General features: G+C 41.8%; 1 protein-coding gene and 1 long non-coding RNA gene across 13 annotated transcripts; both read right to left on the bottom strand.

The window, feature by feature from the left end:
- Positions 1-47,486: 47,486 nt before the first annotated feature.
- TOX2 (TOX high mobility group box family member 2) lies at positions 47,487-271,260 on the bottom strand. 12 transcript variants are annotated; one of them, XM_077929200.1, is made up of 11 exons: positions 271,021-271,259; positions 200,874-200,939; positions 178,772-178,829; positions 148,152-148,397; positions 143,213-143,275; positions 97,583-97,822; positions 83,484-83,711; positions 62,157-62,237; positions 57,086-57,493; positions 54,809-54,939; positions 47,487-48,675 (listed from the first exon to the last, which is right to left on the bottom strand). In XM_077929200.1, exons 3-11 carry the CDS (start codon positions 178,772-178,774, stop codon positions 48,639-48,641), a joined length of 1,437 nt encoding a protein of 478 aa, XP_077785326.1. In that variant the 5' UTR covers positions 178,775-178,829; positions 200,874-200,939; positions 271,021-271,259; the 3' UTR covers positions 47,487-48,638. The 12 variants fall into 12 exon arrangements, with proteins under 12 accessions (XP_077785326.1, XP_077785327.1, XP_028590699.2 ...); XM_077929201.1 differs by lacking the exon at positions 271,021-271,259 and adding an exon at positions 269,969-270,118; XM_028734866.2 differs by lacking the exon at positions 178,772-178,829 and having other exon boundaries at positions 271,021-271,258.
- On the bottom strand, positions 253,100-269,962 carry LOC144327831 (uncharacterized). The gene is made up of 2 exons (XR_013392989.1): positions 266,823-269,962; positions 253,100-266,446 (listed from the first exon to the last, which is right to left on the bottom strand). It is a non-coding gene; the product is annotated as an uncharacterized LOC144327831 (long non-coding RNA).
- Positions 271,261-287,708: the final 16,448 nt, after the last annotated feature.

Below are 287,708 nucleotides of genomic sequence, written 5' to 3'. Positions count from 1 at the left end.
ATATCGCATCTCCGCTGCTGAGGACATGGAGATTGCATTTGATTAGTGTAAAGTGCGGCTGATATTACAGGGGCAATGGCATTATAGCACTAGGCAGAGCATTTCCTTCTTTAAATTTACGGGAGCCAGAGAAGCCAAGGTATCATTCTCTGTGTTTCTGTAAAACAAGGTTTCACATTAGATCTGAAAAACAGCTCTCTCCCTGAAAACGAACAGTTCTCTCCTTCCTTTTGAAATGTTTTATTGTGAAAGGAAGAAGAGCTGTGCTGGATCAGGCCAATGACCCATCAAGGCCGGCATCCTCTTCAGAGAGTGGCTGCTCAGTTGCCTACGGGGAAACCCACAAACAGGAGCCAACCACAAGAGGTTTCTGAGGTTTCTGGCAACTGGAATTCAGAAGCCTATTGCCTCAGAGCATAGCCACAATGGCTAGTAGCCACCGATAGCCTTTACCCTCCACGATTTTGCATTATGTTTTTAATCGCTGATGTTCTGTAATGTGTTTTTAATGTTGTACACCACTGGTCCTTCTGATAAAGGGTAGTAATATAAATTGAATAAGTAAATAATAATAATAATGAATTTATTCCCGGTCCTTTTTCAAAGTTTGTGGCCATCACTGCCCCCCTGCAGGAGCAAGTTCACTGTTTAGCTATGTAAGGAAATGAAGAAGTACTTTCTTTTATCTGTCCTTCCAACTTTCAGCTTCAGTGAATGTCCACAGGTTTTAGTGTTGTGAGGGAGAATTCCCCCCCCACACACACACTTTCTCCATGCCATTAGTTAGCTACAATTCGTCTCCAAAAAGGTTATCGTTTTGCAGCCCGATTTTGCAGGTTATTGGGGTGGGACTTGGATGCATAGATTAAGCCCTAGATCCCAGTCTGGACTCAGTGACACAGAGGAAACTGCTTTGAGACAGATTCTGGCCATTAATTCATGTAGCTCGGTATCAGTAACATAGCAAGGGTGTTGCAGCAAATGTAGAAACACCAGGTGCAAGATGAAGTGGGGTGAGGGACAAGACTGGTTGCTGATGCTATTATGTATCTTAAAACCATTATAATAGCATGAATTTCATAGATTTAAAGGTGACTTACATATTTATTTCATTATCAACAAGGCAGCATTACCCACATGTAATTAATAAAACCATTATAAACAGTCAATAATAGCCTTAGTAATCCTATGTGGGTAATTTTGATTTTTTGATAATGGAACAAATATGAAAATAATATTTAAATGTATGAAATTAGTTCAATTTAGATCTGGTTTACCATTAATTAGTAAACTGCATTAATGTGATTTTGCAAAATGCTGGGGAGTTTTTCGGAGCTTCAATTTAATTAGAATTAACTACCTTGCTTTCACAAAACATTAGCTGGATGTTGTAACCAGTGGGGGCTCGTCCACTTGAGCTACTGGGGCACAGCCCTCCCAATGAGAATGTCAAGCAATCTGAAAGTCACACACACTTTCCTGTCCCCTACTCCACATTTTATACTTGCATGAATTTACAGAGGCTTGTGGAGGCGTTTCTTCAATCTCCTGTCCTCTCTATTGGGAAGGTTATCCTGTAGGCACCATCCCATATTAGGGAGGATTGCTGGAAAAACAGCCTTGCACCAAGTGGCAGCCTATTGGAATCGCACATCAGTTCTGAGCATGCTCAGAACTGTTTCCTTGAAGGCTAGATTTCCTCATGGTTTGTAGCATGTCCTGGTAACCAGAGAAGCAACTGGGAATGTCTCCTACTTTGAGGAGCATTTTTTGTTGCTGTTCAGTATGTGTTTTGTGACCTTGCTAGAGAGTGAGAACAAGTGACAGTGGACACAGTGTGAGTCTCTTTCTGTAATAAAGATCTACTTTTTTTAACCCATTAATAAACCGGCTTGTGAGTGGGTGCACTTGAAACTAGAAGGTGGGGCCACGAGAGGATCTTTTCATGGATAAGTACCCCAGCCTGGCACTTTTAAGCAGCAAGCTGGCACTCATACCTGCTAGCAGAATTGCCTTTCTGGGACAATTCATTTCATTTGCGGCCTGCAAATATACACATATCAGCACATCCCAGAACTCTGAAGTGCAAGTTATAAAATGATATCAGGCAGTGCTTCAAGGCGGATTACCTAAAAGTGAATTTCAGTTATGTACGTTGAATATCGGGTTGCCAACTTCTCGGTCAGCCTCTGTAGCTGTGGCAGCTGCTTTTTTCTACAGCATTCAGCGCATAATGTATTTCTCTCCAGGTATCCAAAAGCTTCAGCTTCTAGTTCCTGCATGCCAAATTGCTGTTAAAGGCATAATTGCAAGAGTCAGTGGAAAATATTGGCAACCACTGCTGAATATTAGCCAGCTCACTGGTGGAGTGAGATTGGGAGCAAAGGATGGGATTGCTGCCCTAATTCAGCATAGGAAATATCACACCTGCTGTGGTATATTTGTCAACTCCCCAGTAATAGTTCCAGTTTTTAAAAAACGCAGCATCTGCTTGGCTGTCACTTGCCTCCGTTTCCATTTTCTTCCTTTGTTTACGAAAAATATTTGTTTTCTCTTTCTCCTCCTTCTCATTGCACCTATCTGCTGTTGTATTAGACTTCCAGCTCCCATCTTACGTGTGTGACATTTCCATGGCAACAGCCTGTGATGTGAAATTGAATGGATAGACCAAGAAATGAGTCATGAATAAGCTTTTTGTCCTCTCCCTCTCCCCCCTCTCTCTCCCACCCACCCCCACCCAGCCTGATATTAAAGCTAAATCACATTTTGATGAAATGTGCTTTAACTGGGAGACAATGTTAAAAAAGAGATTCTAAAAAAGGTGTCACGTGTGGGGTGAGACCGTTGCATCGCCAGTAGCCCCCAAAATTGCTGGGAGCATCAAATGTCAGGGCAAAGGGTGTCCTTTGGAACAGAAATCAAATGAACTTCAGATTGATGGAAGTGTTGTCTACTGGTAGGAAACCAAGACTAGTCACTCCTCCAGTCGCTTTTCTTGGGGACTGCTAACACCCCATATCGCTGTCACTTAATTTGCCTTTTCCTATCAGTTACCTTTGTCTAGTTTCTCCACAGCTATGAATTCACATTTGTTAACCAATTACAGTGACAAGAGGAAGCAGCTTCAGCAGCCTTCTACAACCTGGAACTGTCCAGATGTTTTGGTCTACTATTTCCTGGTTCTGGGGATGTTGAGAGTAGCAGCAGAGGCTGGTCAATCAGGGAAAATGGGACACTGCCCTGCCAAGCTCAGTCTCTCCTCAGCCAGCCCACACCTGCCTGCCTTCTTACTTCCTGCTGGTTCATGTTAAGTATAATTGCTTAATCGTACATTGGAAAATAACTCTGTATATGCCTTTATGTGTATTGCTAACTGGACAAATTCCATAAAGCAGCTGGATAGCTCAGCTGGTTAGAGCATGGTGCTTGACAACGCAAAGGTTGCAGGTTTGATTCCCCATATGGGACAGCTGCATATTCCTGCATTGCAGGGGGTTCGGCTAGATGATCCTCAGGGTCCCTTCCAACAATACAATTCTATGAGCACCTCAATGGGTTGGTAATTAGCATAGGATGTTCTCTGCTAACTCTCATGTGGTGTAATTTGAGATCAGGCATCCCCAATCTGCGACCCTCCAGATATTTTGGCCTACAACTCCCATGATCCCTAGCTAACAGGACCAGTGGTGAGGGATGATGGGAACTGTAGTCCAAAACATCTGGAGGGCCGAAGGTTGGGGATGCCTGCTTTAGATCATGTGAGAGGTATTCAGTTGCACATGATGCTATGCAACCATTTTGATGTATCATTATCTGTTTTTGTATCTGTTTGGAACAAGCTCAGTTAGTAAAGCTTTGAAACCATATTATGGGTCTGAACAAATTTTGTCAGTTTTTATTTATCCTAATGCTTCAAGCTGCTCAATATTAATATCTGCAGTAGTTTAGGGCAGGCAAAGGCAAACTTGGCCCTCCAGATGTTTTGGAACTACAATTCCCATCATCCCTGACCACTGGTCCTATTAGCTAGGGATGATGGGGTTTGTAGTCCCAAAGCATCTGGAGGGCCGAGTTTGCCTATGCCTGGTTTAGGGGGTGGCACTGGCACTGCAGGGAGGAGGATGGGAATAAAACCAGGATTAGTTGGCTCTGCCAATCATTGGCTCTAGTGCAAGCATCACAACCTGCGGCCCTCCAGATGTTCTGGCCTACAACTCCCATGATCCCTAGCTAACAGAACCAGTGGTCAGGGATGATGGGAACTGTAGTCCAAAACATCCGGAGGGCCAAAGGTTGGGGATGCCTGTTCTAGTGCCACCAGCCATTGGGCTCAGGCTCCACCTACTATTAGCCACCCTGCCTTAAACCCTACCAGCCTCAATGGGTACCAGCTGCCATTAGAGAGTTGTGGTCTAAAATATTTGGAGGGCACCAGGTTTTGAAAGATATACCATATAATGTTCCATGCAATTTTATGCACTACCAGCAGAAGGAGCTTTGCATAAGGGCTAACCCACACCTCCTCTTGTCTGTATTTATTATCTTTCAACATTATATAATATGCTAATTCCTATGTAGGTCCTAATTTTATCATGCCATTCTTTGTGATCGATGCCCGTCTCCATTTACTAGCATAAAACATTCCAGCAGCTTCTAAAATGTAAGAAATCATTTCCTCACATTCTCACTTTATTGAGCCTTCCAAATAACTCAATAAACATATGACTGGATGCAGAGAAACTTCGTAACCTCATATTCTTACTAATTGGACATTAATTCCCCCCAGCCCCCAGAATTTTTCTGCACCATTTGCCACCCACATCACATGCAAAAGAAACCACCTTTATCCTTCTGGCATTTCCAACATATGGGGGAATATTTTTTGTTTATTTCCTTTCTCTTCTCAGGGGTGCTGTGCCACCTACTCACTATTCTGTAGCAGATTTCTCTTATCCCTGCATGTGATAATTTAAACATATAGATATAAATTAAGTCACAACTGCCATAATTTAAATAGAAAAACAGTAATTCAGACCTTAGTGGAAAGATTGATCCGGGGATTTGTGTGTCTGCTCGCTCTGCTGTCCAGGCACTAATGGCTGATGAGTAACCTCAAGGCCTCTAATGGATCTTTATCTTTGATGGGGCAACCTGTCAAATTACAGGACCGCCATCTTAAAAATAGGATGCATGGTCTCTCTACACCAGCTGTCTGAAGCATGATTTTGCTGGGCATGCACAGAAACTGATCGATAGGTAGTTCTCTTGATAGTAATATTTTCTTGTTGTTGTTTAGTCATTTAGTCATGTCCGACTCTTCGTAACCCCATGGACCATAGCATGCCAGGCACTTCTGTCTTCCACTGCCTCCCGCAGTTTGGTCAAACTCATGCTGGTAGCTTCGCGAACACTATCCAACCATCTCGTCCTCTGTCGTCCCCTTCTCCTTGTGCCCTCCATCTTTCCCAACATCAGGGTCTTTTCCAGGGAGTCTTCTCTTCTCATGAGGTGGCCAAAGTATTGGAGCCTCAGCTTCACGATCTGTCCTTCCAGTGAGCACTCAGGGCTGATTTCCTTAAGAATGGATAGGTTTGATCTTCTTGCAGTCCATGGGACTCTCAAGAGTCTCCTCCAGCACCATAATTCAAAAGCATCAATTCTTCGGTGATCAGCCTTCTTTATGGTCCAGCTCTCACTATTTTCTTATTATATTATTTTCTTATTATATTTTAATTTGAGCTGTTGCTACCTGCCCTGAAATCATTTATGACGAAGGGCAGGGAAACAAACAAACAAGATATATTCCTTTTCATACTCTCTTTTTCTGGTCAAATGGCAAGTCGTTAGATTTAGTGATGAAACAAGAAAGCTGCTTTTGGGGAAGAGAAAACAGGTGGGCTGAACATGGATGGGAAGATTCCTTACATGAAGTGAGACCACTGGTCCAACGTGCTCAATATCGCCATCTTTGACTAACGGTTGACAGAGTTCTCAGGCACAGGCCTACTGCACAGCATTCCTCCTTGAAATTCATTTAGCCTTGAGGTGTCAGATTGAAGCTGAGGCCTTGAGTCCCAGTCTAGGAATGAGGTGGGATAGGTTGTTGTTGGCACCACCTGTCTGTCTCAGGAGAAAATGGAAGAGTGTGCCTTTGGGAGTGAGGTCAAATTGCTGGAAGATTGCAGCACCTGCTGTTGCAGTAAAGACCAAAGCGGGAGAGACATGTTTTGCTGCAGCTGGGGCAGATGAAGGTATCTGGTTGTGTTGATGCAGATGCACCATGGCATTTCTTCTGTCTACTCTCCCTCCCAGCGGTCATTCCCCCTCTGGTCCCTGCTGTAGATACACAACTTAACTGATTGTCTCCAGGTGCTGCCATCATCTGCAAGGGTTAATGCTGCAAACTTTCTTGTCTCATTTGCAGACATCTTTGTAAGGCAGGGTTAGTCTGCCAATGGGTCTGGGAAGCCAGCTCCCCATAGAGCACATCCTTGGGGTGGGATATTAATTAATTGATTAATAATAACAATAAATGGAGCCTCCCTACTTAGCAGAATTAGGATTAGGACTGCAATCTAAATTTTAAAGGATCTAGGATTGCCAACATTTTTTCCTGACAAACCTCTTTTGTCTTTAACAACGCACAATAAGAAATTCATAAGACTGAATCTGAGACAGGAGGTAAGCATCAAATGCTGATTTTCTGCTCAGCACACTAGGCAAAAAGGTGACAACCCAATATGAAACTGAATCAGCCACTCATGCAATAAACAAACTGGCGCAATAAATAAATCCCATTGCACCAGTGGCAATCCTTGCTCTCGCACAACCATTCCGTTGACTGCCCCAAATGTGTGCAATTTCTTCAAATGCTCCCCCTCCCCCAATTTTCAAAGGTTTTGAGAAGACTCGGCTCTACTTTAGAAAAATGCCAAATACTGTTGATTTCTTTCTTTTAAAAAAGCATTTGCTTTCCTCTTTAATGCACATAATAAATAAGTAAATTGCAAATAAGCACCTAGCTGCCTGTTGCGATGGCACAGTCTGGAAATTATAAAGTAAATAAATAAAGAGCAAATATATCCACCTCACTTTCTCTGCACTTCTAGATAGATTAAGGTTTAAAAAGGCTATGGAACTGAAAGCAGACGGGCTGACAAGTGGAAGATAGAGGCTGGAAACCACAGAAATTGGAATTCATTTTATAACACCCATTCAAAAGTCTTGAAGTCTGGGGATAGGATTTAATGTATAATATATAGAGAGAAGAGAGACAGATGAGGCCCAGCTGGAGTTTCCCATTTATTACTATTTTTATGTTGTTGCTGTTTTTTGTGTGCCTTCTCTCCTTCTCTCTCTCTCACCCTCCCCTCCATCCTTCTCTCTTGGTATTTTTGGGTATGTGTGTCTTATGTGTAAAATGAAAGGGGAGGGGTGTGTGGAAATAGCAGAATTTAAAACATCCAAAAACCTCCTATTCCAGCAGTGATGTAACTATGGCAACCAAGAGCCTCACTGTCATGATTATATATATATATATATATATATATATATATATATATATATATATATAATTTTCAAGAGCTCTCAAAGGAGAAATATACATTTTGTTGAGGTGTATGATGAAATATTGGGCAGCAGAATGATGCTGAGAAGTCAGGAATGTAATCCGGGCAATTCTTCGGCTGGAGTAGGTGCTGAAGAGGAGCTTGTTGGTTCAAAGGCTACTGGGCAGATATAAAATTCATTCAAGTCTCTACACTTTTAGCTGCAATCAGAGTAAGCTGGCACCTGACAGCTGGGACATGGGTGCCAATCTCAGAAGGGTACTTTTCAATGAAATGAAGTGAAAATCTCGATTTGTTTGGACCATATTGTGTACAACGCTAAAGGGAGAGTGTTGCCAACTGATCAGAAAAGAATACCATAGCTTAGGCTTACTTCTATGTTTTTAACAGCAACTCAATTTACAGAACTCTAGTAGTTTTGGGGTTTTTTTCCATGCTGTGAAGATAATTATCACCTGCTCATGTAATGTCTGCACATCAAACTGATGTTAAAGACAAAGAAGCAGGCTGGTTTATAAGTTGGCAAACATTTCCTTCCTGGAGAGTCACTGATTCCCTGAGACAAAAGTGAGAACATGCATGAACCTCCCCACCCTCCACCAGACAGATTTAGCTAATACAACTCAAAGAGAGAAGCCTCATTTTAACCATAGAGAAGCTAAGTGTTAAAAGATCCAGGGACACTTAAAAAATAATATCCAAACACCAGTGGGGATTTTCGGTTAGGAAATTGACAGGGAAATGTCATGTAAAGTGTGGGATGGCTGACTGAATAATGGGAAGATGTATAAAGACAGTACAAGCAAATCATGCTGAGGTCAGGATGACGCTCATTGTTGTACAACCTCCCAGCAAACAAATAAGAATGAATGTTCAATATATGCCACATATAGTCTAACCCAATTTTAACCCAAGCATGCATTTGGAGACCCACTTCTTGACCTTTTACCAAATATTTGCATGGTGGTAGTGCTCCTGCTGTGACTCACCTTGGATCAGGTCATGACCCACTAGTGGTCCCAATCCACCAGTTGTAGACCAGAGATCTAACTTCATTGTAAGCCTTGCGCAAGCAAATCAGGATGAATGTGCAACAAACATTCATCTGGAAGAGCCATAAGACACCCCATCATACGGTTAAAATACTGTAAGACTCTTGGCTGGTCTTGCAACAACACAACTCCCCTTCAATGTATTCATTTCCACTGCTAAGTGTAAAAGCCCTATGGGGTGTGAAGTGTAGGTGGGTTCCCACAAGTCAAGACATAGTGATAAGAGCAAGAACCTTTATTGAACTACAGAACTGGATAAGAGGGGCAAAGCAACTGCTTATGTACATTTCTGGAGACCTGGGCCACTCCCAACATGACTGGCTGTCTAAACTTCCAAGCTGCGAATCACAAATCAGAGTTTAAGGGCCAATGGCTGAGGCCCAAATCCTGAAATGTTCTGTGATTGGATATCATGTATCGAATCAGAACACAGAATCCTTAGTTCAGACTCAAGCTCAGGCAACACAGACCACTGAATACATAACGGGGGTGGGGGGGGGTGGGGGCAGGAAATGTCAAAGCTCTGAAGTCCTTGCTCGAGTTATGCAAATGCATTTCCCTCAGCAACCAAATATTGCTGTTTTGAGTCCTTGGATGATATGACATCCCAGAAACAGAAGTACTTTTACATCACATCTTTGCACACACACAAAGACACGGTTTCTGGCAAGGTACTTAAAGTACTTGGCCTGCTTTTGCCTAGAGGCACCTGCTGCAGTGAAAGATTTGCCAGCCTTCTGACGTCTCATGGGCCCAGAGGAGGATTCCCTTGCTTGCAAAGATTGCGTGAATAATAAACACAAGGAGATCATGCAGTTAAACATGCGGTGTCCTGCTGCTCATTCTCATTCACAGCCAGATTAGAACTGCGGGAAGTTAATGACTTTCACCACTTCACACCACTTGGAACAAATCCAGCACTCTGAAACTCTGGCAAGTGGGGGGAAAGCAATTTTAACAGGAGATCTCCTCTCCCTTCCCCATCAAGATCCAGCAGATGCATTAATTCTAGAGTGAACCGATACACACAATGATGGCCCAGGATGTTACCAAGCAACGGACAATTCACATGATATCATGTAATATGGCACAATATTTAACTCCACAGTAAAGCGCATGCATTTTGATATGATAATCACAGTGCGGTCTGCTTGAAACATGCATTATATGTCAGCCGGGGGGAAAGAAAAAGACTTTCATTGTATTAGTCCAAGCAGAGGATATTTTGAGAAACATAAGAACATACAAATTAAAATGAACATGCTGGTCCCTGGCCAATAATCAATCTTGCTTAGATGTCTATCAACAGGTTAAAAAGGTAAAGGTACCCCTGCCCGTACGGGCCAGTCTTGACAGACTCTAGGGTTGTGCGCTCATCTCACTCTAGAGGCCGGGAGCCGGCGCCATCCGCAGACACTTCCGGGTCACGTGGCCAGCGTGACATAGCTGATCTGGCGAGCCAGCACCAGCGCAGCACACGGAAACGCCGTTTACCTTCCTGCTATAAAGCGGTACCTATTTATCTAATTGCACTTAAGGGTGCTTTCGAACTGCTAGGTGGGCAGGAGCTGGGACCGAAAGACGGGAGCTCACCCCGCCGTGGGGATTCGAACCGCCGACCATACGATCAGCAAGTCCTAGGCACTGAGGTTTTACCCACAGCGCCACCTGCGTCCCCTATCAACAGGTTATAGCCACCCAAAGCTTTTTCTTTTCTTTTTTACTGAAGGAACAGCACCAGGAAAATGTGCAGTCAATTCAGCCTTCAGCCAATGTAACTTCTTCTGATGTACAAAAAGGAGCTTGCAGTGGATCCATCTCCATCTGCGTCTGACACATTTCTCCCATGCAAGTTCTCCTCTGAATAGCAAGAAGATGTATCTCAAGCCAGACAAGAAAGTTACTTTTGAATTTGGCTAGTGATGTATACGATAACATCCACAGCTGCTGTAAGGGAGGTTTACAACCACAACAAAATGACAATATACATTTCCTTTAATCCCAGCATCTAGTAGGACTGCCAGCTGTTTCTTTTTTTTGCCAGGACTCATGTGTCTTTAACAACTATATAGCAACAGAAGGATTTATTTTGGATTCTGACTTTGGCCTGGGGGTAATCGTGACTCTTCTTATTAAGATATGAAAGCAGCGTTTGCCTTATCAAATATTCTTATCCATAAATATAGAAAGGGTAAGTCTAGATTTTCTCTTTAAATTCTTCTAAGTATAAACCCTTTCTGTAGTGATTAGATTTCTGGGCGTCTTTGCAATAACTGCACTTCCAACAATTGCTTTTAAAAGTCCAGATGCAATTGCTGGAGATAACACATTGTAACTCCTTATGGAAGGACTCCCTAATAATACGTTGTAACTCCTTATGGAAGGACTCCCTAATAATTTTAAACTTATTTGAATAAGAGAAGAATTGTAGTGGACTTTACTTCCTTGGTGAAGCTACAGTGGACATGAATTGGCCTATGTGTTTCCAATCCTACAGTACTTCTTAGGGGCAGGTAACTGCTGTTTTCATCTTCATGTGCTTGCCATCTCCAAACTACCATATGGCATAGCTTGACCACAGTTGGCCATGCATTGATAGCCTTGTCACTGGATTACTGCAATGTGACCTATGTGGGGCTATCCTTGAAGTTAGTCTGGAGGCTCCAGATGGTGCAGAACATTGCATCTAGGTTGCTTATGGGAGCACCTAACACTAGCATAAAACATTTTGAATGTGGGGCTTGCACATGCAAACATGATGCCTGGATTTTCTTGTCTTCCTTCTTTTGGTCCATTTTCATGCTTGGATTCCACCTATTGAGTTATAAGCCATTGTTTTAAAATGTGAACTATTGGCAGAAAAGCGGTGAAAGAACAAAAACAAAATAATTCCTGGAAATATTCTGCATCCATTACAGATCTCCCTCCCTGCCCCCCCCCCCACTTTCCCTGCCTTGGCAGAGATTCTCTCCCTGTAACCATTTCCTGGCAAACATAAATTCAACAGGGGCACCACTGTGTCACTGCATCTTCATGCTGGGAAATGGATCTGCAGCCGTCAATGTACACCTATCGTGTATGCAACAACTGTTTTATGCTACTTAAAATATTTGTTAACCTCCCTTCATCAGAAAATTCTAGGTCAGGGTACAACAGTGGGTATAAATCTAATACACCCACAGGATAAAAACACAATTTAAATTAAATCATAAACATTGTCCATGGGGGGTATTGCTGTCAATGGAGAGAGACAGACAAAAAAAAACCTTTTACTTCAGCAGTTTTTGAATTCACCATCTACTCTGTTTTCCGATGATAAAAAGGTTATTCCGTTCCAGGTGAAAATGAGAGCTGGGCTGCTATTGCACCTTCAATAGTCAGTGTTTTTTCCCCCTGGGGGGACACAGGGGGACACATACCCCTAGACATTTTGTGAATCTAATGAGAGAAGAAACTTTTCTTCTCTAGCCCTTTGAATCGTCAGTTCCATTGCTACCCCCAATGGGGGCCTCATTTCCTGTCATGGTGTTTCCTGGGTCTCAGTACCCCTAAACATTTTTAAAGAAAAAAAGCACTGTCAATAGTTATGTAGAAGAGGGAATTTCAGCAGGTGTGGTTTACATCTCACCCTACACCCAGAGCAGGGCTGGTACTAGGGGCAGACTTTGGGCTCTCAAATTTCAGCAGGGCCCAGTTTGACGCTAAAATTTGGCACCCTCAGCTCTCACACTCCACTCTGCAGCATTATTGTGGCGCCCCGGCAGCATGCTGCCCAATGGAGCTGAACCAGTCGCGCTACCCCAAAATCACCCTTGCTGGCACAAAGTACTTTGGAAGTGGGGGGTACACAGGACCTCTCCGCTTTTCTGTTTCTCCAATCTCAACCAACCTGTTCTGAAGCAGAGTTCATCTCTTCTGCCACAAATAAAGATAGTCATGCTACCATTACAAGTGTAGTTTGGCCTTAAGACGTTCTTATTAAAGTAATCAGTGGGCCATGGGTGTTTAATTTATTTAGTGTTAGATGTGACCTATTGATTTCTGTGTTGCTCCATGAATGTTAGGCTGCTTTGATTAACTTGCACCCTTGAGTTTGAGAAGAATTGGTGGGGATCAAATGAAATGGAACAGACAGCTCTGTTTTCTCTCACCACTACAGTTCTCCAGAAAAGAAGCCCAAAGCTACCACAAAGCACAATTGCTGTGAAGTGCACTCTATTTCAAAAAGAAAGAGGAAAAAAGTACTAGTCTGCAATGAAATAGAAACTCCTGGAGCTATGAAGTTGCATGAAATAGACACTTGGACACAGGCACTTAATATTCCCCCATTCTTCCAAAGACCGCTTTGTTGCACAAAAACACAGCACACACTCATCAGTACAGTCTTGCTAAACTCTTAAGTGGCTAGCTTACAACCCTCCAAAAGTTTCTGGATTTCAGTTCCCATCATGCCTGATCATTGGCCATGCTGCATGGGGCTGATGGGAGTTGGAGTCTAAGAACATCTGGAGAGCCACGGGTTCCTCATCCCTACTTTATGGAAATACAGTGGTACCTCAGGTTACAGACGCTTCAGGTTACAGACTCCACTAACCCAGAAATAGTACCTCAGGTTAAGAACTTTGCTTCAGGATGAGAACAGGAATCGTGCGGTGGCAGCGGGAGGCCCCATTAGCTAAAGTGGTACCTCAGGTTAAGAACAGTTTCAGGTTAAGAATGGATCTCCAGAACAAATTAAGTTCTTAATCCGAGGTACCATTGTATATTCTTCCTTGTTGTTTCTAATCTAATTGATGTTTCTAATCTAATTGAACTGCAGGAGGAAAGCGGTTCTCCCAAATGCGTCACTCACTCCTTAATGTTGAGCAACAGCTTCATTATCCCCTATGCTGACAAGTCAAAATATTATTCAGTGATATTTGAAATACCATCCAAGAATCAAACCCCAACAGCAAACCTCTTTCTGGCCTTTCTATCTAGGTGACTTTTCCTCAGCTTTGTTTTAATTGCAGTCACCACATTTCAATTTTGTTTCCTCTGTTAAAAGCGACCCCAGCTTTGTATTTTCCTTTTAAGCTGATTGAAATAAAGTATTTGAACAAATGTCACCTGCACTTAGAAATCTCTGTTTACTCTGCCTCCTGCTTTTATCCTGTCTCGGTACTGCCGTGCCAGCTCTTAAGGCCCTGAGTGCTGTCAATCTAAATTAATGTACCTCGTAGCCAGGATACCATACAAAATCATTAATTGTTGTCTTTTCAAAATATGCCTTTATTAATTTTCTAAGCTTGTTCTTCTGGTTGTTGAACAGCAGAACCTTTTGTAAATCAGCTGCTGAGAGTTCAGAGCTCCTTGAGATCCATTAGGTACATACCTCTGGGATTGTATTATTCATCTGACAAGTATTTACATTCATTAAAGGGAAAACAGGACTCAGTAACTCCTGGAAAATGGCTTGTTTTTCTTCCAAACTTCTTGGCATCTTTTTATATGATGATTGTGATCATTATGAAAGATGGAAGACGATGTTAGCCGAGACTGATGATTTCTACCAGGGTTGGTCGAATCCAAAGCTAAGGACTTACAAGACAGTAAGTGTTAAGGAAGTGTGGTGAATTTGTGCATAATGCCAAGCCATAGTTAAAGCCCGCCAAGATTTGTAGGCAAACAACAGACCATTGCTTCAGATCATGCTTTGCCTCTTCTTGCAGGAAGGAGGCGGCATTCATCCTCTGCAAAGAGCTTCGGTTGCACATGCCTGTTCTCAGCAGGGAAACACACGAGTAGTCAAACAGAACAGGGTTGCTCACCAGCTAGTGAGTGAAGGGTTTGAGCCTGCTGGCTGCAAGGATCTGCTGCGCAAGCATGTTCCCTTCAGGGAACACACTGGTGAAGCAGCACCCAGCAGAATTAAAACCTCCTGATCTCTCCAGGGTGGCTGGGATAGTTGGAAGGAAGAGTTGTAGTGGCTCCTCCTTCCCCTTCTCCTCCAGTGGTGCCAACTTGAATAATATATTTGAGGGACCAGATAACCCCCCCCCCAATTGATCACATGATGCGGTGCACGCACACCATTTGAATGGCAATGCCCATCAACTATGGGAGGGCCCAACCCCCTCAAATATTTTATGGGGAGGCTGAGGACCCCTCATCCCCTAGGTGTTGGCTCCTATGTTCCCCTCTCAAACATATGTTTGATTTGGATTTTTAAAACTCTAATTAAACATCAGCTCCACCCCCCAATTGATTCCAGATCCACAGCAGGGATTTCCTGGGCTGTCCAAGGTTGGGTTTGGGGATGGGGCAGAGGGTGTACACAGTCCTAATAGTGGTTTACTAATTATGTGGATAAATATCCAGGGCTGTTGAACTGGCATATTGCATTACAATGCAGTCAGCTTGCAGGTTCTTCCATGACTGCCTGTTCACAGAGACATCGGATATTAGCAAAGAACATCAATAGTACAAACTGGTCTTGAAAGGGCGGTGGATTGGCGCAGGAGGGGGGTTACCTTGTACGTCTGTGATGTATTCATTTTATAATGTGCTTTTGTTTATTGAGTTTACACTTGCTCTTTCCGGAGGCGAGCTAATTTATTTCTGTCCTTTCATAAAAGTCATTGTATGACAGATGAAATGTCAGCTGTAATTAAACAGAATCGCTGGGGTATCCCCTGAAAGAAGCAGCGCAGAGAGGAGACTGAACTGGAGGGGGGGGATGTGCACATGCTCAAAGGCTTCATGGCTGGCACTGCTTTCTCTTGCTTTGTTTCTCACTGTGCTTTAGTCACAGTGAGTGGACCCACTGCCACCCAACACCGCAGCCATCCATCCAGCATCTCTGCCTGCACCAGGTTAGAATCAGAACCACCTTTGGAACTGCAGCCCAACCATAAGCGCTTGGCTGGGATGTAAGACTGGGTGTATTAATGCAGGAAAGAACTGATGATGAGGCACAGGGGAGAGGGATAGTGATAGCTTCCATTTAATGGGCCATGCTACATGGTCACCTAAGCCTGGTATGGGAGACTTGAGGTTGGGAGCTGAATGCAGCCATCTAGGCCTCTCTACCTCAGACGTCTTCCCAGGCCACCCCCCTCACTTGCCCTCGTTCACACCCTGAGGGTTTGTACCTGGCTGGAATGCACCCTTGAATTGTGATATAATGCCTCATGTCGGCTGGATGGAGGATACAGAAGGATGTGCATAGAAACCAAGTACCAACTACCTACAGTACAGTGGTACCTCGGGTTAAGAACTTAATTCGTTCTGGAGGTTTGTTCTTAACCTGAAACTGTTCTTAACCTGAGGTACCACTTTAGCTAATGGAGCCTCCTGCCGCCACTGCTGCACGATTTCTGTTCTCATCTGAAGCAAAGTTCTTACCCTGAGGTACTATTTCTGGGTTAGTGGAGTCTGTCACCTGAAGCGTATGTAACCTGAGGTACCACTATTCCACTTTTGTCTCTGGCCCTGTCTGCCACTGGCATGTTGCGCAGAAGGGAACAGAGCCCTGCCTCAGGTCTACTCTCTCAGTCACTGTCTTGGGCCTCAATGACAGAGGTCTCTTTCACATCAACTGCTTCTACGTCATCCTTTTAAGTGGAGATGCTGGATTGAACCTGGGACCTACGGCATGCAAAGCTTGCGCTCTACCCATGAGCCATTGCAACAAGATATTGGGGCAAAGACGAAGGATATTGGGGCAGCCATAAACACCTTTAGAAAGAATTCCACCTCAACTCATATCTTCCATTGTGGATTCCCTGACCACTTAAGTGGCTGTAATAAATTAATTGAAAACAGAAAGCCACATTGCACATGCTCCTGGGTGCTCTTATCTTCGTTATTATGTCATAGGCTCTGTGGATAACCTTAGTACTGAGAATAGTTCTTTCATGGAGCAGGGGTTGGTCCAGTGAAAGGAAAGCATTTTTGAAAACTCATTGATGTCAATGGGCTATCTTAAAACACTTGCTTAATTCATCCTTGAAATCAGTGAGGCTTCTAAGTATATAGCTTTTGCCTGGGCCATGTCCTAAATGTGCATCTGCAAAAAGCAGTATTTTTATTATTATTCTGTCAAACGTTTCTTATAGCCAAATCAGCCTTTATGCTTAATACATTGCATTTGTATTGTTAGCATCTGATACACGTGTGATCATTACAGTCTTGATCCCCCAACCCCTATGGAAATCATATTGCCATTTATTGCAACGTAATGAAGACCTATTCATTTCTACCTTTTATTCCAGAAAGTGCTCCATAAATTCTTATTGTGTTTTAGTGGATTTTTCACAACAGCCGTTTTAGAATTTCTTATGTGCAAAGTCAACTTAATCTTAAATCTCTCATCTCCAATCGGTTGTAAATAGATAGAAAATGTGATCTTTTTAAAGGCATGTGTAAGCTGGCAGCATGGACTTGGTGCATCTACTGTTGAACAGTAAAACCTGCTTATGATTTGAGGAAAAAGAAGACTTCTCAAAAGAACATTGAAACTGTAATAGAAGAAAAAGCAATTATTTCCAAATGGAGTTGGAGAGTCTATGAGCTGTATTCATGCTCATTGGAAACTCTGCAGCCTGCTTCTTTTATGAACGTGCAAATCAAAGCACTGAAATTGCTGGTAATATGTAGTCAAAACTTGCCTTGAATCTGCCTTAGTTTGCAGATTTCAATCACATTTATATTTCCAAAATAGAGGAGATAACACAGCTCAAGAGAACAGTTCTTCCTGTCAGAAAAATAGCAATATGCCTTTCAAATCATAGCAGTGGAGAGATGCCAGCTCCCTTCACATCCATAGCAGCTGATTTGCAGCTATCAGCAGGGTTAAGGCTTGCCAAGCCAGCTAGCAGAGAAGACAGACACATTTTGTACAGAACTGGAGTTGTTCTGGAAGTGCCATCATGACATTCAACACAAATGTACTTTTTTCTCTAGTATCAAGTGGTGGGAAAATATTCTTCTGCAAATGGGCAGCACCCATGATCAGGGAAGGCTGGTCATTAGAGGAAGGTGGGCCAGAATCCTAATGCACCCTAAAATCTAACACTGTAGCCCAGCAGCCCTGAGTTCCTCCACAGCCACATTCAGAAATATCCTCTCCTTCAGGGACTCCTAGGAGTCTTTTCCATCCCTCTTCTTTGATGGCCAGTCACAGCTATGGCCAGTGCAGTCAGTCACAAACTTCACAATGGCCAGCAGGTCCCACTCTCCACCCTTTTCTCCACGGAGATTTAAACTCCTGGAACAGGAGTCTTCTCAGCCTCAGGATGGATGCTAATGGGGGGGGCACCTGCCCTCCCCAAATAAATAAAGATACATAGCTAACTGAGGTTCTGCTCCTCCTAACAAAAGGCCTGCCTCTCTCTAACAAAAATCCTGGCTACACCCTCACATTTTATTGTATTTTTAAAATAAGGCTGGCTGGCTGGTTGTTGTTTTTTGAGGAGCACCTTGCTTTCACCCTGTGTTTATTTGTTGGGGTACTATTTTTCGGGATGTGGGTGGCACTGTGGTCTAAACCACTGAGCCTCTTGGGCTTGCCGATCAGAAGGTTGGAGGTTTGAATCCCCGCGATGGGGTGAGCTCCCATTGCTCGGTCCCAGCTCCTTCCAACCTAGCAGTTCGAAAGCACGCCCCAAAAAGTGCAAGTAGATATTTAAATAGGTACTGCTCCAGTGGGAAGGTAAACAGTGTTTCCATGCACTACTCTGGTTTCAGTGGCCACATGACCCGGAAAAACTGTCTGCGGACAAATGCTGGCTCCCTTGGCCTGTAAAGCGAGATGAGCACCGCAACCCCAGAGTCATCTGTGACTGGACTTAACTGTCAGGGGTCCTTTACCTTTTAAAATATTTTTCATGGGCAGGGTTCTGAGCACCAGCATATTTTCTTCCATGAAACGGGTACGATAATTTCCTAGAACTCCAGAGACCCATCACCAAACTATTGTCCCGAACCCCTGGCTTACCTGGCAACCAGTCAGCAGGCCATGTTCAAAGTCCACACAGGCAAAGTCCAAAAGCCAGGAAGCGAGGTTCAGGGTCAATCCAAGTAACCAAAGTCCAAAGTCTGCAAGACACAGTCCAGAGTCAAACTGGAAGCACAGTCCTATGGAGGTCCAGGAGCATCGAAGTCAAGGTCCATCAACATGGACAGTTGGGCAGAGAGAGCACCTCAGCTCTGCTGCCCTGTTATTCTTTGCATGCTGATTGCAGCATCTGGGCTTGACGAGGCATGTGACCCTCACCTGTTCCAATCCTACTTCAGCTGAGGAATCACACTTCTTCTCCCAGAGTTAGCGAGCTCCACCTGGCCAGTGAGGGAGCTGTGCTGTGGGCCCTTGCCTGTTTCAGTCTCCTGGAGCAGCCTGCCTGGTGCTCCCTATGCCTCAGAGCACACCATGTTCATGGAGAAAGGGGCTCCTCCGGCTCTGGTGATGAGTCCTGCTGCTCTGGTTCCTGTGCGTCACCCCGTGAGTACTTCCTACACCAACCTCTCCTTCCCCATCCCCAGCTTGCCCCCGTGTGTTCCAGTCCTGGCTGCACCCCTCACTGGGATCCTCCTCCCCGTTGCTCTGCCAGTTCATTACAAATATATAGAAACTGAATATATACAAAACTGAAACTACTAGTAAGATCATCTTCGCTTCCTTTCTCTGCTGGTGTCACCCATAACTGATCCTCCCCAATACAACTATTTCTAAATCATGTTAGTTCCTGCTCACATTACAACCCCTATAAAAGGATAAACCTGTGCATATGACAAAATGGGCAGCCCATCTGAAGTGAAAACAGAGCGGAGGGGTAAGTCTGAGGGCTGTACATCTGTCATGCAAAATGTGAATCCTAGCAGGAAGCAGAGCTCACACTACAAGTAAAGAACTTGCTGGGGCTTCTCTTTCAAAATTGCATTTGTTGTGGTCCTATGGTAACGAAGCCTCCAATCCTAAACACAATGGGGAGTAAGCCCATCAAATACAGAGGGACTTACTCCTAGGTAACCATGCACAAGAAGGAAATGGGCATATGAATTTAGCTGAGCATCCTGCAGTAGATACTTGCTCATTTTGTTAACACCATTTTCTAGCATCCCTTAGACTGTTGCTGATGTCTGCAGCCAATTCCTTGCAGATCAAAGGATATTCATTATTAAGTGAGGTCTGTGAGGGGTGGAACTACCATTAGACCCCAAATTATGGGCAGGGTTCACCTAGCAAACCCTGTCAGCCCTGCACAAGGACTTTTGCTTGCACAGTGCAGCTTCCCCCCTTTTCCACCCCCCCTAATTGGCTCAGTGTGAGGCTAGGAGAACCCCTAAACAGCACACAGGGTAGAGGGGATTGTTTTGTTTGCCAAGCTGATATGTTTGCACAGACAAGAACAATGATGAATTCCATGCTAAGTATTCAGAGCTATGATTCAGTGAATGCATCGACTGTAATCTTACACAGAGTAAGGTACATTGCAGAGTACTGAAATCAATAGGTTCAAGCATGCTTGTGCTGGATTATGATCATTGCATTATCATTGGCTATTTTACTGCATTTGGTGTATATTCCATCTTGTGTTTTACATGAATTGTGTATTATATGTATTGTGCTTTGCATCTTTTTTTAAAAAAATAATGCCAAGGGTTTTGACTTGTGCATTAATAAATTTGACTGACTTGCATCATAAACAAATGCTTTGGGTGAACCACAAGAGGGAGACAAACACCTGTGATCTTGGAATGTGAGAGACATACATAGCAACATTGCTACATTTTTCATGCACATATGCTTTGTGCCGTAGAGAGCGAGATGTGTCAGTAAGATGAGTGATGAGAATTAATCACAACGAACAACAGGAAATGGTAAATGGGTATTTTCTAGAAAGCTGTATCTAGACTAACTGCAGCTCTGCACTGTACTGCGGTTAAGCAAAAATTCAAAAATAACAGAACTCACCTAACCCTCATCATACAGGCATTAATTCAAAGTTCTAGCTCTGAAGTTGAAATAGAAGTTTGTTTTTCACTTACATCCCTACCTCTCAAGCTGTACACATGCGATTTGTAATTCATTATTGTGCACCTGCAAAATCCAGTGATCTAGTATATTCTTTGAGTGTTTACAGTTTACTGTACAAAATGCTGGTGTGTGGGAAACCCTGTGAAATAAGCAAGTTTAGGCTGAAAACTAGACACTAGGGTACACAATTATTATTTGCTTCCCAACTAAGCACTAGATTTTGTAGTCTCTAAGCTGTGTAGATCAAGGGCATCTTATTAAAAAATTACTTGAAGGAATCCATGAAATGACCACTTGTCAAGTGAATAGTCATCGTTGGATCCCTTCTGAGAATATGCTTTGGGATTACAAAACCCAATGCACATTGAAGAGAAATAAAACTAGTTGTCTAAATCAGTACACATTCCACACTGGCTTGAGTGGAATGCATGATTTACCAGAGATCCATAGAGCATTTCACAGATCAAATAGATAAGCTAGCAATTGTTCCAATAGCTGAGCCAAATCCATTTAAGATCATGGGGTTTTTGCATTAACTGATGGTGTATTGAGAAGGTAGCCACAAGACGCTTCCTGTCACAATGTATAGATGGCCCCTCAAGCTGCACCATATGCTGGGGACCTCAGCCAACATACATTTGGCAAGCAGCTTGCCAAACATGTTGGGTACCTCCCACAGCCCAGCTCCATGGTGATCTCTACCGTGAGAGGACAGCAATTAATCATATGGCATATGGGTTGTGGGGAGAGGGAATTGTTGCGAGAGCTGAACCTGTATTTCCTCTGAAGCCTTGTGTCAAAGGTGCTAAACAAGCAGTCAAAAATCACTCTCAGGTTTTTCCACCGCTATTGATCTTCTGATAGCCTTTTGCTACGTTGACATCTTTTATGTGGTTCCTCAAGTATAGGTATTGACCAGGGGGGGAAGGAAGGTAGAAACAGAACACCCAAGAACATAAGAGGTTGTTGGGTCAGGTCAGTGATCCACCTTGCTCAGCATCCTCATTGTGGCCAACCAGGAAACATGCAAGCGGGGCCTGGGTTTCGCTCCAGAGGTTTCCAGCAGAAACATATCGCTTCTGGCAGAGGCCTCATAAAAAGCCAATGGCTGTTTTTGCACAAGACATTAAACTATAGTTAAGTTTAATTGTGGGTTGACATGAAGAAGCAGGGTGCTGGTACGCTCTGCTCCGAAGTCCCCATTTTGTTCCTCCCCCATGCCTGGCTGTGTTGCAAGCCACAAAGCACATGCCTTAGTGTGCTGTGTTGTCAGAAATCAGTCATGTGCTTTAAAATGTGAACTGACTCAAATTTCTTCCCCATTCGAACTCCCGGTTCCCAACTCCTGACTCCTTTTAGACAGCTGCATACAGGCCAGGCCTAACAGACAAGTGGGGAGACAAGGAGTTTCAGTACATTTTTAGGTTCATGCCAATGTGAAAGAGAAATCTGGATGGAAATCATGGAACGTGCTTCCTGATCACCCTTTTAAGACTTTGCAGGCTCTTTATCTTTGCAAACACCTACACTCTTCCTGTTTCCTTCAAAACCCCAACTGAATAAGTTACGTGAGTAAGTTATGTGAACGGCAAACCTCTGCAGACCTTTTTCAAGTGCAAATGATTCTGCAGCAATGGTTAAGGTGGTCTTTTACACCACCTCCAGGCCAACCCCCTTCCTTGAGAATGTCTTGCCGGAAGCTTGTGGCCTTCCTGTAAGGCAACCACAGTCCCTCCCAACACCTAAGAAATGTGTATTACACAAGCAGAAGTTTCTTAAAGCTCTTGCCATTCATGGTCATTTTCTCCACCTAAGCTTCTGCAATCTCACTCAAGCATGTTTGGAGGCCCCAGCTGCTCAGCACTCTTGGGTTGGCCTGGAGTTCCTTACAATTGTCTCACGATGGCCTATTCTGAGAAAGAGAGAAACACCCCCTTTCAACTCTTCACTCCTACTACATCTGCATAATGTACTTGCACATGATCAGCTGAAATCAAGGCCGTTGAAGAGCAGCTGAACTCCACCATCTATGCCAGTCTCTTTCAGACTTTGTCACATTCATAGCAACTAACCTTTTCAAGGCCTCCTGGACATCTTGCTCAGCCCCTCTCCATGTTGCAAGGGGTCCATGGGTAGCCACCTCCCATCAGTTCCAACCAACTTGGCCAGTGGCCAGTACAACAAAATCTGGAGGGCGCCATAGTCTACAATAATATAATACTAAACTATTATAATATAAGAACATGCTGTTGCCCCATACTGTGGAATGCCCTCTTCTCTGCAATATAGGAAACAGCAACCATCACTTGCTTCAGTGCCAGTGTCTTTTATGGGTGGCATTTATCTGTTCTGATTGACTGATGAAGCAATCTCCCGTCCTCCTCCTCCTGCGCACTGTTCTTGGGGTTCTCCGGACACCTTCCCCCACCAAGTGGATTTGGGGGAGACACGGGGTACTCAGAGAAAATAGAGGGGAGCAGCCCCATTGCACTATTTGCAGTCTTTGTGTTGGCTTCTGCTAGCAGCACGGGGTAGCTGAATCCGGCCCTAAATGTTTCTATACTGCTGTTTTATTAGTTTCAGGTTGTACTTCTGTTTTAATAGATGTTAAAAACATTAAGTGGTTTAGAAATGTTTTTAAATAAATGCAGGCCTATCACCACTGACCTATGATGCCTCCTGTCAATGGTCATTGTTACTGTTTGTTTTATTAGTATTTATCTCCTCCTTTTCTACAATAGGTACCTAGAACAGTTTTCAAAAATTAAATTTTAAAAAACTATATGTAAATTCATGAGCTGGACCTAGAGTTTGTTTGTTTGTTTGTTTAACTGAGCATAACACTAAAGCAGTCTTGTAATAAGGACATCCTATCCAAATCTCAATTTTAAAGTGAAAAGTGCCTGTTATGGAGTCTGAATATCATTCCCAAATGCTCCACTATGATTGCCTGACTCCTTCGCCAAGTGTTCATCAGCAGATGCGTCATAGTGGACTACAGAAAGCTGATTCTCCATACTACATGACTGCAACATCAGCTCACAGCCATCTCTTCTAACAAAAGTCACCTCTCATTTGCAGCCTATGTTGGATGCCTCTGATGATCACCCCAAAACAGGATGTTAAGTTCATTTCCTGCTTAGCTAATAAATCCTCACAGGGCTACATCATCCCCCCATGGGAGGCATGAAGTGCCAGCTCATTGACCCACCCTCCTCTCCACAGAGGGTGGAGGAGGAGGAGGAGGAAGAGAAGGAGGAAGGGGCACTCACAATCTCTCCACCTCTCTGTGTTGTTCCGGCTGTAGGAGGCGCCTTAGAATTCAGCTGTACATCACAGGGGGAGGCCGGGGGAGGCTATATCAGCCTTTTACAACACACCTGGTAGTCACAGGCAGCCAGGCATTCCATACAGGCAAGTGAGAAGGTTGGCAGAGAATGGAGGATATTCCTTCTTGACCAGCCTGCTTGGCTTCCATGCTGACTGCAAAAGAAGGAATATCTCTTCCTCCACAGTCAACGTGGAAATGCAGTAGGTTGGCAGAGGAGACACAGAGTGATCCACCCCTTCTTCCCCCTGACTGCTTTAGAATAAGTCGTTTTATCAAAAGAATTTCCATGCTGGCCATGCAACTTGCATAGAAATGCAGGCTTCTAGTCTCTGAGCAGGCTACTGAGATTTTTGCAGGCTCGTAACTTCTGCAGACTGGATTATGATGCTGAATATCTGCTGATATATCTGTATCTATCTATATCTAGATACCTATATCTATATCTAGGCCTATGCTGATAATGTACTATAATATACTCTATGGCTGTTTGCTAACGGTCCCCATCAAAACATAGAAGCAGAGAATTATGCACCTGAAAGCATCAGAATTAAATTCAGCCACCAAGTTCCTGGGCATTGGGAGAAATTGGTCCTTTCTTTTTCTCACCTGCTGAAGTTGTCATAAATATCAGATGCAAAAGTAGCCAAGTTTCAAGCAAATATTTTTCTTTTCTTTTAAAAAGCAAAACATTACTTCCACCTGTTTTAGGGAGATGTGAAAGGATCACGTGAGTGGGCAATAGGGGGCAAATCCAATTGGGAACAGGAAATTGGGGAAGTGAGATTAACCCTTTTGCAAATGTCATTTTCCTGAACAAAATTACTCGCCAAACTGCTCTTGGGATTGCCAAGAGAAAATGACAGGTGGTTACATAGCTTCCAGCAAACTTTCACCAATGGGGCAAACACCAAGTTTCAGGAGGGAATTTCAGTCAGAAAAAAATGGGAGGTTCTACAGACCCACTCTGCCTCATCTCCAACTCTCATTGGTGCTGTATATTTTAAAATAAGCACAATTCTATTCACAGACTTCACAAATCCTGCTTAGTTGCAGCCTAACCATTGTGTATTTCTCATATGCTTTTTCTATAAACTGTGTACTTTATTAGCATTTAAATATGTAAATTTATTCTGTTTAAGGGGTGGGGAAACTCCAGAGTTGATTGTGATCAGGATTTGTTATAATGAGTAGGATATTTTCCTAGGATAAAATGTCAAATGGTTTTGGATGATGATATATAGTAAGCCTCAACTTAATTGTTTTTGGTCTGCATGCCATATTATGGAATGGAAAGTAGGTGCTTCTGTTTCTGCTTTATCACAGCTTAGTGTATCATGTAAACCCTTAACTGTGGTTAATCTAAACTATGATTAGTTGGAACAACACAGGTTCATATTCTATGGTTGTTTCTACTAATCATAGTTGAAATTAATCATAGTTTGTCTATGTTTGGGCACCATGGCAAGCTATGGCTAATCTAAAACACTTCCTTGAAGCCAACACATCATGTCGGCCACACAAAAGTCGCTGTGATCCAGCAGTTCTGTAGGCTAGCACAATAAGCTTGACAATCTGGAGGTTCTATGTTTTAGTGCAAAGTATGGTTTAGGGTTACAAATCAGCTAACTGTGTCAGATGTGCTTGTCCATATAGATTTTGCAGAAAATAAAAGATCCACGAGAGAGAAAAGAACACACTGCCTATGTTCAGAAGCAGCCAGTGGGGCAGTGCAAGCGGAGCTCTGATGCCCTCACAGCTTCCTAACACCACAGGTCCCTGGCGCTTACTGAGAGGGAAAGGGTTGAGGTGCCAGGGATCTGGGTGCATTAAGACACATGGTGGCAGGAATGTTGAATTGGCTCCACCACTACACACCAAGCTGCCTGTATTTTGTCCCTCCCCCTTTCAGGAAGCAGCAGTGACCTGCAGTGTTGGGAAACTGGGAGAGCAATGGAGCCACACCAGCCACTCCTGCTTATGGATCTTTCCTGACAAATAATATGTAGCGTTTATATGCATCTACAGGATCATGAGAAAGGTGTTTGTGAATAGTTACCACAGTTCTGCGCAGCAATTTATACCAAGGGATCAAGGGGAAGATCACAGACTCTAGCCAGTTGCTGCTGTAGGCAGAAGAATCCAGTGTTTATTGCTCCTCAGCACTGTGTGAGTTCCTTAGCCTCGTGTCTGTAGATTATAAGGCACTTCAGCTTCAAAGCCCAGAACATATTTCATGACTAAAACATCATAATTAGGCAGAAGAGGGAGAAGCAGCCTGCACAAAAGGCTCCCATGAATCTCCAGTAATTCTGCCAGCTGAACACAGGGAGTTCAGAGAGACAATATATTACTGCCGCTCTGAGGAGGCTCTTAACTTGGGTTTCTTCACACTGCAGGCCTGCTTAGCATCTGCATGGCCAAAATGAAGGGGATACAGAACATGGATGTGTTACAAACATCCAAATTTATTTAGTTGTATTAAGTCAGGGGTAGCTGGCATCGTGCCCTCCAGACATTGTTAGACTCCAACCCCCATCAACGCCAGCAAGCATGGCAATGGCCAGGGTTGCTAGGAGTTGCAATCCAATAAGATTGGGCTGTACAAACCAGCCTGACTTCAGTGTTCCATTTTTATGTCCTGTTTTCCTTTTTATCTCTCCTAGAATTAGTTCCCTGCCCCCCCATCTTCTCCTTCCCTTCCTCTGTTCACCTCTCTGTTATCATCTGTCTCTCCTTACCATCTCCTCCATAAAGGCCCTGGGTCTCTCCATCTCTCTCTTTATGGAAACTCAAACACTCCTCCCTTGAGATCCATGCCTCCAGTCAAAGCATTTATTTCCTCTTGCATTATGGCCTCTGGCATGAATCATTTAAATATTTGCCTTTCATTATGACATGGCTGTAACTCGTTGCAGTTGTGAGACTCTTCTTACTCACCTACAACATGCAAGAGAGGAGGATAGAGAGAGAGAGAGAGAGAGAGAGAGAGAGAGAAGTAAATAGAAGAGACTACCAGCAACAGCATCCAACTGCAGTTCTTGCTTTCTGACTGCTTTTAGCAGTGTGGGGTGTGCGACTCTTAATTTTTGTTCTGTGCTGCTGACTCCATCTTGAAATAGTCATCCCATGAATTTTGATGATTATTTGCTACAGAATTGACAGGAACAGAGAAGCAGACTTTCTCAAATCTTATTATCCTGAAGCCATTAAGTAAAATTGCTTAGAGAGGGATGACATTTTAGGAAAATGTGCCAACAAGAGGCACTCCCCCCCCCCCAGCTCCTGCGTATTCAATAGGAATGTGGTTATACAAGTCTCTCTCCACCCCACCCCCCGCTTCTTTTCGCAGAACGGTTGCCGTACGTAATGGTGCTAAGTGTTTTGGAGGGGGAAGGGATCCCTCATGGCAGATGTTTATGATTCATTCTGCCATTTTGCTCTTGCTATTTTAAACCATTAATTTGAAAATAATGTACTTTAACTCAAAATAAAGCCATTCAGTTTTCCCTGAATGCAATTACGTTTGTCACGAGGAAGTGAAATCCTGATACAGTGATAAATAGATATAGTGATTCATATCCACTTCCACCCCCACAGCACACACTTTCCTATATTATCTCTGAATAGATCTCCACGCTTTCGGCATTGCTGCAGGCAGGCCCACTGATTTCAGTGAGAGAGCTCCTAGCCTGAGTCCAGGCTATTCTGCAATGCACCTGCTACCTTACCAGTGGCACATAGATCTAAACAGCGTAGGCTGGTGGGTGTGTTCAGGAAAGGCTGTCAGGAACATCGATGGATGGCCAATCCTGCCTCAACAGGGGACAGGGCTCAATGGCTGTTTGGTCCCTTCCAGTTCTGAGTCAAAAAGCCCAATTTTTATTTATTTTAAATGTTTTTAGTCCACACTTACATGAGAAGTATCACAAGGCAGTATACAACATACAAAATTATAGTAGAAGCATCAGGAGAAACATCAATAAAACATCAGTGAATATTGGTTGGTTAAAAAGGAGAGAGAGAGAGAGAGAGGGAGAGAGAGAGAGAGAGAGAGAGTGCAAAGGCCTGTCTGAACAATATAGTTCTCAGAAGATTTCTAAAAGCATGCAGGGATCATTCCTGTCGAACCTCTATTTCGTAAGGAGTTCTGCAGGGCAGGCCCCCATCAGAGAATCTCAGTGATCAAGGTGGAATATAAGGAATCAAACATTTCTTTGTTTATAAAGAACCAGGGCTGTCTTTAGCATATGTGCCCCCAGGGTGCAAAGATCCGCCCAGCGCCCCCAAATTTAGTTTAGCAGCTCCCAAATTAACTTTTATTGAGCTTTTTTGGGGAGGGGGGTGAACTCAAAGTAGTTGAACAACGATGCAGTGGAAAGAACTGCTTTTCTTTCCTGACTTGTTGGGAATATATGACGCTACGGAGTAACAGAGCGATGGAGGAGGGGGGTAGGGACTTTCGCTCCATTGCTTATCACTACCACCGATTGAGAGGGACTGATATACAGTAGGTATACATTTGCCGACCCCCAGAATTCGGCGCCCGGGTGCCCCACACCCCTAGCACCCCCAAGTAAAGACGGCCCTGTAAAGAACTACTGGTAAATCCAAGTGATTTCAATGTCAAGAATGAGATGCAATACTAAGCATATTTACCGGAAGGTAAGTCTCACTGAAATTGGTGGGACTAACTTCTGGGTAAGCATTTATTCTGCTGAGCACACTTAGAAGCCTTCCCACATTCAAGAATCCTGATAATGCAAGGTTTCTGATTGCAGGAAGGCTTCTAAGTGGGTTCAACTCAACACACTTAGCACCTCCCTTCGGACCTTTGCATTAAATGTGTGAAGGTCGGAAGTGGTGCTAGCATAGAGTTGCCATATTTCAAAAACGCCCCAAAACTGTGATTTTCTGATTGACTTGCCTAAGACCCAGGAGGTCAATTCCACCTTTGAAATCCCAGTAATGCCTGGACATATGACAGCCCTACGCCTGCATGCACAGGGATGATGGGGATGTTGGGGCTGGGTGTTCTTGCATACGCTCTCCCCACTTTAAGCCCACATGTTTTCATCAGAGCAAAGGAACAGGGCCAGAATGATAAATTTGGAAGGGACCATAAAAAATCATCTAGTCCAGCTTTCTTCTCAATTTAGGATCTGCAAGGAAGGACACAGATATGGCATCCCTGTTATATGATGGTTCAGCCACTGCCACTCCAAGCAAGGATGAGGGTTCAGTTGTTCCCCATACCTCTGCTCCAACCAAGATGAGCCCACCATCTCCCCACTCCGTTGTCGAACAGGTCTTATTGTGAGGTCGTTTCTTGTTTGTGCCTCAGTGTGAGGAGGTGAAAGATGCTTAAAGGAGGGGGAACAAAGTCTCACAGTAGTCTGTGTTGCAGGACAAGGAGGACAAAATGGGATTAACACTCTTGAGCTGATCAAATATTCGCAAAACTGTAAAAATACATCATTTGCTCCAAAAGTGCAGAGTAACAAAAACCTTCCCTCTAATGTGCTTGAAGCATAATAAATGAGCCACAGTAGTAATCCAAGCAATTACTGTGCAAGGCAATATGCTGATTTATCAAATTGTGGTAGGAAGTCACAAAGAGCTGAGGATACAGCAATAAAACGTCTCATCTGAAAGCTGATACTAAATGACCCTCCGTGGCCCGTGCAGTTTTTCTTCCAGAACAACTTATATGGCTCTGATCTCTTCTTTGCTGCAATTATCGCTAAACAGACAATTTTGCACTTCTCATAGATTTGAATGAGTATTTTATGTGCACTCACTGCTCTATAATTAGGTATTAAAGGGGAAACCCTGGGCATTTTGGAGAACTGCGCCTGCAGGACAAGCAGCTGCCGAGACAGAAAGTGAAAGCAAAACCAGCACATTTTGGATGTATGACTCTTGTTGGAAATGTCCTTGAACTTACACATAAGGGGGAAAGGATTGGAAGAAGCAAAAAAAGATTGAAGCCGCCTTCTGCCTTATCAAACCACTGATCCATCTAGTTCAGTACTGTCAATAATGAATGCCACAGCCTTGCCAGGAAACACCAGGGACTGAACCTGGGACCTTTTGTGGGCAAGTATCTGCTCTACTACTGAGTTATAGCCCTTTCTCCCAAATGATGTGATACTGATCAACAGCTCCATCAGCAGTTCAAAGGATGAATCAACAGGATCTCAGTTCTCATTGCATGACCAGGCCGCGACAGCCCCAGCCCCCAGGGATCGTAAGGAAGGAATAAAGACTTTGACAATGTTATATGGAATTAAAATTAGGCCACAACTTTATTAAACTTCCGAATGTAGGAAGACCTTGGCTTAGGCCTTGGGCGTGTATCCCTCAGCTGGGGGGAACTGGGGCTCATCAGGGTAAAGGGGATATGGGGGTGCTCTGCGAGATGTAAGTGTAGCAGGGAGCCAAGCCCATATCGCCGCACGCAGGGTAGTTCACTGACGACCTTTCAGTGTATGGCCAGTGACAGCCATATATAACCCCTTTAAGAGGGGGACCCTGGAATTGCCGCCACAGGGGGGTGAGTCACTACTTCATGCCCCCCCATATAGGGAAGAAAAGGCTAAAGGATTCTACCCAAGGCCATAACCCCCAAAGTTGTGATGAATTGCTACGGGGAAGACAAAACCTGCCAATGCAGGGAAATTTCTTCCTGGTCCTTCAACAGCAACCAGTCAAAGACCATAGCAGTGCCCACTAAACAGGAAGAAAAAGTTAACCTGCAAACAAGAAACATTAAACAAAGGGAGGGTAGGGAGGGTGAATCTCCAGAGCTGACTGCCTGGCTGTTGTCGGCTCCACCCCCTATTTATAAATGGGGCTGGCCCCACCTCCCAGCAAGAAACTTGATTACTGAGGCTGGGCATGAACCTCCAAAAATTAACACTGAGAGGCAAGCCAGCCCCTGTTTGCCAGTAAGCTCCTTGGGAACTGTAGCACCACGCATGATCCCACAAAGGGCACCCACAATGTAAAGTGTGAGTGCTCACTGTGCTAAAAAACTGTCCAGCATGTTATCACCACGGATGTCATTTGGAGGAGTAATATGACTGAATGCTCTTTTGGGCAAAACAGTTCTCCTACATACAAAGCTAAAGGTCAAGGATAAGGTTTTTCGTGCAGCCTTCTCCTTAATATGTTAGCTTTTAACTTTTTTTTTATGTGCCGGGGGCAAGTATTTGTGAGGAGGAACATTCCATTTTGCGAATCCCCAACTGGAATCTGGAATGGGGCAGCCCAAACACATGTTTATCACCTCCATCATGAAAACTACACCATAGTGTCAGAGCCAGCTCCCGACAGTGGCAAGGTTGAGCATTTGTCAGTTCTCATTTACCGGTAAATCTGTTCAATTTGCAGTTTCCAAAATAATGAGAGTTGAAATTCAGCCATCCTCCGAAGTTCACCCTTATATGAATTTAGCGGTGTAGTTTCCCAAGCACCCAATATTTACAAAAATGCATATATTAGGGAAATGTGTGCATAAAAATGCATATATTAGGGAAAATAACCTACAAAATAATAATAATAATAATAATAATAATAATAATAATAATAATTAATAATAATAATAATAAATGTTATTTATATCCCGCCCTCCCCAGCCGAAGCCAGGCTCAGGGCGGCTAACAATAAAACAGTACAACAACACAACACAACACTGTAAAATCATTCATTATAAAATTAATTCAAATCAAACCAAAATGCATTATGTTAGGGGAAATAGCTTGCAAAATTGTCTGTGTATTCAAAACTGCATGCAAAAATGTATTTATTAGGAGAAATGTGGATGGATTTTCATGAAAGATCTTGCTGCAGAAATGTGGACAACTGAGGACTGGAAAAATGAGAAACAGAGAGAATCAAAATGGACAGATTCTTCCATCCCAAGCACTGATCAAGAAACCATATCCCACCTAATCATAGGTCATATTGATAGATTATGAATTGACTAATCTGGGTTATAAACTGGCAACTTGCCTCTCAAATAAATGGTTAATCAACAGCCACAACACACTATTGTATGTGTTAATGATGATGATGATGATGTTATGCACCCATAACATCCTAGCTTTGAGATTTTTTTAAAAAACCAATTAAAATCTCAGAAATGTTTGCCGGTCAGCAGTCCAATCATATAATTCTTGAAATCAGAAAGTCACCCTATGTTGATTTTTCAGGGTATGAGGGTTTTCTTACCTCATGGAAGTACTTTCACAAGACCACTTCCCTCTGTGATATTCAAGGGCAACCTGTGGTGACTCCCCACCACCACACAAAAACGTTGTACGAATCAAACTTTACTTTGCCCTCAATCCCCTTCTTTGAGCCCTGTGTAATGTCCAGCTTCCAGGTGTTTAGAATTTATCAAATGAAGCTTCTTGTTTTTGGCCCTTTCTGCATAATATTTTCAATATGGCTTGTCAAGACAGTTTTCGCTTCCGTTCCATCACTGTCAAAATAATAGCAGAAGCATAACAAAGACAAAACACTCCTCTATCAGGCAGAGATTACCCAGCTGCAAGTTCCCAGAGAAAGCTCTGTGGTAAATGCAAGACACAACATGGAAGAGAGCTCCCCAGTAGTAGGGCAAGAGCCAGAGAGAAAATCTTTTGGGGGTGATGTTTCTGGAAACTGGTGCCAGAAAGTGAAATATACTTGGAGTCCTGTAGTATTTTCATGCTCTTTATTGCAACTTGTAAAACAGTGATTTAATTCCCCCCCCCCAAAAAAAACCTCAGGCTTTTATATACATTATTTACACAATGAGTCCCATCTGATTGGTTGATTCTGCTTCCCTCCTGGAGCCTGATTGGTCTTTTCCTGCAGACCAATCAGTTGTTGCATTCTACGATCCTACCAGCCTAATAGGTTGATTAAATTCCTCCTGGAGCCTGATAGGTCTCCTGCAAGCCAATCAGTTGTTGCATTCTAGGATCCTAATTGCCTATTGTTCTGGGATCCAAGCTTAGTACATAACAGAAAGAAAGGGAGAAAATATGGAAGGACGGATGAGATAGACCAGCCTTCCCCAAGCAGAGGCTTCCCAGGTATTTTGGCCTGTAATACCCTTCAGCCCCAGTTTGCTTCTTCACATCTGGTAGCTATGTGTTACAGGAAAATGGCTCCCATGCCATGTGTAGATATTGTTGTTGTTAGTTTTATATGTTCATATATACGCTGCCTCTGACAGGAGCTTGAGGCAACTTACAGATATGTGAACTGCAGGAGGTGCCATTTCATATTTTGAAATAGAAGGTGGGGAGATTCTCAGAAACTTTGGAAGGCCCACTTCTGTATATATTTAAAATCCAGTGGCGTAGCGTGGGTTGTCAGCACCCGGGGCAAGGCAAGTAATTTGCGCCCCCTAACCCGTGGATTTGCACCCCGTAACCCGTGGATTTGCGCCCCCTAACCCTAACCCCCAGATGTTGCGCCCGGTGCGGCCGGCCCCCCCTGCACCCCCCACGCTACGCCACTGTTAAAATCAAACAGCATTACCAAAACTGTGTTTTGAGAATGCTTCTTTTTCACACCTCATATTCCGTGCTATTTTATAGAAGAAGGGGTACTCACCATGAACACCCCCCTTGTTCTATTGTAATGGCAATAGTGCCCACCTGAGAGGTGCCGAAACTGAGTTCCGGCTGAAAAAAGCCCTACTCATATAATACATGGGAAATGTTTGCCGTGTTTGTTAAAGCAAACCTACCTAGCATATTTTGGCCCACGCCATGGTGTATTATGATATTAATTCAGCATGCAGAACCCAAAAACCTGGATCAGAAACATGGGTGCTCTCGAAATTATACCTTCCAGCAGCCATTCCATCTGGCTGCATCAGAGACAGACTTTCCCCCTTCACTGGTCTAGCTGGGACTATCTGCTATTTGTTTCCTTCCCTCTCCAATCTGTGACCATGGTTGCTAAATTTGTATATTTTCTTTTCTTTCCTGTCCCTTTTTCTATCACATCTCTTATTTTGTAAGACATTATTTTGAAATGTAAATTACCTTGAGTGCATTGGCAGAGTGGCAATACAGTATATAAATGCAGTTAGTGTGAAAGCAAACAAATACAGTGCCGGCCCTACCATTAGGTGACTTGGGGAGTCATGAAATTATTTAATGTCATTATTTAATGTATTATTGTTGTATTGTTATTTCAAGGAGAGGCACTTGAGGAATATTTATTCCTAAAGCAAGGCACTTTTCTCAGGTGCCAAAGTAATGTGGCTAGCTGTGGGCAATCTATGCACCTCCCTGACAGGAACAGTAGGGAAGTGCTATTTGCTGCTCTGCCTCGGGCAGCAAAATGTATTGGACGTGTCATTCATGCATGCATACATAAAGGTGGGTACATTAGGGGTAGTCAGTGTGGTGCCTTCCAGATGTTCTGGATTACAACTCCCATCTTCTGGATTACAACCCCCATCATCCTTGTCCATTGGCCATGCTGGCTCAGGCTGCTGGGAGCTGTATTCCAAAACACCTGGTGGGCACCATGTTGGCTACCACTGTCATGCATGGTTTGAAGCAGGGAGGTGGGGTGAGTTTAAATGGGGCACCTGATCAATGAACTGCTGTCAGTGTAACGTTGCACACAATACGCCTCTAAGATCTGTGTAGTAGCATAATCAGGGCTGGAAGAACTCAGACACCCGGCAGCCAAAGCTGAATTCCACCCTGCCCTGGTGATCCTCACCTGTGCCCCCTGCGATCCCTGCTCAACAGGTGTGGTGTTCCCCCTTCTTTCTGTACCTGGCAATTAAGAACAGCTTGGAACAGGACAGCGCCACATCCTAATAAGGATGTTTCTGTCTGTTCAGGAGCAGCAGCTTGGTGAATAATGAGGAACCCAGCAATTCAGTGCACCGTGACTTAAACAGTTTACTTATTGCAGCAGAGCCAGCAATGAGAGTTGTTAAATCCTGCATGACATTTACCTTAATTCCACAATATAATTAATTAACTCTCCATAATCCAAATGCAATTAGCAAGATCTCCGACTGCGCCTCTTAATTGTTCTGTGTGCTATTAGCCAAGTGACTGCAAGTGACACTTTTCTTGCGCAGTGTCGTGCCCTGGTGTCCTCTGTGCTGCCGCCTTGCCTGGCTCTAGACTTTGCGCATGGACCTTTCTCCTAAGCCTACCATGTTGAAGGAAGCTTTATTGATTGCAGTGGGATTTATTTTCATGTAATGGTCTTAGGCAGGAGGCATAACAAAGTGGTGGTCTGAAGCTAAGATGGGAGATGCTCTGCATCCCATTGCCTAATTCTATACTTTCCTAACTGCATTGCTAACATCGCTAACTGCAATTTTATAAATTAAGCAAGCCAGGCTTTGGGAAGTGAGGTGGTGTGATTTGTTTGAGGTCAGTTTTGTATACGGTACCCATTGCTATTTTAGAGTTTTGTTGTTTTTATTTTAGTTTGTGCTGGGTTTGCTTTCTGCTGGTGCTCTAATTGGTTGTAGAAATATGTCTTGGTAGGTTTTAATATATTCTGCACTCCCCCTGTCATGACTATATGGTGAAGGAGAGCACAGAAATATCTAGCTAGATAAATAATTTTTAAAATGCAGAATTTCTATTGGTGTGTTTATACTGAGGCTGGGCCAAAATGCTCCCCCGCCCCTTTGCAATTCTACCATTCCATTCCATATGGTAAAAATGCAGAGGAAAATGCTATATGTAGCAACATTTAAGGGGGGTTCTATGGGGAGGGATGACCCAGAGGAATGCCACAGCAGCAAAAGTCAAGAAGGAGACAGTTTTGGCTCTCCTTTGTTGCTGTCTCAGCTCCTTACCTTTTGAGCCCTAGTAGATGCCATGACCGCTCTCTGTTTTAAAATTCAGTTCAACAAGCAAACAAAGGCAAAATGTGCCATCATCATAGACAAACACAATGAAGGGAGAATACTGTATATTAATTCCAGCTGATAAATCCCTGGAGGTCAATATGACAAAACTAGTTTAAATCTATATACTCCAGCTTTAGTGAAGCACACACAGCAAGGAGGGTGCACCACTAAGTTAAGCTGAACTTAGTTCCCATTGAAATCAATGGAGCAAGTGATTTATGGCCTTAGTCCATTTGATTTCAGTGGGAACTAAGTACAATAAACTTAATCTGGAGCTATGCCATTCGGATTTTCCAGTTACTTAATCCACCTTGAGCATCATTTTAAAAAGGTAAAGGTACCCCTGACCGTTAGGTCCAGTTGTGACCGACTCTGGGGTTGCGGCACTCATCTCTCATCTCGCTTTATTGGCCGAGGGAGCCAGCGTTTGTCCGCAGACAGCTTCCGGGACATGTGGCCAGCATGACTAAGCCGCTTCTGGCGAACCAGAGCAGCGTACAGAAACGCCGTTTACCTTCCCGCCAGAGCGGTACCTATTTATCTACTTGCACTTTGACATGCTTTTGAACTGCTAGGTGGGCAGGAGCTGGGACTGAGCAACAGGAGCTCACCCCATTGCGGGGATTCGAACCACCAACCTTCCGATCGGCAAGCCCTAGGCTCTGTGGTTTAGACCAGAGCACCACCCGCATCCCTTGAGCACCATTTACTTTAATTTGTTTTTAAAATCCCGGTTTTTTAGACATCCATTTGGTACCTGCTGGTTACCAGGAGTTTCTTGCAAAGATTGCTCTGCTAGGTGGACCTTGACAAGACTGCCTATATTTTTAAGCAGGAACTCATACAAACCACAGATGGTGGGCTACATAATTATTTTTTAATTGAGAATATTTAAATGCCTTTCAACAGAAAAGCAGCTTGCATAATAAAATTAATTGGGTAACCATTGACTCATCTTAAGTTTTTGCTAGTGCTTATCTACCATTATTTTCCTTGAGCAGGATGCTTCTTGAATCCATAGACCTTACTGGGCAAATAGTTTCAACAGTTCTCAGCTCTGCAGCCCTCATCACAGAGCTTCAACTAAACTAATTCAGATTAACCAATTCACTGAATTAATTAAAAAAGCAACCCTCTGAATTACACATAAAAATAATTCCTGTAATTTCCAGGTAAACTGAAAGTGGAGAAAGTCTCTTCCATGATGAAACTCTGGGCAATTTTTAATTCAATTTCAATTCAATAATCTTTATATGTAGGAATTTCATTGCACTGCACTCTGCTTGGTTGTGGCCACTGCATTTACTATTTGTACCTATCAGAAAAGGGATGCTGTCGCTTAAGTTAAAAATATCATAACAATAAATATAAAACAATTGCTTTATTTGGCATCACCCTGTGTAGGAGCTTTGATGTTTTCTTTTTCTTCTCACGTATATTTCATACTTTTAAAGTATAGTTTAAAATCCTGAAAGCTGGGGGGAAATGCCACAGGCGACATGAATTAATTGTGAATTGAACTGTGGATGGAATTAGTTCCTTTTTGAAGGAGGTGAACTGGAACTGATTCATTTTTAAAATGAACTTTCCACATGCTGCTTATACTTGGGACTTGCTGTGGTGTACTTCCCAAAGAAGTTGGCCACCATTGCAAGGTTGTCTATTTCACAAGAACCATGTGCCTTCTAAGTCCTCTTTCCAGTACACATCCAAAGGTCTGGACATCATCCGTGGCTGTCAGCAAAAGTCAAAGCCATTTTATGGAATTTCCCTACTCAGTGCCTGCCTCTGTGGCCTGCCTGCTTTTCCATTCCCAAACAGCTAAGGATTGTTCTGTGCTATCCAATCTATAGCAGACTGATGAGTCAATCTATTGATGCATCCTACGCCTGAATTCCTCCAAACTTGCTTGATTTGGCTTGGGCCTTGGCCAAATCCAGTACACAGCTGCTGGGTATTGGAAAAGGGGAAAGTGTTGTTACACTTAGGTCTGACTTGCATCTGGTTGGCCACTGTTAGTGCAGAATATTGAGCTAGATGGGCCTTTGGCCTGATCCTGCAGGGCATTTCTTATGTGATTACCTTAAACGCCTTAAATGGATTAGGACCTGGGTACCTTCTCTCTTATGTAACCCCATGTGTTGTGGTCAACATCTAAGGCCCTTCTCCATATTCCCTTGATGACTGAAGTATGGTAGGTGTCCATGAGGACTAAGAACTTCTCGGTCGTAGCATCAGTGCTCTCCAATGAAGCCTGAGCCTGAAAACTGAACTCTTCTAGATGCTTGGTGAACATCTGCTGATTTTTGTTTGTTTTGAAAGAAAGTAGGTATGGTATCATAGAATTACAGAATTGCAGAGTTGGAAGGGACCATGAGGAATATTTTGCCCAACATGGGCCTTGAACCCACAACCCTGAGATTAAGAGTTTCATGCTCTACCAACTGAGGATCTATCAATCTCAGTTCTTTCAATTTCTCATTTTTCCAGGCTTAAATTCAGTTCTCAGTATTTCTTCAGCAACATCCTTGTTTTTAAATCCTTGGGATAATCTTCAGCATTTTAGTGCAATCTTCTCCTAATAAACACATTTTTGTATGCAGTTTTGACCAACGTACACATTTTTACAAGCATTTTACCTTAATATAATGCATTTTAGTATGTTATTTTAACCAATGTTTTCATTTTCAATTCCACTTTCCCCTAATATATACCTTTCCATGAAGAGATGCATGACAAAGTTCAGGTAAGTGTGAACTTCAAAGGGTAGTTGTAGTTTGGTTCTCAAATCATTTGGGAAAGTGAATTTGATAAATTCAGCTTCAAATGCAAACTGAATTTCTCTCCCATCCCTAAAGGAAAGGCCTTTATCAGTGACTGCTTTATGTTTGGTTTAGCTTTTCCTACTTCTCTATTATTCCCATTTTCTACTGATCTGTTGCTGCTGCTTTCCTTTTTATTTGACTGATTGTCTAAACAGTTGCAGCCTGCTTTTGTTCGCTACTTGATAGATGCTTACTGTTTTTAATGGATTTTGTCATTAGCTGCTTTGAGTTCTTACAAAAGAGAAGGTGAGGGACATGCATTTTTACAATAATAAAATAAAATCCATCTCCATCAGATCATTTGGGTCACACTTTTTTTTTTAAAGGAAGTAACAACCACTTGAATTACAAACTAGTGGTGCCACTTTAGCCTAATTAATTGTATGTTCACAAGTTATTTTAAGTGCTTGAAACAAGCAAGCAAACAAATTACAATTCCTGTGAAAACAGCTAAAGAAGGAATCCACAACCCACTTCTCCTTTTTGGTTTAATTTTTTTAAAATACCACTTTCTATGCTGCCCCATAACATCAAGTTCTCTGGGGGGCTTATAATAAACATTAAAACACAAAGCCCTAAAATCAAAAGCAACATAAAGACCTGGGTCTCATGCCATGAAAAACCCAAACTATGGGCTTCCAGGAAGGAGCTTTTGTAGGTTGTTTTGAATGCTGCATCAAGCTGAGCTAAGCAGTGGTTTGGCTTAGTGCATCATCTGAACTGGAACTCATGGCTGCAGCCTATGGTTTATGAGGAGGGAGTTAAATCCCGAGTCTCCTTTTGGTTGGTGTGCTAAGCCAAATTTTGCTTTAGCTCAGTGCAGTGTGGCAGTAAAAAGGAGCAGCGAGGAGCAAAGCTTGTATGAGCGTCTCTCCAGAAGTGTGCATATTTGCATTGTTTGACTCGCTGCACTGTGCAAAACAGGACAATAAAACAAAGCTAACTGGAGCCCCAAAGTTATAGCACAAATTTACATGTTACATGGGATGTGCATTGAAGCCTAGGATCACAGAAATGGCACAGAATACTGTAGATGTGTGTGCCAAGCACTCAAAGCTACTCTTCAATAACATGGACACACTCATGGAAATAAAACAGTTTTAATAGGTGATCCAACATGCAGCCCAAGAGCCTCATGTGGCCCTCAGTGCCTTTTTGGTAGCCCTCAGCAACATTTGACATCCCCCTCCCCACCAGCCCTCGCTCTGCCTTCCCAAAACTGAATAAGCAAGGTGCTGGGCTTTGGGAAGGCAGCATGATGGCTCTGACAGGGTCCTAGAGTCCTCCAGCCTCATTCCCAAAGCCTAGTTAGCACTTTCTCAGCTTTGGGAAGAAGATGGGAGGGCTCTGGGACCCTGCCAGAGCCTTGCACCTCCTTAGGAAGGCAGTGCGAGGGCATAAGAGTTTGGCCTCCCTCCCTCAACAAGGTAGCGTGTGGCCCACAGGCTCTGTGCTGAAGTACTCTTGTAACCCACTTGGTATGAAAAGTTGGGCTGCCCTGAAACAGAAGATTTCACACATCTCTAAGGTGAATTGACTTCCTTCCATCTTTTTCTGAATCTTGCTTTTTCAGGGAGAAACACATCCTTGGTTAAGATTCATGTAGAAAATATACAAAAGAAGTTTCCTTTCTTCTTTCAAAACTTTACCATCCATTTGAGACATTCTAAGATGGTTCTGCGACAAAGAACATGACCACTTGACTTTCTACTTGTAGTTCAATATTCAGCAATCCTCACTTTGCAAATGGTATAGCAGAGTTTGTACCGACTTATTCTTGAAAAGAAATTTAGATTGCAATAACACATTTATCAATGCATATGGAATGCTGCTGCAGTAACAATAGGGATGCGCCCTACTGAATGTAACCATTGACCTTTATTGATGTTAATAATACAAGATATCCCATGTTATATAAAGGAAATCTTACGGGGTTAAAAACAACAACTAGGAAGCAAGAGCAGACAATGATAATAGATCACAGCTCAGCCTTGCTCTACTATGAAAAATAGCTGGACTCTTTAGATATGTAATGATTTCTCCAAACCCTCTGTATAATCTGGATCTGCTTTTCTGGTGCTGAGCTCCATAGCAACAGAGCAGCCTAGGGACACAGACCAAAGCAGCCCATGTTGACAAGCTCCGTGTCAACTTTGTCCGCTGCTTTTTCTAATCCTTTGTTTGCAGCCTTTCTGTCAACTGGGACAAGGAAGCCAGGGGCCATCCAAACAAACCATCTTCACTTGAAGGTTTGCAGAAGCAAGGGCTTTTCTTCTTCTTTTGGAAATTGCATTGCTATAGAAATAATGCAGACTAGCATAAGAACGATGCGGGTGGCGCTGTGGGTTAAACCACAGAACCTAGGGCTTGCCGATTAAAAGGTCGGTGGTTCGAATCCTCATGACGGGGTGAGCTCCCGTTGCTCGGTCCCTGCTCCTGCCAACCTAGCAGTTCAAAAGCACGTTGAAGTGCAAGTAGATAAATAGGTACCACTCCGGCGGGAAGGTAAACTGAGTTTCCCTGCGCTGCTCTGGTTCGCCAGAAGCAGCTTAGTCATGCTGGCCACATGACCCAGAAGCTGTACGCTGGCTCCCTTGGCCAATAAAGCGAGATGAGTGCCGCAACCCCAGAGTCGTCTGCGACTGGAGCTAATGGTCAAGGGTACCTTTTAAGAACACAAGAAAGGTCCTATTGGAGATGGTCAAAGGCCCACCTAGTCCAGCATATGGTTATCAGAGTGGCCAGTTGACTCTAGGAAGCCCACAGGCAAGACCTGTCACCTGAATGATTCCCCGCAACTAGTATACAGTATAGACAGTATGCAACAATGGAGGCAGAACATTGCCTTTGTGGCTACTAGCCATTGATAGGCTTATCCTCCACAAATTGATCAAATATTCTGTTAAAGCCATCCAAGTTGGTGACCCTCTTGTTTGAGCAAATTCCACACTCTAACTCTGAATTGTTTGGAAAAGTGCTTTTCACTGTGTAAATAAGGAGCTAATGATGTCTGCTTAAAATATATGTACCGGTATATACTCAAGGATTTCAGTTTTTTTGCCCTGGCTGCAATTCCATCCATCCTTGATGTTTAAGTTCATGGATTGCTTTGGCTTAATGACAAGTTCATTACCAGACCACGCATCTCTATGTAGATTTTAACTTCATATCCATGTTTTACTTCAGTAAATAGACTCTGCAGTTAACACATTTAATTGCTGGATGCATGAAATTCTACTGCGTCTGAATGTAACTGCTCACAGTTTTGCGGTAGCATTTATTACCTTTCCAAGTTCCTGGGGTTTTTTTTAATTTAAAAAATGGGATTCGGATCAATAGCGGTAAAGGGAGGGGAGGTGTGATGCACGACTGCAAGCTTCACTGGCTATCATTTAGCATCCAAAGGGATTTATGCCTTTTTTCCTTAACAGCTTTGTCTTCTGCTTGCTAAGAATGGGGCTCCACTACACAGAGAAGGATGCCCTTAAAAAAAGAGGCTCTGCTATGATGGTTCTGCTTGCCTGCTCTCCTGGGGCGTGCAAGTGGATTTCAGCAACACAACACTGGCCAGTCTTCTAGGAAACTTGCTTTCTGGGGAAGCTTTGCTAATCTGAGATCTCTGCAGCATTTGAGTGCATGTGTGTGCTGTTGACTGCTAGCTATACCATTGGCCCCACTTATTTATTATGGAATTTGTATTGCCAGCTCTTAACCTATATATATGCTCTTTGAGTGGCTCACAGAGGCAGGCATTGTTTACCAGGTACTGATTCAATTTCTGTGGTGAATGAGTCATACGCCCCTCTTTTTATGATGGAGGAAGTAATACCAGTTGCTAGGAATCACTGCTGTTCTCATGTTCGGCTGGCAGGATTCCCATAAGCATCTGATTGACCCTTGTGAGATCAAGATGCTAGATTAGATAAGTCTTTGGGCTGATACAACAGGGCTCTACCTAATGTTGTTTGTAATGGGGACACTCGAGCCTGAGTTACTTATGAATCTCCTCTCTGGACTTTAAAAAAGAATTCTTAAAAACATTGAAATAGATTTTTATATTGTTTTAATTCTAATATAGTTGATTATCTGTTAATGATTATACTTTGCATATGTTTGGCTTCCTGTGTTTTATCCATATTGTTTTAATTTTTGTCTCAGTTTTTTTTTTGGGGGGGGGAGTGGGATATAAATAAATATAATAGTACAGTGGTACCTCAGGTTACATACACTTCAGGTTACATACGCTTAGGTTACAGACTCCGCTAACCCAGAAATAGTACCTAGGGTTAAGAACTTTGCTTCAGGATGAGAACAGAAATCGTGCTCTGGCGGCGCGGCTGCAGCGGGAGGCCCCGTTAGCTAAAGTGGTGCTTCAGGTTAAGAACAGTTTCAGGTTAAGAATGGACCTCCAGAACGAATTAAGTACTTAACCCGAGGTACCACTGTAGTAGTAAATAAATAAATAAAATTTTGAGTGAATGAGCTCCTGCATATTCAGATATTCATAGGTCATGGCTGTGTCACACATTGCATTAGCAATGTGGTTAGGTGAGATGGTGACAGGTGCCTGGAACTGGATTACTCCTATGGAGGTATAACAAGTCATTCAAAACAGTGTTGATCTTAACAGTCAGGTGGATTTACTTGGATTAGCCTGTCGTGCATCATGCTTTATTGACAGGCCTCTAATGAGCAAAATGTTTGTTTGCTAATAATTATTTGAAATTAGGCTCAGAGCCTGGGAGCATATATTTTTGTGCTGTATAGCTACATCAAAAGAAATGAAAAACGGAAATAAACGTTTCGGACAATTGTGAAAATGATACTTACTCGGGTATGACCTCAGTGCTGTTTTTCTTTTTCCTTAGAAAGCCCAACTACAAAGGTTTCCAACACTGGCAAGCAAAAGAGAGAAAAAACGGCTTGCAAGAAATTGATGTCAAAAAATCAGGATAACATTGATTTTATGTCAAAGTGACAGCATGAACAGAGCTACTTAAAAAAGGGGGACTCAGTTTAATTACATGTCTAAGACTGAAACCCTGTACAGACTAACCTTTGATTTAAGCCCCTTTGAACTCAATGGACTTACTTCTGAGTAAACATGTATAGAATTGTGCTGTAAACCCTTAGTTATACTGAAATGACTAATGAAGTGATTTTGATAGCTCTTGCTTTTGGAGAATGAGACACAACTTAGGCATGCTAAATTAACTGTAGTCAAGTGACTCTTATTCTGACTCCTAGAAGACTCTCATACATAAATTCATCTGCATCTCCAAAGTGCTGGAGGAAGTTCAGAAATTGGATCGTACCTCCACCCATAGTGAGGTTGTACTAGATTGCAAGAACTTTGGGCAATGGTATTCCGAGAAAGAAGTGCCACATTATACCAACTTCTCAATTACGTAGCACTTAATATGTATCAAGCATAACAAAAAATTGTATAATAAAGACTTGATAGTGCACCTGCTTATAGCAGCTAGAATTACCACCAGCTTTGGAAAAATGTAGACAGGGCCAGACTTACTACTCGGTACACTAAAGTGTGGGATAATGCCCTACCAGAAAAAAAAACTAACCAATAAGCTGAGAGTCCTTAGGGGCTAAAGGAAAAAGGATGCTTTCATACCTGTTTGGTCACTTGACTTTATTTTGTTTGCAAGCAGGGAGAAACATGGCCAAGGAGCATCCCGTCCCTCCCCCCCGGCCATCAACCTATGACTGAATATGGCTCATAAAGTGACTCAGGACATTTGAATACTTTAATTACTTTCCCTCACTATAATAGGGTTCATGTTTTGTAAGCGTGTCTTGTTTTACCATTATGTCCGTTATGAATAGTTCTAGTCACTACCTTTCTTGCACTCACATATCTGTTTATTTATTTTGGTTTTATTTTACGTCTGTATTTGTTCAACAGTGATCTATAATTGTATGTGGTATAGTTTTTGAGGTACACCTCTTGTTCTGTTGAAATCAACAGGGCAGAACTGGCTTATATCCAATTACTTGACTCTAAAACATTACTGGTAAACTGAGAAAAGTGGGTTGTGTGGTAGCCGAAAAAAGACCAGGTACAGTGGTACCTCGGGTTACAAACACCTCAGGTTACAGACTCAGCTAGCCCAGAAATAGTACCTCAGGTTAAGAACTTTGCCCCAGGATGAGAACAGAAATCGCGTGGCGGCAGCGGGAAGCCCCATTAGCTAAAGTGGTACCTCAGGTGAAGAACGGTTTCAGGTTAAGAATGGACCTCCGGAACCAATTAAGTTCGTAACCAGAGGTACCACAGTATAGGCATTATACTTTCTCCCTGATTTTGGCAGATAAGAACAGTGCATTATTCAGCAGATGACCATATCTATCAGTTCATGCTATGTAGAACACAAGTAAACAAGGCAGATACATTGAATTCTCCAACTTGTGAATAGTGCTTAATTTAGAGGCTTATCAAGTTGATAGTTAGATTGCAACACGAATGCCCTTTTGTTTGAAGTGGGAGAAGTATGCTTTGCCACCACAAAATATCAGATAAAAGACTGGTTCTTTGCCAAAAGCATAGTGCCCCTGGATCTTTTTGTGTTTTGGATTCACTTGCATAGGATTCAGATCCTAACCAGACCCAACCATATGCAGAAATCTTGTCTTCTCTCAATCCACCCTTTTCAGAAAATCCAAGGATGGCAGGTGTCAACAAAGGATTAATTCACTGAATTACGGGAGGAGGAACACCATAGCTCCAAGATTTTACAATTATCAGGACATTGAAACTGCAATTAGAAAATGACCTCAAGTAAAAAAGGTAAAGATAAAGGACCCCTGGACAGTTAAGTCCAGTCAGAGGTGACTATGGGGTTGTGGTGCTCATCTCACTTTCAGGCTGAGGGAGCCAGCATTTGTCCACAGACAGCTTTCCAGGTCATGTGGCCAGCATGACTAAACTGCTACTGGCACACGGAGGACCGTGATGAGTGCCAGAGCGCACAGAAATGCCATTTACCTTCCCGCCGCAGTGGTACTAGAAAACTGTCTGTGGACAAGCGCCGGCTTCCTTGGCCTGAAAGTGAGATGAGTGGCGCAACCCCATAGTCACCTTTGACTGGACTTAACCATCCAGGGGTCCTTTACCTTTTTTACCTCAAGTACACTTTCCACACAATGGTTCCAACCAATAAATATTTGAGTGGACTCAAGGTTGCTTTGCCAATAGACAATAGTTGTAGTCCAGAATACATGAACTCCTGACTGAGCAAATGCATCATGCACCTAATGAAGTGGACTCTAGTCCATGAAAGCTTACAGCATAATACAGTGGACGCTTGGGTTGTGAACGCGATCCGTGCGGGAGGCACGTTTGCAACCTGCAGCGCCACATCTGTGCACGTGCGGGTTGCGATTCGGCATTTCTGCGCACATGCAAGTGCCAAAAAATGGAAGTAACCCGTTCCGGTACTTCCGGGTTTGGCGCAATGCGCAACCCGAAAATGTGCAACCTGAAGCACCTGTAACCCGAGGTATGACTGTAAATGTGTTATTTTCAAAAGTCTAACAGTCTGTTGGTTTCCCTGTTCACTTTCAGTCTGAAGGGCACTAGCTCCTTGCATGCATTTCCTTGTTTGGCATAGGGCTGCTCCTTCCACTGAGGTGAAAAAGAAAATTTTCATTGGTAGAGGAACTCCACACATGCTTGGTCATCCATAAGCCATAAGCCCACAAAATTGGGGCAAGTAACTGCAGTAAGATCTCTTAAGGCAGAAAGCAAGTGTCTGTGACCTAAAGGAGGGGGTGGGAAACCATCCAAGTAAATGTGTGGAAGGGCACTCATGCGCATCTCCATAATTTCCCAAGTTTTCTCTTTTACTACTTCCGTCCATCTGGGAACAAAACTCCATAGTTTTCTCCCTAGTTTGCATGTGTGTCTGTTTGTGACCTTTGGACCATGCCTTCGGCAGTCCATCCCTGGGACACCCCCCCTTCCAGTCCTACTACTGTTGGAGTAAGGGCAGATGGAGCACGTCAGCTTGGGAAGGTAGCCCCTCTAGGATAAGGCAATGTTGATCCTGAACCTATCTTGCCTTGTGGGATATCTTCAGGAGAAGAAAAGGCTAAGGAGTAAACCCTACACAAATCCAGTGGAGTCCCCAGGACGGTTGGATGGTGTCTTGTATGCCTCCTCCTGGCAACTCCTACTGCCCAGCTGGTGCCAAACATATTGCTCTACTTTCATTTGGACCACATCAGTGAAGTTGGGGTGGGGTGGTGGTCTGGTCGTCTGGGACAGCCCAGGACCTCCATACACACTGCCCAGGCTTGTGTCCCAGAGAGATCATTTTGGTGCTGCCAATTGGTTTGATTTGACTGGAGTGTCCCAGAGATGCGCTCCATTGTCTCGTGAGACAGACAGATGCCAACAAAACAACAATATTGAAATTCCAACATCAATAGGACAAGGGTTGCAGAACCTTCCAGCAGGGAGGGGATATCTGACATAGGATTTCCTTTCCAGTGTTTGACCACTCACTCCACCCACTGCACCATGCTTCCTATTTCCTCCTGGGATCACAGGATTGCAGGACCGCAGGATTGTAGGGCCCCAGCTAATGTAGCAAAGCACACTGGCCGTTCTTAAGCCTATGATCTTGCATTTCATTGTGCAGGTACATCATTAGCCACTCGGGACTTGGCAGCACATGAAATGTAACAGTATTTTGTGTCTCCGAACAGTTGGCACTTCCATCACGGAACTGACACAGAACAGCACCTGTGTGTGTTCCACAAAAGAATGAGGCTGCTTTGTTTCTACTTTTCGTATGTTTTATTATAAAGAAAGGTAAGATAAGCATTGTGAGCCAAAATGTGCAGGTACTGCATAAACAGCACCACAAAGAAAATAAAAAATAATAATTAAAAAAAGAAAAACCATGGAAAACGCACTTTTCATAAACTGTAATCTGCTTTCTAATTTTTTCATAAATAGACAAAAATCCTTGTCAGCAATTTTAAATAGATGGACATATGGCTGAAAAAAAATATAATAATGCCATATAACATGGATATAAACTGTCCATTTCTTGCTGTACAAATAATAGAAACGAGTTTGGCAGGGTTTTTTTTTCGTTTGTTTCTTTTTATACACATCTCCATTCTATGTATAACTAAAAAAATGTGCTACAATTAATATAAAATGCTTTTACTATAAAGTAAACTACTAATTTCTTCCACAAAAAAATCTTAAAGATGTCTTTAGCACAGTTCTAAAACATTTATTAAGCTACTTACAACTATCCAACAAATTATATTTTTCATGGTCTTTTCACATTGTTTCCCTCTCATATTTGCACTTCTGCTTCCCATCTGCTCTGTCCACCTAACCTCCAAACAACAGGTTCTAATTTTTAATTTTTAAATTTAATTTTTTTTTTGCCAGACATCTGAGGCCTTTCGCATGTACAATATTCACAACAGACTTCACATTTGTCTTGCACAAAGGTTAGTGCCATTTAGCAAGTCATCGAAAGAGTGTCTCCTCCTGCTGAGCCAAGCCTAATGCCTCTGAGCGAGCGCGGCGCCCGGGTCTGTGCTGAATCTAAAAAGCAGTTCGCTAGGAAAATGGTCCATAGCTAAGCTGGTGGCAAGCAGAGAAAGGCGCGCGGGGCAGGCAGGTGGAGTTGGGGGGGTGGTCCTTTGTAAATTTTGTTCTTTGTGATTTATGCAAGGTTGGCTTCCATGTACAATAGGACTTCGGAGAAGAAGGAGAAAGGGAGGGAGGAGGAAGAGGAGAAGAGAAGGAAAGGAATAAGCTGCTCTCAGAGCCAGGATATGAAGCCAAAGGCGAGGTGCTCTCTTGCCCTTGTGACTTGCTTGATGCCCATCTGGGTAGCCTGTATCACAGACCCTCTTAAATGTCCTTCCTTTTCACCTTTGCAGAATGGAGATGTCAGGGTTTAAGTGAGGTAGAGTGACTTGTCCCTTGGCAGCATGCTGTAAGAGAAACAGGAGGAAGAGGATGGGTGAGATTGTGAAAAATAATATTAATCATAATCATAATACAACCACCAGGCTAGCAGGCACATCTAGAATATATTCCATACTGGTATATAGGTTTATATATTCCCTACTTGCCATATACTGTAATTGCCACAAACTGGATTTTTAAAATGTGGGATACAACTCTCCAAGCTTTTGATAGCAGCATTAGGATCGTCCGTGCTTGTAAGTTACAAATAGATGGGAAGGCAGATTAAAGGGCAATCCTTCTTTCCTTGGCTTGAAATTCATAATGATTACAGAGATCTTAGCTGCAAAACACAATAATCAAAACCAATGGTATGTATGCTGTTGAATCTAATGCAAATTGAAGCGGCACACTATGACTTCGAAAAAGGATGTTTAAAAAAGTTGCCCTCTCAAAGAACAGAAACAATTTCTTTTTGCCAGATTATGAATAGCTAACTCAATCAAGGTGAGGGACAAACACAAATGTCAAAGTAATGAAAACCTGTTACGTTAATTTAATGATATCTATCTATCTATCTATCTATCTATCTATCTATCTATCTATCTATCTAATCATCTAATCTTTTTGCCAAACCATGAGAATGAGTTCAGCTGAGACAAAAGTGGGGGTAGGAGAAGAAGAGGCTACAAGGAAGTAAAAGACTGGAGATTTCAGGGCAATTTAAGCACCCCTCACTTGCATGGCTTCTTAGCTCTTTTGTTTTTAAACTGGACCCCTGCTCTCCATTACACAGCTTTAAATAGATTGGCCCATAACTGTCACCCCAGATTTGGCTCTCTGTGGTAGCAAATCTTTGCTGGTTTGTGCCCTGGAGATTAACCCTCCCCTCAAAAACACTGGAGTAGGAATAATGAGAACAGAGTGAAGCACTTCACTGATATATCCGTTTGCAAAAGAAGTCAGCATCCTATCATGTCCATCACATTCTCTCTTATAATTCACTTATCTGTACTTTTTTATAAGCAGCGTTTAAAATGTTCTGTCTTCCTATCCTCAGCAAAGATTTAATACGTAGACAAGTAGTGAGGTCTTCTAGTACCAAAACTTCATTAATTTTACAAACTACTCTCCCAAACACATTACGGGCATTGCTATAAATAATTGAATCCAAACTAAGTGCGCTTACTATGTTTTATCTCTCCTTTCTTACAGTGTTTGTTCACTTACTCAAGTGATTTGGAAGACTGAATAATTTGGAATGAATCTTCCAGTCTCCATCATGAATTAGCGTAGTCTGTTTTTGTTTGGACAAACTGACTGTATGCAAGTCAGCAGGTCTGTGCGATTTGCTTCACAGACTAATGCTCTGTTCAAGCTGCTTATCCCAGAGTGCTCCCATGACCACTCTGGACTAAAAGGTTTAAAGAACACAGCCTAAATTACAAAGTTTGATTAAGATGCCCAGAGAGCAGATCATACATGGTGGCATGGAAGGGTAAACAATAATTAACTGTGAGAGATGAGAGTGGCTGACAATTATTCAGTGGTCTAATGTCTGATAAACAGAGAAGAAAAATAAACACAGCAGTAGCCTTTAATGAGAAAAACCCAGCGGTCATGACCATTATTAGGATGGAACAAGCCTGAGTAAAGTAACAGAGCAAATATTGATGGCAAGGTTCTAAGATCTGCTGCTCAGATGCTGCTGCACTTCAGATTTGGCACACAGTCCTGATAGTGCTGAAGCATTTTCACAAGAAGCTCTGAGGATGCAAAAGAGGAAACTGCATCGTATTGCAGGGGATGGAACTCTCCATGTTCCTGTGACAAGCAACAATCTCAAGTAACAATGCATTCAAACAATGCCCTTCCAAAGCCAATATCTGTGCCTCATCAGCTAGAGATGAGGTGCTACTGTTTAAGCCTTCAAAATGTCTGAAGCTTTATGGGTCTGGTTTGTTCCACTAGATAATCAAAATCTACAATAAGTAGTCAAAGCAACTATTGTGCTATTTGTGCCCACTAATTATATGATAAACATGCTTCAAATCAAGGTTGCAAAAATTGCAAGGTGTGTGTGGATGGCTCAAAATTTCTGCAGACCATCTATACCACCTCTCTTTATACAAGTCTGCACTATGCTGGAGGTATATTGCAAAAAACAAAAAAACCCAAACACCTCATCTTTCATCAATGTGATTTCCGTTTGTGAAGTTTACAACACGTTTTCCTGAAACTTTTTTTTGATGTGTCTAGATCCAACCTAAGTCCCAGCCCCTACAGAATCTGAACAAACATATACTGGTCTGAAAACACACACAAAAAGAACACTAATTAGGAAGGAGGCTGGGTTTGCTAACTTTAGCAAGGTAGTATGGTCTAGGGCTATAGCATCCAAGAGCATATGAGAGGCGTGTTGCCATTATAATATTTATTGAATAGCCAAGTGCATTTCCTACAATTATGCAATTAAACAATTGTACTATAGTGCCATTCATTTCCCCCTGAATCCCATGATCAAAGGATTACACTCTGCCTATCATCAGAATGACCCAAGCCCACTGATTCTGTCCAAGGTGCGCTGCCTGTGTTAGACCTTCATAACAGACGTTTGAATTATGCTGACTTTAAAAGAACAACGGTGTGTTCATTGCAAGCATCAAATATTACGAGAAGACTGTGAGCACGATTCGTCCAGGGATGACATTTGATGCAGACTCTCATACATTGTGAGGGAGGCCAGAATCATCAGCAACCCCCACCCACCCCCTGCCAAAAAATATATGCCCCACACTGGAATTTTGCTGCAGAAGTTAGTTCACCTCATAATCTGCTATAATGATTTTCTGTCATCCTTAGCCTAATCTGCATGGTTTAAATATGATTTTCCAGGAATATGAGATAAAACCATGAAATCTGACATTTTCACTGTGACAAAGGCATGAAATGTGAGCGCTTTGATCATGAATGGTACGGGGCACTGTGCACACACAATACTGCATCTTGCCAGAATGCCAAGAGCTTGTTTTCCTTCCTTAGAGCGGCTACCTGCCTGCTGCATTCATGTTTCATTAAGGTACTCTAGCATTCTTCAGCATGCCAATACGCCTAAATAATGCAATTTTTATATTGGGTGATATATTATTTTGATATTAAGCTAAATAATGAAGCTGCACTTAAGAGAGGCTTCTAACTTACATCAGCCCCAAAACAGGTGTCTCATTACATAACCTGCCTTCTGAAGTGCGTATGTGTGTGAGAGAGAGACAGAGAAAGAAACACACACACACACACACACACACACACACAGAGAGAGAGAGAGAGAGAGAGAGAGAGACTTACATTCAATGTTTAAAAATTAGCCCCTTTTTGTTGCAAACAGCATCACATAGAACCAATAGAAACAGCAACATTTCGGAAAGTCCTGAATGCCAGATATGCTTGAAATTGCTTATTTGCCTCCCACATTATTATAAAAATAACATACCACACCGGTTCTTCCTACTGCAAAGTACTATTTATTCCACAGCAAGTTCTGTGTGGATATGTGTAGTAGGAAGGACCCAAACAAGCATTTCCTCTACACAAGTTCAAAAAGCATTAAGCACTGGCATTCCAAAACATTTATGCCTTCTCTTGAACTTTCCAGATTATTTAAGGAAAAGCACTTCCCCGCTCTCTCTCTCTAGGAAGGGGCCTTGAAGTCTGGCCTTGAATTTCCCAAATTCCATTTCCCACCTAATGGAGGCGAAGGTGAGGCAGCCTTGTTGCAGAAAGGCAGCCTTGTCTCAGAAAAGCATCTTTTGCCACTTTACCTCTTTGTCTGGTCCTTTAATAATACAATAGATAAATGTGCACTCTGGTGCTGGGGGTGGGATGGCATACAAATGGAACTTAAGAAAAGGAAAAGAAAGAAAAAAATTCCAGAGTCTTCTCACCCACCCCCTTATTCTTTTCGGGAGGAAGCAGTTTGGAAAAGAGAGAGGGGACGGGGGTTAGCTTTCTCACTTGTTTCTAGTCAATCAGAGTTGTGCTCAGCAGCTTTTGCTACAAACAGGAGAAATGCGATTTTGGAAGAAGAATGTACGTCTGACCCAAACAGAGTTGGTATGGTTCCATAGCGGGCTTGTGGATGAAATGATGGACACCTGGATGGATGGAAGGCATTTTCTGACTAGCGGGGACAAGGTCACACCCACATCATGCATTTAAAGCCATGGTTTCTCCCTCAAAGAGTCCTAGGAACTACAATTTTAAATGTGCATTAAATGTGCATTAAATGTACATAGTGTGGCGTGTCTTCAGCCAGAGTCTTTCTCAGAAATGCAAAATGAGACCTTTTAACTTGGGATCTTACATATGCAAAAAACAAAAACAAACAAAAAAACAAAAAACAAAATAAAAATAGTTTGCCACTGGGAAAAGGCCATAGCTGTTTGCCTCTAGCTAAGCACCTGAAATCCCTGGCTATAATTTAAAATGTTGGCCAATTTTTTTTTAAGATCAGTATTTACCTAAACATTTCCTTTAAACAGTTAACATTTGAACACAGGGTGCTCAGTTCCTCCTCTAAATGCCAACATTTAAGCACTATCAAAATTTACAGAGCTAAGTTGTAACACTTTAGGCCTTATGTGTACAGAACTGTTTTGCCAAGGACAGCAAGAAAAACTTTTCAGGCTTCCCCTGGTGTCAGGGTGGGGAGGTGGGGTTTACATTCACAAAGAGGACACTGGGGGGGAAATCCCTGCAGCAAAGTAGCTTCAAAACAGACAGAAGTAATCCTAAGTGACCAGTACAATATTCACTTGTGCTACAGAAAGGATGGGAGATGCTCTCTATGCAGAAACTCCACTGGATGACCACAGAGAGTAGAGATGAATGCTGTATTTCTGGATGGAGTGATGCCATAGATAAAGCTTGAAGTTTCAATAACATATTCCTGTCTTCTTAAACAAAACAAAGCCCAGTGCTTAATCCACATTGCAACTGAACTATCATGGCACCTCCCAGGGAACCCTGGGAATTGTGGGGCTTCCCCCCACAAAGGTACTGAAAGATTGTAAGACCAAACCGTTGAACTGCCACAGAGAACTGTGGTTCTCAGGATCCTTTATGAGATTCTTTATTGGAAGCAGATGACATGTGCCAGTCAAACTGGTTTATGTTTGCAATGGATACATGGCTGAAGGGGGGAGGGGGGAGGCTAAGCTTCCCCTTCTGTGCATTTCTACCCACAAAGCAATATATGAAAATCAGTGATAAGATCCTTATTCTTACAAATCAAAGATGAGATGATAAACGTGAATTTTAGCTACACCACTTTAGTGGACAGAACTGAATTATTCTTCACGCACCAAAAAATGCTCTGTACACAGGAAGCAGGTATCAAGAAGAATGGTTCCTAATTGGCTTTCTGCATGCCATGCTAGTATTCATTATGCAAGGAACTTTTTTTTATGTAGAGGAGTTATTCACATGATATCATGCTGTAAGCAATGCTTCATATTCTGACTCAAGTGTCTTGTGGGTAGGAAGCGATGGACTCAACATTCAACTCAGCCCTACATTTTTTGCAAATCATAAAGAAAATTCACACTGCATATGCTCAGAACTAGATGAGCACCAGCAGGATGGTGACACTTTGTATGGGGATTCTTGCTTGTATACTGAATGCATTGTTGACGCAATCATGTGCAATTGATTGCTTTTAAAAAAAGCCCAGGGTTGCAATGCATTTGTTCATGTGCATTACTTAAAGCAGGGATGCCAAGCCTCTGGACCCCCCCTCCTGATATTGTAGGACTACAACTCCCATAATCCATTGTCACTGACCCAGCATGCTAGGGCTGATGGGAGTTGGAGTAGAACAACTTATAGAGGGCCACAGCTTCCTCACCTGATTTAGATGGAGGAGAAAAAAATGGGAAAGAATGGAAGGTTGCAGCTAGAGCAAACGACCAATTCTGATATTAATTCTAGAAACTATGAACATTTGGAAGGGTTAGGGTCTCTGGACCATAATAAAGGTTGATGATGATAAAAACACTCATGCTCAAAACAAGTATGAATGTTTTTGAAACATGGTGCTTTGATTACTTCCATCATTTAGACAGCCCTCTAAACATGCTGAAATTTCTTATTTTGTCTACTGGCCTGCAGTGGTTAATTCCGCACTCTCTGCTGGGGTATTCATTGTCCCACTCGGTATTTCCTGGGGGGTTTGATGCAGCAGGTGATCGCGGCCCAACACTGTTCTGAAACTCAGATGACATATGAGAGAAGTCCTAAACGTGGAAGAACAGAGGAAAAGAAAATGTTATAAAGCAGGATATGGGCAAAACAGTCTGGCTTTACCTATAACTTCCAAACAGAGTCCCAGCTGAGCAAAGTGCTTAAATGTATGGATAGCAAAATATTCAAGAACTTCATTTAAATCAAGACCAAAGTGAAAATATACAACAGGATGTTTATTCTCTAAAGGTATCAGCTGCTTTCCTTGTTTTACAAGGTCATGTTTTGAGAAAAATTCGTTCCATATTTATTGCCCATATTATGCACAATGACACATAGATGCTTTTGCCTGCATCTATGTTTTTGTTTTGTTTCTTTGCAATCATAAACACTTTCCCCAAAAGAAATGTGTCTCTCACAGGCATTAAAGTAGTTGAAGTTAAAGTAACGTGGTGAGGAGAATCTTTACAAGCACTGTTGCTTTATCTGATGACACCTTTTTGACTCCAAAACAGCTTGAGAGACAGTCTAATGAGAGATGCTGTTGCAGATGCTGGTGTATGGTTTAATCATAATCAAATGAACAGCATCTATTAACTAGGAAAAGAGGAGATCTGAACAAGGAATTCAAGCAACAAGTTTTATAAAAATTAAGCTTTATTTGGACCAGTGATGCAAAATACTCCATTTCCAAGTTCACCTACTTTAGAGCTCTTCAACTGACTTTAATTAGTTAGTTCTACTTCACTATAATTATTTTGAAGCTGGTTTGAAGATTTTGATCTAAATTACTACGTTGCAAACTACCACAGTGATAAACCATGACAAAAATGTTCATATTTGCAGATCACTTCTCATTCTCAATCCCCAAAAGAAAGCTATGACCATTATGCTATTATAATATTCAAAATATGGATAACCATGATGTGACATTTCAGAAGGAAGACTTTCAATAAAGCTATTTCTCTCCACCCCCAATTGACATCAACCAGGTGCAAATACAAGGCAGCTCAGAATCCAAGGAAAATACCAACTCTGAGAGTTCAGGAACATGGAAGGTTCTGCGCATATAAGTCCATGTATCCAATTACCTATATGACAGACGTCCTGAACACATAAACTGTGGGGAAACTGCACTGCAGATTCACCTCCAAACTCTAAATGATAAATTCACTGGATCCGTCTTGATGAACAATCCCACACACTTGAAAATGAGGGGCATAACTTTGAAATGCTTTTCAATATAAGAACTCCTGACTGCCAAAATCTCCATTAGTTAGCACAGCAGCAGCAATGTTGAGCTTTTGCCACCGGTGCTTTGGGGTGCCTGGCTAATATAGTGCTCTATTTTGGGGCAGTATATAGAAACCTCCCACAACAAGGTGGTGCATTTTATTAAAGAATTCAAATTATTGCAACCCAGAAAGTAATGACAGTTAATGGCCTTTACGTGCCATTTGAAAAAGTAGTCTTGGGTGTGCCAATGTGATGTGATTCAGGAGGTTCATGATGGGTAGCCCCTTTGAAGATCAGGGAAATTATGCTCTGGGAGGTGTTTAAGCCTTTCCTCCCATGCCTTTCCCCCACTGTAAATCAGCCCACACTCACCAAAAATTGCTACTAGCTAAACAAGCAGAAAAGACAGCAAAAGATTCTATTCCTGTCTGCCATAGGAGGAAGGAAAGGCTGAAACAGTAGTCTTGTTCACACATTATGGTAAATCATAGTTAATGGTTCATCATGAATGTGTGTTATCTCACTATCTTTGCTCCTCCCATGGGAAAAACAAACCATGACCTTTGGCTTAGCGCCACGTCCAAATCAGGGATCATGCAACCAAGGTTTATTCTAGGGCTTGCTGACCATAGTTTGCTTGAGCAAAACAAAACCACAATTCTTGCCAGGGATCGTGGTTTGCTTTTCCAGAGTGTTAACAAGGACAAACAAAGAAAGTAAGACCAGGAGATTTGTGATAAATCATTAACTGTAAGGGTGAAGTAGGCCACTCTCTTCCAAAGCACCATTTCCCCAGTCTTCAAAGCAGCCCAGTGGGAGCTGCTGATTAGCAAAACAAGTAACCAAGGGACACTTCAATCATGGATCTTTTGAGCATCGTGTGTAGTTCAGCCACTAGTTTGCAAAACCCAGATGTGCAGAATTCATGGTTAGGAAATGGAATTTAGGGCTCAAGCCACTCACCTGCTGGCCTGGTGGTGAAGAGTTCATTGGGGGCTGTACCTGTAGTGCCATGGAAGGAGACAAGATGGGTTGCTGTTGGACCTGCTGCATGCTGAGGGACTGGTTGAGGATGGAGCTCTGTGGGTGGTGCAAAGACAGCTGCTGATGGAGAGGGGGGCTGATCTGGAAAGAAGGGGGTGGCGAGGCACTGATGCTGGGCAATATGGGTTTGGAATTGAGGGTCCTGGAGAGGCCGGGGTGAGGGTGTCCACGGTAGCTCTGCAGGTCTGCTGGGGACAAGAAGGAGCCCAAGCCAGGATAGGGTGATGAGGCCTGTGGTGGCATCGTATACAAGGGCTGTTTCGGTGGGATCATTTTTGAAGGTTGGTTGGTTTGGGCACTTTTTGTCTCCCCTTGGTCAGCTGAGCTCTGCAAAACGGTGGGAGGAGGAACCACACAAACGCACAGAACAGATTGCAAATGAAGGACAAGTCACTGAAATTAAGTACATGCAACTTCGACATCTGAATAACCGAAAGGCACAGTTCTCCTCCCCTTTTAAACTTTGCCCCTTCTATCAGATGATGCTAAGAAAGGAAACCTAAGAACAAGTTGTAAAATGCATGATTTAACACGTGTTTCCAGTGCTTGAAGTTCAATAACAGTTGGCCAAAATAAATAAATATCACAATGGAAATCAATATGGCATGGAGCAGTGGAGGAGGCAACATAGCTCAGTGGTAGAGCACATGTTATGCATGCAGAAGATCCCAGGACCAATCCTTAGCCACTCTACTTAAAGGATTCCCAAGACCCCCTAAAGCAACTGCCAATCAGAGTAGCCAATAGTGCCCAGGATGGACAAATCTAAGGCTGCTTATTAAATTATGCTGCACTTGTCAGTTGTTTTGCAATTATTGCCTTTCTCAAATTCACAACAATCACCATGGTGCTACTGACTGATTAGTTGCAAAATGGGCAGCAGCATCTCAATGGCTACCCAGTAAGTTCATGATGCAGTGGAGAGATGAAATGAGGTCAAAACTTTAAAAAAACCAAAAAACCCCAAAAAAACTTTCTACTGAACTACAGCAGCTTCAGAGTTGAAAAATACAGGGCAGGGGGGAGGTATCTGGGCAGTGATGGAGATGGAATAAAATAGAGGGGAATATAGCAATTTCTAATTCTGGTAGCCTCAGCATCTAAGTAACTAATGAAGGTGCCCCAGTCCCAAACTGAAGGATTGTTGGTGTCTGCTATCTTCTATGCCACCTGCTCCACTCTGTACAGGGATTTTCTAACATTAAAAAATTACTTATTTATCTATCTAAAGCAATAGACAAGATTTTAAGGCATTTGCCAGCAAAGATAATTGGGTGATGGTGGGGTTTTTTTTGCTCTCTCTCTCAAAGTCCTCATTCCAGTTTTATTTAAATATGAAAGTCACCTTTTAAAACTCTTTTTTAAAAAAGCCCACAACAGTTATTATTGCTGCTTTGCTAAATGCGGCGAGATACTGCACCAATGAATTATATGCAGCATGAGCAGAATACCAATATCAAAATATCCAACCTTAAATACATTCAGCGCAGTTATGAATCTTTTTAAACACTTAAACCAATGAAAGGGACTCGGATTATTTCCTTTTTGACCTTTTTGCCACAGCTCTTAACCTTCAAGCATGGCTCTGTTAACTCCCCAGGCAACGTTCCTCAGTGCTCACTCCACAGCATGAAGTACATGTTTACCCCTATTTTAATTATACTGAAATTAAAATTATTTAAATTTTTTTTTGAAGGGAAAAAGTAAATGTAATTCCGCACAATTTTAACACTTTAAAATGGCAGCCTTGGCTTGGCCGCTTGTATACTACTGATGCTGGGAGCTCTCCGTGGTTCTGAAGCACTGTGCCTACCGCATAGGGGAAAAGGGGCAGCTTAGCGGTAGGACACATGCTTTGCAGGCAGAAGGTCTCAGGTTCAATACTTGGTTGAAAGAGACTCCTGTCTGAAACCCTAGAGAGCTGCTGCCAGTCAGTGCAGACAGTTCTGAGCTAGATGGGCCAATGGCCTGACTCAGTGCAAGGTGGCTTCCTGTGAAGTAGGTTGGCTACCCATCCAGTTCTCTCCCTCACAGCTTCAGTCAGGAGTGCCAAGAGGGTTTCCTGGGTCCAGCGGACTTTCTGACCCACATGCAAAATTGTACAAGGGTTTGCTCTGTGTCATAGGCAAACTTGTGTCCTCTTCTGCAGGTGGAGTGGAGGGTATGGAAGTAAATCAGTGGCCACACATAGAAATCACCTCTGTTTTAAAGCAGAGATTGGATGACCATTTGTCATGGATGCTTTAGTTGAGATTCCTGCATTGCAAGACCAGATGACCCTCAGGATTCTATGAGATGTGTGTAGTGCATGAGTGAGGGGGTGGAATGAAAAGTTCTGGCTCTGCTCACTTTTGCTGACACCCACTTTCATTCTGGACCCTTCCATTGCTGACATGCAGCTCCTGGAGGCTTGGCCATGAGGCTGAAAAAAGTCCTTTGTCCCAGTATATCTGTTATTCATAGAACACGGTGACAGTGGCCACTGAAGGAATATCTATGGATTGCCAGCACAGATTTTTTTTAAAAAAAATATCATTATTATATCTCAGTGTCTCCTTTGTTCTAGCAGATAATAATTCTTATTTTCCTATTCCCATTGCCACCTAATCAGCCACACCATTACGAGTTATTGCTCCATCAGATGCTCTTTCTCATCTTGCTATAATGCATCTATGTGACATCAGGTAGCGATAGTTGTTGGCTCTGGTGCAGAATACTACTTCAGCACAGAAATGTAATGTTCCATTACTATGGACAAGAAAAACAATACCTCAAAGCAAATGAGCCACACTGTATATACGGCAACAGCCACCTACTGGATATATTCAAAAACACAAAACTATTTACAGAGTACAGCTGCCAATCTTAACCCTTTAAGGCCCACTCCCCAATTTCATTCAACTCTTTCCTTTGACACTCCATTTAATAGTGTCTTCTTCTTCTAAATAAATTCATATAAAATTCCAGCTACTTTTCCTTTGCTATGTCATTCATCAAAAGCTAGTGCCTAGTTTCCTTGCCTCTCTACAGTAGCAGACCTAGCCCCACACTTTTCTTCCTCACATCCTATTCCTTTGATGTTCCATGGGCTCTTCAGAGGCAGCGTCTTGTTCTCTCTGCCAAGCCCATGTTTTGGGATAGAAGGCATTCCTAACCTCTAATCCTATGAAATTTGAAAAATGAAGTCCTCCCCTCAGTATATCAGATACTGAGAATTCACAATCTGCAGGTAGTACAAAATAATATGAAGCATATGTTGGGAAGGAGGGGCCAGTATCGCTTGCAAATTCTTTCTGGGTTTGAGGCAACAACAGAGGTCCATGCCTGCCAGCTTTAAACGACCTTAATGATCACATGAACAATTTTACTATCATGCTTGTAAGTGCAAAAATGAACTGACAACCATGTACAAATATGTTTGATCAAAGATGTCAATCACAGCTGTACATTGATTGATCCCTTCCCCATCTTTGTTTCCTTAGATGTAGGATCCTGCCCAAGCTATTTTAACAAAACAACTATTCAACATATATTTCCCAATGCTATACCCTGGATCTAATGGAAGTCAACCTAGTGCACCATCCTCTTTTTAACAGTAGGCAAGTAGATGCATTTGGGTGTCATGTTTTGTAAAGACTAAGCCAGAGCTTTTTGAACTGTGTGTTGTGACACGTTAAGTGTGTCGGCTGCAGTGTGTCGCGCAAATGCTCCCCACACTCCTCCCGGGGCTGGAAAGGGGCTAGTTTATGCTCTGGTTTGCTAGTAAAATTGAATTACTGTGCTGTTCGAAAAGATTCATGTCTAAAAGTTGTGTCACCAACATGAAGAGTTTGGAAAGCTCTGGACTAAGCTATAAAAAGATCTGTAGTGAGCATTGGACTCACACACTCCCTCCATCACCCTAGCATGGCCACAAGGAGGAGATAGGACACTTTTGATTGCAATTAACCACAGTTTAGCATGCCGTCCAAATAATAAACTGTAACTAAATATAACTAGTTGAAAAACCAGCTTCATAAACTTGGTTGGTTGAAGTTTAGGATTAACCACAGTTTGTTGGGTTTGGAAGACATAGCAAGCTGCAGTTAATGTACCTAAAAATCTTCTAAACTCTTCCTTGTGGAACAGAGAGCAAGTGGGCTGTAGTCTCTTCTTCTACAACCTATTGGTTTCTTTTGTTTACCTTCTGGTACACCCCAACTGAAGCTGTCTCTCCCTTTGCATCACCTGCTACTACCACTCCTGAATCTAACAAAAACACCAACATTCTACAAGGTAATGCAATATATAAAACGACGGTGATGGGATTTTATTATTTTTATTATTATTGATTTATTTAATGCAGAATTCTCTGGGCCCTAATCACCAGGCCAGATCCTCTGCTGCTGCAAATCAGTCTTGAAGGGGTAAACATGTATATCCAGCACATATCAGCTGCATGCAAAGTTCACGAAACCTGGCCTTGGCTCCTCTATGCCATAATGGTGCTTACAAAGAGCTGACAGCTTTGCGAAGAACACGAAGCATCCAGTATGGTTTGACTGTGGACAAAACCATCTAATGAAAGTTATGTTTTGTCTTGCTTTAAGGGGTTTGGGATCGCTCTGCAGATGATCCAATCTGTCTTTGATTATGTGGGTAAACAAGTATTAACCCAGACCTTCAAATCAAAGTTATGACTCTGGTGACAGCAGGGAGCAATCCCAGAAGTCCTGCCTCTAAACATTGCAATATACTACAGTAAACCAGGTGGGGCTTTTTTGTTTTGTAAGAGGGGGAGACTGGCATCCCTACAATGTATCCTTGAGCCATGCCACAAAGTATTTCGCTTTGCTCTTGCAGAAGGTAGTTAACACTGAAATCAGTTTTGATAGCACGGTTACAGTGCATTTCTTATAAACTTGCTCCTCCCCAGAGACTTCCACGAGTTGCAACTAATTTATCATTGCCACATCCATAGCGATTCACGTATGAAACATAGTCTGGTTACCTTGGAAACCAAGCTGGCCCGGTAGGCTGCCAGAGCTTTTAGATACTCCTTCTTTGCTGCTTCAGTTTTTCTTTTATATGCCTGAAAAGCCCAAGAAAAGAATATTAATTAAACAAACAGAATAGGATGGTACTTTTCTGACTGTGCTGTGACTTACTCCTTGCATATTCCTGAAGGGGACTGTGATCTGCTTTGATTTGTTACAAAAGGAGACTTCATGTATGACTGATGGGAACCTGCAATTGGTCTGCAATTTCCAAAGACAGAACGCAGGCCTAAATCAAAACCACCATATCTAAACAATTAAAAAGAACCTGGAATCAATAAATGGTACCTGGTCTATTATAGATTGTGCTATCTTGTATTTCATCTGTACAGTGGTGCCTCGCAAGACGAAATTAATTCGTTCCGCAAGTCTCTTCGTCTTGCGGTTTTTTCGTCTTGCGATGCACGGTTTCCCATAGGAATGCATTGAAAATCAATTAATGCGTTCCTAGGGAAACCGCCTTCAGACCAGGTCCGGGGACAGACTGTCCCCGGACCTCTTCTGAAGGCTTGGGGGGGGACAAGGGCTTTTCTTCCCACCCCCAGCATTTTAAAAAACCCTGGGACAGCGGAGGACTTCTCCGCTGTCCGGGCGATCTTAAAATGCTGGCGGGCGGCATTTTAAAATCGCCCCGGGACAGCGGAGGACTTCTCCGCTGTCCGGGGCGATTTAAAAGCCCCTGGGAAGGCAGGCAGGGGGGACAAAGACTTTCGCCCCCCGCCCGCCTTCAGAAGGTGTTCCCGCCCCCCGCCCCCGCCCGGCTTCGCAGCAGCGCTACGAAGCCCGGCGGCTGGGGCAGGTGTTCCCGCCCCCCGCCCGGCTTCGCAGCAGCGCTACGAAGCCCGGTGGCTGGGGCAAGTGTTCCCGCCCCCCCACCCCGCTTCGGAGCAGCGTTCCGAAGCGGGGTGGCTGGGGCAGGTGTTCCCGCCCCCCCCCACCCCGCTTCGGAGCAGCGTTCCGAAGCGGGGTGGCTGGGGCAAGTGTTCCCGCCCCCCCCCCCGCTTCGCAGCAGCGCTAAAAAGCCCGGCGGCTGGGGCAGGTGTTCCCGCCCCCCCACCCCGCTTCGGAGCAGCATTCCGAAGCGGGGTGGCTGGGGCAGGTGTTCCCGCCCCCCGCCCGGCTTCGCAGCAGCGCTACGAAGCCCGGCGGCTGGAGCAGGTGTTCCCGCCCCCCCACCCCGCTTCGGAGCACCGGGAGAAGCGATCTCCCCGCAGCCCCTTGCTTCAAAAGAGGTCCGGGAGCAGACCTCTTTTGAAGCAAGGGGCGGTGGGGAGAAGCGATCTCCCCGCCGCCCCTTGCTTCAAAAGAGAAGACCCGCTGTCCCCGGGGCAAGCTTCGTTTTGCGAAGCAAGCCCATAGGGAAATTCGTCTTGCGAGGCAACTCGAAAACGAAAAAACCTTTCGTCTCGCGAGGCGTTCGTCTTGCGGGGTACCACTGTATGCCTCTGCAGTGCATGAGATAGCTTAACTAGTTGTGTGAAGTGGTCAAGATTCTGGGTCTTGTTCAAAGTGTAAAAAAAATTATGGTCTGAAATGGTTACTAACAGAACCATCTCCTATAAGTCTAACTGCATGCTGCAGTCATCAGGAGACGTCCTTCCCTGTATCCAATCCGCAACAGGTGGGTGGGTAAGTGGGGCAGGGCCTTCTTGAAGGTGGCACCTGGGTTCTGGAAGACCCTACCCAACAAAACTCCAGGAAATCCAGTTGACCTACAATCTCCCTGCCTTCTGTAGGAAGGTAAAAATGCTATTTGCTATAGCTTCTAGTTTACATTAGATGAGTTTATTGCTAGAATTTCTTTATTCCTTTCTGTATTGTTTTACTGCTTAGTTGGTTTTTACATTGTTTTTTAATTGTGATTTGCTTTATTATGTGAGTCATCCTGGGGCAGTATACAACATTTTAAGGGACAGGATTCTCTGTGTAGCAACCATGAAGTTCATAGTACTTGTCCTTCTGGTGTTTTCGAGGTAAGAAAATCTATGGTGATAAGATAGATTCCTTAAAATACACAGCCTTATGTTTCATATGTCATGATGGCACTCGATTGACAGATAGAACGCCCACCCCATCCAAGACTTGGATTTATAGGCTTGGAGGCTGACAAGCTAGAAATCTCTGAGTGTGAACTTTTTGAATGTTTCTTTTTTCAAATAGAGGAGTAAAGCCATCACAGAAATGAGCTATATTGCTTCATGTTGGCAATGATATGAACCCTCTTCATTTGCCCTGAAATCAACCAGGGGGCTTCTAGAGGAGTTCCTAGAGAAGTGAAGAAGTAAACTTAACTTTGTGAAGTATGACAAACCATAATGTTATGCATCATTACCATTTCTGTAACTAGAACTGGTATGAATTTCTGTTTAAGCTCATAACTAATAAAGACCAGGTGAGTTAAGAGCTTGCAATGTGAATGAAACATGAGCTCAACTTATACTGCCTACACTTAAGTCAGATCTGCTTAAATAAATAGGACTAAATTATGTCACATTTATTTCAATGGGTCTACTCTAAGTAAATCGCTTCGTTTTGGACAAATGTAGCTGCCTAATCCAAAGTCAGATACTTGTGATGTCAAATGCTGTACAGCATAACTACCAAGAGAGGTGTCCAACGAAAACTTGACTATTAACATTGGGCAGCAACCCAATGTTAATATTCATTCTGGGAAACCAGACTTAAAAAAAAAAAACCTCCTCCAGCTGTCCTCATCTTATTAGAACATCTCAGCAATTGGGATGTTTTCATTTGCATAAAAATTACATGAGATAAAAACTAGATTTAGGCCATTTATATGTAGCTGAAATGAAGGTTTCCAAACTTCTTAACAAGGAAAAAAAACTGCTTTGTGGTTAACAAGTGAAGCCAATTTGAGCTTCAAAAACCCACCCCAATTTCTTCAGAAGACTCCCAAGAGGATATCAGGTTTGTCAGTGAATAAATTTCCTACTTTTAAAAATTTACTTTAGTTACACTCAGACAAATTTAGCTCCAGGGAGAAGTTGCAGGTTTTTGTAGATAATGATCCTGTTTCTCAAGGTAAAATGTGAGAAGTAGCAGCTTAACAAACATTTGATCTTCATAATCTTAAATTGAATTGAAGTTCATATGCAGCAAACTCTTAAATCCAGGACAAACAGGTAAATGAAATGATAGTGAGGAATCTGTTAATCAGATTAATCATGCATTTCCTTGGGTTCCATGTGCAGTTGCCTCTGGAGAAGATTCTCTCTCCTAGTGTAGCTAATCTTATGACTGTTCAAACATAACAGGGAAAGACAATAAGAGCAGGGGATTGAATCCTGAACTCCACTGTCCTAAATTGAAACCTTTTGCTCATGTCCCAAATGTTGAAGGAGTAGTGAAACTGACAGGATCTGATCTCCCACAGCTTCTGGTTTGTTTATTTATTGAATTTATACACCGCTCTATACCCGGAGGTCTCAGGGCGGTTCAGTTTCATACAAAAGGGGATAGCCTTACTCTGGCACATGGGGAACCTAAGGAGACCATTAAAAAACAACAAAATAGTTTTGGTTTATAATGCTGAACAGGTATACTTAAGAAGCATAATGCACTGCCAAAAGATTTTTTTTTTAAAAAAAAAGTAAATTTAGAAAATATTATTGAACTGGTAAGGAACTGGTGTGGGGAACAGACAACTTCAACTTTTGTCTTTTCTTTTCAGAGGGCTACATGAGCCACTCATATGGATATGGATACCGTATTTTTCACTCTATTGGACGCAGTTTTTCCCCTCCAAAAATTGAGGGGAAATGTGTGTGTGTCCTATGGAGCAAATGCAGGCTTGTGCCATAGCCGCGCGCAACCCCTCCGGCAGGGAGAGGCTGCACGGGGCTATGGCTTCTTTAGCCCTGTGCAGCATCTCCCGGCAAGGAGAGGCTGCACGGGGCTAAAGGGGAAGCCAAAACAGCGAGCGGGATCCATATTTTTTTCCTTGATTTCCCCCCATAAAAACTGGGTGCGCCCTATGGTCCGGTGCGCCCTATGGTGTGAAAAATACGGTACTTATTTTCATGTACGAACCCTTCCTCCAAAGCCTTTTAAAGCTCTCAGGGCAAGGAAGGCAAGCATGTTATTAATCTTGATCAATATAAGTGCAGACACTAAACCATGCAAATATCTATATAAGAAGCATTGTTGCACATCTGCAAGTCAGATTTGGATTTTCAAGGGTACAGCTCAAACCACAAAGGGCTGGTTTAGTTTCTTGATATACTTCCAACCTGGAGCCGTCATGTAGATGCAGCTACATAGAGAAAGTAACACCTATATTTCTCGCACAAGGTATACTACCACCAGCAAATGCTATTTCTTCCACCCAGAAGTGTGTGTATGTCTGTTGAAGGTGACATACCTTCGGGTGGAGGCCGAAAGTATATCGAGAGCCGGGGATGAAAGAGACAATACAAAAATCTTCACTGTTAAAGAATGATCATTTTACTTATTGATTTTTGTAGCAGGTTGATAGCATATTACTGCCAAAAACACATTTTCAACTCATAATCATTCATGTTGGCCTTACAAGAATGTTATGCAATTAACTGTTCATTGCTGTAATGAGCTGCAGAATATCAACTGTTCAGAGACAAAAATTATGATATTCGGTTACTGAAGGATGAAATATTAACAGACAGCCAATTCAGCAGTTATCGACCTTCCCTTACCTAAGAGTAAGGTAAAGGTAAAGGGACCCCTGACATTTAAGTCCAGTTGCAAACAACTCTGGGGTTGCGGCGCTCATCTCGCTTTAAAGGCCGAGGAAGCTGGCATTTGTCCGCTTCCACAGACAGTTTTTCTGGGTCATGTGGCCAGCATGACTAAGCCGCTTCTGGCGAAGCCAGAACAGCGCGCGGAAATGCCATTTACCTTCCCGCTGGAGCGGTACCTATTTATCTACTTGCACTGCGTTCTTTCGAACTGCTAGGTTGGCAGGAGCTGGGACAGAGCAACGGGAGCTCACCCTGTTGCAGGGATTTGAACTGCCGACCTTCTGATTGGCAAGCCCAAGTGGCTCAGTGGTTTAACCCACAGCGCCACCCGCATCCCAAGTGGCTGTGCAAAGGCTTCCTGATTTGTGGCCCCAGGAACAGGCCACTGTGTCCTGTGACAACCTGGGGGCCAACCGCCCTGCCCCAGATCCACCCCCAAAGCAACTTAGGGATAGGGCTAAGATTTATTAAAACCTTATTCTCAACATATGATTGGGAGGCTGGGGTGGAGTGAGATGCTGCATCCTCGCCTCCCCTTTCCAGACGGAGGAGTGGGTTGGTAAGCAGAAAGATTCAGCCCTGCGGGATTCTACTCATTGCGAAGGGCTTCATTGCAGCTTGGCAAGGATCAGCAACTGGCAGATCAAATAGTTTTGCTAACCAGCTGGGGTGGAAAGACAGAGAGGTCTGGGAAGGAGAGGCTGCCTGAGAGAAGCATCCATTCCCCTCTCCCACGAAGATGCAGCTGCCCAGTAGACCCCTCCCTTTTGTGAGTTCTCCTCCCTGCCCCATGCCTGCTTTATCTTTCTCCATCAAGCCCCATCCCCTTCAAGCTTTGCATCAATCTCAGAAGCCTAATGAGCCATGTTGACCTAGGGGTCTCTCAACCTGACTCGACCAATGCCCTGATTTCCTGAATCAGCCTTATTTGATTTGGGCCTTGGATGAATCTCATGCACAGCCCTATCTGGGAGTCCTCTTTTGTTCTTCAAGCAAACAGGAAGTGGGAGGGCGACATTGGTGTTCCATACAGTCAAATAAATTGCAAGTGAGATGTTTATGTTGCACTTGCAAATGCCTCCTTTAAAACATATAGAGCAAAATCCCTAGTTCAGGCACAGAATATGGTGCTCAAGTCTATCCAAACAAATGAAGATCCAATGGAAGCTGTTTTTAAAGCATATCTTAGATTTCTCTAAAATTACTCATTTATCTGCTCCGTGCTGAGACCGAAATAATCAAGATTGGCAAAAGGAAAGTATAGAATTACTGGAATTTTCTGTCCCATAAAATTAATATGCCTTTTGCTCTAGTCATGCTTTTCTTGTGTGCAGGGGAACTGTGCAGTCACTGTAAAGTGAGGCCAACTGTTTAGCCTCATTCCCCAAGACACATCTCTGTCCTGAAATAAGCATGCCATGTGCATCGTTGTCAGCAAGGTGTCCCAATTGCATGTAATCCCTACCCATGAGCAGGAGCATGTCCATTTCACTTCCTTTACAGGAAATTGTGAGCCACTCTCCATTTCCCCAGGAAGTGGCTGCAAAGTCAGGGGCAGGCACTAAAGGAATGTGTGACTAGAACTTTTGTCAAAATAGTATCAGCAAAAATATATGCTTTAATACTCAATCAGTAGCACCAAACTGGGCTTGTAAAACTGAAGCCCTGATCTACAGATCTACTGAAAGATATGCATTTTGTTTCGGATATAAATAAAGTGTTTCTGTAATCTGTGTCCATCTGTAAAGTAAAAATAGAGCTATGAGTCATAAACCTGCCATGGAAGGTGATATGGTTTTAGCTACTAATTTTAGACCTTATAACTACATCCAGACTGCTCTTAGCAGCTGAATTATATTTGGGATTTTGACCACATTCTCCTTGAGCCAAGTCCATGGTGAGGCTGGCTCCTCTTGCAAATATGGAAGTTTACCGTTTGTGTGCACAAGTCAGTCATGAAAACTCTGCACACACTGATTTTTGGCATGCCACTGGGAGTCTTCCACAAGTCCCACTATCAGCAGCATCGTAAAAGAAAAGGTGTGCAGAGTCCTGCTCATGGCATCAACCTGCATGTGGTCACTGGCATGTGGTACCATTGGCTTCAAGCACCAGCTCCCATCCAAGAGGGATGCCCTTCCTGTCTCCATTTAAAATTTTCACTCAAGTAATATAAAACTCTTTTGTTTGACAAACGAGGCCTTTGGGCCTTAAGCTTCAATTGACAATTTTTTGATTAAAGTCCTGAACTATTGATCCTTGTACACAATTACTTACACACACACACACACACACACACACACACACACTGATCCCATTCTGGATTGCAAAAAGGGAGACAGGCAGGGCTAGATTCAGTCCCCACTCTGTCCCTTAAAAGGTGGGTGGCACTATTAGAATTAACCGCGCAGACCATCTGTTAAGGGATATTGGTGCGGCCCCAATATATCAAGGATCACTGCTCTGGGATTTCTATTACGGGCAGATTACCTGGACTGGACTGGAACTTAATGCTATAAATATAAGCTAATTGGTGGAGCTAGCAAGAAGCAAAAGCTCAGTTCTCTTGAAGGCCTTCATCTCACTCCAGGATACACAAGCACTCCTGTTCCCTCCTTCCTCCCACCAACAGGATGGAACTGAATGAATGTGTGTTGTTGTTGTTTTCTTTTAATTGGTATTGAAGGCTACAAGACGCTTTGCCTTCACATTTTACTCCTAACAACCATAATCATATGTTTGTGAGCAGGTGAATCTGACAATGCTAACCGTGAACAGCCCCTCAATATGAGTGTCAATATGAATGTCAATATATCTTTTAAACCTCACCCCACAATTCTGACAGGCCTTGCCTTTTCTTATAATACTGTTTTGACTCTTGCTTTGGCATGTAACTATAGTAGAGAATAAAAGGGGGAATGCACAATAACTCACAGTGGGCTGTGCATATATGTGCTCGGTAAAAGATTGCAACTGTACCAGGACACTCCACATATTGCAAAAAATAAAATAGAAATGTTTGTGTGTGTGTGTATGCACACACACGGTATGCTCTCAAATGCATACAAGTGTCATGCACAAAAAGAACACACAGTATGCATTACACACGAACACATGCGCAACTTGTGAAGGGGTGGGGAGGAGGGAGGACATTTACCCTCCCACCCCTTTTGTGCATGTGTGCACGTACCTCCCACTCTTTCCCTCCTACCATTCCTTCTTAATCTATCTGGCAACTAATGGCAAGAATTATAGGTAAGGAGGAGGTTGGCAGGCTTTCTATGACAAGCACAGCTTCCAGCAATCACCTCAAAGGTGGGGAAGGCATCCGCTGAGCATCTGCTCAGCCCAATCCAACCTCCCACTGCTAGTCTTTGGCAAGTGCTGCGTGGGCATCAACTACGAGGCTGGCTTGATCCCTCATTATTTTTCTGCAAGTTAAGGGGGGACTCAACTATAGATAGAAACCTTCTCCAGTTTCTCTTCTTTGTTGTCCAAATGGATACAGATTCTGCATTTCAAACCATTAAAAGATTGCCTTCTGTTCCAATAGAACATGCTTTTTGTTTATAACGCTGCAAAATATCCTCTTTCCAGGATCCTCAAAAGGGCACACTCATTGTGGTTTTGTGGTACACTGATTTAAATTTAATTGATTGGGAGCCAGATGGTTAGTTCAAACTGGAATACCACATGAGTCTCCGCAGTACGAAAATGATTCAACATGCAGCACATAGTTTAGATTTTACCATGCACTCAACTGAAGAAAATGTTGAATGTTGTCCAGAGGACCTATATTTAAGGCTTGGAATGAATCAGTTAAGAGCTAGAACACAAGATTCTGCAGGGGACCTTTTCCCCTTTCTGCTTTCCCCCTTCCTGCTCAACCTGCTGAGGACATAAAAAGAGGTGGAGGATGTAGATGCAGATCGAAAAGCCAGTTGGGTGGGATTTTTCCCACAACAGGCCCACCACCTTTCGCAGTTAAATAAAACAATAAAAACTTTGTTGACAATCTAGCAATGAATATTCCTGTTCTAAGAGTTAACATTCCACACTTCTTTTTTGATTACACAATGCATAAGACAGTTTTGCCACTTCAGATCATTTCATTTCTCCCCCACCCTGGTAGATAAAAGTGAAATTTCCTTTCAAAGTCAAACTAAACCCCAGTCAACTGCAAGCTCTATTGCCTTCCTCTCTGTTAATATTAGAATTGCAGACTCTAACAAATAACATTGTTATTGCTTATATTTTTATTTCTATCGTTTTAACCCTTTATGCTATTATATCTCGTCCTTGCCTTGAAGACATATCTGATAATTTGCTTATTTGACTTCTGTATATGAAAGCATAGTATCTACCTGTGTGCCCTTTTAAAACAACTGTCTGACTGACAAGCTTTTACTTGCAGAAAAACTTACTTGCTTTGTATGTGTTAACATGATTTACCCATGGCCCTGTTTAGAAACTGTACTTGCTGTGGCATCTTATTGACTCTAATAATGGGAAATGTGTGGCTAAAATCCCACTTGACACCCTGAAAATTCAGGGCAAAATGTGAACAGCACTTCCTACCAGGGCTGCTTAAAAACCATCCATGTTAAAAGAGCTTTGCAAGGAGATTCATTTAAATACTGACTGAACTAGCCTTCTTTCTAATTTAATCATCTATTCCCCTAGAGATATTAATTCCAGACATTTATCAGATTTAAAGATTTTTATTTTTTTTAAAAAATAAATATTCTGCATGTTTCCCCAGATAATCTGCCATGCCTGTGGGTTTATTTTTCTATTCGTCAGCTGGAGCATTCATTAGTCATTAAGGGACTGGGTGGGTGTTGGGAAGGAGCAGAGGGGAGCAAATATGTTACTGATTATTGGGAGGAGGGAGAAATCAGAGTTGATGGAAGCATATGTCAGAGTCGCAATCCTGACGCCTCTGTATCTTAGCAAAGCAACTAGTAATTGTGCCATAATGAAATGTTCCGTTTTGATAACCAGTTAATTAGACAAGACAATTATTCCAAACCCCGCTGACGCCCACAGAACCGCTCTATGTCAAGCGCACATGCTGAACGACAGGAGTAGCTGTTATTGGTAAACTTTGGATTCCAGCCTGCTTGTTTCAAATAGAGCAATGCTGTATAGTGTAACTAATGAATGCTAAAACTGGGCTTTTCACGTTAAAATTCTCCTCCTGTATCACAGGGATTAGGGCAGAACATAAGGTATGGCAGGACATAAATCCTGCCATCATCACCTACCAGCTACTGAAAACAAAAAGCTAATTATTGTCATTGAGTTTTTAAGAGAACTGAGGACCAAACTAGATGTGATTATTAAATCTTCGCATTTAACATGCAGGTGTTAAAAAGATGCAAAAGAAGCATCAGATGGATAGAGCTAATAGCTATCAGGGTTGCCACAAGTGCAGAGAGTTGGATTTAATCCTTTCCTCCTGGGTTGTGACCTGGAAGTGAGAACGCCCTCCTCTTAAAAGTTCCATCCATGCTTGCTGAAGCCGCAATAATTATAAGCAGCTCTTAGCTGATGCCACATGCATTTTTTAAAACCTGCACATTGAATGGAAAGATGCATTTAACGTCTTGATTAGTTTGGACACTGGTGGCACTGTGGTCTAACTACTGAGCCTAGGGCTTGCCGATCAGAAGGTTGGTGGTTCGAATCCCCGCGACGGGGTGAGCTCCCGTTGCTCAGTCCCAGCTCCTGCCAACCTAGCAGTTTGAAAGCACATCAAAGTGCAAGTAGATAAATAGGTACTGCTCCCACGAGAAGAGGAGGTTAAGGGGTGATATGATAGCCATGTTCAAATATATAAAAGGATGTCATATAGAGGAGGGAGAAAGGTTGTTTTCTGCTGCTCCAGAGAAGCGGACACGGAGCAATGGATCCAAACTACAAGAAAGAAGATTCCACCTAAACATTAGGAAGAACTTCCTGACAGTAAGAGCTGTTCGCAGTGGAATTTGGTGGTGGAGTCTCCTTCTTTGGAGGTCTTTAAGCAGAGGCTTGACAACTATATGTCAGGAGTGCTCTGATGGTGTTTCCTGCTTGGCAGGGGGTTGGACTCGATGGCCCTTGTGGTCTCTTCCAACTCTATGATTCTATGATTCAAAGTGCAAGTAGATAAATAGGTACTGCTCCCACGGGAAGGTAAACGGCATTTCCATGCACTGCTCTGGTTTCGCCAGAAGCGGCTCAGTCATGCTGGCCACATGACCCAGAAAAACTGCGGACAAACATAGGCTCCCTCGGCCAGTGAAGTGAGATGACCGCCGCAACCCCAGAATCGTTTGCGACTGGACTTAACTGTCAGGGGTCCTTTACCTTTACCTAGTTTGGACTGCAGGTGGGGCCAAAGGTGTTGCTCCAAGCTTCTCTATCTGGCCCTCAGGATTTTATCCACCCTCTTCCCCTCATCAGCCCTGCTTCACGCCCTCCTTCCATGCTTTCCCCTGGCTGTAGCACATCCTTGAACTCTGGTAGTGATTTCTGCTTGTCCGGATGGAGAACAGAGGAGGATGTGCAACTGTTTGCAGAAACAAGCCCACTGCACAAAGGTAAAATTTAATTTGTTGTTTCACCCACTTTTGCCTCTGGCCCCCCGCAACAGTGACATATGGCCCTCCAAAGGTTGTCCAGAAAAGACAGTGACCCTTAGGCTAAAGGAGGTGCTCCACCTCTATGATAAATGTAGTGGTAGCTTTTCTTGACCTCAGGCTTGGTTGTTCCTGCCCACAAACAGTTTCAGAAAGCAAGCTGCTCTCTCCCCAAATTACTTGTTATAAACACACACAATATATATATATATATCCCCAAATTACTTGTTATAAACACACGTAATATATATAAATTACTGCATATGGAATTGTTTTAACTGTGTTTACATATGTAACTGTTTTAGTGGTGCAGTAAAAAAACTGTTTGCACATTTGCAAAGCTAAACAGGCTCTGGTCCGGTTTCAAATTGGATAGGGTAAAGAGTTTCCTGCATTGCAGGGGGCTGGACTAGATGACCCTGGGGGTCCCTTCCAGCTCTATAATTTTATGATTCTAATATGCTATTCCTATATTTTAAATAGCTCTGGAATGCCTCATGCGAAGTGAGACATTCATGAAATAAATAAACATGACTCTCCTCCTTAACCTCATCGTGGCAGAGTACCACAGGCAGTGGTGGAGAGATACTGCCGGAACCAGAGATGCTGGATAAGGAAGTAAACTTTCAGACATTTCTCCTTCTAGCATTCTGCACACAAGGGACAATTCAGAACCTTGGTTTGTTCCAAGAGAGAAAGGAGGATCAAACTGAAGAGGAAGTAACAGCATTTAATTATCCTTAGAGATATTCAAAGAAGAGTGAACTCAAGAACAGTTCGTGCTAATGTTGAACAAAGCAGAAGCTCTTCCACCTCTAAGTAGAAGTCAAAAGAAGTGCGGTGGATCCTTAGAGACTAACCGCTCAATTGTGAATTTAGCTTTTACAGGCAATTGCTAATCATGATGAACATCTGTATCATCCCATGAATGCAAAGAGCGCACTTGGACAACAGGACTTCCCCCTATTCCTTCCCCCTGCCCCCATGTACTCCCTAAACTTGTTCTGGCTTTCCCCCCAAGTCTCAGGAGCAGATCTGGGGAGGGCTGCAGAACACGTGCAGGAAAAGCAGGGGGAGTCCAGTTGCACAAGTGAAAATCTTTGCATGGATGGGACAGTTACTTAGCCCTACACTGGATACAAGCCCCAGTCTCTTAGCCATGACGCTATAGCATGCATGATGTAGGATTCATAGAGGTATGCTCTTTCTGCTAACATGCATATTCCTCTGGAATTCATCTACACAGAAAACTGAGGCGCACTCTGGGTTCTCGCTGGTGGAAGTGTACATAAGGGAGTCACTCAAGTCCAAACAATACAGAAGCGAAGTGCTTATTTGGATGAACCCTGTTCAGTTTATATGAACACAGCAACAAACAATCAGACGGGGGCTCAACTAGCCCAAAATGAGAGATTGAATCTGGGGTCTTCAGCATGTAAAGCACACATTCGACCACTGAGCTGCAGGCCTTGCCCTAAAGAGAAATAGGAAATCACCTTAGACAGCGTCAGATTATTTGTCCCACTAGCTCAGTATTGGAATTTTTGATTGGCAGAAACTCTCTAGGCTCAGGCAGAAGTATTTTGTATCACTTGCTACCTGACCCTTTTATTAACTAGAGATACCAGGTGTTGAACCTTCTGGGTCCTGAGTTATGGTACCGTGAGTAATGGGCTCTTGTGTAAGTTTTAAGCAGTGGTTTCAGAGGGGACCATTTCCCAGCTCTACCTGCAGATGCCCAGGACTGAGACTGGGTTCTTCTACATGCACAGCATGCTGTCTACCATTGGGTTATGGATGTTTTCAGTAGCAATGGCCATATCTTTTGCAGCAATAGGGGAAAACCTATCAAGAAAAGCAGTATCAGCATAATTAAATGGCCTTGCATTGCTCCAGGCTACTTCGAGCTAGAAGTAATAAATTTGAGGCTTGCAAATGTAAAAATGAGTGGTATCTTGTAAATGGGAACCACTCTGAAGTTATCATTTAAATAAAACTAGCTGTCAGTAAGCATACCTAAAGGCACAACTGCAGAATGTGGTGATTGACAAGATACGCAGAATGGTTTAAGGATATTTCTGGGATAAGCCCAGTAGTACCAGAGCCTTGGGAGAAGTAGTCTGGAAATGAATGGAAGAGTACTGTCACAACTCGCAAACAATACTTTTCAATCGGCTATTATACAGTAATGGAAAAAACACTTTTTAAAAAGTAATAAATGTGCAAGCATTTCTCTTAGGTATCTTCCCCCAGTAATTTCCCATTTGAGGTGCAATGGGGAAAACACCTGCCCGTTTAGTTCCCATTTATAGAACTTCGCATTCTCCATGGCTGCATTTAACGGGACAAACTATAGGTCTTGAATAACAAGCAGTGAGCAGAGGGGCAGGGTGGAAATACAGTGCCTTTGAATGAAACCTTTGGGACAGAGAAGAGGAGCTTGTGGTTCTCCAGATGTTGTTGGATTGCAACTTACATCATCCCCAACCATTGTGCTGGCTGGGGCTGATGGCGGTTGAAGTCATCTGGAGAGCCACACTCCTCCACTTTGCATACTCCATTACTCCCTTGTGCATTCATCCATTGATGGTGTCATTTCAACCCTGTAGGACATATGCACAGACCCAAGTTCCCTCCATTCCTAGTTTAGTATTATAGCACACAGCTGGAAGAAACATTTCTGATGCTACCCTTGCTTGGTAGTGGTGGGGGCCATGTTGCTGGCAATCATATGCTGAAGTTTTGGATTTCTCCACTGTTTTGTATGGGCAGAAGTGAGAGCTGGTGGAGGGGGGGAATAAAGCTTTGAAAGGAAACAGGAAATTCAATTTCCAGACATTACAAGGGACAATTTGTAACTTAGTGTTCTTCTACTGAGTATGCCCAGGATCTCATTGTTCCCCTTTCATGTCAGTCACAGTAGTGACTTTCTTCATTAGCAAAGAACAATGGGGGGGCAAGAGAAGGCTGGTTTCTCACTACACAGTTGGGCAGAATATTGCCTGCGGACTATATTTGTATCTTCAGCTCTCTGAGGGTATACACTGGGCTAAAAAGAAAATCAAATCAAACTGGGAACCAGGTGGCACATCCAAAATCCTGGCAAAATCCATATGGCAATGCTAATTTCAATGCAAATAAGTGGCTCCGAACCCTCTGTTTGCCTTGTAACATTAATACAGGGACATAGTAACTCCCTGACTTCAAGCACAAAGTCTGGAAATAGGCCTGGCTAGGAGAGGGAAAAGGATAACTATCCCTCACATTTCCTGCCAATTTTCACCCAAAAACGACCCTCCTAATCTCCACATTTGTATTGCCTCAACAAACTTGGATCTAGGAACATGGGATGAGGTGACATCAAGTTGTAAACTAACTCTGATTTGTTAACAGAGGGGAATCTCAAACCACAGTTCAATCTTAGGTCGTTTCAGAATCATGATACTTGCAACAAATCACAGTTTACGTAGTTCAGATGTCACAGAGGACTGTGGTTAATTCTAAAGCTCCCCCTTGCATATGTGGGGAAGAGGAGAGAGCTTGCAAGCACAAGGCATGTGCAAGCTCATCTTTATAGTGCTAAAATATGGTTGAGCATTATGTCCAAACTGAGCCATGATGTGCTTGCTGCATGGCCAGAAGGGAGGCAGAAGCTGAACATTTCCCCTGCCCTCACCATTTACAGTAATGGTGGTTTTCTGTTTTTCACAGCAGTTAAAAGAGTTAACTAGATAGACAGATCATATATTGGAGGGGGGGAGCATAAAGTGTAAATGCCCTGGAGTTTTAATAATCTAATGTAAGTGATGCAGGGTGAGCAGTGATGAACAATTGGAAGTTCAGTGTCAGGGCACACAGTTGGAGTGAGTTGGTTCACATTAAAGGAGAAAAATGAAATAGTCAGAAATGGTCGACTCCATCAATACAGATAAATAGCTCGGAGCCTTTAGGGGAAAAGGTGTCAAAGCAAGATGTGCCTGTCACTTGGTGAAAAGCATTAAGGAGAATCAAATCATCACATCTAGGTGTTGCCAAATATAAGAAATAGGCAGGCAAAGACTTGGGGGACAGCTCCAGTTATTAGAGAAAGGGTGGGCTAACAGACATTTGTCCCTATTTTTTTGCATATATAGGAAGTAATATTAGGAGAGTGTGAGAACTGTAGGCAGAAACCTCAGAATTACCAGAGAATTAAAAAGTTGATAAGTAATTAAATGACCACCAGGAGATCTTAAGGCTTGGGTTAGCAGATATTGGCATCATCTATCCAATTTCAGTGAAATATACCCGTATATAATGGTGGACAGAGCTGTGGTCATTGCTATAAGCTGAAGCCAAGCTAGTCAAGACACCTTGGAACAGATTTGGACAGTCCCAGTTCCTCTAGACGGTGCTACTGTTAACCAGTTTTAAGCCTCTTGATTTCTGCTTACGACAGTTGGCACTAAAATAAATAAATAAAGTAAAATAAACCCCTATTTCTTGTCCAGAGCAGAGTCGTCTTTGTCTGATTAGATGACTTTATTTCAATCTAGAATTAAGATCTGCTACAGCTAATGTCAAATCAGTCTACTTGGTATCATTGCGGATTTAGGGAGAGATTTGTTTTAAGGCAGAGAAAATACACATTGTGGCAAGGCATTCTGTGAGTTCTTAAAGAGGAAGCAGGGAGCTGAAAGCAGATTACTTGGGGCAGGTACTTCGCTGGATGATAACAGCTGAATTAGCATTTTATTTTTTAGTCAAATACAAACTATCTCTACAGGAACAGCTGCTAAACTATCTGCAAGGTTCAAAGAGTAATATAATAATAATTATTATTTTTTTCTCTTCACTGGCACATCCTTTAGATTCCTGTGTAAGCCTCTTAGGAAAGGCTATGCCAGCTGGTAAAGAATGAAGATTATAATGTACTCAAAAGCACAGAGGCAGAGTAGTGAAGGCGTTCAAAGTTGGGAGCTCCCCCCTCCCCCTCCCCATTTGTGCAGAGTAAGACTAATGCTTGAAAGGGTTAAGGCGAGGGAGGAAATTGTGCAACTTGCAGAACAGGTGTCCTTGTTGAAAACCCAAGGACGGGGAGATTGCTAATCCTGTATTCCACAGCATGATCAAATCACCAAGCAACAGATATAAATAAAAAAAGGCAGGAAATGAGGAATTTAGATATAAGTGTGTCAGCGAGAAAATGAAGATTCATTGTGAAGAGGCTGGGGAGAGGAGAAGAAAAAGGAACGCTATGACAGAAGGCACAATTGACAAACAAAAATATTGGAGAGACAATTTTGGCAAAAAGGAAGACAAAAGGCGGCAGCATCTACACTGAACACAGCCCTGTGTTATTATTGTTATTTTACACACACTCTTTTGCATTAGAAAAAAAAAGATGAGGTTTTCCTCTCTAGGTTTGCTTTGTCATAAATGTGAGCAAGAACTAAACTAAAATAATAAAGCTGCCATGAAAATGAAGCCAGCTTCACTTTGTTTACTTCGTAACTGGGAGGAAAGTAAATTTGCTTTGTGGGAGCAGCAGCACCTGTTCCAAAGCACATAAACCTCTCTGGCTTTGATACTTCAAGTGTATGCAGCCATTTAGCAGCCCACAAAAAACTTAACCCTCTGTGTGCTGAACAGTTTGTAGCAGTGCCTGGTTTAGTGCACATCAAAATAATACGTATCTAACACCCAGCCAGCTGTAGGGAAATATTAGGCGCCCTGGCTTGCCAAGTTGTAGACTAATCATGGCTGCGAGAGGAGAGAACTCTATGGACTTTCCCTTTGTTAGCCTGTAGACAGTGAAGAGTGTGAATAGTGCACTGCAGAGTGAAATTTATAGGGGCCTGCTTAAGAGACTGCCATGCCAAATGAAACTGTGCTGATGAAAAATCAGCTGTCATCCAATATGCATGACTCGACAAGACACCAATTCTAGGCTTCTGCGTTCCAAGCCCTGGGTTCCTGACCACTTCTCTTTTTCTATCTTCATGACAATTAAGCAGAATTTCTACGACTGCTAATCCAGCAAACTAGGTACAATAAATTAGCAATCAATCTGCAAAGATTGCTCAGTTGATTAAACTACAAACAAATAAATTTATAAAAGCAGAAACCCAGCTGCTGAAATCAGCTGCTTCCAAAGGAAGTTCTTAAAACTGTTTTATATCAAGCCTTCCTAAACAAATGGATACTAGTTCAAGGTCTCTTCACTTATAAGGAAGCCAGTTTGCCTGATCAGCTGAGGTTGGGTTTACCCATGTGGCAAGTTCTCTGCTCACATGGCAAGAAACTGATTGACAGCTGCATGAAAAGCTACTTCATACTGAGCCAGACCACTGGCCCATGTATGGCACTATCATCTACTGGCAGTAGCTCTCAAAGGTCTCAGGTCTTCCATCTTTGTTACTGTTTTATCACATTTTATCCCACCCTTCCTCCACAGAGCTCAGGGTGACATAAATGTCCTGCTATTATCCTAATAACATTCCCGCAAGGTAGGTTTGGTTGAATAAAGGCCCCAGGTTACCCAATAAGCTTCAGGGCAAGAGCAGTTACAGGAACAGAGGTCTATGACCAATGCTCCAACTTCTACAACACACTGCCTCTGGCTCCTTTTAACTGGAGATGTGGGGACTGAACCTGGGATCTTCTGCATGCAAAGCACAACCTGTGCTGTGATCAGTTGAGCTGTGTGGTTATTGCATGTTACCATATGATGGACATGGTTGTGAGAATCAGGCCTTGGACAAGACAAAGCAAGCCAGTGACTGCTCTGCTTCCCAGCATGAGATGAAGAAGATCAAACAAACTCCCGGAAGAGTGATCTCAGGGAGACATCCCATGAAAATAAGGAGATTGCCCACCTCCCACTAGTCATCAGCATCACTTGCCACTCCAGCAAGGGCTGTGTGCATTTCCAGTGACTAAGGAATTGCAGGCAAACACTATGACTCCCAGCCCTACCAATAATCCCCTCTCCACAAAAATGCAATGGGGTTGGGAGGTGCCAGGCTGAAGCTCTGGTTAAGTACGTAACCAGAGGTACCACTGTACAAGAAAGGAGATTCTAACTAAACATTACTAAGAACGTTGTACAGTGGTACCTCGGGTTAAGTACTTAATTCGTTCCGGAGGCCCGTACTTAACCTGAAACTGTTCTTAACCTGAAGCACCACTTTAGCTAATGGGGCCTCCTGCTGCTGCCCCGCCGCCGGAGCCCAATTTCTGTTCTTATCCTGAAGCAAAGTTCTTAACCTGAAGCACTATTTCTGGGTTAGCGGAATGTGTAACCTGAAGCGTATGTAACCTGAAGCGTATGTAACCTGAAGCGTATGTAACCTGAAGCGTATGTAACCCGAGGTACCACTGTAACAGTAAGAGCTGTTGGGCGGTGGAATGGACTACTGCAGAAGATGGCAGACTCTTGTTCACTGGAGGTTTTAAAGCGTATGTCAGAGATTACATAGTTCTGATTCCTGCATTGCAGGGGGTTGGACTACATGACCCCTGGGGTCCCTTCCAACTCCATGTTCTAATTATTATTTTTGTATGCCACCTCTCATCCAAAGATCCCAGGGTGGGTCACAACAGAAAAACAATTCTATGGCTTTATGGAGAGAGCACACGCATGCTTAGAAGGGTTTCTTTTGCGGACAAGCACAGAATGCATGGACAGGGTGGTGGTGAGCTATACCTTGCCTGGGGACAGTGCGTACAGCACCACTCTTTCCATGTGAACTTAATTGTGTGGAGGGAATAATGTTGAATTAGGGATAGGATGAAGGGATCAAATATCAGATGCTAATCCCAGACAAATCAAAAGCAAAGCCATCCAGGAACTAATCTATTATTCCTTCAACACAATCCAGATCTCAGTGTGCCAAAAGCAGAGATCAACCGCACTGCAGAAATATGGCCACGGAGTATATACCTCTATATGACTTTAGCAAAAGAAGCAAGACAGACTAAAAGAGGGAATATATACAATACGTTCATAACTTTTACATGTGCTACTGTAAAACATGCACGTAAGATTGTTTTAGGGACTTAGACTGTGCCTTTGAAATGCTTAGTAACTACCATCTGCCATGTCTGAAGCAGCTTTTACAGCTTTTTAAAATTGTTTCGAAGCAGGTAAAAGGCATCTGCTTTCATGTAGCCTTTTATGCTTTCTTACTCTTCAAAAACCACTTTTCCTTGAACTATGCTCAATCTCTCCCGCCAGCAGATGGCATGGGAATCTGTGGTCCTCTATAAGTTGATGGACTACAACTCTGAAAATGGGGGGGGGGGGGTTGCTAATGGAAGTCACAGTCCAACAACCTTTGCTAGGTCACATTTTCCCCACCCCATTTCCTTCCAGCACATTCAAGAATGAAACATCCAATAATTATTTTAGAAATTCACCAGACCCGGTACAATCTGAGCTTTGCTTTAGTCTCTCTTCCTGTTTTGCTGACTTGCATTTCATATGACCATGGGAAGGGGTTGCAATTAGGAATCTGATAAAGGATTTATCCCCTGAAATGAGGTCCTCTCTGGTGTTTATAAGGTTATCAAGTTTCTGGTACTATATCAAAGGGTCTAGTGCCAAGGCATCAGTAAGCAGGGAGGCTAGCCCTACGCTGCTCTACATAAATAATTATCTGTACAGGCAAAGAGTAATGGAGTAATCATCAATGCTCCATTCAAGTGAGCTATAAAAGTGCAGAAAGTTAGAAAACTACATCAGAATTAAAAAAGAAAGACATTGGCCTCATTAAAGTTAAACATATTCATGGTACTTGTCACCTACACAAAACAATATAAAATGCAGAACCATTTTCAAACACATTTTAATTTAAATTGGTTTCTCCACCTGCTTCTCCTTTCGTAGATCTAACCACCTGGAACTCTTCCAGTGGGAGGATCTAAACTGTCAGGAAGTATTTGAGTCTCGTATGCCTGCTCTTTTTCTTTTGGCAGGATTAAGTTCAGTGCAACCACCAGAGAGCACAAAAGTTGCCATTAAGGACAGTTGGTCTCTGAAACTAAACGGATGAAATTACCAATTAGAGATTTTCAGCCCAGAAATGCTGCTACCCATATCCATCGGGTGAGTGGAAAATTTCTCGAATAATCTGACTTTCAGATATTAAGACTCTCTAGCCTTGTTCAAAGCCTAAGCACAACTGGTGCATAGAGACAGTAGCTTCAGGGATAGGCAATCTGGTGCCCTTTAGATGTTGTTGGACTACCACTTTCATCAGCCCCTGTTGGTATGGCTAATGGTCAGAGATGATGAGAGAAGCTGTAGTTCAGCTGGAAGGTACCATGCTGCTACTCCTGCCATAGCTTATGTCCTCTCAAAATTACGAATAAGCAAAACTAGGAAAAATACATTTAGATGATAATCACAACACAGTAATATGGAATAGATACGAAGTTATTCACTGCAAATCAGATGGATGGTGATGGGCCTGTTTCTCTGCACTAGTCATCCCTTCATCTTTGCACTTCCAGTAGCAGTTACTGGGGTGAGCATCGGAGGTCTTTGAAACTTGAAGGAGAAACACTCCCACAGATTGCTGTGATCTACTAGGTGCATAAGGGATATATACTATATTTACTGATGTTTGCAATACCCTGAGTTTTAGTTCTTTTTTAGGCAAGCTTTTGTTGAAGTCACAGGTTTGAAGAAGAAAAGGTAAATTGGTAATTTATTGTTAAAGAACACCTTGTATTTTTATGCATTGAACCGCCCTGAGATCTACGGATGAAGGGCGGTTATACCAATTTAATAAATAAAAAAATAAAATAGAACAAAGCAAAATTGAACGAAAAACAGTGCAGATATGTTTTCTTTCCAAAAAAAGAAAAAGAAAAGCATGACATCATCAAGAAAAACAAACATACTAACTTTCAGCGGTAAGGTGGACAAGGAATTTACCTGTTTTTGTTCTTCTCCTAAACTGTCCCACATCGATGCAACAATTTTTGATACATCCCCAAAGGTAGCATTGGGGTTTTGTCCTTTGATAGCGGCTTGTGTATCTCTGAAAAACAGGGCATAAGCTGACACTGGCTTCTGGGGTTCATTGGGATCCTTCTTTTTCTTCTTCTTTTGGTTTTTGGGCTTTTTGCCCAAATCTGTTAGTGGTCTCTTCTCTCCAGTTACCTGTCAAAAGTCAAGATGGAATTGTTAATTATCACCATTCAGTTCACTCCTGGTTCAGATTAAAAATTCAAGACAACTTGGAATGATAGGGAAGGTAGCCAACGACTCAAGAAAACTAAGAACCCTTATAAGTAGCCTTCCGTATAGTTGCTTGTGATCTTCCGTTCTTAAGGAAGTACAATGCCACTAAGTCAAGAAAGGCCTATGATTCCTTTTATAGATGCTCCATTCACAATACTGAATTTTTGACATCTTTACTGTCCCATACTTGATCTTTATATAAACTACTGCAAGTAGTTCTGAGTGCCACTACTTTTGTTACAGATGGGTAGCCGTGTTGGTCTGCCATAGTCAAAACAAAAAAAATTCCTTCCAGTAGCACCTTAAAGACCAACTAAGTTAGTTCTTGGTATGAGCTTTCGTGTGCATGCACACTTCTTCAGATACCTACTACTTTTGTTGTTATGCTAAGGATAGGTTCACACATGCATGAGTATTATTTCATTTATTGTGCAGCAGCTGGATTTATGAATTTGCTTCATTGGAAAGTCCTTATGGTTCATGTAGCATAAAATAATAATATCCCTCTTCAGGTGCCCTACAGCTGACTTTAGGGGAAATGGGAGGGCAGTGGGGACCACCAAGCTAGCCCCAACCCCCAGTCACCATTTTAAAGTGGGGAGTCTGCTGTACTCAGAGAAACTCCCCATGTGTTTTAGAACCTGGGAAAACTAGGAAACAATGAGCTGGGGAAGCTCCCTACTACTTCAGGTGTTCATTTTTCAATTCATGGAGGGTAACCATGACAGGAGGGGACGCAGGTGGCGCTGTGGGTAAAAGCCTCAGCGCCTAGGGCTTGCCGACCGAAAGGTCGGCGGTTCGAATCCCCGCGGCGGGGTGCGCTCCCGTTGCTCGGTCCCAGCGTCTGCCAACCTAGCAGTTCGAAAGCACCCCCGGGTGCAAGTAGATAAATAGGGACCGCTTACTGGCGGGAAGGTAAACAGCGTTCCGTGTGCTGCGCTAGCTCGCCAGATGCAGCTTTGTCATGCTGGCCACGTGACCCGGAAGTGTCTCCGGACAGCGCTGGCCCTCGGCCTCTTGAGTGAGATGGGCGCACAACCCTAGAGTCTGTCAAGACTGGCCCGTATGGGCAGGGGTACCTTTACCTTTTACCTTTAACCATGACAGGAGTGGGTATGTAGCTCTTCCCTACTGCCCCTCTCATACATTTACTTGACTTTAGATGCAGAACATCTGAAAAGGGCTACTATAAACATTCTTTCTGAACAGTTTGGTCAGGGATGGCTCATTCATATACATAAGCCATCATTTAATGGCTGGAAGAAGAGGACCATTTGGATCCCTTCCAGTCGGGATTCAGGACTCAACATGGGACTGAAGCAGCCTTGGTCGCACTGGTCAATGATCTCCAGTGGGTTAGGGATAAAGGTGAGAGCTGTTTCCTAGTTCTGCTGGATCTCTCAGCAGCTTTTGATACCATCAACCATAACATCCTTCTGGACCATCTAGAGGGGCTGGGAGATGGGGGCACTGTCATACAGTGGTTCCGCTCCTTCCTCCTGGATTGTGTTCAGAAAGTGGGGGGGGGGGATGAGTGTTCAGTCACCTGGGCTCTCACTTGTGGGGTGCCTCAGGGTTCTGTCCTCTCCCCCATGCTTTTCAACATCTACATGCAGCCGCTGGGAGAGATCATCAGGGGGTTTGGGCTGGGTGTTCATCAATATGTGGATCATACCCAGCTCTACCTCTCTTTCAAATCAGAACCAGTGAAGGTGGTGAAGGTACTGTGTGAGTGTCTGGAGGTGGTTGGAGGATGGATGGCGGCTAACAGATTGAGGTTGAGTCCTGACAAATCAGAAGTACTGTTTTGGGGGGACAGGAGGCGGGCAGGTGTGGAGGACTCCCTGGTCCTGAATGGGGTAACCGTGCCCCTGAAGGACCAGGTGCACTGTCTGGGAGTAATTTTGGACTCACAGCTGTCCATGGAGGCGCAGGTCAATTCTGTGTCCAGGGGAGCTGTTTACCAGCTCCATCTGGTACACAGGCTGAGACCCTATCTGCCCACGGACTGTCTCGCCAGAGTGGTGTATGCTCTAGTTATCTCTCACTTGGATTACTGCAATGCACTCTATGTGGGGCTACCTTTGAAGAAGACCTGGAAACTACAACTAATCCAGAATGTGGCAGCTAGACTGGTGACTGGGAGTGGTCTATCTAGTTCAATATTGTCTACACTGACTGGCAGAAACTCTTCAGAGTTTTCAGGTACGAATCATTCCCAGCCCTTTTTGGAGATGTTGGGCATCCTGTATGTAGAGTGTGCACTCTTATCACCAAGCTGTGGTCTTTCCCATTAGGTAATGGTGTGGACATTTTGGGAGAAAATACTCAGTAATCTCCCCTCAAATCTAACCTGCCTCTTTTGCCGGGCCCCTGCCTTGATCTTGCCATTGATTTGCAGGCAGGGGCCTGTCTTTGTTGCCTGCAGTGAACATCTTGGACACTGAAACTGCTGTAGGAATAAATAATAATAATTCATATTGTACTGTTAACCTTGCTCACATTTTTTAGAGCTGTATATCGTATCAAAGCCCTCCTCAAAGTCTGATTAATGGGTTTGCTGCACTCTTTGCTGCTCATATTGTCACTTCTCCAGAGACAGTAATGATTAGGTTAGTTGAGCATGTCCTCCCCACAGTGAAGCCCAGGCTCTGTTTACATGGCTCCCTGCATCAGCTATGTTAGGATTTTTCGCAGCCTGTGGGCTGAGAACTTGCACTGACACTCTGTGAATAAGGGGTGTGTTTGCATGTGTGAGCAAAAGAGAGGGAGAGAGGCCCTTTCATTTCTCCTTTCTAAGTGGCAGTCAAAGAGTTCTATTCCAGCTATGCCTTGGCACTGAACTTTAACCTTCCCTGTTCTCCAGTATCACTCTGCAGTTTCTTTCACTTGTCTCTATGTTGCCGAGATTTACAAATGTCAAAACTGCTTTCTGTGTGGGTGTAGCAATGCTTTCCTTCATTCTCTGTTGCGAACGTCAAGGCTAAAGATCAAAAGCAACAATGTTTGCAAGAAATATCAGATTCTTCTCCTCTGCTTTCCCCCACGGACCTGTAATCTCCCTCAGCGATTCTGGCAAAACATCTCCCTGGGGAGTTTCAAGTTTCTCTCACTAACCAACCCCTCTCACTCTTTTTCTGCCTGTGATCTCTGTAGTCATTTCCAACTCACTGCAGGTTCATTCAACAGTTCATACATTTCACCATAACCTACTGACAGAAGTTTAAACATCTTTCCCTTTTCTTTTTCCCAGACACATCAAGTCCAGCTTTGAGATCACTGAAATTTTCACCATCAGACAGTCCTTTTTATAAGGTCCAGGAATACAGCAGGAGGAGGTGATAGAATCCTGAAGGGGTAAAACTGCACTGTGCTATGTCAGACTGCAGGGGTGTGGGCACCATTTTTAAATGAGCAACCATATAAATATTCCCTGCCAAACAACAACACTAGCACATAAGGAAAAGGGGCTCTATTCCGGCCTGTTCTCTGTTGTGTCTAAATACAGAACCTTACATTTGTCCCTACTGAAATTAATTTTGTTAGTTTGAGCCCAGTTCTCCAATTTATTAAGGTCATTTTGAATTCTGATTCTGTCTTCTGCAGCATCAGCTATCCCTCCCAGTTTGGTGTCATCTGCAAATTGGATGAGCACCCTCTCAATTCCTTCATCCAAGGCATTTATAAATATTTTGAATGACAATGGGCCTAGGAGAGAACCTCATGGCACCCCACTTGACACTGTTCCCCAGGATGACGAAGAACCATGAATGAGTACTCTTTGGGTTTGGTCAGTCAACCAGCTACAAATCCACCTAACAGTGGCTTCATTCAACTCATATTTTACCAGCTTCCTTGCAAGAATATCATAGTGTATCAAAATATACTATGTCCACAGCATTCCCTTGATCCATCAACCTTGTAACTCCATCAAGAAAAGAAAAGAAATCGAAAGAGATGCCCACCACTACTGCAAGGTACATGGGGGAAGCCATCTTTCTACAATTCCCCAGGAAAGGAAAGTGTATTGTGTTGTACAGTGGCTTCCTGGAAGTATTTTTATACACTTAGGAAAAGAAAACTGTGCAGCCACAGGGGAGGTATTAGCTACTGCAAGCAGCTGTAAAATCTTAAGAATGAAAGAGACAGCCCTTGGACCACCTTGTAAGCACTTTAGTTTTTGCAGAACTGGGTGGATTATCCTAAAAGGTCTGCTCACAAACAGGCAAGATGGTCCAGTTCTATGAACATGTGAAACAAGCATGGGATGGAAATTGTTTGATCCAATCATCCCATCCCCATATCACTTAGAGGGAGGATTATTATTTCTTACTGATGATGGACAATTTACAAGCTTGCAGTGATACTTTTTAAAATAAACCATCCATACCCCTTACCATGAAAATCCAAAAGAGAAAACAAAAGGAGAGGGGAAAGAATCATAGAGGAAATCACTGGTCGCAGAGGTCGGAGCAGAGTACCTACATTATGGTTGGTCCTCAGGCAGTTTGATTGACATCATTTATATACCACCTTTATGCCAAGTCACTTTACAAGTTTAACATGTAGCTTGCCCTGATCACATCATTTATTCTGCAGCTGGCTGTATAGTTCTGTATAGATTATGCCTCCAGGTATTGGAACTCCCTCCTTGGAGACATACAATTGCCATTGCTGGCCTTTAGAATCTAGTGAGAGACTTATTTATTCACCTAGGCCTTTGGGAATGAAGTGCCCTGGGACCCAGTAGCTGCACAGGTAGAACTAGAGTACCTTAATCCCATGCTTTCCATTTTAAATGGAATTTAAGCTGATGGTCTAATTATGCTGCACATGGCTCTGGGCTCTCAGCTGGGTGAAAGAGTGACTTAAAAATCAAATAGATCAAATAACTTTATTGCCTTGTGCTCATTTTTTCCCAGCTAGCTTGTGGAAGAGATAATGCTGGGGGTGGGTGGGAACAGTCTTTGCACATGTGGAACCACTGATTAGTTCTAGATGACCCCCGGGGTTCCTTCCAACTCTACAATTCTATGATAAATAAAGGAACCAATGAGTTCTAGTGCAGATCGTTATTAATCTGTGCTGTCACCATAAGAACACGGGAAGAGTGCTGCTAGGTCAGGTCAACGACCCATCTAATCTAGCATCCTATTCTTACAGTGGGCAACCAGTTGCCTATGAGAAGTCCAAAAGCAAGACCTGAGCACAACAGCACTCTACTTACTAGAGGGGCAACCTATCTCTGGCCCTTGACGCAAATGTAAATCCACAACCAAATCATGTATATAATACAAAAGGTAAAGGGATCCCTGACCGTTAGGTCCAGTCATGGACGACTCTGGGGTTGCGGTGCTCATCTCGCTTTATTGGCTAAGGGAGCCGGCATACAGCTTCCGGGTCATGTGGCCAGCATGACTAAGCCACTTCTGGCGAACCAGAGCTGCACACAGAAATGCCATTTACCTTTCCGCCGGAGTGGTACCTATTCATCTACTTGCACTTTGATGTGCTTTCGAACTGTTAGGTCAGCAGGAGCAGGGACCGAGCAACGGGAGCTCACCCCGTCGCGGGGATTCAAACCGCCGACCTTCTGATCAGCAAGCCCTAGGCTCTGTGGTTTAACCCATGTCCCTGTATATAATACTAGTTGGCTGCGTTGCCCTTTTAGACACAGGTTTCCTTGGATAAAGTTTGTTACTTTGTGAGGGGCGTATGTGTGTGAGAGAGAGATCTGCAAATAGATAGAGATAGAGATAGAGATATGCTTGAATAATGGATAGGTAACTAAACACCAAGACCACACAGCAACACAATCCCCACTTCCCTAGAAAAATAACAGAGTAAAGTCAAATGATGCATTTGGAGTCAACTACTAAGCACACAATGCAACCTAAAACCATACACGCAAGAAGGCAGAGCCTGCTCTCAAAGGGCAGACAGGCTTCTCTGAATGAAGCTGGATTCATAACTGCTTCTGACACCTCGATGGCAGGTACTTTACGCACTTCAACAACTCTGCTACGTACAGTGGATATAAACTTTAGCAAGAATATGCAATTTGAAAAAAGGAAGGCAAAAAAGCACTCTCAAAAGTTAGGACGCAATGAAATCTGAATACCAAACCATTAAAGGGAGGGGGGAGTAATCCAGTATGTCAGTCTGTCAGTCACTCAGCCAACAGGAGAAACTTCTGCAAGGGTGGTTTTTGCAAGTACTACTGCCAAAAGTGCTTGAAACCTGCCGAGTGTAAAAGAATTCATGTTTATTGGGAACAGTCCGAGAAAAGTGGGAAGGGCAGGAATAATAATGTTCTCTGCTCACCTAGTCCTGACTGGCCATTAAGCTCATTTTTAATGTGCTGGCATTCGTCAAATGGACAGCTACCCACAAGACGCAAGAGTTCTTGCCCTCTTTCCTCCATCCCACCCACAATGCTATTAATCGAAAGAAAGAAACTGGATTGGTTTCTTAAAAGTGAAAGTTTCACCCTATTATTAGGGTGTTCAGTTAATGTTGATGTTTTACTTTACAAAAATCTAGATGTATATTGCTTTTAATTGTATCTGTAGAAAATAAAAGGGGGGACAAAAGAAAGAAGATTTGGGTCTAAGAGAAAGCTGCATTCCAAGAAAAGAAGTCAGAATTATCAGGGTCAGGAATTTTTGGAACAAGTGTGGGCCCTTCTGTAATCATGGGTTGAGTTGTGGGGAGATGAGTTGCAGGAGAAAAAGAAGGGGAGCAAAGAAAAAAAGAGAATCATTTGTTCTCTTTCTTCCACAGTTCCCCCAGCAGGCCTGCCTAGCTCTCCCACTATCCCTCAGAGTAATTTGTCTTGATCAGCATTGGTTAATACTGGTTATACTGGCCAATGCTCCCTTCCCAACACAGTGTTTTCTGGGGTGAAGGGAGGACTTACTCTCCCTGTTTTCCTGAGGTGGTTGATGAATAGAGGGACTAGCAGATTCTTGTGTAAGGCCCAACAAGGTTTTCCCAACAGCTTACAAGAAAAACAACAACTCACCACCTTGTTTAGGACAGCAAGGTAAACCAACCCAAACCCACTCTCACCAAAAACTTTGCAATGTTTCTCAAATGGGTTTTTCAGGCAGATTCTTTTCAATCCCATGCCACGCCACTCTATGGGAAAATGCTGGGTTTGGGAATAGGAGCATTGGAGAGGGTATCTCAGAACCCTCCCTATGGGATCCGGTGGAGCGAGTATCTGCCTTCAGTCATCTTCTTTAGGGTCTGGGAGGGGAGATCTCTTGGTGACCAGTCTTCAAAGGGGGCTCCCCTCAAGATGCAGTTAAACCCTAGTTTCAGGGTCTCCTCCCATGGTCTCCCAATTCCTTGAATGCTGCAGGGTTTTTAAAGCCTGCTTCCTCTCTCCACCTGTCACTGGACCTCGTGAAAACCTGTGTCTGCCTGCTGGGCTGGCATCTGAGAGAGCCCTGTGCTGCCTGGTGCTTCTGGGCAGAGTCCTTTGCCAGTGTCCCAGTTTTGCTGTCAGACCCAGCTACAGACCACATTGGATCCCAGCCGGTCTGGTTGAGGCAGTCATAAAGTCACAGGCAGCATGATGCTATTTGGGAAGGGGCAAGCCCCAGGGGCTCATTGCAGCTACCTTCACTGTTGTCAGCCCTGTTATCAGGGCAACCTGGCCAGCACTCCCCTGCTGCTCTAAATAGTCACTGACCTTGCACTGTGGTTGGATACTTTTGACCTGTGAAAAGCCATCGAAAAAAGGAGGCTCTTTTTGCAGTTACCAAATGTTTTCAAGAAGCCTCCCTCTTTCAGCTCAGCCCTCGTAATAATTTAATTAAGTAATTAGTAAAATACCAAACCAAGTGCATATTGCATTCGGTAATTAAGTATTAAATTATGTGGATGTTACTTATCGAACGTACCTTTTCAGTTCTGCAACCATTAATTAAAAACTGAATCTAAAGTCTTGAGTAAGAAGAGAAAACCGGGATGAGGGAGGGGAAACAGTTTTTCTGTGAAAACAGGATTTCAAGTGGTAAAAGCCACAGGCAGAAAATACAGTGCCATCGGGGGTGGGGGGCTCATGCAGCTTTGTGGATAGATTCCCAGTTCTCCTACTGAAGGAGTAAATGCAACAGGGCTAATAGGACAAATTCAAATAAGAAAATGGATTTACAGCAATATTACTTTGGGTGTTCTTATTAGAAGGTTTGGGCAGATTTGCTCAGGGGGCTTGCTTAGAAAGTCATGCTAACTTTGTAACCACAGTGGTCAATACTTATGTCACATGCAGAAATAAGATCATGTGATGGTATTCAGTGGTATCTGTCCACCAAAAGATGGAATCTATCATTGGAACAGGAGAGGGAGGCATCACTGGCAATTCCCCCACCGCACTTTTTTCACTCTGCTCAGAGCAGACTTAGTGAAGTGCAGGGGGCTGCAGTAGGGTGACTGCCGAAAATTCTCTTCTTCCTCTGCTCCACTCATAGGGTTAGGTTCCATCAGTGGTTGGACACCATTCGATACCACTAATACAATGCAAATGGCTGTGACTGTGTATTCTGGCATCCTTACACAAATAATAGGGAGGATATCTATTCCCAACATACAGTCAGGAATGAAAAAATGCAAGTCCATGTTCCAAAATACACATGTCTTTGTACATGCATGTGGTTCTGCATGTATAAAAACATAACATGGGGATGAGCCTTAACCATCAGTGTTGGTAGGAAGCTGCACATGTTCCAAGAGACTTGAAATTTTCAGTATCCTATACAGTGAATTAAGTGACTCCAAGTCAGGACCTTTTCTTGCACTGTTCTCCTCCTGTTCTTAGGTTCACATATACAAGAGAATCTTGGATCCATTTTTTTGTGTACAACAAGTGTGAGAAAGGCAACTGCACAAGCATATGTCTGCCATGTTTTTTAAGCCTGACGTTAAGAGTATAGCAACAATTGTCAATTGCATGAAGCCATGGAGAGGGTAGGTCAGGTTCCCATCATTGCTGAAGCTTTACTGGGCTGGCAAGAGTTCACTCATCATTCAGTGTAGCCCAGACCTTAAAAGCCTTTATAGCACAAAGCACTCTCGTCATATTTGCTAATGCACTGAGTCCCTGATAACATGCCATGAACATCAAGCAATAATGGATTAAAGTTCACGCACTAAGCTGGCATACAACAAAAATAAAAAATGGACTTTTAGCAGCACTGTTAGTTCTGAACATAATCAAAATTGTTTCTATGTTTTAACTAAGAAGAATTGCCCATATTTTGTTTCAGCTAAGAAGACATACCCAAAACACAGAACAGGGTAATCTTATCAGGCTTGGCCTTAGCTACGAAGTCTAGACAGGCTCTGCTCTGCTCTCCTGAGTGGCTCTGCATCTCCTTTGCCCCATTCCCTGATTGCCCATATATTCTACCAGACGGATATCCCCAGCTCCATTTCCCCATTAGTAACATCACTACAACCCCCTACACTGCAACTGGTTTCTCACAAGCATAGAGACCAGTAACACTGTGTATTCAGCTTCTTGCTGCAAGATTACTCTCCCAATATTTTTGCTAAACGTGTTCAAATCAAACATCTACTGCCATTCAAAGCCACTTACTGAAAACAAAAATGAAAGCATTAGTTAAACTTAATTCAAATAGAGAATATTACCAATGCAGCGAACAAAGCAACAGTCACAGCTTGTTCTTCTCCTTCTAGACACCGGAGACCTACACAAATAGCACCATTTTCAGAAGGAAAACAAGAAGGAACATTGGTGGAACTGTCTGGAAGGCCATTAAAAGCCCCAGGACATATGTCTCATCTGCCCAATGACTACAATTAATATTTTCCCCAAAGGAAAGACTATTCCAATATCAATAACCGAAGCAGCACATTTTTAGAGGGAACGGATTTTCACTGACAACATTTTACCACTTTATAGAACTAGGTGAGAGTAAACAGTTTTCACTGTTGACTATGGCAGCAATTCTAATTCCTACCTGGGAGTGGCAAAGCTGAGTGGAATGGCAGAGCCCCCACTGCACCCAATTTAAAAGAGGGCCTTGTGAAAGAGGTATCAAAATTCAATTCTTCTGCATTACAGTGGTTTGGGGGAAATTATGATATGACAGATCTAAGCTCAGTGATGCTGCTGAAAAGATAGCACAAAAATGAATACAACATGTAGAGGTGGAAAACTTGGGACCCCTCAGATGTTGCTAGGCTGCAACTGCCACAATTCCTAACCATTCCTCATGGTGTTTGCAAGTTGGCAGTCCAATCACATATAGAGAACCACAGGTTCTCCAACCCTGGTTTGGACTATTTGAACAACAAACTTTTACATAAGACACAAACAGCACAAAATACAAATATAGAAATAACAATGTCCAAAGGCTTAACTTGCAATTTGTACTCATTGGTACAATTCAGAAATTAAAGTAAAAAATGAACCACAAAGGAACAATAATACATTGAACATGGTGTCTGAAGTATAATTCTGGAAACATCTGAGCACTGGGGCCATGTTGTTTTTGAATAAAAAGGGCTCTTGGGTCAGTTTATTGATCTTGCAAAGAAGAATTTAAAGGGTAAGGCACAGCGTCATCAGTACGCTGATGACACGCAGCTCCTGTGACATATGAAACAGGAGGTGCCTGACTCAGTAATGGACTGGGTGAAAGCCAATAAACTGAAATCAAATTCTAGCAAGACCAGAGGCCCAGTGTCAGAGTGGTTCGTTAAAAGAGATAAAATGCAAGGAGAGGAGGAAGCCATTGGGGTAGAGGGGCATATTGGAGCAGGGGAATGGTTGATGTGAAAGGGGTTCAGGGCCCTCTTCTGCTGCTTCTGTACTCCAATGGTCCCCAATGGAAACAGCCTTTTCTTCAGCCACATGAACCACTGGACTATAATGACACAGATTCATATGTTATGTGTCTTCTGGATCTGAAGTTATAGGAAGGGAGCAAACGGCTTCGTTCTCCTAGCTCTCAACTAAATTTCCAGCAGGCTTCTTCCAATATGCTGTAGATGGTGCTAGAAGATCACTAGTTTTCATTTTTGTCGGAAGGGACACTTATTTCTCAGAAATATATGCCAAACTATCCTTTATTGTCACAAATTCAACTTTACTGTAGAAATTTACTTTAATGCGTACAGAAAATTTTCATTCTGCAGCCACTTACAGTTCCCTACCCGGACTTTAAGGCAGGGATAGACAACCCTGTGTTCTGGACTATAACTCCTATCAGTCATAGTAAGCATGGGCAATGATCAGGGTTTATGGGAGTTGTAGTACAGAACATCTGCATGGCACCAAGTTGCCTATCCCTGTTTTAAAATCATGGAAGAGGAGACCTCAAAATACCTTCTAAACATTCGGCTCGCCACCTCCTACTGACAAGCTTACTTTTGTTCAGGGGTACACTTTTTGATCATGTACAAGAGCGTCCTACAAACACTCTGACTAGTCACAAACTTCCTTTAAGACTTCTTTCTACTCTTTGGTCTGTCCTCTATTTCCCTCCACCCCCTTCTTTCACTGTTGCTTATAAAACAAAGAATGACCTCTCTTTTTCTGTGAACGTGGGATTGATTCTAAGCAATGCTGGGGAGGCAAAAAGTCTCAGTGTGTCCTCTAGCATCATCACAGATAGTTTCCCATTATATCAAAGGTGCTACTTACAATGTAGGGTATCTGCCCAGGGCTTGTTTTGATACCCTAGATTGTGAGTAGCACTTGAACCGCAGTTTAACAAACCATATCTTCCTCAAAGCTGGGGTGGAAAGGGAGGGGCAAGGAGGGAGTAGCACAAGGCTAACTCTTGGTGTGATCAACTATAGTTTAGACTATAAACTATGCACTGTGATAATTATATATGAACCAGGTTACATTGCATGAAGAATCCAAATGGAAATCTATCACTCAATTATATTGCACACATTTTATGGACAACAATCGCTCTGCTTATAATAGGATACACAACTAAACATCCAAATCATCAAAGCAGTGGGCACAATCTAGTCTAAGTTAAGCACTTCTATGTACCACAGAGGGATGCGGGTGGCGCTGTGGTCTAAACCACTGAGCCTCTTGGGCTTGCCGATCAGAAGGTTGGCAGTTCAAATCCCCGCGACGGGGTGAGCTCCCATTGCTCAGTCCCTGCTCCTGCCAACCTAGCAGTTCGAAAGCATGCCAAAAAGTGCAAGTAGATAAATAGGTACCACTCTGGAGGGAAGGTAAATGGTGTTTCCGTGGTCTGCTCTGGTTTAGGTGTTCTGTTGCGCCAGAAGCGGCTTAGTCATGCTGGCCACATGACCCAGAAAAACTGTCTGCGGACAAACGCTGGCTCCCCTCGGCCTGTAAAGCAAGATGAGCGCCGCAACCCCAGAGTCATCTGCAACTGGACTTAACTGTCAGGGGTCCTTTACCTTTACCTTTATATACCACAGATTACAACTGAAATTAAGGGGACTTAACTTGTGACAGATCAGATCATGAACAATGTGTAATATAGGTAAAGGTAAATAAAGGTAAAGGTAAAGGACCCCTGGACAGTTAAGTCCAGTCAAAGGCAACTATGGGGTACAGTGCTCATCTAGCTTTTCAGGCCAAGGGAGCTGGCATTTATCCACAGACAGCTTTATGGGTCATGTGGCCAGCATAACTAAACCACAACTGGTGCAGGGAGGATTGTGATGACTGCCAAAGAGCACAGTGATGCCATTTACCTTCCTGCTGCAGTGGTACCTGCTTATCTACTTGCACTGGTGTGCTTTCAAACTGCTAGGTTGGCAGAAGCTGGGACAGAGCAATGGGAGCTCACCCCGTCACATGGATTTGAACTGCTGACCTTTTGATCGGCAAGCCCAAGAGGCTGACTCTATATATTATGTAGATAAAAGCTACTCTTACAAAGGTTTGTTTCTCTAGGAAATGTGGAATAAAAAACAAGGCTGAGGATATGTATATATATTAGCATGACCTCACAGTCTAAAATACGAAGAGGATTTTTATTTCACAGAATCTTTCTATGTTACATATACTCGTTCCATTTGTCTGCTCACTAACATCAACACATCCAGAATCTATTGACTGCTATCCAAAGCAGAATGGCAAGAATTTCCCCTGAAGCCTAACAGACCTTCTGCTTTACCGACTAACTTAACAATTATTACATAAAAATAAAATAAAAAAATCCCAAACCTATCTGAGTTAAAATATAGTGAAAGCTTTCTCTGTTATTTCATTCTGGTGATGAGGTGGCAAACTGCTCAACTGAAACCCCAGCTGGATATCTGTGTTTTCCCATTTTCTTTCTCCAAACAAATATGAGAATTTTGCTTCTACAGAAAAAAATGCTTGCAACTGGCAAAAATCTTGTGTGAGGGGATACTAAGCCATGCATTTATTGTCATAGTCCTAACCTGGAAGGACAGGACAAAATGATACAGTTGGCATCTTCGGTGAGACAGAAAAAGATTTAGGGGGAAAAGACTCTTTCTGAATTAGCTACCTTAATTGCTCTATTTATTATATGCATCAATATAGCACTACTGTGCTTGATATAATTTGCAAATCTGACATGTCTTCCAATTTCTTAGCTTAGAAATATTCTTTGCAGACAGCCTTAGTTATCAAGAAAGTGTGTGTGTGTGTGTGTCTCTCTCCTTCTCTCTCTCTGCAGGAAAAACAAAATATCTTTGGTTTGACTGCTGCACATTATTTCCGCCATTGCAGGCTGGCTGCCACTGTCAAACACTATGTCTGTCAAAACAGGCATGGCTGCACGTACCTTATAATGTGATTCTGTCTCCTCTTCCTGAGTAGAACTGGAGGGAGATGGTGTAGCAGATTTGCTTCCGGGGGGTGATGGGGAACCATGGGTAACACCGCTCCTCAAACCCATCTGAGAAATCAGCTGTGACTGGCTGAGGGCACTCATGTGACCGGTATACATCCCTGCTCGATTGATCAGGGGAACTTGATGGTTGGACTCATAGGAAGTGGCTTCTGAGTGGACCATCTCCTGGATCTGAGTTAGGAGAATATTACTTTTTAATTAAAATTGTCTTATATTTATTGTCTTATAAAAATTATATTATGATGCAGGCTGGGCATGGTTGTTACTGGGAAGTTAATCAACTGGCAAAAACTAATCTGTTCCATGCTGGGTAAAAGTTACTCCTAGTTTAAAGCACTGAGATCTTTCTTTGCTGTTCTCAGAAGAAGAAGAAGAGGAGTTTGGATTTGATATCCCGCCTTTCACTCCCTTTAAGGAGTCTCAAAGCGGCTAACATTCTCCTTTCCCTTCCTCCCCCACAACAAACACTCTGTGAGGTGAGTGGGGCTGAGAGACTTCAAAGAAGTGTGACTAGCCCAAAGTCACCCAGCAGCTGCATGTGGAGAAGCGGGGAATCGAACCCGGTTCACCAGATTACGAATCAACGCTCTTAACCACTACACCATGCTGGCTCTCGGTTTCATTACACAGAACAGTGCAATGGATTACACATCTTTGTTTTCATTTTATTTTCAATTTGGAGAATATTTGGCAACATATGGTTGCCAAATAAAAAGGTATACTATATGGTTAATATTAATATGAAACTTATGGTATCTTAACAGGCCGGCAGTCCATGGGATTCAAATGCCATGCAACCCACAGGAAGCACTACAATGAGAGGTTGCTTGCAGCAGCGCTCCTCTGACAGTTGTCAGCAATGCTCAGTTGTTGAATTGGGACGTGTCAGGTTTTGGGGGCAACACAAAGCCAAACTGTGTCAGCACAGTGCAGCAGGTTTGCCAATTGTGTCCTTACTGCTTCCTTTTCAAAATGGCCATACCATTTTTTTAAAAAATCAAACATGTTATTGTTTTTATTTTAAAAAGCCAAAGTCAAAACATGTGCTTGTAAACAGCAACAACGCAGGACTCTCTTCTTGAATACTTAAGGAAACATAAAGAGATGGAGACTCCAAATTTTGATCCAAAGGACCATAGAATATTTTGTAGTAACAGAATGTTAAACTTGATGTAGTAAAACAGTGAAGTCTGTTTTCTCAGTTGGAGTGGATTTTTTTTTTTTTTAAGTTAAATAGTAATTTTAAACTTGATGAACTGGGGGCATGCTTTGAAAACAGAAAGTGAGAGGAGTCTGGAAAGAAGTTCCAAAATCATGGGTTAGAAAAGGGAAACATCAAATTCATTTTAAAGAATGACAATGAATGCCCTATACAATAATTTTTAGTATATATGTATTCTTTAAAAAAAAAATTCTTGAAGACCAAATTCAGTGATAATAATGTCAATACTAATATTAATTTTAAAAAAATCATTCACTTAATTCAGCTGAAAACATAGTTTTATTCCGTAAAATGAACAATCCTTGAAAATTTCATTGAAGAATTATAAACAACAACATCCTTACTCAAATTTGGAATTTCTGACCCATCCAGAGAATACTGTCTGCCTATGCAACCTATGCAAATACAACCTGCAACATTTAATATTTAAAAATGGGACCATTTTTGTAAAATGGAAACCTGCAGCCAAAGACCACAAAGGGCACTAGCACTTAAATAGCCTGAGGCTAAGCTGTATGAAGTGAACTGGGTGGTGTGTTTTTTAAAATATTCTCACTGGTAACCGTGTTTCATTTGTATCAGATAGGAGAGAAAAAATAAGTTGGAAGTTATACACCATACCACCATAGGGTTGTCTTTAGCTGGCTTGCTTGGGAATGAGACTGTTCTATATCCAAAGTACTCAATATCTGCTCATTCTGGCTTTTCTTGTAATCCATTTGAAACACCTGGTACTGTCTGCTGTTATAGACTATGTATCAGATTGACTATAAAGTTCCCACCTTTGCTTTTCACAGCAAACTCTCTTGCCCCATTTACAGCCCTTAGTCATATCCACTCTGGTCACCTTCTAGTTTCCCATGGGTGCCAACTTGAATAAAATATAGGGGGGGGGGCAAGTAAGCCCTTCCCTGCATAATCCATCACATGACACGGTACATGCACACTATTTGAATGACAATGCACATCAACTTTGGGGGTGCCCAAACCCCTCAAATATTGAAGGGGGGGGCGAAGACTCCTTGACCCCATGGAGTTGGCTCCTTGTAGTTGCCAACTTCCCCTCAATCCATCATTATCTCTCCTTTCCACCACATAAGCAGCCTACTACTTCCCCCAGCTCCTCCCTATTGCATTCAATCCTCATCCTAAGAAAAAAACCCCAACCTTCAATCCATCCTGTCTCTGCAGCGACTATCCCTTTCTTTTTGTGTGTCCTCAGATTGCAGGGGGTGGTGTGGTGAGGGAGAAGAGAAGTTCTATTATGTGATCAGAAGTCATTCTGCTCAGCCAATGGCTGTGTTGGATACAAGCTATGCTGCTTAAGACATCACACTTCTAATTCCACACCATGGTCCTCAAGTGTGTGTGAGTGGGTAAGAAGGATCAGGTACAGGACAATTCTAACAATGGCTAAAATGGAACATCTATATTCAAAGCCAATTCACCTCTGATGGCCAACGAATACAATAAAATGGGGAATATTATCACCACATTTCTCTTTTCCTTGGGTCTATCTGACCAACCACTCACAGGGACAGAATGCTAGGCAACTAGGACTTTTGGTCTGGCTCACATGACAATTCTTTTAATTACAAAGAATTGAAAATGTGTTGTGGAGATTCTCTGCCTCCTGAATAACAAATGACGATCATATTCTGAGCTGCGACAGATTTTGAAGGAGCCAGTGGAAGGAGCAAGATAGCTGCCTACCCAGATGTCTTCTCAAACACTAACAATGGGGATCACTATTTAGTCTGGTCCCTACTCTATAATAATGTTAATATAAATGGCAATTCAGCTGTTTTCGGCTGCTTAGCCTCCTCCTTTTATTCATTGGGCAATTTTAAAGGGATTAACAGATGGAAATGAGCAACAGACATCTTCTTCCCAAGGATGAATGGGAAACTCTACAATAGACCTAAGACAGGCAGAGAAGAAGAGTGGCGTCAGATTTTGGGATACCCCAGGAATGAAGTATGGTCCCCAAAAATCCCAGAAAAAAACAGTTGTCCTAATTTTGGCTTTCTTTGCTGGAGACAAAACCCCAGAACAACAGAGATCTGTCATTCCCATTCTACCTATAAAAGTAATATCAAAGAATTCATTAGTTTGGTATGCTAACAGAGAGGCAATGGCATTGGGACAGCACAGTTTCTCTACTCATTTCAGAGATGGAATTAAGCCAGATACTTAGGTACAATCAGATTCTCACACAGTAGAAAACAGCAGGAGGGAAATCAAACACTGTCTTAAACATTTTCCAGACTTTTTTGTGCTTTTTATATTAATCTGATTAATGTTAACATGAGTTTAAAGACCCAGGGCTTTATTTATTAACAATTTTCGTTTCCGATAAGCCCACTGAGGTGCAATCTCTCATTAGCAGGGGACTCCTGCCAACTCCATTAGCAGCTCGTAAAGTAAGAGATGTAGGGAAGAGCTGAGAGGGCTCAGTAGGCTTCAACAGAAATAAATCCAAATGCAGAAGCAGATTTACTGCTACAGGTCGGGAATCAAGAGCTTTTCTACAACACTAGACAGCATGTTGGGCTTAGATATTTAAAAGTCACTGAAGGGGGGAGCTTAAGGAGAATGGGGAACAGGCGTGATTTTTACAAGAGCGGTTCTCGTCTGCTCTGTTTAATAAACATGAGGATTCAGTTTACATTTTTTAAAATTGTTGCCTTTATATTCCATTTCTACCTGGCTCCAAAGGAGCTGACGCAGCATTTCAGCCTCCTCCAGATTGAAATGACATTCACACTTGCTTCGCAGGGCTGGTTCACACATATCCGCTCATCACTTCGGGATTATTTCAATGAGAGGATGGGAAACCCACCACAGAGGGAACTTTTCTTACCAACTCACATCACACAATGCATTTCAACTGAGATAAGCTGTCAGCTGATAATCATCTGGAGAGAACTCAAGTGTGTACATACATGAGTCCAGAGTATATTATTATATCAACTTATTAGCAATGACTCTATCCTAATGTCTAGAGAAAATGGCAAATTGCTCAAGAGTTACTTTGGATTTTTACTGTTTAATAAAAGCTCTCAACGCTGAAGATGATTGGGCCAGCTGCTAAGGAAAATAATGTATTTTCATTATTTTACATTTAAATTAAGGAAAGTTCATAAAATATGTATTTTATAATTGTAGAAAGATATAATGTAGATTGTTGGGTTTTAAACAAATCTAAAATATCATTCCCATCTGCAGCTACATTAGTCTCTTGGGCAAATACTATATTAAGATATTTTTTAAAAATTCTTATTATGGAGCCAGTAGACCACAACGGCTCCATTTATCCATTAAATATGTAATCATACATTTTCCCCCTTTAAAGTGCATATTATTTATGCAGCAGAGCAGAACCAGTCCATGAGTGTAATTATGGATATGAGACCTGTGCAGAAAATTTCTTATGAAAATTTGCAGAAATGAGTATGTGTTCCATCTAGCAACCATTAATAGCAATGGGAAGATTCCAGCTGAACACACTCAGTTTGGGATTGGGGCCCCACTGTGCTTTATGCCTCATGGTGGGTAGACATTGTTACCGACCCACTCCCCAAATCACCTCTGGAGGGGTTGGGGAAATCCCAGAACAGATTTAGGAGAGGTGCCAAAGAAGAAGAGGAGGAAATTGTTCTGTTGTGCAAGCATAAATCCTTGCAATAATGGAGTATGAGGCTTAGTGCTGCTTTGAATGCAAGCCATAGCTGCACTAAATCATTTCCAGTTGGTCAAACCTACCAATGTGGGGGGAAATGTTGTGAGGGAGGTGGGAAAGCAGTTGCACCTGGAGATGACTGCAGATTAGAAAGAGTGAGAGAAGAGAAAGACAATGAATATTAACATGGCACCATGAGTACCAGGGTACTTTCTAGCATAGCATAAACAAAACAGCCGGATTTGGGCCCAAAGAGTTTACAAGTTAAATTTTAACCATGTTAACTAATGTCTCTTGGGGAGATAATTAGGGAAAAGTCAATGGTGGGGAAGGAAGGTATAATGAACAGTAGCAATGGGAAAGGTTATTAATGAACCAAGTATGAGTGGTTTGTGTTAAATATGTTTAGGCTCAGTTTGGCTTCAGCTAAAGAAGTGGACATTTTGAAACCAGACAAATTTCCTGGTGCACCTACCTCACAAACTTGGAGGGGGGAAAGTGTTCTCAGATGTCATGTTGCAATGAATACTTGTGCAACATGAGCACCATTAAACCCACATGTTAAGAAAGGAGACCTGCATAGTCAAGTATACCAGGAAGTCATATTCTAGAAAATACATGAAGGTGTTAAGGGATTTCCCATGGGAGGTCTGCAATCATGCTTCCTGACTGTGGTGAATATGTGAAAAATCTGCTGAGCATTTTACCATGGATTAACAGGAATTCTGACTCACTGTGATATCACCAAAGGATGATTTATTTCCTTTCCCTTGCAAGAAGGTAACTAACCAACAGAAAAAGTGGTGCCATTCTGCTAAGGCAGCCATTAATGTCTCTCCTCAGTATAGCACATGCTCTGCCCCTCCATTATTATTAGCTACTACTGCATTTCTCAGAAGAAAACATTCTGGCCTGTCAAGCTTGATCAAGCATTTTATATTTCTGCTTCTTTGGTGGACCAAAAGCTACTCTCACCTCAACTCAGCAGTTCACAGGAACAACTTCCTCAATGGTAACAAATCAGAAAAGAGATTCTGAGATACCTAATCTATATCTGTCACTCCTCCTAAGATTCTCCTCAGACTTTGCTAGAAATTGATTTTATATATATATATACACACACATACATACATACACACACACACACACACACCCCTAATTACCACCCACTCCTCCTCCCAATTTGTAACTGTTCCTAATAAACTTTCATGGTGTATGGAAAATGCTTTGGAGAGGCGACAAATTTCTGGTGGAATTTGAGATGTCTTGTTCAGAGTAATAGCTATCTCACACAGGTGCCCAGCTGCTATTGTGAAATCAGTAAGCATTTAATTGAAACAAATGACTATAATAATAGTACATTATCCCTGCAGGCTCATAGCCATAACCGTTTTAATTATTGAGTTAAGAGTCAAACTAATTTATCCTTTAAAGTAACAGCCACCTTTTTGGTTCAACCGATCATCCTGTTATGAACACGAGGGGAACAGTAGGGAAGGATTTAGAGAGGGAGTAATTTATTTCTGTGGGGGTGCGTTTATCACACAGTAGAGGCTTCCTACAGCTATAGCTCTCAATCACTGGTTCATATACAGGCACAGCTAGTTCACATTACTGTATTGTAATATGGTACTCTCGATGGAAAGCCTGCATTCTGCACGGTGCTGAGAACCTTGCCAAGCAGAATGCATGGTGAAGTTATTGCAGCATGGCTTCCCCCCTTCATCTTTGCAGGATGAACATCTCTTCTGAATGTGCCTAATTTTGAGATTTGAGATATTCCATCTCCTAAAACATGTAGGTTTTTCTACAATGTGGTAACTTACGACATTAAAACATTCACCATTAAGCCTGATTCTCACTTCTAAAGAAAGCAAGGCTACTTTAAATTAGGAAATTGCCTAATCTTAAAAATATTCATTATTAGGGCACTGCACACTTTGGAAGTCAAAGAACACCCCCATGCCCCCACAAGTCCGGTTACTTTTATTGCTTTCCCTCTCTGCTGCCACCCCATATTTGACACAAATCTGTTACTATTTTTTGGAGGATATTAGTACAGCAATCTGAATCCCGTGTTTTGACGGGCTATGATCTAGTGTTACGGCACACTATTATTACTGGGGAAAGAGTCATCCAAACACAATTAACACTTCATTATGAAGATGAATCTCCACAGCCTCTGTGTTAAGAAAAGCTGCTGGAAACAACGGAAAATGGTGTTTAACAAACGGGGAACGCCCCGTTAACGTACCAGGCTTCATCCATGTTTTAGAGCCATAAATGAAACAAATGGCTTGGAGTTTGTTTTCACTGCAGATACCTGTAAATGTACATAAGGGGTGAGGTGATCTTTGATGTATCCCGGTTCCAAGCTGTATGGGGCTTTATATACTCAGATTATCTGTATTCACACGCTAACATCAATACACACCAAATTTTTGACACGCAGCTGTAGCATGCAATTTCCCCCCATTACTGGTTAGTCACCCTATCTCACCAGAGGAGAGTGTGCTTTGTTACCTATCACTTATTACCATCAAGGCCAGGGTGTGTGTTCTTTGTTTAATTGAATTATTAAGTACTGTAATTGTGACATTTTTATATTGATGTTTTATTCTTGTTACTATCAAACAGTTTTAGATTGTCTTATATGGGCAAGTCATAGTCATGTGGTGTTGGTGCTGGTGTTGTTTTGTCATGCTTCAATGTGAATAGCTTTGAGTGTAATGATGATGGAAAAGTGGTGCACTAATGAAGTGACAGTGACTTTGCTTCAGTTTTGGCCTCTTGTGGGATAACCTCTCTTTTCCCCCTTTATGTTCTGTGCAGCCTATGGCATCGTGGAGCAGTGGTGCTCACCTGACCTCACAAAAGGGCATGGCTGTTGCTTACCAGGAAGCAGAGGGACAAGGCAACAGGGTCAGTGCAGTGCAGATTTGCCAGTGGAGCCAATCTGGTGCATTTAAACTACATTGGCTTCCCTGCTGCCTTACCCCTCCCAGTAAGCGACAGCGGCTCATCTGTCCAGAGGTCAGGTGGGTGGCAATGCTCCACCACACTGGCATAGCCTTCAACATTTCTCTAATGAAAACAGGGATGCCTTATTCCATGATGGTGATGATAATACCCCACCCAACTGACTGAGTTGCCTCAGCCACTCTGGGCAGCTTCCAACATACAGTGGTACCTCGGGTTACATACGCTTCAGGTTACGGACACTTCAGGTTACAGACTCCGCTAACCCAGAAATAGTACCTCGGGTTAAGAACTTTGCTTCAGGATGAGAACAGAAATCGTGCTGCAGCGGCAGACGAAGGCCCCATTAGCTAAAGTGGTGCTTCAGGTTAAGAACCGTTTCAGTTAAGAACGGACCTCTGGAACGAATTAAGTACTTAACCCGAGGTACCACTGTACATAAAAACACAATAAAACATGAAACATTAAAAAACTTCCCTATACAGGGCTGCCTTCAGATGGCTCAAGGGTTGGATAACTCTATATCCTCCAACATTTCTCCAGTGAAAATAGGGACGTCCTAAGGAAAAGTGGGACATTTGGGGATCAAATCAGAAACCGGAACGGCTTCTGTCAATCTGGGACTGTCCCTGGGAAACAGAGATACTTGGAAGGTCTACACTGGCTGCTACTGTGTGCAGCAGAACATAAATGCAACAAAACTCATACGGCACAATCTTAATGTTGAAACAGTTACACAATAGATTATTGCTGCCAGAAGAGATCTTGCTGGGAAGTGTCTGTGGCAAGGTAGTTTGCCCAAGGCCTGCCAATGTTTGTATCCACTCTACAAAAAGATTTTTCTGCTGTTCCTTCCTTCTCTGTGCCACAAAGCAATAGTGACAAAGTTCATGATGTGTATCCAGAGCTCAGATACATTTTCCCACGTGAGCTTTTGTGTTTTATTGAGCTTTTTTTGCAGAGTCCCATCCACCTTGTTTTATGCCTCTTCTGGCCTTTGCTAGACATTTTAGATATCGTGTTGCTATAAAGTGAAAGGCCCCCAAGTAATGACAGGCCTCTACAGTTTATTGCAGGGAGCATAAAATATAGTGATTTTAGAACAGGATAGGAAAAACAAGAAGACAATCTAGAAAAATCACTCTCTAGGGAGGAGCGCGGTGAATTAATTTTGAAAGCATTGTCCCTCACTGCAAAATTTGATCCAGCATTTAAAATTATTTTTTTAAAAATCCACACCACGCAGCGACACCAAGCCTAAATATGAAAACACCATTTTATAAATGTATCAGCAATAAATGTAAATAAATGTAATATTTATTTCTGACACCCCTCCTCCAAATATATCTTTTTAAAGGTATGTTAAGATCCATGCATATCACCCAGGACATATACTGAGGTAAAATCCTAGGTAACGCCCTGAGATTTTAAGAGAGCAGACAAATGTACAACTGACAATTAATTTGTCCAAGTCTGAGTGTTTTTCGGCATTGCATCTTCCTAGGATCCTTAACAGCTTTAGTGCTAAAACAGATGTGGCTATTATGTGCCTGGGATGAGACAATGCAAGTTCTTCCACTCATCTGAATTGAAGATGGGAGCATCTGGGGGGCCATGTGGTGTTCAAATTACATTTCATGGACTCCATTCTGCCTTCTTATTTTAGGTTTAAAATGACACGCCAGAATTGTGTAAAAACCACCATATATGTAGAAACCTTTATTATTGAAGAGACAGAGAAAGCTCTCTGATATGACAAAATCAGATGCTACTCTGCCATTTGGATTCTTTATAAAAGAATAAACGTAAACTTGTGCTGGTTGTGCTGTTTAGGGAAGTTTTTAATGTTTAATGTTTTGTTGTGTTTTTAATATTCTGTTGGGAGCCACCCAAAGTGGCTGGGGAAACCCAGCCAGATGGACGGGGTATAGATAATAAATTATTATAATATTATTATTACTGCTACAAAAGTGTGGCTCCATTCCAGGTTAAAACCAAGATCCTTCTGAACTAGTCCCAGCTTGAAACAGGGTTTGCATCTTAACACTGCTACATGCATATATACCAGCTACTGCTATTGTGGCAGAAAGTTGGGCCAGTCTCATTGTGGTTGTGTTATACAGTCCACCATGCTATTAAATGCACACAGGTGGGTTGTGTGCCATTACATTTTAACATTCACACTGCAATATATCAAGGGAGTTTTGTTCAGAAATGTTAAAAGCGATAACGGGTTCCCGGGCCCTTGCAATTAACATGTCACACAGTAACATTGGTCATTTAGAGTCTGGTCTTCCAAATGCATTGCGCTATGGACACAAGTCTTCCTTATTTATGCCCTTTCATTGCTGACTCTGAAAAGTTACCTCCAGGCAGTTGGATCAATGCTCCCTATATTGCTGTGTTCTGCTGGCAATTTTCAATACCCTTATAGCAGCATGTGGTGAGACGTACATTGTAGTCATGTCTGGTTGTGGGACAGAATGGTTATGTGGAGGAACATTTGGATGGAAAGTAATACAGCATTGATCTACAACATGATGTAGATTTCAGCCATCGGAATCGCATTACTTCCAATGGATTCTACTTCAACTATCAATATGTATGACTGGTTCAAGGCAAGGGGATGTGGGCTCCTTTGCTCTGGCAACACGGGTACATTCATTCTCTCGTTCTTCTTCCCACACCTTGTGGTTCCTTTTGAAAAGGGGTGGGGTGGGGGAAATCACTGGATATGAAGGGAATATTAGCAACCCTTCACCCCCGTTCTGCCTTAGCACAAAGTAAGGGAAGGATTGATTCATGCCATGTCTACTTTGGTTACCAGCAGGTCTCCCAATACATCATGAATATGCTGGTCTTACATGAAAAGGAGCCAGTCATCAATCATGCAGATGCAGAACCTATGATTTTGCATTTAAATTATTCATTGCATGATCACTGACAATTTTGGTTTGCCAAGAACTAAATACTAGGCAGTATGATATTTGATGACATTGTCTTGATTTCCTAAAAAAATGTTGATTAGCTAGAACACATCTTCATCTTCACTTTCCATTACTTCTCTGGCCTGACTGATAACATGGCAGGGCCAACAAAGTTGTACCTCTGAAATGCACTGGGATTGTTCGGGATATTCTCATGAAAAATTAACAAAATAATCCCTGATTAATCGAGGTGAAGATTGCTCCACCTGGGTCTCCGTCTCTTGTGTGCCAAATATGCAATTCCATCAAGAAAACCACTTAAGCATTTAAGATACAACTATCTACAATTTGCACTCCCTTGAAAGTCAAATATTTCAGCAAAACAAGGGAAAATAAAATACTTTTGCTGCTCTACACCGTATCAATAAGTATTAACCAGACATTCTAGCTGATTAGGATTCACTAAGAACATGGCCAAGCAAAATAAAATTTATTCCTCTGGGGCACTAGGGAAAAGAAAGTAACTTTTTATCTCTTCTCTCTCTGCACTTTACATTTTACAGCCAGCTGCCTATTTTCATATACCAGATGAATCTCAAAGAAAACAGCGCATATTTCAATTAAGCTTTTTCAAAAGCTGCCTCTCTTTGTCTCTGTGTCTGTGTCACCAAAATATTCCAGAAGGAACACTATGTTCAATGCAGCATTTGCATTTTTATCCAATCAGATCTTAAGGACATGTGCCAAGTCAATGTTTATATTACAGAACAAATCAAACATCAGCAAGATCTGATTAACCTAACGACCTGGAATTAAACAATACCACCTGGAAGGGGTGCTCCTTTATTCGCTGGAAACCAAGAGGCTCTTTCAGAATCTGAATGCCAAGGACAGATGTTCTCATGCACATCCGAAGATGTATACACTCTGAAATATTCCTCAATTTTCCCACTGTCTAATGAGCTGCACTGTATATTCTAATTAAGACTGAAGTTCTGAAAGGGACATTTTATTTATTTGGGGTACAAAAGGGGTTCTTTTGAGTGAAGGGGGGTTTCAAAAAGGCTGCTCCCTTTCACACCATTTTGGAACACTTGCCTGTAGACAGCTGAGTATATGGAAAGCTGAAGTGATAATCCAGAGATGACTAGGACTGCAATTGGCCAGAGTGCTGGAGCAGATCCAGGGAGCCCATTACAGGCCAGAGTCTCAGCTGAGAAATCCGTCCAAATTGCTGCGGGAGCAAAGATGTAGGCAGGTGGAGGAAGCAGAGTAGGCAAGCAGGGAATAAAAGGTGGGAGGGATAGAAAGAGATAGCAGCCAAACAGCTTTGCAGGACAAAAAAAGGAGAGCTATTCAAGAAAGGCCAACCTACACTATTCAAGCAAAGACCCAGGAGTAAAGCATTTATATGCCGTTCATGAAGAACCAATGGGATACCTGGGGTGTAGTGAAGCAATATTGGGATCTGGGCAAAGCATTCTTCCACTCAAACCATATTTCCATCCTTCCTCCACCCTGAGCCCTAAAACAACTCACAAGGAAAGGGACCATTGCATATTCCACAGAGCATTATGTTCCCAATTGAATCCAAGGCTGACCCTGATAAGAACAGAACAGCCGCCTGCTGGATCAGGCCAGTGGTCCATCTAGTCCAGCAACCTGTGGCCAAGCAGATGCCTGCAGGAAAACCACAGGCAGGACCCAAGTGCAAAAGAGCTTTCCAACAACCGGCATTGAACAGAATACATATCCTGAGAACCACCCTGAGACCTGCAGGTACCGGGCGGTATGTAAATTTAATTTAAAAATAAAAAATGCTGCCTCCAAGTGTGGAGGCAGGGCATAACAATCCATGTGTTTAGCCACCATGAATTTGTCTAATCTTCTTTTAAAGCCATCCAAGACGCTGCCCATCCCTGTCTCTCATGAGAGCTATTTCCATAGTTTAACTATGTGCTGTGTGAAGAAGAACTGTCTTTGCTCTGTCCTGAATCCTCTAACATTCAGCCTGACAGCTTGTAGTACGATTACAGAGGGAGAAAAAAAACTTTAGCTGCTTTCTCCATGCCATTTATCATTTTATACACTTCCACCAGGTCCCTTCGCTCACATTTTTTTCGAAACACAAAGTCCCAAATACTGCAAGTCTTACCTCATAGGGGAGTTGCTCCACCCCCTTGATCATTCTGACTGCCCCCTTTCGTAACCTTTCCCAGCTTTACAGTATCCTTGCTGAGGTCTGGCCAGAGAACTGTACACAGCATTCCAAATGTGGCTGCACCATATAACAACATTTTGTTTTCAGTTTCTTTCTTAATGATCCCCTTTGCATGGAATTTGCCTTTTTCATAGCTGTTGTGCACTGGGTGGTTATTTTCATCAAGCCATTCTCTATGACCCCAAGGTCTCAATCCTGGTCAGTCACCGCAACTGCAAATGATCAAAAGTCTGGAAACCAGGACTTATGAGGAATGGTTGAGGCAGCTGAGTATGTTTAGCCTGGATAAGAGGAGACTGAGATGAGATGTGATAGCTACCTTCAAATATCTAAACTAGGGTTGCCACATGGAAGAAGCAGCAAGCTTGTTTTCTCATGCTCCAGGGGATAGGACCCAAACCCATGGATTCAAGTTACAGTAATAATAATAATAATAATAATAATAATAATAATAATAATAATAATAAATAATTAATAATCAGACTTAGAAAGTGAAAACCTAGAAAATGCCATGCAATTACAAAATTAAAGGGGGGGAATCATCACCTGGGAGGAAAGGGTTACTTTTTAGTTGAAAATTAATGCACTCTATTCCAAATTAACATGTGGGATAATTAAAACCATCTTTCCAATGAATTTATTATAGGATATACAAAGCTAATTATAAATTCTCTGTTGCTAATCCGTTGCAGTTTGCTAATGCAGCGTTGAAATCTCTTTGGCCACACTTGTTTAAATTATTCATTAGACACAGCAACAGTTGTGAACTGTAATTTAAATTGGCATCTCATGAATATTCAATTAATACAATAAACATTGGAATGTTTTACTGCACACTGCTCAATATTTTGCACTCTATCCGGTGTTTACATATTTTTATTAACTCTTTATAAAGGTGTTACCTATTTATGTCACTGATTACAACGAGAATAAAATGTCCCACTCATAAATATTTGTGTCATCTTAAGAGAGGGAATGTAATTAGGCAAAGCTTCAGAAGTCATAATTAATATAGAGCAGATATTACTCTTGTACTCTTTTGCTCGGAGCATGTGGCCTGGCACCATTTCAAATGGAATAAGCTTTCCATGCAAGGCAACTACTGCACTACAGTTTTTCAAAGTAACCAGGATCAAACCTGCCTGTCTTCTCCCACATTGCAGAAGGCGCTAATTGATGATGAAGCGCTATTTCCCCCCTCCTTTTCCTTCAAAAACAGGCTCCAAAGGGACCTCACAGAAAAGTATCACATATGCTACATTCTAGGGTTTGGGCAAACCATAGTTTACCCATTTCAGAAGGCTGGTCAAATTATGGTTAATGCAAGCCAGGAACTGAAGGAAGGAACCAGAGTATGTGAAGAGAGGATGGGGAGAGGAGATGGGAGCACGTGAGAGTGAGGTGTGGCCCCCAGGCCCATAATATTTATGAGACGCCTCATAAAATAAATTCTCTTGGAGCCATACAAATAAAATGAGAATAAAAGCATAAGGACACGAACCCACAATAAATTTAAAAGACAACTAGTATAAAACTTCAAATACAGAAACAGCACAATAAAATACCATTAACAGCACAGAACAAAAACAGCCATCAAGTACCTACATTAAAACCACCAGCTGTACCACAGTGGCTTAAAAGCAGATCTTAAAAGGCTTGAGGATAAAGGAAAACTCTTAATTTGGTGCTGAAAAAGCAATGTGGGCAGCAGGTGAGCTTCCCTAGGGACAGCATTGTTTATGGGGGGGCAGGGATGGACACCAATGCAAAGGCCCCCTCTCTTTTTTGCATTCATTCTCCTAACTTTAGACTGAGGGAACACATGGAAAAGGGCCTCTGTAGTTGACCTTATAGGGACGCGGGTGGCACTGTGGGTAAAACCTCAGCACCTAGGACTTGCCGATCGCATGGTCGGCAGATCGAATCCCCGCGGCGCGGTGCGCTCCCGTCGTTCGGTCCCAGCGCCTGCCAACCTAGCAGTTCGAAAGCACCCCGGGTGCAAGTAGATAAATAGGGACCGCTTACCAGCGGGAAGGTAAACGGCATTCCGTGTGCTGCGCTGGCTCACCAGATGCAGCTTTGTCACGCTGGCCACGTGACCCGGAAGTGTCTGCGGACAGCGCTGGCTCCCGGCCTCTAGAGTGAGATGAGCGCACAACCCTAGAGTCTGTCAAGACTGGCCCGTACGGGCAGGGGTACCTTTACCTTTACCTTTAGTTGACCTTATTGGTATTGGTGGGTACATACTGGAGGAGGCATAATAGAGCATGAAGCTGAACTGGATCTTATATGTTTCCTTTTTGTTTTTTTTGCTGTTTTATGAAACAAAACTTTATTTTTAAAAGGAGAGGAGTGTAATTATGGAAACTACATAAAACTGGTATCCCCGATAGCCAAAGATTCCCCATTCTTTTTCTAAGCACTGGTGGTTTCAAATTTCTCAACGGGAATGTCAAAAAGCATAAATGGAGGCGCCTGATTTTGCAACCCACAATTCCAAAGTGCCATAGAAAACAGTCACCACAGATCCAAACTGTCCCTTATTTCAGCTTTCACCAGCCTGGGGTTCTTCAGTTATTTTGGACTACAATTCCCATCAGACCCTGCCAACATGATTGCATTAGCTGGAGCTGTTGGGAGTTGTAGTCCAAAACATCTGGACGGTAGTGAATTGACCAAAGCTGCCTTATTTGGTAAACTATGCCTGGGCAACTTTTCCTGCAGACTGCCTGCTGCACTGAAGATAACATTTCCAACTGGCTTTAGCTTAAGAAACTCTGAATATCTTGGAAAAACGGATTCACAAAATTCAATTTAACTGGAAAACTGTAGTTGCTAGATATAACTGCAGTTGCCAGTCGAAGCCGGCTCAATCTGCAGATAATTAGTTCAAAAGCAAGTAGTAGCTCTTCTGCTTTAAGATGTAATTATTCACTTCTCTTCTGAGGACCCAGCGGAACCAAAATTAATAAATAAAAATGCAGCAGAAAATAGAACTGCTGGAAAATGAAGAGCCTGCTGTATCAGGCGAATGGCCCATGTAGTCCAGCATCCTTTTCTCACAGTGGCCAACCAGATGCCTATGGAAAGTCCAAAAGCAGGACATGAGAGGATTAGCACTCTCTCTACTTGTGATTTCCAGCAAATGGCATTCAAAGGCATAGTGCCTCCAACAGTGGAGGTAGAATATAGCCATAGTAGTTAGTTGCCATTGATAGTCCTTTAATCTGTTTCATTCTCTTTTAAGCCATCCAAGTTGATGACCTTCACCAATGGAGAGTTTCATAGTTTAACTATGTGCTGCATGAACAAAATGAAACTGAAACAAATTTTTAATGTCACAATTAAAAAACAAACGTTAAAAAATTAAATGATTATTTTGCCTCATGGCACAAATCTCTGCTTTGTTTTTTCCAACTATATGTTTTATATCCTTTGATACCAGAGTCCAACAAATATCCCTACTTTATAGCACTGATCCATACAGCTTTGATCCATATTTCAGACAATTTTTAAAACCCCAATTCCATAATGTCCAACGTGGCCGAAATCCAATTTGGTTTAACCACGGTGTAGATTGGATTGCCATTTTTCACTTCTAGAAGTACAGGGGTTTAATTTGGGCACATTTCATCATAAAAACTTGGGCCTCAGGCCATGTGCAGCAACACTGAAATTAAACTGTGAGGCAAAATCATGTCAGCCATTAACAGTGCTTCTGATGATGATAAATGAAGCCAACTCTTTACAAATTTCCTACTCTCTTTCTCTTCTGCATATGGCAAACAGAAATAAAACACTGTTTAAAACTTATTTGTGCAAATTTGCAAACCTGATTCGGAGGCCTTCTTGTCAGTATAAAATTGCTTAGGATGGGTGTCTTAGCTGTTATGCTAGCAAGTCACCAAGTCAGTGTCACGGGTCGTATTGATATTGCTTACATGGACATCTCAGTGGTATCACAGGCTCACATGGCAGTGGAAATGTTTAGGAACTGTAGAACTAATCCCAGGAGAACTCTATGTACTTTTCCACTGTCTTTACAAAACAAAGAACTACTTGACTACCATTTGAGTTGAACCAATATTGACTACTTTCAGTAAAAATCTGAAGAATGTGATCACACCCATTTTAAATACAACTCAAGCAAGCTTATTATACTATTGTTTCTAGAGTACTTTGATAGGAATGAAGCTAACAAGGGGTGGAGATTCTGTTGCTATATTGACAGTTGGCTGCCAGTCTTATTCAAATATATTTATATTTCAAGTAGGCATCAGGTAACTAACCCACAGTGTTAATTCTCTGAATGAGTATACAGTGGTACCTCAGATTACAAACACTTCGGGTTACAAACTCTGCTAATCCGGAAGTAGTACCTCGGGTTGAGAACTTTGCCCCAGGAAGAGAACGGAAATCGCAGTGGTGGCAGCGGGGGGGGCCATTAGCGAAAGTGCACCTCAGGTTAAGAACGGTTTCAGGTTAAGAACAGACCTCCGGAACAAATTAAGTTCGTAACCCAAGGTACCACTGTACCACACCAAAACAGTCATGTCCATAAAATCACAGGTAAATTAAAGCTGGGATCCATCTCTCTTGCCCTCCAGTAAGGCAAAATGTTGCATGATTCCACAGTAATTTCCTGATCACAGTTTCTTTTAAAATTGTATTAAGCCGATTTAACACAACATATTGTACCTATTATACCTCTATATAGTACCTAAATGAGTCTGTTTCTTTACATTATAATACTGCATACATCAAACAGAAATATTTGATCTGAGAGGCCGTACTCTCAATAATGACAACAAAGAGATTCATACATTGCTGAAGCAGGAATCCTTTTATCACATGCTGACTGAACATTTATTTTGGTTTTTTAAATAAGTACTACTTATGCTAGCATTCTTGGATCCAAAATGGTGTCAACAGACATGAGTGCATATAACCAGATTTGCACAAGTGCAAAATAATTATTTTTTTTGGGGGGGGGAGGTAGCCTTAAGGGGAGGGAAGTCCATCCCACTAAAACTGAATGAGGACTGAGCATGTTCAGTGTTCAGACATACTGACTAGCTGTCTGAGGGTGGGAGCACGGTAAGGGGAATAGAAAACTGCATAAGGAATGGAACTGAGCAACCTGCAAAAGGGCCCATCTGTCTGTCTGTCAACCTGAACAGGAATGCTTCACACTGCAACACTTCATTACAGGTCTCAGTTGTAATATCTTCATATGTGTTTCCATATTTCATGTGCAAAATAGTGAGAAAACCACAACTGTTTGCCTGCCTTCTTGAAAAATTAAAGAGATCCACTAATAAATGCCTGGATGACAGTGATGGCAATGAAGGGATTATGCATCTGGTAGCATCCCTCTCTTTTTAAATATGTTTGCTCAATTACTTGACTGAACAAATTCAAACAAATGCAAGCACCTTCTTGCCAAGTGTGCATGTATTGCCTCTGGTTATGCCTTGTATCTGGTATTCAAGCATGCATGCATCTGCTTGACTGAAATTCTCAATTTTCAACATTGCCATGGCATTGCTCTGTAGGTGGAAATGGCTCCCTTTCCCTCACTGTAAGTCTTCACATTTTGTCTTACCATGCTTGTTTCAATAAAGCATTACTAGAAAACTGGTGCTGTCTCATTAACATTGCCATAAGGAGTAATCTAGGGAAACGAGACAGTTCCATTGAGACTGTTTTCTTGTATCCCACCTTGATATCAGTAATTATGAAGGGCAGGCTAGAAATATATTAAATAGTAAAATAAAAATAAAATTTAAACCAAAAGTCCTTCACTCTCATTGATTTCATGGTATAGCCTCAGGCACTTATTTCTGCACAGTTATAGACAGCTCTTCATTTTTAAAAATCACAGTGCAGTTTACAGTAGCAATTATCAATACAATTGTATGTTATAGTTTTGGTACATTAAAAACTATTATTATAATACATAACCGTAACATAGTAGCAAACAAGATTCAAATGGCCCAGCATTAGAAAGTGCCCAAAGACAAGATGAATAAATATATTGATGGCAAGACAACCAGAGACTCTGTGGGTAAGCAGATCCCTGGTCTGGGAGTTGGGGGAGCTCTGGATGGGACTGCACCTCCTCTGAAGGAACAGCCAGGTGCCTTGAGGTGCTCCTAGATCAATCTTTGTCATTGGAGGCTTAACCTCTGTGGTTAGAAGCACCTATTACCAGTTTAGGCTGGCACTCCAACGACAAACTTTCCCGAACAAGGATAACTTGGCCACTATGACCCCTGGGTTGGTAACACTGTGACTGGATTGCAATGTGTTTGTCGAGTGGCACTTCTGGACATGCATATATTACATCTGTGCTGAGGGAACTGTACTAGCTGCCGGCCACTTACTGAGCAAAGTTCATATAAAGCCTTGAACAAGTTGGGACCAGGTTACCTCAAAGACCACCTGCCCCTGTGTAGGCCTGTATAGGGAAAGGTGTTCCTTTAAGTATTTGGGCCCCAAGTAGTTTAGGGTATGGCAAGTTAACATTAAAACCTTGAAATAAGTCGAGATGTACATCAGCAGTCAGTGCAGACCATGGCAAACGGTTATCATGTTATTCCAACTTTACTCAGTAACCTGAGGGCAATGTTCTGCACCAACAGCAGCATTTGGGCCAAGGGCAGCCCCAGAAGGAGCACATTACAGTAATGTAGATGCAAGGTTGTGATGTGATAATATGGATCACTGCAGTAACGTTTTCCCAGCTGCAGAAGGGGGACCAGCTGGAACTCAAAATAGGAACTCCAGGTCACAATGGACACCTGGGCCCCCAGTGATAATTGTGGCTCTAAGAGGCAAATGATTCATTCGGTGTCCTGCATCCCCTTCTAATTTCTGTTGTATTCATTTTGAAAATGTCAATTAGGAGAGGGTGTTATGTAATCGCATAATATTTACCAGTCTGTGTCTATATATCTAAACATTAAATAGCAGCTTGAGAAGTGTATTTGGCAAACTACTTCCTATGGCTGAGTAGTTAAAAATTAGGTAAGGTAAAGGTAAATGAACCACTGGATGGTTAAGTCCAGGCAAAGGAGACTATGGGGTGTAGCGCTCATCTCACTTTTCAGGCTGAGGGAGCCAGCGTTTGTCCACAGACAGCTTTCCAGGTCATGTGGTCAGCATGACTAAACTGCTACCAGTGCCTGGAGGACCAGGACAAGTGCCACAGCGCACAGAAACACAATTTACTTTCCTGCTGCAGCGGTACTTATTTATCTACTTGCACTGGTATGCTTTTGATGTGGGTGGCGCTGTGGTCTAAACCACTGAGCCTATTGGGCTTGCAGATCAGATGTTCAGCAGTTTGAATCCACGCAACAGAGTGAGCTCCTGTTACTCTGTCCCAGCTTCTGCCAACCTAGCAGTTCAGTTAAATATAAAGCTGTTTTAGAAGACAATCAAGACTCCTTATTCTAAATCGGTGTCCTAAGAAAATGAAAATACGTCTAACCAGTACATGAGTTTTGTTGTCTGGTATCAACTGAAGACTATACAATGATACCCGTTGCCAGGACTGTACCATTGCCAAATGGAGTGTTTTAGTTACTGACCTGAGAGGCAGAACCCAGATAAATTCCATCTGGGGCCCAAATAACAAACAGGTGTTATAATATAGAAAATCAAAATTAGCTAGGCAGAATATCACAAACTAGTTAGGCCTTCAAGAAGGGATCTCATATGAGTTGGTAATCTGTGCAGATACCACCCTGGTCTCTTATGTGGCTTTTATAAGCAGGTTATTTTGAAGTGTTTTGCTTTCCATTGGCTATTTCTCACTATCTGTAGAATGCTTATATGAAAAATGTGCACTTGTTCACTATTATTAGGTGGAAGTCAGGAAGTTCCTAATACTGCAACTCTATGCAAAAGCAAGTCCCACTGAGTGAAGTAAGGCATAGTCTCACATAAGTGGGTAGAAGCTTGTGCCATTGAAAACTAATAGTCTACAGCAGCAGTATTTATTTGGGCAATGGGCTGCATTGGCACAGAGAGCTCTAAGACCAATCCTGCAAAAGACAGTAACAGCCTCTTTGTTGCACTCAGTGGAAACAAGAGGAGGTATTATTAATAATCGTGTGTGTGTGTGCAAATATTCCTCACATAACTTGATTTTGGGGTTTACAGATTTTCTGTGAATCTGATCCTAAGGGACAGATTACAGGATTACCCTACATTACAAAGATGTCTAAGAATTCTGGTAGCTTTGCAGTATTTCAAGCCCCCAACAATTTCACATCTATTCAAATAATTGCTCACAAACTTCACCCAGCTTGTTGCAGTTTTTAAAGACACCGCATCAACTTCTTCCACTGCCACTAAAATATTATGATATGCAAGAGTTTTAAAGGTATGATAATCAGTCAAACATGATGCTACATTAGCGTATTATGATTTTGTAGCCAGTGCTTTTTCTAAACAGGACAGCTGAATTCTTTTTTATTTCAGTGGAATGGCATCTTTGGTCCCATTGTGGTGTGCACTTTATTCTTTCTATCCATCTATCTATTTCAGACACATTCCACTTATAGCACTCCATCAATGTCTCTATCTTATCTATTTTCAGGCATTCGGTGTGATTTCTGTATTTCCCTTTTTACCATCTCAAGAGACCATCATTATACCTCAGAACTCCTAAAATCAATTGAGATTTATTTGCACAATGGGAATATGAAAGTAGGAAACTAGGGAATATAGAGGCTGCAAACTAGGAATAATCAGACTGAATTCTTTATTCCTTTTTTACATTGTGATTACTGACTGAAGTATTTGCCCTTTATTTTCTCCTCTTTATGGCTCACCCATAGTGTGCCATGGTACATCATCACTCAATGCATCCATCCATCCACAAACTGACACTTTGTTCCTGGCTCATCAACTGTATGCTTGAGTCAAGAACTGTTAGACGTGTTCTTTTCAGTATTGCTGCAGTTCTAACATGACATCTTGTTTGAGTCTTCAGTGCTTACAGGAACAGTACCCATATTCTTGGTGGTAACCTTCCCTCCTTGTGACTAGTGCTTTGGCCTCATTCTTTAAAAAAACTTACAACCAGAATGAACTTTCAGTAATTTTATTCTGCCATAAATATATATATATATTCTCTGCATACTGTCTCCTCTTACAATAAGTAACATGCATTACACTGGGGTAGCCAATTTGGTGCTCTCCACTGGCCATGCTGACTGGGGCTGTTGGGAGTTGCAGTCCAACAATATCTCAAGAGCACCATGTTGCCTATCTATGCATTATGCAAATTATGGGCGGTCCTGAAAATGGCCCTAAAATTGGCCCTAAGCACTATGACAATGGTCGTCAGTGTTGCCTCAAGTTGCTTACATTTCTTTCATGGTCTGAAATCTTGGCTGATTGAGATGAAGCCCCCAACAGCAAACTGTTCAAGACACATAATGAGTTGTAAGCGCATCAACAATTAAACATAACTCGTAGAATGTGAAAGTGGACTGAATATGACAATGTTTATCCATCTTCTGGAATCAAGAAAAGGTAATGTTGACACTATGATATGTTAAAGTCCCAAGTGATTAATAAGTTATTTGACGCATTGCTCCAAATAAGAGTACTTAACAAAGGTGCTGATTGAGAGAGACTACAACAATGTATGCCTCTTAGATATGCTAGCTGTTCCAGCACCAAGGACAGTGTGCTGTGAATTTTTTCTGGAGCTAAACACATGCCAGCAGCAATTTTCAAACTCACTATCTGCCAAACACTGCAGTGAAAATACAAATCTTGGCATCTTCTGAGCTTAGTAGAATCTGCCAAAATGCTGCCAATGAATCTAAAATGATGAAGAATTTTCTCCTGTCACTTCAGTATTTAGGCAAGTACTAATGTTTCCTCTTTAATGCTTTTGTCAGTCTCTTGAGGTTAATGCAAATTCAGAGACCTTTGTCCTTCTCCACCTCAAGTTAATAAGCAACAAACTCAATCCATAGGGTGCTGATTTAATGATATCTCCTGGCATGTTTTATGGCTTCTCTTCTTGGCTCTCAGTCAAGGTTTATGGTTTCTAGTAGGCATCACAACAATATAAGCTGACAACCCCCAAAATACAGTATTTCAGTAAACAGTAGATCACAGTATAAAACAGTCTTTGCACCCGTTCATTATCAAATTCAGCTATCAACTACATTCAGAGGGGTAGTCATATTAGTCTATTGCAGCAAGAATCTTTGTTGCTATCAACAGTAGTTTATTTTGAAATATTTTTCTGCACTCACACAACTCACTCATGCCCAGTTGTTGTCATGGAAAGATTGTGAACAACTTGTAGGATGGTAGCCAACTTTTTAGTAATTCTTGGCTATACCAGGATAATCACCCAGACATTCTGGCATACAAGACAGAGGAACACTGATTTTTGGTGTTGTTTCTGTACAAGGAATATCTTGTACAGAGAAATACAAATAACAAAGAAATACAGCCTTAAATCAAAATAAAACATCAGAGTCTAGACACAGTACTCTCAAGACACACTTCCTATTCAGACATACATAGATAGCAAAGAAATAATGAGCTCATTCTTAAACATGAGCAATATATAAACAATAATATATATTGTGTATATATACACAACCCTTTTGTGGGGTTGTGTATATATACACAACATTATATACACAGTCCTTACTTTGTGCACATATTGGTTTGTTAGAAGACCACTTTCTCTCATGTACTTCAAATCAGTGTAAGATGCATGCATCTTCCATTTTATAGTGCTGCGGACTACTAGAGTAACTCCTTTTGTTGAATGGGGGTTTGTGGCTTTCCAGGAATCGCTATCAAGGCAACCTTAAAAACACACCATGGGCCCACACATGGTTCTGTTCCCTTTTCCAGTGAATCCCCAAGCTCTGGGCCCATCCACCAATTAATATCTATTGTGTCTTGCTTACTCAAAGGCCCAGGCCTTTTATTTCCAGATTTGGGGAAGCTCAGTGTTGTAATAAAGTTTGAGAACCTTGCCTCTGCAGGTTGCCATCTCACTTCAACATCCAATTGAGAATGCAGTCTTATTAGAAAAGTGTACCACACTACAGTCAGCTTTGAGGGCTACTTTATTCTTCTGTAGTATTGCCTACTATGCAAGATCTGCACAAAGGGCCTCTACCTCTAGTGTGTGAACTTCATAAACCGCCCTGAGACCTCCAGGTATAGGGCAGTATATAAATTCAATCGATCAGTCAATCAGTCAATCAATCAATCAATCAATCATTAATGTGTAGCAAGCTTTAGGCTATAATGAAGATGCTCACAGTTTTTTGGTGAAGATTTCCAGCAGAAATTAGAAGCTCCCCTCCTGCTCCACATTTTCAATTATTTGCCTTAAATAAATTTCCTCATTCAGGAAGCATTGTTCTTGACTGGACTTACTTTGCTTTTCCTAGTATTAGCAAACAGCCATATCTGCTTGGCTACATCCCATCATGCTCTTATTGTATTCCCTACGTCATTTTGAACTGTTTTTAATATTTTGTTGTAAAACTCCCACCCTGGAACCTTAGGATGAAGGGAGAGTAATTATTATTAACAATATTAATCTTTTTTCTTGCTAAGACAACCCATGTGGCTAATGCAAGAAGCACTACTTTCACTGACTTTATTTTACTTCAGTAATGACAGGACGTAACCAAATCTGATTTGCTGCATAGAACTGTGATGCCATCATGGCTATTACATATTCTGTGATCTCCTTTGATTGATTGATTGATTGATTGATTGATTAAATTTATATACCGCCCTATACCCACAGGTCTCAGGGCAGTTCATACCCATGTTAGCAACCTGGAAGGAGAAAGAAGTTCTAGCTAGGGGAAAAAGTGTCACAGAAGCAGCAAAGCTGTGGTGCTAAACAGGATTGAAAATGCTGAATATTCTCAAAAAAAGCATTTTGGGGAAACACCTGCTCCTAACTCATTTCTGTTCAAAAACTGAAGCAGAAAGATATTCAGTGCTGCCTTATAAGCTTTCAAGTTTTTTGTCTTATTCATGCATTCATTCATTCATTTTCTATAACATCCTTCATCCAAAGATGACAGGGTGGTTTACAATATAAAAACATAAAATACATACCATAATAACAAACAAAAACAATACCGCGTCCCCAGTTTAAAAGGCCATAGATGGTTTAATCAGCTAAAAGCCTGGGAGAAGATGAATGTTTTTGCCTGGCACCTAAAGATATGTTAGGAGCCAGGTGAGCTGCCCTAGGGGAGCATTCCACAAGTGGGGAGCCACCCCCAAAAGGCCCCCCTCTTCTGTTTCTGCCCTCTAGACCTCTTGTGGAGGAAGCACACAAAGATTTTAAATTATTTCCTCCACACAGAATTCCCTGGAAAAGACTAGACTACATACACAGCATACATGTGTGGCTATCTAATAAACAATGTATATACAGTTAAAGTTTCCTGGGTTCTAAACAAAGTGTATTGCCTTACATAATTAATATAAATTGTGAAAGGAACACTCCTATAAAATCTAGATTAGTTCTTTTTTTATTAGATGCCCATTCGGAACATTATTTACAGAGTCATGAAGTTGAAGAAGTATTAAAAGACATTGCACTCCCACAACGGCTCTGGCCATCTCTCTCTAGTAAGCACTTGACCCATGAACAATATGAAGATCCCACATCCTAATTAAAATGTAGGTCACAAAGTGATCTGCCTCCTGGATTTTGGAATTAGCCTTCTGCTATCTTGATATGCACACCCCCTGCAGAGAGCAAAATCATTCCCCAGATGCCTTCTGAGCATGACAAGAGCTGAAGCCTAGCTGCAATAACTAGGAAAAAATTCAATCATTCATAGATGACAAGCAAAATCAACATGAAAATTTAGCGGTTACTGAGCAGCAGCAAACCTAGATTTGAATGGTTCGGGATAAAGCAGCAGAGCTGAGCTCTTGCTAACTGAGTGAACTAAATTCATTGTACTCTGTGTGACTTTTCTACTTCACTGGAAAAGCAAAACAAAAGTGAATGAGGAAAACTGTCACTCAAGAAGATTCCAGCTCCTATCAACCATTATAGACAATGAAGTCTAAACCTTTAACGGGATCTGAACTTATCTTCTGATTTGTAAAGGCACAATCACATCTGTTTTCTATCACAGAGGAAGAAAACTTGCATGTAAAATGTGGATGGCTTTTTGGGGCCACGTGAGTTTTCGCATAGTGTTTTTTCATAGATGCTACAGAACTTGCCCACGCATAACTAAGTGGATTTAAATCAAGCTTCAAATGATGGAGTAGAAACTATTGTGGGCCTACAGATTAGAGGCCTGCTCAGTCAAATCCAAAGGCCTATCTGGTCCACCGTTCTATTCTCAATTTGGCCAGCTAGATATCTGCCTATGGAAAACAAACAAGCACGTATTTGTCTAAACCCCTTCTAAAGCCATCCTAAATCTTACAGGAGCAAATACCATGGTTTAAATATGTACTGTGGTTTAAATTTAAACCAATTTAAATTTAAATTCTCTGTCCTGAATCTTCCAAAATTCAGCTGCATTGGATGACTCTGAGTTCCAGTATCACATACGAGGGATAAAAATGTATTCCTATCCATTTTCTCCATATCTTGCAAAATTCATCTCTATCATGTTCCCCCTTGTCTCACCTGTTTTATAACCAAAAAAAAAGCCCCAACCTTTCCTCACAGGGGAGTTTTCTGAGATTTCCCCAGCCCTAAAATATGCTTTTTAAGGTGGCAACCAGAACTGGAAACAATATTTCTAGATTTCCCCTCATGGAGGAGGCACACGAAGGGTCTCAGATTATGATTGCAGGGTCTGGGGAAATGTGGTCCTTGAGGTACTGTGGTCCTGAGCCTTTTAATGCTGTATAGGTCAAAACCAGTACTTTGAAATGAACCCAGAAACTAATTGGCAGCCAGTGCAGTCAGGCCAGGATGGGTTTTACATGCTCAAACAGCCTTGCCCCAGTGACCAACCTAGAAGGTGAATTCTGGACCAGCTGCAGTATATGAACTGTCTTCAGAGGCAGCCCCATGTATAACACATTGCAGTAATCTAACCTAGTGGTTACCAGAGGATAGACTACAGTGGTACCTCTGGATGCGAACGGGATCCGTTCCGGAGCCCCATTTGCATCCTGAAGCGAAAGCAACCTGCGTCTGCGCGTTGTGATTTGCGGCTTCCGCGCATGCGTGTGACATCATTTTGAGTGTCTGCACATGCACGAGCAGCGAAACCCAGAAGTAACACATTTCGTTCCAGGTCGCCGTGGAGCATAACCTGAAAACGCTCAACCTGAAGCATATTTAACCCGAGGTATGACTGTACGTGATGCGGGTGGCGCTGTGGGTTAAAGCCTCAGCGCCTAGGGCTTGCCGATCGAAAGGTCGGCGGTTCGAATCCCCGCGGCGGGGTGCGCTCCCGTTGCTTGGTCCCAGCGCCTGCCAACCTAGCAGTTCGAAAGCACCCCCGGGTGCAAGTAGATAAATAGGGACCGCTTACTGGCGGGAAGGTAAACGGCGTTTCCGTGTGCTGCGCTGGCTCGCCAGATGCGGCTTTGTCACGCTGGCCACGTGACCCGGAAGTGTCTGCGGACAGCGCTGGCCCCTGGCCTCTTTAGTGAGATGGGCGCACAACCCCAGAGTCTGTCAAGACTGGCCCGTACAGGCAGGGGTACCTTTACCTTTTACCTATGACTGTACGTAGATCTCACTTGCCATTTTTGTTTCCCTTCTGACTTTTGAATTTATAGTTCTTTATTTCTTACACTGACATCTTTAATTCATCAAATCAGTTATCTCAGCCAATATATGATATGAAGCTGATAGCAGTGAGGAAAAATCTTTCACAGTTAGCATAGAAATTCATCAGTAAAAGAAAAGAGAAAAAGAAGCCGCCTTTATCTCAGAGCTAAATCCAAGAGTGCAAGGCACAACGCACAAATGTGGGGGCAAAAGGATTCAACCGTACGCTAGCCCCTCGACAGCCTCCACAAAGGTCTGGCTCACGTGCAGCACCTGCGAACACAAGGAAGGGATGTTGGCGAGGGCTGTTTATCTCTAATGACACCAAAGGTGTATAACAGCTGGCTGGAGCAGGTTGCAGGCCAGTCTCCATCTATAATGAGAAATGCCCACTGCACTGAGAGATAAGTGAGAAGTATGACACTGGCAATTTTTATGGATGTTGAAGAATTGCAGCAATACAATTCCTCCCTTCTCAGTGACAAGCCAAACAATGTCCAAGGTGTAAAAGGAAGGTTAGTAATGGGATTCTGTAGAGCTGAGCCACAAAATATGGCACTGCATTAACCTTTATAAGCAGCAGGGCCAGGGAACAACATTTGGATGCATTTCATTACTGATTGGCTGCCCGTATGTGTTGCATGTGGAACATTTTCTCTCCCTGCTGCCACCTCTTCTCTATCTCACTTTCAATTTTTCTCTAAGAATCAATCACCCCCAAAAAAATTTTGGGGGCTGCCATCTCTTCCTAGTCAAGACAGGAAGGTCCGGAGGAGATTTTAAAAATAAATATATTAGAAAGTTTTCTTGTGTGCATGTAAAATATAAATTATTCTTTTATTTATAAATACAAAATGATACCAGTTTTTATATATATATAACTGCAATCACAACATGAGCTAAATTATAGAGGTACAGAGTCTAACCATCCCGGGGTGCATGCAAATTGTATAGCTAGGAAGCCAATCAAGGTATTGACATTTTTTTTTAAAAAAAAAATGCTGTCAAATTTATAAAGATTTGAAGATGTATTTCCCCTGAAAAGAAACTGGAATCCTGATGCTATTCTGTTTTCCACTGGTGCAATGTTTATTTTCCCCTACCAATGTCCTCACTATGATAAATACAAAACAAATAATAGGGGGCAGGAGACTCGCTCCCCCCCCCTTCCTTCAGTGCAGAAGCCTTTGCTTCCCATTAGAACCTACTCTTCAGAACACCCAGAACACATTCACAGGTGCTCTCAGAGTCCTTTGAAGTACTCATTACATAAAGAAGCATTTTGCAGCCTATTATTTTTTATTGTAAGCACTATCTGTTATTTGCCTCTAAAATGGATCACATTTAAATAAAAAAGGCTTCTTCAGTGCACCTACACCTACATCTCTGTGTAGTCATCATAACCTCTATATCTGAAACAAAGACAAGGAAATTTCCATTCCTTTGAGCTCTTTTGCCCAAAGTGCATCTTAGCAGCCATTCAAAGGCATGGCACTCTGTCTGCTTTTCCATCAGGCACTATACGTAAACGAATGGAATTTTCCCCTTTTTAATAGTTGCCTTATTTATGCAAAATGTTTTCAAAATGCAATGTTATTTCTGCATAAATTTCCATTAAAACAAGTCTAGGAGCTGTTGAAGCACAGCTTTTGAGCTGAAAAACTACAATTACGTATTATTTATTGCTGGATCCAAGTTGAAGAGGTGCTAAGAGTTGGCAATGTCAAGTAAAGGCATAAATAATCTTCAGTTGAAACAATTAAATACCAACTGCAGCATGCTTGCAGGGGGGGGCGGGAATCTAAAATATAGTCCTTCTCTTTATTCAAAGATCACATACTCTTTATGAAGTGTATTCCAATATTTGAAATATTCTTTCTGGTCTGGATCCAGAAAAGATGGAACAAAATTCTGCTTGTGTTATAGGACTTCCCTGGAGTCCCCCCCCCCTACAACCCTACTACTGCCCTTGCAACCCCCAAAGGTCACCCTCTGAATGGTGGGCAAACATTATTCAGTACATAATATTAACTGGGATTCTTTCATTCAAGACTCATGGATACAAGAATTGGAAAACTGCCAACAACATAGCCAATGCTGTTGAGGTTGCTCAGATAAGCACCCACATTTGCTGCCTTTTCAAACTGGAAGTACCCTAAAACATGTTAAAAATATGTAGGAGCCACTCCTACATTTTGCTCCCAGTGATCTTCCATCTACTCAAAAAACTGGGTCCTCAAGTGGTCATTAGTTTCAGCCCTGGTTCTTGACAGCCTAACAGCTTTTGCCGAAGGAGCAGAGAGTGGGAGTTCAGAAGCCAACTGGAGAGATCAACTGCAGGCAATTGTTTAGATAAGTTGGTTCCAAGCAATTTAGGTATACCAGCACCTTGAAGTAGGTCCCGAAAAAAATGGACAGCCAATGTAGCTTGCACAGAATAGGTACAATAGGTTCAGAAGACCTAGCTCCTACAAGTATCCTTGCTGCTGTATTCTGTCCCAATTGAAGTTTCCAGACTGTCTTTAGAGGCTGGCATAGGTGGAACACATTGCAGTCATTGAGCCTGGAGAAAACCAGTAAACAACCCAGATAAAGCTGACTAAAAGCATGGCTACTGCTGACACTTGTGTTTCCATGGAAAGCACAGGCTCCAGAAGCACTCCTAAGCTATAAACTTGACCCTTGTCGGAAGTGCAACTCAGTCCAGAAAGTGCAATAAACAACATCATCCAAAGCAACATACGTTGGAACCTTAAAAAGAACTTCTAAGGAAACTCTTGGGTCACTGGGTAGTGACAGTCTCTGCTGGCTCTCCAGATTTATTCAGAACTTTCCATCTCTAATGATTTGTACCCCAAGGCATGTTGTTACACTGAACAACAGTACAAGCTGTCTCTATACAAGTGAAAGGGTGTACACGTGTTAATTTGTACAGCTCAACTGTTGCATACACAAATTGCGCCTTCATTGAACACTGCATCTGAATAACTGTTATGAATGTACCACTCAATTATCAGTGTACACAGACTATACACTCATTGAATAAACACACACCTCCCCATTCTTCCAAGTATCTCCAAGGAGCATTTCAGCTACATGACACAAAACAGTGAGATAACCTGATGAATGAGTGATTTGCAAAAGGTTGTCAATTCCTGATATAAAACATATATACCGTATTTTTCGCCCTATAAGACGCACTTTTCCCCCTCCAAAAATGAAGGGGAAATGTGTGTGCGTCTTATGGGGCGAATGCAGGCTCCTTGGCTTCAGCGATAGCAACGCGAAGCCTCCGAAGCCTGCGCTCCGGAGGCTTTGCGTTGCTTCCACTGAAGCCAGGAGAGTCTGCTCTTTGAGGCTGGCGTTGGGGAAAGCAGCACTTCCCCCATGGCCAGCCCCAGAGGATGGGGGGCAGCAGGAAGGCGCGCTACGCCTTCCTGCTACTCTCCAACCCGGGTTGGAGGCTGGCGGGGGGGGGGGAGTAGCGCTTCCCCCATCGCCAGCCCCAGAGGATGGGGGGCAGCGGGAAGGCGTCACACGCCTTCCCGCTACTCTCCAACCGTCCTGTGGGCTTTTGCGGGAGATGGGGGAATTCCCCCACCTCCCACAAAAGCAGGCAAAAGCCGCACGCTCCTTAAAGGGGCTCCGCGGCTTCTGCTGGCTTTTCTAGGAGGTGGGGGAATTCCCCCACCTCGTAGAAAAGCCCACAGGAGCCGCACACCCTTTAAAGAGCGTGCCGCTCTTGGGGGCTTTTCCCCGAGGAGGGAGAAGGGACTGACTGGCCATTTCAGTCCCTTTTCCCTCCTGGTCGAAAAGCCCGTAGGAGTCGCGCACGGCTCCTGTGGGCTTTTGCGGGAGGTGGGGGATTTCCGTCACCTCCCGCAAAAGCAGGCAGAAGGTCTTGGAGTAGCGCACAGGCTGCGTGCAGCCTGTCCACTGCTCCCAGAGCTGCGGGGGGGGGGGGGGATCATATTTTTTTCCTTGATTTCCCCCCCTGAAAACTAGGTGCGTCCTATGGGCCGGTGCGTCCAATAGGGCTTAAAATACGGTACATAGGTGCACAAGTATTTTAACATTAAAAACAAAACCAGATGGCTTCTATATGCCACAAACATACTGCACTGGACAGATTCACCATCCACTTTTTGCTGTTCTTCTAAAGCTCCACCATGTTGACTTTCCCCTGCTTTAGTAGTTATATTTGCTACAGCACTTGTAATTTATTTCTACTTTTATTTATATTACATCCTTTTATGAAAACCCAAATTTAAAACATGACATAAACACTGCACACATCAACTAGGATTGTTATTATCAGCCTGATGTAGAAGACAAAAAAAAAGGATGACGAAAATAAATCTTCAGGCTCCTTTTGCCAAGATTAAGTGGCATTTTTCAGCAGTACAAAGCGTACATTAAAAAATAATTTTCAGAACACGATATCCAAGGAGCACTTGGGAGAGCAGAGCCATTACAGAGAGTTATACTGGAAATGTGCCTTAACAAATGCTATTATTATCTTGTACCAGTTCAGCTTCCCAGGATTGCATCGTGACTTCTGAGCAGATTTAGGAGTGATTAAGTTTACTGTGCACAAAAGCCAGCTATTTGGCAAACTGTCAACACAGCGTAATTGATATTTTAATTACGCTACTAATACATACATGCTGCTGTTCCCAACGAACCTCCTCATTGGTGTTAGACAAACAGCTTATTTACGGCTCTGATTATTGCTCCAAAGACGTTTTGCATTTATAATCAGTAATATTTTAAACTGCTGAAGGGGGGGGGAGAGAAACCCAACAACACCAAATTGTTTTGCAAATGTCTAATGGCAGGAAACACCAAGCACAATGCAAAGGAGAATTATTGTTCCACTTGACATGTGTTTGGTAGATGAGGCACCAGGCAACAATATCTACATTCACAGCACTCTGCAGTTGATTTGTTTACTCTGATCAAACCATATGTGGAAGCCCAGCTTTTAGTTCAGAAGACCAGAAGAAAAGTGACAGGCAAGGAAAAATGAGGAAGAAGAGCAAGAGGAATTATTAGTGCCTTAGTGTGATTCATGTATGATGGGAGATTGAAAGGGAGGCAATCCTTAGTTGGCATCCATCAACACTGCTGAACTGAAGACGTTAATTTGCCAGACATATGGCACCCCTTTGCATTACAAATGTGCAAGTCCATGAAAGAGAGACAGAGGGCAGCTTATGAAGAATGCTCATCTTGAGCTTCACCATCCTCATTGTGCTAGAACAGATGAAGCAGAATGTAGCTTTCCACGAACACTTTCACAAACACCCTGCAAATATAAAAAATAAGAAAACCCCCCTGCCAGTCATTTTAACACATAAATGCAGGGCTGGTCCTACATTAGGCATAAGGTGAAGCAGATCCGGGGGGGGGGGGGGGTCAGAAAACAGCAATGTGGAAGACAGAGCAATATGGGCCATTTTTTCTGACCTGCCAAGTCCTCTTCAGACATTGAGTCGGGACACGGGACATTTTGTCATTTGTCTCAGGTAAAAATATTGGGTCAGATTGATGTTCCCAGAGGGGTGGGTGCTGCAAGTAGTCTCACAGGTATGTGATGGGAAATCTTGATGCATAGCACTTAAAAGCAATTAAACTGCCAAACAGAGAGCACCCGGCCTGGTTGTGCTATCATGCAGATGCCATCCCTCTTCCCTCGCCATCCAGGGGGAGGGCAATCTGATAGCATTGTTTGCCCTCAGGGATATCATCAGGTAGCCTAATTTTGGTGCTATGTGGCACATGATAGTCTTATATTCATTATGTGATCTCTGATTCGCCTGGCACTTTCATTATACTCCTTTAGGCACCAGGCAAAAATGTTCCTCTTTAACCAGGCCTTTGGTTGATTGACATTCAATGCCCTTTTAAAATGTGTGTGTTTTGGGTTGTTCTTGTTTTTATTTTGATTATGTATTCTGTATTCTTATATCGTGATTTTATCCTGTGAACTGCCCTGAGACCTGTAGGTATAGGGTAGCATACGAATTTAATAAATGATGATGATGATGATTATGATGATGATGATGATTGGCTGGGTTCATGCAGTGTAGATGAAAGCAGCTTTAACTGCAGCATACTGGGGAATGCATGAGACTGCTAAGATAGGTTCTTTCCAATGGATTTTTCACACCTCCTGGGATCCTGCTTTTTCTCATCAATTAACATTTAAGTGTATGGGTAAAACCTCAGCGCCTAGGACTTGCCTATCGCATGGTCAGCGGTTCGAATCCCCGCTGCGGGGTGCGCTCCCACTGCTCGTTCCCAGCGCCTGCCAACCTAGCAGTTCGAAAGCACCCCCGGGTGCAAGTAGATAAATAGGGACCGCTTACTAGCGGGAAGGTAAACGGCGTTTCTGTGTGCGGCTCTGGCTCACCAGAGTAGCTTCGTCACACTGGCCACGTGACCCGGAAGTGTCTGCGGACAGCGCTGGCTCCCGGCTTCTTGAGTGAGATGGGCGCACAACCCTAGAGTCTGTCAAGACTGGCCCGTACGGGCAGGGGTACCTTTACCTTAACATTCAAGTGGTAAAATTCAGCAAAGCACTAGGCATATATCCCACAGTTGTCTCTTGATTAAGTGTGGTTACAGAACCAAACAGTACAGAACAATTACAGAGAAATGTTTATCTTGTACCAAAAGTTTTATCAAGCTGAGTCAGATTCTCAGTGGATGCAAATACAAGAGTGTAGATACGGGCTCTATTTTTCTACCTCAATTGTTCTCAAATGGGGGCTGCAGGACACCTAAATAGAAGGGTAGAATTGTTATGTAGGCAGAGCACCCAGATCCTCATCCTCCAGCCAAGGTAAGACCTGGGAGGGTTAATTGCATTGTTAGGCTTGTTTCCACTGCCAATCTATTCTCTGCTCCCATTTCAGCACTGGTGCTCTCTCCAAGGACATCATAATGAATAGTCAAAGCTGTTTTAGCTGCCAGTATTAATGAGATCTTCCCTTTGTTTTTTGGCTGTCATTTGTCCTACAAGGGAAGCGTGATCTGGTCAGTATGCTACCTGCTGTTACTTTAAATCAATTCAGAGAGTTCACAGTGCAGCCCATTGCTGAATGATTCAAAGTGTATGGCATAGACATGTACTAAGGAGAACGTCTCACGGAACTCAGTGAGTAAGCTGTCCAGCTACCTCACTGCTCACCTCTAACTCCAGGTTACTTATGAGCAAGTTTAAATTGGACCCTTCCAATACAGAGGATAGTATTCAACTAGCACATCCCATGGGTGCAATGATTTCTCCTTCTCACTCTTAGCATGCCCCACACCTTCTCCAAATCTGCTCCAGAGGGTTGGGGGGACCCTAGAACAGTTTTATGGGTGCATTGGGGAGCAATTAACATTGGATACAACCATGTGGCAAGGTGAGGTGATCACCTCAGGTGGCAGGATCCACAAGAGCAGCAGATCCCCTTCATGGTGTAGATTTTCACTCTCCTTCCTTGGAGGGGAGAGGGGTCATCTAATCCAAACCCCTGCAATGTAGGAATCTCAACTAAAGCATCAAAGTCAGGTGACCACCCAACCTCTGTTTACAAACCTCCAATGAAGAAGAATCCACCACCTCCCAAAGAAGTCCATTCCACTGCTGAACAGCTCTTACTGTCAGAAAGTTCTTCCTGAGATTTAATCAGAATCTCTTTTCTTGTAACTTGAGGTCATTGGTTCAAGTCCTACCCCCCAGAGCAGGACAATCCGAACGGCAATGAATCTCAACAGCAAAGGGCATTCCTAAGCAGCATTCTGGTCTTAAGAGTGAGGCCTACAGAGCATCTTCTGTCACCAATTGGCATTCCCTACCACCAGGCAGAGCTCGCTGAGAAAGCTTTGAAGAACCAAGTAATTACAGAAGTGAGCTAAAGATTCTAATATCATGTCCCAGAGCCCCAATCAGAAACTGAAGTTTTTAAGAATAATGTTAAGATACCCATTGGTTCCTGGTAATATATTAAATGTGAACATTTATGTGTGCTGGCTTTAGTACTTCAAAAATGAGGTTGTGAATCAGGCCACAGGCTCTTTTTTTGTGCTAGGAAGCTGCCCACATTATGCATTTAAAACCTAAAGCCAAAATTGCTTGTGTTAGTCAAGGTTACAGGATATTGCAGAGAGGGTCTAATATAGAGAGAATAGTTGAATACTGTTATTTTCTTAATGCCAGGGGAGTCTATTGCATATCTTCCAATAACTAGACAGGCGGCAGTGAACATTTTTGTCAGAGAGCTTTCCACCTTGCCGAGAAATGTAATAATTTTATTTTTATTATTCCAGTTTTTAAAACTGCTCTCCATCACATGAGATTCCTAAGGAAAAATTTAAGGATTCCAGGGCAAGTCTCATCATAAGGGGAGTGTCCAAGCCGAGCTTGTTTGGTTCTGATGCAATGGAAACAGATGCAACAAGTTATTCTTTTTTCTTCTTATTAAAATGCAAAATAATTTCTTCCTCTTGCGCCCTTGTGACAAGACAAGCTGCTAGGTCTCATCTCAACACACATGCTGGACAGTCATCATTAATGAAGGAAAAGGGTTAAATTCTATGATGTTTGGCATGGCTTTGGGTAGCACAATTTTGCTGTTCCTTGCCAACTTCCAGTGGTGAATGTAAATTCAAACCAGTTGGTGTGTTGCTGGTTTTTTGTGGGGGGTTTTTGTGAGTGCAGATTTACTTATGGAAGAATTCTGTGAGGATCAAAAGTCTGCACCCATATTGATCCCATAAGTAATAACACTACACAGTACCTGTATTTTTCAAAAAGCCCTGGCTCATACTCATTACATAAGGTAAAGGTAAAGGGACCCCTGACCATTAGGTCCAGTCGTGGCCGACTCTGGGGTTGCGGCGCTCATCTCGCTTTATTGGCCGAGGGAGCCGGCGTTTATCCGCAGACAGCTTCCGGGTCATGTGGCCAGAATGACAAAGCCACTCCTGGCCAACCAGAGCAGCACACTGAAACGCCATTTACCTTCCCGCCGGAGCGGTACCTATTTATCTACTTGCAGTTTGACGTGCTTTCGAACTGCTAGGTTGGCAGGAGCAGGGACATAGGGACACTCTAAAAACAGGCCCCAAATAATGTTGACAAAAGCCTACCTCGTGGTTTACGAAGTCAGAACTCTCTGAAAGGACACAAACACACACAGCTTGAATGCACAGCAAAGAATTTAGAAGTAGCTTCTTTCAGCCATGTATAGTTGTGGTTGAGACTAAGGATATATATTTTTAAAGGCCTTAAAAGCAATTGAATGTCATCTTGCAAATATCAGCCTGGAGAAAAATGTTATGAACAAGTCATTGTACACCCCTAGGATTTTTATTTTAAAAAAGAGGTTCCAAATGAATATGCCGCATTCATTACAATGAGAACATGAGTGGGGGCTGTTCAATTAAATCTCATAAAGGAGGGGAGGAAGAAACTTAAGAGAGTTAGCAAAGGTAAAATAATGTTCATTAAAAACAGAAAAACAACCTAGAAAATTCTTTGTATTCAACTTCGCACTCGTACATCATAATGTTCCAGTAAAAGCCCATTTTCCCTTGAGATAATAAAAGAATTGAATTTTTCCTTATCGGTCATCTATTTTTCTAGCTATAGCTATTACTCCCTCTCTGCAGTTGCTAGGCAACAAGAAATATTAATAGCAGCTTTTATTAGCTTAGCTTTAGCAGCAGAGTACCAGAATGAGAAAATGGAAAACATAAATGTGTTACATAAATCTTTCAACCTTTCAGGGTTTGTGTTAGTCTCTGTTTTCATAATGATTTATTGAAGTGATGGTTCATTTATGAGAAAAAGGAGTGTGAAATAAGAAAACGGAACATTACCCTGAAGGACTGTTTGAAAATAAATAATTATAGGAGGTGAAGAAAAGCTGTTTAAAACCATTTCTCTGAGTTTTATAAAATTTAAAAAGACATATTTCTTTCATTTATTGCCTTTGAGAAAAACACTAGCAAAGGATTGCAAACAGGCCTCCGATTAATACTAAAAAAGGCATCACATGTGATTGTATTTTGATTATTCCTCACCATGGACTTATATCAGGGAATTTAGTTTTTAAATAGAGACCCATTAATGAGCAGAATTTCAAGCAAGTCATAACCAAACGCATAAAGATTCTATTCAAATGGAGGGGAGCTGACTACTGCCTTCATGGGAATTCAAGATGCTTCAAACTCCGGAACACTTTTCAAATTGCTTGCTTGTCCCCATGTCAACAATGTCTGCCGTTACGTCTGAAATGCTCCAATATTTACCTCTGTTTATTTTTGTAAGGCTGCTAATTTGGAATTCAATTTGTTTTGCAGCTTGATTTGAGTGGCTTTATGCTTTGCTTTATTGCGGCAGTCGCCAGCAATAGAGGCCTGGGAAGTGTACTGCTATATTTAAATGCTAATTTATTTCTCATTGCACTTCACAGGTGTTTTTAAACATTATAACTCAGGGAAGCAGCAACGTTTTGGTTTCTGCAGAAAGATGAGAATTGTTGTCAATGGATGTTGTTCTTGGGATGTTCCGGTTTATTTTTTTAATTTCGAAACACCAGCAAAATGTAAAAACAAAACATAGTAAGTAACGTGCCAAATTTTTAAAATGAACATCGTAATAAATTGCTATTTACAACAAAAATATCCTAGGCACTGTACAATGATAGGGGTGGACACAATTCCTTGCTAACCAGCTCATAATTTTAAGGAAAATGAAACGAGAAGAGGGGACAGAGGGTTTGTTTACACGTGGCAGCTGTCACAGACACTGCTTAAAACTCACCACAGTGTGATTCTTAACAAGCAGTAAGGTAGTCCTATGCAGTTGCACATGGACTGAACACCACCACAAATGTCTGAAAGGTCAGGTCTGTGACAGCAATCTAATGCACCTGAATGGCTTAAAACATGATAGCCACTATGTGGTGCAACTCAGTGGCTTCTCTGTTGTCCAATAACATGCAAACTAGCCCTCTTCCCTGGGGAAAATATAATGCCAAAGACAATTTTCTGATCAGAAATTACCCCTGAGGTTCCTTCCCACTATACCTCTCTCACCCCTGGGTTGGGAGATAAGGGTGACCTTTGTGAACCGTGGCTTTGTTTCTGGAGTTCAGAAGGCGCTTTAACCATGGTTCACAGTGATCCAATGTAGACCAGCATTGAGGGTGAAATCACAAGAGAGTGGCAGGAGACCTTCATCACGTGACTATCTTCAGATAGTTCTACCTTTGAGTGCTGCTAGTTCACATAGAGGCATAAAATACTCTGATGTGAATTGGCCTATACACATATTTCACCCACAGCTGCCATTTTCCAATGATGGTGACACCATTTTCATTTGATGCTTTGGGGGAAATGGCTGCTTGCCCCTACTAGGTGGAATCTAGGTACATGCAACCTGAGTGACATCATCTGTATGCTTCTCTCTACATTGGCTGAGGGTATGCTAGTGATGGACAGGTGTTTGGATAGGGCAGTGAAATGAAGGCTAATAAACTGAAGTTAAATCCTGACAAGATAAAGGCACTGTGGATGTCATGCCCGGGAACTAGTTGCATAGCCTGTTCCAGATGTGGTTCATAATATAAGGGTACTCTCCAATACAGTGGTCACTAGGGGCTCAGATGGCCTCAGTGGCATGGAGTGCCTTTTTCAACTTTGGCTTTTTCACCAGTAATTATTGTTCCTGGGCAAGGATAGTATGGCCCATGGTCTGGTTACCTCCCAATTGGACTACTATAATGAGCAGTGTGTGGAGCTGTCCTTGAAGGCAACACAGAGCTATTGTGGCAGAATACAGAATTTTAAGCCAGTACAGTCTGATGGAATCATATCACACTGTTTCTTTTGTTGTTGTTAACATTACACTGACTCTAAAGGAATCACACTGTTTGTCTATTTGCTTCTAAGGTGAATTTAAGATGTTGGTGCTTACGTTTAAAGTCCTAAACAGCCCAAAATACGTAAAAGGAGCAACCTGTCCCTATTCTAGAATGAGGAGGTTCTTCTCCATGATCCACCAGGCTAGAGTCTTCTCTGTGGTGGCACCCTGACAGTAGAATGCCCTCCCAAATATGACTGGTGCTTACGTTGTTATCATTCCAGACCAGGTTAAAAATTATTTATTTACCCACATATTGTAAATTGATGGTTATATAGCAATCTGTTGTTCTCAACTCCCTTGACTTATTCTGAGCAGTGTATTTTATTATTTTAGCATTGTTCATTTTATTATTTGATTTATGGGGAGAATGAATATATATATATATATATATATATGCAGGTTTTGGTGTCCTCGGGTGTCTTCCCGTGTAAAAGTTGGGGTGTCTAGGCGACGTTTCGACGAGGTCTCACTCGTCATCTTCAGGCTGGTGCTTTCGGCTTCTTGTTACTGGAACAGAGCAGGATCTCAGTGTTTGAGTTCCTATAAATACTGTTGAGGAGGTGTGGCCTCTAATGTTCTGGGCAGAGAGGAAGTTCCCAGGCTAGTGTGCCTTTTCTTCTTTTGTTTCTTAATTACTTGAGGGATATCTTGAGTGATTTCTTGAGTTGTATCCTGAGTACCACTTAGGTGGGTCATTAGGTGTGGATTATATATATGCACAAAGCAATAGATGAAATATAGAATAATCTCCTGAATTATTAAAGCCCATTAGTAGCAACATTGTAATCCTGAGTTCTACTCCCCACTCTTAATGGATGATTCACGTTACCTTTTATGAAAGTAGGATGACTCTAATGATTTATTCCTCTGCTTGGCTTCATGAGTGAAAGTATAGTGTAGCATGCACGGCACAATCCCTAACAAATCCATTCGCACTGGGAATCTTTGCTGTCTAAATGGTTTTGCTTGGGTTTGGGCAACATGGCTCAAAAACTTGCTGTTATAGACATGTTATTTTCTCTCAGTCTGAATTCTCTAATATTACTGTCCTGCCTTACAGAAATGTGAGGATGAGCAATATAGTTTTTATGCATCAGTTGTGCTATGGATATGGTCAACAAAAAAAGTGATGTAAAAATTTAACATGCAAACTCCTGTGTCTTAGAGAGACAGCTGAACACCTAGTTTACTTGGAAGTAAGTATGCCAAGTTAGTTCTAATGAGAAATCTCCAAGGGAGACATTATCTTTATAATCACATTATTGTGTCAAGGCCTGAAATGTAACCAAGGTAATACTGATTTGTGAACCCAGCACTTTCGTATGTTAAGCAAAATGCAAATAATGGACAGAGAAAATCTGCAGTGAGGTCAAAATGGAAAGTGTGTCCCCAGTGTACATGGGTGTACCTGTCAAAGTTTCAATGAATGTAGCATTTTGATCCACATTCAAATCCAACAGTAGAAATCCAAGAAACTTCACGAGTCTCACTGACAACAGTCAAAAGAAGGGTGACTGGCAAGAGCTACAAGTTTTTCCATCAGACATCAGTCTGCATATCAATATTATGATTTGCATTCTTCTGGTACCAAGATCAAACCCTTAAAAGGATCTCAGGTAGTATAACTGGCAGAAAGGCCTCTGCTACAGGCCTTGGAGAGCTACTGTGTCAAAGCATGCAGTACTGGTCTGATTATTATATGGTAAGTCCATATGGTTGGAAAGGCTAAGTGATGCCATTGCTCTGAACCTTGCCACACAGTCTGCCAGCTGCTTCCCACTTCCCTTTCTTCAAAGAGCCTGTCCCCACCAATGCAGATCCATTATTTGAAAAGCAATGGAAATTTCAGAGGCTTTCATTGACATATGTGGATTTCTCAGCAGTTGCAGGTGTTTGAAACTGATTGCTTCAGAATCTTGTATGGGGGAAGTGAGAAAGCCACTAGTTTTCTATTGAATCCATCAATGGACAAATAGGATGAGCGTAGGTGTGGGCTGTGCTGAGGTGCAGGGTTCACTGTTCAGAGAAGGTGCCCCCACCTGATTTCCTGCACCTCTCCTTTCAAGCCACAGCCCATCCCATTCAGCTGAGTCCTCATTCCTTGGGGAGCCTTTTCAGGGAGCACAGGGTCTGCCGGGCAGAAGAGGCAGGAAATTCAGCTTCCACCTGCCCTTTTCTGCAGGCATATCTCTGATCAAAAATTAAAATCAGATTAAATCATGTGTTCACCAAAAACACAATACCAGAAGGTCTTGCAAAATCTTGCAACATTAAAGAAGAATACCAGGTTTCAGTTTTATGTGCCTCTGGGGATTTATACCTGTAGGACAGCCACCAGGAATGTTTCTCTACGAGCTTTTGTAGTCTGCCTTGCACTGTTACGGCATGAACACAGGAGTATGTGCATAGAATTCTGTTGTGCTCATGGGTTCTCTAAATAGGGCCACTGTTTCAAGACCAGCTTGGCCCACTATCGAGCATGACAGGAAAGCTGTTTGCACCACACTGAACGTTCTCTCATTCCGGCTGCAATCTGTCTTTTGTTTCTGACAAATGAATGTATTTCCAAATTCCCCTCTGAAAACCCATTTCTCGTTGACAGCTCTTTAACCCAGTCTGCTCAATAGATGCCCCACCACCACCTCGCCTTTCGCACAGTCTGTCTCTCAGTGCTGCTTCAAGTTCCTCGCCAAGATGCTGAAAAGATCTCCCTGCTGTATCAGTGCTAAAGATAACGCTCTGATGATATTATTCCTGTGAAATGAACAGCTAGAAAGTGCTCAGCAACCTTCTGGAGGCTTATATCTCTCTGCGTACTCTGAAGGGGCTAGGGAAGGGGCGGGGGCGGGGGGGGGGCTGCCTGCTCAACTGAAAAATAAAAGCAATCCATCACATTGGTATGAAGTTTGCTTTTTTCTTGCCCCGTTTTGTTAGCTACCCCTTCTTTTACCCACCCTCATATTTCTTATCCTCCATTCCTTACTTATTTCCAACTCACTCTTCAATGCCTAGAAGATCTAACAAGGCTTCACCCTTTGGGCAACTGAGGCTATTTCCATCTCAAAACCAGGCCAGAAATCAGACTGGAACAGATTCAATTCATCAGTCTCATCGAAAAACTGCCTGGAGTTGAAATGCTACCACCCACTCCAAAACCAACTCAATAATGGTTAACTGGCCACTAGGTGAAGGTCATCCAAAACAGTGAGTCCAAGCCAGATTTCTTCAATAAAGGGTTAACTAATGCCTCTTTCAAAATGGACAGATTTTTCAGGCAACTCTTCCACCCAGTCTGAGATATTCTCAGCATCTACAACCTCGCCCCACACACTCACACCAAACAATGAGAAGATGGAGTCCAGGGCAGGACATATTGCTAACCAGTGGCGTAGGAAGGGGGGTGCAGTGGGTGGGTGTGGGGTGCCCTGGATCACTGAGGGGGGTTACAAAATGGCAAAAATATGTGTTTTTAAAATAATAATAAAAATTGGGTTCACGGCACTAGGTGAAGTGGGGGGCACTGGGCGCCACACCGCGGGGCCTGCAGATTGCCTGAGCCACGCATCTCTCCTGAGGGGAAGGCAGTGGGCAGACTGCCTGCAAGCTCCATGCTGCTTTTTCAAGCAGCGCAGGGCCTGCATCTGCCCACCGCCTTAGCTACCCTACAGCTGGGGGGGAGACTGCAGAGAGGCTCCACACAGCGCGCCCTGCCTTGGCTCGCCCCACTCCCATGGGCAGTTTGCCCCACCCCCGGCTGCAAGAACCACGTGCTGCACCGGGCACCTGAGCGGCTAGCTATGCCGTTGTTGCTAACCATATAAAGTATTAGTAAAAGTCAAACAATGCCTGATCAAAGGAAGCATTTAAATCGGTGGGACATATTTCCATGTATCATGTTTATGATGGACTTCTGTCAGCCTTAATTTGTGGCTGAATATTCTGCCTTCTTAATTCTGCCCTAGCTAATAGCTTCTTAACACTGATTCAACTGCATGTTTCCTGTGCCTACTTATTTATTTATTTACATGTTTATTTATTTTCTTCCATTTATATCCTGCCTTACTTCTTCATGGGACCCAAGGAAGCATACAAGTAGTTTCTAGGCCGTCACCCATCCAAGCTGTGACCAGACCCAAACATTCAGCAAGGTGATTGCTTGGTGTGCCTTCAGAACATACCCTGTTTCTTTGACAAAGCAAACTGGTTCCTAACACTCATCAGATCCAGTAGTACACTGGCTTCCTCAACCTCGGCCCTCCAGATGTTTTTGGCCTACAACTCCCATGATCCCTAGCTAGCAGTACCAATGGTCAGGGATGATGGGAATTGTAGTCTCAAAACATCTGGAGGGCCGAGGTTGAGGAGGCCTGCAGTAGTAGCATCACTACTACTCACAGCTGCTTCCCACAGAGACCATTTGTCTACATGGTTGTAAAACATTTAGCATGGCATAGTTTCTAGTGTAGCATGTGAGGCTGCTCATAAAAAAAATAAAACATGTGTGGGCTCAAAATAGCCTCCTTGTCTCTGCAACAGCGTCCTACATCAGCTAGACCCCAAGAAGAGAAAGGAACACATCAACATCTGTGGTTATACCTCAACTGGTAAATTTCCTCCTCACTTTGTTCTTTCATAATGAGAACTTGGTGTATGCAGGTTATTTATAGAACCAAAGCTTATTTTATAACCAATGCAGCAGGATGTGGTCTAACTATTGGCCACACTCCCTTTGCTTTAGCGAAGAGAACATTAACTTTTTTCATATCTCACAATCAGTGGGGATGAAAGGAGAAAACGCTTGACAGGTGCAGAGAGGGCAGAAAAAAGGGAGTATGTAGAACCTTTAGTCTTCTAATGGAGTTTGAAAGTTTCAAACTCAAAAAAGCATTTCATCAAGTCATTCAGCAAAATATGCATTGGGTGCAATCCATCAAGCACTGTGGCTACATATTGTCCAGTAACTTAGCTTAGGGTTTATATGGGACCAGACACAACTTCAACTGAAATGAGTTGGGGGGATGGAGTCACAACAATAGTGCTTTGTGAATCCAATGAATCCACTGGATACTTAAAAACACAATCCTATGTTTGTTTACTCAGAAATAATTCCAACTTTATTCACTGTAGCTTTCTTGCAGATATATGTTTGTAGGGTTGCAACTTTAATTTAGCCATGAAATCACAGTCCTACAGAGGCTTATTTGAATCGTTAATTTCTTATACTTGGACAAGCTTTGGTCAGTCACTGGAACTCAATGGCTCCAACAAACAAAGATCACAACTGAATCTCTAAAAGCAGTACAATTTTCAGTTCTGAGGAAGTACCCATGACCCTGATACTGAGCTACTAAAAGTTTGTCAGTTTCTTCCAAGCCATAGTTAAGCTTCCTTGATCATGTCATAACATGGTGCTTGGATTGAGCCACAGCCTTACTCTGCATTTCAGATGTTTTCCTTATGTGCTGCTAACTCTAAAGCAGAAAGTAGTAGTTCTGTTACAGGATACCAATATTTCATTGAGATTTTTCCCTCTATGATTATAAGGAGAAGAAGTCGTGACTTTCTATATATTTTAACAACAACAAGTTTTGTTCTGCTTTGTGCACTTCTAACTGCTTTCAGCTTTCTGTCACTAGACAAAAAAAACTAAGAATAATACTGATTATCTAGTAATCGGAAGCGGTAACTCTTAACATCATGAAAAACAGACATCATGAAACGAAAATGGAGGTTAAGATTAATTCTCTGCATATGGGCATGTTAAATTAAACATAACTGCACATATGCATGGAGTTAAAAGCTCCATTTCTGAAAACACTTACCACATGCTGCAAATAGTTACTCCTGTGCAGTCCCATGGACCTCAGTGGAAGGCAATCTAATGACTAAAGCAACAGGGTTGGGAGTTAGGGGAAACAAAGAATCCATTCCATGCTTTGCCAGTGAATCATTTATTCATTTATGTATTTGTTCCCCAGCCCTTCCTACATTTAGGGCCACTAGAGTCACATGGGCTCTCGCTGTCCTGAGAATTAGTTATTCATCTGTATACAGTGTTCTGAAGATTCCTTGGATAAGAGGCAGTAATGAGCAGCTGCACTTGATCTCCTTATTTAAAAACATGACCGTACAAGATAATACCCTCTTGTTGATCCTAACTGATAACATATATTTGTGAGTGTAGTTTTTGTGTCAAATCACATTGGGACTAGGGGAGAATTCGGAGTACAGGAATACATTTTGATCACCTTGTCTTTGTCTCCTAAACTTCTAGCAATTAAGAAATTTCTCTTGCACTAAAAATATAAACCAGCATAATATTAGTATAACAAATGCTAGCAAAGTCTGGACAGAGACAGAGAGTACAGCACAAATTACCCTAAACAAAAAGGGATTGCCAGTTAACAGTCTAGGAATACCGTCTGTCACAAAAGGAGAGAGCAGCTACTGTTTCTCTTGCTATTCTCATCACCCTGCTTCTTTGCCCACCCACAATGTGACAGAACAAAATTCGTTCTTGTTTCACTAGGCAAAAGGGGAAGGTTTTCACAAGAAGTGGGTGGGTTGGGGGAGCAGGGCAGAAGAAAGCTTGGCTGCATCCTCCTTCTCAGCTATGGGGCTGTCAAAAGAGTCATGAAGTTCCCCCGGGTTGCAACCTGGCAACTCTACAAACAGAAACACACCAAGAGTTCTTCTACCTTTGGTCTGGATAGGTTATATGTGAGGTTTGGCACGATAACATGTGCTTTTCTATGCTTTGGTTCACACCATCCAGCTTTTATATATTATATTTTATAAACATATACACATGCCTTTGGGGGTATGTTCTGTGTATTTAATACTGACGTTTCTTATACCTGACTTGGGAAAATAGATTTTGACATATTGAACACTTTAGGATCTTTTGGGCAAGGGATTGGGCAACAATAAAATGGAGACAGTTCGTTTCATTGTGGCATTGCACAAAGAATTAGGGTCTGGCAGGTATAAGCTGTTAACAGAGACAAACTTTGGAACCTGTTTGTTCTGCCCATAGGATTTCATTCTGCCTCCTGTGCATGCAGACCTTTCATTAATGCCAGTTGAAAACTGCAATGTATTTAACTGGGATAGATGCTATCAAGGCATGAACATACGGCAGAAGTACCGGGAGTACATGTCAATGGGAAATAATGCCTGACTCGCTGCGACAGGAGAGGGCCTGAAGATCATTTTAATGGCAAATGGAAACTCGAATGTCTGACAAAAAGGTAGAAATGTTTATAATTTTGGCTTAAAACAGAAAGACAATTCACTTCCTCAGTGGCCTTTTTGCTGCTCAGAGCCTTGGGGATATATCATGCTTCCAGAGGCCTTCATTTAAAGTGAAACACCCTCCGTTGAGAAATGGATGAGAAACTCGTGACTTCTCCAGATTTTTCCTTTCTTTTCGTTTTTCATTTTCATTACAAGGGGGAAACAAATCTTAATATCCCTATTCTACGCTTACAGCACACTAAGCCCTCTTCTTATCTTCCTGCAGCTCAGTCCTGATTTATTGTCATGATGCTGCATTTGTAAAACAGAACCATAAAGTAAAGAAGAGAACATTTCCCAAGGACTACTTTAAAATAAATTATTTCAGATGTGTAGAAGCTGCTTAATAAATCCCGCTATTCTTGTTTCTTTGGGTATTTTAGAAACTGATTTATAAGTGCAATATCTCCTCTCAAAAATGAGACAATCAACGCAGGATAAAATTATCATGTTATGAAAATAGGGGTCAGGCATTGGGGCTGCACTTTAAATTAAACTGAGGGGGGGGGGGGAATATCTTTCATATGAAATTGACTCTTTTGTCTCAGAAATGAATGTTTTAATCAACTCGGCTGAAGAGGAGCCCTAAAGTAACGTTTGAGTTCATACAAGGTGCTTGTTGGTTTTGAGATAGCCATGACAAGGAGAGGGATAAGGTGAATCCCCTCATATTAAACACACAATAAAACATCCACCACAAATTTAGGGGATGGTGAGAGGGTGGGGCTGAGCTTCCTCCACTTCCTGCACTATTGTCTCTACTTGCTTTCCAGAGTCTGAGCCCACACCAGAAAAATCAATTGGTTTTTAGATAAGAGGCTTGTATAATTGCCATTATATTAACTGAGCAAAAACTGTTACATCTGTATCCCACCTTTCCTCTAAAAAACAATGTTATCCTCACAAAGAGCTGGTTCAGATTTACTACCAAACCATCATCTGCATTACCCAAAACTTCAGCTCTAAGCCATGATTTGTGTTACGGATATACAGGCAAACCATGGTTTATGTGGTTTCCCTCTTCCCCTCCCACTTTCCTTGACAATCACAGGATGCCAACCGAATGACAACCTCCAAAGGCAGAGCAACAGCCCAAACGATGGTTTACTGATTTACATGTAACAACCAAACCACCATTTGCCTGAATTATGGGTTGACAAAGAGTTTCAAACCATGGTTTCAAGTTTGGGATTGGCAACAACCCACAAACGATGGTTTGTCAAACGGTAATGATTCAAGCATCACAAACCACTGTTTGGCTTTGTGGAGCATGGTTTATAACATCATGTTCAAGCCATCTCATAAAGTAATTATATAGGAAATTCGGCTGAGAGATAAGTGATTTATCCAAAGCCAAACAGTAGACTTCATAGTCTGGTAGGACTTTGAACTTTCCGCATTCAAGCCCAATACTGGAGCCACTAGACTAAAACACTCATCAGGTGATAATGATATATATATATATTAAGGTGCCAGATAAACACTACCATTTGGCAGCATTTAATTTCTGACTGCCTTTATTCATGATTTGTTGGCTGATTTCCTCGTCCCTATTTCTATATACTTACTTTTTATTTCAATGGATAGCATTTTAAACATTTGTTGTAAGCTGCTTTGGGGCTAATATTGTTGGAAAGATGGGATATAAATGTTTAAACAAATAAAGTGATGCATCCAAGGAAGCTAATGACGAAGGAAATAATGCATAGCTATCTAATAAAACTGCACAGTAATATCCATACTGCACATGAAACCGTAACTGAAATTAAGGCAACATGGATTTTTTTATTTTCAATTTTTTTTGCTTCCCATTACAAATTCACCTTTGCTCTGTGCAAACACTTCAGACATTCTCTCCCAGATCTAGCTTTTACATATTTAAGGATTCCACCCCCTTCTGCTATTTTATGCAAAAGAGTAGCATAGACCTTTTAAAGTAACACAATAAAAGGTAATAATTTAAGCAATTTTGCAAATGCAACAGGCTAGCAGACTGGAGGCCAGACTCTGCTTCCTCAGGCAGGGTTTCCATCAGTTTAAATGTATTATTTGTTTACTTACTTACTTATTTGTCTATCCTGCCTTTCCCTTCTAAAATTGACTTAGTGGAAGCTGGTGGTTTGAAAGGGGGACTAATGGGCAGCTCATTTGACTTTTCTCATTGATGACTTTCTTGTCTTTCTTTCTACTTTTCTACCTTTCCTCCTTTTACCTTTTTCTGGCTCCTAGGCTGACCGTACATCAGGGATGGAGGAGGACCATACAATAGACAATCATTTACAGGAAAAGCAAGTTACTCTTTGCTTAGGCCCATGGAGGCTCATCCATGTAGCACCAAACCATGGTTTGGGCATTACATGTGAACATTGCCTCTGTCACTGAGATTAGGTAGAAAAAGTGGACATGGTCAGGAGAAACCCTAATTTTGCTTCAGCCAGTTAGGTGTTACCAAATGAGAGATGACAGAATGAGTGCATGAGGTTTAATGCCTAGACTGCTTCCCTCTTCCATATCCTTGTGTAAGCAAAAGGTGAGCTAGAGGAAAAGATCAAGGACAGACTCTCTCAAAAGGGTTTTTTTATATAAAAAAAACTAAGCTATATGGATGATCGCAGACATAAAGCTTGGTGGTCTAACACTAGGCATTTACTTTAACGTACAGAGATGTTCACTTCCCCAAGCATAAAGTAATGTGGATGAATGTGATGGTATTTATATTCCCACTAAACATATCAACAAAGCAATGAATGGGAGACTGTGGAAGATCTCTCCCTGTTTCTACAGATCAAGCCACAGCACACAAGAAGAATAAAGCACGTACATGCAAGTCCCTAAAGGCCCAAATCAATATGTATGGCATTATATACACAAAGAGTGAAACATAAAACCACCACATGAATACATCTTAGTCATTAGCAGGGCTTAATAAAAAAAAAAAGCAAGAGAATTTCAAGCCAAAAAAGTGAATAGAAAAGAATTATGAGCGTGACCAAATTGCTATAAAGGAGTAAACTGTAGAACTTTCAGTTCTGGTACCTAGTTCCCTAAGGTTGAAAAATGATTGGTGGTAACTCACTTTATTCGATTCCCCTGTAAGTCATGCTTACCCATGAATGCGCTTCTAAATTCAGTCTTTTCATAATGAAAAATAAGTGATACAAAACAGGAAAAGAAAGTGTATTTTTAGTAGGCCAGCAGAATCGAAAGGCTCAATTATATAATGCAGGTTATTAACATATACCACAAGACTCTGCCTACAAATAAGCATTTTTATTCTGCATAGTCAAGAGTATTATGAATTCTAAAGCTATCATTTCAGAAGGAGAAGCTGACCTAGTAAAAGCTATTCCAGGTATTCCATGACCTGGAACCAGCCTAACAGGACTTCAGGTACCAAACAGGATGCTAATAGCACACACCCAAGGTGTAAAATGAAACGCAAGTAGAAAAGGAAAGGTTACTCACAGTAGGTAGCTGACTAGAAAGAAGGTGTCCATCTTGGCTCAACATGTTAGATACCATAATGGCTGGGAGGTCCATATTCTGGTAGGAGTATGCTGGTATCAGGCTATTTGGAGGGAGACTGTGGCACAGTGAATGATATCCAGTTTCATGATCCACCAAGTGAAGGAGGGAAGGGTCCGGGAGGTTAGGAGGAGTAATAGGAGGGATTTCATAATCTTCATTATTCTCATTCTGACCATTGTATGTCTAAAACAAAATTGAAAAAAGACATTCTTATGAAGCAGATCTCGCATTACATTTCTCCAAAGCCTTAACTGATAGCCGCAGTTATACAGTCTGCCTACCTTCTGCAAAAGCTATTTTAAGAGCACCAATAATTTGAATGAACTCTTTACATTAATAATTTTTTAAAAAACAACAACACACCACAACATACAAGAATAGAGTTACTTGTGTGGTACAGGGCAAATTCACACATTGCCTATTTACGGGATAGTAAGTCTCACGGAATTCAGCGGGGCTTATTGTCAAGTAAGCATGAAGAGAACTGCAGCCTAAAAAGAAGAAATGCGTGTAGACAAAGAAAACCTCTTATAAAAGAATGCAAAACACTACAGGAACATTCATTCACAACCAGTCAGATGACAGTAAGGCCAGTTTGGTGATATATCTATGCTTTACATTTTGAAAATTGAGCTGGTATTGCACCACTGGAATCCTCATGGTAATACAAATGCATTTTAGCACCGGGGAATGAATACTGAAGGAAGTTGTGGCAAGGGAACAAAATATGACAATATTACAAACAATTAAAAACAACCTGTATAACTGCATGCAAAATGGCATCTCTTTGCCCCCATCAATAGCAGTATAGCTTCTCCAATATGGATACAAAATATAAGCACATAAAGATTGCCCTGTCCCTTTCAAATGAGGTAGCAGATGCACATGACATGAGGATCTACTACATTCATTTAAAAATAAACACAGCACCATCTTCAGGTGGAATAACTCAGCTTGCACATCAAAGCTCTTGTGCCCATAAAATATTGCTGGATGAGTATACTTGTGTTCAGCAGGGAACCATAATGATCATGATGCAAAGCAACATCTTTTTGATGTGTTTGGTTCCCACACAGCGTGGATCAAACTCCTGTACACAAATTAATGATTCCATCCAAAATTAAAGCAATCCGACTTTGACTCCACCACACATGCACTGCCACAGGTTTAGGTTGCATCTTAATTTTTGCCTAAGTTGCATATACATTACAAGTACTGTAAAGCTACATTCTAATCAGTGAAAACCTCTGTCTTCATTCCCACACATACACCAAGCTTCTACATAGGAGAGCTTCTCTACTGACTACAATGTTGGTGACCTGAGGTGGCAGCAGCTGAAAAGCAACTGAGGTGGTGGAGAAATTTTCCCCCATGCTTCAGAAGCACCAGGAGATATGCAAGCATTGAGCAAGAACATGATTGTTTACCAGACAGTCTCCTTAGCACTGATGTCAGCCAGGGGTAGCCATCCAAAGAGCAAATATGCGCAAGCACAGCACTGGCAGCAATGCCCCCTTCCCCCATTTTGGCAATGCCCACTTCCCCCCAGCAATGCCCACTTCCCCCCTTTGATCACCAACCAGCAGTTGCCAGCACTTTCACTTAGCAAACTATATCACCAGCCATTGCTGCTTGGACGTATTCAAATGCAATGTGAATGGAAGGGAAAGGAAACTGTTTCATACTTGGAAGCTCATTGTATGGATTCTGTATACCTAAGGCAGCCCTAGATCTCTGACCGTTCCCTTTTTCTGTATCCTTATTGCTTATTTCATCATAGAGGAAGAGACTGTATGAAAAATATTTACAGAGGGAACAGAGAACACTTGCACATAATGATTGGATACATAAAGTTGTGTTGATGCCCCCAGTCAAGAGCAAACTTTTGTATTTCTGTAAGGGCAATGGGGAAACCAACAGCATGATTTTAACCTACATAAGTCAAATGAAATAATGGATTTACCATCTATTTCTCCCCCAAAGCTATTTGCTCTGGCATCTTAAAGCATATTACAATCCCTCATAAGCCTGATCCTGCCTTTCCTTTTGATCTGCTGCCCTTACATTGATGATGAGAATGAAGAACGCAAGCTGAATCCTCAGTTTATCTTGACATTCGGAAAGGGTTGAACTGCTATTTTATGACAGATTTTGAAAACCCTTGCTACAGAGCACCACAGCCCACTGATTCAGTTAGTGTTTTTATAAAGCACAAGAACAAAGATGCAAGAAATGGCCATTTTGTTGCTGTTGTCTTTGTTTAATTAATGTAGGGGGTCATTCTAAATATCCTTCCTTGCTATTCAATGACTTGGACTGGGGCTGTGATACACTAGGAAAAATACCTGGCTTTCTTAACCTCCAGGGGAAAAAATAGAACAAAACCATAATAAAATATAATAAAATAAAAAACTGTAGGTGAGATATAAGGGGTCTTATCTTTTACTTGTACAATGTCCAAACACTGTCCAATCCAACTATAGCACGATGCTACTCTTGTTCTGCAGCAATTACTCAATCACAAGTGTATTACAAGCCAGAGGGTCATGCCAATTTTGTACATTTCTTTGCATGTACATCAACTTAACTAGATACATGGTAATAATGTGCCAATTCTATGTCAAACTATAGAATCCAACCCTATGAGATGCATAAGGTTGTATCCAATACTACTCTAGTAATTTCTGACCTTATGTTGGTCTATGATTCTTTACTCTTTATATGTTTTCATATAAGGTGGAGAAAAGAAGGGGAAAGAGAGGGTAAGAAAGACAGATTACTTTTTGAAAAGTTCCAGCATCTTAATTACCAAGAGTTAAACACCTTTACTGTAAATTTAGCTTCAATCTTTGTGTCCAAAATTCAGGGCAGCATTCAGATGGCACATGGATACCAAAGTATCTGACAGACAGACCACAACTGAATATTTAAGATACCCAGTGTAACCAAAGTTAAACAGCTTCTGCAAATAGCTATAATCTCAAATATACAGGCCAGTTCCTTTCCCGTAAAAATCTGGAAGCCAGCAATGAGCAAGTTGCAAGCAGCACTGAGCATTTTCCATGTAAATGTCCACCACTGCTTAAGTCTATATTTGACAAAGGAACAGAGCTGTGTTTGCCACATCCAGTAGGCTGGAGTGAAACAATTGCCTCTCTGTTCTGGTCTTATCAGAGGGCTGCACAATGCCACTCAGTTCATGGAGTCACACACACAGGAGATGCATTGGAATCACCTCCCTTTTCCTACTGCAGAATGAACTTGCAAAAAATAAATAAAAAGGAGGGATGCATAAAGTGTGGGTCAGAAAATTTTTGAAAATGGATTTTCCTCCCAAAGCTTTATTTTTCCTTTGAAATTTTTCCATTTCATTAGTAGTAACGAAGAGATGTCATGCAGATGAATGGTCATCAGCATATGGCACACAGTTCTTTGAGTGGATTGTCAAGAGTTGTTTTTTTTAATTTCTTAAATGTAAACATATCTAAGCACATGCTGTTGTCTTAATTTTTTTTCCAATTATTCCAATAACAATTTCTACACAATTTAACATTTCAGTCACATTCAGTGTGCTTTCATTCTTTACTTCACATATTTCTGGTAACCCACAAAAGATAAATGTGGGTTGCTTTCTTTAGCTTTGTTTGCTCAATGCAAATAAAATAAACAGGGTAAATTAGATCGTGCTCTAGGGTATCAGAATTTTCCTCAACATAAATTACCATATGAAAATCACCCTAAAAACATTTTCCCTAGGAAATCCCCCTAAGGAAAATTTCGAATTCAGAGTTTTCCAGAAAACCCACAACACTGGTATATAATGGAAAAACCATTGGAGGGGGAAGGAATTACATTACTAATCAAGACTCCCTTTTTGCCCACCCCCAAAGACAAAAAGCAATGTGACAGAAAGACGAACAGTTCCCACAGTGTTTTTCTGGTGGATTTTCAGTGCGGTTCTTGTATGCTTGGTGTCTCCACTTTCTTCATTCAGACACAAGTGTAAGTTCACTAGTTCCAATCACTAGGGCTGGGTGATGTCAACTTTTCAACATCGTGATGAAAAGCAGAGGGAGGAACAGGCTGCTTCGGCCCCAGCCCTGCAAGGCACCAGGGTGAAACCACCTCAGCTCCCTTGGCAGGAATAGTGGTCATTTCACCCTGGCGCCTCACAGGGCCAGGGCCAACGCAGCCTGTTCCTCCCTCTGCACACTGGGTGCTGGTGGCAAAGGGGATCAGGTGCAAGCAAGCTCCACCCATGATATACCACCGAGTGAGGGCACCATCACACTCTGGCCCTTAAACTGCTCCTGGGTGATGTATCAATACATTGCCCATGTCTACCAATGACATCAGAGGGATACCATGTCAGTTTCTTTTTAGTGGGGTGGTTCCATGTTTATCTATTCATGGAATAGCAAGACATACAAGTAATGGCAGCCACACACATATACACCTGTATTTTGGGAGGGGTGTGCTATGCACACACAAAAGTCCAGAGACTCTCACTTATTTATTAAAAATGCCTCTATGTCGCCTCTCTGAGGCTCAAGGCACCTTTCAACAATAATTAAAACCATAAACCATAAAAATGCAATAAAATAAATAAATACCAAACAATAAAACAACCATTTCTGGTAGCAGCAGCAGTGCAAAGCCTTAGCAACAAATCTTAGCAGTAGCAGTACAAAACCTCATTAAAACTCAGCCACCAAAAGCCTTCCAGAAAAGATGGATTTTACATCCTCTCCAAATGGCTATCAGGCACCCTTGACCTCAGTCTTATTTGGTACAAATCCCTTTTTACACCAGCTTCGGAAGCCTTTTCTGCATACGATTACAGACCTTAACAGTTTCCTCCAGAAGGAAGAAGAGTAGTTAGAACCTGCTCAGAGTAGCTCATTGCTCACAGAGCTTGCTGCTCAGACTCTAGGCTTCTTGCCGTAACAGCAGATGACAAATCTGATCCTGGAAATTGGGAAAGAAGTCTGCTCTGCTCAGCGGCAGCCATAACTGCAGCAGAGAAAGTCTGGCCAACCAGGGTTTGCCAGGAACTCTCGGTGAAATTTCCCTCAGTTCCTCTCAGTTGAGGTGGGGATAGGTAACTCTTTGCAACACCTGTTAAGACATTTGAGAAATAGAACCAAGCCAGTCATTAGGGTGGTCAGCTGCAAAGGTGGATGAAGCTCTTATGCCTATTGTGTGCATAAAAGGGGAGCTGCTGCAGTCCTATCTACAGAGGAAAGAACAGCTGCTCTTGCTGAAATGTCCTATTCTAAGTAACTGCTAATGGTACAGGACCCCTGTCCTGCTTTGCATCTGAACACTCCAGATGCCATGCAGACAGAATCTTGCCCAGATCTTGCTGTTACTCAACATCTTTGAAAACAAACCCTTTTCTTGTGCCTCAGTTCTCCACACATGTAAAATGAGTTGTAAATGAAAAGTGTTTTCAATTCTATAGAGAAGCAGCTCAGTCAAGACATTGTGTGCAATTGTTAATCACAAAGAACATTACTTGGCAGAGCAAGAATCCAGGGAAAATGCTTTCCTTAGAAACCTGACAAATATTAAGTGACCCCAATTCTCTGTCAAGTCATGTTCTCTGTGATTATCTGCTGGGATCCTGGAAGCTTCAGACAAACATTGATTCAAAGAATGTTATTCACAGTTAGCAGGATGAAGATTTTCATCATTATTGGAGGTAAATATTGGTCCGGTCAAATAACATTTAGAGGCAAACATAAGTTTAAGAGAGAAAGCAGGAGAGAAATTGTTTCTGGTGAACAGCAAGGAAAACAGGCAGAGCAATATAAATTTATCTGTCAATGCAAAATGGGACAGGATGGGCTTTTGCATCCTATCTTAGTACGTCTTCTGATAGAGCAGCTGCTCACACAAAATGCTACACATCCACTACTGTCAGGGTTTCAAATACAGCAGTCCCCCACTATTTTACTAACCCATGGCCACACAGCCAAGCCCTCTTCAGCACATATTGCTGCATTGTCCACAACTAAGAACTCACCGTTACTCGTCTGCCAACCTTCCATGCAGTAGGAGAATCCCATTTGTGAAACTCTATCATTTGTGATTCTAATACACAATTCCACTACTGTGTGATGCCTTCTTTAATTTGCTAGGCCCTCTACTTCCCCACAAGGAATAGGGGTCAATACACTTTGATGGGTTTAAGTAACACTCCAAGAGGGAGCGAGAAAAGCTGTACACACAAGAGACGACACCTTCTCGGCAGTATTTCTGATCCAGGTTTCCCCCTATGGAATCTGTGGCAAGCACAGGTGTAAGAGGGTCATATGACAGTGAGCCAGGACAAGGAGCAGCAGCAAAATATTATTCTTCCAGTAGCAGTATATGGTTGGGATTGAGTGTTCTCACTTGGGTGACCATCTGCAGAGGACAACTGGACTCCTGTGGCTTCAGTAGTAGGGCAGAAATGAGAATATTGGTCAGGGTAGCTTTTCTCACCACTGCATGATGCAGCCTTGTGCTCCTGCCACCCTCAAAGTAAACAGAGGGTCTTGGGAGCAGCACAGCGGCCAACATCAGACCCCTTCAAAGTTACTTTCAGTACAACTTCAACAGGAAACCTGGAGTGCATATTTGTCACATGACATCTGTAGCAAAATTAAGTAAATTGTAGGCTTTTAAACAGCTTCGCAATCCCCTCTCCCCAGTCTCCCTTTTCTTCTCCTTTTCCAGAGCTGAAATCCTGTCAAATATAGTGGATAGCACAGGGCTATAACTTCTTATTATGTGTACAGCGATTTTATGAATTCAGTGGGGAATGAAATGCAATTTTGTCAGACTTGTCTGTGTTCATAATGACCGAGTCAAATTAATCATTGCGGATAATACTCCCGTGTCAGCCATTCAAGAGATTTTTTAATAGAATTTTTCTGATTCATGTCTTGCAGTACATCAGATCTGTAGTATTGCACCACTTCTTAAAATCAGGGCAATTATAGCTTCTTGTTGGCTTGTCATTTTCCTAGAATAAAAATGTCTCTGCAAAAGTCACACACTGTACATAAACCAAAATGAAAAACCAAACTATCATTACAATTAGGCTGGATCTAAGATTTAATGTCTTTTAGAGACTATTATTTACAGGCAATACATAAAGTATAAGGTGCTGCGGTGAAGATAGGCTGGTTTATCACAACACATGCCGATTGTGCATAAGGGTTGTCAGGTCTATTCTTTCATTGTTCTGGGTTGGTTCTGGATCCAGAAATGGCTACCCAGCAAAGCAAACACAAGGCAGGCAATAGGTTTGCAATCAAATGGTCCCTTAAATGCATTCATAAAAAAGGCATCCAGAAAACCCCACAAAAGTCCCAAAGGTCTCTTGCTCAGGAAATCTACAGTTCAGTGAAGTATAACCATCATGGCAAATGTTCATGCCTGGAAGTAACATCTTGTGCCATACAATCTATACACTGGTGGCCAAACTTGGCCCTCCAGCTGTTTTTGGACTACAACTCCCATCATCCCTAGCTAACAGGACCATTGGCCAGGGATGATGGGAATTGTAGTCCCAAAACATGCATTCTTTGCATGCAAAAGGTCCCAGGTTCAGCCCCCAGCATCTAAAGGTATGCCTGGGAAAGTCCAGTTTCTGAAACCATGGGAAACCACTGTCAGTGAGTGTAGACGATACTGGGGAAGATGGGCTGGCTGCTCTAACTTTATATAAGGCAGCTCCCTATGCTCCTGGTCCTAACCAGAATTACCTATTATAACCCAAACTGAAAACCCTGACTTAATGACAGTTTATTCATAAGGAACTTAACTCAGGATCAAACCATGGTTTAAGACCCTTGTTAGCTGACATGAAGCCAAGTTTCTCATTTCAGTTATAACCAGGAACTCTGATTTAAAACACACACACACACAATCACAGTGCTAAAGCTGAATTGGGATGGGATGAAAAGAAAGAGATGATGATGATGATGATATTTACTGTATATCCCACCCTCCCCAGCCAGGGCAGCTAACATCAAAATATAAAATACATTAAGACATAAAATTCAGCAATTGACTGAAATACAGCTTAAAATTAAATAAGATTAAAATCAAAATAAGATCAGATGGCTACCCACAAATTATAACTATAACTATAGGTGTTGTTCTTAACTTTCTAAACAATTATTTAGCAATCAAAGGTTGGTGTGAACTGGCCCATTCTTTAATTAAGGATAGAAAGTAAGGCCAAGCAAGTTTAGAAGAGTTCCAGTAGCAGTGGTGTCCAAAGTTTTTCAAAGAGGGCCAGATTTGATGAACTGAAGGACCGTGGGAGCCAACCAAAGGGCCAACCAAGTTGTTGAACTTTTTTTTAGTATTGAAGTTGTTGAGGTTTTTTTAGGATTTTACCCCAGGAAATAAACTGCCACAGGGGCCGGATTAAAACAACAGGCGGGCCGGATTAGGCCCCCAAAACGGACTTTGGACATGCCTTCTGTAAGGAGTATGAATTAGCCCTCTCAAATTTCCAATCTTTCTCTCAGAACACTATATAACAAACTTCCACGATTAGCTGTATTTGAGAAAACCAAGCTTCAAACACTCTTGGGATTCTTGAAATAGTTCCCTACATCTTTGAATTATTTACAAAATGTGCAAAAATGCTATTTCTAAGTATCATTTATATATCAATTTTAATCTGGAAAAAAAAATACTTTACAAGATTGCTTTCATTTCACAATAAATATATAAGATAGGTGGGCTCACTGTTACTGCTGTTTTTTGCCTAAATGGAATTGGGACAGAAAACCTAACACAATGGAACCATGGCAAGGATGGGAGTTGAGCTAATTTTGTTTTTACAGAAAATTCAGACAAAATAAATAAATAATAATAATAATAATAATAATAATAATAATAATAATAATAATAATTTTATTTATGTCCCACCCTCCCTGGCCAAAGCTGGGCTCAGAGCAGCTAACAACTACAATTTTCCCTTCACAAAATTCCCACCACCCTTAACAAGCTACAGTTCCCAGGATTTGGAGGCAGACATGTGTTTTAAATACATGTTGCATGTGCTTTAAAAGTATGGTTTGAGTTTGCCCACACTGTCTCTTTCCCTTGCTTGTATAGGCTGTTGGGAACTCTTCGCGAGCCAAATAAATACATTTCAAGGCACATGTAGCTTGCAAAGATCAGAAACAATGACAGCGTGGATTTGACCCTCAAGGGAAGTCCCATGCAAAAATGCGCTTGCACAAGGCCTTATTATTCTGCTCCAAAGGAAACCCACACCATCTGCTTTTAAGACAAACTTCCATTTCCCCAGATAGTGAGCAATCAGAGCTCCTATAGACAGTGTCTCTGTCAGCCCAAATGCAAACATGAGCAGCCTTTAACCAAGTGTGTGGTTTGGAAACATTTGTAAGCCGCGAGTTATCTTAATGTGGCTCCTGTAGCGTGATGTTTTCCAACCACAGTGCAGAATTATTCCTGCGGTAGCATATATGTGAAAACTCTTAATCCATCTTCTATGCCACTTCACTCCAAAGATGAATCTCGTTAGATTTAGTTCTCAGAAATGTATTTGAACAAGCTGCATGTGATACATTCCGCGAGAATCATTCCAAAAAGACCCCCTGAATGCATGCAGAACGGCACACTGAAATTGGCTCTGAGTTATCATACAACTACTATGGAACTGTTAATGAGTGGCAACTTTATTGTAGAGGTGCGCTGTATTTACTTTAGTTTTGTTTGTTACTTTTCCTACAAGGAAGAAGGGTAAAACAGAACTAAATAAAGTGACCCAGGAGGCTTTAATCTATACGCTATTGAAAAACAGTCTTAAGGGCCAGTGGTTTGTGACATGTCTCCAAAGAATGTTCACACGATTCTGCCACTTTTGACACATGCCTTGTTTTTATGCCCACATCTCTTTGCTGAAACTCATCCCCTTTTTTCTGTATTATGACTGCTTGTGGTTGAGAGGGTCTGTCAAAGTTCATTCTCAACTGCCGGCTGTATCTCCATAATCATGTAGCATCCATGACCAAGAATAGTATTCATCCTCAAGCTTAATGAAAAAAAAGGATCAACCCTTTCTTAAACCTAAATTACTTTACTTTTCCTTCCTTAGCTCCCTGGCCCACCCCCACCCTTACAGGAAACAAGGGCACTATGGCAATGTACAAAACTGTCAGACCAGTGCCTGTTCTGCCCTTCTCCTCTGCTTCTGGACATTATTTCCCTTAATACTTCCCCATTCATCTTTCTAGTCCTTTAGGCCTCCTGCTTACCATCATGCTCAGGCCTCTGTCCCTGCTTCCTGGTGAGCTGCCACTTCTGATCATTCCTCGTGCACATAGGATTTTGCTGGTGTCTAATTCCAATAGGTTCATTCCATTTCAGTAGCATTTATTTTATGTATTATGTTAACCACACTGAGAGCCAGTGTGGTGTAGTGGTTAAGAGCGGTAGTCACGTAATCTGGTGAACCGGGTTCGTGTCTCCGCTCCTCCACATGCAGCTGCTGGGTGACCTTGGGCTAGTCACACTTCTTTGAAGTCTCTCAGCCCCACTCACCTCACAGAGTGTTTGTTGTGGGGGAGGAAGGGAAAGGAGAATGTTAGCCGCTTTGAGACTCCTGAACGGAAGTGAAAGGCGGGATATCAAATCCAAACTCTTCTTCTTCTTCTTCTCTTCTTTTACTGCTGAATTAGATTTTCATTGTTTTACAACTGCCTCAAGACTGATGTGGTAGGCTGTATAAAAAATGCTTCAACTAATTAATTAATTTCTCTCCCTGCCTTTTTCCCCCAGCACTGTTTCAACACCAGAAATGAACCTGGCCTGGAAGAAAAACAGCCAGAGGGAGTTGGAAGAGTCATGGTGGGCAAGAGGATCTTACCTGCCTGCTGCTTTTCAGCTAGAAACTACCCACTCTACAGTTTCACTGCAAGTGCATTTGACAACATCCCTCTGCCGTCATTAATTGCAGTTCCAACCTGAAATCCACCGATCAAATGTGCATGGGGGTGAAAGGAAACAATAAAGTTCCTGTATGGAAGAACAACAAAGGCTGCTGTTCTTCATGCATTATTGAAATGGAGACCAGACCAGAATGCAGCATAGCTTCAGATTCAGGAACTTTCAATAAATGCTTCAGGAACATGGCCATATTCCAAGATGCCTCTTTTCAAGCACACGCAAAAGTGTGTGAGGTCCCAGTGAGACCTCAAGTGCCTGCTCTCACTCTCTCATGCGCGCGCACACACACACACACCAGCAGCTGCTTCTGAAATGCATTGCAAACAGCTTTTGAAGCTCTCTTCGTTTTATGAAGTAGTTTCGAATGCGATCCAAAAGGGCTAGTGTAAGTGGGGGGAGAGAGAAAGAAAAAAATGTCTCTGGGCCACAATAGTAGCCAAATGCTTCCTTGGATTGCGGCCCATAAGTGGTCAGACTCTTCATTCCATATTCCATCCTCCTAACACGTTGAACACAGTTCATGATAACCAATATAAAGGTAAAGGACAAGGAATTACCCCACCCTAAAAAAAGGGGGGAGCTTCTTAATTCCCATGCGTATCTTTTAGGAGTGAAGCAAAATATGTCCACCCTCTTGGAAACTTTCGTAATGTGTTGTTTTTTCAAAGGGCACGTGAACATATTTTTGCATTATTTTATGATCAATCAAAAAAAGGGACAATTAAGGGTGAGATTTTCAGGGAGCCTCAAGGGCTTAGCTGCACAGGAACTCCCGCAAGCTGCTACACTTAACACATTAGCACAAAACAAGAAAGTGCAGGAAGTTGGAAAAGCAAGTACCTCCCTCCATGCTGTCACTCCTGTTGTGAAGAGGGAATATAGTACTGAGTACAGGCACCCATCTACGAATGGAACAGGTGGGGAAACTGACAGACCATGCAGGCTGAAATTGCCAGCGCTAGTGGATTGTGCTGCTCAGGTGTGCTTGCAAATCACTTCTCTTCAAGCCCATCATAAAGAAGTGCCTTGTGAACCAGATATCCTAATCCCTTTTCCAGCGAGGGATTGTCCAAAGATCTAACTGCGCCAAAGTCCTCTGTCATGTCCCACAGTTAGGCATTATAGCTGAACTCGTCCTTCCTTCCAAAAGTTGGCAACATTTTCAAAGCAAGCAACTTCTGTGTTTCTCTAGAAGACAATTGCAGCTTTCCTCCCACCTCCACACTGTATCCCTTTCCCCTAAAAGCTGATGGTGTCTGTTTAGCACTGTGTAGCAGATCTCAGAGGAAGCTTGCATAATGTGGCAGAATCTAGCACCTCCCCCAGGGTGCCCAGCTGCTGCAGAAGCAATTTCACAGCTCATCATCCATTATGAGATTAAAATAATTTTTTCCTCCCGTGAAGTATTAATAAATTGTGCAGGCAGCCCAGAGTTAGTGCCATTTACACAAATGGTAGTGAATCACCCACCTAGTTATTTCTTAATGGATTGTGTCTCTGCAGCTCTCCTTATCCTGTAATTTAAGAAACCAAATTTACAAACCATTGCAGATTGGCGTTTGTTTACATACATTTCTCTACGTTACCACAAGGTGGCTCTGATTGTAGGGGGACTGGGCTGGACAGGAGTACACAAATAGGTCTATTCATATAGAGAGAAAATATGACTTAGTAGAGCCCCACAGTCAGTGAATAAATCCATGGCATTTACTATAGAACGACACCAAAATTCATGTCAATCGATACAAGAGGGGAAGTGCACTTATAAAATGAAGTCCAAGTCCATGTTCAAATCCCTTCAAGAATTCACTTACATTCCCTTCTGGGGGCAAAACTCACTGAAGCAGCACTGATGCAATACAGGCTCTTTTGAACATACAGGGGAGATAGGAAGCTCAGCTCAGAGCTCTGCTAATGACTCCTGGAACATCTCTGCTTTGTTAAAATGTTACATAAAGCCCCTATCTTTAATGTTCAAACTTGCACCAGCTAATGCCTCCAGCCAAAAGAAAAGAAAAACATGCTTTACATGCTTTTCACCACACCTGCTGCCTTTGTAGGTATAAGGTAGGTACAACTTTTTTTAAAAAAGAATGTGCTTAAAAAGTACAACTGTGAGCAATTTGGTGTAACCTTAACAAAAGGCTCTCAACAGCTGTTGAACTGTTGAACTCAACTTCAGAACACTAGAGAGGAGCTGGGGAGTTCAAAAGTAACCAACTTTTGAATGGCGCTATGGCAAATCTTTTAAAAAAACAAAAACAAGAAAAAACAGGAAGTTAATTTCAAGCTGCAACTGTAAATGCAAAGAAGAGTAGATGCCAAAGATCTCTGAACCTTTGCAGACACTCAACTTTTCCTGGCCAGACTGTACACACACACCCACACACCCACACCCACCATTTACACATAACATCACTCCAACTAGGGGCAGATCCACACCTTTTAATGTTCATTCAACACACATTTCAATCACACAGCTTCCCCCAAAGAATCCTGGGAACTGAAGTTGGCTAAGGGCAAAGAGAACTGTAGCTCTATGAAGTTCCCAGGATTCTTTGGGAGAAGTCATGTGCACTGAATGTGCTTTGAATGTATGGTTTGGACCTCTTATTTTCTTTTGGCTCCTGCTCTGAGTTAACTACCACTTCCCAACAACCCTGTATACCCTATACATGTCTAGTAAATCCCACTGAGTACAGCTGGATTAATCCCTGGCAAGTGTGTACAGGACTGCAACCCTTATAGCATTTGTGCTCTTAGCCTCCCCAGAGAGACTGTATGTATAACCATATGGCAAGGTTATGAACACCTATTAGTCTATGCTGGCATCACCTCCCCAAGGCACACGACAACCACCCCCTCCTCACCTACCCATGAAATTTTCAAGCAGCTTGCCAACATTTTGGCTACTTCTCATTTTATTCCTCATTCTCAGCTACTCTCGGGCTCAAGTGCTATGTTTATAACCATTCAACAACCAGGGGAAGAGATGAGATTTCTCTTCTCTGGTGTGCTCTATGTCTTTCTGGTACATAGGGATAGGGGATATCACATCAAATATACAGTGATAGCACAACACAAATAGGAGGGCACAATACCCATTCAGAAGAAAATGAGTGTCTTGAAAGGCCAGTGACAATACAAGAGAGTATTTTTGAATGGGCATGAAACTGGATTAATTTTACACTGGCAGCAGTGCATTGTGCAATCTGTCAACAGCTGCAAGGGATCAAGAATAGTGTTAATGTCAGGTTGTTCCTTGTCACACTTTCTCATGTTTCAGAAGTACAAAACATCTAGCAGGCCTTCCTGCCATTTTCAGGAAGGAAGCTGTTGGCCGTTATAAGAACATAGGATACATGAACAGCCTTAGAGAGCATCACTGGCAGCAAGTCTAAGCAATATGCTGAATCATTATATTTAGCCATTAGTGCAGCAGAATCTTTGGACAAAGCATAGCCAATGTTCCTCTAAAGATCACTTGTGAGGCTGTAGGATAGAAAAATCAACAAAAATGTTCTTGAGTGGGTGCCACAAATTGGGGGCGGGGAGAGCATTTTTGACTGACCTAAAAATGAAACCAAAACTGACTGGTTCACTTCAGCCTTTGTGAAGACTGCTTAAACTGTGTTACTGGGAAATCAATTCATCTAAATGAATTGTGCAGTCATTAACAGAAATATAGCAATAAGGAAAACACTGAGTGAATTGTATAGTTATATCCAGTGACTAGCAACTTAAGTTTCATGATCATTTTTAGGACATTAGTTCTGAACAAACTTTCCTGATAATATGCATCTTTAGTACTTACTAGAGCACTTTAAAAGCCTGTTCATTTCCTTCTCCAGTGCCAGTCTCTGACACACTTGTTTCCACCCCTATATGAGCAACCCAAAAGCCTTTGGGTAAGGAAACTTTAGCATGAACTAACTAGGCAAGAACAACATAAGGGGCAATTTCCATAACTGCAACAGTTACTCTTTCCAGCTCCTACAGTTGCAAGAAATATTGCAGCTGTATCTGCATATACTCTAGTAGTTGGACTTTATTCTGCATGAGTGCATGCTGTTAAAGTGTAGGAGAAAGTACTTGAGCGAACATGTCTGCAAATATGTGTTGTAAGCAAGTGTCAGAAAATGAAGTATGTGCAATACTTACTATCTTATCAATCCTAAACTTATTTTACTGATTTAATAACATAAAATGTATCATTTATAACTAACCTAAAATTGTACAGTTTGGCATATTTATGAAGGGTAAAGCTACAAATGATCCTAGTTTTGTACAAACAAAATTGTGGGTGTTACCAGTTATAGACCACTTCCTTTTATACACCTTGGTCAGAGCTCAGTTTTCACCCAAACTTAAGATATACATTTTTATTTTCGGCACCCACAACAGGTTTTTCACAGCTTCGGATTGGATTTGAGTGTTGTATATTTCATAATTATCATCCTCTAATGCTAGTTTGTCTTCCTTTAAAAAAAACAAAACCAAAAAAAATTTAAAGCATTTTCCATGTTCTAAAAGAGACAATATTTTATACCCGCTTGCCCCACTCCTGGATCTTTAAAAAGCAGTCTTCAAGAAAGCAATAGGGATGTCTCGCTGATCACCCCCTATCGCAGACAACAGGGGGGACGGCCTGTCCTTGAACACGGCCTTCCACACCAGCTGAGACCTAGGACCAACTGGCTAAATGCCAGATGGCCCAAAATACCCCAAACAAACACCTATATGACTACATATAGGAAACTCCCTACAACTTACCCCCTACTCTTTAACCCAAATCTCACTCTAATCCTACTAGCCCCCCATCCACCACACCCTAGGTCAGCGCAACCCCACTGGTTCTTTAAACAACACGAAGAGAGAGACACAAGACAACCCGAACGGGTTGGCATGGAATCGCCCCACATAATAGATAAACAAAATGGCTAACCTAAAAGCAATTACATTAAACGTGAGGGGGCTGGGAAACCCCATCAAAAGAAAACGCATCACCTCATACATAAACACCATGAAACCACACATCACCTTCCTACAAGAAATACACAATCCACCCAAAGGCAGCAAACTCCTGAGCGACCCCCGCTTTAGTCAACAGTGGGTCGCACAAGGCTCAGGGAAAGCCCGTGGTGTAGCCATAATACTCAGTAGGGACCTGAACTTCACTGCCACAACAGTCCTCAAGGACAAAAAAGGCAGATTCATTTTCGCTAAAGGGACACTAGATGGCAAAATCAAACTGACAATCGGCTCCATATATGCCCCAAACACGAAACAACTAGAATTCTTCCAGAAAACACTAAACAAATTCCTCTCCTTCTCTGAAGGGGAAGCAATCCTAGGAGGGGACCTCAATCTAAATATGAAAGGTATATCCCTGAAAGATATCCACCCCACAACCCCATGGGCAACCTTCCTCCGAAGGAAACCCCCAACAACCAGGAACTCTTACAAGTTACTAAAAATGCTAAAAAACAGGGGTCTCTATGACATTTGGGGTGAGCAAAACCCGGGAGACATCAGCCATACATTCCAATCGGGACGCCATGATACAGTGTCCAGACTGGACAGCATTCTACTCACACAGGGTCTGATTCCCTCAGTAGAATCAACAAACATAGGTAACATTAAAATCACAGATCACGCCCCAGTAGAAGTCACTGTTAAAATAGGAGAAGGAACACAAACCACCCCATCCTGGTCCTTCAGTCCCATCCTAACTACAAACAAACAAATTAGAGAGAGTCTCACAAAAACCCTCCAAAACTACTTCAAAGAAAACGATGTAAACAATACAACAACCCCCCTCCTATGGGACGCAATGAAAGCGGTCACCAGAGGAGCTTGCATAAAAGAGAAAACATTCCTTAAAAAACAAACCTCCTCAAAAATTAGCAAAATAGAACAAGACATCACAGCCCTCTCATCACGCTACAAACAAACAGGATCTAAAAAACTCCTCAAACTTATAGAACAGAAAAGGAGAGAACTAGACTCCTTAGAAATCAACAAAACAATGATCAACATTCTATACTCTAAACAACGTTTCTATGAATATGGAGGGAAAAACTCCAGAATACTAGCAAATAGATGTAGGAAAAAAGCACTCAAAACAAGAATACACTGCATCACCAAAAAAGACGGCAACATAACATTCTCCCCCAAAGAAATAATTTCAGAATTTGCAGAATTTTACTCCAACCTATACACCTCCCATAACCCACCAGAGAGGGAAATCAAAAAATTTCTAGCAGGACTGACCATGCCTACCCTAACTGATGAGGAGCGGGAATTCATGGACAGCCCTATCACCCCAGAGGAAATAGATGCGGTCCTCAAAAACTTGAAACCACACAAAGCCCCAGGCCCAGACGGCTTCACAGCAGAATTCTATAAGAAATTCAAAGAACCCTTGATGCCCTACATGACCCGCCTATTCAACGACATCATAAAAGGAGGCCCCATCCCCAAAACCTGGACCCACTCCAAAATAGTCTCCATCCCAAAACCACTAAAAGACAGCCTCAAAGTAGAATCATACCGCCCAATCTCGTTAATAAACCAAGACTACAAGATATTCACATCAATCTTGGCCAACCGCCTAAAAATCTTCCTACACAAGTTAATAGCCCCAGACCAGACTGGCTTTGTCCCTGGCCGCAATATAACAGACCCCATCAGGAAACTACTGAACCTGATCGAACACAGCAAGGCAACCAAACTCCCATTGACAATTATGTCCCTAGACATACTCAAAGCCTTTGATTGCTTGGAGTGGAAATACATATTAGCAGTACTAACTAACATGAAATTTGGCCCCAACTTCCTACAAATCCTCAAACAAATATACTCCCAAGCCTCAGCAAAATGCAGAACTAACAATATGGATTCTAACACTATAGCTATCCAAAGAGGCACGAAACAAGGATGCCCACTGTCTCCCTTCTTATTTATCCTGGCTCTGGAACCCCTAGCAATCCGCATCCGAGCAGCCACAGACATCAAGGGAGTGGAAATAAAAGGCAGGACCTATAAATTAGGGCTCTTTGCAGATGACCTAATGGTCACAACACCAGACCCCATAAGCACAGCAACCTCCCTAATCAGAGAACTCAACGCATTTGCAATGGTGTCGGGCCTACAGGTAAATTTCACAAAGTCAGAAGCTATGTGCTTCAACACCCCTCCTCACACCCAAAAAGAACTCACGAAGGTCACCAAAATAAAACTTTGCCACACCAAGTTCAGATACCTAGGGGTACAAATAACCAGAAACCTCAATAAATTATACCTCCACAACTACAAGCCCCTGTGGCGACAAATTAACAAAGACCTAAAGAGATGGAATAACATGAACCTCACTCTCTCAGACAAAATAGCCATGATCAAAATGATCACACTCCCAAAACTAACCTACCTATTCCAAACCCTCCCAATCTGGATCCCCTCAACCCAACTTCACAGTTGGCAGAGAAAACTACACTCTTTCATCTTCTCACATAAAAAACCAAGAATAAGCCCCAAATACCTGCACCTCCCCACCTCAGAAGGAGGATGGGGAATCCCCAACATAGAAGCATATTACAACGCCAACCAAATACGCCATATAATCCCATATATACTAGAAGATGAGACAAAACAATGGGTACACCTAGAGAAGGACACAATTGAAAACACCTGCACCACAACATACCCACTCCTCCCAAACAAACTAAAGAAAATTCCCACAACACTTAACAGGTACACACAGACCATGCCCAAAGCATGGAAAACACAAATAGGCAAACTATCCCCAACCCCATCCCCACTAATACCCCTGGCGTACCACCCATTATTCCACCATGCAGCACAAAACCTCAAGATAAAAACCTGGTGAACCAAAGGCTTGTATCGCCTAATAGACTTTTATAAAAATAACAAACCCTTGTCAACACAAGAAATACAAGACAAACTAGAAGACACCCAAATGCCCTGGTTAACACAACACCAACTACATGCCCTCTTAAACAACCCAACAGTAAAATCAGCAGCAACTAGGCCCCTGACAACCTTCGAAAACCTCCTCCTAACAACAAAGGGAAACGGTAAAGGGATGGTATCCGCAATATACAAAATACTACTCCAAAATCTCGCAAATCCCCTAGACGCAATCAAAAATCAATGGGAGAATGACATAGGCTATGAGATAAACCCCACTCAATGGACCAGAATGTGGTCTAAACCCCCCTTTAAATCCATATCAACGAAAAGAAAAGAACTCACACTGAAACTCACCTACAGGTGGTACCTAACACCAAGGAAACTAGCGCTAATACACCCAGGAACCTCACCAAAATGCTGGAGAGGGTGCACCTCCACAGGCACATACTTCCACATGTGGTGGGAGTGTCCCAAAATCCAACTATTCTGGACAACAGCCATACAAGAAATTTGTAAAATAACTAAGCAAGTAATAGACACCACCCCAGAATTGGCCCTACTAAACATCTTCCAAGACAACAATGCCCATTTACACCACAAAGAACTCATAACCCACCTGCTCTCAGCAGCCAGAAACACCATAACCAGACACTGGAGAGACCTGTCAGGAGTAAGCATGGACCAATGGTATCAAATAGTATGGGAAACAGCCCTACTAGAAAAATTAACTAATAAACTGAAACTGACACGGGGACAAACAGAAGAAGATGCCTTCACCCCGGTATGGCTCCCCTTTATCACACACACAGCCCAACAGGACAATGACAATAATCCACCAACAGCATACAAATCAATATGGCTAACCTGATCCAAAACACCCACCCACCTCACTCACACACGAAAACAAAGATCACCACAGCCAATCACAAGCAAACAATCACACCCTAGGCCAACCCCAACCTCTCTCACCACCAAAGGAACACAAGTGAACAACACAAGCACGCTGACACCAAACTCTACACACATTAAACATAATAGAAACACCGCCACCCAATCCCACCCTTATCCATCTTCCCTCTCTCCACCCCCCTTTCTCTTTTCTCTCCTTTTTTTATTTTTATTTTTATTTTCTTCTCCCCCTAATGCCTCAACAAATGAAACGGATTTGTAAAAATGTTACATGGGGAAAAATATATATGAGGCACTACACTTCTGTAAAACAAGAAAATCCTTAATAAAATATTAAAAAAAAAAAAAAAAAAAAAAAAGAAAGCAATAGGGAAAGCAGTTTAAAGTCTCCCCTTCGACATTCCCCTGTTCCCACCCCCCAAACCCTCTCATCTCTTTGACCTTGGCCAGTATCCAAAGAGACCTCTGTAAACATGCAAAGTGCAAAAAGTTGCCAATTTCCCCTTCCAGCAGCAGCAGCAGCAGCAGCAGCCCCTCATGGATCCAGCTCTGGAGGATCTCCCAACATTACATTATTTTGTCTCTGAAGCCCAAGTTTCCTTCTTCTCACAAGTGTTTGTGTGTGTAAAAGAGAAAGATTTAAAACAGTAAAACAGAGGGAGAGAGAATCTTAGCTTATGTTAACCCAAGTCTTTCATGTGTGAATTATTAAATTGACTACTGGGGATGGATGACAGAATTAGAACAGAAATGAATTTATTTGGTCATTATTAGTTTTAACTGTTTCTCTCTCTCTCAAACAAAAAAGGGGGGAGGGAAGGGAAGCATAAACACACACTTCCTTCTGAGCAACCCTTGTCAGATGTGTATCACTCTCCTTTGTATAATAAGGGGTGGGATTTATCATTGCTATAGGAGCAAAAGTAAACACAGCACAGCTGTGCCTCCCAAGTGGCTAGCCAAAAGCTTTACATTATTCACAAAGAAACACCTCGTGCTAAATTTAATTACCATTTACAAAATCAAGATCAACCTGCATTGCTCTTACACAAATAATACACAGAAAATGCTCTTTGGAATCTTGTCAGCGGTATCCCCCAACGCAGAGCATCCCAGCTCCATGCTTCATAGGCAGAGCTGCAGGGGAAATGTTCAATCTTTAATCACTACATGAGGATATGCTTTGTTTATAAGCCATCTAAAGTTCTTTAAATAAATGTACTAAACTGTCTTTCAAAGACTAATGGCGCTCCCCAAACGCTTTCCGCCTCCTCCTCTACCCACTCCATAAACTTTTCAGGGGTATCTTTATTGTTATTTCTAATTTTGGAGAAAAGTAACATTTCCTGAGATTCAATTTCACTCATAATTGTTGGAAGGAAACTAAATTGTCCACTGTAAACAGTCTCTGTATTGTGTGAAAAGAATCTTTATTATAGCCCACTGGGAATTCTAATAAAATTTCCAGTTTAAGTCTTCCCTCCTCCTCCTTCTCCCCCTCCCCCAGTTTGCTCCTTTTTTCCCTCACAGGCCTATTAAAATCAGTTCAAACAGGCTGCAGACCAGATATGAGAACTCTCCACAGATATACCAGTAGTTATATTTTAACAATCAATTACAGCCTTCTCCCCCTCACCCACAGCCCCATTCCTTTCCTTTGCAGCTTTCTGTTCTGAAAATGAGAGCAGCTATTCCATTTGCTTGAGTGCATGCTTAAAGTCAATGACAAAAAAAAAAAAAAACCTCATTAGTTTAGTCTGGCAAATGCAATACAGCCCAAGTACATTCATCCCCTCCCATTTTATTCTGCAGCTACAAAATGGATGCTAAATTTCATCAGACTGGAATGGAACTATGGTCTTGGAACATTTTATTTTATTTTTTTTAATTTCAGGGGTCTTCTATTTAATTCAAAATTCATGAATCATTTCCTGGTAATACTACTATAATTATTCTTAGACTGTTAGGTTTGAAGCTTTAATACGAAATATTTGCAAAAGTCCTTTTTCGCTTTGATAGTCGGTAATCTTCATGGTAATCAGATCACTTGGCTCCCTAACAACAGCAGCCAGAAAAATATAATTTAATATTAACTTCATATTCTTCACTCTGATTTGAATTCTAGTAATGAAAACCAAGTCATATTTTTCCCATTACAATGTATACAAACCAGAGTTATATATAAACAACCTTTTTTTTTTAATGACTGGTGAAGCACTCATAGCAAAAAAGTAAACCCAACTTGGAATTTTTTAAAAAGCTTTTTGGCATGAAGAGAGGGATTAGTAACAATTCCAGCACCACTGCAAGGATGGCTAACAAAACCCCCTCAACTCAAAGTTGCAATGGCTCGGCTTGGACCTTTAAGCTGTTATATCCAAACCTTCCCACATCACCCACTTTCCTCTTCCCTTCTTGACACACTGGATTAATGGCCTATTGTTTCACATTAGAACAGGGAAACTCTGGCTCCAGGGCACTCCCACCGCTGGTTTTGAAGCCCTGTACATGTGGTATTAGCCCCAGTCCATATGTCTCCTGTTGCTTCTTGATAAATATTGCAGCGTGATGTATTTCCCCCCCAAACCAGCGCCCATCCACTTTAAAAATGGAAGCTGCCAATAAGCTGAAATGTGTACATTTGAGACCTCCATTGCGCATGCACAGATGACAGCTTCACTGAATAGGAGTCTGTTGGGGGTTGCATACATGGGGAACAAATCAGGTAACATGGAGCAGGTGAAGACATTTCCTCCCCCCATCCCTTCTCTGGTGTATACAGAAACTTTAAAATGTGAGTTGAAACAATCACCATCTGAAAGACAACCCAATCTCCCCAAAAACCTCAATGAGTAAGAGATGACTACTGACAGCAAACGATCCATGCTCTTGTTGGGAAACAAATATGCCTATTAAATGCTTTTTATGTGCTTCCTCTCAGGAGAAGTTATAAATAATACAGAGGTAAAATCAACAAGTGGTCAATACGGATGAACATGTTTATTGTAATGTTCAGAGTATTCAGATCCTGGGAAAACACAGGGAACGTGGTGAATTAATGTGATATGGAACCCAGAGTGTTCTATCAATTTAAATGGCCTCTGGCGATGCCTTTCTGGAAACAGACAGTGGACCCCAATCCATTTGTGAAGTGGAAAATCATCAAGAAATTAAAACTAAACTGCAGGTTACATATACTTCTAGCTTCCCCCACCCCTAATTCATTAGTTCATGTTTTATGATTAGAGCAGGTGAGATGGAAGATAGTCTAGGTTTTTTAATTGTATATGTTTGTAAAAGTTAAATACAATTAAAAAGTGCATCTCTCTCTCTCTTCAAGCCATTTGTCTGCTCAAAATCAGCCCCCAATATGGGTCCCAAATATTTTCCTCCAAATGCAGTTTTCAGCAGAAAATGGTTAAACAGCCCCTCCTGTACCCACGCTGCCAGCCCTCCACTTAGAATTAAAGCCTCCCAATGATATTTTTCCACAAAGCAGGGGGAAGCAGTTGGGGGGGGGGGATAATCTTAGAGCTACATGTAATTGTGCATTCCCTTGGTCAATTTTGCTCTGCTACATCATCTTCCTGTTTGCACAGGCCTTCATCCAAACACTGAAGTGGAAAATAATGCTTTCCTGCTTAAAGTAAATGGCTCCCAAGTAACCTTTTCTGAGAGCTAAGCTTCCTGTTGTGAAGATGGCGTAAACACACATTCAGTTATGGCTCCGTCATCCAGGACTCAGGAAGGTATGAGCAGACTATAGCAAGATCTGGGAGGAAGGGCAGAGAATCCAAATAAATACTCTTCTAAAACTTACTGAAATGACAACATTTGAACTGAGCGATCCAACTCCGAGCAACACAAGGGAATAAAATTCTGCTGTCCAATGTCATCACAGATCTCACAGCCCATTCTTGGACAACCTATGGCCATATGCAGCCCCCACAAACATTTCAACGTGGACCCTCAAGATTTCCATAAAAATGGCTTTAAAAAATAAAACAAACATATTTTCTACTTGCTCCTTACAAGTCACACCCCTGCTCCACATACACGTAACATTAAAACACAGACAAATGTGTGATGATGGCGACTGAGACACAAGCAACCACTTCAAGAAGTACAGGAAGGTGAGGGAGTAATGTTGAGAGCAGGGAGAATGGAAGAGACAAAGGCTCACAGGCTTGCATGTAAAAGCTTTGGTTCTTAAACACCCTGAAAAACGGTCTGTTCCTAATGCTAATTCATCCAGTGGGATGTTCTTGAAACTCATCTTCATTACAGCAATATCCTCTTGTTCCTGGAAGATTGTGTTTCTATTGAACACTATCTGATTAGATTCACTTCAAATTCCCAACTAAGATCTGGCACAATTTCCTCCCTACATTTTACCCAGAATTCACTGACAGGTTCATTCAGCTCTGCTTTGTTTTTGCTGCAAAGAATTAACAAGTGAAAAACCTATTTTTTATTTTAGTTCCGGCTAATAATAAGCTTGAAGATTCTGTAAGTTTCTGCAAGAAATGCAAGTGGGTTCCCCTTGGCTCACTTCACCAGCACTGTCTAAATTTAAAATTCTGTCTCCATCTGAGCCATTCCTGATTTATTGGGGGGGGGGGGGCTCAAGATTTCTACTACATCATACAGGTGTTTCACTTCTACTGCTATTGCTCCTGTTATTGAAGCAAAATATATACAGCCTATGTATAAAGAAGAAACCTCCGAAAAATTGTCACCACTCAGTGGCCCCATTTAGATGTATTTATCTCAGCTTAATAAAACAATGAACAGGCCTTCTGGTTGCATGCATTGTCCCTTCCTTCTTCTCTTCTTGGTGAACTTTACCTAAGTCCAGCTTTCAGTTAACCATAACTTCCTGTTATGGCTGAAAGGCTCCCCTTCAGCATTGGGCATTCAGCTCCTAGCCAGGCCTTGCACACAGGGCAGCATAGTTCCTGCCTGCCTGCCTGCTGGCCTCCCAGTTGTCTGTCCATTCCCAACGCCAAGGGCTGGTGGACTGGCTGGCTGGGCTCCCTCGCCCGCTTGCTTGCTTACTCCAAGGCTGCCTCCGCACCTGGCACCCGGCACCCTCTGGCCAGCCCCAGAGGCACCATTTGCCTGTGAAGCTCATAGCCAGGACTGCTGCAACAAACAGCCACACAAGCCTTTGGGAGGCAGAGGCATGAGAGGGCATCAGAGAAGGGAGGGAAGGAAAGAGGGGCAGACCAGTGTTGCCCGCAGCATCCCAGACCACTATTCAAGGCACCCCAGGGTGCCACGACACACTGGTTGAAAACCACTTATCTAAATTGCTATAACCCTACCCTCTCTCTGAGACACTGTGGTGAAGAAATAAAAATATAACCAATAGCCCATTTCAAATGGATGAGGGGAATTTGCCTGTCACTAAGGTGCTCAGAGTTATAGTAGGAATCATAAGTTACTTTGTGAGAGAACTGCTTCTCATCAGTTACCGCAATACAAGGCAAAATGAGCCAGCTCACCAGTAGCATTTTTACCTAGCATCTAATTTGGCATTTTTACCTAGCATCTAATGTAGTAGCCAGCTCACCAGTGGTAAATGTATCTTTTATTCTAGTGAAAATATTTATGGCCATTGTCCAACCCCAAAGCAAAAGGAGGCCTAGCCTCTGATTCCATGCTAGGTTTCAGAGGCACTCCAGAGAAGCAATCTCACTCGGCTTGGCATGAGTCCTCACCCACTTGGCTGAGCAGGCAAGACTTTTTCATGGCTTCCAACTGCCTTTCAAGCTCAACTTCTGATTACAGACTTTGTGAATTTGTGGGTCCATATTTTAGTTTAAACAAGACCTTTCATATTAAAGCTGCCTGAATAATTTTGCAGCAAGATCATCAATGGTAATAAAGATTGCTATGTTTTGGTGCCAGCTGAAATTTTTGCTTCATTCCATTCTCACCAAAATGTAGGCCCCCTCTCCACACACCCCCACAGCAAGCCTCACTTCTTACTCACATCTGATTTCGCATGAAACTTTTTCAACTGTAGCTTATGACATTCATATACAGAATTCAGCTCTTTGGAACAATCTGCATCCACAAAGGAATTCAGAGTACCATCAAATGCTGCTTCTTAAGTCATAACCAACTGTGTAAGATGCTATTTTGCTACACCACAACAAACACAGAAGAGAAACTGTACAGTTAGGCTCTAGGAGCCATTCAGTTATATAATCTACATTTCTAAGTTTTTCTGTAATACTGTTTGAAAGAACCACCAGCAGTCATCATGGGAAAACAGCATCCATTCTCCTTTCATACTAAAAGTATCTTTTTGCCCTATTTAAACAATATAGCAGCCTTGCACTCAAGCCATGCATGCTTCTACTAACAAGACCGCCGTTACTCTCAAACTAAATTACAATAATGCCTCCTTGGCTGTGTGCTTTAAAAATTCCATTGTCAGATAAGAGCTCATGCAAAATTCAGGTGCTTGGATCTTCACTGGTACTCACATTCAACTCAGTATTACTCTTGTTTTGATGGGGAGGGGATGATGTATGCTGGCTCTTTATTCCATTAAAATGAATATAACATTATACTGCTCATTTTTTAAATGGTACATGATAGCATCAATGTGCATCATGCTGAGAAAGGTTTTTAATATTAATCAGCATGTCCCCTGTAGTCCACTGATACCGGTCCCCTCTGTATTTGCTCTTTTAACATTGCATATACATTATATATATTAAAGTGTCATTTGAGAAAAGCCTACAATGAGGGGAAAGGATATCTTAATGCATGAGTACAAGAGAAAGCGGCAAGACTGCTCCTTCATCCTTATCTTTTGCACTTCCCGGTTTAGGCTTGGCTTTACTTTGTGTAAATATGAATATTAGTGAGCTTTTTAAAACAAAAAATAAATAAAAAATCTGGTTTTCCATCTTCTCGGTTATCTATACAACAAAATAAAAAATTTAACTTTGCACGAATATTAGATTGTTGGTTATCTTAGACTAGGAATGGGGATTCCGTGGCCCTCTAGATATTGATGAGCTATAAGTCCAATTATCGCTAACTGTTGGGCACACTGCCTACAGCTGACTGGAGTCCAGCAATGTCTAGAGCAGCCTTTCTCAACCTGTGGGTCGCCAGATGTTGTTGAACTACAACTCTCATCACCCCTAGCTAGCAAGGCCAGAGCTCAGGGATGATGGGAGTTGTACTCCAACAACATCTGGGGACCCACAGGTTGAGAACAGCTGGTCTAGAGGGTCAAAGGTTACCCAACATTATCTTAGAAAATCACCAAATGTAGGGTATGTGCATGCATGTGTGGGGCTGGAACATACCAGATTGCTATTTACAGCAGGGGCCAGTGATGTGGTGGGGGTACCATTGCTCTCCCAGTTTCCCAACGAAGTGGGGAGGAGACCCCAACTCAGGGTGGTGCATGGTGGTGGAGCCAATCTAATACTACTGCATACAATGCACCACAGTGGGCCGAATTCCCCACCCCTTGCCTTTCCCTCTCAGTAAACCTACTGTGTTGAGAAAGTGGGAGGACAATGGTGCCCCACATCTGCCCCCTCCCTGGAAACTAAAGGCTCTTTTTCTGAAGTTAAATTGTTGTTGATTATGCACTTCACTTAAATGGATACTTGTTGCAATAAACGTAAAAATGCTCTTCATTAAGCAAAGGTTGGTTGTTTACTTGCAATTAGGAATCTTTGACTTTGTTAACTGTACACAAATGGATTCTGCACCTTTTCTGAGACACCTTTCAGAACATTCTAATGCTGTGAAAGTGAGCGGCTGGCACACCTGCCCCTCCCATAAGAGGTCTTTATTTTCTTCTAAAGCTTTGAGAGACATGGCATGGGAACCACCTTCCAGCTTTGTTCCTTCACAAGCTTCGTAGAGGTATGAGCTCTCAACAACAACAGCACTCAAATAATGTACACTGTGTACCAGCACAGATGCTTCAGTTAGGCAAAGCAGCCTGTGTTCCTTCTCTGCAGAATAACCTAAGGGTGATGGGCTAAATGGCATAACTAGTGGAAGCAGCAGGTGCCCCAAGAAGAAAAGATAGTGAAGAACTGCTCAGCCTATAGCTACATCACCTCTTGCACACCCAGGCAAGGCATCATGTGCTTCTAAACATGGAAGGTCTAAACTGCCTTTCCCCATGTGAAGTGACCTGGACCCTGCAATCAACATTTGAGCCCTTCTTCGTGTGCCTCCTCCATGAGAGGTCCAGAGGGCATGATCATGAGAAAGGGCCTTTTCTGTGGTGGCTCCCCATTTGTGAAATGTTCTCTCCATACCTGGCACCTCTATTACACATTTTTAGGCACCAGGTGAAAACATTTCTCTTTAACCAGGCCTCTGGCTGATTAACATACAATGTCCTTTTACATGTTTTGTTTGGGAACGGTGGTGTTATGGGTTTTTTGGTTTGGGTTTTTTTGTTTGTTTTATTATGTGTTTTGTGTCCTCATTTTGCATTTTTCTGTTGTGAACTGCCCTGTGATCTTTGGATGAAGGGCAGTATACTAAATAAATAAAGCCAGGTAGCTGCTTTGCAGTTTGGCAAGAGATAGCAGCATTGCTCTGACAGAAGGCCTTTGAGCCCAAAAGGAACAGATCACTTGGACAGTCTCCCTGCTCCAAAACAAAAAAACAAAACAAAAACAAAAGGAGTGACAGCTGAAAATAGTCACCAGGCTAATCTTTGAAAATATTTTACAAGGCTGGGATAGGCAATGAAAATATGTTTGCCTTTCCTGAATATTCAGTTCTGTTAAGGCAGAAGGCTAATGCCTTGCATGCATATAGGGTGTGTAAGCCTCATGGTGCGCCCCCCCCCCCCCAAATACTGTGGCTCAAGGAAGAAGACAGGAATGTAAGTATCTTAGTAGATGGAAATCAACATCTGCAGTTGTGTTGGCTCCCATTGTCTCAGAATCAGTAACAAACTCAGTTTCTTCTAATGCACTGTTTTGGCCTCTGGGTTCCTCTCCTCCATCTGTCTCAGTTTGAGCATCCCTCTTTGGAAACTGCACACTCTGAGTGGAGGACAACAGGCCCACAGGTGACAGCTGCAACATCCAATGTGTAGGATTGTCACCCAAACATTTTTATTTTATTTGGAGCATACCTAAGCTGGCATGAGGAAATCTGTCCTACCTCAGTGTAATGATTCCATAACGAGATGCATCGTGATCCCAACCAATTCATGTGGAGAAAGTAGCAGCTATAACTAAGGAAAGAATGCCGCAGTGAATTATGCAGTAGCTGCCCTACATTTTACTCCGCTCAGACTAACCCTGCCGTTATGTCAAGCTGCACTCAGGGGAAAGGAACGTGCATCTTTGTTAGGCATCCTATGAAATGCCTAAGCACTTTTATTCTTGACTTGTTCCAAGTCTTAACAGCCAAATTCCCATTCTGAACAAACTACTGCGCAGTCACACAACAGATGCTGCATTTATTCAATTACATAATCACGCACCAACATCCTGTACTACCCAATTTGCTCCTTCTCAGCAGGAGTCCTAAACTGTAAAGGGGGGGGGTTGCATTTCCTCATAAGTGGCATCCTGGTGACATCTGGAGAGGTGGCAACAAGCTCAGAGCACTGTGCCATCCCCCTGCAGGGAATATACATGGGTCAGTTCACTTCCACTCACTGAAACTTTATTAAGCCAAATTTCTGACATAGACAGATCTTATTAGACACAGGCACTAACAGAGTCAATGTGGCAAATCCTCTTTAGTCCTGGCAACGCCTAATGCTTGGCTTTTCCTCTCTTCTTCCTCAGCTTGACTACCTGCTTCTTTTCTAACGTACTTCCTGAACATTTCTTGTTTCTCCAATATTTGAAGAATCTCAGAGTGTCAGATTTTTTACAGCGACTCTTTCCTCAGTTCCTCCCTTCACAAAGAATGGGGCTTCAAAACTAGTCATCAGAGGCTGCTTTGACCTTTATCCATCTGACATGGTTATGTTACTTAAAATGTATGATAGTTGAACTTTTGAGGATTTCTCAGAACATGTCCCTAATTCATGTTATGCATTTTTATTTTAATATTATGTTGCCATCAGTATTCTTCACTGGTTGTTTGCTGTTTGTATACAATGAGATAACCACAAGAATAGTTTCCAGCACAGAACACCACACTAAAACAATTCCCAGATGTTGTTAGTGCACATGGCGGATGGAGGAGAAGTTTGTTTGGTCTGTATTTTAAAGAGAACTGACCAAAGTTGCACCTCCTGGACCAATACACAAAGCAGACCAAAATTATCCTTCATATTTCACACTTCTCCAAATTTTGCAATACAGTTCTGTGCTTTAAACAAATAAACAACACCAGCATATCAAAATGCATTAAAACTTCATGTTTTAGCATAAAATGTGTTTAGAAACACATTTGCATTCATTAGGAACAATGCATACATTGAATTAAAATAGTATTTAAATCCATATTTAAATATGAACTCCCAAGCAGATTTTTTTAAAATCACAGATTAATGTGGAGACAGGACAGAACGTATGAATAAGCACTTGCAAAATTTATATGATCTGGAAATAGGCTGATCTGTTCATTCCTAGTGTAGACTATGCATATCAGATACTTGGGGTTGCAGAAAAAGCAGATGAGATTCAAGTCAGAGATGTCATAAATCGCCACGGATTCAGATAAATTACTACAGACAAGCCCTTGCAGCAGACAAATGAACTTACCATTGTTTGCTTGTCAAACTTTAAGACTGCCCTTCATCAATCTAGACCCCACAGCTATCTACAAAACAGTCACATAAAAAGCAGTAACAATAACATTCTTAAAAACTAAACCTAAAACATTATATGTTGCAAAATACTTCAATTATTTAAATAATGACACTAATATTCATACACCATGAATTCTCCATTAACTTCCAAATGACTGAATGAATGAATGAATGAATGAATGAATAAATAAATAAATAAATAAATAAATAAATAAATAAATAAATATGCCTTAAGGTGATGCTGAAAGGCAGCCATTGTGGGAAATGACTGTACTTGCAGAGGGAGGGCATTCCACCGCCAGAGTGCCACTGCTAAGAAGGCCCTGTTCTCACACCACTGCCAAACAGATAGCACCACCTATTGGCAGGCTCACTAGCAGGGTCTCCCAGGCTAATCTCAGGGCATGCATTGGAGGGGGGCTGTCCTTCAGATATTTGTGTAGGGCTTTATATGCTAAAGTCAGCACTTTAATTTGGGCCCCTAGATGATCAGTGTTACATTATGGGACACCATAAAGCAACCTTTTTGCCCCATTATGCATCGGCTGTAGCTTCCAGATTGTGTTTATGGGTAGCCTCATGTAAAGCATATTGCAGTAACCCAACTTGGGAGGTTACAAGGACATGATGTTCCGGTCTCAGAACATTTGGAGCTGGAGATTAGAACAGGTGCTCCTCACCACTGAAATCATCTGCGCTTCAAGTGACAACTTTGAGTCTAGGAATGCCCCCAACTACATAATTCCTCTTCAGGGTGAGTGTAATCTACTGTCCAATTGTGAGACACCTATCATCAGCACCTCCATTTTGTCAAGATTCAGCTTATACTCTATGGAAATACAGTGGTACCTCGGGTTAAGTACTAAATTCGTTCCGGAGGTCCGTTCTTAACCTGAAACTGTTCTTAACCTGAGGTACCACTTTAGCTAATGGGGCCTCCCGCTGCCGCCGCACCGCCAGAGCACGACTTCTGTTCTCATCCTGAAGCAAAGTTCTTAACTCGAGGTACTATTTCTGAGTTAGCAGAGTCTGTAACCTGAAGCGTCTGTAACCCGAAGTGTATGTAACCCGAGGTGCCACTGTAATAACGAAAGAAAAGCTACAGCACCACATAAGATTTTTGTCATAGGAAGAGTGTATTTAACAGATAACATACAATGAGAATGTTTGGAAGTCTTCTTTAAAACCTCAACTATTTCTTCTTCTTCTTCTTTATTTTATTTTTATTTATTTTTATTTTTCATAAATTGTAGTGTCATGTATATTGTGAGGTATACAAAGTATCTTCGCTTCAGCTGCCATCATTTTCTTTTTTGTTACAAACGAAAACAGAGAGTGTTGTATAACTGTTGTATAAATGTATATTTTAAAAAATAATAAAGATTGAATACAAAATGGGGAGGGGTGAGGAAGGGGAAATTCCTCCCGCTTCTGGTTTGCCTGATTCAGCTGCCTGAAATGGTTGTTTTAGAATTAAAATGGGCAGGACAAAGCAAGGAAGCAATTACTCTCCCTTTCAGTTCGTCTGTCTTTGCCACAATGCGACTTCTCACATACTCCACCCTGCTGAACTAAATACTACAGCCCATATTTGTCTCCTTTCTGTACACACTAACTTGCTAAATCTCTTTCTTGCTCTTTCTCAGAAATGACTCAAACTATGAATCAGCACAATACATTCACAGGGACCGCTGTCCAGCTATCGGGCAATTCCTGAAGACAGGTAGGTTGATATGGAAGCATGCTGCTCACAGTACTCTCCTCTATTTAATGCCACCTCAAACCTTGACTATACAAAAATTGTCTATGACGTTGCCCTCTTCTGAACAAAAAGACTGCCAAAGAAGGGATGCTATAATAATTTTCTTGCAAGTAAACTCCACTGAATTCAACGCAGCCTTCCTTTGCAGTATTCCCGTAAAGGAATACACAGCAAAGGCGATCCAGTGCACTTACATTTGGAGTACATATTGGAGGATGCTTTTTACTTTGAGTAAAATATAAATAGCCCTTCAAAAGTGATACGCATCTGATCACCATGATAAATATGGACTTTTCCTCCAGAACTCTTAAAAGCAGTGGTGATAGGGCATAATGAATGAATGACTGAATCTTTATTTGCGTCAGCCATCGGCCATAGCAATAAAACAACAATATGATATACAAATAATTTTTTAAAAGTCAACTACAGTATATAAAATACATTTTAGGGTTTTGAATCAATAGTCAAATAGTGGATCTTATTCTAATTGCCCCAGCTAAAAACTTTGCAAGGTATAATTGAATGTTAAGGGTATAAAGGTAAAGGGACCCCTGACCAATAAGTCCAGTTGCGGATAACACTGGGGTTGGGGTGCTCATCTCACTTTACTGGCCGAGGGAGCCGCCGTTTGTCATGTGGCCAGCATGACTAAGCCGCTTCTGGAGAACCAGAGCTGTGCACGGAAACGCTGTTTACCTTCCCTATTTATCTACTTGCACCTGACGTGCTTTTGAACTGCTAGGTGGGCAAGAGCTGGGACCGAATAACGGGAGCTCACCCCGTCGCGAGGATTCAAACCGCCGACCTTCTGATTGGCAAACCCTAAGGCTCTGTGGTTTAGACCACAGCACCACCCGCATCCCTCAAGGGTATAAACTGTGGCTATTATAAAACTTAGAGATAAATGATACGTTAAAATCCTCCTGCATAGATACTATTTTTAAAAAACTGATGTCAATTGATTTTTCAGTATCAGTATGTGCCAATTTTGGGATGAGAGGGAGGTTTTTTGTGGGTGTTGTAGCTAGAAAATAAAGGATTGAGCTTCTACTCCCCACTTGCTGCAGTGGAGACTGGGCTTCCAAGCTTACCTTTTCTCAAGTATATACTTGAAAAAAGTACATGCACAGACCCTGAAAATTGAGATATGTGGAAAACCTGCTCTTGGTGCCCCTGACTTTAGAGGAAAGCCAAATGCTGACAGGAGACGAGGCCTTCTCTGCACTGGCACCCTAGTTGTGGAACTTCTCCAGAGAAATCAGTTGAGTGCCTTATCTATGAAGTTGTAAGTAATAGATTTAAGCTTTCCCCAGGCATTTTAGTTCCTAGCTTAGTGACTAAAGATTAGAATCATACTGATCAGTTAACCGAGCATATTCCGCATGCCTGCTCAAAAATAAGTCCTGTTGAATTCAACAGCATGTACTCCCAGTTAAGAGTGTACATGAACACTTTCAACTGAGGAAGTCCTGCTGATCAACAATAAGACATGCTGCTGCATAGACTTGCACAGGACTGCACAGTTAATTGCTGTTTTTACTAGGATAATTTTGTTTAATGCTACTTCTTACGCTTTTACATTTTTTATCAGCTGTTGTTTGGGTTTTATTTTACTGATCATGGTATTTAAATGATTTTATCATTATCCAATTTGGAAATTGTGCATCTAGCCGAAAATTGGGTTGTAATATTTTGAAATAACATAATAATAAAAAAGATCCTTGCTCCAGAGGTTAGGACCTGATTCAAGTTACAAGAAAAGAGATTCTGACTAAACATCAGGAATAACTTTCTGAAACTGAGAACTGTTCAACAGTGGAACAGACTCCCGCAAGAGGTGATGGATTCTCCTTCCTTGGAGGTTTTTAAGCAGAAGTTAGATGGCCATCTGTCATGTATGCTCTTGTTGAGATTCCTGCATTGCAGGGTGGTGGACTAGATGACTCTTGGGGTCCCTTCCAATTTACAATAATATGATTCTGTGAAATTGCTTCTAGATCCCACTTGTCATCAGAATCTCTCTGGACTTAATTCCCCACAGCTCATCCATGGATCTGATCCATGGCAAAAAGTGATAGATTTCCTATGCATTCCAAAATCTTGTCTAAGAAAGACTGCAATATAAACAGAGCATGGAGACCCACTGATGTGCCTCTCCTCTCTCTCCTCCTTACTACAGCCCTGATTTCTTAAGCAAAACCCTGTGTGTTGATCAAAACCTGGTGTGCATAGATATGCATGTGAGCCACACATAAATATTTTTTGATGGCTTTATCCCTGAGCCCCCAAGCATGACATAATGGATTGGTGTGGTTATTCATCTTTTCCCCAATATGTATACATATTGGGGTTACAGACACTTCGGGCTGAGTGATTTCGGGTTGCGCACCAACCCGCACTGAAATGGGTTACTTCCGGGTTTCAGCGCTTGCGCATGCGCAGAAGGACCGAATAGCGACCCGTGCATGCGCAGCCGCGGCACTGCGGGTTGCGAACATGCTTCCTGCATGGATCACTTTCGCAACCCGAACGTCCATGGAACGTACCATGGAACCACTTCGGGAAGGTGGGGCTAATCACACCTCCACACAGAATGATCATCCCATGGCATACATGCACTATAAACCACACACACACACACACACACACACACACACACACACACACAGGTTTGCAGGGACCTTTCAGGTCATCTAGTTCAGTCCTCCTGATCAACGCAGAAAATGCTCTGCAAGATGCAACTACAGCATCTCTGACAGATGGCATAAATACCTCCAGCAAAGGTGGAGCAACAAATAACAAATGCTCTCTGTCTTTTGTCACTCTCCTCTGGACATGCTTCAGTTCATCAATGCCCTTCTTAAAACGTGGAGCCCAAAACTTCGCACAGTGCTCCAGGTGAAGCCTGGCCAAGAGCAGAATAAAATGGCCACTAAGCTTCTGTTAACACTGCCTAAGATTCCATTTGTAGCAGTCACATCACAGTACTGCCTTGTGTTTAAAAAAATCAGTACTTTTTTAACGTGTCCGAACCAGTACATTCTGTGTTGCTGCTTCCTTGTTTCACAGGCAAAGATTGAGAGGTAACTGAATTTCACCACCTCTTTGAGACCTGTAGCCCATGAAGTCAATGACACTATCCAGCACAAACTTTGGTCTAGGTTCTCCAAACAGCAAAGTGAAAAATACTTTTGTTTGTTTTCAAAGCATCATTCCCTAGCTCTTTATGCAGGCTATATTGTTCCAAAACTATCACAGTTCTGAATGCATTTTGTTGCTATGATGTAGGCTTTTTCTTAGTCCTTGATGTGGTGGGTGGACCACTTTAATAGTGCTATATTTATCTGCCTGCAGTCCTGTTCTATTTTATATCCAAATCTTTACTGACGTCTTATTGCAAAACATTATCAAATGAAAAATTAGGGAGATGGAGCATACAGTATCTCCCAACTTATTTAAAATGTTTATAGCACTTCTTACAATCTGGAGTGCTAAGAAAAAAAAAGCTTTGTCTGGTTTGCAACAAACACACAGTCATTTCCAGCATCCTCATTAGGTCTTAATTATGCCATTATTTATTTTTACGTTATTGGTTGTTTACCAAACATAGTTCTATTGTAATGGCCCATGCTTCATAACTAGCAAAACTATTGTGATTACAAAATGAGTGCCCTAAATGCTATTTATTAACAGATAAACCTTGTGTAACCCTGGAATGAGGACATTTAATAGCAAGAACACTACTTCAAAATCCCATTTTAAATAAGTCACCCAGACAGCTGTGCCTTTATAAAACACATTACAGCAGCACTCAGAGCCCATATGGCTCAGGGATATATACAAATTATACAATTTCTGCCATCTGATCAAATGAGGAGGACATTTTGACCCTAGAAATGAGTCAAATGCAAGTCGTAATTCAGCACCAACAGAGGACATGGTAGTAATGCATCTTGACATCTGATCAAGAAACCTGGCCATTTGACCTCATCCACAGCCCCCAAGAGCTGCAAAGCACTGTATGTACCCTAGCTTCCTGAAAACCAAAATGCAAAGGAGGCGAAGATAAGAGATGCTGTGATACACATGCTGATGTGTCTGTAAGCATGCAGCATACAAATATATACATGAATACACAAAAATGCATGGCTGTTCAATTCTCCTTCAAACCTGACCTAAGCCTACTTTGCCTGTGCTAGGGAAGCTGTCCACACAATTCCCCTGATGTCTTGAATTTATTTTGTGTTTAAGGCTGCTTCGACACAGTGAAGACAAGAAGCACCTCTGCCTAGAGCAGAAAGCTCTGAACTGACAGTTTTGACTGGACTGATAGCCTGCTCCTTCTCAAAATTCAAAACCATTGACATAGGGGCTTTGAAGTACTGAAGAAGATCCCAAGTTCAATGCTCAACATCTCCAGGTAGAGCTATGAGAGACCTCAAAGTGAAACCCTGGGAACTTGATGCCAGCCAGTATATACAATGTTTAGCCTAAAAGGATGCAGTCCGGCACCACGGATGCTGCATTTATCTGAGCAGACCAGGCTGAGTGGTGTGCAAGCAGTGGCAAGGTCTCGGGAGGACAGACTTCAGCTATGTGTGCTCTGGGGTGCTTTCTAGCCCAGTTAGGTTCTGAACATGGAAGTGGGATCCAATCTTCTCCTTTGCCTCATTCAACAAAATGTCTCAGGGCTGGGAGTGAGGGTTGGAGTGACACGGTCATATATTCCAAATATTTCTACCATGGAGGGGGCAGGGAATGGGTTAAACTTACAATTGCAACTGTACATTTTAAAAAGCAAGGGTGGTGGAGGAGTAGAAAAACCAACAGCTAAGTTCCTAGTACTTTGCCATCTGTTTAGAGGATGGCTTAAAAACCACTAAGAATGCAGAATTTTAAACACTGACACAAACAGTGCTTAACTCTTGCTGTTGGGAAATAACTATTTTTGCCTGACAGCAAAAAATATTTTCTCTCTCAAAAAATATTAAAGTGCCATTAAGGTTGAAGCTAATCTATTTGGAGGAGCATTGAATTGCCATTGTATAGTCAGTTCCTTTTCGTGCCGACCAGAAGAAGATTCACGAAACAGAGACTGAAATCTCGTTGGAGTTCTGTAGGGATTGCACCAGCACACGTATACACATAGAGGGTTGTTCTCATGGACTTATTTCAGGAATATTTGGATGGTTTAGCTTTGAGATACTGAGGTGTGCATGTCATTATTATTTTGGCATTGTTTATAATATTTAAGACTTCATGTATTAGAAGGTGTTGAAATGCTGTAGAATATTGTTAATGAATTTTTGTAAACCACATTCATAGTTGTTTGGTCTGTGATTTATCAACAAAGACAGCAAAAAAAAAAAAAAAAGTGAGTGCCATGTCCAACTTGCAGGGTAGAACCAAATTCAGTGTATGAACAGTAAAAGAAACCCCCGCCAGTTTTGCCTCATCTCGCTTGCCATGTTTTGTTTCTTCTTCTTCATGGTCTCTCTTCCCACCTTTTTTCTTTTCTCTCTGGTGGGGTGATCTTAGTCATGGTGGTTGGTGGGGAGATTACTGCTGTTGTATTGCAGTAAACTGGCTCACCACAGTAATACTGTACACTGTCTCAGTTTCTACCTTACTATCATGTTCAACAACTGCACAAAATGCATGAATGCTGGTATCCAATCTACATTATTTAAATTCTCCTCTGAGCGTGTGTGTGTGTGTGTGTGTGTGTGTGTGTGTGAGAGAGAGAGAGAGAGAGAGAGAGAGAGAGAGAGAAAGAAAGAAAGAAAGAAAGAAAGAAAGAAAGAAAGAAAGAAAGAAAGAAAGAAAGAAAGAAAGAAAGAAAGAAAGTGATTAGGGTGACGAATGACACCCTGCCAACTTTATTAGACACAATAGATCTCTCACTCATCTCCGGGGTCAAATGGCCATGGCCGTTTGATCACATGTCAAGTTTCATTAATACTGATGCTCCTGTTGGGGATTGCATTACATTTTGTATTTGACTCATTGTGAGGGTCAAATGCCCTTCTGATTCAATTGAACAACAGGAATTATTTTCATGCAGCAGTTGTGTGCCGCTGTGACTAAGAGTCTGTCAGCATTTCTATTATGCTATATGCCTTTGGTGTTCACAGGATTATTTCTCAGTTCAGACAGACTGTTGTTGGCGACTGAGCTAGACATTTATAGTCCAGAACCACACGTTTTAAAATAATTCCAGTGGAAATGGAAGATTTGTTGTCTTGCAGCCTGGTCTTTAAAAGCTTATCAGAGTGTAAATTCTCCTTCTTTCAGTGTAACTTACTTGCAAGGAAATGCCCTTATCAGTTCACAGCCTTCAAATGCACATTTTTCAAATAAAGGTTTCTGTATCATCAGCTAATGTATCATACTGTCCACAAAGAGGAATTCAGTTGGCCAGAAAAGGAGTACAGGATATTTCAGAAAGCTAAGGCTACTTTCAGCTAAGACATAAAAAGACCTGTTCCTACCTGCGTCACAATGTGGATGAGAAAAAGCACCCCCAACTTCTATACCAGGAGTAGATGTCCAAATATTTGTTGGACTAAAATTCCCATCACCCCAACCATTGGCTTTGCTGGCTGAGGCTGATGGGAGTTGTAGTCTAACAACATCTGGAGGGCATCACATTAGCTCTTGTTGTTGTATACCATGCAATGGTAATGAAGTTTGTATTGGCTTCATCACATTTGATCATGGATGTGCAGCTGACTTCAATGCCCATTGGACACTGTACCATTCTTTATCCAATGCCAGTAGCCACATGTGCAGCCCTAATTACTATATGAAGGCACCCCTCTACCCTCCCCACCATGCCACAGTATGTGTTGTTGTTGTTGTTGTTTAGTTGTTTAGTCGTGTCCGACTCTTCATGATCCCATGGACCAGAGCACGCCAGGCACCTCTGTCCTCCACTACCTCCCACAGTTTGGGGCCACAGTATGTAGACTCTTGATACAGAAAATAGACCTATATGCAGAACTATACATGAGTTGATCTCCCCTATTGGATCGGTAATAGAGAACATTATTTGTATGAAAATCTCAACTGCAATTTTTGGCATCTCCAGGTAGGGCTGAGAAGACCCCTGACTCAAATCCTGCAAACCCACTGTCAGTCCAGGTAGACAATTCAGAATGAGATGGTCTTTTTAATTCCAGGCTGCTTCCTGTGCTCCTATGCATCCTATCAGTATTTATATGTTCAGTATTTATTTGCTTACCCCAAGAAAATGGTTTCAAGAATCAAATAATTTCAATCTTGCAGAATTAGCATGAAGAAATGTAACATATATAAGACACAAATTGTGATCAGCATAAGAGGAATAATCAGGGAGTGAGGTGATTTGCTCACTGAACTATATTAGAAAAACTTAGCTCATCACCGCTAGACATCCAAGCTTGTCAATTTACAGTATTTAATTCTCCACCACATCTTTAGCTACATTAGCAGTGGGGAGTGTGCAACATTTTCTGACTAAAAGGAAGGAAAACACACCACATTGATGAACTGCTGGGTAAAGAGTTAGCAATATGTTAAAACCCTCTGGGAAAACTGAGTGATATTCTTGTGTGTGCTATAGAGTCATAGCTGTCATGATTATTTACTCCCCTCTCAAATGAGATTCTGAAGATGCGTTCCTGATGTTTTAATGCACTTACGTAGGGTTAGACAAGGTTCAACAAACAACAAATGATATATAGAGTGCTTGTTTTAATACAATGTGTATGTGATTAGCAATGATGTTATGACCAATGCAATAAAAGGTGCTTTGGTAAATAAACAGCAATGTCAAAGTAAATATTGGCAAGATTGCAAACTAATGAGGGTGAGAACAGGAAGCCAAAGCAAATTTTATCATACATTGCTGCTATTAAAATAAAAGGAAACACACTTTTATGTGGGCGGATGGGGGGGGGAGCGCTAAGAGATCTAAACAATGTACCTTTTTAAAATGATATAGTTTCTATTAGAATCAAAAGTAACATTTTTAAGGCAGTTTAAAAAAGATGAGTCATTCTAATACTTGATTCATATTATCACAGTAAAAGGTAAAGGTACCCCTGCCCGTACGGGCCAGTCGTGACCGACTCTGGGGTTGCGTGCTCATCTCACTTAAGAGGCCGGGAGCCAGCGCTGTCCGAAGACACTTCCGGGTCACGTGGCCAGCGTGACAAAGCTGCTCTGGTGAGCCAGCACCAGGACAGCACACGGAAACGCCGTTTACCTTCCCGCTATAAAGTGGTCCCTATTTATCTACTTGCACTTAAGGGTGCTTTTGAACTGCTAGGTGGGCAGGAGCTGGGACCGAACGGCGGGAGCTCACCCCGCCGCGGGGATTCGAACCGCCAACCATACGATCGGCAAGTCCTAGGCACTGAGGTTTTACCCACAGCGCCACCCGCGTCCCATTATCACAGTAGTCACCTGCAATTTTATCCTGCTGTTAAGCCCAAAAAAAGAAAAAATAAAGGCAAAGGAGTAAAAAGTTCCTGGTGTTTCAACAGAGCTAATGGAGAGACCTTGCAGTTCCATCACTCTCCTTCTCACACATCCTGATGGCATGGCTGCTATAGATCACAGCTGAGGTTGCAACCTAATGCATCTACTGGTTTGCAACCCAACTATCCTAGCAACCTTGCTGCTGATCTCACATATGAATTAGCTCTTAGAACAGTTATTGATGCACCAAAACCAGAGATTCCACTGTGCCTCTACATTTCACAGTCCAGTGGATGCATCATCCTTGTGCTCTACCTGCAGCTAGGGAAGAGATGGCAAAAACCCATACATACACACCAGGTTGTGGGCAGGGCCTATCAAACCTTTCTCCCCTTACATTTGTGACGGTATGGTTAACATTGCTTCACTGCAAGGTAAAGAAAGTCTATTCACACAAATAACTTGTCAGTTGTGTTGCAAGCAGCAACCAGGCTATTGATCAGATATATTAACAGTCTAAAGTTAGGGAATATAAGACTGTGCTGTTTTAGTGTGGGACAGTGCTCTTCTTTTTATACATTCTGATGTCTTTTTAGCTGATTACTTTGTGTTTACTCCACTTGTTTTTAAACTTGAGGTGGGGGGGAGTGTGATATAATATAAATGTAAACAATAAACTAATTAAGTTCAGCCACACACACTCTTATGACCACATAGCTTGTCTACTCAATGCTGGTGCATGGGTTCATATAACACTGTGTGTTGGCATCTGTCTGTCTTGTCTCCCGAGACAGAAAGAGGCCAATGCACAGTTATATGAGCCCACGCATCAGCATTCAGTGGACATCACAAATGATCAGATTGCAAACTTAGAATAAACGCATTGGGAACTTATTTGTGGAAGTCTTATTTCTACCTGATTTCTACCACAGCCTCTCTTCATAAGCATTAATCTTGATCCACAAATTCAAAACAGTTCTGTTAATGGTTATTAGCCATGTCAAGTGGGACTTGTGGCCTGCAGTGCTCCTGCTCCAGGTTTCAGCCAGTCAGCATTTCTTCTAGGAAATGTCCCCATGCCCCCATTGATTCCAGCCCCTCCACACTTCAACAGTCAGAGAGCTTTCTGTCTACTGAGCATCCCAAGTCCTCACTGGATTGTTTTAGCCAACCATCCACTTTGGGTTTCCCAGACCTTTCCTCTTATATATGGAGGGTGCTGCTTCTTGTTGTTGTTTTTTTAAGTAAAAAAAGGTGTTAAAAGGAGGAAGTTCAAATCTTAGTTATTAATTGATTTTTTTAAAAAATAAACATCTTGGGTTGCACAAGAGTGTACAGCTTCTTCAGATTTTGCGCCCCCCCCTCCATTTGAAATAAATCTTCATACAGTAATACTACAAGCTTTCCAAACAGAGGAGAATATATTTTCACTTCCCCAAGGCATCTAGAGACTGAGCAGAAGAGATTAATGAAAAACAGAATCACAACGTTTTATCATGGAAAAAAGCAGGCATATTGTAACTATATAGTATGTTAGCTACATCAAGCATTCTTGCATGGTGTACATGTCGTATAGACTTGTTGTTAACTAGTTATTCCTTTCTCCCTTGTTGTCATTTTCTGCTTGCATATATTAAAAATAAATTTATGTAACCCCCCCATATATTATTCTCATTTTACTACCCTTGTTAATTTTTTAGACAGTTAACATTTCCCCATTTCAATTCTTTGTTGTTGTTGTACTTACTTACTGCAATGCACTCATAAGCACAGTAATTCCTGCCTACAGAAAGGAAGAGATAGAGGGCAATTGTGGAGGAGATCGAAACAATGCACAACCTCACTAACAGCAATGGTTAGCAAACAGATGGTAGAGTACCACACGTGGCAGCCTCAAAGCCAATTGCTGAGTACTGCACAGTGATGTGGACAACTGGCAGACAACAAACCTGAATCAATAGCTAATGCCTGTAGCCACACCTAAAGTGGCTAACCCTGTGGTAAGACCATCTACACCACATAAAGCCCTCCTCAAGGAGTGGGGGGGGGGGAGGAATCTGGGAAGCCTGCAAGACTTTTTAAGGAGCATTTTTCCCATCCGATATTTGTCCTACCCATGTCAAAGCCCTTATGAGATGCAGAAGAGCAGGATGCAACAGTGTGGTACAGAAGGCAAAGACCCTCAGAGCAGGGCTTTTATGGTGGCTGCCCCAAAGAGATATGTCGAGAGATGACTGGCGCCCACTATCAGCACTTCCTAGAAACAACTGAAGACATTTTTGTTCTGACAGGATTTCCCAGCTGGATAAATGCGTCTTTTCCACAAGTGTTTATTTTGTTTAGTTTTAGTTTTGTTTCAAATGTATCTTCTGGATTACGTATTTTTAACTGGGTTTCCCACCCCCACCCCATTTTATTGAGATAATTTCCTGTGTTTAATGAGATAATTATGTAGAAGATGGTTTTTAGTGTGTTATTATTATTACCCCCAGTAAGAGAACTCAGAAAAAATAATTTCTAATGCATAATGCATATGGACACAATTTTGGTCCATAAGAAATCCTGGGCACAACTGTTATTAACTGAAAGGTGAGGCAAGGGAGTTGAGAAGATGCTTCTCTCCTTTCTTAATGTGGTAATGTGCTGTAAGCAAAAAGCTGAAATGGAGGGATATTCGCACAAAGTCCCTTGCTGTATGTCTCCATTGCTTTCCCATGCACAACAAAGCCTTCAGCTTAAGACAAGCTCCTACCTATAAAAATAATGGAAGCATAGATGACAAAATTAAAAATATCTAGTTCGTTCAAAGAACAGGCTAGGCGCCATCTGTAATTATCCATGGAAAAATTATCAGATTAGATTTATTTGAATTAATAATACAAATAATGCAGGTGACCTTCATAAAAATCATACCTTCTAAGAAAAATGCTGGGAAAAACAATTTTTTGTAACTTCTGAACCAGTAACAAACGTTAGAAAATGAATATATTGAAGATAAATTTTATGTTTCAACATTTTCCAATTATAATACCCTACAGTGCAGTATGATATGGCAAAGGCTATTAATGAGTTATATTTCAGATCAAAAATAAAATCCAACCAGAATAAAACTTAGCTTATCACAAGTTCATAAGGATTCTTGGCTGTGCTGAACATCAAGTGGTACCATAACTGATAGATCAGTTGACTGACATAAAAATTCAAACTTACCCATGTATGAAAAAAGTAGCAATAACATAATGTATCATTTTATGGCCTGTTTTAATAAGTTGATGAGCATTAATGACAACTCTGGGTGCAATCCTGCTTGCTCCACGCAGAAGGTGCAAGGGTCTATCATTGCCCTCCATTCCCACATGACAGCCCATGTTGTCCATGTCTGAGCATTTCCTTCCAGCAGGAGATGCCCTGGAATTTTACTCAAACCTTCAACACAAAGTCACTCTTGTCAGATATGGGAGCAGGGCCTTGTGTCTGGACCTGGACAGGAGGTGGTGGTTGCTCAGTGCTTTCGTGTAAGGCTTATGCTTGACGTGAACACTTCATCCATGACAAAACTCACAGCAGTGATGACTGGGCACCCAACCAGAAATCATGATAGAGGAGGGGGAGCGATATTGGACTCTTAACTGAGCTCCTTTGTGCCCTGAGCTCCATGCTCGAGGCAAGTGAGATTGTGCTTTCTTATCATTAATGCCACACTTTATATTTCAAGAAAGTGTAAGAATTTCAAGAAAGTGTAAGAATTTTGAACTTAATGTTAACTTTAAAAAAAAAAAATTGGCACAGGGATTTTCACATACCTAGGAAGAGCTCTCCATAGACATGTCAATTTAACCAGTAATGATCCTGTTACCTCATAGGAAGAAATTGCTTTTAAAATAAATGATGAAAATGTTGGGCATGTGGAGCCCAGAAGGGTGAATTTTTCCACACGTGGCAAATACATTCAAAAGGGGTACAATTTTATTTTTTTTAATGACTGCAGAAAGCATAAAGGAGATGGCAGGGTATACTTTACTCCTAGACCCTTTAATTTACTTCCCAATTACATTAAGAAAAATATTGCTAAAGAGGATAAAGAATTAATTCTCAGTAGGGCCGTCACAGCACGAATAATTTTGGTCCAATATTGGAAGTCTCAGAAGTGCCTGTCTGAGGCAGAATGGCTATCCAAATTATGATATACTGCTGTGCTGGCTAAATTAGGATCTTAATCAAGGGGTAGAGAACAAGGCAGAATACAAGACACTTGGGCTGTTTTTCTTTACTTATGGAGAGAAAAGAATAGGTGTCCGGAAAGGATAAAAAAAAAATAGTTTCATTATTAGAATATTAGAATTATTCCTAAATGCATATATTTTCTGGAACTTTTAGAAATAATAAATTATTATATCCATCATTGGGTGTTTCTTTAGATGCTGCATATTTCCTTCTGTCTTTGGACATGTACTGTAGGAGGGTTATCATTTTGCTTGTTGCTATGTTTTGCTTCCCAAGTTTTTTGCTGCTGTTCTGTTGGGTCTATTCAATGAAGGTCTACCAGGCTTGCATGTTGAGCATGCTGCTTTATGGTAGTGAGTCTTGGACAACTTACACCCATCAGGAGCGATGCCTCAATGTCTTCCACATGTGCTGCATCAGGAAGATTTGGGGCATCACATGGCAGGATAGAGTCTCAAGCAAAGGTGTGCTCTCCCAAGCCCACATTCCCAGCAGGTACACACTCCTGTCTCAGCGACATCTACGCTGGTTTCGTCATGTCTACTGAATGGAAGATGGCAGGATCCCCAAGGATGTAACTCTATGGGGAACTAGCTTCAGGCACTAAGCCCATTGAGAGACCAACTCTGTGTTACAAAGATGTTTGCAAATGAGACATGGAGGCTGGCAACATTAACCCCGCCATGTGGGAATCCCTCGCAGATGACCAAAGCACCGGAAGACAATCAGTCAAGTTGTGTACTCCAGCAGTGGCCAAAGGAGGAATGGCTGCTGGGAGGAGCACACAAAGCAGATACACCACAGTACACCAGCATCAGCACAACCAGACACCTTCATCTGCCCCAGCTGCAACAAAACATGTCTCTTCTGTATCAGTCTCTATAGCCCCAGCAGGAGCTTTAACTCTCCAGTGGTTTGACTTCACGCCTGAAGGAGCACTCTTCCATTGTCTCCCAAAACAGATGGATGCCAGCAACTATAGAATTTTGATGGTTCTTCTTATAATATAAATAATCTAGATAGCAATTACGGGTTGGCGCTGTGGGTAAAAGCCTCAGCGCCTAGGGCTTGCCGATCGAAAGGTCGGCGGTTCGAATCCCCGCGGCGGGGTGCGCTCCCGTTGTTCGGTCCCAGCGCCTGCCAACCTAGCAGTTCGAAAGCACCCCCGGGTGCAAGTAGATAAATAGGGACCGCTTACTAGCGGGAAGGTAAACGGCATTCCGTGTGCTGCGCTGGCTCGCCAGATGCAGCTTTGTCATGCTGGCCATGTGACCCGGAAGTGTCTCCGGACAGCGCTGGCCCCCGGCCTCTTGAGTGAGATGGGCGCACAACCCCAGAGTCTGTCAAGACTGGCCCGTACGGGCAGGGGTACCTTTACCTTTTTATAATTCTACCTTTAAAAAAAAGAAGAAGACTGCAGTTCGGTCAGTAAAAATGATAATTTCAGAATTAGTCTAGCCTAGCCTAGCCTTCTCCTGCTTTGCATGCACAGGAAATGTTTTATACTGAATATCATTTGGTCCTGCTCTTTCTGATTGTTTGAGTAAGCTCAGTATACCTAATGTCATTATACGGTTTGGTCAGTAGATGGCACTGGTTTTGCCTAGTTTCCTGACCCATAGTTTAAACAAACCACAGTTCCCAGGTTTTGACACCATGGGGATTGGAGAAATGTGGTTCATTCAGAATCAGAATAGAAAGCTTCTGATCTCTTTCTCACCGGCAAAATGAAAAGAGTGACAGGGGACCACATGAGCCTTAAATTCGCTGCAGCTCATTTGCACAGTGGGAAATTAGCTTTTCTGCTGACAGAATGTAAGGCAGATGGCCTTAATTTTTTATGGAGTCTGTAGAATTAAACACACGCCTTAATTTCTCCAAAAGGAAGAAATTTCCCTTAGATTTAGAAGGAAAAGCCAGCAGGTTGCTCCTACTGCTCATGAGCATCTTCCACCTGTGGGGGTTGCCTCACTTTGCCAAATGGTAGAGCCAGCCCTGGCCTAGAGTCCAATGAGCCCTTAGTTTGAGCCCTCTGTATTATCGTCACCAGGTAAGTTTAGAGAGACAGAGAAAAAGAAGAGGGTAAGAGTTGAATGGCAGTCCTGCAAGTGTGTGTTTCTTTAAGGGTGGGGAAAGATAGTTTAAGCAGTTATGAGCCAGGCTTAGGCACCAAAGGCGTCAAGGCCCAATTTATAATAGGCCCAGTTTAGCAAATTTACTGTTCAAATCCCGTGGAAAACGCTTATCACTAGTTGTTCTTTCTGGGTTAGTTTAGTTGAACGCTGTAAGCCCAGTCTTTCTGCCTCAACAATGGTACCAAATGGTAACAAAATCAACAGCAGCAGCAGAAGCAGCAGCAATATAAAGTTGGTTGAACAAGCTAACAAAGTAAACACCATAAAAAAATACAGCAGCAACGAAACAACCAAGTGGAGACCAAATTAAAACCAGCACTATAAAGGCAAAACCTCAATGGAAAGCAACCTTTTCACTTTCCATTGGAAGGTAGGGGGAAAGGGGGTCCACCATGTTACTGAGAAGGTAACTGCCCATTAGGCCCTCACGTATGCGTGCATGCTTTGTGTACAGCATTTATACACGCTCTGTTTTTACAGAAAAATTAAGCGTGATGAATACTTAACAATAATCACAAAACCATAAAAAGCAACAGACAATTTCAGCATCAGAGAATAAAACAGCACAGAAAAATGCAGACTATCACTGCAAATATACAAAAGATCTAAGATTCAGTGGATTCAAATGCATTGTAAAATAAAACAGTCCTAACATGGTGCCAGCAGCCCCTCTGGGGAGATATTCAATAACCAGGGTGCAAACGTAGAAAAGTCCCTGTAACATTCAAAAAGTGTGAGAGAGCACCCACCATGGGGAACAGAGCATACTGTTTCCTGTTTCAGAAGACCATTCAACAAAAAGATGTGCGGGTGCAGCCATGAGAACAAGAAGTGCAAAATACTGTTTCAACATTTACAGCAATATATAAACACATCATTTGTCTTGTGTTATTTTCCCAGCTTTATACTGACTTGGGATCTTTAGTGCTATACAGATATGAAAAGGAAGAGGCAATGGCTTCTGTGATGGGCTGGTGTGAAATCATTTTATAATCATAGGACTCATGAGCCCAAACAGCCCCCCAAAAAAGCCATTAGTAACAGCCCTAATAGGACTGCAACCTTTAAGCAAAAGGGCCCTTTCCCCAGAAATTTTTAGCCTTGGATTCTGATACTCAGGTGCAAGATAAACATATATTTCATCAAATTTGAAGAGGAGATATGGATATAAATTGCAGTTCCATCTTTAAAATTACATTAGTGGTAAACGGGGAAGAATCATGTCCTTGTTTATATATATTTTAAAAGTGGTTGTTTACACATTTGAGTGTGTACGTGCTCTTTGTATCCAAGGTGCAACTCCTGAATTTTGTGCAAAAATTATTGCATTGTAAGTAGTGATCCCCAACTAACACATGGAATATCACCACACTAGTTATTTGAATCCCTTCATAGTTTTCTTTTGTCTATCTTGCTTCTCCATATTATATTCTGCATGGCTAGATGAGTCATCCTGGCCCTTGGACTGGGATTCTTTGACCTTTCTTCATGCATTAGTATGTAAAATTATTGCTTACGTTTTCCCAACAAAGAATACTCTGAGCATCTAGCTGCTTTCATTATTCATGCTCTATTAATAATACACTTTGAGTTTCATTCAGAGGTGTACTAGGAAACTTCTGTTCCCAGTGACCTAAGCAGTTTCAGTTCAGATGCTAATGAACTTCTTTTATTTGGCCTGACCTTGATAAGCAACAAAACAAAGAGTTGACTAGCTGTACGAAGCCCAGTGTTTAGACATTGGAGTTTTTCGGTATTTCTCTAGATCAGACCTTTTGTGTGGTGACAAAACAGAATTCCTACAAAAAAAACATGGAAATGTGCACCAGTTTTTAGGAATAATTATCAGCATATTGTTTCACCCTCATACCCAACACCAACCCCACTTGGGCAACCATGTGCTTAAAAACAAGCTTTAAAAGGCTAGCCTGTCTGCTGAGGGCAGATTATCTTTGGCAATCACTCGTAGCCAAGTAAGATTGTCTTCCATAAACAGTCTTAACAGTGAGTCCGTAAGTGACTGTGGAGTACAATTCTGGATCCACACGTCCTTCCACAGTGGGGACATAGGTTTCCAGGTGGAGTTGATCATGGTGAGGATTTGCCAAATGTGCATTCCTCTTAGCACGTTTCTCTCTTTCGTCCTGAGTTTGAGCATCTTCAAAGTCCATGACACCTTTGGTACAGGCTGTTCTCCAACTAGAGAGCTCACAGGCCAGTGTTTCCCAATTGTGGGTGTTTATACTATTTTGTTTAGATTTGCCTTGAGAGAGTCTTTAAACCTTTTTTGTTGACCACCAGCAGTACACTTTCCATTTTTAAGTTCAGAATGGAGTAGTTGCTTTGGAAGGCGATAATCAGGCATCCGAACAACATGACCAGTCCAACGAAGTTGATGTTGAAGAATCATTGCTTCATACACCCAAATTGAAGTAAATGGGATTGTGTCCATGTTTAAAGCACAGCATGTAGCTGGAGGAATTGACCTAGTGGTAGATATCCTTGTATCCTTTGGAATCCCCTCCCATGAAAAACCTATGTAGCTACCACTTTTTTTCTTTTCCATTTGTGCTTTCAGAAACTGAATCTGTAAACATGCTCTGCTGTTTGTTTATTTTGCTTTCATTGAGTTTTTCATGTTTCATTACGTTAGGATCTTTTATGATCTGAATGTTTGTCATGTTTATTGTGAACCATTTTGGAAATTTACAGGGGAAAGTGGTATTAAAAACCACCACAAACAGGTAAATGAAACCATGAGGAGAAACAACATTAACAAACCTCTTTTTCATAGTATGGGGAAGGGTACTAAACTGTGCCCTTCTGTACCCTTGCCTGAGTTTGCAGACTGTAAGTCAGAAGAGATGCTACCTCTTTATCTGGGAGTAGGCACCGCTGAATTCAGCAAAACTTACTTCCGAGTAGACATAGTTAGGACTGAGTGGTAAGGAAGGAGATCTGCACATGCACAGGCAAAGGAGTGACAGGGGCAAACGCTGCTAATAATTTGGTTTATAGGTGTTAGAAGTTTCTAGCGTCACCTAAAATACTAAATTTTCCTTCAAGTCCTTTCCCTGTTGTTTTTATTTAGACTGTGTGAGTACTATGCTGTTTACTTTTCTTTACATACAGTGCCCATGTCATTTAGGAATTTGACAAATATTAAACCATTATGATGATAACTCCACAAGAAGCTTGGAAAGAGCAGTCAATGATAACAAGATTTGAAAAGTATTGGATGTGACACACCCTGAACAGATGGAAAGGGCTTGTGTCCCTTAACCTGCTCAACTGCTATGCCTAGGGCTCCCTTATGCACACATAACTGACATTAGGTAGAAAAAAATGTTTTGTATAACCAAGGTAATGGGTATTTTATTGAATGTGCTAATCATTAACTTAGGGAATGTAGAATTCAGGTTTTTGTTTTGAACACTTTATTATGGTGTTATGACTTTACAATTAATAGTTAACTTTGTCACTTTGTTTCTTGCCCTTTGAAAAATTAAAAGCTTTTCTTCTGGCAGCAACTGGAGTTTATCCAATCTCTAGAAACTTCTGACTGGATATATGTCTCACTTCACCATATCTGACAAGCTCACATATTGTACCTCTGAAGGTGAGCAATCGTTTTTCTTCTTGTCTTTGGTTTAACATTACTTTTACATCATGGTCAATCTCTGATCTACATGTGAAGCAAACACTTCACTTAAGAATTCAGATATATGGCCAAGACAAGATGCCTGCCAGAGTAGTCAAGAACATATTGCAACCTTGCCCCAGAAAGCAGATATCAGCATCCAAGAAAGAAAGATTACAGCAGTCTTTGCCTAGATATAAATCCTTTGTGCAGGATTATACTCTGCAATGTTTATTGCTGTGCATTTCTGTGACACAGACTGATAACTTACAATATGCACTGAGTACTACATTATGCGGAATGCAGTTTGTAGTCTTTTCTCAAACCTCCGGTGGAGCAATCAAATTTACTGAAGACAGTGAAGAACGCTTGCAAAGATCTGCTGCCTATTTACTCAGCTAAGCCAGATGCATAGGAACATAGGCTGGTGCTGCGTTAAAGAAAACCAATCATAGGATTGGAAAGCACTTCAAAGGTCATCTAGGGATGCAGGAAGCTGCCTTACACAAGCTCAGTTTTGCCTACACTGGCAGTGGCTCTCCAGGGTTTCAGAAAGGGGACAATCCCATCCCTATATGAATTGTACCTGAGACTTTCTGCATGCTCTACTACTTAGCTATGGCCCTCCTCCATCACAAATGTATCTGGGCCTGATTCCAGTGCCTTGAATAACTATTGCAGGAGGGGAGTCTGAGGAATTGAGACATATAGCGGTGACGAGGAATGAAGTTTCTGGCATAATGGATGAAATAAAAACTGAAAAATCACTGGGACTATGAGAGTTCTCAAAGAATTCAAATGTGGAATTGCTCATCTTCTCACAAAAATACGTGACTTGCCCCTCAAAGCAGCCTCCATATCTGATGACTGGAAAGTTACCTATTATTTTAAGGGGGGGGGGGTCCAGGGCAGATCCTGGCAATTAACAGGCCAGTTAGATTAACATCCGTCCTGGGAAAACTGGAGTAAAGTATTGTTAAAGATACAATAGCCAAGCATGTAGAGAAGAACAAGCTGGGGGTCATCCGGCAAAGCTGAATGTTGGGAGATTCAGGACAGACAAAAGGAAGGAATTATTCACACAAAACAAACTGTGGAAGCCTCTACTACAAGATGTCATGGTGCCTGCCAACCTGTATAGCTTTAAAATGGGATGGTGAATGAGGCTACCGCTAGCTTCTGGTCACTATGGCTATATGTTGTCAAGGAATACTAGCCATTGTTGGGGGAAGGCTGGGACAGCAGGAGGGGTTAATTCACTGATGTCATGCTTTGGGCATCACAGAGGCATCTCATTGGCCACTGAGGGGAAGAAAGTTGGACTATATGGGCATCTGGTCTGATCCAGCAGAGCTGCTCTTATGTTCTTAGTAAGGTGCCACAAGGCAAAAAGAGAATCACAAGTAAGTGCAATGAAAATGATGTCAAGCAAGCCGACCGGTCTCAAATCGTGAATCCTCATTTGAAATGAATTTCAAAGCCAACCCTGTGTGAGAGATCAAATGTATAACATGAGAAGTATGAGTGTGCCTTTCCTCCAGTATGCGCCGGCTTTTCATAGGGTAGTAAAGGTTAAAAATGAAACGAGTCTTCCTCTATAAACGCTGTTCTGAAATGGTAGAAAACCTTGCACAGCCTTTGCAGACATTTACGGGGAAGGTGACATCTGAGATGCTATTTGACACCTCTGCACAACTCTGCACTACGCCGTGTCCTTAGTAACGCACAAGCAATTTAATTACAACTAATACAGGACAGCACACAAGCAAATAATGAGCGTTGTTTGATACCATGCATATACACACAGCCCACAAAGATTGTTACGTTTTACCTGATTTGCTGAGAGGAACTCCTGGTTATTGTCATTCATTCCCATATACATGTTCTCTCCGTCAAACTGGAAAGACAGAAGAAACCAGTGGTTATCACTGTAGCCAGGAGAGCTAGGTTCTGCTGCTATTTTAGGCGTTTTCCAAGCACTTTCATTCCAAAAAGTTCCATTTTGCCTGAAAAGGATGAGCTCATACTGACTCTCCTGCCCAAAGCAAATTGGGTTGTATACACCAACTTTCCCATGGGTGCTCTTCATTAACATGGACAAGGACATGACCCCACACATTATGCACCTATAGAGAAGCATCCTGAGATTGCATGTCCAGTGTAATCAAGGCTCAGTTTGCACCTACTGCATGAGACTCCTAAGAAATAAAAAAAAAAAAAGACACACAAGAAGAAGTTCTGTAGATCCCACTGTTAGAAAAACAGAGTACTCCACCACCTTTTATCACCCATCAGGATTTGGGGTGATGGTCAAGGAAGCTTTACTCAGAGTAGACCCATTGAAATTAATTAACAAAACTAAGGTCCACAAATTTCAATGGGTCTACACTGCATGATTTTACACCCTTGGATTTTACACCCAAGGATGCACACTGTCCCCTCCCCCCCACATGTTGCACCAGACATTGTGGGGTAGTTAATTTTGCTCTTCTCCCTTTCCTCCCCCCTCCACTGGGTCCCTGTAAACCTGAACCTTTAAGAAGGGATTCTACTTAAACAAGGGTATTCCCACCCCCTTCATTTTGCCTGCCTTCATTCTATTCTTGTATTGGATTGCAAAAGGGGTTCATTCAACTCAGCGAGAGTTAGAGGCACAGTCTCTCCCATCTAACTTGATTATAGGTTTTCCTGTCATGGCTCCCCTGAGCCAGTTTGGAGCTGGTTGTAGGTGAACCAAATCATCTGCAGTGAGTTGTCCTAGCAGCTTATGGTAGCCTATGGAGGGAAAGTACACTGCAACTTCCCACCCAGGAATAAAATATACCCGTATCTTAGAGTGTGTTCATATTATTGCTTTTGAGTACAGTGAAATTGTTGTCTTCTGCTGCGTTTCACAGCTCCCCCCCCCCTCCCAGCTGCTCACATCAGCAAAGCTTCAATTCTTTTATGTCTGAGCGCACACCAAGGGATGTTGAGCGGTGGGGGTGTTTCACACCATCGCTAGAGTTGGATTAGGAACAGCTTTAGGGCTCCAATCAATGTGAAGCTGGTTTGTGAAACAACGCAAAGCACAGTGGTACCTTGGTTTGTATACGTCTTGGTTTGCATACATTTTGGATTACAAACACATCAAACCCGGAAGTGTGTGTCCCGGTTTGCAACATTTTTTTTTTTTTTTTATCATAGCCCTATTTTTTATTTATTTTTTTGATTATGAACAAAAATAATTTGGTGAAAGCGTACCTTGGGTTACAACCTGTTTTGGTTTACAAACGGACCTCCGGAACGGATTATGGTTGTAAACCAAGGTACCACTGTACAGGATACAGATGCATTTTGGAAATTATAATGTGAACATGGATGAAAAACCAACACTGGAAATGCAATGGGCAAAGAGTAAATGGGAATGTGAACACTACCTTGGTCTCCTCTATACAACTTATTTTCTGACTTCTAAAGATGTTACCCCTGCCACTTGGAGAATGGCACTATCTACATCTTGGACTGTGTGTATGTCTGCGTTTCTGCTTGCCAATCCTTCCCTCCAACCAATATCTCTTGCAAAGTCATTTGGAAAGAGAAGCAGCAGGCTTCCAGCAGAAAACTGATCTTACAATTAACAAGAGTCCCTGCCCAAGACACAAAGTCTCAGGTGACCCTTGCCTCCCGAATGAAGGAAAGGCCCTTTGGCATACAAGGCTTTCTCAATCTAGCAGCTGATACTCAGACAGCTCTACTACGGGCACAAGATGCTGGGTGTAAACCCTTGTAATTATACAAGCCATACTGGATTATTTCTTACAAATTATACTTTCTGCATTAATTACAGTATTAAAAAACATGTAAACCTAAAAGGAACTGTAACAAATATTAACCTGTGCTCCAGTTTTCTCTCCTGCTCACCTTTACTTATTTCTTTTGTCTCCCTCCTTTATTCAGCATCTTATCAGCATGAATCTGTCAAAACTGCTCAAGTGAAATCTTACTCATCTGTATTGCTATGGGGCGACGTAGCAAAAATTATGCACAGGTGGTGAAATATCACGTAAGAGTGCTTTGAACCGCAGAGACTGAGAACCTGGAGGAAATCACCAAACTTGTTCTGATTTCTTTCTCCGGTGCACGTTCTTACAGGGAAGGCCCCAATCTTACCTTCAGAATTGTGCAATGTAATAAAGCTTCTACAGTAAGCTCAAGCCAGACTTAAAGAACCCCTTTCTTGGTTACTTTATCTGAGCACCAGAAAAGGACTGGATGCCACGACACAGCTAGAGGTAGCTGATCTTTCGCATTATTATTCAAATTATCTGGGATTTTGAACAAACAAAAATATAAAACAGGTCAATGAAACTTTTTTAGTGCTATCAACATCACTGGTTGAAATCTGTAAGCTTCAGGCTTTAAACAGAATTCTTCTTCAGGCAATGATTTTGAACAAAGGCTGAAAGTCTGGAGCTATATGAAATGCTGGCAAACATGGGATCCTGCAACATGATTGCAGGTGCTGGGTGGTCTTTGCAGGAGAAAATACTTGGGAGAAGTAGGAATGCTTATCTTTTCCACCACATAACACTTCTCCCCATCCCCCAGCTACCATTTGCTGGAAATGTTGGGATGCAACCTAGCTTGTAGTAAGTATGGTGGTTTTGCATGGGGAGAATGCAGATAAAAGGAGGAAACTCCAAACTTCCTAGACTGTTTTTCTGAACTAACGTGCTCTAAACTGATACTTTTAGGGTTGCTGACCTCACTTCCTCCATCCCTTCCTTCTCCATTCATCCCACTATGAGAGAGAAGACAACTTGTGTGTCTTTACCGAGACGAAAGAATAAGTATGGCTCTTTGTACCTCCAACTTTGATAGAATTAAACTAGGAACTACCTAAATATGCATTTCCTTTAATAAATTTAACTTTCCTGTCTTCCACACTAAAAATCACAGTGAGACTGCTTCTAAGGGTAAATATGTACCTCCAAGATATTTCAGTACAAAAGTTCAAACGTCTTCTGATGCATACAAACTCAATATGCCATCAGCTTTCCCATCAGCTGGACTCTGAGCCTGGAAACAAGTCTGTTTGGAGCGAGGGGTGGTAGCAGAAGCAAAAGAAGAAGGGTTTGTAGGAGGGCATTGGAAGGAAAGGAAAGGATAATAATTCCCTTCCTCCCCATCCCCCTTGATAAACATCCCCAACCCTGTTCTTTAATAAAATACAGAACTGACGACCCGTTTTACAGCTTCATATGTAGTCCCTACCTAGCAAGGCATTAACTGAAAATAACTAAAGAATTTTAACCACACTGGAGAAAACCAGAAACAATAGCTTTGATAAATAGGTACATCAATGACACCTTAATTTACATGTCATAAAATAAAGTGCAAGACTCAAAGACCTGCTCGGTTCCTTTGATGACACAACTACTATGTCATCATGCACTGAATTGAGTTTATGCAAGGACGGCCACCACACTGCACACAATGAAAGGTAAAGTAATAGTGACCTGGGTGTGACTTAGGGTGTGGAGAGGCTGGCCACAAACGGTATTGCATCTGTTACACAACATGAAATCAACTCATGCTATGTACACCATATGACCTACACAGGGTCAGCAATGGTTAGGGCAGGATTCCCCTACTCCATCATTCCAAATAAGCACCAGAAAGCTTAGTGTTAAATTGTGTTGTACAAAAATGTACAAGCAATAATGCATATCACTCAGTCACCTTTTAATTCTTTTAAAGTAAGAAAGAACAAGAGACGAACTCCCACTCTTCCCCCTCAAAAATATGAAACCTATGGATTTTAGAGTTTTGGCCTACTAGATGAATTGCCCTAACATGAGTTACGGAGGAACCTGGATCCTTTTAATTACCCTGCAAAAAGCCTCTGAACTGATTTGTCTGCAATTTGGCAGGCTTCCTTCATCCTGGAAAAGCTCCTGTGCTTGTAAATTTCATCCACTTTGGCCAAATGGGGGTAAAAATTACAGCTATTTTAGATTCCCAATTATAGTGAACCGGGAACACACAGCTTCATTTTATACAGAACCACTTAGAACTCGAATTTACAGACTGACGCAGATCTTAGGGCTGATGTGCAGCCCTAATATACACACATGTGACTTCAATGTTACAAGCATGTTCCTATTTTCTTCTGTGAAACGTTAGAACGTACGCTGTTTCAGATATTATTGCATCATATCCATATCTAGTCTGCCATAATCTCAATAATTTGCAACTACATTAAGCAGTCCAGATTCTAAATCAGTAGAGCTGACTCCCACAATGATACAACTAGAAAACAAAGGTTGCAGCTTTGAAACCATGATTACAAAACACAAATCAACAGGAGGTGAATTTAGCATTGCACCAAATATTGCATATCTTCTATTCCAGATGTACACTACTGCAAGCAGTATTAATCTACATCTCTCATAAAATGCACGCTCATTTCTATATCCATTCAAAACCCATTATTTTCCATCTCCAGGAAGAAGCCCTAATTGTATCAGCTCCATTCTAGAACTAGGCAAGAAATTGAGTTCATCTTCATATCTATGCCTTTTTAAAAGGTGCTATTTCCTTGGAAGCAAATGCAGACTCTCCCGTTATGTAATTCCAATTTGGTAAAACATACTTGTTTTATTGCTTTATATACTATACTTGCCGCCAACTCAGTAACTGTAATGAAGCCTGTCTTGAAAATTACGGTGCTTCTGATTGCCAACCAGTGAGGCTGAAAATCAACCCTCAAAATTCAGGAGAAACTTCAGAACTTCCTTACTGCAGATTAGATTTTTTTTTTTTTACCCCTCCAGGCAGTAAGGGCACAAACAAATTTATTATAAAAATTCTCCTGCCAGGGTATTTTTTCAATTAAATGTTTGCCACTTATGCTATAGCCAGGTATAGGAAATAAATAATGTGTGCTGCATTCTCATTCTCATTGCACTGCGCAACGAAATTGAAGACAATCGGCTTCATCATTCCACACTGATTTACGGTTGGAACAAAATATTTTCATATTTTCCTTTTGTTAGGATGGTTTTCTCCCAGTTTCGATTAGAAGTATCTCCTCATGCATGTCGAGATACTAATCAATTTCCAGATATAAGGACATACATTCATCATACTCTATTTCCGATAAAAAAAAATCGATCTGATTTATCCTTAATTACCTAAACATCCTGCACAATGGAAACAGTTTTCTTCCTTGTTCTGTTTATTTGAGAGAGAAAATAGCCCGGAACTACTGTCTTAATTATTCTTCTGTCCACATGCAATTGATTTAAAATACATATTTTACTTTGTATGCCCAATAAACAAAGAAGAATTTTAGAGCAGAAAAAGAAAAAAAGGCATGGGTGATGGCTAATTCTTGGAAAGCTCTGAAAGATTTTTATCTATTCTATTTAAATTGGATATTAACACTACCATCATTTTATTTGTATGCTGACTTTCCATAGTTAAAACCATGCTCAAGGTGTCTTCCAACATGAAATTTTTCTACATAATTATAAATATAACAAAGGTAGTCACAAACCATTAATAAAACACATTAGAAAGTACACAGCCAAACTGAACAATTTCCACACAAATCGTAAGATTGAAAAATAAAGATTTTATTATTATTATTAACCCTAAATCATACCCCAAACAGAAGAGTCTGTTCAGCAGTCTTGGCTTTTGCAGGTGGAATCAATCAGGTCCCTGCCCTCCCAGGCCAGATGTAAAAAGGCATGCAAGACAGGGAGCAGGTCTCACAGCCAAAATGGTCTATCTGTATTAATACTCAGTTGGTTAGAGTGTGGTGTTGATAACACCAAGGTTGCAGGTTCAATTCCCATTTGGGACAGCTGCATATTCCTGCATTGCAGGGGGTTGGACTAGATGATCCTCAGGGTCCCTTCTAAGTCCAGAATTCCATGATTCTATATATAATACATATAGTGTATATAGTGCATCTATACACACCACCACTAACAGGAGGAGGAGGAGGAGGAGGTCATCAACAAGTGGCCATTATTACTAGCAGGGGCCAAATTACATTTTTTAAATGGATAGGAGGACTTTTTAAAGACATTAATTTGGTTCTTCAACAGGTAATTCCCCCCCCCCTTCAGATTACAGACAAATTTGTTGAAGAACAGAGTTAAGAATTTTATTTTAATATTCATTCATGAGCAGCGTACCAACTTAAAAAACATCATGATTTGGTAGTTTGCATTAAACTATTTTTGATACCCACTTACTGAATTCCAACTGTTGCTTTTGATACTTGGGTCTCTCCTTTTGGCTTATTTACTATCAGATTTCAATTGAACTGGTTCTCTTCATATTATATTACACACACACACACACACACACACACACACACACGTATTATATCCCTTTGTTTGTTCTCTAGCACACTGTTCTTCTGTGTTGTTGTTACTGTTTGCTGGTTACACAATTTGAAGTAGGGTGGGACTGTGTGAGAAATAACACCACGCCTAGGATTAACTGACAACCAGCCATGGAGGTGTCAAGCTGAATTAAATGGCTTGATCGAAACAAAAAAACAAAAAAATTCCTTCCAGTAGCACCTTAGAGACCAACTAAGTTTGTTATTGGTATGAGCTTTCGTGTACACGCACACATCTTCAGATACACTGAAACAGAAGAAGAAACAATCTGAAGAAGTATGCATGCACACGAAAGCTTATACCAATAACAAACTTAGTTGGTCTCTAAGGTGCTACTGGAAGGAATTTATTATTATTATTTTGTTTCGACTACGGCAGACCAACACGGCTACCTACCTGTAACTAGATCAATGGCTTGATGTTTGTTGAGTGTGGTATCTGCAATGAGCTATGGTGAAAAAAGCAACTAAGTGTCTTTAACCTTTTTGTTCAAAGTTCAAATTTAGCAAAATACCACCCTCCATGTTGCTTAGGTAAAAAGGTAAAGGTAAAGGTACCCCTGCCCGTACGGGCCAGTCTTGACAGACTCTAGGGTTGTGCGCTCATCTCACTCTATAGGCCGGGAGCCAGCGCTGTCCGCAGACACTTCCGGGTCACGTGGCCAGCATGACAAGCTGCATCTGGCGAGCCAGCGCAGCACACGGAACGCCGTTTACCTTCCCGCTGGTAAGCGGTCCCTATTTATCTACTTGCACCCGGGGGTGCTTTCGAACTGCTAGGTTGGCAGGCGCTGGGACCGAACGACGGGAGCGCACCCTGCCGCGGGGATTCGAACCGCCGACCTTTTGATCGGCAAGTCCTAGGCGCTGAGGCTTTAACCCACAGCGCCACCCGCGTCCCTGTTGCTTAGGTAGTAACTACAAAACAGATTCCCATTAATTTGTTTCTTCTTCAGTTTGCCATTTTAGGTCATTTGTTCTAGATAAAAAGCAATGGAACGCAGCTTTTTAACGTTTTTAAAGGTAACATTGACATGCACTACAAATACTACAAGCACTATAAAAATAGTAAAAAGAAAGCTGTAAGAATTGGGATTTTTTTGTTTGTAAATGATCTTTAAAAAATACAAACATCTTGTCCAGAATCGGACCAGGAAAGCACTGTCAACAAAGCAGCAAATTTCACAGACATTGCTGGGAAAGCCTGAGAGCAGTCTTAGCATGTTCCTGGAGCTGGTTTTGCTCCTAAATTGTCTGGTAGCGCCTGAGCTCAAAGATGTCTTTGCACAGTTTTGCCAGATGCTGTAGCTATACCAGCCACTGGAGAAAGAAGATCTGGCCACTTTCACACGTCTTGTTCCCAATGAGTATAGACAACTGCAGAGCACTCTGTGTGGGTCTGCCCTTAAAAAGTGTTTATCCCCACACAGCCAGAGTGTTAAATGGGGCCCATTTTTTGAGTACTGTATGCTTCTCTGGTTCTAATATGCATTGGCTTCCAGTTCATTTCTAGGAACAACTTCACAATCCAAACTCCGGTTAGAATCATAGAACTGTAGAGTTGGAAGGAACCTGAGGGTCATCTAGTCCAACCTCCTGAAATGCAGGAATCTCAGCTAAGGCATCCATGACAGATGGCCATCCAGCCTCTGCTTAAAAACCTCCAAGGAAGAAGTATCCACCACCTTCCGAAGGAGTCTGTTCCACTGTCAAACAGCTCTTAGAATCAGAAAGTTCTTCCTGATGTTTAGTCAGAATCTCCATTCTTGAATCCATTGGTTGGTGTGTCCTAGCCACTATAGCAGGAAAAACAAGCTCGCTCTATTCTCCATGTGACAACCCTTTAGATATTTGAAGATGGCTATCATATCTCCTCTCAGTCTCCTCTTTTCCAAGCTAAACATACCCAACTCCCTCAACTGTTCACTTGTACGGTTTCTCCTCTGTGTGTTTGTAGATGTACGGTCAGTTTCGTACCTTCGCTGATGCACTTTCCGCACTCCGTACATTCAAATGAATAAAAGTATAAATGTATGTTTTACTTACAAAGCTGTAAACCAGGGATCGCTAATCCAGCAGCTTTAGACATCCTGGTTGGTGGTCCTGTTTTGTGGGTGGTTTGTTGGGTGTGTGTGGAATTGGGGTTTGTTTGTGAAAGGGCCTTTCTGATGGGAGGTGGATGGGAGGCTCAAGTATGTTCTGTATGTGTTTTATTGAGAGACTTTCTCTAATTCTGTGTTATACCACCACCCTCAAGCAGTCATTTTGTAACTGGCACCCACAGCACTTTCTCAAAATTCAGAATATGCCTGCTGGCCCAAAATTGTTGTTAATCCTTGCCCTAAATAGTTTGGGATGTTGCAAACTGCTTGATGAAGTTTTTGTTTTTTTGTTTGTTTGTTTGTTTGTTTGTTTGTTTGTTTATTAAATCTGTATACTGCCCTCCATCTGAAGATCCCAGGGCGGTTCACAACAGAAAGAAGTTGTATATCATTAACAGCGATATCAAAATCCCAATCTGCAAATGCTACTATTTTGATTGAACTATATTGCGCTTTTAAAGACTGAAGTGTTGTGGGATTTTTTTAAGATACGGCTATGTCATGTCACATACTTTTTCACATAATGGATGAGTGAGCCCATAGGCTCCAATGCTACCAAAATAAACACGCTTAAAATAAAGTGGGCGGGATCGAGAGAGCTTCTGGGTAGTTAATATTCGATATCCAATGAAAACAAGGGGAGCTTTTGCATAGGTTTGTCTGACAATCTTAAAGTCTTGAGTCTTAACCAATCTTAAAGATTATATCTACCAGGGATGTGCAGGAAATACCCTTTTATTTGTTAATTAAAGCAAATATATAGCAACACTCTTGTGTCAATACTTATTAAATTTATACTGCCATGCAGGTTGAGATATAATAACACACACACCTGCTTTTATTATTTATTTATTTGTAAATAAAGCTTCTAACCTCATTATAAAAAATTACATTTCCTACGTCAGTGGTGTCCAAACTTTTTTCAAAGAGGGCCAGATTTGATGAAGTGAAGGGTCGTGAGGGCCAATCAAAGGGCCAACCAAAGTTGTTGATTTTTAAGGGGTTTTTTTATAATAATAATAATAATAATAATAATAATAATAATAATAATAATAATAATAATAATTTATTATTTGTACCCCGCCCATCTGGCTGGGTTTCCCCAGTCACTCTGGGCAGCTTCCAACAAAGATTACAAATACATCTTTTAATTTTAGGATTTTACCCCAAGAAATAAACTGCCACAGGGGCCAGATTAAACCGACCAGCGGGCCGGATTAGGCCCCCCAAAACAGACTTTGGACATGCCTGTCCTACAGGCTTTAAGAATCAAAATACTGTAGTTTTTCCTTCATCTTTTTTCTCCTTCCATCTTAGCTGTAATATTAATCCCTGTGCTAGTTCCTTCCTTGTAAAGTTCTAAGTCCTTGTGGCAGATCAGAAGCCATATGTACAATCTGCAGGGTTAATACTAAAACAAACACCTCAGAATGCTGCCATGCCTGCTTTGTCAATGCTCATTTCTGTCAAGTCCCAGGGATGTAAAATGTCTTCCTCTGGCCTGCTGCCATCGAAATCTCCTACCCACAGGGCCACCAGTGTGTTTTCCTAAAAGAATTATTAAGCATCGGCTCCCTTCTGGGAATATATACCACTAAGGTTAGCCTAATCTCTTTTAACTGCAGTTTTCCCATTAAGACCTTTATACAAACTCTTGCCCACAGTGATCCACTTAGCATTATTCATTTGACCACTGAAATGCATGGATTTCCCCTGAGTTGGTAATGTCAAAGAGGGTCAATAGTTCAGCAACAGATTTATTTAAACCCTCAGAAAACTATAGGGAACTAAGTAGCAACAGTTCTATTTCTCACTGCTGCACACACTATGTGACAGGACTGACCACCGACTTTGTTTTCATCGCTACAGCATGCATTGTTATTTCTCACGCTATTTCGGTGGTTACAGAAGCAAAGCTACTGCAAAAGTGATTTGGCATTTACTAAGGAATGGTTTTCAAGCTGCTGTGAGATTCTGTTTTGGATTTAATGCCACATTTGGATTTAAAGCCAGTGAGGTAGTTTTTCTTTCAAAGGATTCTTTCTTTCTGCTTTTATTTTATTATTTCAAGAGAGAGAAAGAGGGACAAATTCAAGATGAAAGTGGCAATTCTGACTTTTTGGAAGCAAATGCTTTTGAAACAAACAGGACCTCCTGCTCAGTAAACAACTTCAAGGAGTGTCAAAGAAAGATGCGTGCTCCTCATCCCAGTCCTTTCAAGCCTAATAACACATGTAGTTCATGTACATTTGCTTAAAAATAATTCCCACTGGACTACAGTCTAAGGGTGCTTTATGGGTTGTACTGTTAATCATCAACAATAGTAAGGAATTTGGAGGTACTGCTGCACATTAAATAATACAGCTACTCCTTAGTGGGCATAATTCATATAATAATTCACACAGTTTATTCAAGAACTTGCTAAACAGTTCAGATCCTTCCCATATAACCCTCAGCTTCAGTAAGAGAAAGTTAGTTTTTAGACTGAAATGGAAGCACATTAATATTTTTCTCTATTTCAAAGTCTAATTACAATTCTTCTCCCTCTCTCCCCACTTTGCCCCTGCCATTTTCTCTTCCCATTATAGCCCTCAAATTGGCCTGCAAATTTTGTTCCTTATTCTGTCCCTCCTACAATCTTTGTCATGGAAATTAGAAACAGAATGTGAAAACACTGCAGAGATCAAACTCCTGAGCTAACCCTTTCAGGGCTGAATGTATAAGAAAAAGGAAAGTGTTATAAAGAACAGAGATTACTTTGCAGCCATTTTTTTGTTCGGCTATTCTTTCTATGTGCTTTTTCCTAAAAGACCCCAATAAGGAAAGGCTATAAAGATTTCTATATTTCTACAAAACCGTGGGTTGGGTCCAATATAATTTCTTCTCTGTTTAACAAAGGTCAATACTTTTTTCTTAAATCGTGGAGATGTACTGCTGCTGTTGCTTCCCTTTTTCCAACTTTCCCCAGTAGTCTATAGGCGCCTAAAACCCAGGGATTACTATACTAGAGCCAATTAAATTACTCTCTACAGGGCAAAAGAGAAAAATCTCAGCCACACATTTTACTTCCCCAAGCATCAGACTGCAGCCACCTTACTGAAGCTAAGCAGATTTGGGTCTTCTTGGTTCAAAGATTGAAGATTCCTGGAAACCCTAAATACACTGCCTTGAATTCATTGATAGAAAGATGGAATCCATGTAAATTCCAGGGCAGCTTTAAAGTCTCTCCTTTTGAGAATGAACTGACAATATTTTCTTAATAAATGTCCATTATTAAATATGCAAATAGAGCTGGTGGGAAGAAAGCAGCTTTTGCCACTGAACAGTATCCAAAAGATGTTCCTGGTGTATCTGAGACTTCGGAAACATTTCAACAGCAAGCAGAATATACTGCTCCAAAACATGTTGGCAAAGATTTACCCAGTAAGATATGCACAGGATGGCAGAAGATCTGTCAAATTTGGCTTTCATTTGACCCTCAGAAAATACCTTTCTCAGCAGTATTGCCACAATTCTGTTGGAATAAATAAGTCCTACTGCAAGTAATCAAAGCCTACTCTTAATATACGGCCCTTCTCTTTAAGTTACCCCGGGTATTGGCCCTGGAAATGAATACAGGCTCTAAATGCAAGATTGAGAGAGAGAAAATAGTTATTAAATATGTACAGGAACATTTAAAATTAACCCAGTGTGAGTTTTCAAAAGCCAGCAGGCAAAAACCCCCACCATCACTACCCAGAAACATAGATCCCTCTGATCTATCTGAACATATCCCAGGATGTTTCAGTAACTAGACTTGAAGTGGCTTTACTTGCTAGTGACTTAATTTGCACCACTGCAATGCAAAATGGGCTTTGGAGCATTTTTATAGGATCCACACACACCTCTTTACTGCATTAAAACATCTGGTGATTTTTTAATTTTTTTAAATCAAATGTAGGTCCCTTTTGAACATTGCAGCTTTCTTTCACAGGACATTTCCTGCAACTGATTCTGTGACACCTTTGAAAAGCACGCAGAATGAAATAAATTTTAATACAGCTTTCCCATTTAGTCATTTTCATAGTAGGAGTGACAAGCTCTGGTGAAGAGCAATCATGATATAGAAACTGACTAATAACTTTGGGGCTAAAGTTTTCCCTATTAATAGGAAATCCATCGTTAAGTTTACTAATATTCAACTGCTTGTCACATCTGCAGTTTTACATAATCATAACATTCCTCTTATCCAGGCATGTTTCGTGAACTCACTTCATCAGATATGCACTGCAACAATGGAGTTAAAATGGCAGATACAGTAAATGCAAAAACCACAGCCTGTGTCAATTCAATTTAAAATAAGCATAATGACCACTCCCAACAAAAGTAACTGTATCCTTGTAATGTTAAGTAAATCAGCACTTGTACTGGGACAGGAAACCATTATCTATTCAAGTCTCAAGAAATATCAAATAAAACTTTGCTATTAACTTTGTTTTTCTAATTAGAGCTTCCCTTTGAAACTGCTCTGTTGGAAAACAGCCACTTTCAGCACAGCAGCCAAATGCCCAGGTGCTCCAAGATGCTTTGCTGTTAACTCAGATTTATTTTAACCCTTGACTAGATTAGACCGATTGTCCCTGCAGAAGAGTCACATGGCATGAAATGCACTGTACCAAATGCATCGCTTTCAGGGTTTCATTTGTTAAGTCACAGATTGTGCAGGCCTGGCTGGTATTTCTTTAACAAAGGAGCAAACAAGTTTTGCATGTCCCCACACATTGGGTTGAGACGTATACACAACTCGAAACAAACAAGGTTAACCGATAATGGTACTGATTTCATATCCTACTCACACAAAGACACCTTGTATGTAACTCACAGGAAATGGAGAGTACATTTGCACAGAGAGAGATGTTACATACAAAGAATCCACAGAGATTGCCAGCAGTTAATATAACAGTAAAAGATAACCAGAAAAACTGCCTTGTTTTTATTTTCTTTCAAGATAAATCAGGGTTTCAGATAAAAATAGAGAATAAGTGCCTGGTTCACAACGTGCTAAATGATTCTCATAATTGAATGTCAGTTAAAAGAATGCCGGGCTCTCAGTTGGTAAGAGCATGAGACTCTTAATACCAGGGTCATGGGTTCAAGTCCCATGCTGGGCAAAAGATTGCAGGGGGTTGGACTAGATGACCCTCGGGTTCCTTACCAACTCCACAATTTTATTATTCTATGAACAAAGTGGAAATGGTGCTTTCTTTTGATTTCCCCTTGACTGTACTCAAAGCAACAGACAAAGCAGCACCAAGCAGAATGACCAGCCATCTAGTGGTGGTTCCGCACTGCCTTCCTGTTGCTGCTCTTTCTTCTGTGCTTAGGGCATCACCACCTCTGCTGGTCCCTTCGCCCACCCTGCTGGTTGTTGGAAGACCTCCTCACCTATTCATCTGCCAATAGCGGACTTTAATAGGGCAGGAGGAGGAGAGAGGATCCAGGGCCACCCGTCAGCCTAGCACAGCGGGCCAGTCTCAAGGACCCATAGGAACCTGGATCTAAACCTGCAAAGCAGTTTGTGGTGGACTTTAAATTCTGCCTGTACACGGCTGCACACCCAGGCCCAGTTGGTACACAAGCTACATTAAACCATGGTTTTCCTGGCTTAATTATGGATTGTTTTTAACATCAAAACCCAACCTGACTCCCTAAACATGGGTTGTTTGGGGGCTAGAAACCAGCACCAGAAATCTTGGTTTGAGGCTAGTTTATGAAACTCAGTTTGCACTATCATTTACCATCTCATCCAAACTCAAGCGCCCAGTGGAAACCACCCACTTTCTATCAAAGCAAACGCAGCACACACTGTATTACAGCCAAATAGTATAAATTATTCTTGTGTGAGAGAAATATTCCTGAAGTATGATGCCTTTTTCAGGGGCCTATACAAGTCTCATATCCATCACTTAAGTTTCACTTAAAATTCTAGAATACCACAGAATACAGTTTGCAGTAACATAAATCATTCCAGAATAAAGTTTGCCGAAACCTAATTCCGGCAAGGCTGAAGGATGTTTCTTACCATTAAAAGTTCAGGTTTATTTTTAATGTGGAAGTTTTTCTCTACCCCTAACCTTTCCGTATTCCACCCCCCCCCCATAAGTTCTCTCACTGATCAGCCCTAATATGAATAATTTCTTCTGAAAGCCTACATCTGTGCCAATTTTCTTCATGTTTCTGTTCAGACAGACTTTATGCTTATGAGAAAAATATGGAGTATGCTCATTAGTCTGATCAACAAACCTCAAAAGAAACTTAAAGCAGGATGATTTATTTAAATAAACATATTTGTCTATCTAAAAGGGATCTAAATTGAGGAGAGCATAGCCAAGTTAACAGAACTTAAAATGAAATAATTGGAAATACATTTGAATGCCGGATGCTTCTAAGAATAATGTTCCTCCGAAATATGAAATGGGTTGAAACTTCCCAGAAGCAGCTGTGCAAATCTGTAAACAAACATACTTGCACCAACACCAGCTTAATTTATAGGAGGGAGGAACCTGATACAGTCGTACTTCCAGCTCCCATCAGCCCTAGTCAAAATTTTGGGATGTTTTGGCCAACCCTTGCATGGTGCTTTAGGTACAATCCTATAAGCAGTTACTCAGAAATTTAGGGAATTTGCTTTCTTTAAATGTGCATGGGTTTGCAGCTGGTTTAATAAGTATTCTACATACAATATTATTAATAATAATATTATTATAGCACCATCAATGTGCATGGTGCTTTACAGCATACAAGAGGACAAGTCATTGGCAGAGGAAATTACAATCTAAAATTCAAAGGAGAAACAAGGAAGGAAGTGTAAGGAAGTAGAGAAAGCACAGAAAAAATGTGTGATTATTTCAGTTACATGTATTTAAAGCACATGCCTCCCCCTCCATATTCACAAAGAATTTTGGGAACTGTAGTTTGTTAAGGGTGCCTCAATAAACCGACTTCCCCACCCTAGCCATTAAATGGTTGAAATGAAGACAGGTGAACCAAGCTTGCCACTGTTGCGCTCATATCCTGTTTGCAGGCTTCCTACAGGCCTCTGGTTGGCCACTGTGAGAACAGGATGCAGTACATTGGCTTGAACCAGCAGGCTCATGTTATGTTTTTAAGCCAGTGAGTGGAGAGTGGGAGGTAACCAGGAAAAAGTCTACGCATGGAAGCACTGTGAGCTTTGTTCAGTTTTGGTATTCAAAACTCAAGAGCCTGAAGTGTGTCCACCCATGATCTAAAGGAGCTTTTTTTAGTGTGAACTGCCTGCCAATTAATAACTCCTGCAGAGACTCTTCTCTGGGAGTCTCCTGGTGACTCAGGGACTTCTGTGTGGTGGTGCTCAAATTACGAAATTCAGTCACCAGCACATTGGCTCCTTATATTTTAGATACTGGGCAAAATTTCTTGCTCTCTCATGTCTTTAATGGCATTAGAGAGCATTTTAATTGCATTTTTGCTGCATTTTTTTAATGAGCTGGTTCTGTTGTTTCATGACATCATCTGCTTAAGTTTATGCACTTTAGTGTCCTATTCTAAGCTGCCTAAAGGTGACTTTGATGAAAGGCAGGATATGCATGCTAGAAAGAAAGGAATAACTATTACAATAGCCTCCATGCAGCTTTACAAGTAGGAGGTTGTGTAAAAGTTTGAAGTTCTTATCTGGCCTTTTCATGAATGATTCATGACGGGGCAGAATGAGGAAGTGTTAAAAAAAAACATTCAGCCCCATACAAAGACAATGCGAGTTTAAAACATTTGAACATTTACAACTTATTCCATCTTCTAATTGTTACTCTACAAACCTTTTGTGGAACAATGAGAGCTTCAGATGGTGCGTTATCATCATTATGGACAACAATAAGTTTAAAACACGTTGATGAGACAGTGTAAAAAGCAGCTTTGTCCAACTAATTAATAGCTTAGAGGAAAACCCAAATTGAATCTGTGCTTGTTTCAGAGAAATTGTGCGGCTCTAATAAACAGTTAAAAGTGGGACTGACAGCTTCAAAGATAGGCAAGCAGGCAGATAAGATAAACCTGCACAATGCATACCTGCCCAATACTTTCCCCATCATTTTCCTCAACACTTCCAAGCTCAATTCAATTACAGTATTACTAGATTTGCGGCAAAATTACCTTTCATCTCAGCTTCTTTTAAAGCTATTTGGCATTTGCTAGTATTTTCTATTATAAATCTAATTGCAGATTCCAAACAGACAAGGGCTCATTAAGCCTTAATTATGCACATGTTGTTTTCAACAAACATTTTCATTTGGACTGCTGTGAGCTGTAATTGTTCAGAAGGCACCACAGCCTCAGAATTTAATGCTCTGCTGGGATGGCAGAAGCTACGATGACTGGGTTCTTACCTCAGCGGCATGGAAGCTACAGCAACACCACTCTTGCCAAAGCAGTCAGGGAAATCTAAGAAGCCCCAAACAGTGCAGGAGGAGACTGTGCTTTGCCTCCTCCCCATTCCAGCATTATGGGTTTGTGTTGGCCTGGGAAGAAACAGGAATGTGCGCATGCTTGGAGATGCATTATTTCAGGGTTGCATCTAAGGCTGACCTTCCACTCACACAGCACACCGGAGCTTCTAATTCCTGCTCCCTGCAGCTCTCCCCACCACACACCCTCAACATCTAGTCCATCAGGGGATCCTCCGGAGCAGATTTGGGGGATGTGTGGGAAAAGGAGAGAAGTCATGTTGTTCAAGCAGAAGTCTGCTCATGTAGCACTGGAGGCAACCTGAAATATCTTCCATTCAACTGCTCTGTCCAAAAGTGCAATCCAACAGTGCAAAAAAAAGATGTTTGCGGAAGGAAGATCTTAAATGTGTCGTATCCTTTTATTTATTCAAAACCAAATCGCGCTTAGGTCAATGGGGTTACTCTCCAGTAAGTGTGCACAGGATAGCAGCTCAAGAGTCTTGTGGAGGATACAAGACATACGTCAGATAATGGTATGGGAAGGAAGGAAGGAACAATTATGCTAAGAAATGAAAATCAGGTTTATTTTCCTCCAAGGGCATGATATAAGCTCTCAGACATCTTTTTCAGGCTCTGTGCTGCATTGTTGAAACAAAAACAGAAAAAATGTTGGGGTAAGCATAAAATTGCCTGGCCTTGCCCTTGGAGGCGGTGGGGCGGGGGAGGCAGGGCGGCTGATGGAAGAAGGAAGCCCAACTACTTGCTTTTCCATAGTTTGACCTAGAAAGGTTTTCTAGGTCACTTCTACTTGGCATCCCGGCATCTGACCCACTAAATCTAATGCAATAAATCTCTAGAGTTCATTTTAGCCTGTCAGTATCAGATCATTCTTTAAGTTTCAGATGCAACATTTACAAAACCGCTATTCATATATTCATAAATAAGATCTTATTAGGCTTCTCTTCAGAAGGGAACATATATTTGCTTGCTTCACACTGACTCATGCTGACAAAGGGAAATGTAAAAGCTGTTCTCTCAAACTAAGCTCATACACACACACACACACACACACACACACACACACACACACACACACACTTGTTATACCCAAGTCACACGGGAGTTGTTTATACTAAGTTCACCACAAACCTCCCTGTTCTCAGATCTGGCTGTAGAAGCACAGAGGAAAAGAGTGGACTATGCCACCAAGCTTCATTAATACTGATACGAACTTGCTGCTTTCAAGAGGGTTGTATAATTAGTGACATACCAGGGCTTCTGGATTAAGAAAGTGGGTTGCAGAATCCAAAATAGACTCAATTGTAGAGTCTATAAAATCTATTTAAAATACTAACTTCCATCTGTCTTTTGAGTAATCCTTGACATGTGTAGAACTTGCTTTCAGTTGAGCTTATATCTGTTGACAGTTTCACCTCTAAAGAAAAGGGGTGCTTCCCCCAACCTTGCCACTCTCATCACTGACCTTTGAAATGCAAATAATTGATTTAAATCACCAAGAAAAAAAATGCTGTTCTAACTCGTTGATTTAAATCAACTTTCCAGCTTCCTAACTAACATAGTTCCTGAATAAACATGAAGAGTGGCTGGTTCTACAACAAATAAAACATGCTGTTTAAAACGAAATCACTCAGGAACATAATCCCAAACTTGGTTCCAGCAGCCCCAGTAACTTTTGCACTATATATGATACAAATGCTTACCAGAGCAATTATGGAATAAATTGTCTCATAAGAACACTAAGAGATAACTTCCTTGAGGTTAGGTTTGAAAACCTTTCAGACCCAGTGACTACCACTTATTTGGGAACTATTTCACCATGACAGGGAAAGTAAATAGTTATGAAGTTCATTGGCAGAGTCTAAATATTTATTGTTTGAAAATTATATGTAGCAATAGACGATCTATTCCTGTCATGTTTATGCTTCTTAAGCTCAACTGCAACATAGTTTTCATCCCTGGTTAATTCTTCTAAAAAGAAATGTACGCTTTGACTCTTAAGGCCTAGTTTTCATGTCACATTAAACCATAGTTGAAAACAATGAGAAGAGCTCTGTGGTTTCAACACCCCACCAATCCAATTTGGGAGGGCATGGGGGTACAAGAGGGGGGGAAGGGGGACCATCGCTGAACTAGCAGAAGTCCAAGCCCTATTGTTTGAATGTGAGTATGCAGTTTGGCTTTCATTTATTTTGAACTATCATTTAATGTGGCATGTGAACCAGGCCTACTGTGTGACAAAGGGACTTGAATTAAGCTTTAAGACATTATGAACAATAGAATCTTAGAGTTGGAAGGGACTCAAGGGTCATCTAGTCCAATGCGGGAATCTCAGCTAAAGCATCCATGACAGAAGAGTGCAGTATGCATCCCATTCAAACATAATTCATTATTTTACAGACATTTAGCAGAGTGGACTTTTTTAAAATTAAGAAATCCCATCTATTTTTACCTTTAAATTATTGATTTTATCCATCTTAGCAGATCTGCCAAATGTATTTTGGCATGTCAGCATTTTGTGTTCTTCACAAATTTCTTGGTAAACTTTTTTGAGTCCCAGAAAATCCTCTAAAAATCACTGTGTTTTGTAGGATGAGATGGATCCACCTTCTTATAAAGATTCACATACCTTACAGAGGTACGACTACCTAAGATTTTGCTGTCTGACTGTTCTTTTGTTCTAAACAGAGTATTGCACCTGTTTCCCTAGATACCCTAAACAAACATAACCTGAGGTCCTTTAAAGCTATGCACACTGCACCTTTCTTCACCCAAGATTACAACTTCCATTGTGGCACATAATTTGGTACAAGAGAAGCTTGAGTAGGATTCTGCCAGGCCTTTCTTTTTTTCTGAGAGTGCTCACAATAAGGAAAAACTAATCACCATCTATGTAACAGTTCATGGAGGTGCTCTCCTTCAGTGCTGTATGAACAGTGATTTAGCTGAGCTCTCCAAAGCAAAGCACAATGCAGAACATAAAGGGGGAAAATTCACATCACCTTCATCTTTAAAAATACAATTCTCGCAACCCAGGCAGCCAGCTTTATACAACATCCTCATTTGCTTCTGAAGTACTCACTCTAATAGTAGGGTATACATGCTCTCAGAAACAGAATACCAAATATTCAAACTGTTTCTTTTTACATAACACTGTTCTACTGTTTCCATTGTTGTTCATGTTTGCTTTTTTAAAAGCAGTGTCAAACCACACCCTACTACTTTGGAGAACTGGCCTTCTGATCAGGCAACTGCAAACAGTCCCCCTGTTCTAGGGTGGGTTATCCTATAGATCATACCACACCCTATTCTCTCCCCCAGTATTCCTCTGTGGTGCCTCACCTCCTATACCCACAAGGAATACACCAGGGAAAGACAGACCTATGGGATCTACTCTGTGTTGTATCAGAACACTGAGAAGGGTTCCGACTGAAGTCAGGTGCAAAAGACACTCACTTATAATTATACAGTGCCTCTGAGCTGCTGTAGGGTGCTTTCTGAGTACCAGAACTGACATCAGTTCACTGTTCTTCACATAAAAATCCATAACTTGTTATTCATATTTATTTATTAAACTTTTTATTCATTCTAATTGTGAAGGGGCTCATTTCATTTATTGCTGTTGTCAAGTGGAAGTCAGAAAACTTAGCTGATCTGCTGCAAATCACCCAGAGATTGACCAGTAGAACCAGATCTCAATTCTGTCCATCCCTTCTCAACTCTATCAGCAGCAGTATCATCCTGACATGGGAAGAACTTGAATGTACATTCCATAATACTATGAAATACAGTATTTCATATTATTGGCATACGTCACAAACCCTCAAATTAAATCATCAAAGCTGCAATACTACCCACACTTGGAAATAAAACCAATTGAACACAGTGGAACTTACTTCTAAGTAAGCATGCATAGGATTTAGTTTCTAAAGACTGCTAACTTGGAGAAGGGTTAGGAGAATGAAAATTCACGGGCCCCAGGAAATAATGGACTTAAGTATCTGAACAAATGGCAAGGAATGCTCTGCCTACAACATTTATTAACATTCATGGCCAAATTGTTAAGACCTCTAATTCTGCCTCTGCTTGGCTCTGCTGCTGAATTCACAGCCTGCTTTGTGCTAAGTCTTTAATAGAAGCATTTGGAATAGACTGTTCTGCTTGAATTTGAATTAAAATAAATTCAGAATGAAGAAATGCCAAGTTAACAGATCACCCAACCTTGCAAGAGATTAAAGAACAGTACTGCCAAATGTACATTTCCAAAAATATTGCTCATCCAAATGTTATTTAAAAGTGAATGAATATATCAACCAATAATCTCCATTGCGGGATTCAAACAACGAATATTCTGAGCTTCAGTTCTGTGACCAAGAATGCATTTGCAAGGCAACAATGCTGCAGCAGCCCTGAAAGAAGCCTTTGCAAGAGTAAATGAGGTTATTTTGGCAGGAAAGCGGATGTAACAAACAAGCGAATTTAACTGAATATGGTAAACAGAGATGGAGCGATTATAGCAGGAGTAAATGTAATAGGGTTCTGAGTTGCATTGTATTGCTTCGACTGACCACAATATCTGATAAAAGCAGTGGAAAAAAAGTTCTGGTTTCCTCTCCCACATAATTGATTATCTTAATGCAATCTGCAGTTTTTCTTTCTTTCTCTTACACACGCACACACAAAAGGTAAATCCCCTTAAGTTCAGTATGTCAGTCACACTAACAGCAAAGGTGGCTGGATAGTCTTGATATTTCGATTGATACACTTCATGACTGAGAAAGAAGCAAAGCTGCTTTCCTATGTAAACACCTGGCATGGTTATATTTATTACAATCCACACACAACCAACAGAGATCGCAGCATGCTTGCCTTTTCAGGTTATGGGCAGATATTTCTCAGAGGGCTGTGCTGTATGTTATACCCTATTAAGCAGAGCTACTCCAGAGCACCGTTCCTCAACAAAAGAAACACTGTTTTCCGTTTGCTAAAAACAATGCTAATGTGACAGTAGGATCTCATCAGCCTGCTGCAAGTGGAAAACCAAGCTATGTCTCTCAGATTGCAATGCAGGAAAGGGTAAACAGTGCAGATCACCCATTGCTAGAAAACAAAGTGCAAAAATTACAGCAAGCTACAGGAGGGAGTAAACAAGTTAATTCATAATTCCCTCCATGATCACCACCAAATTACTCCCCTTATTCTCAAGAGAACACACAACTGTGGAAGCAACTACTGCAAAATCCCCTGAACAGTCAGCACTGTTTCATGCAGGTAGCTGAGCTCAGTCCGCTTCAAATGTTGGGGATTTACCAGCATCCCAAGACTAACAGGGGCAGAGGGTCCTTCACTGTAACAGTGATACCATTTCTACTTTGCACAGAGTAAGCGCGAATATCAAATGCAACCCAAGGGAATTCTCAGTTCGTATGCCCCACCTCTTCCAGCTTAGGGGGCCCTGTTGAGGATGGCATGCGCAAAGGACCCCAGAATCCATGACGAGGGGTAGAATCATAGAATTGTAGAGTTGGAAGGGACCACAAGGATCATCTCGTCCAAACCCCTGCAATGCAAGAATCTTTCATCCAACATGGAGATTGAACCCACAACCCTGAGATTAAGACTCTCATGCTTTGCTGGCTGTTTACTTACAGTTTATTTATATTAAATTAAGAGTCACAGGAAAAGACTCAGATAAATTTAAGTGTGCAAAATTACAAGCCCATCATACTGCTGCTTAGAAAGTAGCTTACTTGTTAGCATGCAACAAGCTTTAATTAATGTAATAGTTACCAAAGGAAAATAACAGCTCACTCTATGCCCTAGTTTGTATATCATAAAAGAATTGATATAAGTTTGAACCATTTTTAGCAGACCATATACTGACATTGTCTATATCCTGAGAAGTAAGAATAATATATTTCTGTTTTTTATTTTGTCCTAGAATGTCTCACTTGTGTAATCCTTTTGTTCAAAGTGTGTGCATTTGTGTCTGTGCGCACACGCACACCCTCTACCCTTTAAACTGGGGCTGAACAATTGAACAGAGGCAAGTCACAGCCAGCACATTCTCTCACACAGAGAGACACAAAGTGATAAACACAAATTAAATTGTCTCAGTGAGGGAATGACTGTTTTGTAGAAACATTCCATGCATGTCCTGTCCTTGCTGAAAACAAGGCAGCCTATTCTTCAATAATTCAGCAGGGTGCATGGTCTAGATCCAAAATACTAATTTTGAACTCACTACCCAATACTACCAACATATTTTTTACACTAAAAAAATAAAAAGTCATGAAAAGTAAGCACCTGTCTGAGCTTCCTAACTGTAAGGAAATTTGCAAAGGGAGGCTGGAAAAAATGTTTTTGCTAGAATGAGTTTATTTATTACAGCTCTATCCTGCCTTTACTGCAAGGAGCTCTGAATAGTGCAAAAGGTTCTCACACTCTCCATTTTACCCTCACAGCAACCTTGTGAGGTAGGTTACGCTGGGAGAGCATGGCGGGTCCGAGGTCACCCAGTGAGCTTCATGGCTCCTAACCCAGTCTTTGCCAACCTTGTGCGCTCCAGATGTTTTAGACAACAATTTCATATTAAATTAATTACCAACAATTTACGTAATGACACATCATATCCTTAAGGTAGGAGCTTTGGAAACTAACTTCCCATCAGAGAAGTCTAGAGCACATTTTAAAATAATGTGGCTTTGGTTGTGGACTACTTCATCATAGTAATAAATCTGTGCTCCTGAAGAGCATTTTCATTTTTCATTCTGATTAGGCAGTTTGGGGGCTATTGATGCAATCTTTACCTATACATGGATTCTCCACCCTCCTTTGTATTTAACTGTCACTTTGATTTGGCTGTTTTATTCAAATACTTTTCCCATTTAAGAATGGCAATTTACTGCATTTGGTGCTCTGACAGTGTTGGGTGATTTCAACTTTGAATTGCTTTTATTCCTATTTGTTTTGCTAGCAAAAAACACTTTGACAGGCGATCCTTTCCCAGTTGTTTTGAAGGAACAAGTCACTATTTATACACATGCATGCATGACACAATTCATGTTTATTTCATACATGGGGACCGATTCAATAGCCCCAAATGAATCGTAAGGAGGCCCTCAATTAAGAAGGGAAAATAAATGGGAAAACCCCGAACATGCGCAGGGTCTCTGCTTAGAATCAATCAGTTTACTCAGACACTGTACTTAGCGGCACCTGTGATTAAGATTTTTCCTTCCTGTACCAGTAATGTGACAAAACAATAATTAATGAAATATGAAACCAAAACTGAATCCCTGCATGTGTGAAAATATTGTTGTTTCTTTCAGTCCTTGTTCCCATCATTACTCCTGAAGGTGGGAGACAGGTAATAATGTGGGTGAGACAGATGAATTTGCCATAACTAGCTTCCTCCAGTGCTCACTGTAATTGCTTTAATTAAAAATGTCACGAGCATGCATCTGTTTTACAGCTCACGCTTCTAGATACCATGGCATGTATTTCTAAAACAGTAACATGGGGAAAGGAGGAAGGAGTCAAAACGACACTGAAAAGCCAACAATACTCCCACACCCATTTCAGTGACCTTTGTTCTCAAGCCTGCGCTGGTGTGCACACATTTGTGGCCAAGATTTACAATAAAGTGGAAGAGGCTGGCAAGCTCTGGTTTAGAAACACTGCACCCATATGAGAAGGTGTGTATCCCATCAGGGAACAATTCTTGCTGAGTCACTGGCACAAGTGGCTTGCTATCTCATCCCAATTGTCCTCTAATAACATGGAACACTCTTCCATCAAATTTCAAGGAAATAAACAACTACCTGACTTTCAGAAGACATCTGAAGGCTGTATAGGGAAGTTTTTTTTTAATGTTTGATGTTTTACTGTTGTTTTATTATTTGTTGGAAGCCGCTCAGAGTGGCTCGGGCAATCCAGTCAGATGGGCAGCATGTAAATAAATTATTATTATTATTATTATTATTATTATTAAGCAAAGGAGAGAATGGCTGAACTGAATTTTAATTCCTTATGCACTAAACTCCTCAAATGGCAGGCCTAGCTCATAAAAGGAGTTACATGTTCCTTATGTGGCGATAACAATGTTTAAATTTATTAACCACTTGATAAATAAGGTTTCCAGGTGAGTAACATTTAACAACAAGGGGGGAGGGAGAGAGTAATGTAAAACAGTAACACTATCTAATTGATTAGTTAACAATTAACTAATTGATTACTTAACCAAGGTCAGCTGGAATGCACTGTGCACATAGGGAGAAGTAACAGCCAGATCCTAAATGTTGTTAGTTAAACCTCAATCCCGCTAAGGCCAAACCAACTCCCTGTTGGTAAGCAGACCATATAACACCAGACCATATAGCACCAGTCTTGAAAGACATACACTAGCTCCCAGTACGTTTCCGAGCACAATTCAAAGTGTTGGTGCTGACCTTTAAAGCCCTAAACGGCCTCGGTCCAGTATACCTGAAGGACCGTCTCCACCTCCATCGTTCTGCCCGGACATTGAGGTCCAGCGCCGACAGCCTTCTGGTGGTTCCCTCGCTACAAGAAGCCAAGTTACAGGGAACCAGGCAGAGGGCCTTCTCAGTAGTGGCACCCACCCTGTGGAACACCCTCCCATCAGATGTCAAAGAGAAAAATAACTACCAAACTTTTAGAAGACATCTGAAGGCAGCCCTGTTTAGGGAAGCTTTTAATGTTTAATAGGTTATTGTATTTTAGTGTTTTGTTGGAAGCAGCCCAGAGTGGCTGGGGAAACCCAGCCAGATGGGCGCGGAATAAATAATAAATTATTATTATAAAGTATTATTCTTTGCCTTCAGAGGGTGCCAGGGAACTACGCACCAACAGAAGCCGAATCGTAAAGCAGGAGAGATCACCCACTTTCCCCATGATATACAGTATATAAACAAAGCATTTTATTTTTTTTACTTCTGCCCATTATGTAGGAAACAGAAGCATGGAGAGCTGAAATCAAGGGGTGAATGAATAAAATAAAATATTGTTGACGTGGTTGATGGACTCATCTAAAAAATGTTTAGGAATTCCTACCACTCTTAGCACCAGAAAGGATCATATCTGCAGCTTGACCAGATCTAGGCCTACTCAGAAAAGTGTCCTGTTGATTCCAATGTGACTTACTCTCAGGTGACTAAGCATAGGGATGCTGGTGTAGTCACAAAATGCAGTTAGAAATGTGGGTTTTCTGCTTAAGCAAAGGAACATATTCCAGTTGTGGGGGGAGGGTGTTGATGAGATGGAGTAGAAATAAAGCTCATTACAGAATATTTTTCCTAACTTGCTGCATTGGTAGGAAAAGCCTCAAGGAAAGCCTCCAAACCATTTTATATTTTACTCCTTACCCTGAAAGAACAACTGTTACACAGCACAGATCTGCACTGAGAACAAACATGCTTATTCAATGTGTGAAAAGCTTACTCCCCACAGGAAACCAATAGGATGTGTTGCATAATGAAGCTGTTTATTTGCGGGCGGAGACTTTAAGGTAACTCTCACTGGAAAGATGAAAAGCAAATGCAGTCTCACCACTGGGCAGCACTCTACAGTGACTGGGGGGGGGGGTGCAGCCAGACAAGCATTATTTGAACTAGAACGAGACTGTCTAATGAAATGGTCTTTGGCAAAATAATAGTTTGTGAGCCAGGCCTATGATTAGAGTGGCTAGATGCAAAAGAGGAAGGCCTCCTGTATCCCTAAGAGATATGCAGAAGAGGGTTAATGGTGTGAAACGCCACAATGGCAAGGCATATGGCTAGATGAATTTATTGATATCTGTGAAATAATATAGAACGGTCACATGTGCCAATGCACCCCAACACATTGACAAATACATAATCACCAAACGAGAAAAGACATGAACTAGGGACCTCCTGGATTCCGGCTCAAACTCAGATTACCCACTAAAATACACCAGCTCTAAGCTGTTTTCAGACCTATTAGGACTCTTCCGAAGCTCATCCATATTTTTGTATAAAATATAGGGAGGCAGATCTAATACATATCAGCAAACTACCTAGAGTCTTCCAGAGAGCACCAGTTCATGGCTATGGCAAGAAGTCATTGTGTGTCCCCCTCCCCACATGTAATACTAATAGTTACAAGACAAGTTCACATACCTTCAGGAACAGAAGTAGCTTGCGGGAATTATTCCCATGTCTGCACAAGTAAAATGAAAAATCAGGCATAAAATAAATGAGTCCTTTGGGAACTCTGCTCATGACCTTGTAGGTGCTAGCTGAAAGTTTCCTCTCCTCTTCTCAGCTAACATTCCTGAATGCTAACTATTTGAGCTTCGGCCTCGTCTACATTTTCTACAAAGATCCTGGCTGCTAATGCAATTGGAGGATCACTGGTTGAAAGTCCAAAGATGTTGTAAAAACTTGTTCTGTGTTATTGTAGAAGAGGCCCTTCATCACACAGGGTGCTGTTCTCTGAAATGCAGATGATGCTCTGCAAGACTACATCTTGCAACTCTTTGGCAAAGATGAACTACCAGAGCTGCAGGTAACTCGAGTCTTCCCAAGTAAAGACCAAAATAAAGGTTTGAAGCCTTGTACCCAGATGTATGGGAACAGGAAATGGTAACTAACTTGTGAAGCAGGGAAACCCTTGTGATCTGTATTATTTTATATACCCCAGGGCCAAATCCTGGCATTGCTAACAGGTTGTGGGGATGGGCTTGAGTGAGCACTAGTCCAAGTTTAACCCACTCCTAATACACTGGTGGATGTTCCTGTTCATGAAGCATGAGGGGTATATGGAATCTGACCTTCCTCTGAGTTTTAACTGGTCTCTAGCTTAGTTCTTTTATTTGCCAGGCAGACCAGCCCTAGGCATCCTATATATTTCTCCATCAGAACTCACTTGGCTCCTGCTCCCTCTACCTAACCTTGCTTGGCTCTGCAGTAAATGCCTGCCTTCTGTGGTCCTTATTGCGTCCCTGAAATATGGATGACCTCCCCAGCCAAGGATTCCTCTTCTCCCAAGGCCACATCCCTCATGATCCTTGTTTCGCACCCTCCTTGAGTGTTTTTGGCTGACTGGAATGCATCTCTGAACTTACTGCTTAGAAGCCATCTATCAGCAACAACTTTGATAACACTTCTTGCTTGGCTGGAGGGAGGACAGAGAGGAGTGTGTGTAGAAAGTAGCTTACTGTACAGTGATAAAAATTACATTCATTGCTCTGTTCATTTTTGCTTCTGGCCCTGCAAACCACTTTAGCCAACCCTCATCTAAAGTAAATGGTACAGAGCACCCCAATATAAAACATAACCTTCCTCTCCATGCCATGCAAAAACACTGGACTGACTGACAAGTACCGTACTTTCTGCTTTGGAAAGATCCTAGAAAATATTGTTAATAGATACTAACTAAATTCAGTGGATAAAAATCTGGAGGTGCTAACATATAATTTATCAAGCAAGCAAGCAAACCAAGTAACCCAAATGCACTTTGCTTTGAAAGTACCATATTTTTCCGTGTATAAGACGAAGTTTTTTTCCTAAAAAATAATGTACAAAATTTGAGGGAGTCTTATACACGGATAGATCTCTCCCCCCCCCCATTTTCTTAAATCAGAGTCCACCAAAATAGGGGGTGTCTTATACATGGGGATGTCTTATAGAAGGGAAAATATGGTACTTCAACTACAAAATATTAAGTTTTCTAAGAGACTGCAGACTAAATACATTCAGTTAAACATGGAGGCAGAGCAATCATATGCATGCCTATTTGGAAGCAAGTCCTGCTGAATTCAATGATACTTAATCCTGAGTAAGTGTGCTTAGGACTCTTGTCTTTAGAGTAGAATCTTATGCTAAACACATGGATGGAGAGCTTTAAAGATACAGATAAAAGTACTGGTGTACACTTCTGGTGCAGAGGAGTCTATAAAGGTGCATTGCTATAGTTGGAACTTAGCTGGTATCCTAAGGTTCCCTCACACCTCCATCACACTCTCAGCTTGATGTTAGGTCAGTAAAAGAGATGGCTTAGGTTAAAAGACTCTCACTGAACTAAGTAGAGAGCAAAAAATCGCTGTCTCCGCTTTCCTCCCAGTTGACCTACAGAGCCACAAAAGAACACATGATTTCAAGTAACAGCCAGTAACAGTTCATCTACATCTAAGCCCTTAGAATTCTCCCAGGCACCAAGCACAGGACTGCCAGAATGCTTTGCACAGCACTTTCCAATGATAGCGGCAAAGCCCCTTTCAGCAAGCCCTGACTTTACCTGCCCCATAGGCCAAATGGGGGTTTCCCGCCCCTGACTTGGATGATAAGGCTATGATCATCCTTACCTTATGCTGTGCACAATGGGGAACTTTGTTAATGGGAGCTATGGCAAAAGGGCACTTTGCATGAAGGAATACTGCATACACAGAAGAGATGCAGAGCAGCATCTTGCTAACAACATTGGCCTTTTATTCGGAGGGCTCCAAACATACACACAACCATTCCCAGTTCCTGAACTTTGTCTCTGTGAAAACCACATCAGTAGACTTCAGGATGGGATTCTAACCCCTCTCTACAGGGATCCCTGGAAAAGCTCTGGTGCTTGGTTCCTGGTTGCCTGCACCAGCACTGCAGAAGCAAAAGTAAGAGGCCTTTATAAGACCAAAATCACAAAGCCATTGAATATTATTGCAAAGGGTCTGAAACTACTGTACAAATCAGAAGGTGCACACCAAGTTTATAAAAATAAACTTGCATGTATCATCTTAAAGTTAATGATTTCATTAACTGGATGTCATGCGAAACACACCATTAACAACCATGTCTATGTTTGTTTATAACATAGTAGAAATGATAGTTTTCACTGAGCTTGCAGTGCACCCAGGGGCAGGGGGCTGGTTTTATCAGGACTGGCACAGCAAGACTAAATCACCTCTGCCTTAGCACTATGAGCCCAGTGAAAATTGTGCTTTACCATGGTTGCTTTTTATTCTAAACAAGACACAGACATGGTTGCTAATGGCATGCTTAGCATGACAACTTTTTTTTGGCCTTGAGCCATTACTCACACCTTACTTTTCCCTGTTCAGAGTCTTAAAGAACACATGGAGGTATTTTAAACATGCCATTTTCTAAATGTCTCAGGTGAAAGTACAGCTTTGCACTTAGCATATAAAAGCTGCTTGTTTTCACCAGAATGCTAGTATACTTCTTACATGTCACAGAATACCCAAAGATAACACATGGTGCTTGGTGTCTTCCAGCTGATGCCAGTTAGTTATGCAAACAAAGCTATTCTGGGACTGAATGTTGGTCTCTATAGGTTTCGACATCCCCATAGCAAGTAACTTCTGGCTGGAAAGCTTTTCACCCTGCCCAAACATGGTTCGCCATCTGGCTCCTCTAGAAAGTTTCTAGGTACATCAGGTACATGACTGCAGGAGCCATGAATAGTCACATCAGGTGTTACTAGTGGGCAAGAAGAGTCCTGATACAGAAAGGGTTTGTCACAGGAATAAAGCAATGCATAGTGTGGTCCTCAAGACATGCCAGAGTATTTCTTGAAGAGCTCTGCTCCATAAAAAAAGAGTATCTCACAGGTGCTGGAGGAGACTCTTGAGAGTCCCATGGACTGCAAGAAGATCAAACGTATCCATTCTTAAGGAAATCAGCCCTGAGTGCTCCCTGGAAGGACAGATCGTGAAGCTGAGGCTCCAATACTTTGGCCACCTCATGAGAAGAGAAGACTCCCTGGAAAAGCCCCTGATGCTGGGAAAGATGGAGGGCACAAGGAGAAGAGGACGACAGAGGACGAGATGGTTGGGCAGTGTTCTCGAAGTTACAAACATGAGTCTGACCAAACTGGGAGGCAGTGGAAGACAGGAGTGCCTGGCGTGCTCTGGTCCATGGGGTCACGAAGAGTCGGACACGACTAAACGACTAAACAACAACAACATCTCACAGGTGCATTTGGCTACCTGTATTTCTACCTCTTTCTGGACACTCAGTTGCACAGATCTTAAGGTTAAAGTATGCATAGAGCATCTCACATTCCCTTTAAAGGGGGTTGAAGGAGCAAGCACACATTTAAAAAAAACAAAAAAAATCCCTGTATTTGCTTCAGGAATGCACACATTCCCACTGGTGTAATGTTAAAACAAGAAGCAGCACAACCCGTGATATGCTGCAACCCCTGGGCAAGATCGCTTAATGAACACAGTTCATGTCAGGTGATAAATCAGATGCCCTTTATCTTGTGTGTCACAGCTGCATACACTGCAATACTGACAGCAACAGCAACTATAACCAACATTTTTACTGACAGGTGATAAATCAGGTGCCCTTTAACTCATGTGTATCAGTTGCAAATTTAGTTAATTAGAAATTCATGCTCACTTCTTTTTATGTATTATTTCCCAGAAGGTTTACCATGAGCTGTCATATTTGACTACTCCTCAGGATTAAGGTTCTCAGATGTTTAGTACACCCATAAGAAAGTACAGCACTTCACTAGAGAGCACTAAGTCCTTGGATGTTTTGCAAACTAGAGAAGCTATTCTAAGAAGAGAGAGGATCAGCTGCCATTCTGCAGTAGATGAGGGTTACTGAAATGTTTCACAGATATCTGGCAGGGGATTTGCAGCTCTGCTGCAAATAGCAATGCACACATGGATATTACATCCGCAAGAGTCTATGGTATCTAATTGGTACAGGGATGGAAAAGCTCCACCTAAACTAGTCATTGCTTTAAAGCAGGGATGGGGAGCCTGATGCCCCCCAGATGTTGTTGGACTACAACTCCCATCATCCAGTACAAGTGGCCATGCTGCCTGAGGCTCATGGGAGTTAGGAGTGCAACAGATTCTGGAGGGCTATAGGTTCCCCAGCCCTACTTTAAAATAAACTGAGCTTAGATATGGCCCAACAAAATTGGGACTTGGGATCTAACTTAGGACCTACCCATTTACCTGGGTAGACATGTATAGGATTGTGCTGTTAGCCTTATAATTAGACATGCCTAGTTTCCTTTAGTGAGCAATAACTACCTTTAAGGTTACTAGGTACAGGTCTAAACCCACTGCATTCAATTCCCCCTTTTCTGTGAATACAGACTCTCATTAAAGGTCATGCATTCAGTAGCATTTTAAAAAATAAACTTGCACATTTCTTCTTTCATCACCAAATATCCTCAGTAATTGCTGATTCTACCTCTTCACTGTGTTAAGTCAAATCAAATTAAATTCTAGTTCACAAACTACCATCGTGAACCGTTGTGGCAGCTTTAAAATCAGGTTTTTTCCCAAGAAAGAAAAATCTAGGCAGCAAGATGCCAATGATGCTGAATCGCAACTATTTTTCAGAAGGCAAATGTATATATGCCATCATCATAAAAATAATTTTGGTGAGCCAAGATTAGGGAAGGCTGTGGGCTATTTTGGAGGGTCTTTCTGAAATGAAATGAATGTCAGTGCTTTGACAGATGAAATGCAGAATATCTGTAAAAATAGGCTTGTTGAAGGTGTCTAAATTAACTGTATGCACTCAGGAAATGATTGAGCACTTGAAAGAAAAGGGGGGGACTTTATTTGTGAAAAGGCATATTAAAATTTAGCAGGTGTAATAAATATCACGAAACAAGAGAAACAATTAATGTAACGTGAGAGACAAGGAGACAGGTGGCAAAACAGAGAGAAGGTTAAAATTATTTAATTAAACATTTTGGCTTGTGTCAAAACACAGCTAGATTTCCATCGGGGGAATAGGAATTAAACAATAGTTCTAAGAATACTGTGGGTGGCGAGAGCATGACACGCTATAAAAGGGCAAAAGAGGTTTTAAAACACAGGTAAAATAGTAATCACTTTTGTCCAGTCAGTTTATCCAAAAATACTGCTTCTAGTGACCCAGGTATTTCTACTGGAAATATTACTGTGTCTGAAAGGTTGTGACTATTTAAATTAAAATGTCTTTCCACAAGTGACATGTGACATACAGTCATCCACAAAAGCAATGCATGCGAAGGCTGTGTACAGCCCAGTGTTACAGTGCACACATGTACACAATTGTGTAACATGTGATTTTACATTGGATTTTTTTTCTTAATGCGTTACCCTTGGATTGGGACAATCTGAATTAAATGAGCAGGGAGTGCAGGCTACTGCTTGCATGTGGACTATGCAAAAAACATGCATACATGAAGTGCATCAAATCCACTTTAAACCGCTGTGTGTACACATCAATACTAGGAATTTTCTCAACAAAGGCTACAACCATTCTTAAGTCACTCAAATTGTAAAACATATAGGTTTTACATAGTTACTTATAATCAAAGCTTCCTCTTTTGGTTAAAAATAACAATCTTCCACACAGAACTAATTGCAGAAAGATACCAGAGTTATCTCCAATGCCAAGTACGTCCTTACTTTTCTCCCTTGATACATTTCAATAATTAATTATGGATACATTTTCCACCATCGGTTGTTTTGTTTCCATGATGGTAGAAATCAATTGCCAGTAACCTCAACTGATTAAAATGTAATATGTCCAAGCTTAGTTTCCACTGTTGCTCATGACAACATGCAGTGATCTAGGGGTCCCCCCCTTTTCTCCGAAAGCTGTTCTCTTACTTAAACAGATGTCAAGCCACGATGTGTCCCCACAGCAGGTCAATGTTGTAGATCTCAATGCTATAAATGTCACCAAAATTAACTGGAACTTCTAATAGGTCACTCAATGAGCTTTACAATGCACAGAGGGCAAAATCAGACTGTCTAGGCACTTGTGATTAATGACACCAAAAATTACCAAGTACATAGAGTTTGTGAGTTAGGCTGGATAAAAAAAGAGCCTTCATGAATCATGCATACAGATATCTTGTCTTGCCCTGGGGAAAGCATAGTTGGATACAGAAGATTTTAAAACATTCCTATTATTAAATATTATAAAAGTTGAAATTTGAAAGAGAGAATGGAGAAGAGAGAGAGAGAATGGAGGAGAAAGAAAGAAAGAAAGAAAGAAAGAAAGAAAGAAAGAAAGAAAGAAAGGTCTTCTACCAGCAGGATGCAGTGATGACAAATTTCTGGCCCGAAACCCCAACCTATCAGAAAAGACCTTTGACAATATTATGACATTTTCCCAATACTGGAATCATTCTTTCTAATAGCAAACTCAGGTGATGAACACCAATAGAAATGGAGCCAAAACCAGGTCCACTGAGAAAAATGACCATTATTTCCCTCGTTTTACTTCAAACTCCAATCCGTTGTTGGACTCCAATCCCAGCTATACCTGACCACTGGTCATACTGGCTGGAGCTAATGGAGGTTCAAGTCCAACAGCAACAGAAGGGCCACAGGTTCCCCAGTCCTGATATACAGTAAGTAAAATTCATAACAACAGGCTGGGAATAGCAGTAGGTTGTTTTGGGCTAGCTAAGAGTGATGTGTACTTGTCGTGAGAACTTATGCTGCCCATCCACTTACCATCAAGATCCACAAACTCCCTTAAGTTACTTGGAGATTAATTTAAAGAGCAATATTGGCTATGACTCCCTTCATGGATCACTGCCTTGTCATGGCAAAGGGGCTTGAATAACTCCAAGAAGCTATGAGTTATGCTGTGCAGGGCCACCCAAGACAGACAGGTCATAGCCGAGAGTTTAGACTAAATGTGATCCACCTGGAGAAGGAACTGACAACCCCTCCAGTATTTTGCCAAGAAAGCTCCATGAACATAAAAAAGGAGAAGCTTTGAGAAGAAAGTGAGAGTTTCTAAGGCATGCTCTGGTTCATGGGGTCACGGAGAGTCAAACATGACCAAGAGAACTAAACAACAACAATTGGCTATGAGCATTTTAACAGGAGCATATGCACACATGCACCTCCCATGACTTATTAAAATCTGATTACAGATTTCTCAAACTTCATTTTAAAAATATAGATTTTTGCCCCACCCTGCTAAAGACTTTGATAATTGGCAAGAGTTTGGCCAAGAGAAATACACTGACTTATCAAGTGGAGTACCAGAGCAAAATAAACAACAGAAAATACTATGGCTTGCCCTATATAAGTCATAAAAGACACACCTTTCCTCTGCTGATTAAGAAACAAGAAATGCATGTTGCCCATACATGTAGTGAACTACATAGACATTGATGTGTGGTCCTGTGCACATATAATTGTAAAATCATTGCCCAGTTTCTTCCTTAGCCTACAATTGCTTCAAGTCTGTTCTGAACATATTTTATCACACATTATATCTGTCCCTGGTGGCTTCATGATACATCTGCCTTCAGCTACTATAAAGCTAACCACCATGGATGGAACTCTAATGCAGTCAGTGCCAAAGGAATACTTAAGGCAAGGCGAATCTCCAAGTATGTATTATTGTATTTAAAAAGATACATGTACATTCGTGATACATAAAAGTATGTGCATGGTGTATTCACAATTCTGTACTCTCACATGATACATAATCAGAAGCTGTTGCTCTATTGTGAGTGGCAGATACACAGAAACAGCATGTCTACTACCCTCAGTTATTCACTGAGCAAAATAATATTCGCTAAGCAAAATAATAGTAACACCCAAGGAAACAGGAATAGTCCCCATAGGGAAAACAGCAGCCACCAAATTCAACTCATTAGGAATGGTAGAACTTCATTTCATCTGAGTTTATCAAAAGGCCACAAACCTGACTGCCTTCAAAACACAGTGAGAAAGTAAGTACCCATGAATTTTCATGGAGCGCACCAACAGCACAGTTGAATTACTTCCGACTTTGGTAATGTGCAAAAAGACAACAGCGCCTTTTGATGCATGGCAGAAGTTCAAACTCTGATATGATCTAAACTCCAACCATTCTGAACCTCTGCTACAGAAGCCGAGACTAAACCACTGGGAAGTGCATTAGAAACTCTTTAACATCTCTCCTCATTATTCAGGCTAAACAGTGAAAAACGTAGGATTTTTCTCAGATATCTTAATGGCAAACCTACATAGTGTCTTGCAGTGCACTGCAAAAGGAATCCCAGTGTGAATTCCAGTAGTCAGTCTGGTTGTACCAGTGTTAAACTAGAAATTGGTGACCAACACAACAGCGGCAATAGGAACACAGACGTGAATCTCACAGACAAGTATTCCAGTACAACACAATTTCAGTTCAATCAAAACACAAGCTGGCTCCTCATCTAAAAGGGAAAGAAGAACATTCCACTTCAGCTCTGAACAACAGCCTTCCTTTAAGAGCAGATTAGACTGTAATCTCTTCCATGCCGTGTTCCAGCTGTGCAACATCCTCTGCCTCAAGGCTCAATATTCACATCTACCTAAGATGCAATCAAGACAATCTTCATTTTTCCATAAGGCAAAGCAGTGGCATCAGCATACATGGCAACTGCAACACTTGACCCAGATAACAGAACTAAGTTGTAATAACAGAAATCTGAAGTGGAAAACACTTGAGTATATGAGTAAATTCTTTCAGAGACTTTTGGTGTTTTTTTTACCTACAGTGAAACAATGAAATGCACTGATCAGGCATGGTTTCAAAATTGCAAAATGGCAGTAACAAATGAAGATATGTGATAATGTATCATGTCAGAAAGAGAAAGCTGACTTTCCATTCCTCCTCTATGCTTTAGTAGGCCACCTTCAAGGAAGAGGAAGCAGTTGTTGCCCTGAACCCGCTCAGACCAGGGTCTTCCTAGGCTAGGCAGGCTTGTAGCAATGGTGGCAGAACCCTCTGTGAGGCTTTTTCATGAAGGTAAAATAAACAAAAACACAGCAAGTGCCGCTGCCTCAAGTCCACATAGCATTTCCCCCTTTAACCTTTTTTAATAATAATAAAAAACCCAGACAAACAAAAAGCTACGTATACTGTGCTAAGTACAGCTATCTGCATAGCCACCTCAGGGTCCTTCCCCTAATAATATACAATTACAAAAGTTGATTCAGCCTTGACAGACAGCACATCTGAACTCAGCCAGGATTAGCCAAGTGCAACAAAACCCTGAATCTACTGCAGTCAATACAGAACAAGCACTATGTGGGATGCGTGGTCTCTATAACATCCAATCAGCTCAAAATGCAAATTTTCAGGCGTTTCATTTGGGGCTGAAACAAAGAAAGATCCCATTAAAAGCAGGAGAAGGGGCTCTCAGGCTCCCCCAGAAGATCATTCTGGTGGCTGTTTACTCTCTTTCAACCACTTCAAACCCCAATGCACAGTAGCATCACTAAACACTCTCCTGAGGGTTACATAATTGCAGTAATTATGCCAAGTATGATATTAAATAACACGATATTACCATCCCACTGGGAGACAATTCACACTTAACACAGCACTGCAGGTACATTAGTCCTTGACCACTCTTTGCTGTGAGAAACATGGTAGGTTGTACCCACACTAAGTTAGTTGCACTTATGCCTCCACTGAAATCAAATGGAACTTAAGTCATGACCAACTTGCCCCATTAATTGCAATGGTGCCCAAGTTCAGTTAACTTAGCCTGGCTCCAACTTGTTGAAGCATGCTTTTTCATAGCGTGGAGAAGCCCATCACATCTCCCCAGTACATGTTTAGTCTGTGTCCAAATGAATCACATATCTCCCATTTATGTGACCAGTGAAATACTGATGTAATGTATGCATTGCATACTTCATTCAAAACAAACTCTTACAGTACAACTGCTTATGTGAAGGAAGTCCCAATTGCTTTCAATAAGACTCACTTTCACATATCAACACCTAGAATTGCAGTCCTAGGTAGCACAATTTCACATATTTTATTTATCGATTCCCTATAAAATGCTTATACTGCTTAATATAATAAAAAATCTAAGCATATAAGTGCATAAGATAATTTTAAAATGCAACAACGAACGATAGTGGAAGTGATAGGAGACTGCAAGGCTTGGCAATCCTATTCTCTGTAGGTTTATTCAGAAGTACCGGTAGTTTCTAATGAGTTCGACAGGACTTACTCCAAAGTAAGAATGCACTGGGTTGCAGCCAACCTCTTGCTGGGATCAATATATTATCCCTCTTTTTTCTCACCACTGCATTTGCACTGCACATTTTAGGGAAAGAGTTGGTCTCTTTCATATACTATCAGTCCAGATTTTCATTGTAAGTTGTACTGAGAAAATAAAATGTTTTCCAAACCCCCATGCAATTGCAAAAAGAGAAGAGCAGTGAGAAACAAATCTGCAAACACGGGCATCTACTTTTAATTTGCTTCATTGGGCAATAAATATGAAGTCCAGCCGTCACTCAAAAGTTTAATTTATCTAGGCAGTTGGCACAATGACAACATTTCAAGCTCCCTCCTGGGAAAGCCTCACTGGAAACTAGAGCTAAAACCTCAAGCCCCAGGCAAGCTAGGGCACTACAGAGATGATGCGTTGTGGGAATGATGCCAGATGTCTCACTTTCTCAGCATTGCCACTGGCAGGTTGACAGAGCAGCGCTGGTGTCACCTCTAGGAAATGGGAAACATCACAAAATCTAGTCCACAGGGAGATGTCTCAGTAACAGAACACAGGCACATCCCATCTAGAGGCAAACTGACATCACCGAGCAACATTCCAATACCTGTAAAGCAAAACAGAAAAAAAGGGGAAGGGGGAAGCTGACCTTCAGCGAATAGCAAACTGCATTATTAGAGCAGAAGGGGAAAGGGTTAACAGCCTTATCTTAGGCCACCAGAAAACAAAAATACACAATACCCAGGTTTCCTGCTTTCTAATCCAGTGCCCTATTTATACCACTCTTTTCACAATGCCAATGACAGCTTTTTCCTGGCTAAAGGCATACTTCCTGCTTCTTGAATAGTGATTTCTCACGTTCCGCTCATTTATGATACCTTCTACATTTTTCCCTTCAAACTATTGGATAGTCTTTTAGCCATATTATATGTTATTTAAGCTGCAAAGAAAGGGGAGGAAACTAAATAGCTGAAAACAATGGAAAATCAGAAAGCTTCAGCCCTTTGTCAGAATACCCACATATTTATGTATGCCTAATAAAAGCAATCAGCCCTGAGTGCTCACTGGAAGGACAGCTCCTGAAGCTGAGGCTCCAATACTTTGGCCACCTCATGAGAAGAGAAGACTCCCTGGAAAAGACCCTGATGTTGGGAAAGATGGAGGGCACAAGGAGAAGGGGACGACAGAGGACGAGATGGTTGGACAGTGTTCTCAAAGCTACGAACATGAGTTTGACCAAGCTGCGGGGGGCAGTGGAAGACAGGAGTACCTGGCGTGCTCTGGTCCATGGGGTCACAAAGAGTCGGAAACGACTAAATGACTAAACAACAACAATAAAAGCAATGACATTTTACTCACTGGCAAATTATAGATCAGTCTTTCAGAATGAAAAGATTCCTAATAAACAAATACATAAAACTTGCCTATTCTGCAAAGTCTGAGAGCTTCAGAAGTCACAATCTGTAGTCAAACAATACAGTCAGTTACATAGTCTACTACAAGTCTCACCAGTAATGGCATCTTTGCTATTTTGGATCCTGATCTGCAATGTTAATCCTTCCACCTAGGGTTTCCCAAAGTGGTCACTATTAACCCCTGGGGGTTGGTGGGACTATGCAGTGGGTAGATAAATACCTGGGGGTTAAAAAAGGCCCAGGGGGCAGAAAAGAAATTTATGAGGAACGATAATCCTCAGAAATAAACAGCATGGGTGTGTACCCCCCTTACAATTTGGGGCGGAAATGAAAAATCTAAATAGTGTATTTAACAAACCACATCTTGCTTAAGCTGGATATTACACCCTCTTCCTTAAGCACATTTATATAATTGGACTTGCTTCTGGGAACACATGGTTAGGGTTGTGCCATGAATACACTTAGGATTGCTCCATTAATTTATTTTCCTATATTTTTATTCAGGGCTTTTTGGGGGAATTCCTGCACCTATTTTTCTAGGAAAAAAACCACTGGTTTTTATTTATTATAAAAAGAAAGGAGCCAGGTGATTTTGACACACAGAGAGGATCCGGTAGAAAATAGAAGAATAAATAAGCTATTCTTCCTATATCTTGCATGGTCCTGAGGAAGCTATAGCTGCATGGCATTTGAGGCTGGGAAAGAATTCCACCTTTGCCTGCATCAAAATTTGCAGTACTAGGGTGTTTCCCATACCTATACCTTGAATACAGACACATGAATGAATTCTTTTGCAAAGACCTTCTTCCATCATATGCCAAACCTTGAAGCTCATTTCATTCTAAGCTGAGAATCTTAAGAATGGGGGGAAACATCCATAAAGGATATTAAGCATTCAGAATATTAGATATGAAGTGCTGCCTCCTACTGTGGCCAGGCCATTTGTCTATCTAGCCAATAATTTCTATTGAAACTCAGCCAACATTTTCCAAGGAGTGGAGGGGGATTCTGAGATTTCTTTTTTCTCCCCACCCCCCTTAGATAAAGCAGCAGTTTTCCAAATATTTGCCACTGGGGTTTTTTTGTTTTTTGTTTTTGCAGGTGCAAAATGCACACACAATGCTCTGGAATGATGTTAGGCTCGGGGCATGGTTGAGGATGCAAAATGATTGCTGTTGTTGCTAATTGCTGTGGCAGCAAAATAAAGACACACGTACACACACACACACACACACACTTTAGGGGAAAAGAAAGAAGCTGTACCACTGCCATTGGTGATGGTGAGCCTCCCCCCTCCAAAAAAACTGTTGGGATAATTTCTCCCCTCTGCAAACTAATTCAGTGAAATGGTCGTTCCAATTTCTCTGCTCACAAATTGGGTGGAGAATTTTGCCTTTCCCATGCCTTACTTTCCACTCTGCCTTGGGACAGCTTTCTGGGGTCCGAACAGAAGTTCCTCTCTGTTCCGCCACCCAAAATCCTTTAAGCGTAGATGCCAGGGTTTGAACATGAAGTCTTAAACATGCAAATCACGTGGCCTATTGCTAAGCTATTGTTAGACCTCACTGCACAATAAGGTCTGCTACAGAAACCTTTGTTGGCACCCTCAAAACTCTCCCCCTGCATGAACTTAAGACCTCCTGCTGGGGTGTGCTTAAGCGATTTACGTTAAACCTGTATTTCAAACACTCTACGCCGTTCACTTTTATAACGCTTCAGCATATGCCAACGCTAGCAGAGTTAATAGTAACAGACTAATTTTAAACCCTATGATTACTGGGGCTGATTTATATAGTAGCTTCACTTCACAATACTGTGAATCATGCCATGTGGTAATTGCCAAGTCCAATTTTAGTTCTGTCATACTGAAGCCTTGGTTTTTATGCCTCAGCTGCTGCCTCCTCTATTCTACAGAGCTAAGTTGATAATGCAGTGGGTTTCTGCAGCTTAATATCAAAATATTATGATACCCAGTGTCAGAGCCTTGCAAGTTATGAGTCATCTGTGAACTAAACACTTTATAAAATAAGACACATGATTGAAAAGCTATTTAATGTTTCAGTTTGCTTTCCCTGTAGATGGCACACTTTAAAAATTTTAATTTAGCACTTAAGTAATGTACAGAACTGATTTGCTTAACAGTGCCGCAATACAGTCACACAGATTCATCAAGGCTGTGCCGCAAAAGGTATGGAATCAACAAGGTTGTTAAAACAAAATATTTCAGGTCTCTTGTAAGAGGCAGGTACAAGCTAATTGTCAAAAAGCAAATTATTCAGTCTTTCGCAGATTTATAAGATTTTAAGGTAGCTTAGCATGATTCATGGAAAATAATTAAAAATATTCCCCCTTCATGTATGCTTTTGCATAAATAGGTCTACAGCCATGAAAAAGTAATGGAGGCCTTGCTAAAAAAAGAAATAGGTTGTTGAGATGCACTGCAAGACTTATTCCACCCAGTGCACCATGGGTTCAGCAGAAGCTGTGGGCCCTTTGGTTGCCCTTATCTTTCTTTTGAGGAGAGAGTCTCCCTCCTGAGTTGCTGTGTTGTCCCCATTCAGGAACCTTCTGCGCTCCTTCTCCTTTCACAAACAAAAGGAGGGCCAGCTTCACACATGAGATTAAGTTTCCTTCTGCCCATCAACTTTTGTGTGGGAAGGAGAACTAAAGTCAACAGATGAAATGATGGATGACAGAGGAGAGATGTACGGTAATACAAGCCTGTGTCTTCTTTTGCAGATTTTCCATTAGTTAAAATGGCTGGCTTGATTCTAATATTAGTATTCTTTCTAATATTTTGTTTATAATGTTGTATTTTAAATGGCTGGAACCTATCCTGGAACCTTAGAGTGAAGGGTGGGTAATTAATGAGTACAATACTAATAATATCAACAACATTTGCCCCATTGTGTACCACAGCTGAAACCCTTGCCTAGGACCAAAACCATGAATTATAGTTCTCCTGCACCATATTCATGTTTGGGGCAGCTAGATGGATACAAAACAATCTCCAGAAAGCAACACAAGAGAGGCTTATTAGATTATGCATTACAGTTGTTTGCATTCCTATGGTGGCTCACACTACATACATTTCGGTAATGAAGCCAAATGCATGCCTGCGTGGGTTCTTGTTTCATTTTTTAACATATCAACATCAGTTTCCTACTTCACTGCTCATGGTTACAAATAATGTATGGGGAAAGAAATCTAGGCTATTTGTTTATTTTACTTGATAAGCAACTTTAAAGATATACTTTTAGAGGCATCAAATGATGGCTATGAGTTAAAATCAGGCTGAGGCAAAGGAAACAAAGGTTCAAGCATCCATGCGGTTTGCTTTGGCTTTGGGGAAGGAATTACTGCCTGTGTATGAGTCATGCTTTGAGCACTGAGTTGGTGCCTGCATCAAAGTTTGGCCAGATTTTAGGAGTCTGGAGTTTGGAGCGATGCAGCAGTCTTGTGACCTTTGTACTTGCAGACAATTTACATCTCCTGGCTGCAGGTGCAGTAGAGACACAGCTGCTACAATTGTTTTAACTCTTTTTAATCTGTGTGGGGTCTGTTGTTGTTTGGTTTTATTGAGGGGAGAGGAGATGTGTCTGGGGGGAGAGCAGGGGTGCTCAGTCACAGTGGTTCAGGAACTGGGGGGGTCAGGTAGTTAGTGACTGTGCCATGTGCAATTCCTCTAACCTGGGGAATTGTGGTTGTCCTATCAGGCAGCCCTTTGGGTCTGCAGTTGCTGTTGCTGAATGCCAGGTGGACTCTGAGTAAGACCTCCCTCATCCATTATCCGATTATGGAGGAGGAAGGCAATCTGGTCTATATCACTGAGACCTGGGTGGGTGAGCAGGTGAAGTTGGTCTCCTCCTGCTGTGTCAACCTGGGTACTCAGTGCAGCATCAGGAAAACCTGAAGGTAGGAGAAAGGGAGTTGCTGTGGTCTATAGAATTTTTCTTTCTCTCTGTTTCTGGAATGCTCTCCCTAGGAAGGCTCACCTGGAGCCTTCATTGCATATATTTAGGCACCAAGCAAAAACATTCCTTTTGAACCTTTGGCTAAATAAACAATCTATGGCCTTTTAAACTGTATTTGCGGGGTATTTTTGTTTGTTTGCTTGTTATTATGGTATGTATTTTTGTGTTTTTATATTGTAAACCACCCTGTGATCTTTGGATGAAGGGTGATATAGAAATTTAGTAAATAATAATGCTAATGATTTTAACACACACCCCCCCCAAAAAAGCAGAGTGCCTGAACCATTCATTTATCAGAATAAAAATGCTATAAAGGGATCAAGTTTAAAAATCAGGTAAAATAGCAGTTTCAGTGGGTGATTTTAAGAAGGAACACAGCACAGGAAGAAAAAAAGTAGAGGCCCCAAGGCTGCTTTTGTTAAGACAGAAATATGTCCAGTCCCAAGCATGGAATTCGAAAACATAAATTAAAATTGTATCCGGCTTGGACTATAAATTAATAGCTACCACAAGGCGATTTAAGAAATGTTTATTAGACCATATGATTGCATGCTTAACAGTTAGCGCAGCCAAATGGGCTTTTTACTCATACTCAGTTCATCTTCTCATGATGCTGGTTCCCCATTAATTTAGCATCAGAAACAAGTCTGAAAATCTTTTGTGCTCAACTTTGTGAGCGACTCATATATGTGGAGTTACTCACAGAAGTGTCTCTCCAAAAGCTATTTGGGCAATTGCACAAATGTACAGCATACGCAGCTGTCAGATAGTAAATATTTGAGGCTCATAAAATTTGCCCACTGCACCATTTCGTGGAAATCTTTGTTTCTCCAAAACTAAAGTGACAAAGAGTCCATGGCAAAATGTAATGATGTGAAGTCCAAACTTGGAAGTTTCTTCCCAGGAGACCACTGCATCCATATATAAAGGGGGTAACAGGAGAAGCAGGAAAGGCTGCAGGCTTCCCTGCAGACATACCTGGTTAATTCTGGGTATGCATGAAAATGTACCTACACCAAGGAGCATATAATGTACCACCTTCCATTGCTCAGTGAGTGGGGAATGTGATGAGGAACAGAGTGTGGAAACCAGAAAGGACAAAAAAAATCCACTTGGCCTCTAGAGATCTGCTTTTAATGTTAATCCTAACCACACTGTCAGTTCCTAGCATTATGTTTGATGGGGTTTTGTATTTGCTCCAGAGAACAAATGAGCTCCGCACTCTAATAATAACAACCCAAAGTGCATTAAAGCAAGATTCACTAGTAGGGAGAATTACAATGCCATTATTTTTCTTGCCTCAGATTATTAATATTAACAAGCAGATATAATGGCTATACTCATTATAAAGGAAACAACACCAGTGACAAAAGTGAATAATAAATATACTCCCAAAGACCATTTCCAGCTCCCCTTCTGCAAGAGAGTATATCTATTTGCAAAGGATTTTAAAAACAGCAATACCAATTCCGAAGACTACCTGTAAAAGATCTCCACAATAACAGTACTGTACAACAGAAAATTCCTCCCAGCAAACTATGCTTAATTCCAAACTGCCTTTTCCATGTTCTAGGAAAGACAAATTATAATGACGGTCTAAAAATAGCATTATTTATAAATTATACAGCAAGAAGTGCTTTAAAAGAACATTCATATTCTGCCTTGAAAAATCACAAAGCTTCTCATCCTTTTTCCAAATTGAAATCATTTTGGCTAGATTCTGATCACAATCACAAACTAAGTAGCTGTTTTATTTCCATATATTATAAAAAGATACTTTGTAATGGGCATGTATTTTTGTATAACTTTGAATAAGTGTGTGTGTGTGTGTGTGTGTGTGTGTGTGTGTGTGTGTGTGTGTAAAATATATATTAAAAAATCACAAACATCCACCTAGTGCAACTTGAATAGAACCTGTAATTCCATTGTGACATAACCTTCCCATTTAAATCCAGTGTTCAGAAAACCTAGAAGTCGAAGCAATCAAGTTTAATCCTAGTTTTCAACACTTGTAAATTCGCATTGCTTTCAGGATAACTGCACCTGATTCTAGCACTAATTAGCAGCTCTTTCTGTCATGGAAAATGTAATACATCAAAGGATAGAAAGCATGGAACACAACAGCAGTAGCCAACTTTTGCTGGAATCCTTTTAGCAAGTGTGTTGTAACTGACTTCAAAGTGGATCATATCACATGTAAACATATTGTACTGAGTCAGACAACATCTAGTCCAAAATCTTTCTGACTGGCACAGGTTCTCCAATAGGCCTTTTCCAGCACCGCTACCCACAATAATTTCAACTGGGAGATGCCAGAGTTTGGAACCTTTTGTAGGCAAAGAACAACCATTTTCCTGATGCTTAAGACTGAAGGAATTTCAATAAGTGAAAAAGCATGAGAATCAATACTGCAAAATCCATCTTTAAAAACAATTTCGACTCGCCTCCAGGAAATTTCCCTTAAAATTATCTTTTGGTGGCAAAGGACCCCCACATGCCTTGCAAAGATAAATCCTTTAAGCTCACCATTATGTTGGGGGGGGGAGGGGAGAACTAGGTTTCTATATTCATGTTTGGTGGGAGTGTACCATGGCCCCCACTTTTTGAGGAAAAGTTTTTAATCTGACCTCCAAAATCACTAAACAATCTATCCCTCCTAATTTGGCACTTGCCTTATTATCATTAGATTAGACCCCAAATTCTACCCTTAAATCTAAGAATTTATTTCCTCCCTTTTCACAGCAGCTTGACTAGTTATTGCCCAATGACGGAAGGAAACTTCTAATATACCAAAAGAGGCTTGGGTTAATAACAACTGGAGCATTGCTCTATCAGAACGCCTCACATACCATTGGCAACTAATCAAAGGCATCTCCAAAAAAGGTATCTTTGACACGATCTGGTCTCCCTTTTTCTCTTTTATTGAAAAAGAACAGGATATTTTAATGCCAACATCATCATAGAGGTGTCTGTGGAGAGGATATATTGATTGAAAATCTATCATATAATCTAAAATTTATTAAAGGGGGCAAAAAGAAACACTCAGCATCCCAAAATAGACCCAAAAGGGAATCAATCAACAATAAAGAAAAAGAAATTCTTGTATTATCAGAGAGCTCTGCAGTTTGTTTCAATTTTGCATTCTGAGACCCCTAAGAAGGCCTAAAATACAGATGCCAGAAATACATTAGGCTTGTTTCTAAAAAAAATAATAAAAAATTTAAAAGACACTGCACTCTGAGAGCCAGTGTGGTGTAGTGGTTAAGAGCAGTGGACTCATAATCTGGGGAACCGGGTTCGCATCTTTGCTCCTCCACATGCAGCTGCTGGGTGACCTTGGGCTAGTCACACTTCTTTGAAGTTCACCTCACAGAGTGTTTCTTGTGGGGGAGGAAGGGAAAGGAGAATGTTAGCCGCTTTGAGACTCCTTAGGGTAGTGATAAAGCAGGATATCACATCCAAACTCTTCATCTTCCTCTGAAAACTCTGAAACTTTTATTCCTTGGTATATAATGTTTACACTTTCGTCATGCAACCCAACTTCCCTGACTGTCATCCTTAAGTTTATCACTTATGGGGAACACAACCAAAGGCCAGCACTTCCTCCATAGGTATAGTCTAGCTTAATCTTTGCAAAAAAATTTCCTTGTGTACAATGTGATGTGAATAATAGGATTTGGTCTTCTATTTACATAGGCAAAGGCACTGGGAATCCAAATCTGACACAAAAACTAAGGAACAGATTTTCCTTCAAATGGGTATAAATGAGATTGGGGACAGACCTGTCAAATTTATAGCTGCCAGGCCTTGCACAGCACGGTACACATACATTGTAGCCCACCAGGCGCTTGATTAAGTCCCTGTTTCTTTTTTGCCCAAGAAAGGCTGCAGACACGTGGTTTATCAAGCATCTGGCAGGCCAATTACACAGCTGGCAAACTGCACACAGCCCAGGGGGGCCAAGCTTGGCAAACACAGGGTAGAGGATGGTCCCCTTCGATTACACCACAGCAGCTCTCAAAGCTCTATTGGCCAGCCTATTTAGCCAAATCGTAACTGCTAAATAAGACACAAATGGGACTAATTATACTTGCAAGGGTGGCTCTCCAAACATCTTTGTTTTAAAAAAATTAGACACAGATTTTTTGGTGTCAGGAAAGGTAGCTAATAAAATAACCCCCATCATTAAAGCTTCAAGCGAAATCAGCTTGTAGAGAGCTAGATGGTAGAGCTTTGAGCTGATGGAACTACTGTATTTGCTAACCTCTGCCAATAGCTATCCCATTGTTTTTAAGGGACAGAGGCTTGAAGGAGCAGCATGGCTGCCACATCTGTAGCTCCATCAATCATGCCAGCCAGGGCAGAAAATGAGGGACAGGCAAAACCCTGCTCTGTGCTACCCCAGCCTGAAGGTGAAATATCAATCTGGCCCAATGCTGTCATGTGTTGGCAGAGTGGCTAGCTTAGCCCCTCCATGGAGCCTCCTGTTTTGGGACTTTCTACCAGTGGGAATCTTACAGGTGGGTGGCATGGTGACTCCACAGAGTCAGCAACCAATCAAGTTCAAAGATATGAGTATGAATATCCATGGATCGTCATACTGTCCAAATCTAAAAACTCTCACTGACGACAATACTCAGAGGCCCAGCTGTCTTAAAGAGAACTATTCAGAAATCAAACAGCTTATGCAGTGAAGGGGCTTTCTGAAGCTCTGATGGAGTTGAGGGTAGTACAGTCTGAAGTAATGGGACCATCAGGTGCAAAAGCACATCTGAGGCAAGCTGGTATATGAGGAAGGAGATCTGACTGCCCCATTCCATTAGAAAAAAAGTCACACAACTGTTAGCTCACAGCTCTAACTTTCAAAAGTTGCTTTTTGACTGAGCAGTTGAGAATCGTTCTTAAGATAATTTTGAAATACAAGCTGAATCACAATGAAGGCAATTTGTGTTGCTCTATTTTACTTATGGCTATCAGTTCTCTTGATTTAAACTTTATTCTTCAGATCTGTGTCTAAAGGAAAAAAAGAACCTGAGAGGGCTCATTCATAAGTAAGATTCCAGAGTAAACATCATTCTCATGAATTATATAGTTGTCATTATCTCAGAGAGAGAGGGTTGTTGGCTTTTTAATGGCCCCACTCCCACATTTCAGGCACTCTCGCTCCAAATTTAGCAGTTATTCCCAGCTAGTCCTGACAAACAATCCTAATGGGGCAACTTCAAAAACAAGGAAAATGTAGGCAGGACACAACAGCCATGATCTTTTGTAGAAATGCGTAAGTATACAAAGCTATGTATCCAATAGAGAAGTCTCATGGAAATAGAAGAAGATGGGGATAACACAGAGAGAAGCAGAGCTCAATAATCACAAGCCCAAGTTTTGTGTTACAACTTTAGTTAGAAGAATGAGTGCAAAAATAAAATCTCTTTTCAGTGAACAAGTCACTGACCAGTACAGAGCTCTGATTAGGATGCAACACCCACAAGTAATCAGATTAAGTACCATATCTGAATCTCTGATTTCCAATAAAGATAAACATTAAAGAAGAAAAATTTCACTAGTGTTATTCATAAACTTTCTGGCTGTCTTTCTCAGAGTGAGGAAAAGGAGGCCAAATTGCAGCCATTATAATGGCAACGAATTTTTATTTTTTTAAAAAAAGTTGTAGGCTTGAAGCAGCTGCAAAGATTATACTTCTCTTCCTCCTCAGAGCCCATTACCAAAATGAAATATTGATTGATAATAATTCTCAAAAGGCCAACATTTCCATCTGATTTAAATTGGATATTGGAAAGCCACTACACGCAGTACTGCCAGGCAGTGGTATACATACCCAATTTTCAAACAGATGGTCTCCCACAATTAATTTGCCACCTTGAAGTCGGAACACAGGATGTCAATTAAATTAATAGAAAATGCAGTGTTAGACTATGCAGTCTTAAAGTAAACTGAAGACTCTTTTTTTTCTCCCCTCTGGGCATAAAAACTTGTACCATCTAGTGAAAGCACAGCTTTAGTTTTCTTGGCACCCAGTCAATCTTGCCCTTGGTTTTAAATAATTTGTCAGGTTCAAAAGCAACATGTCACTGCTATGCAGCTGCTAGAAGGAACTGAAGGCTAAATAATCTCACTGGGTAGTTTCAGAGTTCATAAAATGACGAATTTTGGACACACAAACACACACATATTATTGTGCTGTTTGATCTTCAAACCAACACCTTTTATTATCTTTTATTATCAGTCCTGAGTTTTGCCAGGCACTGCTGCTTCTCAAAGTTTAATATCTTCATTTTACATTCTAACACTTGCTTTTGTAGGCAGCAGACTATATTATCATTAAGGCAATACCAGCCAACAGTGACAACAACCTCTTGTGGGAAATCAGTTTTTAAGAGGTAAAGGAGAGTATTTTATTCTTCCTTTTTAAATGGCAATTGAAGGTTTATTACTACTACTACTACTACTACTACTACTACTACTACTACTAATTTATAAATGAGGAAAAAGAGGGGGCAAAGAAAGTAAAACACTTTTCAGCTCACAATGAACATTCAATAAACATCACTACAACTATCTTAATTTACACATATAAGCTGACATATGCCATCCAAATAGGTCCAGACAGTAATCCAATTGAAATTTAGGTTTACAAAAAGTATGTTCAACCAAACTTGGAGTAGTTATAACTGGAGGTTTTATTGCATATTTCTATTTTGCCACCCACCTAACCCCCTCCCACAATGAAACACTTTGATTCATCTCAAAGTACAGGCAGGCAAAGATAAATTCAACTGAGCTTCATTCTTACACTTGACAACGATCTTTCCCAAAATGTTTTCATTAAATTATAATCATTTCCATATTGTCAGCATTTCTTTTTCTGAGATTATGAGATCTTAAGTGCCTCACCCTGTAGACAATAGGGCTACATATCAAAATCCCATGGGACACCCAAGGAAACATATACTATATGAGATCATTACATGCTAGAGCAGCTGTTAAAATTGGCACACCAGTACTAAGTCAAAATCTTCACATTCCTCTGTTTATTTACTATTTCACAGAAAGAAAAGCTTTCTAAACAGAAAAAAAAAGATTTTTTTTCCAGCAGGGTAGTAGCCATGCTCATATTTTTAAGTAAAAGCAACAATTCTATAGTATTAAAACCTAACAGCTTTATAGTGGTATAGGCTTTGAGGGGCTAGAGCATGCATGGGTAGGCAAACTAAGGACCGGGGGCCGGATCCGGCCCAATCGCCTTCTAAATCTGGCCCACAGACGGTCCGGGAATCAGTGTGTTTTTACATGAGTAGAATGTGTCCTTTTATTTAAAATGCATCTCTGGGTTATTTGTGGGGCATAGGAATTCGTTCATTTTTTTCAACAAAACATAGTCTAGCCCCCCACAAGGTCTGAGGGACAGTGGACCGGCCCCCTGCTGAAAACGTTTGCTGACCCCTGGGCTAGAGACAGTCCTCTTCAGCAAATGCATACATATCACACTTTAAATATGTGAACCTTTAAGGTGTCACAAGTCTCTGTGTTGTTTTCCATATATACAAATAATTTCGGGGAGGGAGGAATGTCTTCTGAAATTCTGTATCCATAACCTTTTGGTGTGGGACCTTGATTTGAAGCTGCTTGCATCACAATGCTCATCCAAAAACCCTACCACCACCAGACTGGACTTCTGTCTTTTGATAAGCATGTGGGTGTGCATCCCCCATACAGGTTACAAGTAGTTCTACAAGTAGAGCTGAGACTGAATGTGGTTTTGCGTAGGTGGAACTGTTCAAATACAACATCATGACTCTTGCTTGTCTGATAGGAAGATTACAGATAGGTAGCCGTGTTGGTCTGCCATAGTCAAAACAAAACAAAATTCCTTCCAGTAGCACCTTAAAGACCAACTAAGTTAGTTCTTGGTATGAGCTTCCGTGTGCATGCACACTTCTTCATGCACACTTCATGCACACTTCTTCGTGTGCATGCACACTTCAGAGTGTATCTGAAGAAGTGTGCATGCACACGAAAGCTCATACCAAGAACTAACTTAGTTGGTCTTTAAGGTGCTACTGAAAGGAAATTTTTTTTTGTTTTGATAGGAAGATGTTCGTGTTTGTTTTGGTTTTTGCCTACTGCTTATTTTTAATGCAGAGTCAAATACTTTGCTCTACCCCCTTTCACCTCTGACCTCCAACCCCACCGGCATGTGTCCTCAGAAGGTTGCCTAAGCAGCAATGTGCCCCTGATGAGAAAGGTTCCCAACTCCTAGACTGCAAACTCCAGAAGGAACTATGCCAGAAGGAACTGAGCATCTAGCTCAAACACAGGCACTTCTTTCCTATATGCTTCATCCATTTTTACCTGCATTTACTAATAAAGTACATAAACATAAAAACAAGTTTCCGCAGCACTACCAGAACTAAAACCAATATTTCTTCACCCTGACAACCCAATGACCTAGAGGCAGAAAGAACCATGAAAGCTTTCAGAAAGATAATGAATTCTTCTGGAGGGTAGAAAAACAGGTTTGGACTAAGGATGCACGCATCACTTCAATAATAGACCTTCCTGCCTCACTTTAGTATTTGTCTGGTTCACAAAAATAAGGTTAATGCAAGGGGGGGCGTTGTAAACCTTCATATACTCATGAAAAGATAGTAGCTGCAAAGGAGAGGGGTTTTTTTTGGGGGGGGGTTAACGTAGCAGTAGCTGGACTATGCAACCAGACAACAGCAAACAACCCTGGGGCATGCCTGATTTTGACCAGATGGAGCGGTGTGAGATTGGAGCATGGAACTTGTTGAATTAATAATTCAATCTTAAAAGGACCCTTAAGCCAGATCTCTTTCCCGACACCAGTTTTCTTCCCAAGAGGGGGAACATTTTTATATTGTATTGGGGGGGAGGCACCCAACGACTTCCCATTAAAAAGAAATACGGCCCTGCAAATGCATACCTGCGCAATTTATACCAGCACCTTGGGTTACATAAATCCAGCTCTGGGAAACAGCACAATAAAAGCAAGCCAGGATTCTCCATGGTCAAGAAGGAGAAACATACAGGAATACAGGAAGGTGCCTTATACTAAGTCACTAGTCCATCTAGCTCAGCACTGTCTACACCACTGGTCTTCAACTGGTGGGTCACAGTAGTGGGTTGCAACATGGGCACTACCACCATGCAAATATGTGGTAAGAGATTAAGAAAAGGGTCCCCTGTGTGTTTTAGTTAAAAGTGGGTCCTAAGTCTGAAAAGGTTGAAGATACTTGGCCTACACTGACTGGCAGTGGCTCCTCAAGGTTACAGTCTTTCCCAGCTCTATCTAGAGGGGATGGGACCTTCAGCATGCTACTGAGCTACAGTCCTTCCCTGGAGGAGGTTGGAACTCCTGTTTCAAGCAACTATTAAAAGACCAGCTTTCTGCATCTAGTCAGACTAGTAGCATAAGCATGAAGTGTAGATCTGCATGCAGTCAAAATAAAACCATTCATGCACAAAAGGGAGGTATCAATAAGCATGGGGGAGCACAAAGGTGAACAGAAGTAAAAAAATATTTAGGAGAGGGGGAAATGAACCCTAAAACAGGAAAGGGAAAAACAGAAAACCCAAAGGGGAAATGGAGTATTTAGGGAGGAAAGCTTTCCTTTGGGGGATGCTTCTAAAGAAGGGCCAAAAACGACAACAAAGCCAAAATAATCCATTGAAGGTGATACACGTCCCGTGGTATAGGGGAAAAGCACGAGGGCAGGGGAGAGAAGGACAATGTAATGGAGTATCCTGGGAAGGAGCATGGCTGGCTGACAGCAACACACTGCAGCATTTTGTTGCAGGTCTCCACTTGTACTATTCTTCTTCTTATTATTATTATATCTAAGAAAGACTGTATTTTTAAGCAGCAGAGAAAAAAGAGCTTTGTTTTTTATAGAGCACTCAGACAATCCAGCCTTCTTGTGATCTAGCTATAATTAGAGGTCAAGAAACCACCTCAGACTAAAAGTCACCTGATTTCCTCTGATGAGGCTACTCAGAAATAGCTTGCAGTACTGGGCTATGCAAACCAATTTTCAAGTAATCTCTTCACAACAATAATTACTGGTACTGGACTGGACCCTAATTTAGCATTTACCTAATAGATACATAATGTATAAAGCTGACATGAAATCATACAGCAGCTCTTTTAAAAGTTTAATTATATATGCAGAAGTAATCCAATCTATGAAAAATGTTATAGCTGTGGGTGGTTTTCGATGCAATATGAAGATTTAGACTGCAAGCTAGGCAGACTCCACTCCTATTTTGAAGGAAAATAACACACATCTTTACAAACACTGCAAAACCACTAATAAATGGAGGGGGTGCGCATGAATGAAATTTTTAACCCTGGACACGTAACAGTTAAGGGAAAAGGTGGTTTTAATATTTCTTCAATCAATCTCCCCACTACTAATGTCAGATTTTAAGGCTTGAAATTTAAGGGCTTGTCCACTCTATCAGTTCACCACTCACCAACATCAAGCTGAATGCAAATTTTACATGCAGCTGACAAGCAGTATCTAAATTTTTAAAAATCTAAGCAAATGTTTTTAAGTCACAATAGAAACCTGGACTGGAACAAGTCTTCTCCTTGAAGGTGAACAATTGTTCCAAAAAGTGATTAATGGAAGCTGTATATTCAGAAATCCCGTAGTACCTACCAATTAAGCAATCATACCCTTATAAACCCCTTTTTCTTTTGCTAGCCCCCATCCCTCCATTCTCCAGAATATGGGCATCTTTCTGTACCTAGTCCATTTTTAAGTCTACTTTACTCTGGGGCAAGGCAAGGAGACATAACTCAATTGCATTTTTCTATGGTAGGAATGCACATGCACAATTGTAATTTTCTACCAGCAAATGGATTGGGAGAGACGAATGAAATAGAGGAGTGTTACTCAAATTATGGAGAGAGCCAGCTCATCCCCTGTCTGTTGCCTCAAGTGCAGTTATTCTGTTGGCTGTTGGCTACCATGTTGCTTGTAGTCCTTGTGAAAGTGCAGATAAATATGCATGGTATCCAATCTTGAATACTTATGGCTATCTGGGAATGACTCAATGAACAATACAATTCCAAGCAAAATGCTCCAATTGCATGGGAAGCCTTTCTCTTCCAGTTCTCTGTTACTTTGTTTTATCGTTCATCTCCTTCCCTTTTCCCTTCATTTCCTCCTTGCGGGTCTCTTTTCCGTTACTATTTGGGTTGTGGTGGGTTAGGAAGCAGAGAGGACAGAAAATCTGAATTTGTTATGGGCCAACCAATGGACAAAAATGTAAGGCTACCTTTTAAAATTCTGCAGATTAAATGTGGCAATCAGAATAACTGGCCAGCGGCCACAAGGAACAGCAGAAAAAGATGCCTGCACATAAGGAGATAGTAATAACAGAGACTGCGACACTAGATGGGCCACATATGGTCCACAGGTGACCTTCTAGACTCAAGAGGGTAGGAAAGAAGGAATCTGCTACCTACAAATCTAAGAACAGAAGAACACAGAATGATTGAAAGTAACTAAAGATATGTCAGCATAGCTGTTCCCAAAACAATCATTGTTAGATACCATGTATGCTCCTCAAAAGTAAGTGCTGCATCCCAAAACACAGAACTATTGCTACTGTATATTAAAAGTTGCATTCTGAAAACAAAGAAAATGAAAGCCTGAATACCAAATCCCCAGATATCATTTGATGGAGTATGAAACCTGGAATCACAACAACACTTCAGTCCTGCTTAAGGAATATCACATAAAGAACACCTCAAAACTATACACAATAGAAACAAATGCATGATCAACAAGATATAAAAATTTCTAGGAAAACACCATTACCAGCAAAATAGCTTATTTTTAATGCAGAGCTGTTAGGAAAACACAATTATAAGCTTCATTTATGCTAGAAGATATAATCCAAACCCTGGTTTAAAAAAAACCAACCCAACAAACATTTGGAGCTTTATTTGTAAGAAGATGAATACAAAAGGTAAATGGAGAGAAAAACTCATTCCATGCACATTAGCCCTCCCAGTGAGTTCACAATAAAATGCTACTGTTAGAATAATCTAAATATAGTTTCAGAATGGTCTGTGCACACATTTTATGTAGATTAATACAGACACATAATAAAAGCATTGGTTGAATAGGCATGGGCTCTAGATCTCACAATAGAAAAGTCTTTAAAAGTACATGGAGTTTAATAAAAATAAACAGTGCAAAAAGAAAGCAGCATGGATCAAAAGCATCATATTCATCAACAACAGCCCCCTGAACAGAAACCATGTTCATGTGGCTACAACTAAGGCAATGGAATGGCCTTTACACATAGGAAGCAAAAAGGCTTTCCCACCAGCAATGCTTTTCAGAATGCAAAAGAAATGCTGATCTATGCTGTACCAGTATAAACAAGAATTAGCACTACCAACAGTAATTCAGATAATTCAGGTTTACATTACAGCAGAAGTCGGCTGCATATAACTTCTTTATTAATTTCTTTTTTGTTTAACTTTTTATCGGGTTGTTTTTTTAAAAAAGAAAATACAGATAATATTAGTAATACAAATAAGCAGACCATGGCAGGCTCGTACCATTCATATATGACAAGGTGAAGCATGTTAGGTTTACTGTAACATCCTAGCCATCTGGTTCATTACCTATAGCCAGTGTGTGCATCTTAATTCACAAACAAAATTAAAAGAGAACAGCAAAACCAACAGTTAACATTCAGCTTTGTACAGCCAGATATCCTTGATTTAGTCCAAACATAGCATCTCAACTATATCAGGCAAGTATCGATTGTATTGAAGCTAATTTAGTGATCATTTTCCTATTATGCTGCAGGTAAAGCAAAGTGGAGTGTCTATGAATGGAATTGTGGGGGGTGGGGTGGGCATCTGCTTAAATCAACCAAATCAAACTAAAGGCTGGGGGGGGGGATTGTTCATTCTGTGGAATGCTAGCATATATTATAAAATCAAACCACACTGGGGTAAAGCCATCCTTCTTGATCTGTCTGTGTGACCATCATGGACTTATTTGTTAATCGCTCTAAAAGGGCTATTTTGCAGACCATTTTGTACTATCAATCAATTTTTTATTGTATAAAGCCAAAGGCCTTTACAATGGACGACAGAGAATAAAGGGAAACTTTCACCTAAAATCGTACACATAACCTGTAGCAGTTTACAACTTAAAAAGAAATTTACAACATTAAGACTTAAGACTGGAGTGCAGTCGCATAGCTAGAACGGAGCTTCTTGGCTGCCAGTGCAAATTTGGCTGACTGGTGTGTAATATAGAGATGTTTATCAGCTAGGAGTTCAGCTGTCACTTCCTGTATGGATCGACTAGGAAGCCAATTAAAAGTTGGCGATATAAATTTTCCCCTGAGCATTGTATACAGGGGGCAAATCAGCAGATAGTGTGTATTGTCCTCTACCTGATTGCATCTATGTATACATTTGTGATCCATATGGGGAATTCCCCGGTATCTCCCCTCTAAATATGCTGAGGGCATCTGTTGAAATCTTAGTTCTACAAAGGCCCTGCGTAGTTGTGGGAAGGTCAGAGTTTCAAGGTAACGGGGCCTTGAGTGATTGGTCTTAATTTGGGGGTACCAAGTAGAGTAGTGGGCAGCAATGGTGGATGCTCTGTCTTGGCTGGCATCCTGATCAAAACTCCAATTTCTAAGGTCACGTGGTCTAAGGGCCAAGTAGTTCTCCATTTGGAGATTATAAGTCCTAAATTTATCTTGGCACTTTTTGTGCACAGCCCCCTGTCCTTAGTTGCTGTAACCAGCAGAGCTTAGTAAGAGTATGATCCTCGAAGGCATTTAGCCTGTGCCAGTATCTCAGATAGGCTAGATCAATTCTGGCTGCTCGTAAGGGAAGGCCCAACTTGGCTCTGAGGTTGGCTTCTGGTGTCCCAAAAAATTATTTTCTAGGATCTCATATTTCATATTTGACACCAGTTCCCCATATCTCAGTCCCGTAGAACATTTGGGTGATGATTTTAGAGACAAAAATCTTAATAGCTGGGTTGATTAACTGTTCGCCCTTTGAATGGAAGAACCTAGTAGGACAACCAAATATTAGCTTAATTGCTTCCAGATGGCGTTTCCATGATGATTTTCTATCGATACGTAATCCTAGATTTTAAATCTGGCTATTTGCTCAAGGGTGTGAGCAGGCTGTTCCCAAGCTCTGAAGTTTCAAAGAGTTTATCTCCATTAGCCATGTCTCCTGTAGGCATACTATATCAAATGTTTGCAAGCACCTTTTGAAGTCCAGGTCAGCTAGTTTGTTCCTCTAGCCTGCAATGTTCCAAGAAACTAGTTTTAAGGGGTAGGCTAGTTCCTTATCCCCGCGGCGGAGTGCGCTCCCGCTGCTCGGTCCCAGCGCCTGCCAACCTAGCAGTTCGAAAGCACCCCTGGGTGCAAGTAGATAAATAGGGACCAGCGGGAAGGTAAACGGCGTTCCGTGTGCTGCGCTGGCTCGCCAGATGCAGCTTCGTCACGCTAGCCACGTGACCCGGAAAGTGTCTGCGGACAGCGCTGGCCCCCGGCCTCTTGAGTGAGATGGGCGCACAACCCTAGAGTCTGTCAAGACTGGCCCGTACGGGCAGGGGTACCTTTACCTTTTACCTTTAGTTCCTTATCAGGGACGCGGGTGGCGCTGTGGGTAAAACCTCAGTGCCTAGGACTTGCTGATGATAAGGTCGGCGGTTCAAATCCCCGTGGCGGGGTGAGCTCCCGTCGTTCGGTCCCAGCTCCTGCCCACCTAGCAGTTCAAAAGCACCCTTAAGTGCAAGTAGATAAATAGGTACCGCTTTATAGCGGGAAGGTAACAGCGTTTCCGTGTGCGGCGGCTGGTGCTGGTTTGCCAGCTGCAGCTTCGTCATGCTGGCCACATGACCCGGAAGTGTCTTCAGACGGCGACGGCTCCCGGCCTCTTAAGCGAGATGAGCACACAACCCTAGAGTCGGAAACGACTGGCCCGTACGGGCAAGGGTACCTTTACCTTTACTTTAGTTCCTTATCGGTTCTCAGCCAGTCTGCCATGGAGTCTGTCAATAAGGCATATCTATTCCCTGCACATCAGTCAGAGGTCGGCGAGTGGAAGATTTTATTTATGCCTTTTGAAATTACGTTCCTTCGTACCTTGGAAAGTTCATTGAATTTAGCATAAGAATGTCAGGTCTGGGCTTTGGTGCTTGCTGATACCCTATAGGGATGTTGTTAGGGGATGATATATAAAAGGGGCAGTGATAGATTTGCCAGGTGATGGGCCCTCCTATTTTGTTAACTTCTGGGAGTACTGAAAGCCTGGATTTTTGCACATTCCCACCACATATGGAGGTAGGTACCAGGTGCAGGCCCCTGCCAATCTAGCAGTTTGAAAGCACGTCAAAGTGCAAGTAGATAAATAGGTACCGCTCCAGCGGGAAGGTAAATGGCATTTCCATGCGCTGCTCTGCTTCTCCAGAAGCAGCTTAGTCATGCTGGCCACATGACCCGGAAAAACTGTCTGCGGAAGCTGACAAATGCCGGCTCCCTTGGCCATTAAAGCGAGATGAGTACCGCAACCCCAGAGTCGTCAGTGACTGAACCTAATGGTCAGGGGTCCCTTTACCTTTTACCAGGTGCAGGACAACATCGCCAACACCTTGTATGAAACATACATGTGACTTCTGAAGTGGAAATATGCATGCTAAACGTGCTTCAGAGAATCCTGGGGTCTGAGGTTTAGTTGTTATGTTTAATTATGTTTCAAGGCCTCATGGCTGCAGAAATGCTACAAAGGCAAAAACTAATATGGAAGTGGCAAGGTCTAGGCTGATTTAATTGATTTTCCATTTTTAAGACCACATTTCAAGGTTCTATAGAGGTCGATTCAGACCGTTCAAATGAGTAGCAAAATCACATCAAAACTTCTGTAGAGCATAAGTAGAACATGTCCACTAATTTCATCATCCACCAAGATCAGGAGAATGATATGCAAGTTATGTTGCTCCCATGCATCTAAAATACCCAGATTAGCCTTGGTCTTCTGATTCGTTTCATTTTTTTCCCATGTAGCACGCAAAGCTAAACAAGTTACTCTTCTCTGCACAACGAGCCACAGAACACGTTCTAGAGATATATGCGTACTTGGTTTTAAAAGGTAAAGGGACCCCTGACCATTAGGTCCAGTCGTGACCGACTCTGGGGTTGCGGCGCTCATCTCACTTTATTGGCCGAGGGAGCCGGCGTACAGCTTCCGGGTCATGTGGCCAGCATGACTAAGCCGCTTCTGGTGAACCAGAGCAGCGCACGGAAACACCATTTACCTTCCCGCTGGAGCGGTACCTATTTATCTACTTGCACATTGACGTGCTTTCGAACTGCTAGGTTGGCAGCAGCAGGGACCGAGCAATGGGAGCTCACCCCGTCGCAGGGATTCAAACTGCCGACCTTCTGATCGGCAACTCCTAGGCTCTGTGGATTAACCCACAGCGCCACCCACATCGTACTTGGTTTTAAATATCATATAAAAATAAACAGGCAACTTTTTAAATTTACCATCTGTTCTTCTACAATCTTCTTTTCTTATTCATCAAACGTCCAAGCAACTTTAGTGCATTTAAGGGAATTAATTAGAAATGACCATGGAAGCCATATTGTCTAGCAGTGTTCAAAATACCTCTATTATTCCAAAAGTAACTACGCTGAAGAACCCCTCTCTCTGCGCATGGAGCTAGAACAACATTTTCTATGAATGAATGGGTATTCATTATTTAGTTCTGAATCCCTGATTTAATAAAGCCTTCGGCAAAAGAGAGCTTCAAACACTTCCCATTATGCAGATGGAATGCGCACAGCATCAAAGCTTATGCCGCAGGAAACAGAGATGGTGCATCAAGTGACTCACACAATTCCAGAATGTAAATATTTTTAATGGTAAGTTTTTACCCTATTTAGCAATATTCGAAATCAGAAACCAAATGAGCGGCCCCCAAAATTAAATAAATAAATAAATAAATATAGGGAATTGTATTCCCTTTTCAAACCAAAATTAGCAGAAGAATAGAATTACATTTCTTCAAAACCGAGTTGGCTCAGGAGAGTGAAAAAGGAAATATTTTATCTCCCAGCATGCCAAAGCTGTAAAAGAAGAGTAGGGGGAAAGGCAAGTGTTTACTGCTGCAATTTACTGTGCACGTAAAAGTCAAAAGAAAACAGAATGTTCCATAAAAATTTATTCATTACATTGACCCTCCCTTATACCGATAGGTCAAAACCAATTTCTGATGAGTTCTGTTTTAAAAAACAAACACACAACAACAAATATTGCTAAGATTTAGCATCTCTCTGAACTCTAGCGACTTGCAGCACAATCTATCCTATTCATGTCTACTTAGAAATAAGTACCAGCGAATTCAATGGGATTTACTCCCAGGTAAGTGTGTATAAGATTGCAGCCTAAATCCTTTTTGCCTATGGAAAAAATGTACAATTTTTTAAAAACAGAGAATAGAAAAAACAGGGTTATAAGTTATTATTAGTTTTAAAGCAACAGCTGTTTTAAAAATTGGTTTGGCATATCATATGCCCTTTGCTTGTGTACGTACAAATGTATCAGCAACTTAATCTGATTAAGACCATACGCTCTAAAGACTTCCTGGGATTCTTCCTTTAGGATATGGATATATTGTCATGTGTGGGTAGTGCCAAAATTCCCTCCTTCTGAATTTACCACTAGATTAATCAGTCCCATTTACCTTGTGCTGGTTGTGGAAGAACAGCAATGCATTTATTTTCCAACATTCTTTTTAGATTAGTTTTCTTGAATTTGTAAAAGTCACCGGGAATGCACAATTTGCTCCCACCATACTTTTCTGTTTCTTCCATTTATTGCAGCTTTTCCCTTTACCCTAAGCCACACGCACCATCACTCACGTGCATTAAAATATCATGCAGTTATACATACAATCCCATTAAGTTTTTCTTTCACCCAGTCTTTCAATTGACCACCTTGCTAGCTATCATCAGTTCCCCATCACCATTGCCTTACGCACACAATCACAATTCAGGAACAAAACAAGGTGTGTAACATTTTAATATCTGCAAGTACATGACAGTGGTAATGGGAACCGTAAGTGCTAGCAAATTAGGGAGGGCTTTAAACAGAGAACTGAAGTAAATCAGCAAGTTGATCAACTAAAGGCTGGACCAAATAGAAGCTGCTGAGGAAAGCTGACATGATCGTGCACAAAATCCAAGAAAGAAAGAAAGAAAGAAAGAAAGAAAGAAAGAAAGAAAGAAAGAAAGAAAGAAAGATTTTAATCCACCCTGTCACTCATGCACATGATTTTGCTGAAGGGACATAAAACAATGACTAGGAGAAATAGAAAGCAGCAGCAAGTACGAAGTATGCACGTGCCAATTCTGTACATAGTTAATTAGAGAAAATCTCTATGAACAATTGGAAGACAGGCAGAGTGAAACTCTGGGCACAGCCAACCCGCAGAAAACTTGCAAGTCAGAGCAGGGGAAATCCATCCACCCCTAACTGGTAGTCAAATACTACATACTGAATGAATTAAATTGCCACAATTTGTACCAAACCATTAGAATTCTTTGAAGAGTACAAGAACGTAAGATGAACTCTGTTGGATCAGAACAAACGAGAACTGCCTGGCCCAGCATCTTGTTTCCCACAGCAACCGAGCAAATGTCTAAGGGAAGCCCAAAAGCAAGACATGAAGGCAATAGGCCTCTTTTGTTGCTGCTCCAGAGGAGTTGCCTCTGATCCTGTACAGTAGGGTAAGCAACCTAAGGCCCATGGGCCACAAACGGCCCATGGGGGTCGTTTAACCGGCCCACGAGCGGCCCCCGAACTGAGCCACCCACTTAGAGAGTCCCCGCGCACTGCGCTAAACCAGCGCAGTGTGGCGTGGGGATTCGCTTCCGCAGTGCTGGAAATCACGTCTACGCAGATGCCAGAAATCGCGGGCGCACACGCAATCCGGTCCACAGAGAGATCTCCGCTGGAGTGAACTGGCCCAGGCGAGGCAAACCTTGTTGACCCCTGCTGTAGCGACAGTAGCCACCATAAAGTAAAGGTAAAGGGACCCCTGACCATTAGGTCCAGTCGTGGCCAACCCTGGGGTTGCGGCGCTCATCTCGCTTTATTGGCCGAGGGAGCCGGTGTACAGCTTCCGGGTCATGTGGCCAGCATGACTAAGCCGCTTCTGGCGAACCAGAGCAGCGCACGGAAACACCATTTGCCTTCCCGCTGGAGTGGTACCTATTTATCTACTTGCACATTGACGTGCTTTCGAACTGCTAGGTTGGCAGGAGCAGGGACAGAGCAACGGGAGCTCACCCCATCGGGGGGATTCGAACCACCGACCTTCTGATCGGCAAGTCCTAGGTTCTGTGGTTTAACCCACAGCGCCACCTGCGTCCCAGTAGCCACCATAGTCACGTTTATTTTTCAACATAAGAAAAAAAAATATTTCTTACAATAAATGGATAGTTTTTAATCACACAGGAGCACACTGCAAGTACCCCACCCCACCTTGTGACCTCAGTATACCTAAGTGTTGCCCATGCACCATGCCCAACCAGGCTGGGCACCAAGCTCAGCCCAAGCTGATGATGCAATGAAACAAAAGTAACACAGAGAGGTTGGATTTATTCTAGCCATACTCATTTTCAAAGCAAGCCCTATGATACAGTTCATTCCTGTTTAGACAGCAGTGCAACATACCTGCAGAGGAAGCTTCACATGGTACATACAACTCAATGTGCACAGATTTTTCACATAATCAGCAGGACTGAACAAAAACGCCCTCCCCAGATTCTCCATCGTGTCTGACTGAATACTCTTAGAGCAAGGGGAGGTGTAATCCCTCCAACAATTTTGTTGGGATCGAACAATAAAATTCTAAAAAATAATAATTGGCGGGGGGTCTCAATTAATGTTAAATGAAACACTATTAGTGCATATAATAGAAACACAGAATCACAGAGTTGGAAGGGACAACAAGGGTCATCTAGTCAAATCCCCTGCAATGAAGGAACCTTTTTGTCCAACATCAGGCTCAAACCCATGACCCTGAGATTAAACGTCTCATGCTGTACTGACTGAGCTATATAGGTGGATGGCAGGCAGCAATGGGCTAAGAGAGAAGAATGGAAAGGAGTAGGGGCCAAGCCCCTTGCTTCCTTAAATACATTATTAGGTTGGATCCACAGTTGCGCTCAAAATTCCCCACCATATTGCCAGGCCCATTGAATCTAATATTTGGGGAGTGTGAGCTAGAATTCTCCAATAGTTGCGGACGGGAACCAGAAAAGGGAAACTTCTCAGAAGGTTATTCTCAGGCAAATTTTAGCTCGGCGTATTAATCAGGGACTTTGAAAATGTAATTAAAGCTACTTACTTCTACAACTGTAATGAAGAACAAAAAGTCTCTGTTTACATCTACACAGTTGAAAAACCAGAGACTTTACGTCTACTTTTACAAGTTTTCTGTAGGGGGGAAAAAAACAGAGCACAAGCAATAATACATTTATCACCATTCCCTGACCCTGCATTCCTCAATCACACAGGAATCCTTCTATATTGCTTTTCTTCAATGGCACCTTTGGCCGAGTAAGGAATTTAGAACTGGGCCTTTCTGTTGTATAAACATTCAAACTCACCATAAGTATCTGATGCAGAATTTGCTTGCCACAGTCATAAGATTTGTGGGGTTGTTTTTAAAAGGCTTTTTGAAGCTGCTGTTTTTCTTTTAACTTTCTGAACATATTCATTTGAGAATCTTTTCTTTTCTCGACAGGGGATAGAAATTTAACGTAAATTCATATATATCGTAATTTTTATCTGACATATTGGGAGGCGGACTTCTTTCAATATGGAATATGCACAATTAAGAGTTAGAGAATCTAAAAAGAGTCCCAGTTATCGTCCTAAGCTTTCACACAAAAGCAACAGTTTTGGGAACTTAAAAGTTTGCATAAAACAGCAGATCATCCTGGGAAGAATAAAGGCCACTTTACACCTGATATTGTTAATACACTGAGATCATCTACACATAGGAAACAAGACATCCAAATTATACGTAGCAAGAGTATCTATTTGTTTTAAATAGATAATAACACACACACACACACAATTTTTTTCCAACAACAAAGTTGAAAGATAATGATCTCCAATTAAATTGTGATAATAAAAAAGAGTCAGCCTTCACACACACACAAAAAGTTGATAACTCAAATGCCTGGGGGGAAAGTAAGGTTTTAACTCCAACATCTAAATGCCCAAAGTGTTGGCACGTAGCTACCGTATTTTTCCATGTATAAGACTAGGGTTTTTTCCTAATAAATTATGTCAAAAATTAGGGGGCATCTTATACACAGATAGTACCAAGGCCATTTTCTTAAATCTGAGTCCCCCAAAATAGGAGGCGTCTTATAGACGGAAAAATACGGTAATTATATTGGAGTTGGAACTCCACAGTCAAGGTGCTACCACAGAGATGGCTGCATCCCCAGAAGCCTCCAACTTCACTTCTAAAGGGGGGAAAGCAGCAGATCTTAATAAATTGGCAGGTTTGTATGGAAACAGGTGGTCCTGCAGATACTCTGGTCCCAGACCATTACAGCTTTATGGATCAGAACCTGTGCTTTCAATTGGCTCAGAAATCAGCTGGAAGCCAACACAAATCTTTCAGCAATGGTAAAATATTGTCAGGCCTATTGTTTTGCTACAAGATAAGCTGGCATGGAAGTACCGAGTGCCAATGTAAGAACCAATATTCAGGCCATAAGCAGCAACTTGCTTGGTTTCCTGTGGTGAGTTACTACTGCCTCCAGTTACAAATATGAGGGGAAGCTTTGTTATATCAGGAGTGAGTTCTTTTACATATTTTGGCTACTACTGTAATGTATGGACAAGCGGACTAGTAGACATTTTGCAGGCTAATCACATTTTTGCTTTTTTCAAGGTCACTCTCAATATATAGAGACCTAATAACAAGAACAGGGACGCGGATGGCGCTGTGGGTAAAAAGCCTCAGCGCCTAGGGCTTGCCGATCAAAACGTCAGCGGTTCAAATCCCCGCGGCGGGGTGCGCTCCCGTCATTCGGTTCCAGCGCCTGCCAACCTAGCAGTTCGAAAGCACTCCCGGGTGCAAGTAGATAAATAGGGACCGCTTACTAGCGGGAAGGTAAACGGCGTTTCCGTGTGCGGCTCTGGCTCGCCAGAGCAGCGATGTCATGCTGGCCACGTGACCCGGAAGTGTCTCCGGACAGCGCTGGCCCCCGGCCTCTTGAGTGAGATGGGCGCACAACCCTAGAGTCTGTCAAGACTGGCCCGTACGGGCAGGGGTACCTTTACCTTTACCTAATAACAAGAACATAGCATTTATATGTCAACTTTTCAGTGTTCAAAGTACTTCACATAGCCCAGTAATCCTCACAAGAATCCTGTAAGGTAGGCTAGAATTACTGGCAGTGTTTGCAGTATATTGCATACTGAGTGCTAAGATTGAGAGAATAGTTGCTTGTCTAAGGCAACTTAGTGACTTTATGGGTAAGGTGCCATTTGAACAAGAACTTAATATTGAGTTTTGCAAGCCATTCCAATAGCCTTTTTGGCTAAAGGGAATGGTATAAATGCCATAAATAAACAAACTTCTTGGACCATGGCTTACATTATTGGCCACCACACTATGCCAGCTCTCAACAGATAATTCCAAACAAACAACTGGATGATACCCCAGAGCACAGCAAATGGCGTTTAACTGGGTATTCATGTAGACATTAGACAAGCCCTACTACAAACATCCCTATCCTATTAAAACGGTAATGCTGGTGTATAACAGGGATTTCAGTGACTGCAAAGAGAAACTGTTGCTGCAGTGCACAAATGTAATAGGAAATCTCATGGTGACAATATTGTGTTCAATAAATACACAAAACATTAGTACTTCAAGATGCTTTGAGCTAAACAGTGTTTCTACAGAAAGCTCGAGGGCCATATCAGAAGCACCTATTGGCTCAGGGGTATGAAAACACAGAGCTATTAAATACTATGTCCTTCACTTCTATTTCTACACCCGGTACACAATACACACTACACAACCCTTCCTCCTGCAGAGTTTCCCTGCCCACCCACTCCTCTGGAAGGAAAAACATTTCAATCATGGAGCTTTAAAGCCTATTTGGCAAAATCCCACCCTTTTTCGTGTTTGAGCTCCTGAGGAAACCTCAGAAAATCAGTACTACACACTGTCAAATTCCGTTTTTTTTGGGGGGGGGGCAGAGAAGAGAAGCAATAACTAGGCCTCACAATATCAGTCTCCTCCAAGCTAGCATTCTCCTTTAATTACAGAAAGCAGAAGCTTCATTCTAAAACCTCAACTAAGGAAGGGCAGAGTTAGCAATCCCAAACACATCTTTGTCTATTCCCCTTTCTCCCATTCAAACCCCATTGAAACTTTTGCTTCATTCATAACATTCACCTGGAGGAGCTGCTGAATTCCCTGATTGTCCCACCTACGCAAACAATCCCCTTGCAATGTGTATTCTTTGAGGCTCTCAAATTGTGCAACCTTTGAGGAAAGAACCACCTGTTAACCTTCTCTACAGCATTGAGCAAAATGACAATGTTTATCACTGTAAGAGAAAAATCCACATACATTGTTCTATATATGTACTTTGGGGGAAGAGACATTTTAGAACCCATGGTAACATCTTTTAAGGAAACAGGCTGAACATGGGCCTCTGGGATACTGCAACTGCAATCCTACTTTCTTTGCACAAAGATGATTTACTGCACAAGTCCATTTGGCCCATTCTGACTATGTAAATAGCAATTGACAGCAGTGGGATATTTATATTGGTTGCTAGTTACATATTTAACATTTTCTCTTCTTTCCTCTCTCTCTTTTTAAGATCCTGGTAACAGTGACAACAGCAGCACCTGGTGGCAGTGGTCAGTATTTTGTATGTGCTCCTTTTCATCACCTCTTCTGGACTATTTATCAATCAAACTTGAAGTTATTTGCTTTATCAGAGAAACTGACGAAGAACTATTACAGCACTCTGTCACTCTCTGTGTGTTGCTTTTTCCCAGGATTGTTAGAAACAGCACTTTTGTAAAAAGATGCATTAACAGCAAGTGATGCATTAACAGCAAGTCAACTAACTGCAGCCAAAAATACCTGCCCAACATGTGCAATAATTCCTCCGAGGAGTGTTTTCCCCTTGGCCTACCTATGATCAAAGTTTATGGCAAAGTAGTCATGCTGTAACTTTCCATTTTACTCTAAAGTTGCTACAGATCTCTTGCATTCACCCCTTTTAATGGCTAATTAAAAGTTGTAATGCTTTATATTTCAACTTTCCAGATGAAGAAAAAACACCATGGATTTACTTCTGACATTTTTCAATATTTGTAAAAAAAAACCCAGACAAAATTCCAAAACTCATTTATTTTTCTTTAAAGACTGGTATTAGATATATATTCCAAGTCATTCAACATGTCTTGTATGTTAGCAGTTGGTTGATAATAATGAAAATTTTAAACAACACTTTGTGTTTTGGAAGCCATGGTTGTTACATGAATAAAACAATATGAATTGGAAAATACTTGCATTTCGGAAAGAAATTTTCAAATTAGATTTGACAGCCCAGACAGCTGTGGATAGACATACTATAGGTTTTAAAATGTTTATATAAAACCATATGCAAATATATCACAATTGCAATAGTCTGAAACTGTGATGAATGTTTAAAGGCACATATCAGTGTAGGAAGGGGAAAGCTTCAGAATTTAAAACAAATCTGTATTAGAAAACTCAATATACCACAAAAACAAAACCAACAGACCATGTAGCTTTTGCTCTGCAACTTCCATTACTTTATAAAATTGCAAGCATCTGATAATATGAAACAAATACATATTCGTGCATGATTAAATAATCCAAAGTTTCAAATTCTTTCATTAAAATGTTGAAGTTTTGCTGTCCTCAAGCCTGAAATGGATAGTACTCACAGATAAAGACCGGCAATATCTGTGCTTTACTCTCTTACTCATCTCAGTTAAAGTCATTGGCCAAAACACCATGCACTCTTAAATATCTTCTAACAAATTTCTCTCTCTCTTACACACACACACACACACACACACACACACACACACACACACACAGTGCACTTTCTTGCAGTAGTAAATAGACAAATCTAGGTTAGAAAGATTTTCATGTTGTGCTGTAGATCTTATGAATTATACATAAACCATGGCTCTCAGTTGCATTTAACAGAAGTAACTGTATTGTGGGGAGGGGGAGGAGAGGGAAGCGGTTGACAACTAAGGGACAAGAACCTGCAGCCTGAGTTAGAGAAATGCTTAAAAAAACCACATAAGGGCTGTTAAGTTCTAACCACTGCATATAAGGCTAAACCCAGGTGTGCACAGTCTATATCATATATAGATTCCTCTGAGAAAGACATTAAAGAATTGGAGGGGGGTTATAATATACTCACCCTAAAGCATTTCTCCCCTAGCCTGTACATTGTCCAACAGAAACCATAGCCAGGCATGCAAGAAATACATTTCCAACCAAGCAGCCTCTTGAGCCCATACAATTCCACTCCTCCCCCAAACAAAACACATACACACACACTTTTCTGCGTTCAGATTTTGTTTTTCTTCCAGTCTATAATAATGTTTACCAAAACTGAGAGGTCTAATCCGGGGTCTGAAGTGACGACGCAACTGATAACCAACTGCCTCTCTCCCACTCCTCTCCCCCCCTCACCCTTCCCCGCATATCCCCCATCCACCCTAAACAACCCTCCCCTCCTGTTCTGCTTTTGCTTCGAAGATGGGAAAGAGAACTGCGTCGCAGCTTTCAGGCAAGCAGCCTGGGTGCTGGGAAACCAAATAGTTTTGAAATTCCCTCCTGCAGGATGCAGCCGCTCTCTTGCTACCTTCCACACTCTTGCTCCCCAGAGGAGGAGGAGGAGGAGAAGGAGAAGAAGTTTCAGCCTCGTTCGTTTGTTTGTTTTTCCCTGTCCCGGTTTTTAAAGCGCTTGCTTCTTTTCCCTTTGCTGCTAGCAAGCAAGCAGGCGATCTGGACATGGGACTTTGGGGCGATTTGCGAGAGAGGCAGAAAGCTTTCCCTCCCCAGTTTTTGCGGAGCCTTCGCAACTGGACCAAAGTGGCGGTGGGGGGGGGGGGGAGGTGAGAGAGAGAGAGAGAGAGAGAGAGCTTTTGCTCAGGGGTGCCCATTGAATCAACTCCTTGCGCTGCCCCGTGCGGGGAGCGCTGACAAGTCCCGCGCAGCGCCGCGCGCGCGCCATCGCTGTTAGTGTGGGGCAAAGGGGGCAGCATCCCAGAAGGGGGAAGAGGAGGAGGCGCGACGTGGGGGAATTAGGGGAGGTGGGGTGGAGTAGGGGGCTGAGACTTGAGCGCACGTCCTCCTTGGTCGCTTGCATCCTCTCCACCCTTGCCCGGCCACTTGCGCCCGTCCCTCCTCGCCTCACCCGCCCCCCCCCCCGCCGTCCGCCCCTCTCTCATCCCTCCCCCTTGTTACCTTGTTGCAATGGTAATAGTCCAGGGGGCCCAAGCAAGTGGGGTCGGCCCCAGGCAAGGAACCAACGGCGGTGGGGGCGGAAGGGTAAAACCTAACGTCCATGCCGGGGCTGCGCGCTGAGGGGGAGAACGAGGTGGCGGCGGCGGCAGCAGCGGCGAGAGGAGGCTCCAGCGGGCATGGAACCGGCTCCTCCGGCGGCGGCTGCTCTGCCTCTGGCTCAGGGCGGGCGGGCGGGAGGGGAGGGGAGGAGAGGCGGGGAGAGGGAGAAGGGGAGGGAGCGCAGCCCAGAGCCGGCTCCACTCGCACTCTATTGTTCCAGGCACCGAGGCGAGGGGGGGGAGAGAGAGAGAGCGGAGGAGGAGGAGGATGGGGGGAGGGGAGAGCGCCTGGGACCTGCCTGGGCTGGGCTCCCACAACAACCTCTCTCAGGCGGGCGCTGGGACAGCCACAGGGCGGGAAGGTGTCGCCAGCACACCCCGCGCCGGAGAGCGGGCCTGCCCCGAATGCCGACCCACCGAGGGACGGCGAGGGCCTGGCATGTGCCGAGCGCGCAGGGAGCGGAGCCGCCGCTGCACTCTCTCGCGGAAGGGGCTTGGGGCAGGTTCTTCGCCGACGCCCCTCCGGGCTTCTTCTTTTCTTCTCGCTTCCACCCTCCTTCCCAGCCCTCAGGCTAATTCGCGGGAAGGTACCGCCTGGGGCTCTATAGTCACCCTTGGCCACGGGGGAATGGGTCCCACAGAAAGAAGAGGCGGGGGACTCTGTAAGGGAGTCGCAGCAGAGGGGCTCGTCCGGGCAGACTTTTCACTTTGTGGACCTGCTTGCTCTCCGCAAAACCCTGCGGTAGGAGGGGGGCGCCTGGAAGAGCTCCCCTACCAACCAACCCCCCCCCCCCCCCAGTCTCCAGGTATGCCTCTTGGGCGTGTTTTCGCTCGCACACAAGTGAAGGGCTTGAGCTAAACTCTCAACTTGGGGCTGAGATCCGCTCCCAAAGTAACCAGCACTTTGCCCTACCTGAGAAAGACTGGGCTGGGACCTGCCCCTACCCCAAAAAGAAACAGAGAAGAGGCAGCTCAAAAGGCGATTTGATAGCCATATTCACATATTTGAAGGGCTGTCGCAGAGGTGGATTTGTTTTCTGTGCCTACAAGGGGTAAAAGCACAACCCATGGGTTCGAATGGCAAGAAGTTTAGAGTTTAGACTAAACACAAGGAGGAACTTCCTGACTACAAACTGTTCCGCCAGAGGGACAAACTGCCCCAAATGTGGTTCGAGGCTTTTATGAAGAGGCTGGATGGCTACCTCTCGGAGATGTTGTAATAGTGGTTTCTAGGAAGCATAGAGTGATAAACAACCTGTGTTTGTCCCAATTAACTGTCTGGAGCAAATCTTCTAAGATCTATCAGAAGGCACTCTTGGCTAGAACACATAAGTCATTTCAATTTTTGAAGGAAAGTTTCTTCCCCTTAATGTTCTGCCCTGGAGGAGTAGGCTCCAAACCACCAATAAATAGTTGACAGCTTTGTGAAGAGAGGCTTCTGTGATACCTTGATGCTGCTGGGTTAACTCCTTTGTTTTTTCACATGTGAAAACAGACAATGTGTTAAGCACTGAAGTACAAGCTGAAGAGCTACACAAAGCTAGCAGAGAAGCGGAATGGGGGTGGGGGGAATAATGATGTTGTATGGAACCCACTCATTATTTCCATTTTGTTATGTTTCTAGGAATGGAATATAACACGACAACCAAAGTTCAGAAGAAAAAGTGCATGTGGGGTAGACTATTAATGTCCCAAACCAAAAGAAAGAACAGTTTAAAAATGAAGTGGACCTGAAATGGTTCCCAACTGATCATATTTCAAATAAAGACTAAATTAAAATAAGATAGGGAAAAGACAGGGGGAAAGAATTGCTTGTAGAATATGGAATTAAGAATCTCAGAACATTCACTGTTCAGTTTAGGCTCATCAGAAAATTGTAGAGTCATACTGGGAGGCCTGCACCTAGTAATGGATTTCTACAGGAAGTGAAAGAGGAAGAAGGTAGTATTGATGAAGTAAGAGGCACATTCTGCAGTTGGATAACCAGCTTTACAATTGGCACGTCCGGGACATTGTTCAGGTTTGTGTCGTGGTCTTCGCTTCCTCTCCAAGTGTTTCAAAACATTTGTTTTGAGGAACACCACACCAAAAAATATACTTTGGGAGAAGGTTGTCATTTGAGGAAAAGCAACAGAATGAATAACCATTTATGGTTGGGTATATGGCATGAATCATCTAGTGCCTGCATTTTAATTATGAATGGCAGTATTTTATATACCTTGCTACAAAAGGACCAGATCATGGTGCTTAGTTATACAGTCCATACAGGGCATTATGCAGTGTTTGGCTCTGAGGCAGCTATGGAAAAGTGAGGTGGGAATGGCTGAAGGACTTTGGGGCAGCTAATGGGCAAAGATATTGTGGGAAGAATGTAGAATACTGTTAAATACCTCCCCAATCTCCAAGTGATGCAAGATTCCATGGCTCCAAGCATCTACCCAGGGTTCATGTTTCCTTTGGAAATGAGGCTGTGGTGTTTTTATGATATATTGTTTATTTATACACATGTACATCCTGAGCCTACAATGGAGGGGTTCAAAGCATTACACTCCTGTCTCTCCCATTGCTGCAGCTTCCGATACAGGGAGCCCACATTGTATTCTCCAGCTTGCAACATTTTACAGACTGACCCCTTTTACCCACGACTGAAATCCTAAAACTTCTTCCTAACAAAAACTCTGGCATTGTCTTTAGATTCATTAGCTCAGAGCTCAGGGTGGGGCTTCACCCATCTGCTGGCTGGCCGAGAGTCATTGCTTTATCAATCCCTTTCTTGATGGCTCCCTATCTTCTCTTTGTCCTCTTTTAATGATCCATCTCCCCGGGAGATTTACCTGACACAGGAAGCTGTTTTGACCTGTATTTCAATATGCTAAATCCAGCACCTGGCAGCGCATTTTAATACTCCAAGCATTGATTAGATCCTAAAATTTACTAAATCCAGGAATTATGAGTGCCTTGCACCCACAAACTCTAGCACCCAAACTTGTAACAGTATCATGGTGAAGAAATAAAGCTGAAAGCCTACTAAGAGGAAAATAAATTCTGTCCCATAGATAAGGAAATCAAAATATATACTATTGGGCAGCAACAGAAGAAGGCATGGGTGAAATGGGTGTTTGTTTAGGAAAAGGAAGCCAAAATATATACCATGCGAAGGAGTAGAAGAAGGAACTGGCCGTATCAGTGACAGAAAATATGCACACAAGGAAACCATAGGATTGGTTAAAAGAAGTCCAAATGGCCTTTATTATTCTATGAGATGCTCTGTTTCCCCCCAAAAGGGCTGGATTTTAGGTCTCTCTTTCACAAACACACTCCAGATTAGAGGGTGAAGGGAAACTAATCTCAAAACTTGCATCATATTTACTAATTTGTTTCAAGCCTGAACTATCTCATAACTGGGTTAAGGACAAGCTGTCATACTTGAAAGTATGTTTCTCACTGTTACTGTAACTTCCAAGACATTTCTCACAGGTGAAAGTGTAACGTTCCTCTCTGAAACTGTTAGATTAATATCTCAATATTAATTTGAAGTAAATTTAAGTTGCTTTGAAGTAAATCTCCTAGAAGTCTTTTCACAATAAGAATGCTTAGGATTATTATTATTTTATTTTCTTGGTCTGGTTGATTTTATACTGCATAAAGGAAATGTGAGAGGAATTGCCACCTTTGTAAAACAGAATTCTAAAAGGATTCACAATTAAGGTGAATGGATTCAGTCTAGGGTGGACAGCATGATCCCACTTGTAGTTTGCCTGGATCTATGGTAGTACAGTGGTACCTTGGGTTAAGTACTTAATTCATTCTGGAGGTCCGTTCTTAACCTGAAACTGTTCTTAACCTGAGGTACCACTTTAGCTAATGGGGCCTCCTGCTGCCGCTGCGCTGCCAGAGCACGATTTCTGTTCTCATCCTGAAGCAAAGTTATTAACCTGAGATACTATTTCTGGGTTAGCGGAGTCTGTAACCTGAAGCGTATGTAACCCGAGGTACCACTGTACACAATAATAAGCAAGCTCAGAATGGCATATTTTCCGATTTAAAATGGTTGTTTTCACTTACAAAATGAACTTTCCACACTCTGTGCAACACATTCTTTACATCATAGGTCTTTTTTAGTTTAACCCATCCACTATTGTGTTGCCCCTGTGATGTTTAGTGTCAGCTGCTGTCTCTTCTTACAACTGGAATCTCCTTCAATAATCAGGTTGAAACATCTCCCTCATACTTGAAACACAATAGCCCTTTTAATATGTTATTCTATGCATACAGTTAATTGCATGAGGGGGGATGTCAATGTGGCAGCAGCTCTGCTCCAATGTACACACGATCATTGTTCTGTAAAAAGAGAAAAGGAAGAAGAAAAGGACTCTGCACATACAACTGTAGATGTGGAGGGCTTTTCCCTGCCTGTTTGGGGACCCTGTTTTCCCAGTTGTATGAATGGGGTCCTCTTCAGGCAATACAATGAATGTGTGTATGTTAGGGGCACAGCCTGCTGCCCACCCAGCCCCTCACATATTTATTGTATACGTGAATAATGTATGATAAGGGCTTGCATTACAAGCAAATAAACTAGGCCTCAGGTCATGTTGCTCCTGTTGTTCTCCTGAGGTAAAGCTTTCTGTCAGCCTGGAATCTCCAGCTCTGACGCTTTTAACCACTGAATGCCCAGTTTTTATATCATAATTTTTGAAACTATGATGCTATTTAGACTATAATTACAGTAATGAAGACTTAGTAATGAAATGGGATAGTTGAAGCATAATCAGTTCTTCAGCATCCTTCTCTATAAAGGTAAAGGTACCCCTGCCCGTACGGGCCAGTCTTGCCAGACTCTGGGGTTGTGCACCCATCTCACTTAAGAGGCCGGGGGCCAGCGCTGTCCGGAGACACTTCCGGGTCACGTGGCCAGCGTGACATCGCTGCATCTGTCAAGCCAGCACAGCACACGGAAACGCCGTTTACCTTCCCGCTGGTAAGCGGTCCCTATTTATCTACTTGCACCCGGGGGTGCTTTCGAACTGCTAGGTTGGCAGGCGCTGGGACCGAGCAACGGGAGCGCACCCCACCGCGGGGATTCGAACCGCCGACCTTTCGATCGGCAAGCCCTAGACGCTGAGGCTTTTACCCACAGCGCCACCCGCGTCCCTTGCCTTCTCTATAAAAATAAGGTTATTAAGAACACGCAAACTCAGCAGTACTTCAAACCTGAAGTGAACCCAACACCTGGCTTTGTCTTAACACATTTACCTCAGAAAGAACCATTAACAACAATGCCTTTAGATTTTCAGCATTTTGAAGTGGGGGTAACATCCTCCCCTGTGAAACTACTGCCCCCTTCAACAGTCCACTGTGCCACAGGCTTTCCTAAACAAAACAAAACACAGCAACAGCAACAGCAAAAAAGTCTTCAACTCATTGGGTGGTTAATCTTTTTCTTCAATAGGTAACGATGTTGAGGTTGATTGTACTTCAACCATACCCTCTCATAGCCAGTTACTGTCTTCATTACAAATACTGTAGTATCTGTCTCTGTAGAAGATACTTGATGTTGGTTCTTCTGTTTTCTGCACTCTGACATCTCTCCTACTGATGCTGGAGTGTCATAAATTGGTGAACCTGAGGTGAATATTCTATAGCCTCTGCGTTGAGATTTGAATCTAGTGTATTTCCTGGCATAGCCTTGCCCCTTGTTCAATAAAATGACCACTAGAGCTCATTTATAAGCAGCTTCCTTTGCATAGAAGTAATTTCACACATATAGCATGACTCTGTAAAAAATACTCCTTGGATCATTCCCAAATTCTGGCTTTTCTACATTTAGAAGTTACTGAGCCTTAATACAGGAACTTGTGGCTCAGATCATGACACGAGGGGCTGTTATTTGTGATTATTGTAATCTTTGAGCTATAGAGATAGTCACAAAATGTTACTTCTTTGGTCCATTTGAGAAGTAAAAAGTTGAACTTTATGGAAAAACGATCTTCTTTCACTAGGTCTTAAACCTGCTCATTAAACCTTTTCCCTCATGCCTTCTAGAAAGTTGTTCCAAGCTTTATGCAAGTGGCATAAGTAGGTGAAACATACAGAAACTTTCAGTGTGTAATTTCCAGTACTAGAATTCTTGTGAGAATTTCAAAGGTGCTCTGACACTCCTCTGTCTACTGGTCTTCTAACAGTGGTGATCATTTTCTCCATTTCAGCTTCTTCCCTGTATGAAGGACATTTAGAAGTCTGGCCAATAATGTGTGTTGCTTAACAAATATTCTGTGGAATGGGAATGCTGTGAAGCACAGAACAAATTTTAAGTCCTACAATACTCTGTAGCCTAAGCCAGCCCTTGGGAGCTGCACTCTTCTCTACATCACAACATACAGGATGGAAATGATACAGCACAAGTACCTTAGGAAAAATTACATCTACATACATGGGTGTACAAACATGGGACATGGGTGGCGCTGTGGGTTAAACCACAGAGCCTAGGACTTGCCGATCAGAAGGTCGGCGGTTTGTTTGTTTTTTTTGTTTTTTTGTTTTTTTAATAATATTTTTTATTGCTTCTTTCCAAGGTCAGATACATCGTCCATAATTCAACAAAAGCGACTTTACAAAAAAGAAGAAAAGAAAGAAAAAATCATAAAGAAGAAAAGATTCACATTTTGCAGACAATTTTTCATAATCCACTGGACTTCCTCATATCCTCCACCCCCTGCATTCTTTACCATAAATAAAAAAAAATAACAGCAAATTAATACCTTGTTTCATGCGTTTTTGTACTTTCATCTATTTGTATTTTAAATTTAGGGTACTTGTTGTGTATTCACTTTTCCATCAATCCTGAAAATATAAACATTACTCTAAAATTTAGTCCTTTCACTCTCGTAACTTAATTTCCACCATAATCAAACTTAATTGCCGAAGTTTGTTTTCACCAAGCTTAGCAAATTCTCAACATTCATATAACTTATGATATTTTTGCAGATAGTCCTTAAATTTTTTCCAGTCCTCTTCCACTGCCTCTTCTCCCAGGTCCCGGATTCTGCCGGTCATTTCAGCCAGTTCCATATAGTCCATCAGTTGCGTATGCCACTCTTCCAGCGTGGGTAACTCCTGTGCCTTCCAATATTTTGCTATAAGGATTCTTGCTGCTGTGGTTGCATATAGAAAGAAGGTTCTGTCCTTCTTTAACACTCTCTGGCCCACAATGCCCAGGAGAAAGGCCTCTGGTTTCTTGTGAAAGGTATACTTAAATACCTTTTTCAACTCATTATAAATCATTTCCCAAAAAGCCTTCACCCTCGGGCATGTCCACCAGAGGTGAAAGAATGTTCCTTCAGCCTCCTTACATTTCCAACATTTATTGTCAGACAGATGATATATCTTTGCAAGTTTGACTGGGGTCATGTACCACCTGTATATCATTTTCATAATGTTTTCTTTCAGGGCAGTACATGCCGTGAATTTCATACCGGTGGTCCATAACCTTTCCCAGTCTTCAAACATAATGTTGTACCCAATGTCTTGTGCCCATTTTATCATGGCTGATTTAACCGTCTCATCCTGTGTGTTCCATTTAAGCAACAAATTATACATTCTTGAAAGCACTTTTGTCTTAGGTTCAAGTAATTCTGTCTCTAATTTCGATTTCTCCACCTGGAATCCAATTTTTTTGTCCTTTTTAAAAGTTTCTTGTATTTGGGCATAATGTAGCCAGTCTCGCACCTTGTCTTTTAATTTTTCTAGACTCTTCAACTTCCAATTGTCTCCGACTCTTTCTATTATCTCACAATATTTTGCCCAGCCACCCTCCATGTTAAGCCTTTTTGGGGCCTTAGCCTCCATTGGTGATAGCCACCAGAAGGTCGGCGGTTTGAATCCCCACGACAGGGTGAGCTCCCATTGCTCGGTCCCTGCTCCTGCCAACCTAGCAGTTCGAAAGCTTGTTAAAGTGCAAGTAGATAAATAGGTACCGCTCCAGCGGGAAAGTAAATGGTGTTTCCGTGCGCTGCTCTGGTTCACCAGAAGCGGCTTAGTCATGCTGGCCACATGACCCGGAAGCTGTACGCTGGCTCCCTTGGCCAATAAAGCGAGATGAGCGCCGCAACCCCAGAGTCAGTAATGACTGGACCTAATGGTCAGGGGTCCCTTTACCTTTACAAGCCAATAACTGGACACCATCGTCAACAAACCTTCGTAGAACAGCTAGAGTACTCTACTAGGCATTCTTCAGCTGATTCTTTTTCTCTACATCACTGGTGGCCCCATCTGTCAATCACCTGACAGTGAGCTTTGGCTGGAGGTTCTGCTCCCTGCTGAACTGAGCAGGATTTAACCCCTGCTTATCAGTTGATGAGCAGGAGTTAAATCTTGTTGCTCCAGCTACGTACACCAGTTCCCAGCAGGGGAACTGGCATGCGTAGCCAATGCAGAATCAAACCCACTTATCAGCTGATTTTTAAATATATATTTTTATTTCATAACATTTATATACCGCTTGATTGTTGTAGGCTTAAAAAACACACCCCAAACCTTCAAAGTGGTTTACAAAAAGAAGGTATAGATAAAAAAGAATAAATAAATGAAGAATATAAGGCCCAATGGCATCTACAGCTGAAATGACTTCAGATAGCAGGGCAAGGAAAAAGTCCCTTCCTGGGGCTGCAGAGAGCCACTGCCAGGCACCTTTCTAGCAACAATTCTCAATTGCAAAGGACAGCATAATGGAGTCACCTTAGTGTCTCATGTATCTGAGAACTGTTGCTGGAAACATGCCCCTGGGGAAAGGGTCAGGCTTGGAACAAATCATGTTTCTAGCACCTGGATATTTCCCCACCCCCTCTATTTTTGCCTGTCAGTCAGAAGCACTACTCCTGCTTTTGTGGTTGGTTTACTGCTCGGGCCCTTGAGTGTTCCTAAAGTAGCTCTTTGGACCCTTGCCAATATTTCCTGATAAACAGCCCAGCCTTTCTACACATGCATTTTCTATACAAGCCAGACATTCTCTGTCAGTATTTCATACAGGTTTAGGATCCTTCTACGAAAATGCACAACAGAATACATATTTTTGCTCTGCTTTTAAGTTATTCACCAAATGGTATTGGCCAATATTTCTGGGCAACATTATATGGAGATGCCATAATACTTCTATTTTTATTTATAGAGCCAATCCAAATGCCTTTGCTAATACATTATGGGGAAAAATAGTAATTAAAACTAAGCTACAGTATTCAAAATAATTGAGCAAAATACATTTTCTGATTCACTAGGCAAGTTTGTTTTTCTATATAATGTTAATTAGTGATGAATCAGTATTTAGCAACATTCTGCAATATTGTTATCTTAATTAATTATGGTGATGATTATATTACATATATTGTGGTAGGTGCCACTAAAAACTACATATGTAAAGATATGCATTTCCCTCTGTTTTCAACAGGATTCAGTCCTTTTATAAACCATGAAAATTAACTCATTTTATCACCAGGAATAGAGCATCTCCCCCACAGCCAATACAAAATGACTCTTCTAAACATTTGCTAGATTGAATTGGTCTCTTTCTGAACATTTAATTATTGCTTCCTTTAAATATGTAAAAAAAGTTTGCCTTCTCTCCACCCCACTTTGAGAGCATAAACAACATCAGCCATCGCTCATATATTTCTATAGATAAGCATATCATTATCATTAGGTCTCCTATACAAAATGATGTGAAGAAGTTAGGTAATGAAAAATAAAAACATAGGGTACAAATCATCCAAAGATAAGCAATTTGAGTCCCACTGAGTTTAATGGGAGAATTGGATGTGTGTTTAATTCTCTCTAAATGAAATTAATGGAACATTAAAATGCTTACTGGTGTCTAGATTATATTCTTACTTTTTTATTATCACTAATATCCCAAAGGCCGAAGTAGATGTGATGTTGCCAATGTATTTTACTCTTGAATGGCAGATTATTATTATTTTTAATAGGCAGAAAAAAGGGGAGGGGAGACCAATCAGGACTGTGGCATGGGGGCGGGGGCACCAATGGAACCAATCGGAGCTTTCCTCCCATTGGAAATAGGAAGCAAGGGGGCAGTTCCAATTTGGACTCTGAGAGCAAAGCATTAAAGCCCTCTCCTCACATGCTAGTCCCAAGATGAGTCTCTGCTAAGGCAGCAATTTAAAATCAGGTATGTGAGGGCTAAAGACATGAATAGTATGATGTCTAGTTCAACCCTGCAATACTATGGGATAGAAAGCTGATCTGCTTCGGCCTTTGACTGTTCCAAAGACCACAAAGGAATATACCTCTGCTGGTATGTATCCTATGATTTAGTACAGTGGTACCTCTCGTTACCAACTTAATTCGTTCCGGAGATCCGTTCTTAACATGAAACCGTTCTTAACCTGAGGTACCACTTTAGCTAATGGGGCCTCCCACTGCGATTTCTGTTCTTATCCTGAGGCAAAGTTCTCAACTCGAGGTACTACTTCTGGGTCAGCAGAGTCTGTAACCCGAAGTGTTTGTAACCCAAGGTGTTTGTAACCCAAGTAATTACCACTGTAATATTCATATTTATGATGGCATTCAGTTACCACACCCCGCCAGCGCAAGGACTTCCACTTGCACAAAGTGATTTCTCTCCCTCCCTCCCCCCAATGTGTGACTCACATCCTCCCAAAATCTCACCGGGTTTAGGAAGGCAGGGTGGGAGGAGAGGGAGGCGAATATTCCATGGTGTAACCAGAAATAATTGTGCTGATTGAACAAAAGGCTTGCAGCCAGTGCTTTTTTTCTGGGGGTACGCATACCGCTAAACATTTTGTGGATCTAAGTTTGGGCTCATTGAGAGGCAGTATTTCAATATGAGTAGGAAAATGAGAATACCCCTAAACATTTTTTTAGAAAAAAAAAAGCAATGCTTGCAGCTATGTTGGATTCCACTCCTAGTATATTTAATTTATTTACAGCACAATCCTAACTCCCTGTTCAGCACTACTTGGGGCAGGTAGGATGGCGATGGTGAAACAAATTTATAGAATGATTAGGTGGTGGTGTCCCTCCACCAGATCCTGCCAAATGCACAGGTGGTGGAACACCTACTGCCAACAGTGTAAGGTAAAGGGACCCCTGACCATTAGGTCCAGTCGTGATCGACTCTGGGGTTGCAGCACTCATCTTGCTTTATTGGCCGAGGGAGCCGGTGTACAGCTTCCGGGTCATGTGGCCAGCATGACTAAGCCGCTTCTGGCGAACCAGAGCAGCGCACGGAAATGCCATTTACCTTCCTGCCAGAGCGATACCTATTTATCTACTTGCACTTTGACGTGCTTTCGAACTGCTAGGTTGGCAGGAGCAGGGACCGAGCAACAGGAGCTCACCCCGTTGCAGGGATTCAAACGGCCGACCTTCTGATTGGCAAGCCCTAGGCTCAGTGGTTTAACCCCCAGCGTCATACGCCAGCAGTGTACTCACCAACTGCAGCCTCCTTACCTGAGCCCCAAAACAAGGCGCTGGGAGGGAGGTGTGATTGGAGCAGAGCCAACCACAGATCTGCAGAATCCAGAATTGTTCCACTCCTTGAAAAATATATGTTCTGGGCCCCTCTGCTGCAGCCACCTGGAGTTGGTGCAACAACAAAAAAATCCCAGCCACCACCCTGCCCTTTCTGCCCCCTTTGCACTGATTGGTGGGAGCCAGCAGGGTTTTGAATGTAGTGGTAAACCTTCTATGTCTCCTCGTTCGGATTGCTCTGCCCATATTATTATTTAGTCAGTATATGATATTTCACTCCACCTTGGAAGCTTGGGGCACCAGGCAACTGGGAGATTCCCCCCCCCCCATCAAAATAGCCTATTAAAATGGAAAAAAACAACATATGATTCAAACTAAAATACATTAAAAGCCCTCTTTTATCATGCCTCCAAGAAATGCTTAGAAAGACTTTGGAAAGGGTCCAAAGGGAGTTACATACAGGATAGCAATTTAGGTCACTTTTCTCAAAGCACCTAGCCTTTTTTGTTTGGCCATTTCCTCCGTGTGATTTGCAGCACAAAAATATTACGCATGCTTCATCAGAAATAAGTTGCAGAGAGCTCAACGGGACATTTTCTGACAAGCATGTTTAGGATTGCAACCTTAAACTCTGTGACACACATACCCTAATCCAAATCATGCTCTAATATATTGATAAGAGTTCTTGTACATGTTGGCTATTTTCCTGTTCACTTTAATGGAAGAAGCAAGTCCTTTTCCCATTGAAATGAATCATAAGCCGAGTTCAGATGCAATGCTAAAGCATAATGTTTTGAGAATGAGCTGGACTACAAGTAATAACATAATATATTTTATTTTTTAATTAACCAACGGTCACTCAAGCATCTTAATTATAGTTATCAAAGTTCAAACTGCTTAAGCTGATGGTGTAACTTGATAACATCATTTTTTAGGTTTTTTGTTTTGTTTTGTTTTTTTAAAAAAACAACTAACTGCCACACATGAGATGTTTTACATATCAGAAGCAAAGCTGAGGTTAATTTGAGAAAGGCTGTTAAGAGATCTTCTAAGACTGAGCTGCTTGTTTTGTTTGGGTGCTTTGACTCCCTAAACCTACTAGTAACATTAATTACAAGCAATTGTCTTTCCTTCCCTTGGTTTTGTGAGAGAAATTTCCTTTCTTTGTTTAAACAGATTTCCACACAATAGGTGAGTGCCGTTGTGTGTGGGTTATACTGCTTGTGTTGTGAGATAATATGTAGACAAAATAATGTTTTTCCTGTCAAATATTGAGTAGGCATCAATGGCAAAGTGACAGGTGGTTAAATAGCTGGCACTTATAATGATTTCATGAAGATGTTTTCCCTTTTTGGACAGGATTTTTTTTAAAAAAAACAAAAAACAAAAAAACACCCTGATTTGAAAAGAGGAGACTGACGCAATCTGTTTTGGAGACATTGCACAATTTTAGATTCAATTTTAGCTTGTAGAAGGACATGAAAATGCAAGAATAGCTTTACTATGTCAAATCAATGGTCCCTCTGGAGTATTATATTATGTGTGGTTTAAGATTGCCATTCTTCTTTTAGTACCTATGCTCCTGTGCATATATTTTTTAAGTGGCATGCAGGGCAATTAACCTTAGTGGAACTGCTTCTTTTTTTTGTTGTTGTTATCTATCGGTCTCAGGAGACAATGGAGGAGTGTGCTTTTGGGAGTGTTAGAAGGTTGCAGCACCTGCCATGGCTGTATAAGACCAATATAGGAGAGACATGTTTTGTTGCAGCTGGGGCAAATGAAGGCATCCAGTTATGCTGCTGCAGATGTGCCACGGTGTTTCTAACATGGAAATAAAGTGACAGAAAAACTTCACCAGCTGTGAGGTAAAATATGGCAATCCTATTCTTGCTGGAACACATCAAAATATCACAGAGGCTAGAATCTCAGCTCCAAGGTAGAAATCCACCCCATATTCTATAGCATTTTAAACCCTCAGTTTGGGTAGCTAAGATTTTCTTATAAACAAACAAAAGGCTTTGCAATCACTTTGCTCAAAATTCATATGAAATATACTGTATTTGGCGGCATCCAGCAGTGTCAAAGCTGTTTCTACAACTGACTTTCACTCACATAAAAGGACCTCCTCTTCCTCTCCCTCCCCCGCAGCTCCCTTGCAACCCAAAATCTGCTATGTAGAGTTGGGTGGCCCTCCAAAGGCTAATGGGGGGGGCACACAAATGGCTGCAGAGGGAGAAGGGAAAGTCTCATCTGGTCCACTTGAATAGCCATGGCTCTCGCCCATAGTGTGATATTTCAGAATCCGGTAAACAACAGAAGAAATTTGTATTTTTAAAAGTTAAAAAACAAATTATATTCCCCACCCCCACCGTGATAGAAAATAGAATATTTCATCAGAAAAATATATCAATTTTTTAAAGTAAAGCATAGTTACAGATGGGCAGTTTAATTGAAACTACTACTTCAGGCCTGTATGTTTGTTTGGTTTTTCGTTCTTGAAATATCCAGCAGCAATAGGCAAATCAAAAGTCTCTCATCCTTATTTGTTATTCAAATGCAATCAAAACTCCCAATATATATAGATATATAAGTTGTTGTTTGATCACAAACTGCTTTTTTCCTGAAAACATGATTTGATAATCAAAATTTAGGATGCACAATTGAAAGTGGTCAGACCAGTCACATGATGGTTTCTCTGTTGCTGGACCAAATTCTCACACAAGTGCCAGTGCAAATATTTGCATAAGTTTTAAATTCAACTTTTGTGAAAATTCATGCTTGGATCTTTGAAGTTCACTTTCTCGTCTGCGAGTATGGGGAATCCATAGATAATTTAAGAACAGTTATTTTGCATTTCATTAGGTATCAACTACCCTTGTATGTCTTGTACAGAATTTATCTGGGCAACCAGACTTTATCCACTAAGGATGCTAAGATTTTACAAACCCCATTGCTGTTTCAGGTAACAGCCTCCTTTAACTGCTTTTCAGGCTCTGGGTTCAGATTTCAAAGGCAATCCACTTCATTGGGATGAAACCAAATAAAGCATAAATGTCCACAACTTTGTAGGATGGTTTCTTGACTGTATATAATATACCAAAAATAGTATGCTGTTATTTTTCGGAACTCTCATTCTTGCTCAGAAATCACACATATCAACAATAAGAACTTGCAGACAAATCATTTCTTATCAAAATTGCCACCCCTCCATCTAATACTGAGCTCAGGTGGTGAATGCCAAAAGAATGGGAGTCAAGAGGGGATATTGCAAGGAGCATGGTGGAGCTGTGCCATACTGCCATTTCAGACCCACTCACAGTGACCCTTGCTGCAGGGAGTGAAGGCCTAGACAAAAATAGGTGTAACAAACTAGACAAGACAATGTTTTGGAATTTAAAATCAGCCACAACTTTTATGGATTACAGTTATAGGCAGGCTTTGGTTCAGGCACTGGGTATATCCATTCTCATCAAGTATTCTCATTGAGTATATCCATTCTCAGCCTCCAGATGGAGGGCAGATGCTGGAACAGGGTCATGATGGGATTATGAGACCTTCTCAAGATGCAGGTCTACCAAGGTGGCCCTCCCAGGGTGCTGATGGAAGGCCTATAGCCCATCTGCCCCACACTTGGCTTGTCGACAGAGAATTTCATCTAGAGCCTTCTCACAGGGTACCCTGAGATGACACCTGTTTGGGGCTCAGCTGGCCTATATATTCAGAGGTGGACTACTCCACTCTGGTCCACCATCCAAGCCAGAATTGGTCGGCTTGAAATCTACAGATGGCGGGCTGTCTCACCCTCCCTAGCAGCCAGCTGGGAGGAATGATCCAACAGCCAGCCCATGGTGGAGTGGCTTCACTCCATGGTGCCGAGGACCTGCTGCAACAGGCCACAGCTGTTACCTACCCAGGGACTGGGCAAGCGGCCATTTTCTCAACAGCTGTGTTGATGTGGCTTATTGGGGCAGGGCAGCATCAAGGTCAGTGCTGTGCAGGCACATTCCTGGGAGAGCCAGAGTGACTCCACCACTGCATCTATACGTCCCCAACTTTGCCACTGCCCTGTCCAACTGCTTTCAGGAAGCCGATGGCATGGCACTGCCCCCATCATGCTGGCTCCTCCTGGGTACCACATGCACACAGGAATCCCAAGTTGTAGAAGTAGCATTTTTTTTAAAAAACACACATTAAAAATAGCTCAGGAATGACTGAGCATGCTCAGTAGCCACAGATCGCTGAGTGTTAGTTGGACACGATAAATAGAAATGGTGATGTCTGGGCTGCATGTTTGCCCTGGTGGGTACAGCAAATGGACCAGTGACAGTACCACTATTGCTGCACTGTGGTCCCAACCTTAGTGTACACACACACTGTCATCCAGGTAAGCTGCAATGATTCACGTGTTGGAGAGTGGGCCTATCCCACCACCTGTGCTGCTAGTGCTTTAAGCTCAATTGAAAGCATCAGGACTTAAATTAGCAGCAAATATCTTGCTATCTGTTTCAGATGGGGGGAGCCTTTGGCCCTCCAGGTGTTTCTCTATTAGAATTCCGATTCTCTTTAGTCACTGGCTGTGATTGCTGGGGCTTACAAGAGTCACAGTTCAGCAATATCTAAAGAGCCAAAGGTTTCACCCCACCAACTCTGTTGTTGGTTTCAATGGCTTGTGAGTCAACTGGATTGGGGTCCATATCTGCATGCCTTTGCTATACTAACCAGTCAGATATTTTTGTATTCAATCCATAATATGTTGCTCAAAAAGAAAACATAATTCAGTAACTCTCAAGACAGTGCAAGAAGGCAAGAGATACAATAATTTGAAGCTCAACTATTAATTTTGTGTATGTTCAAGAGCAAATCATTTTAATAGATGCTTCACTTTCTTCATTTGTAAAATGGAAATCATTAACTTTTTATTTTTTTGTTGTTATCACATTAGTGTTTGTATACAGCTTGGGGAAAGAGTCACAAGAAGTGATATTAATAGGGGCAAGGCACAAATACTTTAAGGGGGAAATGCAATATTTGATGGATTTATGGTGCATCCAGATTTCCAGCACATTTGAGCATCAACCAAGTTTG

The sequence above is a fragment of the Podarcis muralis genome, chromosome 5 (assembly GCF_964188315.1).
Source record: "Podarcis muralis chromosome 5, rPodMur119.hap1.1, whole genome shotgun sequence".
Lineage (NCBI taxonomy): Eukaryota > Metazoa > Chordata > Lepidosauria > Squamata > Lacertidae > Podarcis > Podarcis muralis.
This window is presented reverse-complemented; position numbering and strand designations above follow the sequence as displayed.

Coding starts and splice junctions, on each gene's coding strand:
- TOX2 (XM_077929198.1), bottom strand. CDS start 271,122: ATGGACGTTAGGTTTTACCCTTCCGCCCCCACCGCCGTTGGTTCCTTG. Junction 83,712..97,582: donor AGACAGAATCACATTATAAG/GTACGTGCAGCC, acceptor GACTTTTGACAG/GTAACTGGAGAGAAGAGACC. Junction 54,940..57,085: donor CTTCACCACCAGGCCAGCAG/GTGAGTGGCTTG, acceptor TTCCACGTTTAG/GACTTCTCTCATATGTCATC.